We start from the raw sequence: 288,358 nt of genomic DNA, 5'->3' as shown, positions 1-288,358 counted from the left end.
TGAATTTCAAAACTGCTGAAGCTGGCTGTGGGTAGAAGGCGACACTGAACTTCATTTTTAAAGACAGTCACGAAACTGCCTCCCCTGCCAGTTGGCCGGGGAGTATTAAAAAAAATCATACTGAGGGGGAGTCCGTTCAGAAAGAGGACTCGGATCACCTGATTTTATCCAGGATTCAGTCACGCAGAAGTAGTCAAGATCATTTGAAGAGATGAGGTCGTTGCAGATGAAAGTTTTATTTGCCAGAGATCGCACATTGGCAAGCCCCATCCTAAGCTGCGGAAGATCCCGTTGAGCATCAGATGCTTTATGTAGAGCGCGCAGGTTGCAGTGATTTACTTTCCTTCATCGGATCCGTAGCGGGATGCGTCGGGTAGTCGTGGGAGGTGAATGCGGGACAATCGAGCGAATCCACGTACAGCCACGCTCCGCCATGCCGCGAAAATCCCAGGAGCAGCAAACCAAGTTCGACGGCGCTGAGGCCTGCAGCAAGGCAGGAGTAGAGCCAGACGCCCAAGCCAACTTCAAACGGACAGCTGCACCACCCCGTTTTCCACGTTTGCTCCGGCGTCTCTTGCATGGAACCCCGAAAGTGCACCAGCGTAGGTAGTAGAGGGAGCTGGGTTTTGTGGGTGATGAGTAAGACTCATAGCTGTTTAAAGCGGTGTGGAACCCAAAAGGCTTTGGCACAGAATGATAGATATCGATCAGTTGTTGGCGATCATAAACGATTAGTGAATGACCGTATAAGAACAGCAGAGTCAGTAAAAACATAAATAGTACAAAGAGTGGACGGCAAGCCACAGACATCGGCGCCATCTTAGTTAGAGCATAGGTGTTCAGATGAATTATGTACTCTAATAGCACTAGGCAGGAACGATTTCCTATAATGTTCCTTCAAGCAACAAGGCCGAATAAGCCTGTTGCTAAAGCTACTCTTGAGTTTATCCAGAGTTTTATGGAGGGGATGAACATCCCTGTCCATAATCAGCAGCAACTTTGCCAGCATTCTGTCCCTAACCACATGCTCCAAAGTACCAAGTTCAGAGCCGATGACAGAATCAGCCTTTTTAATGAGTTTGTGTAGTCTTTTGACATCCTTTGCTTTGATTCCATTGCCCCAACACACCACAGCGTAGAAGATAGTACTCGCAACAACAGCAAAATATGCGGGAAAATAAACCACTTTGCAAATGTCTGCCACTCCAGCTGTGAGAAAACTGTCCACACAATGAGTAATGACAATACAGACCAGATTGAAGAGTGTGGTGAGCTGTTTATTGAATCACTGACACAGGGCAAACAGGGCTCAGTCACAGAACAAGTTTTTGTGAACATTTAAATTAGTCCAAATCAAGAAAATTAAATTAAGTTCAAGCTGGACACTGGATCCTCAGCGAATGTTATTCCTCTGTATGAGTACACCAAACCGAACACCAAATGCACTCTGCAGCCAACATCTCACCCCCTGTGTGGCTTGGTGAATGCCTGGTGCCTAAAAGGCAAATGCGACCTTAAATGCAAGCATAAAGACATTGAGATGGTCATGACATTTTGTGTGGTTGACACAAGTGCACCCCCTGCCATAGGTCTAAAAGGATGCATTGACTTTGTCTCTGTAACTGACAGTACAAGCGTACAAGAGGCCACAAACGAAAGCACCAGTCTTGGAGGAGTTTGCAGATGTTTTCAAGGGGATCAGACTGTTTCCTGGCGAGTGTACCATACACCTGGACCTGCACGCAACACCAGTAGTCCATTCACCCAGACGCATTCCTCTCACATTACGCAGTCATCTTAAAGAGGAGCTTGAGAGCATGAAAGAAGGATGTCATCATTAAAGTCACAGAGCCAACTGAACGGGTTAATTCAATGGTTGTGGCCGAAAAACCACATACCGGTCAGCTAAGGGTCTGTCTAGACCCGAGGGGCCTTACCAAGGCCATCAAGCGGCCACATTACCCTCTACCCACTCTTGAAAATATTGGGCTATTATTGGGCTATTGCCTTCCATTCGAACTGATTTCAGCCCAAGATGAGTTCCAACGAAAAATTGATGAAACATATGAAGGCCTAAATGGAGTCATGGCTATAGTCGATGACATTCTTGTTTACGGGAAGACTAAAGCCGAGCATGATGAACACCTCCATGCTATACTACAGCGTTCAGGAGAGAGAAGTCAAGCTCAATCCAGAAAAGAGCGTCATCTGCACTACAGAGGTAAGCTATTTTGGACATCTCACTGCTGAGGGAGTAAAACCTGACGCCGCCAAAGTTGCTGCTGTGAGAGACATGGAGCCACCTAAAGACAAAGGAGAACTTGAGACACTGCTAGGTATGATTAATTACCTCTCCAAATTGGCACCTGGCCTCTCTGATGTCAACGCACTGTTGCACCAGCTCTTAAAGGAGTCAAGTGAGTTTGTCTGGGATGTCCAGACTGACAAAGCTTTCAAGAGAATAAAAGAGCTGCTCACATGTGAACCAGGACCAGTCTTAGCCTATTTTGATACTCTCAAGTAGTTAAGGTTGCAAGGTGATGCCTCCAAGTACGGGCTCAGGGCAGTGTAAGAATTGAAAATATCCAAAGATATTTTAAAATGAACAAAGACATTTGCTTTACTGTTTCACACCCCTCTCTCTTGCCACGGGCCATTTGGGAGGCACAAAGGTGATAGTGATCAAGGTCTGTAGGCCAAGATGTTTGTACATCGGGGGTCTACAAATGGTCACACCTTTAGTACAGTGGGGGAAAGTTTTAATCTTCTCATTGGTCAGTTTGAATGTCTCACATTTGAGTTTCAGTCACATGGTCAAGGAAGGGATAAAAGAGGATTTTAACTGTTGCTCTGGGCTCTTTTTCTATGCTCTTCTTCCTTGGATCTCGGGCACTCCCTTGCCCTCTCTCTCTCTCTCTCTCTCTCTCTTTATTTCTCTTTCTCTCTCTCAGGTAACTTTTTACATACATGCTGTGTACAATTAATGGTATATGATTTTATCATCTCATACATCTATTTTGTAATTATTTTAAGTGTAACCATCATCAGATATTGTCATTAAACCCTTTCAATTACAATTGATGTGCTAACTAGTTTTGATTTAGTATTAACATTAGTGTGCTCCCTATTGCAATACAATATTGTCACACTATAGCAACGCTCTCCCACATATTTTGCTATTATAACTGCGCTTATTTCCGTCGTTGGTATAAGTTGCAGTGGGTGGTAATAGACAAGAAATGTACAGTTTTCTAACATCTTACTGATCAAGTTTCTTTAGTCGCTCGGCAAACCTTACAGTCTGAACCGCTGTAGGAGTTCCACCCTTACAGCAGTACTACTTCAGGATGGAAGACCCATCGCATACGCGTCAAAGTCTCTCTCTGAAAGCGAAATCAATTGAGAAAGAACTCTTTGCCATATTGTCTGGCTGTAAGCGTTTCCATCAATACATCTACGGCCGCCAGGTTGTTGTTGAGAGTGACCACAAGCCCCTCGAGTCTATAATGCGAAAACCCTTGGCATTGGTTCCCCCAAGGCTACAAAAGGATGATCCTTCAGCTCCAGAACTACATCATCATTGTACATTGACCTGGCAACGACATCCCTGTCGCAGACACGTTGTCCAGAAAGTCACTTTCTGACCAGGATATGAGGGAATGTTAAAACATATGCTGACAGGCAGGTAGGGCATCATATTATTTAATTCAGACTGAATATAATGATTGGATGAACATTTTATGTTCCTACACCTTCCGCAGAAAAAATATATTTATAAAAATACATTTAGACTGTTTAACATTGCCGTCCAACAGATGGAGCCCAAGGACTGTCACCACATAGGAAACAGTCTTCAAGAATATCCCCAAAACTTCACAGATGAATTTTAGTTCATTGGTATTTTTAAAGATATTTACATTCATAAGTTTTCAGCTTAACACTGACTTTAATTTTAGTTAATTTGACTTTAACTGTCAGTTATGAATATTGCAGCAGAGGGTTCAGTTGCATTTATGTTGCATTTTTTTTTTTTTTTTTTTTTTCATTTTAGTATTAGCCACAGAACTCAAGTATAATCCAGGGATCTGTACATCTGCAATATAGTGATATACAGATAAATGTTGATCAGACAAACCAAAGCAATAAAACTCCTATTTATCTACAGTTCTATTTCTCTTCATTACTATACTTCACCACAGCTATATTGCTATTATAGCTTGTTTACTAGTCTAGTTTTTATTAAACCTATGAATATTGCTTGTGATCCTCATTTGTAAGTCGCTTTAAATAAATGCACATGCTAAATAAATGTGTGTACATGTAAATCAGCTAAAAATGTGTAAATATGTGTTGACTTCTATATAAGCTACTATTATACTATGCTATAAGCTACTATTATTTCACAGCAGAGGATTAATAAAGTTGTATTGTATTACTGAACAGCCAGTTAAGTTTTATTTCTTCACTTTAAAAAGCTAGTGTGTTCAGTGACATTAATTATCTGGTCCTTTTTGGAAGACATTCCCATCGGATTGGATTCTATATGTCAGTTTAACATCTTCAGTCCTTTCGCCATCAGCATCTGCTCAATCTTAAGAACAGAAACAGCATTTTAGTATTTCACTCCTAAAATCTTTTCACAAAAAAAAAAAAAAAAACTTCTAACTGTAGTTCACAAATATCATGCAAACTACCTTAATATGCACAACTGATGATGAAATGTTAATTTTAGGTGAATTAAAACTCCAGCTGATTAAAAACACAATATGCAAATGAAAAGTGAATAGCAAAGAGAAAAGAGGCAGATATTGCTTTGATATTTTGTTCTCTAATGCAACTACATTTAAAAATTTGGTGTCCAGACTTTATATATATATATATATATATATATATATATATATATATATATATATATATATATATATATATATATATTAAAACACACTGCATTTCTACTCACCTTTGCTAAAATGTTTTTCTTCACTCCAGGATCGTTGACATTTTGACTTGATTTGACCATCAGTCTGACCGTCTGTCTCCTCCTCTCTGTGATACATACATAAAACTCATTAAAGCTTAGTGGTAAAAAGTGAGGAAGCAAAATGGCTTCTCTATGGCATCACTGTGAAAACCCCCTTAGAACATTTTTTTTAGAATGCACCAATTTTTTTTTTAATGTAAAGTTCATGGCAACCAAGCTGCTGGGTTTTATTGTAAATTTCACAGATTCTCAATGTCTGGTATGTTTAATCTGTTTTGCTTGCATTTTGAAGTGAAGTGGTCAAATGTGTTACTATAAATACTCACTATTGTAGCAGACAGCAGCATAATTAAGGTGACAGTCCGCATCATTAAACGTTCCAGTAAGAGACCATCCCGTGCAAAATTGACTGCCACCGTTATTGTTCGGCTGTCCAAACACCCATGATCTGAACGTGGATTTGCTCTGATCGGACCAGGTCCAGGGAGCAGCGGCATCCGTCCGATAGAGTCCAGTCCAGATCCATTTTCCTCCAAAACCAGCAGGCACAGTGTTCAGCAGCTCTTCATAATCAGTCTGATCATCAATGGTGGCTGTCACGGCTACACAACCTGCACCTTCAGACACGGACACTTACGCCACGCCCACTCGTTCACAATCACCGGAATACTGAACACCTGTGCATCATCACCAGAGCCACATATAAGCACACCAGTCCCGTTCACTCATTGTCTGGTCTTGCACCGATCCCTACACGTCTCTCAACCTCGTCTTTCCTGAACTGTGCACTTACCTGTTGTCTTCATCTCCAGTCCTTTGTTCCCCATCATCATCATCATCTGTGTCTTTGTCGTCATCTGCCAAGGAAAGTTATCATTGTCATACCTATTGTCTGTTCTACGTGTCAAGATTCTCTACCTGTGTTATCACCTGTGTCTGAAACCTGTTAATAAACACTGTTGCACTTACCTCATCTGTGTCCTCGTCTGTGTCTGACAGTGGCGAAGTCAGTGTAATGCTGTCTGCAGTATGTCTGAGCCTTGGACCAGTTCATGTTCTCATGAACAAAGTAAAACATATGAGTCTGTGAGAGTGACACATGCATCAAAGCTGAAGGAGGAAGATACAAAGACTTTAACATCTTATTTTGTTGAGATTTGTCATTTTTGTGCATGAAATAGGCTACAGCTATTTTTTTTTTTTTTTTTGGATGACTGATTGACAGAGACTGTTACATAATTTATGGAAGCTTGTTTCATCCACGGAATAAAAAGTAAAAAAAAAAAAAAAAAAAAAAAGGTTTATATCTCACAATTCAGAGAAAATAAAATCAGAATTGCAAGTAATAAATATGAGGAATTATGAGAATTTAAAGTTGTGAGATATAAACTCAGTCTGCGTTTACACTTGGCATTAACATGCAACCTGTATCTGGATGTCGTCCACATACGCATTGAAAAGACAAAGTGTAAACGAGTTTGTGATCAGAATGTTATCCGATCAAAGTGTCCTGGTTCGGAGGTAGTCGAGGACGCATTGTGATTGGATCTCAGTGTAATGTAAACGTGATCCAGCCATCATATCAACATTCAGAGGGCGATGTCAGATGCAGTTTTGACAAGAAATTAAACTTCTTTGAACTTTACAATAAACGTCAATCTTTATAATTTTATGTAGACTTATATGATGCATTGTGGGTCATTTTTCATTTTAACTGTGCAACTTTTCTAAACAAGGCTTATGTTTTTATTGTTTCAGTTTATTCATCTCCCATTACTGTCAATAAAGTCATTGTACACTATAATCTTAAACCCGGATGATGTGACTTGTTTAACATGATCAACCCAGTTATTTTTGTATGATCAATTCTGGAAGTATTCCTTCATTTAAAAAGCTTAATTTGATCTAAGACTGGAGATTGCATCGGAAAGTAGAGCAAGTCAGTGAAAGCAATGGGACATTGTTTAATTGGGACGGTCTTTACTCTTATCAGGTGTTATAGCCTACCCTTGTTTAGTTCTAATTAATGCTCTTCAATGTGATGTGTGTTCTTTTATTTCTTTAATACAAAGATGTTCAGATTCTACCATATGAAGCCATTTGAAGCTTCTGCCTTTCGAACGTACCTAATTTAAATATCGTGCGGGAAACAGAAATCCGAACGGTTATCCAGATACTTCATGTGAACAAATGTAAACGCACAATGTCCTGATTGTCAAATGATCCGATCTGCTTGATTTGATCACGGTGACTAATGTAAACGCAGCTTCAGTGTCAGGATCACCAATCACCATGTCTGTCACCTCTGAGCACTACATCTCCCACAATCCTGCCTGGTTATAACCTGCACTCACTTCACAATTACATGTCTGCCATCACCCTCATCTACATCAGCCAGAACCACACACACAGAGACTGTCTGGTCTTGTCTCAATCTAGAACTGCTATATCGTTTATGACTTCAACTAGGACTGCTATACTTACTTACCTGAGTCTACTCACCTGTGTGTTCTCCCCGTGCTCCGTGCGTCAGTGTTCCCGCCTTCCTGGATCCTTATTTTCTCCAGATTGTCTGGTTACTACCTGTAAAGATAAGAGACACTGGTAATATCCAGTGCATCAGTGATTTAATGGTGTGTGGTGCTATTTAACTCTTTGGACAGTCTTTGTCACTCTTCATCTGATTTTGTTATTGTTGTATATAATCCTCAATCACTATATTTCACCTGCTTGTTAATAAACTGAGTCAATAACTTTTACTCACCTGTGCCATTGAGTCTGTGTTCCCTGACAGAAGACCAGGCCTACAACAAACACAACCACCAAGATGGCTGCCCCATTGAGGAATACGCTGGGGAATTCCTGGTATACTCAGTGGATGCTGTGGTGAGATTTCTGTGGTGATTTGTACTCTAATGTGCCATGAGGTGTGAATAGGTGCACTTTAGAGCAATATATTCTCAATGCCCTTATACTCAGCCAAGCTAGTCCCGAAAAGACCACTCTTTCTTCCTGTGAATTCCAAGTCTGTCCCAGTGAAGCCTTCTCTGGAGTCTGCTCCAGCCCCAGAGTCCAGTCCTTTGACTGCTCCAGCCCCTCAACACAGCCCAGTGTTGGCTGAAACCTGACCTTAGTATAGTGATGGCTCCAGCCCCTGAGCACAGTACAGAGAAGGCTCCAATCCCTGACTTCAGTCCCATCCCAGAGTACAGTCACAAGTCTACTCCAGCCCCAGAATTCAGTCCGTTACAGTCTCAGAGTTCTGTATCGAGCCCGTTCCAGCCCCAGAGTCTGCATCGGAGCCAACTTGTACCTATGAGTTATCTCTAAATTTACTTCCAGTCCTTGAGTCAGTGCAAGAATTCCCCTCAGACCAAGAGTCAGCAAAGCTCAGCAAAGTACATGAAAAAAGTCTGAATTGCAAGCTATAAACTCACAACTCTGAGGAACAAAAAAAGTCAGAACTGTGAGATATAAACTTGGAATTATGAGAAAAAGTCTGAATTGCAATATATTAATCATACAAGATTAATGTTGGGAAACCTAAATTAGTAGATTAAGTACTTTAAAGTACATGCTCTACTGCCAGAATCCTCAGAAAACATGGCCATCATCTCAGAACCCAGCCAGATACTTCCAAGTCCAGAGGATTCGGAGACCTCTCTACCAATGATTGTTCTCCCTGTTACAGCAGTGGCCATAATGTGTGTTTGGGCCGCACACTGCTCTCCTACTTGTATAGAAGAGGAGGTATTTGTTCCCGAATTTCCGGTGACCAGATGCGACTAAAAAGGTCGTTCCCACGTTTCCTGTCTGTCCAGATGCGACCATGGAGGTAATTTCCAAGTCTTCTTTCTGTCCAGATGTGACCACTGATGTTGTTCCTGATTTTCTTGTCTGTTCAGATGCAACCATGGAGGTTGTTTTCAAGTCTTCTGTCTGTCTATATGCAACCACGAAGGTCATTCCAGAATTTGTCAATATGTTATTAAAGACATCATCACCAAGTTTTGTGTTTGCCCTGATGTAGCCAGAGGCCAATCTATATTCCCTTTTCATGGCCACAGAAACTGATCCCATCATCACGGACGCACAGGTCGATCAAAGTCCCATCATCACGGATGCAGAGATCATTCAAAGTCCCTTCATCACGATCACAGAGGTCAATTTGATCCACTGTGCTTTAAGTTCCTTTGTGACCGATCTGATCCCGTGTCCTAAGTTCCCTCAACGCAGTCATGGAGGCTGCCTTGTTCTCCTGCTCTCCATGCTCCTATTTTGCAATCATGGTGACCATTACTAGCATCCTCATCACGGCTACAGAATCCGGCATGACTTTCTGTTCTCCAAGTTCCTTCAATGTGGTCAAGCAGTGACCTACCTGCACCACTGTGCCCCCCCGACCTACCTGCACCACTATGGCTCGCTGAATTACCTACACTGCCATGGCTTCCTGGAGGTTCCCTGACCTGCCCATATATCCCTATTCAAACTCCTTGTCACCCGACAAAGCTCCAGGACAACCACCCTCCCACCTTGGTTGGATTGTTTTGTGCGAGGTTGCACCTTCAGGAAGGGGGGAGGTACTGTCAGGATCACAAGTTAGTATGCCTGTCACCTCTGCGCACTACATCTCCCACAATCCTGCCTGGTTATCACCTGCACTCACTTCACAATCACCCTCATCTACATAAGCCAGAACCACACACACAGAGACTGTCTGGTCTGGTCTCCATCTCGAACTGCTATATTGTCTATGACTTCAACTAGGACTGCATGGACTGCTATACTTACTTACCTGAGTCTACACACTTGTGTGTGTCATTTCTAGTGCAAAAATTCTTTAAAAGGTGCGTGGTGCTACTTACCTCTTTGGACGGTCTTTGTCACTCTTCATCTTCTCTGGTTGTCATATAAAACCCTTAATCACTATATTTCACCTGCTTGTTAATAAAATTAGTCAATAACTTTTACTCACCTGTGCCATTGAGTCTGTGTTCCCTGATACTCAGAAATGTGAGAAATAAAGTCAGAATTGCAAGAAATAGTCAATTGCCAAACAAACTCTGTGGAAAAAAAGTCAGAATTATTAGATAGTCAGAAACGTGAGATATAAACTCAAAATTGCTAAATATAAACTTGCAGATGCAAGAAAAAAAAAGTCTAAATTGTGATATATAAACTTGCAACTGAGGAAAATAAAGTCAATTGTGAGATATAAACTTGGAATTGTGAGGAAAAGATATAAAGTCGCAAACGCTGAAAAAAAGACTAAATTGCGAGTCAAGTGTGATAAACTCACAATTGCGAGTTATAAAGTCAGAATTGTGAGATATAAACTCACAAATATAAGAAAAAAGTAAGAAAACAAGAAAAAAAAGTCAGAATTGAGAGATATAAACTTAAAATTACTAGCAAGAAAAAAGTCTGAATTGCAAGCTATAAACTCACAACTCTGAGGAACAAAAAAGTCAGAACTGAGATATAAACTTGGAATTATGGGAAAAAAGCCAGAATTGCAAGATGCAAACTTGATGAAAGATGTAAACCAGAATGGCAAGTTTAGCAATCTCTCACAATTATGAATTTTTTCTCCAAATTGTGAAACTTGCAATTGTGAGTTATAAAGTCTGAATTGCAAGATGTAAACTCACAACTGTAAGAAAAAGTCAGAAATGTGAGATATAAACTTGAAGTTGCTAGAAAAAAAGTCTGAATTGAGAGTTTAGCTATATCTCACAATTGACTTTTTTCTACAAATTGTGATAAAATCATAGTTAAATTAATAGTTAATTAAAGTCTGAATTGAGAAAAACTTAAATTAGGAGAAAAAGTATGAATTGCAAGATATAAATTCAAAACTGTAAGTAAAAAAAAAAAAAAAAAGTTAAAAATGTGATAAATTTGCAATCTGAAAAAGTCTGAATTGCAAGTTTAGCTATATCTCACAACTGACGTTTTTCTGCAAATTTTGATAAAATCGCAGTTGAGTTATAAAGTCCGAATCGTGAGGAAAAAGTCTGAAATGCAAGAAATACAATTGCAATTACTTTTTTAAATTATGTGGAGCAAACAAGCTTCCATACTTAATCCCTGATTAAAAGATTATACAATTTTGCAAAAAACAAAACTAACCTAGCAAAAGAACCAAAAGCAAAACAATCTCCATCATGAAGCACCTGTTGGATGAGAAAACAACCAAACTTCTCTCATATACTTAAAACTGCTGCTCTCTTTAACCAAACACACAAAAGATCAATAAATGTTAGTTGTTCTGTCTCTAACAGTCTGTGTAATGAGTTTTCTTTTCCTCTCGTGTGTATCTGAATGACATTAACATGACCTGCTTTATCATTTTACATGCTTTGCAAACGATATTGAAATTCATTGAGTGACAGAGATTTGCATGTCAGCAGCATTTATATAGTTAATTTACAAACAGTTGAAGCATGAGTAATATGTTGAATAATTACAATTTAAAGTCAAAGCACACCAAAAACGTAGTGGAGTAATAAAAAATAAAAATACAAGCAGCCTAAACAAAACTCAAACCAGCATCCTGATAACCCGAAATTATTTTACCTGAGATTGCACAACTAAAAACAGCAGCCAGATTTAAAGTGGTCTGATATTAGCATGCAGTTGTTCATATACTGCATGTCACCCACATTTGTAGTCAAGTCATTTTCAGTGACATTAATGAAGCAAAATGCAAATTCAGTGTCACTGGCTGTTTGTATGGCTGTTACCTCCGTAAAATCGACATAACATTTGAACATTTGATAAGAGATCTACACAAAGTTTTTAGGTTAAACGCAGTACAATTTATATAAATAAATAAAATATCAATAAATAAATCTCAAACTATACATATATCCCACAAATAAATGGTAAATTTTCCAATTATTATCCCATAGAAATGAACGAGTAATTTAAAGTACGCAAGATTTGTTTCACCGACACTGAAATCATCACTTATGAATCCTACAGAAGCACTTCCCAGCATTTCAACAGGAGAATTTTAAACTTAAGAGGTCTGTACAACATCATATTATAGTGGAAGCTTGTAAACAAAACCCCTTCTCACATGAATGATTTTACATTTCAGTTGCACTTGTAAATAGATAACTGAATCACTTATGTTTATGGTTGGTATTGATTGGAGAAAGAAAAAAAAAAAAGAAAAAAAAAATGTAATTTGTAATTTCTCTAATTTCACCAAAATTTAAAACAATTTCTGCAGAATTACATTCACATAATCAGCTATAATGGTTAATTGTCAAATCACAGATTCAGTTCTTACTACACTAAAAATTCACCACAGCACATCAATAAAAGTGTTTACTGCTTTTCCATTTTTCAAATGCAAGGCTATTGAGTGACGTCACACTTCCAGTTCTTTTGGAAGACATTTCCATCTGACTGGATTTTCCACTACAGTTTTGCATCTTCAGTGAGTGCCTTTTTCTTCAGTATCTGCTCTATCTGAAGAACACAAACACACTTTTATTACTCGATACTCTTGGTAAGTTCCTCCATTATCAATATACATTCAACAAACTGTACATTATTAACTTGCCTTCAGCAGAATCTCTGCCTTTACTGAAGGATCATTAACATTTTGACTTGATTTAACCGTCAGTCTTACAGTCCGTTTCCTCTTCTCTGTGGGACAGAAATACACAGTGATCAAAATAATAAAGAGTAACATCAAAACAATCTAGTGAAATAACTGTCAGTCATGCTATTTACTACTTATTTTTACAATTTTTGCAATAAAACACAATTAAAATGAAAATTTGTAAAAGTAAATACAACAAACGAAGAAAAACTATTCAATAAAAATACAATAAATAAATGTAATTGCAAATACAATTATTATTATTTTTTTCTAAACATGTAAACTTTTGCACCAGAAGACTGTACAGTATTTTACTGCAAATGAGAGACAAAATCAAGTTTAATATGTCATGATATACATGATGAATCTCAGATAGTCAGCTTCGAACACACAAATCCAGATCGGATGTTTAGGACCATAATCTGGCGTCCAAATTCCTTTTCTATTCCAGAATAACCGCAGTTTAATATAAGTTTTGCACTTTTAAAATCAATAAAGCAGTGAGGTGTGTGTGCAAATACTCACCAGTGTAGCAGACAGAAGGCAATTTATTTTGACAGTCTACATCATTAAGAGCACCATCAGCCACTACAACACAATACTGGTTGCTCCCATAATTGTTCGGCTGCCCTGGAACCCATGGCATGAATGTGGATTTGCTTTGATCTGACCAGATCCAGGGAGCTTTTGCATCCTTCCGATGAAGTCTGATCCACACACGCCCTTCATAATCCTGGTGTACAGATCGCAACAACTCAGAGAGATCAATGTGGTCATCAATGGTGGCGAGATCAGTGAAATGCTGTCTGCAGTACTTCTGTGCATCGGACCAGATCATACTCTCAAGAACAAAGTAAAACATGCGAGACTGTGAAAACGCCACATACAGTGCTGAAGAGGGAAGATACAAAAATGTATTTAAATGGCAGTTTTGTGCTTAAAATACAACTATTTATTGTCATAGTTTCAAACTGGGTTAAAGTTAACTGAAACTTGTCAATGATTGACAGGTGCCTCTATTATGTCATCCCTGATTAAAAGTATCATAATTGAAAAATTAACTAACCCGCCAGGTTCGCAAAGAGCAAAACATTCTTCATCATGAACAACCTATAAGAGAACAAAACTAAACATTTTAAAAAGAAATCAAATTACTGCTTAAAACACCTGTGCTTTACAGAGTGATCAAGGTTTCTTTATGTTAAATATTTCTATTAAGCAATAAAAAAAATTACCTTTTTCCACAAAGTATTGAGTAGGTGAATGGCATTATCCAGACTCTTGTCATTTTATGTACTTTTCAAAAGATATTAAAATTCATATTATACACCACATCAATCACTGCCAACTCAACCCCGTCTGAGTCTTCAAGTTAGATTGATTATAGGTCAATGCACATTACTTATCAGAATATATATAAAACAGTTATATATATATACATATATATATATATATATATATATATATATATATATATATATATATATATATATAAGTACATTCTTCATATTTGTGTTTTTCCTGATTTGTAAGTTGCTTTGGCTAAACCCTCTGCTAAAATGAATAAATGTGGTGAAGCCAGAGCCGGTCAGCGTCTGCAGGTCCCCTTGCTTCAGGCCTTCACATCTGGCTCATGCAGCCTTTTCCCAATGAAATCTTGCTGGGGTCGACACTTGGATTTATGGACACACTTAAGTCAAGTCAAGTCAAATTTATTTATATAGCGCTTTTTACAATTGGTAATTGCTTCAAAGCAGCTTTACAGATTACAAGCACAGAAAAAAAAGAGAAGTGGTTAAAAATAAGCTGTACAAGCAAGCGTGGTAATGTACATATACAAGATGGTGCTACATTAAGCCAATGTCGGCTGACTCCCAGGGGTGGAAAAAAACCCCTAGGAGAAAAACCCAGCGTGCTAACACTGGGAAAAAAGTCATAGGAGGGAAAAAACCCCTTGGAAGATATATATAATATATGTAAATGGATATGGAGATCAAAATCTGAATTATACATTTTTATTATCGAGATTAAAAATAGAATATATATAAATATATGTAAGCGGATACGGGGATTAAAAATCTGAATTAAAGATGCAGCCAGAATTGGATCTTTAGGCCCATTGTCTCCTGGGCTACGTTGTAGTCAGGTCCAGACGCAGGTTCTCCATCTGATCTGGATACGGCCTGGATCCAACACCCGGCAAACCTCAGGATAAACTTAATGTGTACAATATTCAGTTTATAAAAGAACCTTGGGGATGAACTACAGATGTTTAGTACACAAGGAGGCCTTGCTAAAATAATGGAAACTGGGACAAAAGTAGTTCATAAAAGCACAAAAACATTCAGTCTGTCTTCAATAAATTATGGAAGAAAAAATAATTACAAAGCATAACAAACCATGGGCGTGTTTAAATGTACAAAACACATGATGAACAAATCTATTATAAAGGGCCCATTATATGTTCAGACTGTGTCTAAAGAACTAGTCTGACCAAATCATCATCATAATTGATGAATGTGATCAATCTCGATTTATTGTATTTTTTGTAAAGGTCCATTGCTGTGGCAATACTGTACCAGAGTCATGCAAACCAAGCTTGTTTGAATTTGGATTTGACTGTTGAGAGAGCGTGTAATGACCATCGTATGCTCTGTGACATATGCATCAGTACAGATGTGTAGGAAATCACGTTCAATTTATACAGTTGATGCCATTATACCACTATATACACCCACAGAATTATGCCACTGGCCAACAGACGCTCTAGAAGAGAAGTTTCCATGTGAAAGCCTGTTTAAGGATTCAAACAAAAGCAGCGTATCATTTGCAGCTGCTGCACCGATGACCTGGTTGAACGGGTCAAACTAATGGAACACAGAGAACAATTCCAACTCGCCTAGCCAATAAACTGCCATCTATTGACTGACAATCTGAAAAGTAGATTATATTGTAGTGCCATTGCAAATCCTTATGTTCAGGGGGCTAGAGAGTTCAGAGTTGGAAGTGAGAGGTCAGTGAGTTTGAAAGCGATATTAAAGGACTATAGAAAGAGAAATAAAGTCTCAGAACGAGAAAGAACCCACCTGGTTGCTACTAGTAGCGAAACACTACATTTGGCTTCAGAGAGACAGACTTCAACAAGATTTGAGCATTTGCCGCTGAGATGGACAACAGTGTGTGGGCGAAAGGGAAAAGCGATGCGGGAAGAGTTCGCAGGCCAACCCTGGCTAAGGATAAGGGGCAATGAGTCTAGGAAGGGGTTATACAACACCCTACAGAGTAGTGGGTTGGTCTTATGTTGGAAATTTCTGCCACATACCCAATATAGTGGCAGGAGTTGCTTGCACAGCCCTTGTTGACACCGGATTAAATGCAACCCTAGTTTGGCCTGATCTTGTTTCAGTGGGGAGGACTGTTTCAGGACTGTTTTGTTTGACAAAGGGTCTGTCCATGTCGTTCCATACATCATTGGCTGACGTGCAGGACCCCAGCATTCAGCTTCAAGCCCGACCCCAGTGCCCCTATCTGTACATCTGTCTATATGGCTTAAGGGAGTAACAAAAGGTGTGCTTGTGGTGAGTCAAAGAGGACTTCAAGGACATTTTTGCCCTCTGTGAAAATGAGGTGGGACTAACCCACTTAGTTCAGCAAGTTATTCACACAGGAGATACCGGACCAATAAAGAGTGAGTCTGTGCCGTCTTCCCCCTGGCCTGACAGGAAGCTGCGGATAAGGAGTTGGAGGAAATGCCATAGGTGGGTTCACCTGAACATTGAGAGAGCCTGTGGGCTTCAGCAGTCATCTTGATGCCATGGAAAAATAGCTTCAAATGGAGGTTCTTCAAAGACTATAGACACCTCAGCAAAGTTACAGAAAAGGAATTGTACCCCCTGCCTAGAGTTGTCAAGTCTCTTGAATTGGTGGCTGGTTCTTCCTGGTTCTCAACTCTTTACTTGTGAAGCAGCCACTGGCAAGTGCCACTGTCTCCTCCCAAAACCGCATTCTGCAGAAACAACCTCTGGCATTTTAAAGTACTTCCATTTGGGTTTTACAATGCTCCCGCCACATTTGAACAGCTCATGGACAGTGCTGGAAGGAATCCCTTGCCGTGAATGTCTAGTATATTTGGATGACCTGTTAGTCCATGATGGGTCATTCGATGAAGCACTCAAATTCCTTAATCAAGTGTTGGGAAGAGTAGTGGCGCCAGGTTTGAAACTGCATCTAGATGTGCCACTTTGAGGCAAGAGTTTGAATTCCTTGGTCACAAATTGAGGAGGGAGAGCATAGGCACCCTGGAAGATAAAATTAGTACCATCAAATACTGATCGACCCCTACAGACCTGAGACAAGTGAAAAGTTTTCTGGGACTAGCCTCTTACAATAGGAGAGTTGTAAAGGGTTTGTTGTGCATGGCGGCAGCACTCTTCCACCTCCAACAGTAAGACCACGCCTTTCTCTGAATGCATTTATTGAGGTTCTTGTTCGACCTGACACTGCACTGCCTTTTGTTTTAGACGTGGATACAAGCAACGTTAGAGTGGGGGCGGTGTTATCGCAGGACGGGCCAGATGGAGAGAAGAAAGTAGCATACTTTAGCAGGGTCTTTAACAAGTCTGAGAGGTGCTACTGTGTCACCTGATGTGAGCTCCTTGTGGTAGTTATGGCAGTGAGGCACTTTAAATATTACCTGTGTGCCACACAATTCAATAAGGTGCCACACAATTCAATAACCAAGCTGCACTCCAATGGTTGATGTCCTTGAGCTTCAGGCTCCTTGAAGTGGCCCAATGGCTGTAAGAACTCCAGTCATACAAATTTACAGTAGTTCATAGACCCAGGTCTAGCCACACCAATAGACCTTTTTCACAAGAAAATCGGAAATCACGTGATGACGGGTAAAGTTAGTTCCGCTGTGCGTCTACGGCTATTAGATTGATATGCTTTTTCTCAAATATCGCTTCTTACCTTTTCTGTTTTCCAACCTGCTGTTGTATAATCTACAAATAAATTATTTTCTACTGGTTTGTAGCTTATACGGCCACTCAGACCGTTGCTCGTATTTACTGGCAGGTGGATTTATATCACCAGCTGTCATACAGTAAAGGCTACACAGCTACTCATTCAGCAATTTCCCCGATCGTATCACTTACGACGAACATTATTTATATAATTAATTAATAATAATAATAATAAAAAAATAAATAAATAAATAAATAAATCACAATAGGCTAGGGGATATAAAGTAGAGATGCATAATATTGTCGTTTAATATGTTTTAAAAATGTATAGCATGTAATCTCATATGGCATCACTTCCCACATTCAAGCATTATGTTATAATTAATCCTGATCGATTAAAATGATTAAACTAAGACATAATTAATTTCCAACACCACACTTTACAACTATCAGTCTTTGCATTAATGTTGCAACAGCACAACACTGTGCATAATACACTTTATGATGATGACGACAGGAAAATACGAGTGAGAGACCGAAGTGTTTATATCCAGAAATATCAGGGTGCGAGCGGTCCTGTTTCATGAATCAGAGGATCAGGCTTGTGTGATAAGGGAGCTGCCAGCTGATCATTTCCCCAGCACGTCACTAAAAACAATCTATATAGCGCACATCCCAATGTGCATATCCAACCTAAACTGTACTGAATATTACTAATGTCACATAGACTACTATTTAGGATGTATAGTATGCACGTTGAGAAGCAGGCACTGTCTTTACAGCACATGGAGCGCGATAATGCACAGCCGCGCCAAACAGACACGAATAATTTAACCAGTTTAACCGCCATCACTTTGAATTATTTATTAAATGTAGATCTTAATGAGAGCTCTGTAGTCTCACCAATAATTCACCAAGAACGTTCAAACATTTTCATGGCATTTAATTCGTAAAACGACTTTGATTCCCGAGCTGGTTCTGAACAAGGCTATCTATCACTGCAACCGGAAAAACCTTTGCACGGCGAGGGCCATTCCGGAAGTGTGAAAAAGGTCTATGGTGATGCTTTGTCACATCGCCCCTGTGCTGCTGAGGGCTGTAGTCACTGTGAAAAGAGACGCAGGAGAGGGAACTGTATCAGTAGAACGAGACAGCACAGACTTCATGTGGGAAACTGAGGGTGGTTAATGCACCAGAGTGGAAGTTGCAGCAGGAGCAGGATGAAGATCTGAGGCCTGTGCTACATTGGCTGGAGGCACAGTGTAGACCCGATTGGTGTGACATTGCAGGGAGCTTGTTGGTCACAAAAGGGACTGTGGTACAAATTCAACACAGCAGCTGAGTGCAGTGCTCCAGTGGGCATAGAAGGAGCCCATCACCTGGGATGACAGACAGCAAGTGGTAATTGTGTTGACAGCTTGTCATGGGAGTACAAGGGTCTGGCCATTTCGGGGTGTCCAAAACACTCTACCTCCTTTGCCAGGGGTTCTACTGGGAAAAGTACAGAAGATATGGGGAGGATTTATGCAGCAGATGTGATGCCTGTGCAGCCTATAAGGGCTCTTTTGATCAGTCCCATGCTAAACATCAACAGCAGGCTGTAAGAGCACCAATGAAAAGAGTAGCTGTGGACATCATGGGACACTTCCCAATCACTTAGATGTTACTAGTTTGTTCTCAGTGCTATGGACTATCTTACAAAGTGGCCTGAAACATACATGACACCGAACCAGGAAGCAGAGATGTTATCTGATGCACTGGTGGAGGGGATGTTTAACAGGTTTGGTATTGTAGAGGTCCAAACTGTTTGTTGCCCTATGTGAATTGCTTGGCATGGAGAAAACATGCACAACACCCCTGAACCCCTAAAGCCATGGCCTTGTTGAAAGATTGAATAGGACCTTGGTCAAGCAGCTAGCCATCTTTACAGCTGACCATCAGCGAGATTGAAAGGGAGGTGAGTGTCCCATTCTCATGGGCCACAGATCTGCGGTACAGGACTTCACACTGTGCACCCCTGCTTTGCATATGATGAGCATCGGACCCCCCCCCCAGAATTGATGTTTGGGAAGCCCCCAGACACACCAGCTGTACCAGCATACAGTGTACTAGTTCAGCGGTATCAGGGGGTAGAGTTTATAGGGAATTTGGGAGCAAGAGCATCGAGCTACATCTTTTATGTACGGCGTGGGTTGCAGCCAAAACAGTAACCCTGCAGTTTTTTAATAAAGTCTCAGAACGATAAAAAAAATATATTAGCCTGACATCTCATGTGGTCAGATGAGATGTCAGGCTAATATGTCAGTGCCATTATTCTAACATTATTTCGTAACAAGTTATATAATAAAAATAAAGTCGCTTACAGGAAAAACAAACATTGTCATACAGTAAAGGCTACACAGCTACTCATTCAGCAATTTCCCCGATCGTATCACTTACGACGAACATTATTTATATAATTAATTAATAATAATAATAATAATAAAAAAAATAAATAAATAAATAAATCACAATAGGCTAGGGGATATAAAGTCGAGATACATAATATTGTCGTTTAATATGTTTTAAAAATGTATAGCATGTAATCTCATATGGCATCACTTCCCACATTCAAGCATTATGTTATAATTAATCCTGATCGATTAAAATGATTAAACTAAGACATAATTAATTTCCAACACCACACTTTACAACTATCAGTCTTTGCATTAATGTTGCAACAGCACAACACTGTGCATAATACACACTTTATGATGATGAAAGTGGCCTGAAACATACATGACACCGAACCAGGAAGCAGAGATGTTATCTGATGCACTGGTGGAGGGGATGTTTAACAGGTTTGGTATTGTAGAGGTCCAAACTGTTTGTTGCCCTATGTGAATTGCTTGGCATGGAGAAAACATGCACAACACCCCTGCACCCCTAAAGCCATGGCCTTGTTGAAAGATTGAATAGGACCTTGGCCAAGCAGCTAGCCATCTTTACAGCTGACCATCAGCGAGATTGAAAGGGAGGTGAGTGTCCCATTCTCATGGGCCACAGATCTGCGGTACAGGACTCCACACTGTGCACCCCTGCTTTGCATATGATGAGCATCGGACCCCCCCCAGAATTGATGTTTGGGAAGCCCCCAGACACACCAGCTGTACCAGCATACAGTGTACTAGTTCAGCGGTATCAGGGGGTAGAGTTTATAGGGAATTTGGGAGCAAGAGCATCGAGCTACATCTTTTATGTACGGCGTGGGTTGCAGCCAAAACAGTAACCCTGCAGTTTTTTAATAAAGTCTCAGAACGATAAAAAATATATATTAGCCTGACATCTCATGTGGTCAGATGAGATGTCAGGCTAATATGTCAGTGCCATTATTCTAACATTATTTCGTAACAAGTTATATAATAAAAATAAAGTTGCTTACAGGAAAAACAAACATTACTGTCTGATTTTATACTGTGCTCACGGCACACAACTTCTCTCACCAAAGACAATATTTCACCAAGACCTTGCGGTAGAGAAACAAGTGCACAGCCATATTTAAAATTTTGTGTGTGAACTTGTTTTTGCGGTGGCTCCGTATATCTCTATGGCATCACTGTCTAAGAGTAATGAGCTGGTGAAGTGGATTTACTTTTGGTGGAGTTGACTACAGTTATTATGAGCACTGTAATGTTTGAAGCCGATGTCATAAATGTCAGGAGACAGGGAAGATTTTAAAGTGAGCGTTTCATTTTTAAATCTGTAAGAAATTACCTTCATGCTGTGGAAATATACACCAGAAGAGAGAACAGTGAGCGGAGCGCTAAAAAGACCTGGGGCTACATAAAGTCTCTAAAAAGTGCAAATGAAATTACGGGCATGTGATGTTGCAGTTATGTTGTTGTTTAGCAAGTCATAAAATTACAAATAAACTACCTAACTGTTATGTTGTGTTTTAGCTGGGAAGAATTTGTATGCATTTTTGGTGTTAATTCTATTCTCATATATTTATGTTTATGCTAGTATTATTGTGTATTTTCCAGTGTAAGTAGATTCTAACCTTAGCCCAAAATACCAGTTTGTGTTGTGTTTTTTTTTTATGAGTGTGACGGCTCATACTAACTTTGTTTTAACAAAAACTAGTTTTGGACTGCTATTTAATAGCCTTACCTTGTTTATTCATCAGTGTTGGTGAAAATTCTTACAATTTGTGCGCATGTTAAGTAAAGTAGGACGGTACTTGTGGCACGTCCTGATATTGCGGAGTTAGATGCGTTCCTGGGTCAACATATTTTGTTGATCCTGGAACAACATTCTAGTCTGAAAATTTAGTCTTAACCCTATTCCTACCCCTAAACCTAACCCTAGCCATAAGTTATCCCAAAAATCAGAGGGAAATGATTGATTAATAACACTGATGTAGAAGCACCAATTCATGATTTTAAGCCTAAACCTGACATAATCTGTACACTTGTCCCTCAAATCTGATTGGTTGATTTGAATGTTGTTCCAGGATCAACAAAAATACCAGGTTATGCGTACTTGTGTGTGTCAACCTTTTTTGAGAAATAAATTTGCTTTGTACCCTAGCGAGCTCTTAATGCATTATAATCCTTCACGTTTATTGCGATCTCAGAATTCAGACCAGCTGATAATACCTAGAATATCAAAATCAACTGCAGGTGGTAGATCCTTCTCCTATTTGGCACCCAAACTCTGGAACAATCTTCCTAGCATTGTTCGGGATGCAGACACACACTGTCAGTTTAAATCTAGACTAAAAACACATCTCTTTAACCTGGCATACACATAACACACTATCAATTTAGATTTTCAAACCCGTTAAAGAATTACAAGGCTGCATAAATTAGGTCAGCCGGAACCGCGAACACTTCCTATAACACCAGATGTACTCGTTACATCAGAAGAAGAATGGCATCTACGCTAATGTTAGTCTATCTGTTTATCCCGAGGTTTACCGTAGTCAACCGGATCTGGGCCGTATCCAGCTGAGACCAAGGACCTGCGCCTTGACACGACCACAACGCAGCCCTGAAGTATCAGCAGAGATCGAGTCAACTAGATCATCCATTGTGAAGGCCTCATCGACACGACAACCAGTAGCACAGTTCCTCAACAAACCGCCCCCCGACTAAGCCTGGTTTCTCCCAAGGTTTTTTTATCCATTTTAACACCCATTTGCCACTTGTTTGCCACCTGATGTAACCTGTTGGAGTTTGGGTTCCTTGCTGCTGTTGCCTTTGGCTTGCTTAGTTGGGGACACTTGACATTTAACTTGACATATGATATTCAACAGTGCTTTGATCTGCCTGCATTGACACTATTCTTTAAGAGCTGCTGTGAAGCAAAAATAATGTACCAGTTATGAATGTGAAGCTGCTTTGTCAATCTGCATTGTAAAAAGCGCTATATAAATAAAGGTGACTTGACTTGACTTGACTTGTTCAAATTCCTAAAAATGTGGGTCACGGCTTATTGACCATGACCAAGCCAGCTGAGAACCGCTGCAATAAACCACTTGACATGAAAAGAAAACCTTTGGTCCAAAAATAAGCTTTAAAATGAGAAAACAAACAAAGTTTTTTTTTTTTTTTTAAATTTCACTTAACTTTTATTTAAAAAAGAAAGAAAAAAAAAAAAAACAATATTTGATTTAACAATACAAGGCTACCAATCCAGAATGAGCAAAGAGTATTAAAGGGAAAAAAAGAAAATAAGTGTATGTTTACAATGTGTGTTTGTGTCCCCTCGTATTAGAAAAAAAAACAAAACAGAAAAAGCACAAATTGAATCATTTTGTACTAACGTAAAAGCCATGAATGCCACGTGTCTGTTCAGAAACAAACAGGACTGGCGGGAGAACGAGAGATGAGCCGTAAGAATGAGTGTTACGTAATGCTCGTAAAACACCAACACTACGTCACATCTACTGCTTCAGAAAAGCGCTCACGCACACACACACACACCAGAGGGATGCCAACGCAGGAAAACCCAGAGGGAACGAGGGGTCCGTCCATCAGCTGATATGAAAACCACTATCCTACAGCACACATCAGCGCTGGCCAACGCTATTTACATCAAACAGTGTGTGTATGTGTGGAGGGGGCAGTAAAAGGACTGTGGGAAACTTGTTTGGCAGTGGGTGTGTGTGGGTGTGTGTGTTTGTGTGTGGGTGGGTGTGTGTGTGTCTATCTAATGTCGCCTCTTCTTCTTGCTGCTGGGTGGCGGAGCTGACGAACGGCCTTTCCTCTTCCTGTTTGTAGTCTCCTCTGCATCCTCATAGTGACTCTCTCGATCAGCTGATGGACAGAATCACAAGACTGTCAAGAGTCTGTACATTTCAGTTAAAACATACATACATACCTTTAAAAGCTTAAAATGAGTTTTCCAAACTCCTCTGGAATAGGGAAATACTATTATAATAATCTTAAAATTAAATAAATACTTAATACATTAGTCTTTACTTAAAATAAGCTAAAATGGACAATATATTTATCTAAAAATTAAATCTTCAAATAAGCCATCATACATTTTATTTTTAAATTTAACAAATTATTTACTTAAAATAAGCTAAAAATAGATTCATCTAAATTATAAATATATTAAAATAAAGCAATATATATATATATATATATATATATATATATATATATATATATATATATATAAAATATATATAATATATTTTATTATATTATATTATATTATATTATATTATATTATATTATATTATATATATATATATATATATATTTTTTTTTTTTTTCACCTGTGCCGTCTTTCGATAACATACTAATATCTAACAAATCCTCCAGGAAGTGACATCATTCTGGAGGGGAAACAGCAGTTTGTGAATGTGGACTGTACTCACCTTTCCTGGCTTCCTCCTCCAGTTCGTCCCAGTCTTTTCCGCTCTCCTCCTCGCTGCCTAGAGACGCGCTGTAATCTGAGATCAACAATCACACGTTAGACGCACAATCACTCAGACAACCAATCAGGACTGTGATCACGGCCTCTGCGACGAACTAATCAATCAGCGTTTCCCATATCAAACAGTGTAAAAATCATTTAAATGAGTAACGACAATCAGTCCTCATGATGCACAGGTAAGCGTTTCAATCGTTCAAGGTAAAGAAGCTTCAGTACCAAAGACAAATTCATTGAATCACTCACTCACTCCATTTAAAAAAAAAAATAGCCTTATATTCTGTTTCTTTCCATTAAAAAACAAATACATATTTCCATGAATACATTTCAATTCTTCTCTAGAGAAGTATGTCATTTTTCTCAATCAAAAAGAACTATTTAGCAAAACAAAACAGTACTCTCTTACTCACAACAACTTCATATTTCCAAGCCTGAGAAAAATTACAGTTTTAACGGGTTTTCCACTATGTTTGGTGCCTCCAACATGAGGTGATGTGACAAAAGCTGCGTTCACACTACCACTGACTTTATTCGCTCCTGAAAGTGGCTCTTCACTTGCATGAAGCTAAACATCTCAACTTTATCGCACTGCTGGACATGCCTGCATCACTGTTGCTGGAAATCACCAGCTCAATACTGAAATGAATAGGATTGTGATGCTGTCGCTGCGTGTCGCTGGTAGTGTGAATGCAAAACTGAACTGAGCCTTACCGTTACCCGAGTCCTCCGTCTCTGACGAGTAATCTTCATCACTGTCCTCCTCTTCCTCCTCTTCCTCATCAGCCGAGGGATTAAAGGTCTCGTCCTCCATCTCAGACTCGGAGTCCTCCTCTGCTCCGCTTCCCTGAGACACACGGACAGAAACACCACCACCGTTAATAACCGGGTGAATATTTAAAAAAAAAGGGCATATTCTGCTTTTTTTCCCCATGTTCATCTTTCTTGAAAAAGACCCTCCAGCGGGAGTTATTCTCTTTATCAGTGTCACTGTTCCTGAACTCCCTGAAACGCCTCCATTGTAGTCTTGAGTTTTCTTACAGGAATGTCACAATATTGCTTATTTAAATAATTCATATGCAGAATAAAGGGGTCGGGGCCTGTTTGAGTTAGTAGCGTGTGGAAACTGGCGGTTATATTAAAAGTGTCTTGATACTAAAGCACTAAAATAAGACGCCCAGGTCAAGTTGCTCATAGCAAGATGTCTCACCTCACTCTCTGGATCGAGGAAGGACCAGCCGCCCTGTTCGAAGAAGCCCTCAGGGTCATCCACTATAGTCTTCATGATCTTAGTCCAGTTCAGAGACTGGACACCCTCAGTGTACTTGATATCACACGAGCTGCACACAGACACATTCACTAATCACGTTAACAATAGCCAGCGACCGTTTTTTTTCGAAGATATATTGGCCAATATATTTAATGATGATTGTAATTCATTTTACATACAGCCTTGGCGATATATCAGTCGATTACTAGCAGAAATATCAGTAGGAGCTTACTTGAGCCACTCTTTGATTGGATCCAGAGAGTTGACGGGCACGGCGTTGATCATGGTGACTTTCTTGTTGTAGTCTTTATAAACGATGACCACGTCGAAGTTCTTCAGGTGGAACTGGACTCGCTCGAAATGAACCAACTCAACTTCGTCGAGCGTCACCACGAACGGAGGCTGTGAGAGAGAGTCGACTCGTAAGAACGGGTGTTTGTGACTCTGTATCAGTTGTGTGGAGAGACACTCACCCACTCTGTGACGTTGCAGAGGGAGCTAGACGTGGGCTGCAACAAGCAGGTGCTCCTGTAGGGGGCGCCCTGGAACCTGAAACAATCACATGAATGATGTCACATGATACTGCTTAGAAATTTGGGACAAAGCCACTGGGTTTCACTCACTAATAATTATAGATCAGTTGTATTTACATGCACAGGAGAACATCTCTTTATACCTACTTCATGTGTATGCACATGAATTTGTTCTTAACCTTGATACAATATTAGAACCAAACCATTGCCATAGAAGGGCTTTTTGCACAAACCTCACTTTGTAGACTTTCGACACTTACCGATAAACACTGCTTTCATTTGCTAACTCTTTGCAAGTTGTGCGTTTCCGTGACAAACTTACCACTTGTTTGCAAAACTCATTTTACCCAAAAATTGGTTAATTTTTTTTTCAAAATTTGGTTAGTTTGCAGAAACTTCTGCAACTTTTGCATTACCCTGATAAACTGTGCACGGTTTTCAAAAATTTTCAAAAGAAAATTTGAGTTTGCGTTAATCCCCCAAAAACACTTTTGTTAACCCCCCAAAGAAACACTTTTGTTAACCCCCCAAAAAACACTTTTGCATTAACCCAAAAAAGCTTGTGCGTTAACCCCCAAAAAAACACTTTTGCGTTAACCCCCCCAAAGAAACACTTTTACGTTAACCTAAAAAACCCACTTTTCTGTAAACTCCCACAAGAAACACTTTTACGTTAACCCAAAAAAAAAAAAAAAAACCTGCCTGTGTTAACCCCCCCAAAGAAACACTTCTGTGTTAACCCCCCAAAAATGCTTTTGTGTTAACCCCCCAAAGAAACACTTCTGCATTAACCCCTTTTAAGGAACACTTGTGTTAACCCCCAAAAAACCCTGCTTATGTGTTAACCCCCCAAAGAAACACTTCTGCATTAACCCCTTAAAGAAACACTTTTGCGTTAAACGAAAAAACCCACTTTTCTGTAAACCCCCACAAGAAACACTTTTGCGTTAACCCCCCAAAAAAACCTGCTTATGTGTTAACCCCCCAAAAAACTGATTTTGCTTTAACCCCTTAAAGAAAAACTTTTGCGTTAACCCAAAAAAACCCTAATTTTCTGTTAACCCCCCCAAAGAAACACTTCTGCATTAACCTCTTCAAGGAACACTTTTGTGTTAACCCCCCACAGAAACACTTCTGCATCAACCCCTTAAAGAAACACTTTTTCATTAACCCAAAAAACCTGCTTATGTGTTAACCCCCCCAAAAAACCTGCTTCTGCGTTAACCCCCCCAAAAAACCTGCTTATGTGTTAACCCCCCCAAAAAACCTGCTTATGTGTTAACCCCCCCAAAAAACCTGCTTATTCGTTAACCCCTTAAAAGGAACACTTTTGCGTTAACCCAAAAAAACCTGCTTATGTGTTAACCCCCCAAAGAAACACTTTTCAGTCTGCACGTACCTTATTTAAATTTTTCCCACTTACCCGAGATCTCTGAAAGGAACCTCAAACTCCAGCTCTTCCTTGGTGAGGGACTCGACCTTCTCGATGAAGTTCTTGAAGGCGGATTTAAGTTTGTGTCGCATTTCTCGTTCCATCTGTTCGGCGTAGAGGTCGTCGCGATCGTGCATGTGCTGGTGTTTGCCCAAATCTGTTGTGATCTCGCCCACCTCCGTGTAGAACTGCACATCTGTGTGGCGCTTCTTACCGAACATGATGGCGTTCTACGACAGTCAGAAAACTTCGTTAAATTCAGTCAATGTACTGAGAGAAACAGAAGGAATGTGTTCAGAATGGAGCCCGTCGCACAAGGGTTATCGCCAATTAAAAATTAAACTAAAGAGATAAACAGTTTGTTACATGAAAAATAAAAACCATTTGAAATAAAAGAAATACCTAGCTTAACTTTTCATAGTTGCTAGTTGTCAACGCATCATTTCTGACTTTAGTTTAACTTGCAAGTTTTTTTTCTTTATCCACCCCAAAACACTTTTGCATTAACAAAAAAACAAAAAACACTACCAAAACAAAAGTTAAATACATACACAACTAATAGCTGATAAAAGAAAAATGATACTACTATAACTTTAAAATGAAAAATACAGAAAATATAAAAATGAAAACCAATTAAAAATATTAATAAACTATAATAGTAAACAAATTATACTAAAATGACACTGCGTCACACACCTTCAGATGGAAATGCAGCACAATGATCATTTCCCCGTCGCAGGGCTGGAATATGGCGTGTTTGATGTTATTGTACAGGATGTCAACTTTATCTCCGCGTACTGACGTGAAACGGAAACCTGGAGATGTGAAGACAGTCAGTCGTTTGTGATTAATAAGTTTTATTTGATAAAGATTGAGTAGCTGGTTAGGAAACAATTATTGCAATTGATTGATTACATTTTAATACTTCCTGATCAAGTATACAATCTAGGGCTGCACAATATTTTTTTTCTGTAATATACTGCGATATGGAGAAAAAGGAATGTTCATCAAAATTACTTGAATAGCTGTATTTGGAAATAATTAATCATTCTAGAATGAATGGGGAGATTTTTTTGGGAAGTGCAAAATAATTTATGCTGGATTTTTTTTTAACCCCTAAAGAGTGTGAACCATCTTTTTAAGGCTGAATGCTAATCCTCGCTCACCGTTGGTGTGTGCCTCCAACGAGCCCTGCATCCTCTTCTGAGCGATGTTGGGCCGAATGTAAAGGTCTTTGAGTTTGGGGTTGCTGCGGTTGAGGTTGATGACAAGCGAGTCCTGTTTAACGATCCCCTCCTTCTCCTTCTCCTCTGCCTCACGGGTCTTGTAGCGCTTCTGCACCTCCTTGATGATGCGGAAGGCGTTCTGCAGGTTGGTGGAGGGAACGGAGTGATCGCCGGGGGATTTGAGGTTAGACGCGCGGTATGTACTGAGAGAAAAAGGACCGTGTTAGAGTGCAACTTGAATGTTGGTCGTAAAATCATGCTTAACCTTGTGATGTGCTGAAAATTCTTTACCTAATTTGGTGTTCCAGGTCAAAAAAAAAAAAAATTATATATATAATTTTTTTTTTTTTGACCTGGAACTAAATTAAATTTCAAAGTCAAATTCACATACTTCAAGTACTTTGTACGAACCATGCATAAAACTATGACTTGGTGGCACTCAAACAGACTAATTATTTATGCAAAAGTGAAATGCAGAAGAATAAAAGAATCCTTTCTTCTTGCTTTTGGTGTTTATTAGGGGTGTGACGAGATCTCGTGTCATGAGATCTCGCGAGACTAATATTTGACGAGATTTCTCGTCGAGGCGAAAAGTAGTCTTCCTGTGGTCTTATTTGCACTTTGAATAATGAGAGTGTGATTATGGTTGCACTTAATGTAAAGTGTTATCATAAAAATGAATAACAGTATTCTCTCAATCTTATTAAGCACAAACAGTAAGGTTTCATTTGTTAACATTAGTTAATGCACTGTGAACTATCAAGAACTAACAATGAATGACTATTTTTATTAACTAACATAAAGATTAATAAGAATATATTGCTCATTGTTAGTTGATGTTGGTTAATACATTAATGTTAATAAATGAGACCTTATTGTAAAGTGTTACCATTTTTATTCATACTGTTTATTTCTATGATTAGTTTGTGGAAAGGAGTTCAGTTAGGAGGTCAAAGGTTGTAGAAGCTCATAAATCATGTACAGTAAGGTCTGAAGAGACTGAAATCATACAGAAGAGAAGTCAGTCAGTTGAGTGTATGGCAAAACCTTTTACAGTACTTGAGTGTTGTTGTCTTTTACTGCATATGATAATTCATACTCGTCTCACGTCTCGTGAACTCAATCTCAAGTCTCGTCTCCCCTAGTGTTTATTAACACGTGTAACAAGTGAATACAAAAGTTTGGATAGGATAAAATGAAACTGTTGTTCGAATAGGATTGGTTAAATGGGCTGAACGGCTGTTTAGAAACACTGTTTGGCATTTTCTTTCCTGCATTGATCTGAACAGGCAAACAGCATTTGGAAATCATGCGTGATGAACATTCGTAAAGGGGTCTTTACGGAGATTACAAAGCTTTTTTGGCATTTTTTTTGTTCTGTTCTGGGCCACATTCAAGAAACGCATATTTTTTGCATGAGGCAAATCATTGAAAACAATTACAAGCAATTTATACACGTTTGTTCGGCTTGTGTTTCATGAATCAGGCCCAACAATGGATTTCAACATTATGAAGTCTCTTACATCTCTTTGACAAACGTGGCCTCTGGGTTTGGGAAGATGTTGCCCTCGTGACGCCCCAGTGAGCTGCCCGGCACGAAGAAGTTTATCCTCAAATAGGTGTAGTCTCCTTCCACAGACATACTGATGTTCTGCACACACACGAGAAACTTAGATGAGGCCAAAACACGGGCCAGAACCAGAACAATCTTCTTCGTAACAATGCAATATTTCTTTAATATTGTTATTTAATACATCAAAACATTTTATTCTTGAGAATGTTTGAATCTGGCTCCAGATTACCTTGATGGTGGCGATGTGAAAAGGTGTAGCGATGCCAAACACCGGCATGATGACCGTCTCGTACTTCTTATCGATAAAGATCTTCATATCTCTGATATCCTTCTCCCGGGGCATCTGGGATACATTCTTATACGACACATTTGACTTTCTGGCTCTGAAGGGGGAACATTACGAGAGAAGAGTGTTTACATCAATGCTGGTTGCACTGACAAAGATTCAACATAATAAAGTTTTTCTGGTTCCATCTCACAAAATAAGTCCTTCAAAGTTTGTCAAGATAAAAAAAAAAGTCTCGCGAAAGACCAAAAACAGGCAAGTTAGTGCGACAATACTGACATTTCGGTGCTTTTTCACCTTTCAATAAATGACCACGAGTCAATCTAGTATTGACCAATCTAGTATTATTATGTCCCCTTACTTCTGGATCTGCTGTCCTCCTTTCTGCTCCGTCAGACGACGCTTGGCCTCCTCGTTCACCTGATTGGCCAGTTCTTTCTGGTGGGCCCGCCTCTTCTCCTCAGCCGTCATCTCATTCTGACCAATCAGATGACAGCGAATGTGAGCGCACGTACAAACCAGATGATTATATGATGATTAACAAATAAAGGCAGTAAATACCCTGGTTCTGTCTGCCAGCAGGGCGGCGCCACGAGCTCCTTTCCCCAGCAGATCATCTGCATTATTGTCCTCTTCCTCCTCGTCATCTTCATCATCATTCTAGAAACGAACACAGAAAACTGTTTAGCAGGCACAAACCGACAAGTTCCTTCCAATTTTTTCCGACCACTTTGAATATGGCATAAAACATTTGCGATTAAAGCACCGCGGTCAAGAAAGTTTTGGATCAGTGAGTTCTCAAACTGAAACAAACACAGAAGGACGACTGACGTTACCTTGAGGAAAATGCCGACGTTTTTTATCTTCTTTTTCACAGGGGTGAGGATGGTGGCTTGATCCTCCTGTGGACGGACACATGAAGATGGATCATTGAAAAGCATTTAATATACATTCACTCACAACAGGCACTTTCAGCCCATGAAATATTAAGAAGGTAAAGAGCATAACCCACCTCATTGATCTGTATGGTGTCTCCGACGAAGAGGGCGTATTTTTTCTGCTCGTCTTTCTTTCCCTCTTTGTTGATCAAATCAGCAAGTCCCAGACTTATACTGAAAACCATCCCTTCACAAACACACAAGCATCAGAAACCACATGATTAACTCAAATAAAGCTGGAATCATGATACAGCTCAGACTGATTATCAGCATAAACAAACATGAGTGTTTCAGAGTAAAACGCAGCACTGTGTCCTTCTACACCCGTGCAGCTCACGATTGTGGCTTTTCACACTTGAAATAGTTAACCCTGGGTCATTCTAAAACACTGCTCATAATTTACCCGGGTTTAACACTTAATCCTGAGTATTCATAAACTGATGTTTCACATTGTACATTCCTAAACCCTGGGTTAACGTTCTTATTTGCCTATATTCGGTGTCAGCAGCGCATTTCCATTACAGATTTACGCAAAACTTTTGCGATATTTTCTGCGTTTCCATTAACTGACGTTATGCGACAAACTCTCGTGATGAGTCTTTTTACAAAAGATACTTCTTTCTGGGATTCTTCCATCCTCGTTTTCTTTTCTTGCATCCTCCTATTGCGTCTATGGGGTGAAGCTGAAGCACGAGGACATAAAAAAGTAGCAAATGCATAGCCTAAATAAACGAAAAGCATCCTTTGCCTCATCTTCTGTACAAACATATTGCGCTCTTTAAAGAATGATGATGTGACTGTACGTCAGGTGACCTGTAAATGCAAAATATTCCTTTTTCAAATTGCCCGAGAAACCACATCATGCGAGCATAATAACTTTATTGCAATATTTGGGAGTTTTTGCGAAATTCACCCGTTTCCATTGAGCGTAATTTGAAGGGTAATGGAAACGCAGCTATTGATTGGATAAACGCAGCGCATAACCGGTTTACACAGGCTAGCTCTAGCATTGAGCATCCTTGTATTGCTAACTGTACTATCAAGTTTACTGAATTGAACTATAAAAAGGCAAGAATAAAACTCTTCTTCACTCAAATTGTTGCGTTTTGTGTCAGCATTTGACATTTTTCCTCTCAAACACTGAATTTACCGTTTATATACAATACACAGCGTTTCCGTGACGGAAATAAGAGTATGTGATTGGTTGTCTGTAGCCAAGTGTCTAGCTGTAACATTCTAACACCGCATCATTTCACACTGTAGAAGTTTGGCAAAGCAAAGCAGGGTTTCATAACCCCAGCTAAAAAAGCAATGCTAACCCCACTTCTAAATTACAAGTGTGAAACGTTCCTGTACCCGGGGTTAAAAGTGGTGTTTAGAATGACGATAACCTTGCTTGTTTATAGGGCTGCACAATCAATCAATCAAAAATGTGTTATATAAGAGTTTGGTTCCAAAACACGATAAACGCCATTACGGAGTTGTCAAAATCAGTATTGTATCTGGTCGGTTTTGAAAAGTCACTTATTAATTTTGCGCAAAATGCGTTATCCGCTGTGTTGTGGGGTCATGTTTTCTCCAAAACGCGACAAACGCCAGCCTCCTTTCTCTGCAGAACCCGATATATGTGCTCGACCAATCACAGCGCACCATTCCACGCACTGTAAGCAGTAATGGTGGCGCTCTGAATACACCCGGCATCCTAGTTTTCCTTATCTGCTTTGCACTTTATGATCAACAAAAACAAATGAATAATTTTGACGGCATTGATGAACCTGTGGTGGTTTCTGCGGTGGGGAAGAAACAAGTCATGGAAACGTAATCATTTACGTGAGGAGATTAAGAGGATCAAGCTGTTGCTTGTTCCACAACAGCATCAAACTTCTGTCACGCTCCCCAAAACTGAATCATGAACAGTTTTTAAGCCATTTTTAATACCAATGTACTCAGCAAATGTGTTTATTTTAACCGTGCGGTGGCGCCAGATACTCTTTAATTGGTAATGACAAACGGAGACATAATTTAATTAATTAACAAGATGACTCTGAATTCATTTTAGGAGCGACGACTGAATGTATTTTTAATAAAATGCCTGTATATAAGATTAGTATACAAAGTTCACAGGCTGTCATATATGTGAATCAACTTTTATTCAAAAAGCAATTAATCCATCACTATAAAACAAACAAATAAACAAAAACACGCGTCATGGATTTATTGCATTTTGAGAAAAAAAAAATGCTTTTATAATAAACCTATGAAAAATCTAAATCTTGTGAATTTTTGAACGTTTTTATAACAAAAAAATGCTATGTGAAAGTTTGAAACAGAAAATAGCGGTTTTCATCTGGCTGCTTTCTTGGTAAAGAAAACATCTTTTTACTCAAATTAATCAAAATGGATTTATAGCATTTTGGAACCAAACTCTTAATTTCATTTAATGTTATTATAAGGTCATATTGAGTGGGAAATATATTATATGACCATTATTTTTACATCATTAATGATGAAATGTGTGATGAGTATATGAACAGGCAGTTTATGTTATACACCCAAGCTAATATGTTGAGATTTTGTAAGTCAAGAGTAAAATCTTTTATGGTTTATTGAGAAATTTGATGTGTAAATGTATTTGTCGGCTGGATTATTCACAGAATGCTATTTTGATAATGTTGTGTACTACCAGTCACCTATGAGAAAATATTGGTATAACTGTCTAAGTGGTTATTGTATTTTGTATTATTTGTTATTGCTTATTTTCTAATAGACCTTGAGTCTGGAAAAAAGTTGAAAGAATGTAGATAAAATAAATAAAACAAGCAGAATTTTTATCAGAAGCTATTAGATTTTTTTGATACACAAACAAAAACATTGAACTTTACACACAATACACTTGTCAAACAGCATCATAAATCTTTTAAAAATGCTAAATGAATAAAATTTAATTACAGGAACAAAATACTTCTGTTAATGTTTTAATGACAATACAAAATACTGTACAATACAGATCGTTTCAGACTCCCAATGATCAAGTATTTTCACACACACTCACCTCTCTTTAGTTTGAACTGATTTTTTGCGTTCAGCACGAGCGATCCTTCTCTGAACTCAATCCCCATGGCGAACCTGCAGCACACACACACGTCACACACCTGTGATCGCGGCTCATTTCACACGCTTTCGTATTGATCATTTACAGTGCCAACAAACAGAAAACACATCCCGAGGGTTTCAGACACAAACCCGAGGTTTTTCGTGAGCTTGCTGACCAGGTCTGGTTTCTCTTTCTTGACGAACTCCAGGACGGTGTTGTAGGCGTCACAGAGCTTCACACCTGATGGACAGAAACAGATTATCACACTGTTCCTCAACACACACACACACCTGAAGACAGAAGAATATATAATGGTATTTTCTGGAAAATAAACAAAAGATTCAGAAAAATTACAAACACTATAAACAGGCATTTTAGTTTAAACAGAAAGCCTAAAATGTATTTAAGGGCCGCCAACCGATTAAGTTTTAATCCGATTATTTTTTTTATCCAATTACATGATGAGCTGTTTAACTAAACGAATTAATCATTAATTAATTGCTCAAATTCAGCTGAGAAATTTCCCCCAAAATATTTAAAGTCATTGTGTTAAATGAGAAAAGCATTAAATAGACTTTCGAAGGAAATAAATATTTTATTTGATTCAACACAGAATTTATTACAAACTTCTAGGCTTAAACGGCCAAGATTTTTTTTAGACTGAATCTGAATTGACATTTAAATATATTTACAGACCAAAACAGTTTGGTTACAAACACTCTTCAAAATATCTTTTTAGTGCTGCCAAAATCAACATGTTATTTATTTCAGTTTAACACGTTACAATTAACACAGCATCTATTTTTTTCCTGCCATCCTTTGGTTAGCATTACATATGATCACGCTATCATTCATTCAAGTGGTTTTAAACCATTCAAGCATGATAAGACATACAAAAAAAATAACTCAAATCAGCACTGGCGAACGCCGCTTTCAGACAGCAGTGCCGCATTGACATCTTTCACGCTTGAACGGACAAAAACACAGAAAAGTATGTCAAAATGCCCGTTATCCTCGAAAGCAATCTTACATGAGTCAAGAAGTGTTAAATGAACAAAGAATTAAGAAAATAGGATGTGCGTCAGGTCTTAAAGTGACAGCAGCCTAATATACCTGTTGTGGTCTGTGTCATTAATGTTAATCAAAGAACGAAAGACAAAAATTCCATAATATAATTATATAATATAATATAAAATAATATAATATATACATACAATAAAATAATATATACATACATACACACACACATAGTAACACTTTAGTTTAAGGTCCAATTCTCACTATTAACTACTAGTATTAGCTACTTATTAGCAAGCATATTACTAGAAAATTGGCTGTTTATTAGTACTTATAAAGCAGATATTAATGTCTTATTCTGCATGACCTTATTCTACATTCTTAATCCTACCCAATACCTAAAAATTAACCTTACTAACTATTAATAAACAGTAATTAGCAGTTTGAGGAAGAAGTTGTAGTTGGCGAGAATTGGACTAATCTAAAGTGTGACCAAAAACATGAACTTTTCTCTGGCTCAGAGAAACACTCACCATGCTTCAGCTCTTTGAGAAGCTCCTCCTCCACCTGCAACAGGAAGTTGTAATTGTCCTGCATTTCCTGCGGCGGATCGACCATGAGCGTGCGCACCAGGTTCGAGCAGTAGGACTTGTACCGGATCCCCATGGCGCATGTTATCGCTCCGAAGTGCATGTGGTTCTTATCGCTGAGAGAGACAGTCACAGACATTAGCATCTAAGCAAGTGTCGTTTCAGAGGAACGAGCTCCGGCGGATTTCACCATCTCACCTGACGACGCTGAATTTGAGGCTGTAGTTGCCGCCGCTCTGGATGATGGGTGGGTAGCACATCTCCACGGTGGAGGGGTCGACGCCGCCCAGATACTTCCTCTCCTCTATGGCCTTCTCGACCGACTCGGCCAAACGACTGTGCTTCACTTTCTGATGCAAACAGAGTTAACAAAATTGTAGCTTTTTGACAGATGAAAAGTTTCCCATCTTCTGCATTATACGCAGGATAAACTGTGTTGTGTGCGAACAAACCTCGTCTGCGTCTACGATCTCCATCACTCTCTCCTTGAAGAACTTGGTGAAGACGTCGCTGGTGATGGCGGCTGCCTTCTTCATGAGCGCCAGCTCTCCGTCCTCCTTCACGGCCATCGTATACGCCACCACTGTGCTGATGTCCACCTGAAACGCCAGCGGAAGAGCATTTGTGCGTTTATTTCATAGAAATCACGATGGCATGATGATGACCACAAAGGTTTATAGGTCATGTAACGGTAAAAAAAACAACAAAAAAAAATTTTTTATTTGTGATTTTAAAAAGAAAAAGCTGGAGGCGTATCCGGATCTGACCTTCTCCAAGCCCTCGGCCGTGATCATGTCGCTCCAGTTCTTCATGTATTCTCCGGGGAATTTGTCCTTGATGAACACACCGACCGTCTTGCCGTCTTTACTTCCACGAATGGCTTCAATCATCTTCTCAAAGTTCACCTTGTTGCTCTCGCTCTGTCACACAAGCAGGTTTTAAAAGACGTTAGTGTTTTAAAGCATTTCAGATCGATGGTTTGTGTCCATCAAGATGAAAACAGTCGACTGAAACATATGATGTGTTCAAATTGGGCTGCATGAAATGTTGAAATAATACTGATATCATTATTATGGCTTATGTGCAGACTGTGATTTAACTGATTCGACAGAATACAATTCTTATGTTTTTATTTTATTTTATTTGATATTATTTTGGATCAGTATATGCCACATTTTCTAGATGAAAAAAAACTACACATGGGAGTCAGTTGGTACTACTATAATAATATTGAAGGTTAAATAAACTTATTTATATACAAACACAAATTACACTCAATAATTTTTTAATGATAAATAAATTTTAGAATTACATAATCATATTTTTACTCCAATTCGCCTTTTTGAAATAAATCGCGGCTGTCATGACTGATTTATTCAAACATGCATTAATATTGAAGAATATTATAATGAACATGTAACGGTGCATAGCTATATTTATCAGAATGTTGCTTTCTAGAGCACTTTTCTAGCTGACTAATGAGTTTATGGTCACTGAATATGTTTTTCTGAGGTAAATGTGACGTCACGTGACATTGTATAAAATAATATTTTATTCTGATTACATAGTCTTATATAGTCTCACTGATTTGTTCAAAACAAGTGGAAATGTGGCCAATGAAGAAAAAAAAAGCAGGTTTTTTTTTTTTTTTTATTACAGTGCTTCCCACACATAGACTTTACTTAGGCGTGCCGCCCAGGTATATTAACGGCCGCCCAAGTATATTTGGAGACACATTTTTGCTTTTATTATTTTTATCCTCTTATACTTTTATATCCGTCCAAGATAATGAAACCATCCGTGATCGATTAACTAGTCATTTCGTACCTGCTCATTACGTGTGCGTCAGAACTGTTTACTCCCGCTAACATTCCCAAATGGTTACACAATAAATTGTATATTAATTCACAATAATCAATAATCCCTATTTGGTTACACAATAAATTGTATTTAATTTGATTTCCATTTAATTCATAGTAAATTATTGTAGTCTCACCCACAGGAAGAAAAGACTAAGAACATGATTTGACACATTATTCATTTTATAAATTTTACTAGAAATGGAGAACCATTTAAATGCTGTAATTTTGCATAATTTATAATGCATAATATTAGTATGTAATTAAATGTAATATGCTATGTAATTCAAATTAATTTCAATAAATAAAAATACTGTTAAAAATCACATTATTTGTTTGTCACATGTAGTAGACCATTTTTGTGCCGTGGGTAATAGGAGGATTTTTCACCCGGATACCACCACAAGTACATTTCAAACCTGTGGGAAGCACTGTATTATTATTATTATTATTTTTTTATTACACTTACATTCTATATTATTATTATTATTATTATTATTTATAGTAAAACACATAACTCTAGAATGATTAATTCTTTCCAAATACACTCATTCACATCATCTGGTGGAAACCCCTGTATTTTTATATTGTGATGTCAGTTTTGTCCAATAACCAGTGTTGCCAAATCTGCGGTATTGGGCTACGTTAACACTGTCGCTGCAGGTTGTTTATCATGTCTGCAGGTTGAAGCGACCCCAAATAACATGATATTTAGCCCCTGGTTTGCAAATTTTACCAAGGGAACGCCACCAAAAATGTGTACTTCACCTCTCAGAGCGAGAAACCCCCCATGGCATGTGATTGGTCTTGTTTTGACTAACAATTGGGCGAGTTTTGTTGTGAAAACAGCCAATATGGTGCGTTACCTTTTCCCGGACGAGCAGCGTGATCGGAGGAATCCCGTTTGCGTTCTCGTTTCCTTTAGTTACAGCCACCTGCTTCAGGAACTCCACTTTCTTCTTACTGGCCAGAAATATGATCTTAGTCTCACAAAACACCATTATAGTGTCAGTGAGCTCGTAACCAAACAGCCACGTCTGCCGGAGAGAAAACAGGAACATTATTACCGCGCTGTGAGGGTGTAACGACGGTATAAATACGGTGTTTCATCACACCTGGAGGGCTGTAGATTTGGCGTAGACGATCTCCTCGTCGACTCCGACAGACACCACGATGGCGTCCACCTTCCCGAACTCATCTTCACCTTTCTGTGATGGAGAAATACATCATAAAGAGTTATGAGAAGCCACTTATACAGTTAGAATTTTCTACACAATAAAAAGTAAATAGTATACATTACAAAATAACTAACTGCAAAATTTCCATATCCAAATATATTAGTGCTGATGGAAAAGAATGTGCTCTTCTGACATGATTTAGTCTTTTATTGATCGTTGTAAACAAAAAAAAAAACTAATATTCCCACCTGCAGCATGAGCTAGCTCACAGCTACATGCTACATCAGACAAAAGTTTTGAATCCACATAAAACTTTTATGTTATAAACATATACTAAAACACAAAAGCTAGTTTATGTTATATCTACATCATAAACGTGAATAAAAGCCGAGCGGAAATGGCGTGAAAACATTGTATGCTAACAAGCTAACACATTAGCCGCTATGCTAATCAAAAATAAACGGTTGGAAATAACCGCGAACTCCAGCGTTCCGTCACGAAAAATAATCAAATAAAGCACAATACAGACTGTCAGACACAAATGGAGTCGATCGAGTGTGTTTATATAACAGTTATATGGAAATGAGGCCTGAGAACGTGTGTGTAAGTGTGTGTGAGAGGATTTTCAGCATCACACACGCTATTAAACACATCATACATGAATAATTATGAGTGAATATGATCGATAAGATGGGTTAGAGATGTTTATGATAGACGTTGAGCTCTCTGTACCTTCCAGTTGCCGTAGAGTCGCTTGATGCGGCGGTAAAACGCGTCTTTATCCAGATTCACCGCCATAATATCACATCAACACACACACAAACACTGAGGAGAGGAGAACACACACACACTCACTTATGCACACTCTCACACACGCTCTCTCGTGTGATTTACACTATTTCTGCTCTCAACTCGACGACAGGACAACAACAAACGAAAATATGAAAAATAGTCGCTCAATAAATTCAAAGGTGTATTAAAAAGAAGACTCTTCCTCTTTAAAATGGATTAATTTTAAGTGTGGATGCAGTGATGATGTGAATATATCGTGTTAAAACACGCATGTGTGTCTGATCTTTAGCTCCGCCCCTTCTGCATCTATTTAATATTTATATATATATATATTTAGAAATCAAACCTGTTTTTATTCATTTGAATTTCATTTAGTCATTTAGTCACATGTATTAATTTCTTTGTCGTATATTTATTTATTTATTTAGGCTGCCATTTTGCGTCTATTTATATGTTTATGATTATTAGTATTATTAGTCTTATTTTGAACTAAAATGCGCGAATGTTTAAAATTATGTGTTAAAAACGGAATGTGCGCATTTATTAACTATATATTAAATATTAAACACATTAGTGGTGTTTATTATGGCTTTTGTTTTCCTGCGTTTCCCTCCCTCACAGAAACTCCCGCCCTGACGCTCACGTCATCGGGTTAGCGGCAAATGAAATCCCGCCGTTGCGGTCACATGCTCTCACTCAAGCTCCACCTTGGCCCTCACGTCACCGCGTTCTAGCCGTCCGCGCGCACGGCTTTTTCCCGCCATCTAGTGTCATTCGAAAGAGCGCGAATTCCATCAGAGCACGTGGGATTGCCTCGCTCGCTCAGACCAAACGAGCCGTTACGTTGAATGCGTCGCATTTTGAGATTCACGAGAATCATTTTATTTATTTATTTTATAGAAAGGGATTTTATATGCAATTTTCAGAATATATATATAAATCACTACAGAAACTGCGAGTGTCAGTATATGTAAATTAATTAATTCTCTTCACAACTTCAGTTTTAAATTCACAAAAAAAAAAAACAAAAAAAAAATCTAGTTTAACCATTTAAATTAATACCGAAGCAATTCAATAATTAATAAATGATTAGTAACATAATAATAATGAAGTAATTTAATAATTAATGTTGAAAAATGTATTTATATTTTCTGTTCAACTACTACTTCCATGACTTTTTTATGCATATTTGTTAGAAAGTTTTGAAGTTTTGTTTGCATTTTTTTAAAAAGTGTAATTACAATTGACTTGCTGCTAACATTCCTAATAAAAATATTTAAACAATTTTAAACCAGAAAAAAAAACACTATTTGTGACCTCAAACCTTAAAGTTTCTGATTTAATTATTTAATTATTAACTAATAGTGTCAATATATGTAAATTAACCACAATTCTCTTCACAATTTCAGTTTAAAATACAGAATTCGCTAAAAAAAATCTAGTTTAACAATTTAAATTAATACTGGAGTAATTTAATAATAAATAGTTAGTAATATTATAATAATAATGAAGTAATTTAATAATTAAATAAAAAAAATATTTATATTTTCTGTTCAACTACTACTTCAATGGCTTTTTTATGCATATTTGTTAGAATTTAAGTTTTGTTTGCATTTTTTAAAAAGTGTAATTACTAAAATTCCTAATAAAAATATTTAAACAATTTTAAACCAATGCTGGAGAAAACTATTTATGACCTCAAACCTTAAAGTTTCTGATTTAATTATTGCGACAACTTCCCCTTTAACTATTATAATCTGTCATTTAAAACATTTTTTAAAAAGCTTTTTTCTTTTTTTAGTTTTTAAGGACAGAATTCGCTAAAAATCTAGTTTAACAATTTAAATTAATACTGAATTAATTTAATAATAAATAATTAGTAGGCTAATATAATAATAATGAAATAATGTAATTAATTAATCATTTAAAAAAATATATATTTATATTTTCTGTCCAACTACTACTTCCATGACTTTTTTATGCATATTTGTTAGAATGTAAGTTTTGTTTGTATTTTTTAAAAAGTGTAATTACAATTGACTTGCTGCTAAAATTCCTAATAAAAATATTTAAACAGATAAAGCCACTATTTATGACCTCAAACCTTAAAGTTGCCGATTTATTTATGACAACTTCCTCTTTAACTAATATAATTTGTCATTTAAAACATTTTTTTAATTGAAGAATCACCACAATTATAATTAGAAAAGCATATGTAATGAGCAAACAAACACATGATTGTTTTGTTTGATTTCTTTGATTTTATTCCATTTGATTGTTCAACTCTCAAACTCCTCAACAGAACTGAGATGATAAAACAGTCCAAAAGGTAAAAGAAATGAAGAAAAAAAAAACAAAACAAAGAAAAATCATATTTTCATGAGCAGTTCAAAGTATAATATATTTTTCTGTACATTTCCCCAATATAAAATCCATTAGTTTTTGTCCCACAGTGTCACAGTGAGATTTAAAAAGTTTTACTCCTGATGTGAAAGATAATAAAACACTCATTTGCAAAAAATGTACTATAGTAAACCATCAATTCCCTTTTTTTTTTTCCCCCATTCCTAACGTCGCGGGATCGATTCCCAGGGAATGCATGAACTAATAAAACATACAGCTTGAACGCACTGGATAAAAGCGTTTGCCGAATGCATCAATGTAAAAGTTTCTACAATAATTACTATAACAAAAAAATCACAATAAATTAGAGCTTCCACAACCGATTTCAGAACGTTTGTCATCTTTTGATGATGTAATGCTCAAGTTACCAGAGTTCTACTGTAACAGTAACCACAGCAACCATGGAACTCCAGTAACCACAGCAACCATGGAATTCCAGTAACCATAGCAACCATGGAATTCCAGTAACCATAGCAACCATGGAATTCCAGTAACCATAGCAACCATGGAACTCCAGTAACCATAGCAACCATGGCATTCTGGGCATAAACCGTGGCTACTGTGGTCAATGTTTGTAAGAGCCTCATTTGACGTCATGGTTTTAAAACAGTCTGTTCATTATTAGCTTAAGAATCGTGTGCAGAAACATCCTCTACGCAAACACAAATTGAAACGTGTCATAATAACCACGTACATGTTTGCGTAAACCGTTTCTGGCCCACACACACACACTCACACACACACACTCACGTGTAAAATCTGCCTCCATCCTCCACTTTGACACCAAACTCCACAGTCGCACCTTCAGATACACAATTACCTTATTTAAATCATTTTGAATATTCATATTTTCATTCCTAAACTACTTTTTCCAATAAATCCCAAGATTGTGTGTGTCAGTCTGTGGATCTGCACTGATCTGATGACGTCTGATACGCTCACGAACGTCCGTCCGTCTATGTGACAGTGGTGGAGTTGTGTCCTCTGATCGCACACCAGGCCATGAACACGTCCCTGCAGGACACACACGTCACACGCTTAATGGACAGTCAACACGCAGACACACTGCGTCACTTCAATAATGTCATTAATCACAATGGAAGTGTATGCAACAAACATATGTGTGTGTGTGTGTGTGTACCTGCAGTGTGTAGCCACACACTCATTGCTGCAGTACTCTCGGTCCCAGTCTTTGCTCTCTATAGGCGGGTTGTTGCAGCCGGCGCGGACACACACACTGGGAGCGCCTGCAGGAGTCGCGGCTGGAGCCGGAGAAACGTTCAGCTCCACCTCCATCTGAACAAGAGAAGAAGAGAAAGACTGGAAACCAACGACAATTGTCTGTTAACGCAGGGATACCCTTAGATCTAAAATATATAAAGTACCAGATATTTTAAATTAATATTTCAATAATTTAACAACACACTTATGTTCACAGTTCTCTGAAGTCAGTTAATGGTCACATGACAAAATAATTATTTTTTTTTTTTAAATGTAACATTTTCATGATTTAATTTATTTATAGTGTTTTATTTGTCATTTTATTTATTATTATTATACATATTTATGGTTTAATTAAAGTGTTTTATTTTTTATTTAACATTAAAATAATCAAAATTAAAAAAAAATTTCTAAAAAATAAAATAAATTGTAAAATAAAAAATAAATCAGAAATGTAAAATTAAAAAAAAAAAAAACTTTCAAAATGTCAAACCATAAAAATGTAAAATTAAAATATAATTTTAAAATAAAAATGATCAAAATACAACAATTACTATTTTTATTTTCAATTTCAAATTTATGATTTCATCGTTTTTATTTTTAAATGATTTAATCACTAGTTTGCGTCGACTCACAAACCTCCTGCAGTTCATTCACCAACAAAACAACAGAAAGACAATAAATATAATTTCCATTAAGAATCAAATGTTCGACTCACCCCTTCTTCAGCCGCGTCCTCCGTTGCCGACGGCGACAGGGTCGTGACGATGGCCGCGGGCTGCGCCACCTCCACCGCAGAGGCGGCCGATGATGCGAGCGGCGCCCCAGCCGTCGTCACGATTATGGGAGCACTGGCATCAGACTGCGCGGGGGCGGGGACGATCTTGATCTGCAGAGGCGGCGGCGGCGCCGTGGCGACCACCTGTCCTGCGGCGGCGGCTCCGCGCGGTTTGGCCTGCAGAGGGGGCGGAGCCGGGGAATGTACCATCTGCTGCAGCCGCGGCGGTGGAGGCGTGTTCTGCATCTGCTGGAGGGGCGGAGGCTGCCGAGGCGACTGCAGCTGCTGCTTGGATATCACGATCTTGCTGACGGTGGGCGGGGCCGGAGGCGGGGCCGGGGGTTTGTGCGCGCCTGTGCGCGAGCGCGTCGTCACCTGCGGCAGGTCTAAGATGATGTTGGACGTGCAGATGTTGGTGATGGTGTTGTTGTCGGGCGCGTGTACGGGGATGCGGGACGAGCGCGTCGGGGCGGCGACTGGCGTGGGTTCGGGAGGCGGGGCGACGGCGGCTGGAGGAGGAGGAGACGGCGGGGCATCTAACACTTCAATAGTCGGCTGCTGTGGAAAATCAAAACATTTAACAACTAGAAGTCACATTTGTTTTAGAAAAGTATCATTTGAAATCCCACACAATCAAGCAATATTCCTGAATGTTCCTGTCTGTCTGTACTTCACCTGCGACAGCTGATTGGCTTTATAAGCGGCCAGCGCCTTCAGATACTCCTTCCTGGCTGCTTCTGTCTTCCTCTTGTACACCTGAGAAGGTGAAACATGAAGATTTTGAGCTCATTAGTCCATCTTGTTCAGGTATTGATGTAAAAAGAAAGAACATCTAATAACATCTATTAATCTTCTGAACATCTAGTTTGCACCTGTTTCTGCTCCTCTCCCAAACTATCCCACATGGAGGCGACGATCTTGGAAACCTCTCCGAAGGTGGCGTTGGGATTCTGACCCTTGATGGCGGCCTGTGTGTCCCTGAAGAACAGCGCGTACGCCGACACGGGCTTCTGCGGCTCGTTCGGGTCCTTCTTCTTCTTGCCCTTTTTCCCACCGACTCCTTTCCGTACGGGAGTAGAGGACGCTGGGATGGCGGGCTGGTCCGACAGAGATGGCGAGAGAGCGATGACACCGGGAGACACGGACAGAGACACTGGAGAATCCACCAGCACGCTCTTCTGAGCCGGAGAGAGACGACACATGGGGAGAGAAGAACAGGAACAGGAACAGAGATCAGTTCTGAGCGATTCACCAAACATTCTGAAGAATAACAGCCTTTGTAACGTAAGAATATTCATTTCTTAAGAATGTTTGTTGTTCTAAATAGTGGTTGACCGATATTGATTGTTTAATGGCAGATGTCGATATCTTATAGAGCTGGTGGCTGATATAAAGCCAATATATATGACATCACACTATAAACGTATGCATAACTGCTGGCATTTATATTTTGCATGTTTACTAATTAGAGATAAATAATTTGAAAATGAATATGGAAAATTTTAACTTGATAAAATAATATGCAAAATAAACAGATTTGAATTTTAAATGTCAAAATAAAAGTCCCATCTCCAACACAAATAGAAAAACTACCAACACCGATAATTAAAGGGATAGTTCACTCAAAAACCTGTAATCATTTACTCACCCTCAAGTTCTAAACATGTATTCCATTTTTGAGTGAACTATCCCTTTAAAAATGCCAAATATCAGCCGATATATCGGTCAACCACTAATTCTAAAGAAAATCGTACAGGTTTAGAATAACTTAAGGTTGAGTAAATGTCAGAATTTACATTTTTCGGTGAACTATCCCTTTAAAAATGCCAAATATTGGCATATATATCGGTCAACCACTAATTCTAAAGAAACACGTACACGTTTAGAATAACTTACAAGTGAGTAAATGTCAGAATTTACATTTTTGGGTGAACTATCCCTTTAAAAATGCCAAATATCAGCCGATATATCGGTCAACCACTAATTCTAAAGAAACACGTACACGTTTAGAATAACTTACAAGTGAGTAAATGTCAGAATTTACATTTTTGGGTGAACTATCCCTTTAAAAATGCCAAATATTGGCATATATATCTGTCAACCACTAATTCTATAGAAAATCGTACAGGTTTAGAATAACTTAAGGTTGAGTAAATGTCAGAATTTACATTTTTGGGTGAACTATCCCTTTAAAAATGCCAAATATCAGCCGATATATCGGTCAACCACTAATTCTATAGAAAATCGTACAGGTTTAGAATAACTTAAGGTTGAGTAAATGTCAGAATTTACATTTTTCGGTGAACTATCCCTTTAAAAATGCCAAATATTGGCATATATATCTGTCAACCACTAATTCTATAGAAAATCGTACAGGTTTAGAATAACTTAAGGTTGAGTAAATGTCAGAATTTACATTTTTGGGTGAACTATCCCTTTAAAAATGCCAAATATCAGCCGATATATCGGTCAACCACTAATTCTATAGAAAATCGTACAGGTTTAGAATAACTTAAGGTTGAGTAAATGTCAGAATTTACATTTTTCGGTGAACTATCCCTTTAAAAATGCCAAATATTGGCATATATATCGGTCAACCACTAATTCTAAAGAAACACGTACACGTTTAGAATAACTTACAAGTGAGTAAATGTCAGAATTTACATTTTTGGGTGAACTATCCCTTTAAAAATGCCAAATATTGGCATATATATCTGTCAACCACTAATTCTATAGAAAATTGTACAGGTTTAGAATAACTTAAAGGTGAGTAAATGTCAGAATTTACATTTTTGGGTGAACTATCCCTTTAAAAATGCCAAATATTGGCATATATATCTGTCAACCACTAATTCTATAGAAAATTGTACAGGTTTAGAATAACGTAAAGGTGAGTAAATTTCAGAATTTACATTTTTGGGTGAACTATCCCTTTAAAAATGCCAAATATTGGCATATATATCTGTCAACCACTAATTCTATAGAAAATTGTACAGGTTTAGAATAACTTAAGGTTGAGTAAATGTCAGAATTTACATTTTTGGGTGAACTATCCCTTTAAAAATGCCAAATATTGGCATATATATCGGTCAACCACTAATTCTATAGAAAATTGTACAGGTTTAGAATAACTTAAAGGTGAGTAAATGTCAGAATTTACATTTTTGGGTGAACTATCCCTTTAAAAATGCCAAATATCAGCCGATATATCGGTCAACCACTAATTCTAAAGAAACACGTACACGTTTAGAATAACTTACAAGTGAGTAAATGTCAGAATTTACATTTTTGGGTGAACTATCCCTTTAAAAATGCCAAATATTGGCATATATATCTGTCAACCACTAATTCTATAGAAAATTGTACAGGTTTAGAATAACTTAAAGGTGAGTAAATGTCAGAATTTACATTTTTGGGTGAACTATCCCTTTAAAAATGCCAAATATTGGCATATATATCTGTCAACCACTAATTCTATAGAAAATTGTACAGGTTTAGAATAACTTAAAGGTGAGTAAATGTCAGAATTTACATTTTTGGGTGAACTATCCCTTTAAAAATGCCAAATATTGGCATATATATCTGTCAACCACTAATTCTATAGAAAATTGTACAGGTTTAGAATAACTTAAAGGTGAGTAAATGTCAGAATTTACATTTTTGGGTGAACTATCCCTTTAAAAATGCCAAATATTGGCATATATATCTGTCAACCACTAATTCTATAGAAAATTGTACAGGTTTAGAATAACTTAAAGGTGAGTAAATGTCAGAATTTACATTTTTGGGTGAACTATCCCTTTAAAAATGCCAAATATCAGCCGATATATCGGTCAACCACTAATTCTAAAGAAACACGTACACGTTTAGAATAACTTAAAGGTGAGTAAATGTCAGAATTTACATTTTTGGGTGAACTATCCCTTTAAAAATGCCAAATATTGGCATATATATCGGTCAACCACTAATTCTATAGAAAATCATACAGGTTTAGAATAACTTAAGGTTGAGTAAATGTCAGAATTTACATTTTTGGGTGAACTATCCCTTTAAAAATGCCAAATATCAGCCGATATATCGGTCAACCACTAATTCTAAAGAAACACGTACACGTTTAGAATAACTTAAAGGTGAGTAAATGTCAGAATTTACATTTTTGGGTGAACTATCCCTTTAAAAATGCCAAATATCAGCCGATATATCGGTCAACCACTAATTCTATAGAAAATCGTACAGGTTTAGAATAACTTAAGGTTGAGTAAATGTCAGAATTTACATTTTTCGGTGAACTATCCCTTTAAAAATGCCAAATATTGGCATATATATCGGTCAACCACTAATTCTAAAGAAACACGTACACGTTTAGAATAACTTACAAGTGAGTAAATGTCAGAATTTACATTTTTGGGTGAACTATCCCTTTAAAAATGCCAAATATTGGCATATATATCTGTCAACCACTAATTCTATAGAAAATTGTACAGGTTTAGAATAACTTAAAGGTGAGTAAATGTCAGAATTTACATTTTTGGGTGAACTATCCCTTTAAAAATGCCAAATATTGGCATATATATCTGTCAACCACTAATTCTATAGAAAATTGTACAGGTTTAGAATAACTTAAAGGTGAGTAAATGTCAGAATTTACATTTTTGGGTGAACTATCCCTTTAAAAATGCCAAATATTGGCATATATATCGGTCAACCACTAATTCTATAGAAAATTGTACAGGTTTAGAATAACTTAAAGGTGAGTAAATGTCAGAATTTACATTTTTGGGTGAACTATCCCTTTAAAAATGCCAAATATCAGCCGATATATCGGTCAACCACTAATTCTAAAGAAACACGTACACGTTTAGAATAACTTACAAGTGAGTAAATGTCAGAATTTACATTTTTGGGTGAACTATCCCTTTAAAAATGCCAAATATTGGCATATATATCTGTCAACCACTAATTCTATAGAAAATTGTACAGGTTTAGAATAACTTAAAGGTGAGTAAATGTCAGAATTTACATTTTTGGGTGAACTATCCCTTTAAAAATGCCAAATATTGGCATATATATCTGTCAACCACTAATTCTATAGAAAATTGTACAGGTTTAGAATAACTTAAAGGTGAGTAAATGTCAGAATTTACATTTTTGGGTGAACTATCCCTTTAAAAATGCCAAATATTGGCATATATATCGGTCAACCACTAATTCTATAGAAAATTGTACAGGTTTAGAATAACTTAAAGGTGAGTAAATGTCAGAATTTACATTTTTGGGTGAACTATCCCTTTAAAAATGCCAAATATCAGCCGATATATCGGTCAACCACTAATTCTATAGAAAATCATACAGGTTTAGAATAACTTAAGGTTGAGTAAATGTCAGAATTTATATTTTTTGGGTGAACTATCCCTTTAAAAATCAAGCTAGAATAATCTCTGACTTGTCTTAAATCCATAAAGGTAAGATGTTTACTGAGTTTATTGGGTTGTTTAAATTATTAAGCATTACAAAATAACACATGATATATATTTCTACTACTAAGGATAACTAAAAACTATATTTTTAATAGCACTTAACTGTATTTAGACAAATATGTCAAATCATCTGAGAAAATATTTTTTTTTGTTTTTGAATAAATTAGCTACATTTCTTTTTCCTTTCACAAATTTCTGAATCTCGACAAAGATGTGTCAAAATGGACCGAAACCAAATGAATAAACAATAAAAGATTTTGGCAAAACCCACCCGTCTGAAATCGTCCATGTCGTCGTCATGCAGCGAGTCGGACGGCGAGTCGGTGGCGGACAGCGGCTGGTCAGGTGACTGCGAGCGGGGCAGGATGGTGCCGCCACCTAGACTCAGGCCGAGCTGCGCGCTGAGCTCTGATTGGTCAATAGTGGTCAGCTGGTTGTGCCCCAACAGACCGTGGTTCATGTCACTCAGAGGGACGTCAATGGTCATCGGAGAAGAGCTACTGAACTGTGAACCGATGGGATGGCCGAGATCCTGCAACGAAAAAAAAAAAACACCTTAATTTCAACCGGAAAATATTAATGAATGCTTTAATTAAGCATAATGTATTCAGCAGATACTATTTAAGTGCAGATTTCTTATACTTCGGTATAAGAATTAGTTTTATACATTCAGACTCAGTTCAGCATTTCAGAAGATCACTGAATTGTGGGTAAATGCGCACCATTCCCAGCGTGGAGCCCAGCATCGGCCCGCCGCCCTGCTGGCTCATCAGGCTCAGGTGCTCCAGGCCCTGCGAGGGCGTGTTCACAAAGGTCGAGGCGAACGAGGGGTCGTTCCCTCCAACCACGGCGTTCCCAGGAACACCGGAGGACGGCCCGCCATCGCCCAGCTCTCCGAAGTGAGAGACGACATCAGAGACGCCGAGCGCGGAGTCCGGGTCTAGGGAGATCGGAGGGATCTCGAACTCCTCGTCGCCCAAACTGGGTGTGTGAAACGTCTGGAGGGACAGATGAATTCAACTCTAACTAGTTATTTAGTTTGACAAGTGTGAAACATTTCAACAAACCAAAGGCTGAAATCCCGACATGATTATGATGATGAGTGTGTGTGTGTGTGAAGCACCTCTGCATGATGGATTTGAGCGGGGAACGTGGAGGAGAGCTGTACCTCTGAGGAGGACAGGAAGTGATGCCCCTCGCCGCTGATAGCCAGGTAGTTGTCATTGCCTCCTGGGAACTGTTTAAGATGCAAACACACAACATGAATCACTTCTCTAATATCAATTAAATTACTTTCAAACTTTAATAATGTGCATATTGGTGCAAATTAATTAAAACATAATGATGTTTTAATACAGAACCAGGTGATTTTACTTATAAAAAAATAATAATAACATGGAAGTTTTTGTAAGTACCTTGTAAATACTATACAAGTAGAATTTTGTTATTATAAATTTACTGTAATCACTACAAATCTACAGAAACTCCACTCATGAAGAGACATTTTAATTATAAATAACTTTAAAATATAAAAGGGCTGCATGAATTTTCATAAAAATAATCAGTTTCACGGAAATAATAATTTACAGAAAATGTATAAAAATTGCACTTAGGAGCCATTTAATATTAAAAAACAAAACAAAACTTTACAATATAAAATTGATGCATAAATGTTCTTGAACAAAAACTGTTTCCCAGAAATAATTAACAGAAAATAAAAAAAATAAATAATGAAAAGCAATTTAATATAAAAAATAATATACAAATATACAAAAATTTACAACATAAAATTGCTGTGAATGTTCTTCAAAAAAAAAAAAAAAACTCATAAAAAGCAATTATATTAAAAATAATATACAAAAGTAAAGAACTTTAAAATATAAATGAGCTGCGTGAATATTCTTCATGGACATAATAATTTACGGACAATTTAAAGAAACTGCACTCAAAATAACCAAATAAATATTAAAATTAATATACAAAAATATATAACTTTAAAATCTCTTTGTGTTTCACAGAAATAATAACACAATACAAAAAATATAGAACTTTAAAACATAAATGACTTTTCCCAGAAAAAATCAGACTTAAAATTCTCTGTCATTTCCCGGTTTTCCACAAGCGTGATATATTTTTCACCTTCTGAACGGTATCAAATCCGTTAAACGCCTGGGGGTCCAAGAATTCCGGGTCACCGGGCTGCCCGGTTCCGTCCGACAGATCAGAGTAGAAATTCAGGTCCATACCGCGTCTCAAAGAAACAAAATCAGAGACACCGAAACCCACGAAAACCGAGTAACGTAAAAGTAACGCGTGTAATAATGTTACAAACGCGCAGAAGGATCTGCGTGACGTCACGAGGACCGAATCGGGCACACGCGCTCGATCATTTCGTCCGATTTCAGGCCTGCAGTCGCGCACTGCGGTACCGATCACATATAAACACGACTCTTGAACTCATATCGCACGAGAAAAGGGAAAAACGAATCGATCGCGTCGGATAATTCCGACTGAAGTCCGCACTGACGTGAATGACAGCAGCACAAGACTAATACCGTCCGTCACACATTAACACACACAACAACACTGCTCGCGAATGTACAGAATTGGTTGTTGTTATGAAGACGAACGCGTTTGAAAAACGTCAATAAATATATGCGTTAAAAAAAAAAGATCCGATGCGCTCGCGATTTTCCAGCTGATCTCAGCGCTGCGCGAGGGTCCGCAGGAATAACGCATCTGAGATTCAGGGAAACACTTTCGACGAGGGGGGTTTGCGTCTGATCGAGAACATTATTGAAAGACACTTTTATAGATATATCAAGATAAAATATTGTAAACATACACAACTAAAGTGAGCAGACAGAAAACACCATTATTAGTTATTAAATGCGTTTAATAAACAATAAAAACCCTCTGGCGCGCGGTAATGGTATGTCCTACGGCCTATTAAAGAGTAAACATATAACTAATACTTCAAAAGTTTATTTTTAGAATACATTAGATTATTTCACTAATTTAAATACTATACATTTAATATTAAATCACCAAACACACCCGTGTATGTCAGTTGTTTACCTTTAAACCCAAGTTATGCATATGATAATAAGAAGATGTCACGTGTTGAGGTGTATATATATATATATATATATATATATATATATATATATATATATATATATATATATATATTTAAAGCAGAATAATTGTGGACACTGAAGAAGAGAAGGACAGAAGAGGAGTGTGCTGAGGGACTGAATGTGTCTCGGGCGAGTTTCGGGTTGAGTTCGGGTGTCTGTTTGGATGCTTCTACACACATTCAGCACTTCTACTGTCTTCTTACCTCCATACTCGCCCTGAAATCGACACGCTTTTCTCTCTGTATGTGTGTGTGTGTCCGATCAAAGCGATTCTCGCGGAAAAAACACAAACAAATCGCGGATCATGGCACCCGATTTTCCGGGTTGGAGATGAGCGGATGTGACGCAGCGGCGCGCGCCGCCCATGACAGATTTTTTTTTTTTTTTCGTAAAAAAAAATAAATAAATCAATGAAATAGGATGTTTTCGAAGCTTTTTATTGGAGATTTTTGAAGCGATGGCAATAATAAACGTAGATTAGAAGTACAGGTAGGTTTAAATGTAAGGTATCGTGATTTGTGAATATTTAACCGTCATTCAAAGTCCTGTCAGAAACATCCGAGTGAAAAAAATAAGAAATATAACACAGCTGGTGAAACACTAGAATGATATTTAAGATGAAACTATAAAACTAGAGGTGTTTAGTGTAAGAACAGAACTAATAAGCGTGAGGGAGATTGGCAAAAAGAGCGGGGGAAAATATTTTCCTAAAATACTTACTGCTAGACTAATAATTTCATTATTATAAACAACAACAACAAAAAAAAAAAATGGTTTGGCACGGTCCATGACTTCCGAATATTACCATTTTCCATTAGCTTTTATAATTAAATTGTTGCTAGCCATGAAAAAAAAATCTCAAACGTAACTTGTACATTTAGTATCCATAATACCCCTTGAATAAAAGATTTAAAAACTCAAATTACAATATATTTTGTAAAATTTAGCTAAAAAAAAAAAAAAAAGTTATAGGGGGTAGTATTTGTAAGATTAATAATCCTGTTTTGAAGCATTTATTCAACATTTATCAATAACATATAAGAATATAAATCCACAAATGAAAAAAAAATACTATAGTAATTTATAATTTATAGTAAATACTTAATGTTTTTGAACCATACTATAGTAAAATACTTTAATTAAAGTTTACTTTAAAATGAAAATTAGCCCAAACTTTACTCAAAACCAAGCCATTCTGGGTGTATATGACTTTATTCATTCTGATGAACACAATCAGAGTTCTATTAATAAATATTCTGACGCATCCGAGCTTTATACTGGCAGTGAGCCATACAAATATGGAGCTGAAGAAAGTGCATTCATCCATCATAAATATGTGCTCCACACGGCTCCGGGGGGATAATAAAGTCCTTCTGAGGCAAAGCGATGTTTGTTTGCGCAATGTGTTATGAAGTAAAATGGCTTCCGCCAGACTAACGTACAAAGAAAGTTTAAAGCTCTTGCAGTTCAAAACGCATACGCTACATCCTATGCCTTCCCTATTCAATTTACAGAAAAAGCTTAACTGACGCGGCACCGGTTTACACTTTCTTCGTAACTTGAATACGGAAGGCGGTCTGGCGAAAGCTAGATATTTTACTTCATAACTTGTTAAATATGGATATTTTTCTTACACAAACTAATCTACATTCAGTTTTACAGTAGTATTACTACAATATAACTGTAGGTAAACCATGGTTCACACGGTTACTACAGTTTTACTATAGTAAAATCATGGTTAATTTTCATAATATTTCCATATGAATAATAGAGTCCATAGATAAATAGCTAAACAATGCATGAAATTCCTCCAGTTTTGGAAATCTGTGTAAAATCTCTCTGTAACCATAAACTAAAGATTTTTTTTGTGTGAATTGTGCACAAATACGATCAGAAATGATTTTTGATTTTTAGCTGTTAAAAATATGATGCTATTTTGCTAATTTATTAATATAAAGTGAATTATTAGTGGAGCACTAAAGATGGATCTCCCTGAAAGGAAAAAGAAGAAAAACACAAAGTTTTCATTTTTAAAAGAGGATGTATTACTGTCATTTTATTACTGAACGTGATAGAAATAGCAGATAACACTTGAGATTGAAAAATGACAATCTGACAAAAACAAAATCACAATCCCTGCACATAAAGATATAAGCAACTGATGATAAAAATTCAACAAGAACAACAAAAAACAATGCATAAAACCCTCCACAAATAAAGCAGGACACAAAAACACAATAATTTCAGGGATTTAAAGCAGAGGCGACGCAGTTTCAAATGTGTATGAACATTTAAACATCCAAATCCACAGGAAACATGAACGCGCGTCATGAACGTATTGCTACGGTGATCTCTTGTTTGTACAACATTGATTCGCATTCAGGTTCTCCATGCAGAACAAATGTGAAATGAGCAGGATCACATAATAATCGGCAACCCCATTTAAAGTGTATTTCTCTCGCTCTTCTCGAAACCTTCAGTGCACACACACACACACACACACACACACACTAGGTCCAGTATCAAACGCTTTAGCCCTGAGTCAGTCTGACGAACACACGTGTGATGCATGTTCTCGCGCTCTCCACCGATTGGTCCATCACATGCATGTGAACGATGATGGTCCTGAAGGAGCTGTGGTTTAATGACATGATATGAGTGCACAGATACCGCCGCTGTGGGTTCTGCGCGCTGTCGAACGGTTGTGGCGGCGCAAACTAAAATCGAATTGTTACCGCGCAGGCGAGACGGCTGGCAGATTCTCGGAGACACAGTCAATGATAATCATAAAACACATGAGTTAGGCAAATGAAACATATTCAACTGGCCACGCTTCCCTTTTGAGTGCTCTCTCATGCCAGTAGATGGCGTATGACTGGCTATCAGGAGTAGATGGTGATGACCTCACTTCCTCCTCCCCTCACCAGCAGGACTCGCTCCAGGCCCTCTGTCAGCACCTCCAGAAACTCCATATCTGCGGGAACGAGAGTCAAGGAGCATCTGTGCTTCATTATAAATAGACGAACGGACGTAAACGAACGATTAAAATTATGGCGCCTTTGAAAAGCGCTAACAACAGGCTAAAACATGCTAAGAATGTTAATTCATGCTAACAACATTCTACAACATGTTAACGCATTAAATCAAGCTAACATGTTAAAAATGCCTGCAACGTTGAATTGTGTTAGCAAAATGCTAGCAACATGTTAAATAATGCTAACATGTTAGTTATAGTGACGAGCTAAAACATGCTATCAACATGCTAAATCATGCTAGTGACATGCTAAATCATGATAATAAAATAACGATTACAATTACAGCGCCTTTGAAAAACGCTAACAGGCTAAAGCCAAGAATATTAATTCATGCTAGCAAAATGCTACAACATGTTAACACATTAAATCATGCTAACATGTAAAAAAATGCCTGCAACGTTGAATTGTGTTAGCAAAATGCTAACAACATGTTAAATCATGCTAGCAACATGTTAACAACATGTTAATTATAGTGACAAGCTAAATAATAAATGAACGGTTACAATTACAGAACCTTAGAAAAGCGTTAACAACAGGCTAAAAAATGCTTAGAATGTTAATTTAGGCTAGCAACATGCTAACAGCGTGTTATAACATGATAACAGCAAAATGATAAATCATGCTAGCAACATGCTAAAACATGTTAATGTGTTAAATTATGCCAACATGTTAAAAAACGCCTGCAACGTTGAATTGTGTTAACAAAATGCTAGCAACATGTTAAATCATGCTAACAACATGTTAATTATAGTGACGAGCTAAAACATGCTCAACATGTTAAATCATGCTAGTAACGTGCTAAATCATGATAATAAAATAACGATTACAATTACAGAGCCTTTGAAAAACGCTAACAGGCTAAAGCCAAGAATGTTAATTCATGCTAGCAACATGTTAACAACTTATTATAACATAATATGTCAATCATGCTAGCAAAATGATAAATCATGCTAACAACGTTATAACATGTTAAACATGCTAGCAAAATGGTAAAACATGTTAACATGTTAAATCATACTAAAATGTAAAAAAAATGCTAACAACTTTAAATTGTGTTAACAAAATGCTAGCAACATGCTATCAACATGTTAATCAATGACAAGTTAAAACATGCTATCAATGTGTTAAAATATGCTATCAACATGCTAATCATGCTAGTAACATGCTTAATCATGATAATAAATAAACAATTACAATTACAGTATCTTTGAAAAAAACTAACGGGCTAAAACACGCCTAGAATGTTAATTCATGCCAGCAACATGTTAATCATGCTAACAACATATTATGATAACATGATGTTAAAAAAAAAGCTAACATACTAAATCATGTTAGCAAAATGCTAGCAACGTGTTAAAACATGCTAACAACATGTTAATCATGATAACAAGCTAAAACATGCTATCAATGTGTTAAAACATGTTTCATTTAAATGTGAACGTATTGTAAATATTTGAACACAAGGTGCTCAAAAGTGAAGGATACAGTTCTCGTCTCCTTCCGTGTTCCTGGGCGGCCCGGGCATGTTGAGCAGGACGAGCCGGGCATCATGGGATTTATTGACAATCACCTCGTTGAGTTTGACAGCGGTGTGCATCCGCCGCACATTGGACTGATCTCTGTGAGAGACACACGAGTGATCAACAAATACATCACATAATTACTTATATAACATGATATAATAAAACATAATATTATTTGTAATAATAATAATAATAAATATGCAAAAAACAATGCTAATTATGTTCTAAAACATGCTAGCAAAATGCTAAATCAAGCTAGTAATGAGCTAAGTCATGATAGCAATGTGCTAAATCACGCCAGCAACATGTTAATCATATGTTATCAACAATCTAGCACCATGTTAATTATGTTGAAACATTAAGAATGTGTTAATTCGTGCAAACATGTTAATCATGCTAACAATATGCTAACGTGTTATAACATAACAGTTGTGTCCGACGCACTATACACTATGTACTTATGCACAATGTACTCATCCATGTAGTGCGTGAATTGTATAAGGTTATTTTGTCATTTAACATCAGAGTCTGATACTGCCTCCACCTCCGCTATGTAATTAAAGCTAAGTCGAGTGCATGAAGTGTCCAACATTCCACACTTCGTTTTTTCCGTTAATTTAGTGCATCATCCGGGTATTTAAAGTGTACTTTTTCTTTTTGGAATTTTTGGAACGCACTACTCACTCTATGTGTACTTAAAAACATCATAGAATAGTGAATAAGTATGCAAATTGGGAGGCACCTCATGTTAATCATGCTAACAAAATGATAAATCATGCTAGCAACATGCTAATCACATTAACAACATGCTAAAACATGTCAACGTGTTAAATAATGCTGACGTTAAAAAAAAAGATAGCAACATGTTAAATTGTGTTAGCTAAATGTTCACATGCTAGCACCATTATAGCAATGTGTTAAAACATGCTAGCAACATGGTCATCATGGTCACAAGCTAAAACATGCTATCAAAGTGTTAAAACATGCTAACAACATGCAAAATCATGTTTGCAAAATGATAAATCATGCTACTGCTAACAAAACATGCTAATGATAAAACGTGTTAAATAATGCCAACATTTTAAAAAATGCTAGCAACCTGTTAAATCGTGTTAGCATCATGTTAATCATGCTCCAACAAGCTAAACATGTCAACAATGTGTTAAAACATGCTAACAAAATGCTAAATCATGTAAGCAAAATGTTAGCATGCTAATAACATACTAGCAATATGTTAAAACATGCTTGCAACATGTTAATTTGTGCTAACAACGTGTTAAAATACGTTATAGCAACATGATAAAGCATGCTAGTAACAGGACTTTCTCTGAGTAAAACCTTCAAGTGTTTCAAAGTTATTTTAAACTTTCAGACCTTCCTTTGTTAAACCAACATCAAAGTTCGTCATCAACTTCACTCATCTAGTTTGTAATTATACAGTGATGGGGAAGGTGATGATGTCATGAACTCACGGCCGGATGTTCAGCATGTCTCTGAAGCCCTCCGGCGTGCTGCAGCAGGAGGCCGTGTTGGTCTGCGTGTTGCTGAGGAGCTGCAGGGCTTTGTCTTTGGTCCAGGTCATGTGGACGCGCCGGTGATCCGCGCTCTTGTCCAGCCCGTCCGTCTCGTCGTCGTCGTCAGAGCCGATGCTGGTCAGACGCAGCATCGAGTTCCTGTCTTTGATCAGCTGCGCCTGCAGACGCCGCCATCACAAACACAAACACTGTGACATCATGTGATAATGAACGAACGATCTGAGAATGAAATCCGTCAGAATGCAAAAACCACAGCCAGTCAGAACACATACTCAGATTATGTCGGGTCGGATTCTAGACCAATGAGATTTCAATGAGGGCGGAGCTTAAGTATTATAATAGTAGCTGCAGCTGGTTAAAACAAGCCAGGATGTCTGTGACTACTACAGTCTTTCTAGGGTACGAGGGGCAGTAATGGTGCGTTCACACCAGACACAAATGAAGCATTTTTTTACCTTTATAAAAGGGCTTTTTCCCTTAATCTTATTAAATGCTTCATCTATCATTTTAAATTCTTAAATTTGATCAATAAATGATATAGGGCTGTTACCAGTCAAATTAAATAATATAAAATTACAACTGCATTAAATAATATTATGAGATTGTTTTAATTTTTTTTAATATACAAATAAGAAATGTTGGAAAAAATTATACTTTTAAAAATGAAACTAAACCACTAGTAGGTGGCGACAGGTGACCGTGTTAATAAGTGAGTAATTGAATCGTTCACTGAAATGATTCGTTCGAACGGATGACTCATTCCATAATGACGCAGTTGTTTATTTATTATTAGTTTGCAGTTGTTTAGTTGTTCATTGATTCTTTGACACAACCAATTCGTTCAAAATGCGGAATCATTCAGTGATGAAAGAAAACACGATTGTGTTGTCATGAAATGTGCGATGGTTCTGCTGTGATCTTTGTTTGGTACTATTGTTTCTGCTGAAACGAAACAAAAACAGTCACTATTGCATCTAAAATGTAAGTGATTTAATTTAACTACTTTTTACAGTTCATTGAACTGTTCTGTGAAATTAGTGTTACATTTTCAGTTGTGATGTTCAGGATATTCAGGAAAACTGTAGGCCTATTCTTGGTCGTGTAATGTTGCTTAACTGTATCATACGTTTTAAATAAAAATTTTCGCCAAAGTTCAGATTTTTCAACTTGCGTGATTTGCTAGAATTTGCGCCATGTTAACCAATCAGGAGCTTGCCCTAGAAGTGATGTGATTACGACGTAGCGGGCGGAAAATCCGAAACAAACAAATGGAGGACAAAATCATTGTTGCTGTTTGATACATCTTCATACTTTTATAGAAACAGGAATAAAAAGAGTCTTGCTTGGAAGAAAGTGAGTAAGGAGGTCGGACAATCTGGTAAGTTGCAAGTCGTAAGTTGGTATGTTGTCTTTACTCAATTTGAGCTGTATTGAGACTACAAGCTAGCTAAAAATTGAGCTTATTTGCCGTATTTTACAACTACTTTCCCGCTGACGAGTTGTGTTTATTATTAAGTGTGCAGAAAGAAGTGAAAGAGTCTGGGACACATATTTAAATTCATGACGCGAATTCGCGTCTGTTGTGAAGTGAATTTCACGCGTGAATGAAGTGAGTAAACTCAGAAAGTTTGAGCGTCCAACTATGATTTATTTGCGCATGTCGCGTCTGGTGTGAACGCCCCATAACGCCTACAAGCAGACAAAAACACTCACGAGACACGAACACAGACTCTCTAATAATCAGCCTACGTTTGAAGCTCACTAGACTTTAAGATAGCGCTGAATGAAAGCTTGAACTTACGTCATCGAAACTCCAGCGAACTCGCTTCAGATTGAGTCCAGATGAAATGACACATGAGCCGATGAAACGAGTATTTCTGTATCTTTCGCTTAAACACACCCTTTCTCTCTCTTCACTCACCTCTCTCTCCCGATCCGACTTGGACAGACGCATCTGCCGGAGCATCTGCGACCTCTGCTCCATCATCAGCGTCCTCTCGTACGTGTACGCGCTGATGTCGCTGTCGTGCTGAAAGATGCAGAACAACAATCTGATTCAGGAAAATCTGCACAAATAGAATTAGCTCCATATGTCCATACAGAACAAAACAGATTATAACAGGCCCAGACATAATCAACTGGAAAACTTTTTTTTTTATATTCAATATATACATGTTTTGCAATTGGTTTATGTACTAATTAGGGCTGTTAATTGATTAAAATGTTTAATCTAATGAATTAGTATTTTGATATAATTACAGATCAGAACAGTTTGGTTACTAACATTCTTCAAAATATCTTCTTTTATGTTCCACAAAAAACATAACTTTCATTTTTGGGCAAACTATCCACAAAATACGAAATTATTTTCTTTTAATGAAATGATACTCTACATAAGAAACCTGGGAGAAACCTGCCAGTAGGTGGCGTTAAATGTCTAAAAGAGTGAGTCATTGAGTCATTAATTCATTCAAAAGGCTGATTCATTCAGGAATGAAGTAAAAAAAATGTTTGAGATGCATCAGCGCTGTGATTGGCATATGACATCAAAGTACTGCAAGAGCGATTCAAAAGCGAATCATTTGCTCAAAAAGAGTTGTTTGCTCTCCAATCGCTCTCGCTGTCCTTTGATGTCATTGGGACAAACGATTATTCTGATAATCTATTAATCTACAGATTATTGGAACGATTAATCGACTAATCGTTGATTAATCGGTATGCTTTGTTTCATTATTCCACTTTAGCAATTAGTTAAAATATTGAGTTATACTTTAACTAATAAATAAAAATCACTTCAGCTTTTGAAAGTGTATTTTTAATAAATTTCGATCATCTACTTCAGGTTTTCTTTCCTTCTCATCAATAGTCCAACTGTTACAATGACCGGTACTGTGTTTTTATTTAGTCTGGGAATTGTAAAAATAACTTTTTAATAAGAGTAAAAATATGAATATGTAAAATTGTGCATATTTTTTGAAAAATACCCCACTCTAGATTTAATTTTTTCTTCTTTTTTACTAACTATCAAGTTTATAGTCGTTGAATGGCTTTCTTGAGGTCTGCAAGCTGTTTTACTGACGTCTTTCTGTGAATAAAACTCTGATTACGTGATTACATTAGAGATGGATTCATTTCAGTAAGTTGTACTGTATCTTTCAACATATTTTTTGATGTTCATTCATGTTTATTTCGTGCTGTAATAGCAGAAAAGAGGAAGAGATAATGGGTTCACGTGCCGCTTGACCTGAGGTGCTACAGTGATCTGTCACGCCACATTAAAGAGCATCAAAACCACTACAGCGCCCCACTGGTCAAACCATGTTATTGCAGGCCCTTCAAATAGATCATATGAGATCAAAAATCTATTCGACAACAAAAATATCTGTCGACAATTTTATATTGTTATAATGTCGACTAATCGTTGCAGCCCTAATTGGGAACACAATCATGTGAGATGCCTCTGGAGGGAATTAAACCAAATCATTCTGATCAAAGACTTTGACTCAGAACCACCAAACCAACATTTGAGATTCTGCGATGTGATTGGTCCGCTGGTTAGTCCAGTTATCCAATCACAGTTTATAGAGTACCTCAGGGATGACGTGTTTTTGTAGGCAAAACCCAGAAGCGAGTTTAGGACTTCCGCTTCCATCGCCGCAAAGGGTTTTTTGTATGGGTTTTTGCTAAATCGCCTGAAATAAGGTCTGTGGTTAACAAAGCTGCTAAATATTTTCACGTTTTGATCTATGACAGAAAACACACCAGTTATAACCCACTTGTGATTATTTAAACCTTTATTGTGTCTTAAAAATGGCAGTTGCTATCAAGTTGCTACATCCTTTGGCGGGACTTTAGACGTCATTATTAAAAACGGGACATTTGGACAGCATTTCTCATGAAAAAGTGGATAAGTATTCATACACAGCGCAAATCATAATCATGTCTTTAAATAAAGTTGTTTTCCAAATGAAGTTTGACTTTGACTTATTATGTGTGCATTATTAGGGATTAAATGTGTTTCCATCATAGTTTATGAGCATCTTCTTATCGGATTAAAAAAATGTATCCGCCTCAATTGAGCGCATCTTTAGAATTCATGCACATCCAGTGTTATTTAATGCGATATCCCGGATAGGTGGATGGAAAGAGTTTGGAAAGATGTAAGACCTTTTGAGAATCTACAAGGATCTGCAGGTATATATATATAGGTCCAGGACATGATGAACCTATGAGGAAGCTAATCAGAGTTTAGCAGGATGATATTAGCAGTCATATGGATCATCAGGATCAGATTATCAATCATAATCGGATTTGAGCGTTGCCATTTACATGAATTAAACTGGTGGTGAAACAGAGAGTCGTTTACCATCTCCACGACCTCCACGTGAGCATCGATCCGCAGGTGGTAGAGGAACGTGGCCAGGTCTTTCTTCATCTGGATGGAGTTGTCTTCCATCTGAGCCACGGTGAAGATGCGCATGGAGCACTTCCGCCACACCTGAGACAAACACACGGCGTTAAACGCGGCCGGCGTCACAGCGGCAGCACAGCGACAGCGGCGTCACACACCTTGTGCTGTTTGAGCAGGAAGGGCAGCAGCATCAGCATCCCGCCATCATGGACGATCCACCACACGTCGATGAAGCCCTCCGTACACGGCTCGCTGTTGCTTGGAAACAGAGAGATGTTTTTGGGCACCAGCAGAGCCAAATGAGCTGTTGTGGTGACGCGCACCGTGTCTAAATGAGAGAGAGAGACGAGAGGACTTCCTGTACAGTGCAAAACTTTCTGATGTCACACAAATGAAAATCCATCCAGGTACACGTCAATCTTAAAGTGCCCCTCTTATGCTGTTTTAGGTCAAAAACACTCTCATAATATCCACTGCAGCATCAGCTCTTTTCTCAGTGTCTGAAAGCGGTTCGATCAAGGATTCGGTCTCTAAACCCCGCCTTTCTGAGAGCCTGCTCTGCTCTGATTGGTCAGATGTCCCAGTTGAGGGCGGGGCAAAGAGATGCTGTTCAGCCAATGAAGACCAGAGGTTGGAATTATGCAAATTAGTTACAAACCTACGTAGGTTCAGAATAATTAATTAATAATAAATTAATGTCAGAGAAAGCATAATAGAGACACTTTAAAAGAATTGCTGTCCAATTTATGAATTTTGTGTCTGATTCGGTTCACAGAAATGGTGATCGGGGTTATTATTGTTAATTAAAATTAAAAACATTTCAAAGATATTTTTGGTACTTGAAATAACAAATAAAATATATAAAAAAAAACTACTTTAGTTTAAAAAGAACTACCAAAACATAAAAAATAATAATAATAATAATAAAAAATAAATAAACAACAAAATTACTAAAATGTAAAAATGGAACATAAAAATAAAAACAATTATTAATAAAAATTATAAAAGTATATTAATGATACTAAAATAATACTAAATAATAAATGATAGTAATGATAATAATAATGATACTCAACTAAAATAAAATGTGCATTATAAATATTTAAATAATCACATTTATGCATATCAATCGATTTAGCAATCATTCGTAGTAACATTATTGATTTAGCTGCACTGACACTATTGGATGAGAACAAAAATGAATGACTGTTATTGAACTGAATTGATCTGAATAAATGTAATTTTCATATTTGATGAATTTTGCAACTGTTATTTCACAGTTTATTATTATTATTATTATTATATCCATAAAATAAATGAGTCAAGCTTCTTATAGAATGTTTTAATGTTCATTTTGGAGTTTGCCGATATATAAATTACCACAGAGAGCAGAAGCTCGTTTGTGTGTTGATCGAAGACACTCACTGATGAAGGTTTTCCAGCTCTGCGGGTCTTCGCTCTGTCTCCAGGCGTGCGGCCAGCCCATGACCACAGTGTTGTGCCGCATGCCGCCCAACCCGCTGGACTGGATCATGTGACTGATGCCCTCGCGGGGCTTCTGGGCCACGATGCACTGGACGAAACCCTTGACGCGCTCCTTCTCCATCAGAAGCTTGAGAGTCTGAGAGGAACAGAGAGACGTTTGCTCACATTCTTGCAGGAAAAGAAGCCTATTTTATGACCATTACAGTGGGCCATTTTTTACAGTCTTGATGTTGTCATGCTTGAATGTTTATTATTTTCGCCATTGTTGCAGCTCCATTACACACACACAGCAACAGTACACACTAAAGACAGATGAACATGAGAAAAAACATCCTTTGAAAGATTCTTTCACGTTTTTAACGAACAACACAAACCTGCTCTGCAGCCAGAGCCTCGCCGTAGGTCTGCAGGAAGTTTCCCGGTATGACGGTTCCCACGATGGTCAAACCTTTCCCTGCTTTCAGCTGAGACGCAAACGTCAGCAGACGTGGAGATTTGACGTGAGCGTCTTCATCGAGCTTCAGCAACACCAGCAGCTGCGGCCTGAAACACAGACACGCATAAGCGTAAAGTATTATGGGTAAGTACTGTGTAAAAATGTTGATTTAATTCCAGGATGTCTCATTTCCCACCATTAAAGGGTTAGTTCACCCAAAAATGAAGTTTCTGTCATTAATTATTCACTCTCATGTCTTCCACACCCATAAGACCTTCGTTCATCTTCAGAACACAAATTAAGATATTTTTGATGAAATCTGAGAGGTGTATGACTCGGCCATAGACAGCAGTATAATCAACACTTTCAAGGTCCAGAAAGGAACTAAAGACATCGTTAAAACTGCATAATAATAAGTCGGCGTTCTGTCGATGAACCTGGAAGCGCTGGACGTAAACAACATATGAGAATGACACAGAAGAGAAGAGATTGTTGAATAAAGTCATTATTTTTGTACAGAAAGTATTCTCGTCTCTTCATAACATTAAGGTTGAACCACTGCAGTCACATGACTGTTTTAACGATGTCTTTAGTTCCTTTCTGGACCTTGAAAGTGTTGATTATATTGCGGTCTATTGACCGCTCAGATTTCATCAAAAATATCTTAATTTGTGTTCTGAAGATGAATGAAGGTCTTACAGGTGTGGAACGACAGGAGGGAGAGTAATTAATGACAAATTTCATTTTTGGGTGAACTAATTGTATTTATCATTGAATCATTAATTCAATAGATTCATTCAAAGTCTTTATGAGAGGGTCATTGAATCATTCACTCAAACTTTTTTTTTTTTTTTAATAATTCATTCAAATTAATTAAACATTTTAAATAAACAGCAGGTATTAATATTTTGTCAGAAGCTTTGTTAATATACGTGTTATTTTATTTAGCTTGTCTGTTCAGAATCTATTTGAAACAAACAAACAAACAAAAAATCTGGATTTTTAATTTATCCAGAATCGTGCAGCTCTACACACAAGTTCACACAATCTAAATATATCATGTTTCACAGACTACTTTAATCAATCATTAGTAAACAAGACTACATAATAGCGCTGTGACAATACATCGATTCTCGATTCCTGATTCGCCTATAATCATGATATACGTTTTATTCTTTCCCCTCAAATTATATTTTTTACCAAATTCTGTTTTCTGGATTCCATTTTAATGGTTTAATTAAATTTTAATAATAAAAAGCATGTCTAATTAATTGAATTCTTAAAGACAACAATATTTATTCATTAAAAAATATATTTTTATTACATTTTTTTTATTTTATTTAAAATTTTAATAAATTTTATTAAATTTTCTTAATTGTTTTTATTTTTATTTTTTTTCAGAAATTCTGTTGTGTGTTTTAATTTTCCGGCAATCAAATGAACGCATACCATTTAATTTATTTTTTAATCATTAAATTAAACTTTTTTGTGCTGCACAACAGAGCTTTACTGTTAAAATTAAAACACTGAAGAAAAACTGAGATTACTCCTTAAAAATATAGTTTTAATAATTTATTATTAAATTTACTTATCTAAATTCTACTGTAATTAGAATACTGTAATTCTACTGTTTCTGTCAAGTTAATTTGAACTTTTATTTTGAAGGGTTGCCTAGAGCTTTGAGTTTTATGGCGGTAGTTTTCTCAAATGAAGCGGTTTAATGCTGATGAAATGAATGTCAGAGATGAATTTCCTGATTCCGTCTGTCGCTGAAATCACAGGGCCCTGTTACTGCCCCACAGGAAGCCTGTTAATGGTGATTTCTGAATTGGATTGGAGTGTTTGTGTACTTCAGGCATGTGTGTGTGTGTGTACCTCCAGTTCTTGGTGTGCGGCGGTCCCTCCTCCAGCCGGAGCAGAGCGAAGCGGGCCGCACTGAGAGACAGACCTCTGATGCCGTCGCCCCACTCCTTCTCTGCTCTGAACACACACACACACACACACACACACACACATCAGTCATGAATCGAGATCTTTTCAGCACTGGATTGCGGTTCCCATGGCGACGTACCCGTGATACTCGATGTATTTGTAGATCATTCCGGCGATCACCATGGCGACGATAGCGTAGTACCATGACGATATGAACATGAGAGCCAGACAGATCGTCATGCCTAGAAACGACAATGTCCTGAGGGCGACAGGAAATGACATCAACAGACTGAAGCAGCGTCACGCCTGCGGAGTGTGTGTGTGATGAGCGTGTGTCGCACCAGTGGTAGTAGGAGAATCGAGGTCTCCAGTTGGGCGTCCTGAGCAGCGTCTGCAGAGCGCAGGCCAGATTCACGAACAGATAACACATCAGGAAGAACCTGCCGAGACACAGACATCATCACATGACACTCCTAATTTATTCCGAAAAAATAATTCCAGTATGTGTAATAGTGTATGAATGACCCTGAGTGAAGCTGCTGAACTCTTACATGGACAGTATGGGAGCGACGAGGTCCAGCGACGCGATCAGGATGCCCAGCTCAGCCAGAACCGCAGTGAGCAGAAGAGCCCATGTCGGCTCTCCGTTGGCTTTCCCGTGACCGAACACCTGCACAAACACACAAACACACTCACCGTCATCTGGGCATGAAGTACTTCGGGCTTCTTCCACATTTATCAACACTCTTGTTTAGCAGCAGGATTGAGTGTCAGACGGTCAGTGTTCACACTACTAATGTGCTTTAAATGATCTGACCTCAAAGCAGTTTGGATCCCGTTTACACATTAAAAAAAGGCTGCAGGGAAACACCAAAAATACAGAAAAAACATTTCACAAGAGAACATCAGAGGCCTGTTTGAGTTTCAGAGCCGGTTTAGAGGAGACAAACCCAAACCTGTTTAGATCGGGTTTAATATGAGTTTAGGATGAACTCTGTTCATTTTAATTAACAAAATGTATTCAAGTAAACATATAATTTATTAATCATATATTTAAATACAACTGAATATATAATATTCATATTAGAATTTAAATCATTTAAATAATTAAAATGATTTTAATATATATTATAGAAATAATTAAATACATGTTAATTTCAGAATTAAATACATTTTTATTTATAAATTAATATATTATAATCAATTAATTAAATGCATTATTTACAAAATGTAAATAGAAAAAAGCCAAATTAAAATGAATTTAATATATAACAATGTTTAATTAAACAATATTAATGTCAGAATTATTTTTTATAAAATAATAGAATGTTATTAATCAATATATAAATATATAATTTAAATATATGATATTAAATCTAGAATTAATTTTTTTTTTAAATTAAATATAATTAAATAGAAAAAAGCCAAATTAATTAAATAAATAAAATGAATTTATATATATATATATATATATATATATATATATATATATATATATATATATATATATATTTAATTAAACTTTATTAATGTCAGAATTTAATAAGATTTTTATAAATTAATATATTATTAATCAGTATAAAAATACATAAATTACATATATAAAATGTACTTAATATGTTGAATTAATTAAAAAGAATGTAATAAATTATATAATTAGTTATGTATGATTAAATAATTACATCTCAAATTAAGTATGTAATATTAATGTTATATTTTTTTCATTTAAATTAAACACTTGATGTAAATTGTTCTATCAATTAACATTAATTAAAGATTGAAATATAATTGCTCAAGTGTTTCAAGTGTAATGAGCATAATGTAATTTATATATAACTCCTATAAAATAATTAATTAACTGCAAAAGCCGGGCAATTTTTGTCTTTAATAAATTAAATAAGACACACAAATTATATATATATATATATATATATATATATATATATATATATATATATATATTAAAAATAAAAAAAGGTAAAATAATAGAAATTGCTATTTAATTATATAAATTAATTTAATATACAATACTGTAAGAATTAATTAAATGATTAAATGTATATCAATTGTAGAATTTAATAAATGAAAAAAAATTATTAAATATATAATCAAAAATGACATTAAGGTTATATTAATGTTAGAATTTAATAAATATGAATTCTAATATATATTAGAATATATTAGAATTCATATTTATATATATATTTATATATATATAAATATATATATATATATATATATATATATATATATATTTTTTTTTTTCTTTTTTTTTTTTTTTATTTCAAATGACACACGTAATGTTAATTGTTTCATGAATTAATATAATTGCTCAGGTATAATGAATTAAGGGTATAATCTACACTACACATAATTCACATATAATAAATAACGAACAGCAAGCGCTGGTGCTTGTGTCTCTTCCTGTCTCGGCTCTCTGGCGTCTGCAGTAAATATGTTCTGATCACATCTCACCCTCAGGAAAGGAATAATGTTGTCTTTAGCGATGGCCTGCAGCAGGCGAGGAGCTCCGGTCAGCGATTGGAGGCCGGCGCCACACGTGGAGAAAAACGAGCCAATCACAATCACCCACGGCGAGGGCCACGAGAGCGTCCCGACCACCAGGTTTCCTTTCACCGAGTCTCCAAACCTGAACAACGGCCAGAGGAGGAGAGCTTTAGAAACATGACTCGCACATCTGTGTTCATTATGCTTTTCCAAAGAGACGGAAGGAGAGACGCACTTGTCTCGAAGAACGACGCCCTCCACACAGGCTCCAAACAGCAGCACACAGCTCAGGTCTGAGCCTCACGTTCAGGAAACATCAGAAATATGAAACGCAGACTGATGAAAATGTGAGCGGATACACATGTGTGTGTGTGTGTGTGTTTGTAAGGATACAGACGAGGGAGGTGGTGAGGATGGCGAGGATCGTGCCGATGGGAATGGAGCGCTGCGCGTCCTTCAGATCTCCAGAGCGGTTCGATCCCGCCATGATTCCTGACACACAGAGGAAATGATGAGCATCAGTGTAGTCACATGACTAGAGGTCTGATTTGATGTCACATGACATCACGTGGCATCGTTTCAGAAACAAACACTCACGCCATTTCGCATGGGCGGAGATTGTAAAGTATTATAAAGTATAAAAGTGAATATATGGCATAAAGTTAAATATATATATTATCAATGTTAGAGTTAGTTAAACAGAATTTAATACATTATTAAATATTGTATTTAATATACAATTAAATATATAATTAATTGTATTTATATATAATTATAATGAAAAATAATGAAAAATATCAAAGCAATTAAATACATATTATTATTGTTAGACATGAATTTAATTAGAATTTATAAAATACATAATTTAATGAAATCTAATTAAATATATGAAAGAACATTAAATATATAATATTTAATAAAATATATAATAAACTTCTACAGCTTTGATTTATATGTATATATTTATTTAAATGAAAAGCTTAATATTAATTTAAAGATTAATACATTAATATTAAGAGTAATTAATAACTAATTATTATTAGTATTAATATGTAGTATTAGTAATATTATTATTACTAATTAATATGTAGAATTTATTTAATTAAACAATTTATAAAGTATATAAGTGAATATATAACAAAAATATAAAAAATGTTATCAAAATTAGAGCTAATTAAACAGAATTTAAACAATTATATATAAAATTAATAAAAAATATTATTCAAATAAATTAATGAAAAATATCAAATTAAATTAAATACATAATATAATGAATTACTTAAATTTAAACAGAATTTACAAAATACATAATTTAAATAACTAAATTATTCTAAAATAATTAATAAGAATTATTTTAATTTAATTTAATTTAAATATATAGAATAAAATTAAATAAATATATTGTATTAATTTTAGAATTAATTAAATATTATTTCTAACGCTTTGATTTATATGTATATATTTATAATTTAAATTAAAACTTTAATATTAATATAATGAATAAATCAATATTAAGAGTAATTAATTACTCATTATTACAATTAAAAGTTTAAAAGTGTAATGCATTAAATGTTTTTGATTAACTGTAAACTTTAATTAAACAGAATTTAATAATTAAATTAATTATAAGTAATAATATATAATGAAATATAAAATATAAATGTTAGAATTAGTAAATTGAATATATATAATATAAATAATTAAATATGAAATTAAATATATAAAGCAATTTTAATGAATATAAATTAATTAAATATATAATTTCTAAAAAATATAATTTAAATTAATTAATTATATTGAATAAACATGATCACAGTTCATTCTGGAAATACAGGGTCAAGTTGAGCGCATTGCATTGTGGGATCCAGTATGCTCTTCCTAGTATGATCCAGATTTAACAGCACATTTTGTATTTCTGTACAAATGCAGCGAGTCATCCAGGTTCTCTAAGCATGTAGGAAATTAGCAAACACTTTATGCGCACATTGATGGTGCGTTATTATAGACACAACCTTTGACTGACAGATAAAAGAAGAGAAAGGCAGGAATACCAGTCACAGACGGAAAGAAAATCCCAACCAACAGCGTGAAGGAGGTGGTGATGTCAGCAAACACATAAGGGTAATGATTGGACACGGCGGGCGTGTGGGCGGAGCGATGTGAGCCGCGCTCCAAAACGTCTCCTTTAGCAGAGTACGAGCTCCAGAGGTTCTCTAGACACACGACACACAGGTTATATCGCTAACTACAGCTGAAAACACACTAAACTTGAAATAAAATTATGACAGAAGCACAACAAAATGACTAAAATGTTAATTATAAAAACTTATTGAAGATAATAATAATAAAAACCAGCACTGGCGTGTTGTACCTGTGATCACGCCGCTAGCGAGACCCGGGATTCCCGGTATCTGCGTGACGTTGTTGTGGAGGAAGTAGTCGTCGCACACGGCGTTCAGCTCGGAGCTGTTGCAGAAGTACAGCCACAGTTTGGTGGTCTTCTCCAGCGCGGCCGCAGTGACGGGAGGAGCGTCTGTGCCGTTGAAGCTCTCGCTGACGTTAGCGGTTTCCTGCGGCAGCGGATCCGGCGGCATCATCACGGTCTTGGCGCACTGACCGTCCTTCAGCTCGTGCTGAGAGAGGCTTCTGTCTCCCAGCATGCACACACTACACCACATCACACACTGTCAATCACTGAGCACACCCAATAATAATCTAATACTAGCATTAAAAACCTCCATACTGATGTTCAAATATGAATAACATCACTGTTTTTATATAAATCATTACTATAGGTCATGTGTCTGTGGGTTTTACAAATACTTAACAGATGAAAAGTATCAAAAGGAACTTGTGACTGAACCTCGGAACTCGATTGGCTCCTTAAACTGTCAGTCAAACCTCATAACTCCTCCCACCTCTATCACAGTTTGGAACATCTTTGCTTGTTTGCAATGCAATGGTAAATAAATAAGTGTTTGTTTGAATAAGTACAGCGTTTTCTTCACTCTAGAAACACTATAGATGATGTTTGATGTATTTGAGGAGCGGAGAAGAGCGTCTTCGTCTAGGATTTGTCGTCGCGTCATAGTCAATACTTAAATCCCCTGACTGAAGCATTTTCGTCTTTAACAACATGAGATTTCGGTCAAATGACAGAAAAATCCGAGCACCCACATATAGCTACAGTAAACTTAATAACTTATAAGTTCATAAAAACGTAATGCGACGCACTGACTGCCGTTCTAATGTCCGACATTTGTTGGTCTAAAACCTCGTAACTCCATTTGAGCTTGATTTCAGTAAAATGTTAATAGTAATGACACATGACCGTATATAAAGCCACAATATCAACTTTGACAACACGGATTTTAAAAATGACAGTTTTTTTCATTTCCTGAAAAGTAGCGTTTTAGGAGATATACGGTTTTCGACAGTATTCAAGTGACATTATTCAAACTAATGCAAATGAGATGCATGTTAAAAAAATGGAGGTTTATTGATTGATTTCAGTTATTTTTAAACTAGGGATGGGCGTTTTTCCAAAATATTGTATTTGAATATTTGGGCTCGTAAAAAGCGAATATTTGAATATTTGTTTGTTTAAATGGACTTAAACAAGAAGGACTTTATTTTTTTTTTAATTCATCAAGAATTTGTAACCATTTCTGAACAAGCTTACGATTAAGCACACAACAAGCTTACGTTATATCTTAGGTTTTTTTTTAGTTTAAAGCATTAAACAATTTGTGCAAACAAAAAATATATATATAAAAGAACAAAAGCTCAAGCAGCACGAACTAGAAAAAAAGCTAATAAAGCAGAGAGGGCCAGTTATCGTACAAAACGTACATAATACACGCGAAACAGTAGCCTATATGGTTATCGTTTTCATATTGTTTCATATGTTCATGTTGAGAATATTGCATTTATTAGTTATAACTGCGAGTTTTAGTGCTTAGGATTTATCATGGATTCACTGCATTTACGGCCAGCAAAGCAACATAGTAAAATTAATAGTATTTTTATTTTTTGAATATTAATTACAGAACGAATATTTGACTATTTGTGCACACCCCTATTTTAAACAACAAATGTGACGTACAAATGTACTAAGTGACGCCATGTGCTTCCAGTGAAAAAGTAAAAAAAATAAAAAATAAAAATTATATATATATATATATATATATATATATATATATATATATATATATATATATATATATATATATATATGCATATGATACATTTATGCATATATGCATCTATATATATAAAATTTATATTAATTAAATTAGCTTAATTATATTCATAATTATCTTATACATTATTCTTATACAAATAGATGTAAGATTTTCTTATACAAAATCTTATGACAAACTGCTTGTGATGTTCTTATTTTGTAAGTCGCTTTGGATAAAAATGTCTGCTAGTGAAAATCTACTGACAATATTGCCAAATAATAATGAGATTTTTTTTTAGCAATAATTAGGCAAAAAAACTAATTTAAGTGCAATTTTGTGATATTAAAAACAAATTATGTACAAAAAAAGTAATTTTCTGTCATTACATTTTACTGCATGCATATAAATATGCAGTAATGCTCTTTATATTTCAGCCATCAATCATGATAATGTACAGTAGAAAAGATAACTGTTGTTTCTAGTTAGGACTGATAATTATATGACTGATATAAATTACTGATCAAAAATTTGGGGACATTTTTTGATCAGCCAATAGTTGAAAGAGTCTCTTCTGCTCACAAAAGCTGCGTTTATGTGATCAAAAATACAGTAAAAACAGTGAAATATTATTGTAATATAAATCAGCTGTTTTCTATGTGAATATATAGTAAAGTGTAATTTATTCCTGTGATCAAAGCTGAATTTTCAGCATCATTACTCCAGTCTTCAGTGTCACATGATCCTTCAGAACATTTCTGATTATTATCAGTGTTGAAATGTTCATATTTTTGTGGAAACTAATACATTTTATTTTTCAGGATTCTTTGATGAATAAAAAGTTCAAAAGAACAGCATTTATTTGAAACAAAATCATTATAAATGTCTTTACTGTCACGTTTGATCAATTTAATGCGTCCTTGATGAATAAAACCATTAATTTCTCTCAGAAATAGTATTTTTGAGCAGTTCAAGCTTTAACCGGTATTTAAATATAACTAATTAGCGGCTCCATCAGCCGAAGATGTTGGTGTTGTTATGAATCACTCGTGCAGATGTCCACAGATACTCACGGGAAGGCCGGTGGGCTGAAGGCGGACACCAGCGCTCCGGTGTAGATGGAGAGGATGGACACGATGACGCAGGCCAGAAACACCGACGCCAGCTTGTTGACGTACTTGACTCCCACGAACACCAGCAGCGACATCAGCAGTAAGAAGATGGAGCCGTACACGCGCATGTTATTCAACATGGCCGAGGCCTCGCCGTCAGGGGTGTCCGAGACGAAGATGGCGGCCCTGGGAGCGATATACATCTGCAAACGGCAAGAACCAATTCAACAAAATGATGTGACGTGACTTAACTGAGCATGGAGCGCTCAATGTGAAGATGATGAAGATGGGCGCACCAGCAGGATCTCGATGGCACCGAGGATGTACATGGACCCCGCGAAGGTCGTACCCAAATAGAAACAGGAGCCCACGGCCCCTCCGAACTCGGGCCCCAGCGAACGGGAGATCATAAAGTACGACCCCCCCGCTGGACGAGCAGAGAGAGGACAGGAAGACAGTGTGTGTTAGTCACTATGTTAACACTACGACAGCAGGAGAGAGACAGATTCAGCAAACTACAGCGGCACATGTTCAGATATAAGATTCATAGTAAGATATCAAATCATCATTATTATGCATGCAGATTTCATTATATCAAATCAACAGAAAAACAACATTGAAGTTTTACTATATATATATATCAGGGCTCAAGGCTAAGGATTTTTTGCCCCACCAAAATTTTCACTTGCCCCGCAACAAAAAAGAAAATGGGCCTATAAAATAAACCTAGTTATTGTTTTTGTTGCAGTTTTGTTTTGATACATGTAACCTTAATAAATAGGGTTATGGCACCAAAAGCTACTAGATTAACTCACTTAAATTTTATTGTTAGACAAGTAAAAGGAACAAATAATCAATAGCACAAATAAATACAACAGAAGAACAAATATATAAATGTAACAAACGGTGCTTTAGATTAAACTTTATTAAAGTTAATCAGTCGAGAGCAGTTACAGATGCATAAATTGTGTTTTGAAATGCTGAAAATATAAAACGTTAAATACTCTTATTTTAAATTATTTAAAAAATGAAAAGACACTTTAAATGTGAAATTTAACCACCAATAGGTGGCAGTAAATCACTATTAATGAGCGAGTCATTGATTTCAGCCGATTCATTCAAACGGCTGATTCATTCAGGAAGTGTTGCTCGGAGACACAAAACAATTCTGTATCAATATCAATTACGATATTGTCGAGCCCTGAATATATATATATATATAGTATTTAATAACAAATTACAAATAATTTTTTATAATATATTATAAATAACTTATATATATATATATATATATATATATATATATATATATATATATATATATATATATATATATATATATTACTCATTTATAAATATTTTTATAATAAATAATTTTATACATATATGTATTTAAATTATTTATTATAAAATATTACAATAAACATGTATTAAATAAAAAGTTAAATACATTTTATTTAATATCTGATATATATTATATATATATATATATATTTATTAAATAAATAATTTATATATTTAATTATTTATTTATAATTAATATATTATAGTAAATAAATATACATAAAAGATGAATTTACAAAGAGAGTTTAAAATAAATTATATGTTTATGATATATATTAGAATAAATCATTTATATGTATTTGTTTTAATACATTATAATGAATAAATAATTTATATATCTGAAATCACCATTATTTTTAGTAAAACAAACTCAAAGTGGTAAAAATTCAGGAGATATTATTCTTATATAGGCTGTAAAAAAGTTGCAAATTGTTTCGCATCTGCAGTTCTCTTGTAAACAATAGTTAATTTATGAAAATAACATGTCAAAAAATTATTTTTAAGGCGGAGTCTAGAGAAAGATCAGTTCATCTGTGGTGTCAAAAAGTCATTAAAACTAGAGATTAGCACCTAAAATTTTGATGTTGACCAAGAAATGATTCATATAATGGTTAATGTTCAATATTCAATAAAGAGAAAAGCTATTTTAATCAATATTTGCAGTATTGAATGATTCTGGATCAGAGTCGCTGCAGTTTTACAGGCTGTTTATCAAAGTTCAGTGCTGTAAACTGATGCTGCACTTTCTGATGTCATAAACGCTCTTTTCTCTTTGTCAAGAGGAGAAGGTTTACCTGGCACGACTCCATTGGTAGCGATAGCACTCATAGATATGGCCGTCAGCAGCGTCTGTCAGGAGAGAGACACGCCCGCCAACATCAGACATGCTAATGGTTATACCAGTGGCTGATGCGTCATCCAGATGTGTGTGTGTGTGTGTGTGTGTGTGTGTGTGAGACTCACGCAGCAGCAGCAGATGAAGATGATACACATCGCCTGAAGGACTCCGGCCGTCCCCACGACCCACGTCAGCCTGAGGAAGAGGATCACGCCGAAGATGTTCTGCAGGCACGGCAGGTACACGCCCATGAAGGTGCCCATCTGAGGAGACTGGCGGGGAATCATGGGAAGAGCTCTCAGTCACTCAGCACTGAGCCAGTGTGGATTTAGCTTGAGAGAGAGAGTTACCTTGCTGGGCTTGCGCTTCTCGCCGATGCTCTCGGCCTCCTCGTGCTCTTTGGCGCCCTGCGTGAGGTTTGTGTAGTTGGCCAGACGGTTGAGCAGAGACGACACCTTGGGGCGAGTGTCCATCTCCTCCTACAGAGAGAGAGAGATTTGGTTCATTAGTTAACATGAATTAATAATGAACTGCACTTATACAGCATTTATTACTCTTTGTTAATTTCAACATTTATTAAAACATCATTCAAATCTTGTTAACATTAGTTAATGCACTGTGAACTAACATGAACAACTGTATTTTAACTAACGTTAACGGAGATTAGTAAATACAGCAACAAATGTATTGCTCATGGTTAGTTCATGTTAGTTAATATACATTAATTAATGTTAACTAATGAACCTTATTGTAAATTGTTACCCCGAACATTTATTATCAGGGACAAAAATAGGTGAAATATAAATATATAAAGAAATAGAAAATAATATAGTGAATCTCTCAAGAAATGTTCAGATCATATTTCACTCCAAAATCAATTTAAAAAAATGTTTTGCATAAATAAGACAAAGGAATTGTTTTTGCATTGTGATATTATCTTCATAATAATTAGGATTTGCTCCCAAATAATTTAAATAAAAATATGTATTACTTAAATTGTGTACATTTATTAACCCAAAACTGTAAATATACATCGTGGTTGTTCTTGTTTTGCAATTAATTTAATTTATGTGTTTTTATTCAAATTAAAATAAATAAAAAAATCATTCTAATTATTTTCATGACATGATTAATTTCCATGAAAATAATATTAATGCAAATTGGATTTATTTTCCTTATGTAAAAAGTGATTATAAAAGAAAGATGATCTTTTTTAACTGTAAAGTACATTCATTTTATTTTTAAACAATTAAAAAAAAATAACATTTTTTAATTACTTTTTTTTAATGTGCTCAATTTTCATGAAAATGTCATAATGCAAAAAAAAACCTTTTTCTCAACTGTCCTTGTGTAAAATGCAATTATAGTAACTTAGTAAAAGAAATATATATTTATATATTTTTTAAATTGTGAAATACATTCATTAAGCAAAAAAAAAAAAAACTGTAAATATATATCTTGATTGTTTTTGTTGTAATAACTGGAATTTATTTTTTTAACTTAAAAAAAATCACTGTAAAATTATTTTTAATAATGTCACAATGCAAAAAAAACTTAATGGTCCTACAAATCAGCTTCTTTTTCTTTGTGTAAAATGTAATTATAGTAATTTAAAAGAAAGAATGTGCTTAAAACCGGGTATTTTCTCTCGTTATATATAAAAAAAGGAGTAATTTTATTGTTTATTTTGACACATCTTGGATGAGAGAAGACAAATAATATTCAAACCTCAAACAGAGCCAGATTCCTGTCGTAGAAATCATCATCATCGATGGCATGAGAGTTATTGATGTAGACGTTGGACAGCTTCACACCGTCACCTGACACACACAGTCATCAGTTTAAGGGTTAATATGAGTGCTTGGGAAACCGTCCATTGTACAGTTTACAGCTCATTTAGTGCCGCTGGAGACACGGGAATCAGAGACAAAAGTCCACGAAACTGGAAGTATTTTCTTGTTATAATCAGTGTAGGATCACATGACATTGTGTCTCCATCAGCACACACACACTTTCACTTCCCCCAACACACACGCACACACACACCTGCCGTTGTCTTACTGCATTCTTCACTGAGGTGTGTGTGTGTGTGTGTGTGTGTGTGTGTGTTGTCCACATGTGAGGCTTTTAAAGCAGCATGATGACTAACCATGTGTGTTTGAGCGTGCCACATGTTCACGACAACACCTGCACATCTATCATCTGTGCAACAGGGAGTGTAGCAGAAAACATGTCATTTCCCTAAAAGGAACTTCCTGTTTCAGATGATGATGTCGCACATTGTGAGTCACACCCTCATTGCTCATCCAAAAAGATGAGGGAGAAAATATCGGCTTACAACAGCAGATCATACGAGATCGAGCGCTTGGCATGAGTGTATAATATTCAGTGATTGTGAAACAGCGAGTGTGTCGAACGCTGTTGAATATGAACGCTTAATTAAACCGATCCGAGCCGTTTGGAGTTTAACCCTCTGATGCGTGATGATCTCTACAGTAACGTGGTGTTATTAATCACATATGGAATCATTATGATCTTGTTTTGAAGTTGAGAAAAATCCAAAACACTCAGATCAGTGTTGTACATGTGAACTAAAACTGAAACATTCAAAAGAGCTGCTGGTAATTGAAACAGAGCTGAAATGAAATTGGCAACCGATTTAAATAAAATAAGCTGAATTTGAAGTACTAAAATTACTATAACTTAAATAAATTTAAACGAAATAGAATAATTAATATTAGAAGCTTAATTTAAAAGCTAATAAAAATTACAAAAAAATGAAAAATCACAACAAAATAAACTTGAATATAAAAAAATAATTGACTATTTTTTATACACACACACACACATATATATATATATATATACATATATATATATATATATATATATATATAAATAGTAAATAATACTAAAATATTCATGATTAAAATATTTTTTGTTCATTTGTGATATAACTTAAAATGTGCTTTAATAACCGCTATCTGCAGTGTTATTCTAGCTTTATTTTTGTTAACCAATTAATTTTAGATTAATTTTCAGTCATTTTGTCATGTGCTTTTGTCATTTTATTAGTTGTTTTTTTTTTTTTTTTTAAATAGTGTTATTCATGTTTAATTTATTTTTAGTGTTTCTCACGTGTCCGTCAATTTTTTTTCCAAGAAAATGAATGTAGTATACTTAGGTTTAATAATGTTTTTTTTTTTTTTTTTTAATTTAATATTTTTTATTTTTAGGGGATTTTATAGTACAAAATAAATATAATTATGAAATAGTTATCATTTACTTATTACTTGTTAATCACTTTTTGAACATAAACCTGAAAATGAAATTTCCAAAGTTAAAAGTTAAAAAAGTGAAACAAAAAAAGTCATAGAAGTATAAGTTTATTATTATACTATTATTATAATATTTTAAAATTTTATATGAAATATATATTTTCCAAAACGTGTTTTACTCTAAAACTTCATGAAAATCAAAGCTAAATCCAAACAAGTTGTGTTCCAAATTTGAGTTTTATATCTCAAAAAATGAGCTTTCAGAGTTTGTTTGGGTGCAGTACCAAACGCTTCCACTAGATGACACACAGCAAGTGCCAAAACGTTCACCAAGCTTCGTACCATTCCGATGAAGTAACAAAATCTAAAAATAACAAAACAATTTAAATTTTTCGGTTGAAAAGCACCAGAGGGTTAAACTTAATTCAGTTTATTGCGAAAGCTATATTTCTAATTTTAACTTAGTTTAAATTTTTCGTCTAATATTTATATTTTATTTCAATTGACAAATGTTTTTAACAGTTTTAGTTAACGATAATAACCCTGATGATGTGAACTCATGCGCTCCGTCTGAAATCAAACATTTCCCTACTAGATAGTATGCAAAAACAGTAGTATGTCCGAATTCATAGTATTAAAAAAAAGGGCGAGATTCTGAAGTGATTTCGGACACTGGTTTATCACATGACACACTCGCTGAAGCCGCTGCACAAACAGTCACTCACCGTGCTCGAGGTTACTGCGGTCCGGCGTGTCGCCCCCTGCAGAGGTCGTGAACCCTCCGGACGCCTCGCTGTATGGCTCGCTGCGGTTGACGCTCTCCCGGGAGCCGAAGCGGACCCTGGCGCTGGAGCGCGAGCTGACGTCCGGAGACGTGTCCGGCAGGTCCTCGGCTTTGATGGGCGTGACGGTGAAGCGCACGGACGAGGCCATGGCTTCCCGCGGCTGCTGGGGGTCCGACAGGGCGGCGGCTCCGGGGTCCTGCGGCGGCGGCCGCTCCACACTCAGCTCACGGCGCGCGGCGGGGGCGACACGGGCCCATGCATCGCCATGGAGACAGTGAGTGTGTGAATGACGCTTCTATTGATTATTTAGTCACTGGGTTTGATATTGCTTAATTTTAATAGCAGATTTATAGATTTGACAGTGTATGGAGGTAGATGTGCATTCAGTGCGGTGTGAGAAAAGAGAAAATATACCCCAAAAAGGGCTTATTTTTGCTCAAATCAGCTTTTGAATCTGGTTTCTGACTCGTCAGCAAAGACTTTGGAGGAACGATTTACACAGACGTAATGAAAACCGCTGTACTAAACCATCCGACAGCGTATGAAAAATGAACGTTCCTCTGCTGTAATCCAAAATAAATGAAGTTTGATTAATACAGAACAGTGTCATGACAAATATGGTGATCTGTGTGTGTGTGTGTGTGTGTGTGTGTGTGTGAGTGAGAGAGAGAGAGAGAGAGAGAGAGAGAGAGAGAGAGAAAGAGAGACAAACAGAACAAAACAAGTATTATATATGAAATATATAAAAATATATATAGTTAAACATACACAAACATTCATTACATACACATTATATATATGTATGTGTATGTATGTATATGCATATATATAAATGTATAAATATATATTTTATACATATATACATACACACATATAAATTATATATATATATATATATATATATATATATATATATATATATAAGTGTATACATATATATATATATATATATATATATATATATATATATATATATGTGTGTGTGTATATATGTGTATTTTTTATATATTTTATATAAATATATACATACATATACACACAAATATATATAAATATATGAATATGTATGTGTATGTATATGAATGTGTATATACACTAGATTAATTCACTAGATAATCTAGAATATAAAATAATTCAACATCCATTTTTAATTTAATATTAATTCTATATTAAATGTATTTATAAAAATCTACATTTATTCAAAATAGGCAAAACAAACAATGCAAAATATTAGATTTACTTGTTTATCTAAAATAGAAATTAGCACAAAATAAATAAATAATGTGAATATATAAATGTATTTCATTGACTGGATTATCCAAGATATGCATTACCATTGTACCATATATATATATATATATATATATATACGGACTAGCTAGATTGTAGTAGCATTAGTAGCAACTAGGCTCACAGTGACATAAATGTAGTGATCTGCCTTTTTAGACGGCATTTTGGAGCATCACGATCCTAAAATCTAGCGAGTCGTTAACCTAGACGGCATTTTAGGGCGTCACAGTACCATCACTAGTACGTTTATTAAAATATGACGCCCAAAAACACTGCTTGTCCAGCAGCTCACTGCTGTCCAGAGTGCCGTCTGTGTAGGGAGCGCGCGAGGCTTTGCGACACAAACTTGCCGTTACTGCCTGCGACAAACCTGCACCTGAGCGCCTCCATTAAGCCAATTATGATCAGATCACAGACACACACCTGACACCGGCTCGAATGGGCCAGATGCCCTGATATAGATCACTTTAAACTCTTTATATAACTAATAAAGACAGTCGCCTCAGCACACGCGCGCGCGAGACTCTTTCGTGATGTTTGAGCGCATAAACGCGAAGCCGCATTAACAGTCGCATTATCCACTTCTGATCAAAGCGATCGATTAATTTCACTTCATTACCTCCTGACTGCTGTCTCGGGCCCGCCGGAGACCGGCTTTCAGGTGCTCTGCTGGAATCCGGTCTGTTTATCGCTCCGGTTTCAGGATCATCAAATCAGCACGTTTGACTGACTACTGGCGTACTGCGCGCTCCCGATAGGACGGCGCTCTTGCGTCATGACGTAGGAGGCGATGTAGGGAAATGTAGTCCTCCAATTAAATACTTGTATTATAAGATTAGACGTTTTTTTTTATTTCAATATTAGCAATCGCTTACAAATAAATATGACCCACAAATATACAAGTCACGCATTTTATTCAATTTCACATGAACATTAATTTACATGCTGATCAACAAACAAAATGTCATACTTCTAGCAACCAGAAAATAAACATAACATTGTTCAATTAAAAAAAAAAAAAATGTATAGTTTAAAAGTTCGGTTCAGAGCACGGGTCGCGGTTGTTGTGTCAACAGAAGCCCGAAGCGTTTCTTGATGGTCACGCGGTGTCTGGAGAACTTGTCGTCCGGTGAGAAGCGGGCAGGGTGCGCCGAGCTGGTGGGCTGACCGGTCGGGTCCACTTTCTGCACAGAAAATAATATTAAAACAATTTATTCAAAACATGCCCCAAGACTACAGATCTTAATTTCATATATCTGATAGCATACAACAACAAATAGTACCGAAAGCACCACTGCATTGTTTTTTGTCGTTTTTAGGTACTTTTTTGTGGGGGTATTATGTTTTGGACACGCGTTGAAGTACAGTTATCATCTGAAGCCATTGTTTACATTATATATTAGCTTTATACATTAACAAAACGTAGCTAAAAGACATATAACACACTGTTTTTAACATAAGTTTATGCCTCCATAAAAGCCGTAGTATCTGGACTCACCTTCAGAGTATAAACCCTGTCGCCGTTCTCATTCAGATAAAACTGCAGGAACATGATGATAAACTCTCGACAACCACAGTCACGCACCAGATTACGGGTTATTTCGAAAATATCCGAACAAAAACCAGGTTTATAATCGGCAGAGCAGCGAGTGGCTCAAAACAACACGTGTGCGACTGATCCAGAACCGGATGTGCGGGTCGAGGCGCAAAGGAGGATGGGAAATTGAGTTTTTTTTTTTAAAGGTCACGTGTTTAAAGAAAGCTTCCTATCATAATAAATGTACATTAAAATATATTCTTTATAAATGTTAAATTGTATATTTATTTTATTTTTCATTCTTTTTTATGTTTAATATTATAATTCACACTTTTTTTTTATTCAATTAAAGGTTTGGTTCACCCAAAAATGAAAATAATGCCATTTATTACTCACCCTCATGCCGTTCCACACTCGTAAAACCTTCATTAATCTTCAGAACACAAATGAAGATATTTTTGATGAAATCCGATGGCTCAGTGAGGCCTGCATAACCAGCAATGACATTTCCTCTCTCAAGATCCATTAATGTGAGTACAGTGGTTCAATATTAATATTATAAAGCGACGAGAATATTTTTGGTGCGCCAAAAAAACAAAATAGCGACTTATTTAGTGATGGCCGATTTCAAAACACTGCTTCAGGAAGCTTCGGAGCGTTGTGAATTATCGTGTCGAATCTGCTGTTCAGAGTGCCAAAGTCACGTGATTTCAACAGTTTGGCGGTTTGACACGCATCCGAATCATGATTCGATACACTGATTCATAACGCTCTGAAGCTTCCTGAAGCAGTGTTTTGAAATCGTTCATCACTACATCATTATTTTGTTTTTTTGGTGCACCAAAAATATTCTCATGGCTTTATAATATTAATATTGAACCACTGTACTCAGATGAACTGATTTAAATATGTTTTTAGTACATTAATGGATTTTGAGAGAGGAAAAGGCATTGCTGGCTATGGAGGCCTCACGGAGCCATCGGATTTCAACCAAAATATCTTAATTTCTGTTCCGAAGATGAACTGAGGTCTTACAGGTGTGGAACGACATGAGGGTGAGTCATAAATTACAAAATTTTCATTTTTGGGTGAATTAACCCTTAAATTGAATATATAAATATTATGAAATATCAATGTTTATTATTTTTAATTTATCGTTGACATATTTGTTTATTTTACAATGTAACTTATTATACTTATTATTGTAATTTTACTAACGTATTTTCCCCCAATTACCTTTATTTCTTCATTGTTGTTTATTACTTCCTACTCATTTGATACGCAAAGGTAAATGTATGTATATAAATATTTTTTTATTCCATTGCATATTTCATTCTTTCGTTGTAAAAAAAAAACCTATTTGTTTACTATTCATTATCATTCGCCTCAGAAACGACGTTGAATCATTTTACAGACCGATTTATTTATTTTTTCAGCAGATGAACGATAAAAACACTGAAAGCCAATCAGAATCCTTCATACTTTAAATCGCGCGCGCTTTCTATAAATCGACCGTTGGTGTACGCGTCGCTAATATACTTAACTGTAGTTATCGTTATAATTATCGTTTCTGGTGTGAACGGGTCTTTAATGCTCGTTATTTTATAAAACATGTTTTGTTTATCTCTCTCTCTCAGGCGCGTGATTCGATCATTCACAGATGCCGTGAACGCGCCCGTTCAGGAAAATCACAACTGAACGCGAGCAATTACATCAATGCCAGGATGTATTAACATTATGATAATTAACATTTATAAAATTTATTTAATTATAGCTAGAGTAATTTTGTATTGATTTGATGCTGTTTGGAGCAGAACATTTTTGTGAAATTGAGGAATATAAAGGCACAGACATGATGATTTGTGTTTGTTTTTGAAAGTGTGCAGTTCAAATCTGCATTCTTCAGCAGTGATCAACTGTTTCAGGTAATCTGTTCACTTATTCACAGTCTTTTAATATTTAATCAGAGGCTACAACACTCTCATTTCAGCTTTTGAATGAAATAGAAGTACTTCAATGTCAGGTTTAGACTAATTCATGTTAAATCAACTGGAGAAAATACTTGATGTTCTTTATATATGCATTTTTTTGCAATTGTTTTGTTGTTGCTTTTATTGTTTTGGCTATATATTAATGGTTACTTGCAATATTGAAATAAAACTATTGTAATATTATACATTAACTGAGATAAAATGAGCTAAAATGCAGCTAAAATCTCATGTTTGTAGATGGAGAACAGCCCTTTTCACCTCTTCCACATCTAATGGAGCACTTACTGCCACTTCATGAGGATAACAAGGCGCGGTTTAATTACGAACAAACACACTCAGAAGAGAGGAGTGTAACCGACAGGACGGACGATTCACAATGTTTTGATGCTGGAGACGTGTTTCTTATGCCAGAAACACCTGCTGAATCCCAACTGAAGCTGATGCAACCTTCCCAAACATCTGTTCGTTCTCCTCAGTCGCTTCGTTCGCTTCAGTATGAAGAGCTTGAGGAAAGTCGTCAATGGTTTCGACCAGCATTTGACTCTGAAGATCCTGGAAGATCACGAAACCTTCATTTCCCAACATCAATCCATCAATCAGATCCTCAGGAGGAACTAAACCACATCCCACAAGGCCGCCAACCTCCATCTACTCCTATAAATATCAAACCAGTAAATGTTTTCACACATATTAACCCTTTCCACGCACCTCATCTTAACCCTTCATGGCCCGTTCTAGTACCTAATTTCAACCCTGTAGCTTCAGCGCCTCATCAGAATCCATTCTGCCCCATTTACACGCCTCCACTACACTTTGACCCAAACCTCACCGCTCTAGTGGCTTGTGGGGATTCGACCGTCTCCTGTCTAGTTCTTCCACTGCACATGAACGTTTACCCGGTTTATCCCACACCATACCTGCCCTCAAACACACAGGCCTCGCTCTCCGGCGACTCCTCGGCTAGACGGTTTCCTGAAGATGTGTGCGACTCGTACGGACTGTGGCGGAGACTGCGTGAGACGGCGAGGGGCTTCAGCTCTGGCAGTCCAGACACTGAGGCTCTGGCGTGCTTCTTCATGTGAGAGAGAGCAAACACACACATTCACAATCAAATCGCACTGATATTGACATATTTATGGGTATTCTATAGTTTAGTTAAAGCAGAAGCATGTTATTGGGATAACCAGGAACTCATTATGAACAATAAAGGCCTGTTCACTCCAAGAATGATAACTATACCCATAAAGTTTTGAAAATCGCTAAAGACTGTATAAATGTTGGGTTAAATAAGGACAAACCCAGCGATTGGGTTAAATGTCTGCATAACCTGCTGGCAGTTTTATTTAACCCAACTATCATTTAAAAATTACTATATGTCTGGCTTAAAATGAACCCAAAATATGATGGAAATTAAAAATCAGACACATAAATACTAGAGGCAACAATATTAATCAAAAGGTGAACATTTATTAATAAGCAATTTAATAAATGTTCATTTCCAACCTATTTTAGGGCTAATTTTAGGTGAGCAATACAGTAATGTTTAAACAGTAGTTGAGTTAAATAAAACTACCCAGCATGTTGGTCAAACATTTAACCCAACCGCTGGGTTAAAACAACCCAATCACTGGATTTGTTCATTTTTAACCAAACATTTTGTTTTAAATTAATTGGTATTATTTCTTCATTGTTATGCATTAGTATTTTATTTATATTTATAGTAAATGTATGTATTTAAATATATTTATACACATCTTTACAAATGTTAAATTGTATATTTATTATTTTATTTTCATTTATTTATCATTATAATTCATACTTTTTCATTCTATTAATTGACTTATATATACAACCCGAATTCCAGAAATGTTGGGACGTTTTTTTTAAATTTAAATAAAATGAAAACTAAAAGACTTTCAAATCACATGAGCCAATATTTTATTCACAATAGTACATAGATAAGATAACAAATGTATAAATGGAAACATTTTACACTTTTATCCACTAAATGAGCTCATTTCAAATTTGATGCCTGCTACAGGTTTCAAAAAAGTTGGCCCAGGGGCAACAAATGTCTGAAAAAGCAAGACATTTTGAAAAGATTCAGCTGGGAGAACATCTAGCAACTAATTAAGATAATTGATATCAGGTCTGTAACATGATTAGCTATAAAAAGGGATGTATTAGAGAGGCAGAGTCACTCAGAAATAAAGATGGGCTGTGAAAGAGTGCGTAAAAAGATTGTGGGAATACTTTAAAAACAATGTTCCTCAACATAAAATCACAAAGGCTTTGCAAATCTCATCATCTACAGTGCATAACATCATCAAAAGATTCAGAGAAACTGGAGAAATCTCTGTGCGTAAGGGACAAGGCCGAAGACCTTTATTGGATGCCCGTGGTCTTCAGGCCCTCAGACGGCACTGATTGTATCAATGACATTACTAAATGGGCCCAGGAATACTTCCAGAAACCACTGTAGGTAAACACAATCCGCCTTGCCATCTGCAGATGCCAACTAATCCACTGTCGGTAAACACAATCCGCCGTGCCATCTGCAGATGCCAACTAAACCACTGTCGGTAAACACAATCCGCCGTGCCATCTGCAGATGCCAACTAAACCACTGTCGGTAAACACAATCCGTCGTGCCATCTGCAGATGCCAACCAAAGCTCTATCATGCAAAAAGGAAGCCATATGTGAACATGGTCCAGAAGCACCGTCGTGTCCTGTGGGCCAATTCTCATTTATAATGGACTGTTTCGAAGTGTTCTATGGTCAGACGAGTCCACATTTGACATTCTTGTAGGAAATCACGGATGCTGTGTCCTCCAGCGTGGTTTCAGCGTTCAGTTCAAAAGCCAGCATCTCTGACGGTATGGGGGTGCATAAGTGCATACAGTATGGGCAGCTTGCATGTTTTGGAAGGCACTATGAATGCTGAAAGGTAAATAAAGGTTTTAGAGCAACATATGCACACCTCCAGATGATTTCAGGGAAGGCCTGAGCAGGACAATGCAAAACCACATACTGCAGCTATTACAACAGTATGGCTTCATCATAGAAGAGTCCAGGTGATGAATTGGCCTGACTGCAGTCCAGATCTTTCACCTATAGAGAAAAATACGTTGATGACCACAAACTCTTCAGCAGCTGGAAACCTATATCAGGCAAGAATGGGACCAAATTCCAACACCAAAACTCCAGAAACTCATTACCTCGATGCCCAGACGTCTTCACACTGTTTTGAAAAGAAGAGGAGATGCTACACCATGCTAAACATGCCCCCATTACAACTATTTTGAGACCTATAGCAGGCATCAAATTTGAAATGAGCTCATTTAGTGGATAAAAGTGTAAAATTTCCCAGTTTAAACATTTGTTATGTAATCTACTGTATGTTCTATTGTGAATAAAATATTGGCTTATGTGATTTGATAGTCTTTTAGTTTTCATTTTATTCAAATTTTTTTTTAAAAAGTCCCAACATTTCCGGAATTCGGGTTGTATTTCATATTGCATATTTCATTCTTTTGTTGTTTGTTTTGGATTTTTTTTTAAATATTTGTTTACTACTCATTTATTATTTTTCATTATCATTCGCCACAGAAACGGCATCGAATCATTTTCAGAATCCTTCATACTTTAAATCACATGCGCTTACAATAAATCATGTCGAACCGTCGCTAATATACGTAGTTATCATTATAGTTATCATTCTTGGTGTGAACGGGTCTTTAATGCTCATTATTTGATAAAACATGTTTTGTTTATCTCTGTCTTAGGCATGTGATTCGCTCATTCGCTGTTCACAGTCCGGATCTCCCATTCACAGATGCCGTGAACGCGGCCGTTCAGGAGTGGAGGAAAATCTCAAACTTTGAACGAGAGCAATATTACATCAGTGCCAGGATGTGAGCTCAAAAATTCCTGAAACTAACATGATTTAGGAGTGTTAAAGAATTAATAATTAACATTTATAAAATGTTTTTAATTATACAATAATTGTGTATTGATTTGATGCTGTTTGGAGCAGAACTTTCGTAATTTTTAACCCCTTAGTTGCAGAAATGGTGGATTAGATCATGAACTACACATAATTATGTCTTTAAGAGGTTTTGTTTTATTTTGTTTAAATATTCCTCTAGGTTCATTGAGTTGGAAAATCAGGTCAAGAGCGTCAATAGAGCAGATGAAGATCAAACGATTCCTGCTCAGACAAGTCAGGATTTATTTTAGTGGCTCACATTTAATGTTTTATTTACTTGTTTGATTTTACATTCTAACCTAAACTGAAATAAACCATAAACGATGAACCCAGAGTTCTATCTGTCGCTCAGGTAATGTGAAGAAAACAAGAAAACGTTCTAACAAGGTCGCCCAAGAGCGGCCGGTTCAAGATCTCGCCGAGAGCGCGCTGACAGAATACTCACAGGTCATGGACGCTCTAGAGTCAAGGGTCAGCGGTGGGTCAGAGGTCACCGCAGCTGAAGAGGAGGATGTGTGTGCGCTGTACCTCAACGAGCTCTTCAACCACAGCAAATTTACTACTGAGGTCAATTAAAATACAAAAGCTTTAAAGGGTTAAAGAGCGAATCAGAACACCGTTGTCATTTTTAAGTGTGTTTTTCTCTCTTTCAGGCAGCTGTCGACGTGGACTACATCAGCTCTCTTCTCTCCGCAGATCACAACCTCACAGACGACCTTAAGGAAAATTCCCAGGATATGTTCTCCGGTATTATTCCGGAGCCAGTCGCCGGCTGCTCCGATTGGATTGACAATACGGTTTCTGAAGCACAGGTTCTGCCGTCATCCACCCCACAATGTGATTTCAGCACAAATCTTCAAGATCACATGATGCAGAACGTATTTCGGATGTCCACGCCACCAGAATTAGTGTGGTTACAGGATAACATCATGGAAAATGACGGCCAGAATGCATTTCATACATTAACCGAGGCCCAAAGTTCAGATCAAAGCATTTCCGTTCAAGAAACGATTCATTCTGCTCTCCAAGACTTCAGTCCAGAAGCTGATGGAAACTCTTCAGGACAAAAAGACGAGACTTCGTACAATGTTGAACTTGATTCCACCATCCAATCCAACAGTCTTCAAAACTACAAATCCCATCATGCAACATTTACTCATTCCATAAAACATCCCAAAACCCCTATGGATGGTGGAATGGAGCATAATGGAGAGAAAAACATGGTAGTCGGACAAAAAACAGTAAAAAGTACAAAAAAGAAGGGTAACATACATTCGGACATTCCCAACAATTCTCAGAGAGTGAGAAATAATGCAACAGAAACACAGACAAACATAAAGGAGACACCCGAGGAAAAGAACATAAACAGAAACAAAAAACAGAAAAGACAACGTAGAAGATGGAAACGGCGAAAGATCACGACACTCGATGAGAGAACAACCTCGAAACCAGGCAATAAAGATGGAAGGAGGTCGAAAACAGACCAAAGGCACAGAAAGACTCAAGACGGTCAACAAAGATCAGGAACCTCAACGAAACACGAAATAATGGTAGAAAGAGAGCAGCGTACGGATGTGACTGAGACGAGATCCTCCATGACGGACGGAAGGAGAGGGAATCTACGCCAACATGATGGACAGAAGACAGGAGAAAATTCACACAATGAGTTAAAGAGACGTCAAAGGCCGATAAAAACTGGCAGATCTGATGAAGCGAACAAAGAGAGAAAACGAATGACGGAAGCAGGAAGAAACAATGGAAAAACATATAGACGGGCAGAGAGCGGATGGCTAAAAAAGCAGCAAAAATTGGCCATTGTAGGGAATGGTCTCGTACATGAGACGCAGCCAAAACCCGTACAAACGACAAACGAAGACGGTTGAGAAGGTTCAAAAACAAAACAAGCTGGACGCACATAACCAAAAACCCACTTGAGACATAATAAAGCATATTAATGAAACATCGCGTCGTTATTTAACCCTCTGGTACACGGACAAAAATGAGCGATTCGTTTTTATTTCGATGTAATGAATGTGCTATAATATTTAATATTTTGTATTTTTAGGGGATTTTTTGGTACTAAATTATATTTATGGAATAGTTATGATCCATTTATTACATGTTAACCACATTTTGAACATAGATCTAAAAAATGAAATTTCCGACTTAAACTGTGGTAAATGTTAATATTATTTAATTTAATATTATGAAAAATGCACAAAAATACTATTTTCAAATTTGATATGAAATATATATTTTCCAAAACATGTTTTACTCTAAAATGGTGAGAAAAATCAAAGCCAGTCAAATTTGAGGTTGATATCTCAAAAAATGAGCTTTCAGTAAGAGTTTGTTTGGGTGCAGTACCAAATGATTCCACTAGAGTTAGTTTCCCATTTATTTCCATTGCGCTTATTTGTGTTTCAGGACCATTTAACCTTTTTGAATCATGTCAATGATTTTTTTGTGTTCGCATAGCAAATGCCAAAGCCTTTACCAAATTTCGTTCCATTCAGATTAAGTAAAAAATTCTAAAGAAAAAAACAAAACCTACAATTTTTCAGTCAAAAATGACCAAAAAGCACCAGAGGGTTAAGAATCGTAATATATTAAAGTATAAAATAATATGACACAATCTTTAGCAATAGAAATGTGTTTTTTCCATTATACAAAACTTAAAAAGACAAACATATGCACTTAAAGACGCAGTTTGTTTATATTCTGTATGTTCTTTGAGGTAGAAAAACAGAAAAAGAGCGATCCAACGACGAAAACGCATTCAAACCACAAACACATTTAAGGAAGGGAGACAGGAAAAGTCACGTTTTTAAGAATTTTAATATATTAAAGTATAAAATAATATGACACATCAGCTGAAGTCTTTGACAGTACAAATGTCTTTGGGTTTTCCAATATATAAAACTTAAAATGACAAAAATATACACTTTTAAATACAGATACAGATCCTGATCATTATAAAATATAAAGATATTTGTTTCAAGGCACATTCATTTAGTGGTATATTCTCACAGCATCATTCCCAGCACCAAGATTCACTTGAGAACAGGACAAAGACATCGTCACGGAAACGCTACCCTTTCACACAGCTTCACATCTCACACAGTCCACGTTCGTTATTGCACATATTCGTTATTCGACGCTCCTTAATCCGACTTCCTACCGGTCGCTCCGTAGCCGTTATAAATCCCATTGTTGTTGCCGTTGGCCTTCCCATTGGGAATTCCATTGTGATTTCCGTCAGCGAGCCCACTGGAGTGGAGATACTCCGTGAGGACTTTCTGATAAACTGGATGCGTCCTCAATAAGTCTTGCAGAGAAGCTTTAGGAGATGAACACAAACAATTAGCATTAGATACTAAAATGTAAACAATATCATCTCAGCTGAGTAAACATTAGGCTGCATTCAAAGGCCGAAAATGCCGGATTACACTCGCTTACTCGAATATCCAACAGTATAAAAAAATCTTTAATAAAGTGGTTCAAATGTTGACATATATCTTAAGAAGTGATTTAATTTGCCAACGCTAGCTCCGACCTTCTCGTCCTTCGAAGGATGCAGCCTCTGAATTGGGACACAGCTGGTGTTTTTACCTTCAGTAGGTCGCCCTCTGCTGGTCAGCGCCGAGTACATCTCTTCAATAGCATACTGCGGGATTCCCACCAGCGCCCCCATCAGGCCGGACAGATCATCTGCGTTCAGCAGCCCATCCTGGTCAGTGTCGTACCACTGCGAACAGACGAATATGATTCTAAAACTTTATATTTTTCACATGATTTAATTGAAAACAGGCATAATAAATTGTGGAAAACAAATCTAATTGTGATTTTTCTCATAAGAATTGCGAGTGCAAATATAAAAACTCGAGTGAAATGCATGATTTAGGTCAAAAATCATATTGCGATTATTTTATCATATACAGTACAGTCCAAAAGTTTGGAACCACTAAGATTTTTAATGTTTTTAAAAGAAGTTTCGTCTGCTCACCAAGGCTACATTTATTTAATTAAAAATACAGTAAAAACAGTAATATTGCGAAATATTATTACAATTTAAAATAACTGTGTACTATTTGAATATATTTGACAAAGTAATTTATTCCTGTGATCAAAGCTGAATTTTCAGCATCGTTACTCCAGTCTTCAGTGTCACATGATCCTTCAGAAATCATTCTAATATGCTGATCTGCTGCTCAAGAAACATTTATGATTATTTTCAATGTTGAAAACAGTTGTGTACTTTTTTTTTCAGGATTCCTTGATGAATAGAAAGTTCAAAAGAACAGCATTTATCTGAAATACAAAGCTTCTGTAGCATTATACACTACCGTTCAAAAGTTTGAGGTCAGTAAGAATTTTTATTTTTTTTTTTTTGAAAAGAAATTAAAGAAATGAATACTTTTATTTAGCAAGGATGCATTAAATCAATCAAAAGTGGCAGTAAAGACATTTATAATGTTACAAAAGATTAGATTTCAGATAAACACTGTTCTTTTGAACTTTCTATTCATCAAATAATCCTGAAAAAAAAATATTGTACACAAATATTTTGTACAATTGTACACATTAAATGTTTCTTGAGCAGCAGATCATCATATTAGAATGATTTCTGAAGGATCATGTGACACTGAAGACTGGAGTAATGATGCTGAAAATTCAGCTTTGCATCACAGGAATAAATTACTTTGTCAAATATATTCAAATAGAAATCAGTTATTTTAAATTGTACTGTTTTTACTGTATTTTTAATTAAATAAATGTAGCCTTGGTGAGCAGACGAAACTTCTTTTAAAAACATTAAAAATCTTAGTGGTTCCAAACTTTTGGACTGTACTGATATATAAAAAATATAAATATACATGTAAATATTTCTTAAATAAATACATGTTTGTGTGTATTTATATACTTTTATTTTGGATGCGATTAATCGTTTGACAACACTAAATAATAATAATAATAATAATTTATTGTTACAGAACAACAGTAAAATTGCAAAGATTTCATTTCTTTGCTTTCAAACATTAAACCACAAAGCTTTTATTTTGGTGGAAAACTGCAGCGAGAGCTTCTCGTTTGTTGACAACAGATTTATAAATGATTCTAATTACATATTTGCAGCGCATCTGACGACATAATCACATCGCACCCATTGTGATTGATAACTGCAGTCAGCCATTTGACGCTCACACACCTGCGCATTGTTAGAATTCTTCAAAAACACTGGAGCGTAACAGTGTGCACACGGCGAGTGCTAATTTTAGGCCCTGTCTATCAATACTTCCCAGCACTCTTATATAACGCACTGTAAAAACAGCCGACACCTCACAGTCAGAACAAACAGCTTGCATAATGAGTTAATGACGCGACACACCCGTGACACACACTCACCGTGAACGCCGTGTGTATGAGAGACTCCAGACTCCTGAAGCCAGACACGGCTGACACGCTCAGACAGACCTGCCTCATGTCCACCGTATCGTCCTGCAGACACAAACTAATGCGGTCAAACGCACAAATAACCGCTTTGGATGAAAGCGAATCTCACACACACACTACCTTTGAGTAGAACGAGCAGATCTTCACTGCCGTCGTTCTGTCCGTGAGCCCCAACAGAGAGGTCAGGTGATCGGCTGTTACCGTGGTGCTCTGGCCTGAGTGACAGCTGTCAATCATGTCATTCATCACGGTCTCCACTCGAGCATTCGTAAAACTGCGGATGAAAGAGTGTGAGACAAACGAGTGGAGAGATACTGAACACACACACACACACACACACACACACACACACCCGTGTTTGTGGAGCAGTTTGAGGGTTTCCTGAGCCGGAGGTTCCAGTGGAAGCGAGAGGTTTCCAAGCTTTTTAACAGGAAAACGTCCCTCCATCACATAATCAGTGGCAGGAACGCCGAGCGCTCTAGGAGAGAATATGAGGTCAGTCAAATAGAAATATTCCAGGTTAAATTCAATTTAGTATAATTATATAGTATAAATGTGTGTTATTTCAGCTGTAAATCATCCTGAACTTCTGTTTTAACAGGTCCTAAAACCGTCCATCTAAACTACGCAATTAGCTGAAATAACATAAAATATAAATATTAGATGAAAAACTTAAAAAGCTGAAGTTCTACAATTACTGAAGTGAAATAAAAATATATTTAATAAATAAAGCTAAAGTGAAAAATATTAAAAGAAAAATGGTAAAAGTGCATAAAATTATTACATTTTTACACTAAGATTAAACTGAAAATATAAAAATAAAATAATGCAAAATATTAATAAATACTATAATCGTAGTTTTTATAATTTTAATATAATTGAGATACTACTATAGTTTCATTTTAATACTTTATTTTTTTCAATTATAGTTATTCAAAGTTAGAATTTTTTTGTCATTTTTATTGTTGTTTTTTTTTTTTTTTAAATCTATATAATATTTATTTTTTATTTTAATACAAAGTTAAACTAAATGAAAATGAGAAATGTTCCCTTGCCAAATAGTTTAAATAAAATAAATTGCCATTTTTATTTTGTTTCAGTTAATGTTTACATCATTTCAAGAGACAAAAATGCTTTAATGGTTTATTTTTAGTTTATAATACTTTTGCACAAATAGTGAAATTTTGATTATACACAGAATATAATTTAAATCATAAACGCAGTATGTCATCTTCAGTGTGTGCAGCTCATGTTAATGTTTAATGGAGTACGGTACGTGATAATGTGAAACTCCACTGAAATCAGCGATCTATGTAAAGCGGTTCAAACCGCCACTCGTATCGTTCACTTCAGTTCTGACACCGAGCGTGTGTCTCGTGACTCACTTGGCCATGAGTTTCTGTAAATTCTCAGCATATAAGTCCGGGTTTTCCTTCTCCTGCTGTGACGGCGTGTAGACGGGCAGGAACTAGAACCAATCAGAGCAGAGAAGGATTACTGAGTGAGATTCTATTGGTCGCACTTGTAACGTCATGTCATTCAGATGAAGTCCGCCCACCTCCACAGTAACGCTGGTGTAGATCTGAGAGGTGGTGTGCCAGAGAGCGCCGAGCCTGAGGACGAAACCAGACCGTCAGAACAGCACGACCCGAAGACACGTCAGGATTAACCAGACGGATCAGACGCAAAGATTTTTATCAATTTATTCATAAATAATAAATAAAAATGTGATGTATAAAATAAAAATATATAATAAATAAAAATAATCTCTTCTTACCACGACAATCCTTTCCAAGTCCACCGAACTGTGTCCTGCAAAGATGTTGACGGCATGTTTTATATATCTGAAGTTCTTACATATGAGGATTTCAGTTTCAGTGAAGATTTAATGGTTAATTTGTGACTTGTGCTCTTTTATCCAATGAACCAGCTCTTCTCATCTATTTCAGCTCTCTGTGGTGCTCATATATAGTCATCGAGGGGTTTTCTGTTGCATAAACAAAGCTAATTTTAGCCTCAAGCGCCACTGAAGGCATTTGCTGCTCCAGACTCACCGGATCACTGGGATAGTGAAGCAAGACGGGCTGAACAGGAACTCCAGCCAGAAACGCACCTGTTGAGAGAGAAAGAGTCTGATGAAAACATGATATTCAATCAATGATCAATGATTCAATAATTAGAAAACAATTCTAATTCAAGTTGTCAAAGACATTCACTATAGATCAAAAAGTTGGTAAGATCTGTGTTTATTTTGATCAAAAATGCAGTAAAAACAGTGAAATATTATTCCAGTGTAAATCAGCTGTTTTCTATGTGAATATATAGTAAAGTGTAATCTATTCCTGTGATTTTCAGCATCATTACTCCAGTCTTCAGTGTCACATGATCCTTCAGAAATCATTCTGATATGATGATTTGATGCTCAAGAAATATTTATGATTAATTGTTGTCAATGTTGAAAACATTTTTTAGCATTCTTTAATGAATAGAAAGTTCAAAAGAACAGCATTTATTTGAAATAGAATCTTTTTTAACATTATAAATGTCTTTACTGTCACTTTTGATCAATATAATGCATCCTTGATGAATAAAGAAATAAAAACATATCTTACTGACCACAGCTGTGATGTCTAAACAGTGTGTGTGTGTGTGTGTGTGTGTGTGTGTGTGTGTGTGTGTGTGTGTGTGTGTGTGTGTGTGTGTGTGTGTGTGTGTGTGTGTGAGAGTGTTCGTACCTGGTTTGAATTTGATGAGAGCTCGGCCATTAGTTGTTGTTCCTTCTGGAAACATAAGCATCTGCCAAGAGAAATGGAGCACAAAATGAGATCAAACAGAACAGGACAGGTTACACAAGAGTCTCGGAGTGTGTGTGTGTGTGTGTGTGTGTGTGAGTAAGGCCCTATTTCTACCTGGTATTAAGATGCATTTTGGTCGACTCTAAATACAGGTGTAAACAAGGTGTAAATCCTTTTGAGTTTGTCCACTTTCAACCACTTCCAGAGGTAGTAGAAAACACATTCAAACAGCCGTTAAAGACGCCTGCTCTCCTCTTCCTGACCTAACGCATGACTTTATGGGAAGCGCTCTAGGCATCCCATATATTTACCCACCCATAGACCCTCCCCTCGAAGAAATCAGGACAGAAGTGGTTGAAAGTGGACAAAAGAGACGGATTAAAACACCAGGTGTAAAAGGGAATGTGTCTCCCTCGTCTACTTGTGATCCGACCGACCAAAACACATCTTAATGCCAGGTGGAAACAGGGCCCGAGTGTGTGTGTGTGTGTGTGTGTGTGTGTGTGTGTGTGTGTGTGTGTGTGTGTGTACCTGAGGCCAGCGGCCGTCAGACGTGACTCTCTCACAGATCTGAGACACACATTTCTTCCTGGATTCAGGGTCTTTCCGACTCACCAACACTGACTGATTAAACTCCAACAGCGCTGGACGGACACACAGATTATCGTAGATTTCAATAAAATGACCGTACTGTAGCTTGTTTATAGCCTACGTTTAGCTTCTGCTGACTTCTGAGTTGTGTTCATTTGTGAAAATTATCACAATGAGCAAAACATGTAAGAATCATAAACTTTTGAGCTTATTTTCTGCAGTGATCCAAAACCCAGAGGAAAGTTTTTTGTTGAGGGACAATATATGGTCGGCTTACAAAAATACGTCACCACTGCCTCACTTGACCTCACCTCCTATAACAGGTAGTTTGGAGTTCTCCGATCGCGACACAACGCTTGGCAGGCCCGTCGCACACAGCACTAGCATGTCCAAGAACCCGCTGTGAGGCGCCACCGCCAGGACTGGAGCTTCCTTCAGGCCCGCCTGACGCCCTTTGACTTTAATCCACAGGAAGCCCACGGTGAAGAAGACGGCCCGGCTGAGGAAGAGAATGATGTGATGGAAGAGCCAACGACGCCAACCCTGCACAGGCTCCGCCCGCTCCGCCTCCGACAGACCGGCCAATCGCAGGCGAGCGATGGGCCACATGAGCAGGAAGAAGAGGGTGGCGAGGGTGATGCGGATGGGAAACAGAACGACGCCCAGAATGGTTCCCTGAGAGAGACATCAGAAGCGTTTCATTGGTCATATAACAGTGATGATCAGTGTTGGGGGTAACGCATTACAAGCAACTTGATTTACGCAATCAGATTACTTTTTCAAGTAACTATTACAGTAACACATTACAAGTAACTCGAATTACGTGATCAGATTCCTTTTGAGTAACTAGTAAAGTAATGGATTACAAGTAACTCGAATTACGTGATCAGATTCCTTTTTCAAGTAACTAGTAAAGTAACGGATTACAAGTAACTCAAATTACGTGATCAGATTCCTTTTTCAAGTAACTAGTAAAGTAACAGATTACAAGTAACTCGAGTTACATGATCAGATTCCTTTTGAGTAACTAGTAACGGATTACAAGTAACTCGAATTACGTGATCAGATTCCTTTTTCGAGTAACTAGTAAAGTAACAGATTACAAGTAACTCGAGTTACATGATCAGATTCCTTTTGAGTAACTAGTAACGGATTACAAGTAACTCGAATTACGTGATCAGATTCCTTTTTCGAGTAACTAGTAAAGTAACGGATTACAAGTAACTCGAGTTACGTGATCAGATTCCTTTTGAGTAACTAGTAACGGATTACAAGTAACTCGAATTACGTGATCAGATTCCTTTTTCGAGTAACTAGTAAAGTAACAGATTACAAGTAACTCGAGTTACATGATCAGATTCCTTTTGAGTAACTAGTAACGGATTACAAGTAACTCGAATTACGTGATCAGATTCCTTTTTCGAGTAACTAGTAAAGTAACGGATTACAAGTAACTCGAGTTACGTGATCAGATTCCTTTTGAGTAACTAGTAACGGATTACAAGTAACTTGAGTTAAGTGATCAGATTCCTTTTGAGTAACTAGTAACGGATTACAAGTAACTCGAATTACGTGATCAGATTCCTTTTTCGAGTAACTAGTAAAGTAATGGATTACAAGTAACTCGAATTACGTGATCAGATTCCTTTTGAGTAACTAGTAAAGTAATGGATTACAAGTAACTCGAATTACGTGATCAGATTCCTTTTTCAAGTAACTAGTAAAGTAACAGATTACAAGTAACTCGAGTTACGTGATCAGATTCCTTTTAAGTAACTAGTAACGGATTACAAGTAACTCGAGTTACGTAATCAGATTCCTTTTGAGTAACTAGTAAAGTAATGGATTACAAGTAACTCGAATTACGTGATCAGATTCCTTTTTCAAGTAACTAGTAAAGTAACAGATTACAAGTAACTCGAGTTACGTGATCAGATTCCTTTTAAGTAACTAGTAACGGATTACAAGTAACTCGAATTACGTGATCAGATTCCTTTTTCGAGTAACTAGTAAAGAAACGGATTACAAGTAACTCGTGTTACGTGATCAGATTCCTTTTCGAGTAACTAGTAAAGTAACAGATTACAAGTAACTCGAGTTACGTGATGGGATTGCTTTTCAGTAACTAGTAAAGTAACGGATTACAAGTAACTCGAATTACGTGATCAGATTCCTTTTTCGAGTAACTAGTAAAGTAACGGATTACAAGTAACTCGAGTTACGTGATCAGATTGCTTTTCAGTAACTAGTAAAGTAACGGATTACAAGTAACTCGGATTACAAGTAACTCGAGTTACTTGTAATCCGTTACTTTACTTTGGATAAAAGCGTCTGCCAAATGCTTAAATGTGAGTTACGTGATCGGATTGCTTTTCAGTAACTAGTAAAGTAACGGATTACAAGTAACTCGAATTACGTGATCAGATTCCTTTTTCGAGTAACTAGTAAAGTAACAGATTACAAGAAACTCGAATTAGTAACTAGTAAAGTAATGGATTACAAGTAACTTGAGTTACGTGATCAGATTACATTCGAGTAACTAGTAAAGTAACAGATTACTTTTCATTTACAACAAAATATTTTAGATACTTTTCCAAATAAGTAAAGCAAGTTACTTTGTTTTCCCGTCTATTGACTGGCAGCTCTCCTGTTCCCATGTTAAGTGAAATCGTGAGTAAGTGCAGAGGTGTTGTGTGTGAACATGACAGATATTGTAGTTCTAGACTAAATGTGAGCATGCATTTACTCATCTCACTTGCACAAAAAAGATTCAGCATTCCTCAAAATGAATAACATCAGTGAAATGCAAAATCAGAATACTACGCAAACCTCCAATAACTAAATACGTTAAATAAAACAAATATTTTTAAGCATTTAATCTCACTTTATGTACTTGCTGCTACTGACCTTTGATGATTCAGTTAATACATTTACAAATACATTTGCACAAAAAAAGAACTTAAGTAATTACTAAGTAATGCAATTAATCATTTATTAATCATTACGCAATATTGTAATGCATTACTTTTCAAAGTAACGTTCCCCAACACTGGTGATGATGGAAACGTTCCCACAACTTCCACTAAGGTTTTGTAATGTTAAGATAAAATGTTCTTTAAATAACATTTATAGATCATTCTTTTAACATTATAAATATGATATCCGTTCTCATGGTGTTGAGACAAAACATTCTTAGAATGTCTTAATGATGTTTTTACTTGAAAGTTCTCAACGCTGAAAGAAAACATTCTAAGAACATCATTTTCAAACATCCTCATGATGTTATTTGTACTTGATAAGCAGTCAATGTTGGCAGAAAATGTTCTTAGAACAACATTTTCAGAACATCCTGAAGTTATTGATATATGCTGAAAGTATTTTTGGATTATTACAAATAAACGTTCAAAGAATGTTATACAGAGAGTAAAAATAAGGTTAGGATAATATTGTATCAACGTTATCGTAACCTATTCTAATCACAACAAGAAAACTGGACATTTGAGCAACATTTATATCTGGAGCTGGTAGATTACAACACATTCAAAGCAGTTTGGACCAGCAACAAACAAGTTTCCAAACATTTGCAGTTTTCTTTGAAAGTATAAAGTCATAATTAGAAAGGAAATACTGAAGCGTGTTCAGCACATAAAATTCACCAAGGTAACATAGTTTCTGCCAAAATACCATAGTTACTACAGGCCATATTAAATAAACACGGGACTTTCAAATGGTGTAAGATCAAAACAAACACAAAATGCTGCAGTTTGGTTGCTGCTAGGTTACATCACAACACCAAACCAAACGAGATATGATTCACATTTATTTGTATAGCGCTTTTCACGATACATATCATTTCAAAGCAGCTTTACAGAGAATGTCAACATTATAATTTAGAGAATGCATTAAGCTAATGATGTAATAATTTAGGCAATTAATTTACAATCATTGTTAGCAATTTAATTGAAGGTAGAAGCAATGAGCTCCTGGAAAAATGAATTGCATATTAACAATAATTAGGATATATAGAATGCAGTTGACATATTTTGATTTTGCAAAATATTTAAAGCACAAACATCTCTTCCTTTAATCAAAATAAACAGATAGTAAATAGTAGTTTTGACAACAATCTGAAAATCTGCATTTACACATGATTACATTATTATTTTATTCTATTGACAGACATAATTTTTACAATATGAAATAATAACAAATCTGCAAATAATTGTGATGGACAAAAAAAAAAAAAAATAGTGTGTTTATATTTCCAATGTACTGTGTTTAATATAGAATATTTTAGCACAGATTTGCCCTTCCAAGGATCATATTTAGGGATCTTTGGCACCAAAAAGTTTGGAAAGCCCCGTTTAAAAATGACACCAAACCTTTAACAGCGACAGTATCAAACTAACAGTTTTATTGTAGCAACAATCACTGCAGAAACATTAGGCAGTATTGGTCAGAAACTTCGGTTACCATGGTGATTTTCGCGATACAAATGTAACTTTCGCACACACGTCAGTGCGCGTTCGATCGAACACATGGCGCTGATGATCTCACCTGAACCCGCTGAGCAGCTGTTAGAGTCACTTCATGAACGAACGGATGAGGAGTCTGTCCTTTACCCTTCAACATCCTCGCGAACACACACTGATTCTGAAATACTCGCTGCGTTCTCGGAGAACGGCTAAGAATAGCGTGCACAAGTAAAGGAGTGAATAAAAAGTTTAGATGGCGGTGACACTAAAACAAACTTCCAAGGGTATTTGTGAGAAACAAACTCACTCCCATCTAAAAAAAAAAAACAAAACAAAAAAAAAACAGTAAAACTAGGACCTGATCGACCTCCGAGTACACACAGACCTAACTAAAGTAACTGAAACTGGAGATTTACACGCTTAAACCACCCCGCCCCCTAAACACACACCACATTTGACCCCGCCCATTAAACGCATAGCATTCCTTTAGCCCCGCCCAACAAAAGAAACACTCATCACACTCCCACAACACAACAGGTTTCTCTGAAGAAAGAGAAATTAACTTACTTGTTCCTATTTTTAAAGGATAATCAAGAAGGTTATAAGAAGCTTACAGGTTCTTATATAGAACTTTTAGGGGTTCTGTTATGGAATCATTTTATGAATTTGGCTTTAATTAAGTTGGCCTGAAAAAGCCAACTTACTGTTATGCTATTTTCTTCTGAGACTAAAATTTCCAACTCTAACTGCTAGAGCTTTAACTCTACATACTCCAAACTCGGGTCAGATCTTCAGACTGTTCTGACTTAGTGTGCTATATCTTTTCTAACTGATCGGACTTACGGTTTTCCTAAAAAAGACTGTTAAAGCTCGGAAAAATCCCATTGACTTTCATTGACGGAATGTTCAAATGAGCCAAGAATGAGCCAAACTCCAACTCAAAATTCAAATTTAAACTACGGAAGCCCATTAGACTCAAAAACTCAATTAGACTCAAGTGCCATGTACTATTTCTAATCCATTGAAACTCATCTAATCTATCTATCTATCTATCTATCTATATCAAACTAAATCTAGCAACACCCTATCAACCACCCCAAGTACCCTAGCAACCGCATAGCAACACCATAGCGACCACACAGAGCACCCTAGTACTCTATCAAAAACTGAAAACTTTTAAAACTGCTTCAAACTTTCTGGACCGGCTTTTTCAAGCCAACTTAAAGTTTGTCTCGATAAACTTTTTTTTATCTAGTTTATTTTGTCATTTTTATTTTATTAACAGCTTGTATATGGGCCATTCTTGGTGCAAATGCTCCAACAACCAAAAACATATTTCAAAAGCATTTAAGTATTCAAATGTTAGATGTTTACTAAGATCCTTCTATTATCTATTATATATATATATATATATAAATCAACACACATAAAATAAACACAATTTTAGTACAGTTATGCAAATCATTAGCGTTTTAATATGTTTTAGTATGTGAGTTAAATCCGGTCATGTGATGTGGTCACTACCAGCACATTACTGTCACTACCGAAACATGGATGTTTTGTCAGAAATAAAGTATATTGAATGATCAGCTAAGATGTTATTATAGTGTTTGGTTCAAACTAATGAATCCTTCACTTTGAAATCAGTTTGATAAACTTTTACAAAAGAAAGATTGGATTCAAAATACAACAAATATCATAAATTACACTTGAAATATTGATAAAATTGTTACAATTACCCGTGCAAACTTTTTAATAAAATAGCAAAAAATATATTTAAAAGGTAGATGTAAACCAATTCTCAACAGGTCAATGTAACTCTTCTTATTAACTTATTTATTATTGTTTTTCAGTTGTGACAAATTTAGGAAGAGGAAAATATTCCAAAACTTTCTGAAAACACAATGAGAATTAACTGCACAATTACTAGAAATGTGAATCTTGAAAATTGAAAATGTGTGGAAAAACTGTTTCCAACTCTGACTTTGAACCAATTCTGTAGAAAAACTCATATAGAACCTTTTTTGCATAAAGAGTTCTTTAAAACTGATTCAAGAACCCTAAAAAACCCTCTGAACCTTTTCTGAAGTGAAACATGATGTTTTAGCAGCACATTTTCACATGAAGAATTTTGTTTGCCTTTCACAAGAAAAATCAGTGAATTTGTTTAAGGAAATGTCATTAAAGCCACTTCAGAATGATGTAAATATGATCTCGACACTCAACTATGTTTATCTTAAAGTTCATTGACTCCAGAAAAAAATGTTTGTGGGCTGAGAGAGAACTAGTTTCCATTCTTACACAAGATTCATTTCTGGGCTTTCAAAAGAAAAAGTGAACACAGCATTAGCAGAGAGAGAAACCCGTCGGTCAGGATGAGTCTTCATTGTTCTGTGGGTGGAGACCCTCGTTTACAACACTGTGACAGAAACTCCAGCGTTTATAAATGATGAGAGATCTGCTCCACAGACGTCAGATACTCATCAATAAATCATCTGAATAATCTCTTGTTTTAAATATACATCTGTCAGACAGTGTGAGAGCCGTCAAACAACAGAGGAACGTCAGAGACGCTGCTGAACCAGCAAATCAAGTTCAGCTCTCAGTCACCGCGTGAAACGAGTTCATGTAACGCTTCGCCACTCTGAAACTCCATTAGTAAATCATTCACAAATAATGAAGCCTTCTCTGACAGCATCCAGAGAAACTTACTGAAACGCTGACTTATTTCAGCAGATAAAATGAGCATGACTTTTAAACTCTGACTTTCATAATGGTATTTTTTAAGCTGATTTTGATACGACAAAAATCGAATTCTTATTGTTTTTCCATTTGAATTTGGGGTCAAAGATCAGCGCTCTCCCCTAAAAGTGATCGTTCAGACCAAACCGTAAGTCAGAGACTTAAAACATTGAGGGATGATAGTTCCCCCCGTCTACAATGCCACTGAGGCTCGTCCCAATCGGCCTGAGGGGGGCGCTGCAGTGGCGAAAAGTTTACAAACGAGTCCTAGGTTTATCGCCAGATCAAAACCAAACAAGTGCGGAAAGATTCTCGAGTCTGACTGTCAATAGTTATTGGAAAAAAGTTGAAATTTCAATTTACGTCTGCAACGGGACGCCGAAACGTTTGGAGTGGGCGTGGCCACTTTTACTAAAATGGCTGTCGCTCTTGAACAGAATGAGATAATTTCACCAAACTCGTCTTTAGTTGTGTGAAAAAAATGTGGAGAATCGGCCACATGGTGGTGCTATAACATGGAAAAAACATAAAAATGGCTATAACTACTCAACCCTAAGTCCGATTGACTTGGCATGCAGTGTCTTTGTCCAAGCTTCCGCGATCATCTACGAGGATATTCACGTATCCCGAAAAACATGGCAGCGTCGGCCAATGAGGTTCGAGCTGCTGTCAGATAAAGTTAATGGAGGCCGATCGGAACGAAACTCGCTGGGACGTTCAAAAAAAGAAACACAGGCCACCAGGGGGCACCGTTGCATTTTTCAGGCATGTAAATGTTTGCATAGAACACAATTTTTTCACACATGCAAGATGGATCCCCTCATTCTGAACAACTTTCGCTTCTAGGACCGCCGCTGTCAATCAAATCAATCGGTAAACATTGTCGATTATTTAACTACGTTTGTGAACTAGTCTTAGGTTTGGTTCCGATTCCGACAGTGCAAAAAAAAAATTTCTCTGGAGTCTGATTATCAATAATTATCAAAAATAAAGTCGAAATGTTCAAAGAGGGCGTGGCTACTTTTACTAAGGCGGCTATAACTTGTGAACAGAATGAGATAATTTCACCAAACTCAGCACACCTGTACGGGCTCGGCCTGTGGACATGGCGACTGGCCACTTGGTGGCGCTATAAAATAAAAAGAACAGAAAAACGGCTATAACTACGCAACAGTCTGTCCGATTGACTTGAAAACTGGCATGCAGCGTCTTTGTCCAAAGTGGCGCGATTGTCTTCAAGGACATTTGCGCATCTTGGAAAAACACGTCAGCCAATGAGTTACAAGCAGCTGTCAGATAAGGTTAATAGAGGTTGATCGGACTGAAACTCACTGGGCCTGTTTTACTTGCAACCCTAGAGGCCTGTGAGAAATTCAATAGAAATCAACCTCTAGGGGTTGACTTTGTGTTTTTCACATGCGTAAAGGATTGTGTATCACTCAATTTTTCGCACACGCCCACATTCTGAGCAACTTTGCCTCTAGGACCGCCACTGTCCATCGAATCAATCATTAGATATTGGAGATTATTTCAAAAACTAACTTTCACAAACTAGTCCTAGGTTTTTCGATAAAACTAAATAAAACCACAACAGTAAAATTCTCTGGTCAATAATTATCAAAATATATTAAACTAATATAAAATATTACCAAAATCAGGGTCATTTAGAAAATGGGTGTGACAAAATGTACTCAAAAGCCAATAAATCCAAAACAAAAACTCACAAAATTAGGTGAACATATGATTACCTAATGAAATATAATACCTTCTTACATGCTTAAAGGCCTTAAAGCGCTTGAACCCCGATAAATACTGCTCGCAGCTACATTTACATATCCTTTTAAGCTACACTTTTATATTACATTTTAATATGCAAAAAAGTTCTTATTGTTTTCTCATTTGCATTTGGGGTGGAATATGACTATTTATTAATAAAACTGAATTAAATTATGAATAATTCACTATTAATGTAGATATATATTTATTTTAAGCTAAAATTTTATATTAAAATACTTTTTAATATCATTCTTATGGTTTCCTCATTTGCATTCAGGGTGAAATATGATGCGTTTTTTGTTTTATAATAACCTAAACATCAATGACAAATAATTCACTTAAAGGATTAGTTCACTTTTAAATAAACTTTTCCTGATAATTTACTCACCCCCATGTCATCCAAGATGTTCATGTCTTTCTTTCTTCAGTCGAAAAGAAATTAAAGTTTTTGATGAAAACATTTCAGGATTTTTCTCCATATAGTGGACTTCAATGGACCCCAGACGGTTGAAGGTCAAAACGAGGCTTTAAACGATACCAGACGAGGAATAAGAGTCTTATCTAGAGAAACCATCGCTCATTTTCTAAACAAATACAACTGTATATGCTTTATAAACACACGTTTCTCTAGATAAGACTCTTATTCCTCGTCTGGTATCGTTTTAAGCTCCTTGAAGCTGCACTGAAACTGTAATTTTGACCTTCAACCGTTTGGGCTCCAGTGAAGTCCACTATATGGAGAATAATCCTGGAATGTTTTCATCAAAAACCTTCATTTCTTTTCGACTGAAGAAAGAAAGACATCAACATCTTGGATGACATGGGGGTGAGTCAATTATCAGGAAAATTTATTTGAAAGTGAACTAAACCTTTAAATCAAAATTCAACAGTCAAAAGTGAAGTAAAAAGTCCATATTTCCACATCCAAGCAGCAAAACATTAAACAAACTTTATTAATTTGAAGCACTAAACAGAACAAAAAACATAAAAGATCTCCGTTAAACACAAATTACAAAGTATAACTTAATTATCAGTGTGTGGGGTTAAAAATGTTAATGTTACATATGCAGCGCGTGTGTGTGTGTGAGTGAGTGAGTGTGTCACATGACCATTCCTCCGCCCATGATCTCCAATCTCTGTGGACAAAACAGACACAGGTCAGAAAGCACATGTATGTGAATATGAACACAGCCTCATGTATTATTCACGTACCTGAGGCGGCTCTATGAACGCCAGCCAATCAGAGGAGTGTGTTGGGAGGAGCCCCATTGATTGACACTTATAGATGGCGAGGGCGGAGCCGAGCAGGTTTCCGATGAGATACACCAAACCCTGCAGCCACTGCTGACTCGAGCTCTCCAGCAGCTTGAACGCTTCAGACAAACACGATGAATGAGCGTGAGAGGATATGAACTACGACAGGAAGACTGCAGAGAGGCGGATACTCACTGGCTGACATGGACATGAGCGCCTGGATGGGTCTCCACGCCATCATACACACCATCATGATGGGGAATATGGAGATGGTGTTTCCAGACATGTACATGATGAAGAGGTTCATGGGAATCTGCTTCAGCGGTCCCAGAGCCACGTCCCAGCATCTCTACACACACACACACACACACACACACACACACACACACACACACACACACACACACACACACACACACGCAGTGCTGCAGCTGTTTACAATGAAATTAATGTACTAGATTGTGTTTCCATATTTATTCTATAACATTTTGTAGTTTGACAACATTTACCTCTTAATTATCCATCATTTATTTATATATAAAATTATAGAAATGTGTGGAAAGTTTGAAAAGTTTTGAAGGGTTTACTCAGTCAATAAAATGTTAACGTTCTAACGCACTGCTAACATGATTTAGCATGTTTAACATGTTGCAAGCATGTTTCTAAAATGAATAAGTAAATTGCTAGCATGATTATCATGTTTTCTAACATGAATTAACACATTGCTGGCATATTTTATCATTGTTAGCATTATGTAACAGATTGCTAACATGCTACTAACATGATTAAGCATGTTTAACATGTTGCTAACATTATTTATCGTACAAACATGTTTTTAAAATGAATTAATAAATTGCTAGCATGATGTAACACATTGATAACATGATTTGACATGCTGCTAGCATGATTATCATGTTTCTAGCATGAATTAACACACCATTACCATGTTTTTGCATATTTCTAACATGAATTAACACGCTGCTGACATGATTTAATGTTTAACATGTTGCTAGCATAATTTAACATCCTGCAAGCATGTTTCTAAAATGAATTAGTAATTTGCTAGCATGATTTAGCACATTGTTGGCATTATTTATCGTTGCTAGCATGATGTAACACATTGCTAACACGATTTAGCTCGCTGATAATATGATTTGATATGTTTCTAGCAAGAATTAACACACCATTATCCTGTTTTCGCATGTTTCTAGCATGATTTAACACATTGATAACATGTTTTAACATGCTGATAGCACTTTGCACTTTGTTAACATGTTTCTAACACGAATTAACGCATTGCTAGCAGGATTTAGCTTACATGTTTTAAAGTTGCTAGCATGATGTAACAGATTGCTAACATGCTACTAACATGATTAAGCATGTTTAACATGTTGCTAACATTATTTATCATACAAACATGTTTTTAAAATGAATTAGTAAATTGCTAGCATGATGTAACACATTGATAACATGATTTGACACGCTGCTAGCATGATTATCATGTTTCTAGCATGAATTAACACACCATTACCATGTTTTTGCATATTTCTAACATGAATTAACACATTGTTAACATGTTTTAACACGCTGCTGACATGATTTAATGTTTAACATGTTGCTAGCATAATTTAACATGCTGCAAGCATGTTTCTAAAATGAATTAGTAATTTGCTAGCATGATTTAGCACATTGCTGGCATTATTTATCGTTTGCTAGCATGATGTAACACATTGCTAACACGATTTAACACGCTGCTAGCATGATGTAACATGTTTCTAGCATTAATTAACACATTGTTAACACAATTTAGCAAGCTGCTAATATGATTTGATATGTTTCTAGCAAGAATTAGCACACCATTATCCTGTTTTCGCATGATTCTAGCATGATTTAACACATTGATAACATGTTTTAACATGCTGATAGCACTTTGCACTTTGTTAACATGTCTCTAACATGAATTAACGCATTGCTAGCATGATTTATCTTACATGTTTTAACGTTGCTAGCATGATGTAACATTGCTAACATGATTTAACATCCTGCTGACATGATCATCTCGTTTCTAACATATATTAACACATTGTTAGCAGGTTTTCACGTTTCTAACATGAATTAACGCATTGCTAGCATGACTTAGTATGTTTCTAGCATGAATTAACATATTCCTAACATGTTCCTAGCATGATTTAGCACTCTGTTAGCATGACAGACAGATAGAGTATAGGACACACTCACCTTCTCCACCAGATTGCGGTCGGCTTCCTGTACGCTGGTGTCCGGGACGGGTTTATCGGAGTATCCCACTGGATACATGACATCTCCGTCTTTACTCTGCCTGTCACTGCGACTCCTGCAGACACAAAGAGTTTCCTGAAATCTGTTTGCGCGTGTTAAACTCAGCACGGTTGCCAGGGCGTTGCTATGCGGTTGCCCTGGCGTTACCGTGGTGTAGCGTGTTGAAGCACCTGCTGTTGCCCAGACTCAGCTCTATGGCCCACTTCATCCTCTTGGTCGCGGCTCCGCCCCTCGTCGACAGAGCTCCGCCCCCCTGACCGCCTGGTGACGTCATCCTGAGAGCAGCAACAGACACCCAATTATGAAACTTAATATATATATTTTTTAATTTCAATAATTTCTAAGACTTTAAACTGCAAAATCAAATATATTTTAGATTTATTTAGATATTATTTAAATATTTACTTTGTATTATATTACTAAACCAATAATATTACATGTTATTAATAAATAATCAAATAAGAAGCAGTATTTTTGATGATTTGTGAGTGACACCATGTTTGTTTCGTTATAATGTTCATAAATAAGGGCCAGAATACAAATATTCTCGATCCAAACAGTATTAAGTTAATTAACGCAAAATTTGGATAAAAATAAATATGCAGGAACATAGCCAATATATTGACGTTTGGTCTTAGAATAATATATTTATATATAGTATGTTTTATATAGTGTTTTAATTAACAATGAGAGCGCTGTATTGTCGAAATAATGCTGATGTCGATGATCGTCAGACTCTCACCTTCAGAAGCTCGTCGAGAATAACTGGATGTTGATCTAGAGCAGTCAAAGATCAGACTGATTCAGATATGATGAAGAAAAATGAAATAATTCACTATCAGAAGCGCTGCTGCTCTGCACAGGAACCTGCAGATGACGTCATGCGGACAGCAGCACTTCCGTCCCCGCCGAGATGACGCTCCAGCCGGAACGAACGTCACTGATCGATATTCTCAATAACTGGATACAAAGAGAGATATCTCAATTTTTGGAAGAGTTTTATTGACTAAACTTACTAAAAGAATGTAATACTGCATTATTTAACTTTATTTTGAAAAATAAGCATCACTATATTCACAAAAATTATTTAGTTATTAAATATTATTGACTTGGAAATAATGAATAGTGTTTTAAAAACTAAACTGCTTATGGTTTACTGTCTCTTCTTCAGTATTTGGGAAAGTAGGTGGCTTGTAATTTTTAATTAGTTGTGACTTTGATTTGTCCAAATTACCTCTTAAATTGTCTGCTTTCCATCAAAAAGATCTCCTGTGTTTGGAAATGAGCATTTTCTCACAACTTTAGTCCACACAAAACTTGTATTTGGAACAATAGTTTTATTTTGCACCATAACAAATCTTTATTTTATGAAAACTGGTTTCAATATAACATTTCTTCCATATTGCACATGATGGACTGTGGTAATGTTCTCAGTTACAGTGATTTTTGTTTAAATCATGGGTTTGTCTGTCATCCTAAAGAGTTGTAAATGCCAGACCAAAAACATGCTATTATTAGTAAAAGGGATTCTTTCACATTACTCTCTCCCAACTCCTTGTCTTTATTAGGGATCATAAATGCAACAACAAACATATAAGAAGTGTTTTCATTGATAAACTTCATCCAAATCGAATTAAACGATATTATGTTTTCAAAGATTTTAACCCTAAAGAGGTGAAGGAAATGAGACTGAATTATCTTACCTTTCCAAGTCTCCCTAAAATGAAAGAACTTCATTTTAAAATAATAAATGACATATATCCATCTAAATTCCTCAAATCAAAATCTGATAGTGGAGAAAACTCTCCTCAGTTCTGTGAAATTGATATTGAAACCACTGAACATATTTATATTTTTTATTGTAATTATTCAGAGTTGTTTTGGTCTCAGTTGTGCAGTGAAATGTCATGTGTAATGTGTAAAAATTCAGTTTGGTGTGCTTAATAAAGATTGTTCACAACATTACTTGAGTAACAACCTTTTTGAAGTTGCTAAATATTTCATTCATAAGTGTAGACTTCTGAAAACCTTTCCTCACTTTTATAACGAACTTAAAATTGTTAATTCTCGGCTTCTCTTGATGCCCTTTCAAAAGAAAAGGCTACTAGAGCTAAGTGCCCTATAACTCATTGCTACCTATTGTAAAAACTTTTCTATAAATGCTTTTTATTATTATTATTATTATTAATTTTACTGTATTTTTTTATTTTTTGTTCTTCATTGCCCTTTACGACTGTAAATTTTATGTAAAACTTCATTGTTACATATTGTAATTGCAACTGCCTGCCTTTGAGAATTGTTAATATTGTTTGTTCAATGCCTATTTTGTTTATATGCTATTAATAAAAAAGAATGCCGACTATTATATACAGACAAATAATGTTTGTCTTTATTTTTTTTAATAAATATTAAGATATTTAGATATTATTTAAATATTTTACTATTTTGTATTGTAGTATTGATGCCCATCATCTATAGTCAATATATTATATACACATTTCACTGATGGACGCCCAATAAATATGCAAATTAATAATTTTTAACATTTCTCTCCAAGACTAAATTTGTATTTTTAAATGCTAAAACTGGACATTTAGATTTTTTTTAAACGTTTATTTGTATTATTTATGTATTTATGATTTTAATAAATAAAAACATTACTTTTTAATGTTTTATTAAAAACCTTTTATTAATCTAATATTTTTTCTCTAAAACTAAATATTTATTTTTTAAATGCCAAAACTGAATATATTGATATTTAGATATTATTTTTTACTTTTATTTGTATTTTACTAAACAAAAACTTTACTTTATAAAACAGTATGTTATTAATAAAATAATCAAATAAGAAAAATAATTACATAAAATAATCATTTAAAATAATAATTTTGATTATTTGTAAGTTGTTTTGATAATAATATCCTTAAAGTAAAAGGGTTTTTTTTCCATCAGAGAAGATAAAACGACAAAAGACGGGATACACTTCATGATTAGTTTTATAAAAGTAAACATTTACATTTGTAATCATACATATACTGTGTTAAAACTAAGACATCTTTTCAAATATAACTATTTACAGTTTCATGCTTTCCTCTTGTGAAACACACACACACACACACACTCTCTCACACACACACACACACACACACACACACACACACACACACACACACACACACACACACACACACACACACACACACACACACACACACACACACACACACACACACACACACACACACACACACACACACACACACACTCTCTCACACACACACACACACACACACACACTCTCTCACACACACACACACACACACACACACACACACACACACTCTCTCACACACACACACTCACACACACACACTCTCACACACACACACACCTACACACACACACACACACACTCTCACACACACACACTCTCACACACACACACACACACTCTCTCACACACACACACACACACACACACACTCTCACACACACACACACACACTCTCATTTGTAGAGGCTGAGCTCAGGACAGTGGTACAGACACATGTACGCGTCACACAGTAAGCGGCGGACGGGATCTCGGAGCGAGGCGGCGTCGAGTCGAGCGAACTCGTCCGCGGACAGACTCAGGTAACGGCCCACCTCGGGACACGCTCGCACCTGCGGCACATTGAAGCCGTTCTCTCCTCCTGCACACACACACACACACACACACACACATGAAGGAAACAGAAAGAACGTGAACATCACCGAACTCAAGCGAAGCGTTACCCTCTCTGTCGGCCATGCTGTCGAAGAAGAGCCAGTCCGTGGGTTCGGGGCCGTGTCTGACGAAGCTCACGTAGTGGCTGGTCTCGATGCAGGTGACGGCGAACAGATCCATGCGCTGCCGGGCCCCGTGAACCGGCCCTTCCCACGAGCCCCGCGGCACTCTGATCTGCGTCGGCTTGTGCGTCTGCCGCTTCTTGTGTGTGTGAACCTGTTGGAGACACGCGTCACGTGAGCGGTGTGTGTGTAGCTGTCACATCGCGTGTGTGTGTGTGTGTTTACCTGTGTGTTACAGGTGCTGCAGTACTGCTTTAACTGGCCGGGTGTGATGTCAACATCCTCGTAACACTGAAGACACTCCCACTGCGCCACCGACTGACAGATACTGCACTGACGCAGAGCTACACACAAAGCAATTAACAGTGATGAAAAATAATACATTAATATATTTTAAAACAAATTCTTAAAACAATAAAAAAAAAATGAAATAAAATATTTCTAAATAAACATTTATACCTTTATTTATCCAATTTATATGCATTTATTATATAATAAATACATAATAAACAACAATCAAGAAATAAAGGTAATTGAAATAAAAATATTAAATAAATATTAAATAAAAATGTCAATAAAATGATAAAATAAATAAAATAATAAATAAATATTAAATAAAAATACGACAATAAAATACTAAATAAATATCGAATAAAACATGAAAAACTATAAAATAAATATTAAATAAAAATATATAAAATGGTGAAAAAATAATGGGGGAAAAAATCAATGAATGAAAATGAATATTTAGATTTATAAAAAATATTTAAAAACTAACAAAAATATTGTATTTTTATATGAGTCAATGAATAGAATAATCAAAATGTATGAATGATTATGAATAAATAATAACTAAAATATTTTAAATAAATAATAACAAAAATAAAATATATGGAATAAAAGAAAAATGGTTTCATTATATAAATTTACTATAAAATAAATGCATAATATACTAAAGAATAACAATAAAAAATAAAGGTAATTGAAATTAAAAAAATAAAACCATGACAACCAAATGATAAAAATAAATATAATAAATATAATGAATAAATAACAAACAAATAAAAACTAACAAAAAATATTTTATTCTTATACGAGTCAATGAATAGAACAATTAACTAACTAATTAACTGACTAAATAATAAACAAATATTTTTTTTAAATAAATAAAAATCAAAATGTTTTTATTATATACATTTACTATTAAATAAATGCATAATATACTAAAGAATAACAATGAAGAAATAAAAATATTAAATAAAAAACATGATAATAAAATTATAAAGTAAATAAATAATTATTTATTTTATATAAAAATTAATTATTGAAATGGGGAAAAAATAATGGGGGAAAATAATCAATGAGTGAAAATGAACAGTAAAAAACAAAAATATTTCATAACACATTATATATATGTGAACATGGAGAAATGATTATGAATAAATAATAAACAAATTAAAAAAATAAATTATATAAAATGTATGAATGTACAAATATATACTAAAGAATATGAATGAAGAAATACAAATATTGATTAATTTTAAAAATATATATAATCATAAATAATGATGATGATTGATCACTTTATAAAGATAAATAAAGTGGCGCTCACCCTCATCCAGCAGGTCAGTGACGTCGAGGGTCAGCGAGGGCAGAATGGCGTCAAACATCTTGAACTCTTTGCCGAATCTGGGCATGAGGAGCGGCAGACAGGACGGAGCCTGAGGAAACAGAGACGCTCCAGAGATTCGCTCTCGACAGAGACAATAACACGTGTGAGGATGTGAACCTGTGCGTCACCTCTGTGAGCTTCAGGCCCGAGTGCATGAAGGACGACTCCAGCAGCGCCTGAACGCTCGCCACGCGCTGCAGCGCCGCGGCCGGAGACGAGAGCGGGATCGGGGAGAGGGGCGGAGACGCGCACACGGACACCGGAGAGACGAGAGGAGACGCCGGAGACGCCGAGACAGACGGAGGGAAGAGCTGATAGATGAAACACTCCTGCGGCTTCTGACTCACAGACCTGCACACACACACACACACACACACACATCCACCATCATGATTGGTGTTTGGGAAATGCCCCGCCCCTTACCATAACCGCCAGTTCACCAACTCAACCAGGCCCCGCCCCTTTATTTTGGGCAGGAATTAATTAAATAGAGACACAGACAGACGGATGGATGGATGGTCACCTGATCTTCAGAAGTGGTTCAACCCGGAGAAGCAGGAAAAGCTGGTTGAGGAATTCCTCCGGATCTGAACACACACACACACACACACACACACACACACACACACACACACACACACACACGCACACACACACACACACACACACACACCAGCTGTTAAATGAGTGAAGCTCACAGATGCTTGAGAACTGGAAAAGTAAGATAATTTCTCAGTATTATGTACAACAGAGCATCATTATTAATCTGTTCACTTCAATAAATTAACAAATTAAGATTACAGGACGATTTCAGACTGATTTAAGGTCAAATAATTATACTGTCAACACGTGTCACATGTATTAAATAAAGAAGCCACTAACAGTATATAGTGAATCTTTAAAACTATATGAAAATGCCAATGTCTATATGTGTGTGTGACAGAATATACAAGCATAATTACTTAATTATATATTAAAAAAATGATAAAACATTAATGAAATCATAAGCAGGTGAAATATGGAAAGAACTTCAGGATGAAATTACCAGATTTTTTTATAAATGTTTTCATAAATATCAGCACTGAATCCATAAATATATAGTCTTTTTCCACAAATTTTGTATGTATGAAAATTGTATAATATCCAAGCTACACATTTATAGTAATTGAGCAGTTAATTCTCATATTGTATTTTTAGAAAGTTTTGGAGTATTTTTTATCTTCCTAAATTTGTCACCACCGAAACACAATAATAAATAATTTAATAAGAAGAGTTACATTGACCTGTTGGGATTTTGTTTACATCTACATTGGAAATATATTTTTTGCTATTTTATTAAAAAGTTTTCACAGGTAAATCAATAACAATTACAATTTTATCAATATTTCAAGTGTAATTTATGAGATTTGTTGTATTTTGAATCCAATCTTTCTTTGTAAAAGTTGTGAAGGATTCATTAGTTTGAACCAAACACTATAATAACATCTGAGTTGATCATTCAATATACTTTATTTCTGACAAAACATCCATGTTTCAGTAGTGACAGTAATGTTCTGGTAGTGACCACATCACATGACCGGATTTAATTCACATACTAAAACATATTAAAACACTAATGATCTGCGTAACTGTACTAAAACTGTGTTTATTTGCCCAAATAAATGATTTTATGTTCCTTTGTCACTACCAAAACAATCATGTCACTACCGGCACATGTGGTGAAGTTTCGGTAGAGACAATTTTAGACATTTTTGAGCCGCTCAAAGATGATGATCAGCACATGGTTATTTAACACAGCTCTGAACAGTTGAAAAAACTACATTTTATAGAATAAACACCCAAAAAAGTTTGCTTAATTTCAGAAAAAGGTGTTTGTTAGTGACGTTCCTTAAAGCTCCTTCTGAACACATTTAACTCAGAAAGATGAAATGATGAGGAACACAGGAATATCTCCTGAAGTGTGTTAAAATCAGTCTCAGACTCTGTTTCGGTCGTGACATGAACATGAGGGACACATTTTTTACATAGTTTCATGATTTAAAAATATATATATTTTTTTAAACTTCAATAAAAAAAAATAAAAAAAATGAAATATATATTTTTTTAAAAACAACAATGAATCGAATTACAAAAATTATTTTTAATATCATTTTCAAAAGTTGAAATTTAGCGGTCAGGGTTCGGGACAGACTCCTCCCAATTGAAAGTACCCAATAAATGATGATTTTATATATATTAATCTTACTGATGTTTGAAATATGATTGTGGGATTCAATAGATAATAGACGGATCTTAGTAAACATCTAACATTTGAATACTTAAATGCTTTTTAAATGTGTTTTTGGTTGTGGAAGCAGTTTGCACCAATGGCCCACATACATTTTTTATTCGTATATCAATGTTTTTCTCTCGGTCTATATGAAGCTCATTGAATCATTCTCCTGTTATGACTGTAAAGCTGCTTTGACACAGTCTGTTTTGTATAAAGCACTGTATAAATAAAGGCGACTTGAACAGCAGGTTTACAGGAGACTGATAATGATCAGATCAAACGGCTCATTTACGATCAGCTCTGATGCATTTCAAAGTTAAAAGACTTGCTCTTTTCCTCATGCTCTCTATCACACACACCTTTCTCCTCGTTGGTAAATCCAGAATCTGCCGTCTCTGCTTTCAGAAGTTTGCGTAAAGCCATGGTTTTACTGGCGCACACGTAGCCGTACCTGCAGAAAACACACATTCACAGCATCCCGTGATGGCGTTTTCATCCGTCTGATTTATTTTAAATTCAAATATACAGGTTTACACGTGTGCGGTATGACTCTCACCTGCGTAGAGGATTGACGATCTCACAGCGCAGCAGATCCTGAGCGCTTTTACTGTTGGCGGGTCCCGTGGGCCAGAACAAGAGCCAATCAAACGAGCTGCAGCACGAGAACATGCTGAGAACACACCAGAGCATTAGACACACAACCTGAAACTAGCTGCTATTTTACATTATTGTGCATTTTCTGATGACCTTTGGTGCCAAATTCACTCCGTCAAGCTGTTACATGTTTTAGCCAGTGGAGGTGTGTGTACCTGAAGAGAGACGCGTCCAGGTAGCAGGAGTTCAGGTGACCCTGAATGCCCTTCTTGAAGCCTTCGTAGGTCAGCCGGGCGTCCAGACCCGACACAGGAGGAGTGTTCTCCTCCACACGCTCACTGCTCCAGTTCGCAAACGCTGAGACACACACTCACTGTTAGATCTTCTGATCACGCTCACACACACACACACACATACATGATATCAATGTGCAATACATATATATTAAAAAATAATCTTCTTTTGAATAAATTGCTGAATTAAGACCTTACATGTATTTTGCTGCAATATTTTTGTAAGTCGCTTTGGATAAAAGAATCTGCTAAATGAATAAATGTAAATTTAATAATGTGCATTATTATATATTTTGCCATTTTATGTATTATTATGCATTATTTATAAATATAATAAGGCATATTTACCTTAAATTGCTAAATATGGACATCATTACAGAATTTAAGACATTACTGATGTAATATTTTTGCTGTAATAATGTGCATTAATGCATGCATTATCATGGATTATGCAAAAAAATTAAAGCATATTTTTTAATTAAACTGCTAACTGAGGACCTTAAAAATGTAAGCCATCATTGCTGTAATATTTTTGCAGTAATAGTATGCATTGTTATTATATATTTTGCCATTTTATGTATTATTATGCATTATGTATTATAAATATATTAAGGCATACTTTTCTTTTAATTAAATAACTAAATGAGGACATTAAAGAATTTAAGACATTGCTGCAATATTTTTTTGCAGTAATAATATGCAATATTATATATTTTAGAAAATTTTAAGCATTATTATGGATTATGCATAAATATTAAGGCATTTTAAATTAAATTTCTTAATGAGGACCTTAATGAATTATTGCTGCACAATTCGGATTGAAACATCTGTTAAATTAATGCAATAATATTCATTATTATATGTTTTGCAATTATATGCATTATTATTATAGGTTATGCATAAATATTATCACTTTATTAAATGTAATTGCTAAATGAAGACCTTATCGAATTTAAGACATTATTGCTGTAATATTTTTTGTAAGTTGTTTTGAATAAAAGAGTCTGCTAAATGAATAAATGTAGTTATGTGCATTATTATAAATTTTGTAATTTTATGTATTATTATACATTATGGCCAAATATATAAAGGCATAATTTTCTTTTAATTAAATTGTTAAATAAGGACATCATTACAGAATTTAAGACATTGTTGCAGTTTATAATTTGGTATTTTCATGTATTATTATGAATTTTTCATAAATATTAAAGCATTTTAAAAATTAAACTGCTTACTTAAAGAATTATTGCTGCAATATTTTTTTTTTTTAAAGAATTTAAGACATTATTCCTGCATTATGTTTTTTAGCAACTATTATATATTTATCAATTTTATGCATTCTTATGCTTTATAGTATATATAACATATTGTGCATTTCTATATTACTGCATTACAATAATAAATAATTAATATATGTAATAATCAATATTTTAAAGCGGTTTTGAAACAGTGTCCATCGTGTTGAGCGCCACATAAATCAGATCAGCTCCACGAACATGAACGCACCTATAGAGTTGCAGCGATCGACCTGATTAATGGGCAGTTCAGGCTCGGGAAACCTGGAGTCGCGTCTGCAGTTCCTCAGTTTGACGAACAGCCCTTTGTTGGCAGGACAGCGGAAGTGACGCTCACCGAGGTAACTGCCATCCGTGGCGGCGGACAACTCCTGATCCTGTTTTCAACATAAAACACGTTAAATATATTTATTAATAACAATAATTCTTATTTATATTGCAAACTATTAAATTATTATTATAGATATATTTCTTTTTTGTTAAATTAAATTAGTTGTTTGTGTACCAGCTCAATTCCAGCGACCGGCTCCGAGACGCCGCCGATCTGTCCAATCCAGCGAATCACTCCGAAAAGGGGCGGGTCATTGACTTCCACCATGGACCCCACCTCTAACCACCTGCCAAACTCCGCCTTCTGCTCTGCGATTGGTGGAGAGGGGAGGTTGTGGAATCCGTTTGAAGAGCGCGAGTGGTCAGTGAGTGGGGATGTGGGCGGGGCCTGGGGTTTGGTGGGCGGGACGGCGGGAGGTTGCAGAGCAGGTTTGGGCGTAGTGAGCGGAGGAGGTTTCAGAGCGGCTTTAGGGACGGTGGAGGACGGAGGCTGGAGGGCTTTTTTCGCCGTCACCAGCATGGCCGCTTGGATGAGGGGTCGGTCTGAGGGCGTCTGCGCCGGCTCTCTGCTGTGGGTGGGCGACGGAGGCTGAAGGGCGGTTTTATTGGGCAACACCTGCAGTTTAGGAAGCAGTTTGGGATTGGTTACTGCCAGAGGAGACCGTTCAGATCTACTTTCTGTGAAACAAAAAACATAAAAAAATATATATAGATTATGTAAGATATTCTAGCCTTTGGTTTTAACAGGAATAATGTGTCCAAACTGAAACTCATTTACTTCTGCTCACCAAGACTTGTTTATTTGATCAAAAATACAGTAAAAGTGAGATATTTTTATAATGCTGTTTTCTATGTGGATATACAGTGAAATGTGTGATGTTACCTGGGGTTACTTTGGAAAGAGGAAGTAAAGCCCCATACTCAGGCGATGGGATGGAGCACAGTTTGGTGCCTTTATAACTTCCATCCCATGTCCCCACTGCTTGATCCTAAACACACAAACCACACACATGACACAGTAAGAAACACGGACACCTTTCTAACAATGAACTTTACATTTAACTTGACGAACGCTCACCAGTAAAACTCCCACACAAACTGCGGAGCCGCCCCGATTGGGCAAGGGCCCGCAGAACTGCACGGTTCCCCGATGGATGGACTCGTCCAGTGTGAAACAGACTCTCTGTCCGACAGCGAGCGGCGGCGGAGAGCAGAGGACCGCGGACTCTGCCGCGCGGGACAGGATGTTCACCGGACTGACGCCGTTGTTTGGTGTCTGGTTGGACTGGTGCGGATGGCGATCGTGGTCGCCGGAACTGCCGCCTCGTGACGATCGAGGGAGCGAGAGCTCACTGACCGGGAGGAAGAGGCCGCAAGCTTCTGGACACGTGAACAACTGATGCCCTTTGTAGTTGCCATTAGATTTGCCGCGGCCTGCTGCCCATCCCTGAGAGAAACCACAGAACACAACCATCAGACAGAGAGAAACTGAAAAATGTATTTAATACGAATAATATAAAGCATATTTCATACATATATATACACACAGTCAAACCAAAATTTATTCAGACAACATTTCAATCATTAATATAGTTTATTCACTATAGTTTTAAAAAAATGGTAATAATATATGACAAGATATAAGATATAATTCCGGGGTAACCGCTGCATTTCTGCTGTTCCATCAGCGCCCTCTGCTGTCAGAGAGTGAACGTGCACTTTCATTCAGTCTCCTTTGCTCGTTCAGCCATGTGCTTCTCATTGTGCTTGTTTACATCTGAGCGTGTGTCCCTTTGACAAAGATTACAGCCGTGTTGTGCATTTTATACGGTTGATGGGGAAAGTATTCTTAAATGCATTATAAAAATTGTAATAATTGGTAATAAATTATTATTTACGGTATTTTGAAGTGCCCACGATAACAATATCGTGCATATTCATTATCATGATTATCGTACTACCAAATATCGGCATATATATAAACATTTTGGGTTATAAAAATATAAATATGTCATTATACTGATTTTTATAAATAAAAATTATTTAGAGGAAGCGATATGTAAAATTTTCATATATTTTAGTAAATATCTGTATAATTCATTATATATATATATATATACACACACACACACACACACACACACACAATTGTTTATATATAATTACATTTAATTTTAAAAATGTAATTGTTATGAACAATACAAATTTATGAATCATTATACATATTTAATTGATTTATTATATTATATTTAATAAAAAATATAAATTAACATTTTATTATAATTCATTATTTCCTTTGCTTATTTTTTTTGCTTATTGCTTATTTATTATTATTAACAATAAGCATCATTATAAATATTATAACTTTAATAATTATTATACATTATTATTTGACTTTTTATAAAGCATTATAAATATAAATACTGAGTTTAATACTCATATAATAAAACTAAATATTTCATTACAGATTTTTAAAAATAAAATTATTTTATTAGAGGAAGAGATATGTCAAATACATTTAACATTTTTAGTACACATCTATATAATTCATCATAAGCAAACAATTATTTATGTATAATTAAATTTAAAATGAACGATACAAATTTTAATATATATTAGGGCTGTCAAACGATTAATCGCGATTAATCGCATACAAAATAAAAGTTTGAGTTTGCCTAATATTTGTGGGTGTACTGTGTGTAATTATTATGTATATATAAATAAAAACACGTTCAAGTATTTGAGAAATATTTATTTATTTATATTTTTATGTAATTTATATTATATATAAATAAAAATATTTTGTACATAAATAACATATTTCTCTTAAATGTATAGATTAATTTGTGTGTATTTGTATATACATATTACACACAGTACACCCACATATATTAGGCAAACTCAAACTTTTATTTTGTATGCGATTAATCGCGATTAATCATTTGACAGCCTTAATATAAATATATATATATACACACATACACACACATTTAATTTATATATTATATTATATATTTTATAAAAGATTATCACTGTATTATAATTTTAACTATTATTATTATGCATTATTATTAATTAATTTTTCCATTACATTAATTTATTTATAAATTGAACTTTACTTTACTTTACACTTGCTTAAACAAGGAAGAAAAAAAATCAAAAATTGCCAATGGGGTGAGATAAATAAACTATAAAATAAAATAATAAAATATTCTTTTTATATTCTCTAACATACTTATATATTCTAATCTTAATACCTCAGAATTTTTCTCAAGTAAATGTATCCTGTTTTTATAGTTTTATATATATTATTTTATGCAGTGTACTGTTCACTTGTGACACTCAGACTTGCCTTCAGCTGAACCCCGAAATAAACAGCAGAGCTTCCTCTGGTCAAGGGGCCACGGAAACGAAGCTCCGCCTCAGCGAGCTCTGATTGGCTGCGGTTCCAGAAGACCCGCACCTCTGAGCCCAGCGCCAGAGCAGCAAACCTCTGCAGGATCTGCGGCCGGGACAGCAGCTTCACACGGACGTCCAGGTCAGGGACGGGCTCCAGCAGACCAGCCAGATCCGAGGGGACTTCACTGAGCACCTGCCGGTCCACCTTCACCACGGATCCATTATCAATCACCTGTACAAACGTCATGTCACTTTAAAGGTGCCTCGTGGGCAGGGAGCGCGAGCATTTAATGGGGAAGCGCGCTGAATCGGCACATTTATAATGATGCCCCAAAATAGGCAGTTAAAAAACTGAATAATAAAAAATCTATGGGGTATTTTGAGCTGAAACTTTACAGACACATTCAGGAGACACCTTAGACTTATATTAACGTTACACCTTGTGAAAAAGGGCTCTAGGGCACCTTTAAGAACTTCCTCCACAGGAAAAAAACACATTCTGAGGTCTGTGCTGATCCACGACAACAAAAACACGTGACCGTGACACAAAAGAACACCACAGAATGATGTTCAGGCGATAATGGCAGATAAACAGTGTGTTTGTGGTCACTTCTCTACGGAAGCTCATTTCTGCCATGGAAAAAAAAACTTCTCACATTTCTGACTTTTTTCTTGTAACTCTTAATTTTAATATTGTTTTTTAATATATAAATAAGTAATTGCTACTTTTTCTCACAATTTCGAGTTAACCGTTAATTCAGACTTTTGTCCTCAGAATAGTGAGATATAAAGTGTAAACAGTTATCTCACCTTCACCCACAGGTAGTCTCCTCTCCCAGCTCGGTGTCCTCCTCCCTCCTGCTCCACACAGAGCTGCCCCCGCTGCAGCCGAATGGTTCCTTCCAGGTGGTCCTGCACCTTATAGTCGGACGCGAACATGTACATTTTGGGGTGTCGTCGCCTCCTACCGTGATGCGCGTCGCCGGACATGGTGATATGAACACCTCAGGACCTGCGCGTGCACGAAACACGAACAGCGAGTAATAAATAACATTTAAATCAATTCCATTAAAGAACACGATCGAGGAGAGAAAACATATTTCATTTGACAAACTTAATCAAATAGTAGCAGTCGACCATAAAAACAAAGTTTGAGTCGAATCGCTTTTATTTTGTACTGAAAAACTACGTGGAAAGTGAACCGAAAACATTTCCTCCTGTTTGATTTGTTGATTTGTTCAGTTAAAATATCGTTTTAATTTTATACATGTTAAAATGGACAATAAACGCTAACTTACCGACAAAGTCATCACCTCGATTTAAAGTGCGACACTTTATCGCTCCGAAAACACAATAATGCCTCACTTTCACCAAAGCAGGAAGCGAGATGACGGACGGCTGAGTGGACCAATCAGATTGAAGAAACGTTTGGCCGGCCAGCGAACGCTGTTAACGGCGGGTGGGCGGGGCTTCGGTTCTGAGGGAAATTCCACTGTTGCGGTTCGTGTTTTGGTTAAGAAATTACTTTTTTCTTTTGACGGATATTTTCTTCATCTTCCGAGAATTCAACTGAGTACACTGATCTCAAACCATGCCGCTGTTCTTTCAAGATAGAAGTATGTGAGAATATATTTTAAACAAAATTAAGCTAAATTGTGCATATTTAATGGGAAAAGATGAGGTAAGAGGAAAAATTTTATTTCATGAAGGTTTTTGCGTTCTCTTAGAAGTTTTACGAGTGCTAAAAATTTTCTCAGGCAACGCAAATGTTGTGGAAGAGAAAGCAGAAACATTGAAAAACAATTGTAAATTCCATGGAAACCCATTCCCGCCATTTGGGAAAAAAAAAAAAAAAAACATGCTTTTGTATCATAATGACATACAAAGTCAGAATTATGACATAAGTCATATTTATGAGATCGTACTTTTCATTATGATGACATAATTACAACTAAGTATGTCATCATTTTGACTTTTGATATAATAAAGATTTACTAAAGCATTTTCCCTTATGTGGCTGAAATGGGCTTCCATAAAATGACCCCTTATTAAATAGAAATTTAAAAATTAATTATTTTTTTGTTTAAGTGTCACATTTTAAGACCATGTTCTACTCAATCACATGGATGGTTAAAATTTAAAAACAACAAACAGCATTTTTTTTTATAAAACATTTTATATACAGTTTTCACATTAATTAAACATACAAAAGTTCAAATACATAATAACAAATATTAATAAATAAGTGCATAAGTGAAAGAAAATACATGTATTCAATATAAAACTAAACTCAAAACCTTGGAAATTTATAGAATTTACAATTTACACTATTAAAAAAAAATAACCATTATGGTAAGCTTCAAAAAGAAAAAGAAAAACTTGAAAAAGAACAATAAAATGGTTAACTTTACTATTCCTTCATATTTAAAAGTACTTGAGTTAAATCTAAGTTGCTAATAAGTTCATGTAGGGCCACCACTAACATTCACAGTATTGTAACTCAATCTCACAGCGCTTTGTTGACGCAAATTCACGTTTCAAGCGTTCGGTTGCAGTGGTCAGTGTTATCAGGACTTCAGCATTTGCTCTGTGTTGATGAAGAACGTGGTAAGTTGACCTTTGCCCTTAACGTTGACCACTCCTCTCTGAGTGACACTATAGCCCAGCATTTGAGCCACCTGTGCCGTTTCCTCCGTCACCTGAGAAGACAACAAACATGATTCTGGGAAGTCGTGTTTATGACGTCAGGTATGTTCAAGTATTACAATGCTATCATATTTTGTATTTTAATTTTATTGTAAATAAAAAGTAAGAAAAGTATAAAAGAATGGCTGTTTTCTAATATTTTTCTTAGTAAAAACTGTATAGGATCACTAGTGACCCAGGGAATGTAATAGTGTAAGTAGGCTAACATTTTATCTGCACAACAATAATTGAATCGCTAATGACTCAATTAACATTTATTCCTCTAGGTGGCAGTGTCTGATACACAATGATGATGTGATTGCTCAGCGATTTACTGCAGAGCAACTATCTTATAGCAGTCATTAGTGTTATGGTGGATCTGGTGAAGAAGCTGTCAGCGATTTTGAAGATGTTGAAAATAATAGTTTTGAGAATATGGTTGAGCTCACAAATATAAGCCAGATACTGAATATACTGGGAAATGAGCACTAACGAGGACAGTGATGATGGAAGAAAAGCATCTGCTCAAATTGAGCCCTTTGAGTTCTAAAAGGTAACGAAATATGCTTTATTTTATTTATTTACTTTATAGAGATCCATTCGTATTGGGTCGCTAAAGGCTCGAATATGTAATAAGGATTGGCATTCAAGGGTTAAATTACAACAAGACAGATTTATATGTTGATATTCTGAAACCTGTATTTTGTCCAGGACTCCAGTGCTGTCCATCCTGCTGGCCACATTAACCGTGTTTCCCCAGATGTCATACTGCGGTTTGTGAGCGCCGATGACGCCTGCGATCACGGGGCCGTGGTTTATCCCTGAACAAAACACAACGCCAATCTGTGACTCACATTGAGAACAATCAACCATTTCACCAGTCAAAAGTTTGTAATAATTAGGATTTTAGCAGCAAATCAGCATATTAGAATGATTTCTGAAGGATCATGTGACATTGTTACCGATCCTCAGTTTGAAGCTGTTGAATGAGTGCATGTTGATGTTTTCCAGCCTGGCCATCAGAGCTATGGCGAAGTCCAGCATGCAGCGGATGTGACTGTATGACTTGTCACAGGCCTATAGATGGACAAACTGATGAAAACTCGCATCTGGCCACATATTTACATATTCAAAACATGCCCTTTGCAACACATGCATGCACGTATATGCTCGCAGCTTACTAGTTGTTCCTCTGTTTTTGCAGGATTGGTCAGTCCGGCAGCCGCCATGTAGGTGCTGCCGATGGTCTTGATCTTCTCAACCGCACTGAATTTTGGCTTGTTAAGGAGCTGTGAGAGAAGAACAGATTATGAGACAGGTGGGTTGAAGAGATAAACAGATAAACAGGCATCAGATGGACATCCACCTCGTCAAAGTCTGAAATGATCTCGTTCAGGAAGCGAAGACACTCCAGTCCGTTGTTGTTGACGCTGCTCTCGTTGTAAAACTCTTTGTAGAACTGCGGCACGGATGCAAATATGACGCACACACACTCACACGACTTACTGTACAAGTCCTGAAACACACACACACAACCACAAACAGTTACATCATAGATTTTTATTTTTAAATGAAAGCATTTATTGAACATTTAGACAAAATATGAAAGAAAAAAGTTTGCATATGTGTGTTTTTTGTTGAGTATCATATTTCATACATCAGGCTTTTATGGCTCATATAGTCTGATAAAGTGAAAATATGGAGGAAAAATACAGCTCAATTTTATTCAGAGGCAAAAATATACAATTTGGTACAGATGCTGATATTTATATGGACAGAAAGTGATGAAATTCTGATGCTTGTAATGTAAATCAATGAAGTCTCTGCAGATATTGATATAAAATGCATATAAATATCAATATCTGACAATAATATGTCTTAGTAGGATAATATTTAAATGCTTTATGATCAAAGCTCTGTAACTCTGTTTCAAAACAGAATGCAAATGCAATACAATGATAATTGAGAGATGAACAAATAAACCTTCCTCAAAAGCCTGATGATCTTATTTGGTACTCGTGATTTTTCTCATAAATGATGTCTGGATAATCAGGTAAATCTGCTTTAGTCCAGTCAAAATATTACTAACAATATCAAAGTTATTCTTACGTTTACTTTAAAATCAGTGCAGATTTCACAGAAGAAAGTAGGATGTTTGTACAATTATACCAAAAGACTTTTACTTGATAAAAAAGCCTAAACTATCAATCTGATGACTGAGGGACTATAGTAGATTGTGTGCGACGGCAAGGATTTGATTAGACATTCATGTATTAAATATGATATAGTATTTTTTATGGGGTTAACATCCGTCCACTCAGGGGTTAATATCAGGTGTAAATGGGCTGTGTTGCCTCTAGTGGGCAGCAGTGGAGCACAATGACTTCAACTGTGAGTGTGTTACCTGGTTTGGGACGTCCTTGCCGATGAAGAAGTCTGTGACGTGTCCGGGCAGCAGATTCTGCAGGAGGAGTCTGTTGACATTCTTGGTCGTCTCCATTTCCTCCGTCTCTTTTTTGAAACATTTCTCTAGCAGGAACTCTGTCCGAGAGCCCAACTCATCCTGAATCACATTCAATTATACATACTCATTTATACATACATGAGCAGGGGTATTATAGTCAACTGAAGCTGATATCATAAAAACTTTAGATAAAATAAACTAACTGAAATAGGTAAAAAATTAAGTTTGTTTTCATTTAGATAAATTTACATAAATTTAGTTTAAACTCATATACTAAAATAACTATTATTTCTATAATAATATGACAAAAACTACTCAGTTTAGAGAAGCAGATAGCCATTTGTAGTGGATTACTTTTATAAAACGTATAACCAAATACGTGCACACACACGTACACACACTCTCTTACCTGTCGCACAAGAATAAGGGAAGTCAAGTAGAAAATGACCAGCCAAATGCCGGACATGATCTTGGGCTCCTTAAGAACACCCGGTCTAAAACATACACAAATATCACAATAAATAATAATTCTACCCAATTTATTAAAATTGTGCAACAATCACAGTTTAGAGTTATAATGCAAAATAACTATACAAACAGTATCTGAACCTGGACTGTAAAACACACTCAATATTGACTCCGTTTTCCTTCTTATTTCATGTTCCTTCTCGTATTATGAATGATTCATCAGTGACATTATAATAAAGAAAATATGTTTGTCTTCATAATCTTTATTAATATCCTGACATCACTAATACTTCATATTTTTCAACCGCCTGTAATAAAGAGAGACTTTACACCTCATGAATAAATTAAGTCGCACCTAAATATTTCTCATTGAGTATTCGATTTCACTCTGAAATGCGTCACGTTCCATTTCTTGATGACTATACAACTGAATGTAACACGAAATTAATACATAATCAGCGGCCAATTTCAAAACATTGTAAACTACTGTAAGTTCATGATTAAATGCATTTATTCTAACTATACATGTCACTATTTGTCATTAGTACAGTTGGTATTATTACAATAGTACTATTTCTGTCTTAATTATAATTAATCAAAAATAATAATTATTGTAGTTTATATCATTATTAAAATTATACAGCATAATAATAATTATAATATAAAATTTTGTAATATTTAATAATGTATTAAAACAACAACAGCACAATTAAACTAAAATTGAAATCATTGTAAATTGTTATAATTTTTTTTTTTAATTCACATTAATTTTTTTTTTATTTTACAATACAGTACAGTGTGTTTGTCTCTTACGTGCTGTTGGTGCTGTAGAGCTGTTTGACGTAGCAGTCGGATCGTGGCGCATATACGTGCAGGAAGAGCGCCAGATAAACCACCACCGCCAGCGTCAGGAGGAAGACTTTAACAGACACGCACACGCGCACGAACACAATCACGCCCAGCATCGCCAACAGACAGCAATACAGATAGTACTGCAAAGACAAGAGAGAGTTAGAATATTCCTACACACATTAACATATCATCAATATAACATCAACACTCATGTACATTATTATATCTATTGATCATTTATAATAGTAAAGCTTACCGGGACAGTGTAGAGATTGAGATTGTTCAATTCGGTTACATTGTGGGAAACATTTAAGCAGTTATCGCCTGGTATAAAAACCTACGAAACAAACAAACAAGCTAAAGAGGCTGTACAGACAGACATAAAAAGGCAGTAGATAATTTGTGTGTGCATGTGCTGACGTTTATTTTCTTTTAATAAGCAATAAATATGTGTTGTTAAGTCTGATTGTCACACCAAGTTGAACAACAAGAAATTAAGCTGTAATTCTTTAGTGAAGTTCAAAACAAATGAGGTATATTTTGATAAACTAATTGATAAAAAATATTTAACTAATACATATCACTATACTTCCTCATTTGATTGATTACATTAAGAATTGCAAACGATTTTTGTTTTCTTAAATTGTATGTTTATAAATGCAATGAGGCATTATCTAATTAAATATGCACTAATTTGCAATCATTTCCAGAACATAAATCTGAACATTGGATAAAGCCAGATTCAAAATTCTTGTTTGATTTTATTGACACATTAGAGTTAAAGGTTTTTACTGAAGGGATTTCGGATTTCTCTTTTTATCACTCCATAAATCAGAAAATACTGTCAACAGACCAAAAAAAAAAAAACATTCTCACCATGTTTTTAGGAATAAAATGTTCTATAAATCAGGTTGAACGGTATATGAACAAACCCCACAGTAAAAACCTTCAGAATATAGATATGAATAAAACTCTAAATTTTGGTGTATGTAAGTTTTACTGAAGTCTAGAAAAAATGAATTTAAAGATATGTACGGTAACTGAAATCTAGAGACGCAAATAGATAAAATGCAATAAAATAAACACTAAAATGTGTATTTTGGAGGTTTATCCTTCCACTAGTCTAAAATGAAACACATAGAAGCAAAATAGACCAAAACTGGCCAGTGCATGAAAAAACAATGGTTTTGCCTGTAGTGTTAAATTATTAAGTTTTCACACATGTGATTCTATTGTAAATAAATTCATTACAAACATCATTATTGCAGTGTAAAGATGGTTGCTTTGACTCTTTTGTCTTGTGTCTTGTGCAGGTATTTCTCACTTTGTTGACTCACTATGTTCAGCACTGCCATGAGCAGCGTGATGAGCAGACACAGAATCACCAGCAGCAGCCGCAGCGCCGCCCTGGTGGCCACACTTTCAAACAGCGACGGCACCCAACGGATGCTGGGGGGAAACTTAGAGCTCCAGCGCTGACACACACACACACACATTGAAATTTTAAAAAAGCCCAAAAGTTTACATACTTAATTAACAATAAATGTTTCATAAAAAGCCACATTGGTCAACCTCTAATCTGAATTTTCTCAAAATACACACATATATAAGACATTTAGTCATACCTTCAGGAATCTAGTGAAGACCACCAGCACAATCAGTATTTGCACAGGGAAAGTGGCACCATACGACACCGCAAGCGCAAAGTTTCTGTACATACACAAAGAGAACAAGAGATTCCTGTTGTGTGTTCATGCAAGAAAACTTTTCTTGACTTGAGGAAATAAATTACAGGCTTCTGCAATCTGACCCTCGCCAAAAATAAGTGATCAGAAATCTGCCATTCTGGATCAAGACAGGTCCCAAATTATGTTATTTTTTGGAATATATTTAACAAGAAGAAATGTAATGAATGGCGAATTGATTGCAAGGTGAAAAGTGTACCTTGTCAGCTGAACACCTAGAGCTAAAATATTATCTTGTCTTCCGAGATTTAAAGTTTAATCATTTAAAATTATAATAATTCATTCATTCATTCATTCATTCATTCACATTTCAATAATCTAACAACACATTCACATGTACACGGTTCTCTTTATTTAAATTTTACATTTTAGTTTGATTTAAAATGTAACATTTTTAATATTTAATTTAACATAATTTTATTTTATTTTATTTTATGTACTATTAGCTTTTTATTAACTCCCAAACCCGAGTTTGGGAAACCCTGCTGTAGAATAACATAAACTGGTAAATCGTTCACAATAAGGAACATGTGTTAAAGTAAACAGAATGATAATAATTTACTGGAAAATAAATTTCACTATGTACGACACTCACTTTTGCGAGGTCAACATCTGAACCACAAACACAGAGATGAAGATGAAGGCCAAACATCCGACAGAGTGATGAAGGCCCTGGACTTCACTCAACGAATACTGACACACAAACACAGACGGTTAGAAAATAAGAGTGCATGGAAAAACGACAACATGCTTTTAAATATAAAAAAATATTCACACCTCTTTCTCCAGCTGAATATTATTAAAGAATAACGTCACCCAGTTCAGCTTCGCTCTTCTCCTGAACAATGAAAAGAATTGTTTATGATTGATTCCCTGTAAAGATCAAATATAAGTGAATCCTTCGCTTACCTTTCGTTTTCCAGAGGGTCTAACGAGTCTGTCAGTCCATTTTCCAGAACTTGTGATGATCTGAGAACACAAACAAAAATTAAGCATTCTCAAAATTGAGTATTAAAAAGAGTCAAATTTATGTAGTTCATTATGTTAAGTGAAACCATTAATGTGAACTCTGATCTCCTATTTGAGCTCTAATTTAGCTGAACGTTGGTACCTGGTCCAAACCTATTAATTATGTTAACCAGTCGCAAACTACTTTCATATCCCTGAAACAAATGAATAAACCTTTTATTTTCACCTGTGAGTGTTCACCTCCGAGAGATCCTGTTGATGAGAAAGTAAACGGATGTCCAGAATTAATATGTGCCGTTGAACTTATACAAAGTGACTGAGTGTAAATGGACAATGATAATGATTGACACTGACTCTAGCTGGCTGTGGTTGGTTGATGCCGCTTTCAGCAGTGGGCGGAGCTGCGAGCGAAGCCTCTGGTTGGTTGAGTCCATAAAAGGGTTTGACAGTTTTCCAGGACTGCAGGTACTGCGACATCCGCACCGACGCCCGGAGCTTGTGCCGGTCTGTGAGTCTGTTGTTCACCTTCAGCTCATTAGTCTGAGAGACACACGCAGAACAAAAACAATCACGCTCTTTTCTTTTATGTTGAAAGAAATATAGTTTTACTTATCAAAGATGTGTTAAATTAAACACAAGTGACAGTAAAGACATTTATAATGTCTATTTCTATTTCAAATAAATGCTGTTCTTTTGAACTTTCTATTCATCAAAGAATCATGAAAAATAAAATGTACTCTAAAATGATGAATTAATGAGAACCTTCCAGAATCTTTTATTTTAAATTATTTATTTATTAATGGAAGTAATCATTAATGTCAACATACAAGAGATTTATTTTAATTGTAGTATACTTGGAAAGTCAAAAATACTGCTACTTCAGTAGTAAGTCACTACTATTGTTTGTAAACCATTAGTTAGTAGTCATTCAGTCATTTTTTAAACTCTAGTAACTAGGGATGTAAAAAAAAAAAAAATTTCACAATAAATTTCCCAGTGTTAAATTAACACAGTGTTCATATGAGAACCACCAGCAGGGTGTTAAAGTAACACTGAAGCAGTGTTAGAGTTAATTAGATACTTAAGTGATTAATTTTGTGATGATTGTTTAATTATTGAAGACACCTGATGATAATGAGCAGAATGACTGGAGGAAAGAGAAACACAAGAACTAAAACTGACTATTGTGACATTCTTCACTCCCAAATGCATCCTGGGAGCCACGATAGTATAAAACTCATGACTCCCAGCATGAAGTTTGTCACCATTGTTGAGATTCATATACTTATTCTATCTGTCTGTGTGTATCTAAAAAAAATCCCAAAATGTATTTTAAAATCAAAATTCAGAATGTCAGATCTGTACCAAGAAAAAATTTGGTTGGTGAAAATATATCAATTAGGGCTGTCAAAATAACATGTTAATTTCGATTAATTAATCTGAGAAAAAATAGCGCGTTAAAAAAAATTCAGCAGATTAATCCATTCAACCTGGAGCCGTTCTAGCCACCATTCGACTGTAAAATGAAGGAGGGAGATGACTGCTGTGCTGATGGACAGAACGAGCAGAGCTCCTCCCTCATGCGCGCGAGAAAGTAAGCACCGTCTTTGCACTCTCTCTACCTCACACATAATAATCTTAATCAACTGACACGATGCTAAAAGTTTGTAAGACCGAATCCATGTTTCACGAGGCGCATTCAGAGAATGTTTTTCCTGAATAACCGCTGGGTGTGAATAGTGCTCAAAAGAACGTCACCTCATCTTCTCTGACAGGCGCTCTGCACGTGCAGCTGACATAAACCACACCTTCAGTAAACAAATAGAAAATCCTATCCAGTGGTGAAGTGTCTTCTGTGTTGAGAAATCTTTTGCGATATCCTAATAACAGTCGCAATTCGCACGCAACGCGTCAACATCCGCTAATATCCAATTCGCGACCTAATGACTCATTTGAACAGATTCATTTTAATGAATCATGACAACAACTGATCTGTCCACATGGTCTATAATGAATCATTTACTTGAACAACTCTGAAATGAGAACATAAGTGTGCTTACCCCATTTAGCAAGAGTGATTAGTAAAATTAGCCTTAATAATCCACAATATTTTCAGGTTATTTAAATGACAATGTGTAGTAAATTAGGCCAACCTATAAAATCAGTTAGTTTAGACTGGAGTGAGGTGAAACCAGAACAAAGCAAGCTGTCGTTAGCTGGTGCATTCAATTGGATATGGTGGAACATTATATTATTAGTTAATATAACTTCTAAATGCTACTTTTTAATACCTTTCAGGTTTAGCAAAAAAAACATCTTCTCTTATAAAGCTATAAAATCACTTTTTTTTTGCAAAGAGGGCAAGAAAGAATTACAGTGAGAATGACGGGTACTTTATTGTCAGTATCGGGCAGATCACGTGGGTAGGGCACTTTACTGTTTGTGTGGATGACCATGTCTGTCACCACCGAAGACCATTTTTGACCCAGGAAAAACCCTGCATTGATTAATCTGAATTGAAATATTTAATACTTTCACAGCAAAAAATATGTATGTAATTAATCTAGATAAATTAATCACAGAGTATGTAATTAATTAGATTAAATTTTTTAATCGATTGACAGCCCTAATATCAATATCAAATAACTACTTTTGATCAGTTATGAGATCAATCAATCACTTTTCTTTACAATTATTGAAATTTTATGATCTGATCATATTTGTTTCTAGCTTCCATTGCAACAAATTATGTGTTTTAGCAAAAACTGTTACAAAAACCACAGACATAAAAAGTTAAGTCCCCAATAAAGGAAACACCGATCACCATAATGCCGACGACATGTTAAATAAACATCAACATCTAAACATCTGTCAATTATTAAAAGGAACTGTAGCCAAATGGCAGAAATAAAGCCAGTTTGGTTTGTAATAAGAGAGATTTGATATAGTACTTTAGTACTAACTCAATACTAAAGCTAGCAGACCATTGGTTAATAGTCATTCGGTTAGTAAGCAAACAATCCATCAAGTAACCAACAGATAATTTATCCATAGAGTCAAAAATCATTATTGATAATCACCTCTGATGTTGTACTCCACTGTTCTGTATTAGGATCAATGACCAGGAATGTTCTCCTTCCCTTCAAACTGGAATTCCGACTTCCGCCGTCTCCATCCTCTACCTGGTATTTCCCACCCAGATGACCCAGCGTCTCCTCAGTGATGTGGACTCTCCTGTGAGGGACGATTGCGCACCATAATCATCACTGATATTACTAGGACAATCAGGAGTGAGAGGAAAAGGGTAAATGTGTGATAGATACCCAGGCACTCCTCCAGACTCCATCTGATTGGCTAGAGTCACGTCATCTGACCAGACGTCATACTGCCACTTCTGAAGGCCGATCACGCCGCACAGGACGTTACCCGTGTGCACGCCGACACGCATGTTGATGTTCACGTCCGTCGCCTCCCTCAGCTTACTGCAAGGGTCAAAGGTCAAATAATCTCACTTTTCACAAATAACTCAAATAAAATAAAAAAATCTTATTTTATGTCAGGTAGTTGCTTGGGCAAACACTGGTTTTTGGACCATACTGCGTTCGGGACTCACTTTATGGCGGTGCACATGTCCAGGCCCATCTGAACGCAGTTGCGCGCGTGATGAGGGATCGCGTCAGGAAGACCCGACACACAGTAATAACAGTCGCCCAGGATTTTTATACGCAAACAGTCATTCTTCTGCAGAGAACGAGAGGGAAATCAGAGAAGAGTCAAACACAAGAGAAAATCCAGTGACGGAGATCTCCTCACCTTGGCGATGTCGTCGAACCTGCCGAAGAGTTTATTGAGAACGGCGACGAGCTCCTCAGGTGTGCAGGTGCTGGACAGGTGCGTGAAGCCCACGATGTCGGCATACAGGATACTGCAGAATTATATCCGTGTGTGTTCGATTAAAGCTTTTTTATTCACAGGAATTATTTTTATTCACATATGGTTTTGATCACTTACTGTAGTTGATTATAAAATTAATAACAACATAAATTAAAAAAATCAAATAAATAAAAACGTTAATAAAAACAAACAATTTGATAATAATAGTAAAACTAAAAGTAACACTTTATAATAACACACACTAAGAAGCATTAATAAATACTTAATTACTTATAAAGCATTAATAGATATTAGTAAGCAGTTTATACAGCTATAAATGGTTTATTCTTGATTTATAAGCATGTCTATAATGTGTTTAATAATTGTATTTTTCTTTTTATGCCTCGTAAAGCTTTAATAAATGAGATTTAAAGGTTCAGTGATCTTCTGCACTGCTGTTCTCTAATGTTTTAAAGTTAGTACTGATGTAGTTTTGACACTAGGAATATGTTAATAAAGCATTTATTAACACACTAATTAACTAATTCTATATGTCTAAATAATAAGATGCATAAATGTATTTGCATTTAAATTTTTTATTAATCATTTACTTACAATTCCTAAATGATCTTATGAACCGCTGACAACTCCTAAATTACTGATTTGTGAATAATGTAATACATAATTTAGAAATGATAAATTTATCATTAATAAAGTATGAAATTACAATTATTAAACTTATTATAGATATGCTTATAAATCAAGAACAAAGCATTTATAGATGTATTTATAAACGCTTACTAATATCTATTAATGCTTTATAAATGATGAATTGACTATTTATAATATAATATTTTATATTTTATTTGGTAATACTTATAATTTTATTTAGTAACACTTTATAATAACTCAGCTTAACTAATGCTTCCTAGCGTGAGTTATTATAAAGTGTTACCAAATAAAATATTATTATTATCAGTAATAAAAAAGTAATGAAAATACAAACACAACAAGATTATTGAAATTTTAACTAAAGTTAAAATAAAAATAATACAATATAAAAATAAAGTAATTAAAAATTTAAAAAAATTAAAATATTAAATAAAAACTATAATAGTATCTCAGTTACAAAATAACAGTGAAACATGTGATTTTTGGATTGTACTGCATACTCATTAAAAGCATTAATTATTCCAGTCTTTTGATTTGTAGTGTGTGTGTGTGTGTGTGTGTGTGTGTGTGTGTCTAGAAATGAGCCAAAAATTAGACACAACTTCCCTTCCCAGTCATCCTCAAAGACACAAATGATTCCCAAACTGAGTTAATAAAGTTTGTCTTTCATTGAGGAATTGAGTTTTGTGAACTCAAAATGTTTAGCTTCATATAAACACAACAGAAGTCTATGATACGTCCTCATTTACATAAAGTATTGTGTGATTGTGTGTCGTCCCACCTGACGTCTTTGTGCTGTCGGATGTAAAGACTGTGGAAATTGGGTCGATTCTCCTCGGCGGAACATTTAGCAGACAGACGCTTGACGATTTCGGTCTTCAGCTCCATGGCGATGTATCGAGGCAGGACGGACAGCAGGAGATGCTCCTGAACACACGGGTGAACCGTAAAACTGCTTAAAGACTTTCTTATCAAGAAAGCAAACATGTCACAAGAGACTATTAAGTTTAATTTAATTAAACTGCCATGTGATATAATTCATTAGTCTAAACATAGGCTTTTTACTATGGAAACTTGTTTCCACCATGGAATAAAAAATAAAAATTACTTTTTTTATTAAAATTGTGAGATATAAACTCACAATTGCAAAAAAAAAAAATTACAAAAAAATTGCACTTTACTTACTTTAGTGCCCGCTCAGTTTTTCAGCTGCATTGTTTCCAGAAATGTTTTTTCCATTCATTTCTCCCATAGGGATTTCAAAAAAGTCTTTGTGATAAGAAAAGAACTAAACCAATCAACTACATGGAAAATAATAACACTGCAAACTTTGATTTGAAGCAAAAAAGTATGTGAAAAAATCGAACAAAGTTACAAGACCATGAACTACCATCCCATGAAGCACTGTGAATGACTTAATCGAATTTATTGCAAAATATGCATATATATATATATATAATATATACAAATATTTAAGTATTTTGAGAGTGTAGGGAGATCGACTTGATTGCATCATTCGCAATGTTTCTTGGGAGTGGGTGGGGCTAACAAAATTTTTGCTTTGTTTAACTTGTTTCGACTCTCTGATTGGTCGGATTATCTGCACAGCATCATGGGTAATGTAGTTTTTCACCACAAACTCCACTGTTAAACATGATTATTTATAAAAAAAAAAAAATAAAAAAAAAGGTGAAATAACACAGAATGATGTCTTTATACGTCATCGTTAAAAATCAATTTCCCGATGGAGAAAATTAATGGAGTTTTTACTTCCGGAATGGACTGTTGCGCTCTATTACCTTTTTTATTTTTTATTCCGTGGCAGAAACAAGCTTCCATAGTTTACATAGTTTAAAAATGGTTTATGATAAAAATAATAACAAAATTAATTTAAAATGTCAAAAATAAAATCAAATACAAAACTTAATAAAAACTAAATAAAAAAATGGACAATAATAAAAACGATTATTAAGTGTTATTATTATTATTACGTGTGTTAACTTAGCAACATGCTCTCTGTGAACTCAAAGTTACTTGAACGTTTCAAATCACACATATGTGACTCTGTACCTGATCGCGTTTCTGTTTGGCCTGGGTGGAGCGGTTTTTGCTGAAATCTTCTCGTTTCCTGCTGGACTTTCTGTGAGCGTGCTCAGTGTGCCACAGGTGAAACACGCCCACACAGTTGACACACATGAACAGCACTGCATTCGCCACCAACTGAGACACACAGAAGGAGGTTTTGAATACGTGTGGTGACAGCAAAATCAGCCGGTGGCCTCCGCTGCACAGGTTTTGCATATAACATTTCCTCTGACCGCCATGAAGCGTTCAGGTGAGTGTGTGAGTGTTACCTGCACAGCGAGATCATGTGTCTCTGGGCTGGTGACGGACACATATGCACTGATGACGACGATGTGACAAACACTCGCTCCGATGCCAAGGCTCAGAGCCCATGAGAGCCGGAGAGGAAGAACCGTATAAACGGACAATGACAGTAAGAGGAAGAACGCGACCTAAAGAAGAAAAACAGGCCAAAATCTGTATTTTTCAGATATACAGAGGGGTTATTGTTATTAACTAACTATTAAAACTAAAACCACAAAAAGGTATTTTTGTTACTTGAAATATATTAAAAAAATGAAATAAAAATGAATAAAACTACATAGACATAGACAATATAAAAAGACAACAAAATTACTAAAACTTTAAAATTAATATTTAAAAATGTATTTAAAATATTAATAACAACAGATATTAATAAACTACTAAAAATGGCAAAACACAACAAAATACTACAGTTTTAACTCAAATTATAATATAAATAGAATATATATAAATAAAAACGAATTAAGATATTAATGAAAACTACTGTATATAAATATTAAAACACAAAAACTAATAAAAATGACAAAAAACTAAAGATTTTAACTGAATCAGAAAATATAGCAGAAAATATCTAAATAAAACTAATTTAGGATATTAATAAAAACTATAAAGACATTAAAAAAATTAAAACTAATATTAAATTACAAAAGAGCTACAATTTTAACTAAAATTGAAATAAAAACAAAATCAAAAAACTAATTTAAAATATTAATAAAAACCATGTAAACAAAACAAAAACTAATAATAATTACAAAACGCACAACAAATTGACGACAATTTTAACAAATTAAAATGGAAAATATATAAATAAAAACGAATTAAAAACTATATAGACATTGAAAAGCTAAAAAGAAAAAAATGACAAATATATATATATATATATATATATATTTATATATATATATATATATATATATATAGACTAAAAAAACTAATAAAAATTACAAAAAGCACACAACAAAATTACTAAAACTTTAATTAAAGTTAAAATGATTTACATAAAGCATGTATAGTGTGCAAGTCATATGAACAACTTCTGGTCCTTTTGCTTGACTGTCCTGTTACTATTTTGTAACCTAAAATAAATAATAAGTGTACATCTTCTGATGTATTAAACATTATCAGTGTCACAGACAGAAAGCACTGACCTGCTCCCAGGCGGTGACGACGCCTCCGGTGAAGATGAACACGAAGGCCACGATGAAGAGCAGAGACCAGATGAAGAGCGCGAGTGGCGTTTCTCCCCGCCGAACCACCGGCAAACACGGCAGACACACCAGCAGAGACACGCAGACACATACCACCACACACACCACTGCGAACGCCGCCACATGAGCGCTGAGGCTCTGAACGAGTGAGAGAAACACACATTTGACAAAAACACACACCTGCTGGAAATACTTCTGTTAAAGGGTTAGTTCCCCCCAAAATTTAAATTATCCCATGATTTACTCACCCTCAAGCCATCCTAGGCGTATATGACTTTCATCTTTCAGCCGAACACAGTCAGAGATATCTTTATTCAAATAATATCGTGGCTCTTCCAAGCTTTATAATGGGAGTGAATGGGGGTTGAGATTTTGAAGCCCAAAAAAGTGCATCCATCCATCATAAAAATAATCCACACGGCTCCAGGGGGTTAATAAAGGCCTTCTGAAGCAAAGTGATGGGTTTTTATAAGAAAAACATCCATTTTTATAACTTTATAAACTAGAATCACTGGTTTCCGTCAATATCCGTCCGTGACTCGAGTTCCAGCAGAAGAGTGACCTGTTACCCGCCAATATAAACTCGCAATTGAGTTATAAAGTCAGAATTGTGGGATATAAAATCGCAACTGCAAGGAAAAAGTTTAGATCCCGCAATTCTTTATAACTTTATAACTCAAAATTTCAAGTTTTTAGAACTCGACTTGCGGACGAAAGCCAGTGATTCTAGTTCATAAAGTTAGAAATATGGATATTTAGACAAATATGGATATTTAGACAAATATCCAGTTAGAAATATGGATATTTGTCTTACAAAAACCCATCGCTTCTCTTCATAAGGCCTTTATTAACCCTCTGGAGATTTTGAAGGCCAAAAAAGTGCATCCATCCATCATAAAAATAATCCACACGGCTCCAAAGGCCTTCTGAAGCGAAGCGATGTGTTTTTGTACGACAAATATCCATATTTCTAACTGGATATTTGTCTAAATATCCATATTTGTCTAAATATCCATATTTCTTACTTTATAAACTAGATTCACTGGCTTTCAAGTCGCGTTCCAGTGGAAGAGTGACCTCTGACCCGACAATATAAACTCGCAATTTTGAGTTATAAAGTGTGAATTGCGGGATCTAAAGTCACAATTGCAAGAAAAAAGTTTAGATCCCGCAATTCACACTTTATAACTCAAAATTGCGAGTTTATATTGTCGGGTCAGAGGTCACTCTTCCACTGGAACGCGACTTGAAAGCCAGTGAATCTAGTTTATAAAGTTAGAAATATGGATATTTAGACAAATATGGATATTTAGACAAATATCCAGTTAGAAATATGGATATTTGTCTTACAAAAACACATTGCTTCGCTTCAGAAGGCCTTTATTAACCCTCTGGAGCTGTGTGGATTATTTTTATGATGAATGGATGCACTTTTTTGGGCTTCAAAATCTCGCCTCCCATTCACTAACATTATAAAGCTTGGAAGAGCCAGAATATTTTAAATATAACTCCGATTGTGTTCGGTTGAAAGATGAAAGTTATATTCACTTAGTATGGCTTGTGTATAAGTAAATTATGGGGTAATTTTCATTTTAACACTTTAATCAATCGGCCGGCTCTTACCCTGCCGGTGGAGGGGATGATGATGATGATGGTCACGCAGAAGAGAATAGCCAGCACTAGACCAGACACCATGAGCGGCGTCTCCTCCAGACAGCGCAGAAACACCATCCGCACCACGTGGAAACAGCAGCACGCGTCTCCGCAGCACTTCCGACGGGATCTGTGGGGTTCATCGTCTGGAGAAGCCACTAGGAACTGCTGAGAGCTATGAGAAAACTCTACAGTGGCATTGGAAGTCCTGGAGGTCTCGGATATGGTTGCCAAACTGACTCTCCTGTCAGCGACGTCAGGTTCGGTCCAGTCTGAGATGTTTTGAAAAGTGCTTTTGCTATGTGCGTTTGTGGGGATTTCCTCATTCGGATTGTGAGCGTTGGGAGAGTTGCTGAGACGGTTCTCATCCCTGCACGACGTGCGAGGTTTCAGGGGTTCGGGGACGTTCTCGAGCTTGGCCACACCCACTTCGATGTAAGTCTTCGCGTTGTCCAGCATTACAGTTGATGCTTTTATTTGTGCTTCTATTAACGCAGCAAGACACCAAGTGCCTGATTATTTCTTCATTGCGCACACTCAATACATAGAAATAAATAATGTCTGCATCTGCTAACAAACAAGGGGGTAAAACTTACATCGTCCAAATCAAATCAGGGTTTGAGAGCAGATGGCAGTTGTTTCCCAGATTAATGTTTTCAGAGGTTTTCAAAAGGTACTTGTAGGTCTCTTGAAGTGAATCCATGTAGGGAAGCTCCGATCATCTGTGTGAAGAGTTGCAGATTTGTTAGCCATTAGATCTGCGCTTGAAGAACACAATGATAAAGAAGATCATTAGGTCAAACCGCTGACACTTCAAATCAATAAACAGAGTAATGGGATTCAACAGTCTAATTGAGATCTAAAAAAAAACTATTTGTTAGTCTTCAATTTTCACTAAACGTTTTATCTTAAAATATTTTAGTGTTTGACAAGCTACAGTAAATGTTTTCTTTCTTTTTTACCCGACTCTTTGCTGTTGTCAAAAGTGGAAATCAGTGGGGGTCACAAAAGTTAAAAAATGTGTACAGCCTTTCCAAAACACATCAGTGATTTAAAATTTTGCATGCATATTGATGAGTCTTAATAAAATATATCCACCAAATTTCAAGAAGAAATAAATAATTTAACTAGAGTTTCAGGCAGTTAAAAATCGAGCTGTGGTCAGATTGACCTAAATATTTTTATGTTCAAAATTAGCTGCACAGACACAAAACTACTACTTGTAGTGAGGTGCAAATAATAAGTATAAATAGAATCCATCATTATTTGTACTTGTGTAAGTACTCTGTATTGCTATGTGTACCTTTTTGTTATGTCTGGTTCTCAAACCCATGTGAGGTTAAAATGGGTTTCTTACACTTTTTTCAGTGCTGCAACAGTCTAGTAATTGAAATCCAAAAACAAAACAAAACAAATACTAAACATCTTTTGACAATTTTTGTTTGATGGTAAAAAACTCAAATAGATGAAGAAACGGTGAACTTTCTTTGGGTGATTCAGAAGACCAGTCTTTGGTTTTGAGTAAACTTTGAGTATTATTATTATTATTATTTTTTTATCTTCAAATATTTTAGGTTTTCTTTTTTCCAAGTGTTAATTTTTGTCAAATTGCATGAAAACCAATGGAGAAAACACAATTTTTTTGCTGCATCAGAGATTTGTAGAAGTAAAGAAAATGTACAGCCTTTCCAAAACACATCAGTAATTCAAAATTTCTCATGCACATTCATGAGCCTAAATCAGATACACCAATCAGGCATAACATTATGAGCACCTTCCTTTTTCAAGAAGAGTATCTCAGGCAGTAGAAACTTCAAATAGAGGTCAAATTGAACCCAACACAACAGGAGGCTTTAAAAGAACCATTTTTCTTATTCTGAAGAATATTTTAGTAATCTGAAGAGCCTTTTGTGCAGTTTCTCTCTCTCTCTCTCTTACACACACACCCTCATCAACAACACTAAAGAACCTTTATTTATAAGAGTGTGATAGAAATGTCTTTGTGCTCGTTTTACGTCACTAAAAAAACAGCTGTATGTGACGACAGGCTGTGGAGAGGACAGGTTTACAGTGAAATACAATGAGAAACATGCCCTTTCACAGCCAAATCAGATCAGGACAAGAGTCTCAGATAAACTTCAACACCTTTGTATTTCTTAATGTTTATACCTTGAACGCACTGTATGTTATTTAAAGTGTCAGATGACATGAACTGCAAACGGTCAAACACACAAAACACATGCAAATACACTCATTTCCCTAAAGTACTGAGAGCCAGAGGAGTATTTATAGTGTGTACCTTGAACACAACAAGCAAACCCAAAACTACATATGTCACATTCAAAGTGAATTTAAGTGAACAGGATTAACTGGATACAGCGAATATTTGTTGCACACACACCTGTTTAACCAAATGTCTGTTGCATAAAGCAGAAACACCAGATCACACACACACACACACACACACACACACACACTGCATTGATTCTCTTCCATTATAAACAGTTCACGGTTTCCACAAAAATATGACTGTTTTCAACATTGATAATAATCATAAATGTTTCAAATCATAATATCAGAATGATTTCTGAAGGATCACGTGACACTGAAGACTGGAGTAATGATGCTGAAAATCACAGGAATAAATTACACTTTACTATATATTCACATAGAAAACAGCTGATTTACATTATAAAAATATTTCAAATTTTTTCTGTATTTTTGATCAAAATAATGCAGCCTTGGTGAGCAGAAGAGACTCTTTCAAATACATTTATCTGAAAAACAAATCTTACTTTATCCTGTAATTTTCCTTCTCAACTAAATTGATCATGTTTAAGGATTTATTTTATTTTATTTTATTAAATGCTGATTAAGAAAATTATGTTTTTACACAAAATCCCTCTGACCCTCAGTGAGAGCTACAAACAGTGAGTGTGTCTCTCTCTGATCTGGGATCAGATGACTTCTCTTTTGAAACAGTGAGTCACAAAAAGTCACAAAGCCTCTCACAAAACTGTATGAGTCAATGATTAACAAAGGGCTGCATTTACCATTATTATTATCACTGAATCAATTCTTACCTACACACATCGCATTAAAAGAAAGCTCCGGCCGGGGCTTGTCCAGACCTCCCTAGAAACGGTAAATTGTAGGTAGGTTTCGTCCTGGTGTGTATTCACTGCACTTCTACAACTCTCTGATGCAGCCAAAGAATGAGGTGAAATAAAACCCTGAACCGAAATGATCACAAGACCGACACAAACACGATTCAAGTAGGAATAAGAGTGAGAAAAGAGGAAATAACGTATTACCTATGAAAGTTTCTTTGTGACAAACGTTGTTGTCTCTGTTTCGCTCTGGATCTGTCTTTGACTGCATTCATTTGCATATCTGGCATTTTCATATGACACTGTTTTCCATAAACTCGTCCCTTATTTTCCCAGAAACTCGCAGTGAAGGGCATTATGGCTGTTGCTTTATCCCACTGTTTTATTTCTGCCTGGTGCATTGTTTTTACATTTGCATGTATTTATTTGGCAAAAACAACTTTTAGTGCATCAAAAAATAAAAAAAAAACCTAATACATAAACGCCCGCAGAGAGTAGTTACATTAGTGTTAAATTTTGGGCCTTTGCAGCTGCTTTTAACCATGAAATTTGTTGGTCAAATGAACTAGCTAACTACAATCGTTATGTTCTTGGTATAATTGGATTCAATACAATTAACCAAAAATTACACTATGAAAAACAAACAAACAAACAAATAAAAAAAATGGACTAAACCTTTAACATTAATACCTCTCAAACATTACCAAAAAATTGCTTTTTTCATACAACATTTTTTTTTTAACATTTGTTTTTTTGAAAACTTAAATATTATAAAAGTATTTTTAAAAAAAATTAAATTTTTTTTATTTACTTTTTGTGTGTGTGTGTGCGCTTTTCTATAGCTCAAACAGTGAAGCGTGATGCTAGCAACGGCAAGATCATGGGTTCGATTCCCAGTAAAATTCGAACTGATAAAAAATTAATCCTTCAACACCGCGTATATTTCTTCAAATCAAAGCCTCTGCCAAAGGCATGAATCATTTACGATAAATGTAAATACATACAAAGTAAAAAATTATCGTGATTTTAACAGTAAAAGACTGTAAAAATGCTATGGTGAAGAACTGTTAAAGGTGAGTTATGTATCTTTTCAAAAACGCTGTTGGACATTGTTGATATTTGAAATCAACCCAAAAAAACACACCCCTCTCTTCTTTACTCCGCCTCCAAAACTCACACTCCAATCCTAACCACCCTGAGTCGGTCTCGATCCCCGGCCCGATCGCTGCTGGCACATGAGGCGAATGCACTAACAATAACGCTAAACACCTCATTCTGTCAGTGCGCAGTGGTGCAAAACTCTCACTGTCTGGCCTCTGTTACTCACGCAATGCGAGTGGATGTCTGTTTATCACAGCTGATGCGCAACAGAATGCTTCACGAATAATAAAGCGCAGTTGATAAACGAACAACAAGGAAGCACAACGTACAGTACACAAGAGGAAATACAAACAAGAGTTTCTTGTTAATCACAAACAGCACAGCAGCTCCAGACACTCAAACCCAGTGTTACTCACATGTGAAGCGGGATCAAAGCAGCCTCCACATCTGTTTTCAGGCCTTCCCGCTTAGCTCTCTCTCCAATCCTGGAAAGCTTTTCTAATATTAATGCGGGTCCTAAAGCGCTTGCCCAGTCATAAACCTTCATTCCAGTGATGTTCTTTTGAGCGGTTTTGTGTTGTGTCTCTTTCTGCAGTTTTTCTCAAATCTCCCCCCTAATGCTGATTGGTTACACGTTTGTTGTTGGTGTCAACTAACGTCCAAACAGTGTTTTTTAAAAACTACTTACCCCACCTTTAATTGGTTTACAGAAAGTTTCCGTTCTATATACCGTGAATGACTGTAATAGATCTAACGGTACATTTAATATAATTTTACGGTAAAATACCATTAAATTTACAGTTTTTGGAAGGGAAAAGTTCTTGTATAATTTACAGTAAAAAAAAAAAAAAAAAAAAAACGGTTTCTCTAATTGGTTATGTAAAATGAGGTTTTATGTTACATCTAATTTTGTTACATTATAAAACTTAAAAAAAAACTTAAAAACATTGTTACTGTATTTTTACAGTAATTTTTTTTTTTTTTTTTTTTTTTTTACCATAAATTTAACAGATTTATTTGTAACAGTGTATAAATGTATTATTGTGGATCTTTGTATTGCCTTTAACCACAAAACTTGTCGGTTGAATTGACCAGCTAACATCACAATCATAACAGGAATGTCGCACACACACCCCACAACACCTCAGAAACTCTTCAGGCAAGTTCATGACCTCAAACGAGAAAAACATTCTAGCATTTTCAACAACTCAAAAATGTGTTTGCTGTTCAAACTGAAATAATAAACACCCCTATTGTCCTGGTCTGTTTATGTTGTGTCTGGATGTTACATCCCTGAGAATCAAACCCATGACCTTGGCATTGTTTTTACTCGCAGTTAATCTGACTGAAATTTGACCAGTCTGGTTTCTGTGAAGACAGATAAAGCACCTGGAGCTCGATTCTGTCCAGCTTTAATAAGCTTATTTGGACTGCAGCTGGCTTCGGTGTGGTGCACTTGCTCAGAAAGACTAACAAAGGACGTTCTATCACATGATTTATGAACAAAATTCTTCAGTAACGTAAATAGAATGTTCATTCAACGTTATCTGGTCTGCAATAATGTTCTATTTAGAACATACAAATGTAACATTCCCATAATGTTTGCAAAATGATACAACAGAATGGTTTTAAAACTGGGCATTTTGAAAGTTCAGAGAAGAATTAGAAATGACATTTCCTAACTTAATATGAACACTAGCGAAACATGTTTCTGTCAGCTGGGGGAGCTTGTGTTTAATCCTTCAAATATTTGAATCACATGTAAAAATATTTACATCTGGCAAACAAATCAGAAAGAAAAATCTCTATCTTAAACTCTAGTTTCATGTGTGGCTGCCTTCAGCTGGGGTGTAACAGAAGAACATGACTGAGCAAAACAAAGCATCCTTATCCGGCATGTTCTCATGTGACAGAATAGTTATTACTCAGTTTTTCTCATTGTAAAACGGTTACATCACAATTTCATCACAATTTTAATTAAAGATGTATATGAGAGGCTGTTCTGTTCTCAACACATCAAACAAAGCATTTAAACACATGTATAAAACACTCTTTTATGCCCATAAAAACAGACTAAAGTGAACGTACCTCCATTCTGTCAGCTTCCCTCCGATTTTTCCCTCCGTCACTCAACTTCTCGAAATAGTTTGCGGTTCCATTTTTTGTTCGCTTGAACTGGACAAACCGGTTCAGCAGCATGACTGACAGTACAGAGCCGAACCCAAAGGAACTCTGTCATATCTCATCATAACGTCCAGTCCTGCTGGCTTTATTTTTAAGCGTTATATTCATAATCTTTTATCAGTGATTATATAGGATGGTAAGACTGTGATAACAGTAATATGCACACCTAGTCAAAATGAAATGGACACTTTAGAAATATAGGTTTACATATGTGCACAAAATGGTAAAAATGCTTTTCCTTTTGATGTATATGAACATATTCACATTAACATTCTCACATCTTCCAAAACTTATGACTTTCTTTCTTCTGTGGAACATAAAAGAAGATATTTTGAAGAATGTCCATAAGTAAAGAGATTCCAATCCCACTTATTTTCATTGTATGGACACAGCAAATACAATGGTAGTTAATAAGAACCAAAAAAAAAAATGTTTGGTTACCAAGATTCTTCAAAATCTTGTTTGTTTGTTTGTTTGTTCTACAGAAGAAGAAAGTCATATAGGTATGACATTGGAATGACATTAGGGTGAGAAAATTATGACAAAATTTAATTTTTGTGTGAACCAGCTCTAATAAAGCTAGATGCACTAATGAAGTGTGTACCATTTTTTTGATTTTGCTTCAACCAAAAATTACTTCTGCATTTGATACTTCAACCTGTCCATCCTCGGCATGCTTTCTCTGTCCTGTTCTAGCGGTGCAATCTGAAAACTGATACGTCCTTTTCATCATGGTGGAGTCTGATCGGTGTCCAGATGAAGGACTGAAGGACAAAGGAGTGGAGAAACAAGACAGCATCAATCATTAATGTCTCGTCTAGCTGTTCACAGCCCTCAGTGACTTTATGTCAGAGGCATCACTCCCTCTAGTGTTTGAACTATGACATCGAAGTTTGGCTACATTTTAAAAAACATGTTTTTCTTATCCTAATCTAATAATCAAAAGAACCATATTCCACTATAAAGAACCTTTGAAAGATTCCATTGATGTAAAGATTCTAAATGGAACCATTTAAGTTAAAAAGTCTACAATTTAGTAAAAAAAAAAAAAATAAGTTTAAATTAAAATGTCTACAATAGAAATAATCAAATTCATAGCCAGTTTAAATTTAAATAAAATATCAAAATATGTCTCTTTGAGCTTAATTTCCTATAACCATTACAAGTTTAGCTTACTATGGTAAATGTAGGCGGGGTAGGCTTATAGTTACTCTGTTTATATGATAAATCAACTTCACCACACACAACACTGTGACTGTTTGTAAACAACTAAAATGTATTGTTTCACTTCACTTGTGACGTCCCTCAGCCTACGCCTAATGCTACTGGTGCAGAATGTGGGGGTTCCTGATTGGTTCCAACACATTAATTGACAATTATCAATAGAATATAAAAATGGTTGTGTATTATTGGAGGATAGACACTCTCTGGGGAACATTTATCGGGAGTGGCTCATTTTTGTGTTTGCCTTATACTTGTAGCTTCATTTCTTTGTTATCTTTTTTGTTTCTGCTATACCCCTAGATTTCTGTTCATTATTATTGGTTGCATAATTTGTTGAATTTAATAAATCTTTTCTCGAATTTGATGTTGTTGTCTAATCCCTCTTTTATGTTGCGGCTTGGAACGAGCGGGTCGTAACATCCTTCAGTTAACTATCGTTCTGATGTACATTTTATTTCAAAGGAGGATCCTGAGAGGATTCTCGCGTGGGTTTCTCTTGAGCTGTGTGAGATGTCGATTATATTTGTTACTCGTTGCTTTTTTCCCTTGTGTAAATTTTGTTGCGTAACTCGTTCTCTTAACAAGTTAAAGGGTTAGTTCACCCAAAAATGAAAATAATGTCATTTATTACTCTCCCTCATGCCGTTCCACACCCTAAAAACATATTTAAATCAGTTCATGTGAGTACAGTGGTTCAATATTAATATTATAAAGCCACGAGAATATTTTTGGTGCGCCAAAAAAACTAAATAACGACTTATATAGTGATGGCCGATTTCAAAACACTGCTTCAGGAAGCTTCGGAGCGTTATGAATCGGCGTGTCGAATCATGATTTGGAGCACCAAAGTCACCTGATTTCAGCAGTTTTGGCGCTCCGAATCATGATTCGACACAGTTTTGGCGCACCAAAAATATTCTCGTGGCTTTATAATATTAATATTGAACCACTGTACTCACATGAACTGATTTAAATATGTTTTTAGTACATTAATGGATCTTGAGAGAGGAAATGTCATTGCTGGCTATGCAGGCTTCACTGAGCCATCGGATTTCATCAAAAATATCTTAATTTGTGTTCCGAAGATTAACGAAGGTTTTACGGGTGTGGAACGACATGAGGGAGAGTAATAAATGATAAAATTTTCATTTTTGGGTGAACTAACCCTTTAACCTTGGTTAAATATTGAATGGGAATGGAAAGTTAAGTGAATTTGAATCACCGCTCATAACATTTACCTGAGGGGTGAAGATGTTCACAATGGTTTAAGTTGGTCACGTGGATTTTTGACCAACAGAAAGCTGCTTGAAAGTGAGCTGGCCTTCATAAATCGCTACACTACTGATGGTGTGTTCAAGTCCTCCTGGGAAGTTCGTAATTACGAGGTGGGAAGTCGTTTTTATGACGGCATGTGCGTTCAAATCACTTTCGTCTAAGTAAGATGGCGAAAGTTTCCTGTCCTTGAAAAGAGCAGTTTGAGTATTTGTGCATCTGTGTGATCATTTGTTGGCATGTCGTAATGAGGACTGATTTGATCATTGTGCTGTTTTCACAGGATTTCTAATGTATTCTTAATTCACAACTAAAATACCACACACACAAATCCATTCCTGTAACTTCAAACTTCACCACCAGAGGTCACTATATTATTGTGTTGTTATGAATCATTGTTCAATATTTACTCCAGTTGTTTCTTTCAGATATTCTTTTTTTTATTTACACATGCTTTCTTTTATCACAGTTTAATCAGTCCCTCCAGGATTGTAGATGAAAGTGCTTGCAAAGAAACACAAAATCAATTTTACTGACGCACAATAATCGATGAACTGTTGTTGCAGTGTTTCACTTTCATCTCTTTTCTACTCTGTCCGTCTCTGAACAATCATACACTTTTGTATAGTTCTGATTCAGCAGGCTGTTATTTTCTGTCACCTTTCAAAGCTCTTTTCACTCATTACGGATCATGTGTCATCTGCCCATTTTCCTAATTTTTTGATGTTTGCATAATGGTCTTTGAGGAGCGATCTGTGTTTCCATCTGTGACATGATCTGTGAGTGAAAACATCACGCGTCTGTGAGCAGAAGCTGAAGAAGTTCATCATTCTGCCAGTTTTCTCCATAATCAGTGTTTTAATCCGATAATATCAAAGATTAAAAACAAAAAACACTGCACTAAAAATGTAAGCTTCTTTGACATTAAGACAGACACAGACATCAAGAATCAGTGTATGAATCTCAATAACGCAATGCATTCTGGGTGCATCACACAAAACTCATCCATGGCACCCAGAATGCATTGCGGCATGAAGAATGTCATCATTGTTGACTCATAAACTGTTGATAAATTGATTCTTGAAGTATGTGTGAGTGTTATTGTAAAATGAGTTTAAATTTAATTGAATCTAATTGTGAATCACCTTGAATCGAATCGTTCTGAATTTGCAAAAATCACTCTTGAAAACCCATGAATCAAGAATCAAATCTTTCTACCCAAATATTCACACAACGAATTTATTCCAGGAAGCTGAAATTTGGATTTTTGTAAGTGACAACATATCCTAAATATCATCCAAACACATATAAATTTAACATATTTAATTGACAATTCATTGTGACATCACTTCAATTTTCCCTTTTTAATAAACAAGATTTCATTCTGCTGAGACACAAATAATATTATTCTTAAGATCTGCTGCTCACAATAACATTCAACCAGTTATTGCTATAGATAATATTAGTGAAAACATAAAAACACATAAACACAAGATATGCAAAGAGATCCTAAAAGACACATATTGTATTAGTATTTTAGACATCTAAAAAATATTAAACATTAATGTTAGAAAACTTTGATAAGATCACATTGTTATGATAATTAACATACAGAAATAAAACAAAAACTTTTAAAACACAATTAATAGATTCAGTCAGAAATTACTAAAAAACAAATCAAACAAGTAAATAAGAAAAATAATGAAGAATGAAAACAGTGAATGTAAGTAAACACACAAACGCGTGTCTTTTCACTCTTAATATCTGCTGCAGATGAAGTTGAGTCTGTCAGTCTCAGGACGGCTGATCCAGCGCTGATCTCCTCCAGACTGAACTGCTCCTTTTCTCTTCTCCAGGCGGCAGTCTTCCGGTTCTGTTCCGTTCCCTGGAGCCCAGTTCTGATAGCACACGATCTCTCCGCTCAACCAGAGCCACATGTTCATGCTGCAGTAGTTGTGTAAACCCAACCACACCTCCTCAGTAGACGCCTGTTTAACCACATTCATCACGTCACGCTGAATCTCTTCTGAATGAACCGAGACCAGATCCACATGATTCTGTCTGCAGTATCTCAGAGCTTCAGACCACGTCAGATTCTCTTTGATCAGAATCAGTTTTTCTGGACACAAAACAAACCACAAGCAGAAACTAGAGAGAGACTGATCAAAAACAACATGCAGAACAAACACTGTGGAGGAATTTGTCATGTCAGACATGTAGTGTGAACTTTAAGATATCTGGAGGTGATGGATGGATTGTGTGTGTTTGAGAGGATCTGCTCACCTTCATGACACACAAAAGGAAATTCTCTGTTGCAAGAGGCGTCTATCCATTGTCCCTGAGCATTCGGATCCATCACTGCACAGTTTTCAGTTCCTCCAGAATTATTAGGTTCACCAGACCTCCAGTATCTGAATGAGGAGTTACTCTGATCTGACCACTGCCATGAGTCTCTGAACAGACCGATCCAGACATTACCAGATATGTGATTATCATTGATGAACTTCTGAAGCTGTTGACTCTCATTCTGGTTCCTCACACTGACCAGATCAATGTGATTCTGTCTGCAGTAACTCTGAGCTTCTCTCCAATTCTTCATCTGATTGACAAAGACGAGTCCTGTGTTCACTTTAAGAAAAACAAATGGAAACAAATTCATGAATCAGTTTGTTCATTATTCTTATGCTGCTTTATGGTTTTGTTACGTTCCACGTGTGTTGTGTACACTTTTACACTCTTCTGTCCTCCTATTTCCTCTCTACCTGTAGGTCGGTGCTTGCTGCCAATCATCATTTCTGATGTCATGATGCCCTGCCCATCTGCTGATGTGCCAGCTGTATTTAAGGACTCGATTTGACCGTGTGTGGGGTGCGCCAGGCCAGCGTACCTCGTGCTCCAACGCGGTCAGTTGTTTCGGGCTATTGCCATTTGTTTCTCCGGTTAACTAGAGAACATAGCCATGAGCTCTCTGCTTGTGGTTTCGGTTAGGTTCATTTGTATTATGTTACCCTAGGTTTGTGAGTGTCGCACCACCCTTGTATTTTTGTTTGTAGATTATGATAGTTCAGTTCGGGCGTCGCATACACTGAAGATTTCGGTTTTATTTTCACATTTTCTTTTGTTAGTCAGTTTAGAGTTTAGCTGTAAGGATCTGTTTATTTTGTTTATTTCTTTTATTTGGGTGACACTCCTGTTTCCTTTGTTTAATGTTATATTTCCTTTTTCTCATCTTTCTAAATTACTTCTAAATAACTACTCTGTTTGGACCATCTTTGATCTGCACCACACCTGGTAACAGTTGTCTCACTTAAATGTTATGAGAACATCCCATTTTTATCATCAAACACTTAACAGTTTGGATGTGAATAAGAGCAGCAGTGGAAACATCAGAAACACGTGTCAACTGATATTGCTGATATAACATTAAGTAACATTTGTCATCATTTTATTGAAACTTTATATGTTTCCTTAAACATTTTAATACTCGATTCAGACACAAAGATCTGAGTGAGAGAAACATCAAACAGATGAAGATGTTTCACTGCAGCTGAATATATTTGTTATCTAGTCCTTAGAAATATGTCAGTAAAAAGTTCACTAGACTAATAATATATACAATTAAATATTGCTTCAATATCAATATTAATGTTAATGTTTGTCTTGTTTCTAGTCTGATTGTTTTTTATGTTGTAATGGAGAATGTGTCTATTTGAGTTCACTTAAAGTTCATCTAGTAAGAATAACATTTTTACAGGTTTGTGTTGAGATCCTGAAAGCTGTTGTGTAGAAAATATTGAGAAAAATTCACTAATAACAAAGAGAGACACATTTTCCTCTTGTTTAAGGAAACTTAAGCAGTTTTGATTAAGCTGATAAAATTGAGGAAAGAAGACTACCTATTTATTTTAAGATAATTAGTTCAATTATGTGGTTTTATTTAGAGACACCATTGATTGTTAGTTCCCAGCATGCTTAATTAGCTGCAATTAGTATCTATCTATCTCTATCTATCTATCATTAACACTGTACTGCATGGTAAAACCATAGCAACCACCCTGAGTACTCTACCAACAACCCTAGCAACTACCCAGAATATCCTTGAAACCACATTGACACCATAGCAACCACCCATAATTCCTTAGCAACCACATAGCAACACCTTAGCAACCACTCAGTGTACCTTAGCAACTGCATAGCAACAACATAGCAACACCTTAGCAACCACTTGGAGTGCCCTAGCAACCACAAGTGCCCCAGCAAGTGCAGAGCAACCACACCAAGTACCCTAGCAACCACATAGTAACACCTTAGCAACAACCCCAAGTACCTTAGCAACCGCATAGCAAAACCATAGCAACCACCCCAAGTACCCTAGCAACCACATAGTAACACCTTAGCAACAACACCAAGTACCTTAGCAACTGCATAGCAAAACCATAGCAACCACCGTAATTATCTTAGTAACCACATAGCAAAATCCTCACAACCACTCAGAGTACCCTAGCAACTACATAACAACACCCTAGCAAACACCCTGACGGATCCCGATGAGATCCGTCAGCTCCACTAATTTGGAGCGGTTAAGGCCCGGGTATTTCCCACGTTCCCCTCCGTCTCGTGTCAAGTTTTTCTAAGATACTCCTTCGCCCGTGAGCGCGGAAAGACGCGTTCAGCGCATGCACACACGCGCCTTCCATGGTCATAAAAATTCAACACGGTCTCACCCCTCATCGTCACATATCGACGTTTGGTCATTGCCCCCTAGCGTCGACATCCGAAGCAAAGGGTACCCCTTTTGCGTCGCTTTTCAACGTCGATGGCCGTCCTATACACTTCAATGTAAATCCCTTATCTTCGGATTCTGACGCCGGGGGGGGGGGGGTCAACCAACGAATTTCTCGCGTGTGTTGGAAATTTTCGGTTTTCGTGGTCATAATGACAAATAACTTGGCTAGATGTAGGCATTATCTTGCGATAAAAAATACAGCAGGTTTTAGGCTACAGAGGATAGACTTTTAACGGATCAGACCCTCAACGTCGGATTTTGACGCATGCAGGGGGTCAACATAGATTTGCGCTCTTTATAAAAAAAAAAAGCGATTTGCCCGGTATATTTGTTAATGTATATTTGTGTGTATAATTACTTCGACCGGACCTAACTGTTGTGTAAAATGATAATAATAATAATAATAATATTATTATTATTATTATTATTATTATTATTATTATTATTATTATTATTATTATTAATTGTTCTTGCATCTGTACCTTGCGTCACGTTGGCCAATCAACTACTTCAGCAGTAAAACATCATTGCATGCGACGATCCCTAGCACCATTGCGTTTTTCGATTTCCATACGTAAGTATTGCACTTAATATAGAATTAGACATATTAGATATTTGCATATCAGAAACAATCAGCTCATGCCATAAAGCTGTTGTGTTTGGTAATATTTTAGCGCATTGAGATGGTGTTTTCCATACATTAACTAGACTGGCGGCCCGCCACATTTTGTCCCGCCACAGTCTCAAAGTAGGCCTGTCGCGATATTCAAATAACCGATTGATAATTGCGCTCTTTTAAACGGCAAAAATGCACCAATTAAGTTTTCGTGTATTATATTCAAACTCATCGGAAGCCATTCCATAGCTTCTGAATTATATAGTCACCTAGATTATTTATTTATTTATTTATTTTTGGGTCAGCTTATGATTATATATTTTTTATTCATTTGCTATTTTTCTCTATAATGGAGAAGTGTGTTCAGTGCATTCTGGATTGTGTTTAATAAATCAAAGAGTGACGTTTAGTACCACAAATACAGATGTATAGATACAGGCCCCCACTAATTATTCTAGAAATAAATTAACCAATTTGACCACTTATGAACTATCATTTAGCCTACTATATGTTGTGTACATGACTAATGTGCCCTACCATCACGAATAAATAAATAAATTACTATTAGAGCACAAAATTGTTTACAAGAGAACAAATTTCTTCGTTGATGTAATCACTTACATTTTGCTCTCAGAATGCATCAGATTTATGCATTTAAATTTAAAATGTACAAAATTTTCCTACGGGGGGCATGCCCCCTGACCCCCCTAGAGGGACCGATGTCCACCCACCACAGTCTCACAAAATCCAGTTGGAAACACTCATGAAACACTGCACCAAATGAAATGTGCACGTGGTGCTACACATTGATAGATAAAAGTTAGCCACGGGTTAGGCACTATTGGTGACAAAATTAAAATAGTGTGATAGGCATGTCCGATTTTAAATATGATATTCTTTGTTGCAACTAAGTAGCCTAGTTGCTAATGAGTCGTGCCACAGTCTACTGCCATATTTATAATCATAATTTGGATAAAAGTGTCTGCATAGAACCTATAGACATAAACATGTAAACATATATAATCCATACTCTATCTTCAGATGTAATGAGTGTGTGTGTTAGTTAGTATATTGTAATGTGTAGTTTAGTTATCAATTCTATACTGATTTATTTTTCTCTTTATCAACAGGTTCTCAAATACAATTTATCAAATAATAATTAGCAGCTGACTACAAAAGGCACTTTTAAGAGCCACGTTTGTATTGTTATTCTCCATTCTCTTTTTTGTATTGTTCTCTCTCGCTTTCTCTCTCTCTCTCTCCATTCCTCTCTCTTCCCTTCCCTTCCCTCCTCTCCCCTTTTAGTGGTGTGTTTGTCCTTGTGCACTTTTGTTTGTTCTTGTGCACCATGTCAGATCCTAAGCTGAACCAGCTCTTGGAGGAGGTCAACAGTCTTGTCAACCAGGCAGAAGACATGGATGAACTCAAAAGGCTGCATGAGGTCATCAGCACTCAACAGGAGGCAGCTTCATCCATCCAGCGATCCACCAGCCAGCCATCTGTGAAGTGGATTAAGAGGGACAGCAGAGGAAACATTATTTATGGGAGGCCAAGATTCTCCAGAAAGCAAGCAGGTCAGACTTACTTTTCATTCATGTTAATTAAGATCTAGATTTTACCTCTAGATCTATTTTTACCTTTTGGAATGATATATAAACATTTCACAAGTCATGGGTCTGAATCAGAAAATATATGATTATTATTATTATATAACATACTTACTATACATACTATAAGGAAAATCAATGCTAAAACTTTGTGTCATTATGTTTAAAAGGCAGTCATGGTAATGTATTTGTTTCTAATTGTAAAAGATGTTTTTTGTTTTTTTTTACTACAGTAGGTCTTAGCCACAGACAAACCGGAAAGACTGGTGGTTCCCTTTTCAGGGCTCCAGAAACCAGTGTGGAAATGACCAATGACTTTTCTCACATAAACACTGGTATGTCCTATATTGTCCCTGCACTGTAAAACAGTATGTTCATTAATAATAGGAATGTAATACACATTCCATATTTTTGTGTTGGTATGATAGACAGCACAGTTATTACTGCTGTTATGACTGTTGTTCAGTGATATACTCTTTTGTTTAATAACCTGTTGTTTTTTAATACTGTCCATTGTTTTAACAGAGTCTTTCCTTCAAGAGCTAAAGCACTCACTGGGTGAAGATTTAGATGACAAAGAAACACCAGCACAAGCCTCCAGTGATTGGTCAGTGAGAAAAAGTCTTGTCTCAGGGTGGTGGGCGAAAGTGAGGCCCCGGTTGGTGGACAACATGGTGGCTAAGCAGCATGTGGCAAGTCCAGTCTGCCAGAAATGTTACTCCAGTCCAGCGATGATCCATTGTTGTGACTGTCGACCACAGCCCTTCCTCTGTGCCCATTGTGACATCAGCATCCACAAGGCTCAAGTCTTCCACAACAGGGACTCAATTAGAGAAGGCTTCTTTCAGCCATTGCCTCCGACATCCTGTTTTGTGGAGAATGTTCTTACCCAGTGTGGTAAGTTGTAGTTTTAATTTCAGTTATCACCTGGAAAACTAAATGCTAAAATCTAAATAATTTCTGATCAGTCAATGAAGCCATGAAGAATATCTGGTCTTAAAAGCTGACAGTAAATACGTATGTTAGTCTTCTATCCTCTAACTATTCTCATAAATGCTTCTTTTTTTTTCAAGTGCGTCTTGTACCCTTGGAGATGCCAGAGAGAATATGTAGCTGTCCTCAGAGATTAAGTGTCACCACTGGAAAACCCATTGCTCTGGTTACAATGAATGGTAAGGAGAACATTGGGGATGGATGTCACTTCTGCTCAAGTAACTGCCGAATTTCACCCTCAGATGAGGTGATCCCACCCCATATCTCTAACTTCTCACTTTCTGTCACTCTTCACTGTCCTATTTAAATGAAAAATGTAATAAGTTTTGAATTAAAAAGTAAAAGTATATTTACCTCCCAGCCAATTGTTTTTGGATGTATAGATAGGTAACCTGTGAAGATGGAAAGATAATATAGAGTTTGTCCATAAAAGAACAAAAGCACAAGATGTACTTCCTTTGCTTCCTTGGATTGAGCACACAAATTATTCAACTTTTCTTTGCCTCTGTCATAATGAGTGTCTTGCGATACTGCAACATTGTATCAAGACATCCTTAGGAGCCAAATTGTCACAGCAATTAAATATATGCTCAAATATTGTGGGCCATCCCCCAAGAAACTATAATAGATAAAGATAATATATGGATAAGATAATTAGTCTTTTTAGGATCATTCTTTGTAAATCCCTCCAGAAGTTTGCATTCTGCACTTGAACGGTGCCTTGTGGTGCCATCCCAAAGGGGCACAAAATCACTCTCACGGACCTTCTACTGGTCTGCTCCTGGCTGGTGGAATGACCTGCCATGCTCTATCCAGGCAGCTGAATCTTTAGCAACTTTCAAAAAACTGCTAAAGACATATCTATTTTGTCAACACTTGTCCCAGTAATATTAGCACTTACTTTTTATTTATATTTTATTTTTATTTTTTTACTTTTTATTTTTTCGATTTCTATTTTTTCTCCATCTATTTGTATTAAAAAAAACTGGCTACGAGCACTTTACTGATGAAACTAGTTTATTTTAATTTTTCAATTAAAGTGAATGGAAACAGTTTAATTAGAGTATATGCACATTTACAATGTTTCTATCCATAGATGTTGTCCTGGAGACATTTTGATCCCACAGATGGTCAGAACACGTCCGTTGATTTGTCTAATGTCCATTTTTAATTCACATTACACAGTTGATGGAATCAAACTAAGATGTGCATATTCTGAATTTTCATTAATGCGAATATCAAATGCAAATAAGATTAATGGAAACCTCGCTAGTGTCCTCCTGATAGTCAAATGTTCCCACTTCATTGTCAGAATTAAGTGTGCATATATATTTCTTTCCTTTTCCCAGGACGATATGATCTCAACTTGCCAGAGTTGAAATGTGAGGGATGTCAGGCCACATGGAGTACTGGAGTGGATGAGCTGGTCCATAATGACTACTGGCCTGCTACTTCTCAATTTTCAACAGTGTATGCTACAGACATCCTATTTTCCTTTGAGGAGTTGAAGATGGCAGCACCTGGGATGTCCAGCCAAGCATTTCTTAGAATGCTAGATCAACGAACTGTCCGCTTTGGCCGTGTAAGTATTTGTGGTGATAATCTCACAATTATAGTATGAGGTCAAGTACACATGAACATTTACACTGTTTAGGGAAAAGTTCATGTATTAAATTCAGACCCTTTGTCACAGATGTATAAACAGCTAGCAACTCATGCTGTCGTGTAGTTTGTAGTGTGAGTGTTTTATGAAAAAAGGGGTCCTTCTGAAGACCACAGCATTAACTCCATTCTTCTAAGATTTGGAATTTATCTGTTTTCCCCAATATCATTTGCTGATCACAGAAATGTTCATTTGGAAACTTTTCTTTGGCTAGAGATGTAGACTGTCAGGTTCTTCAATTTAGGTACTTTTCATAGTTTATTATCATAGGTCATGAAAGTAGTACACACATCCCAATGTTTATCCATTTTAGAGCATCTTATTTCAATGTAGAGTAGCCTTTAATTTTATCATCTGTTTTACTGTACTCTTTTACTGTACTCTTTTGAAACAGACTGGAAAGGTCATAGCAGACAGCTTCAGAAAAAGCTTTTTGGAGTGGGAGGCTGTCCGATTTGAAGTGGACAAAATCATCCGGGAAGACCACTTTAACTGCCCAGCATGCACCCCAAACATGCTTGCGGTCTCTGTTGATGGAAACCGTAAGCACTATAGATTCAAGAGTGCAGCAAGGTACTTAAAAAAAAAATACAGTGTTTAGATTGACAGTTCATCATTTTGAAAGTAACTTTGCTGAAAATCATAATGAAAATCATATGAATATTAAAAGGCAATATGTGTCTCGTTATCTAGATCAGAGGAACAAGCAATCTTTAATGGTGTCTTCATAGCTAAGGACGATGATGTAGCAAGATTTGTAGACTATGTCCATTCCTCGACCAGCCATGTAAACTTGCACAACATCACTATATTTACATGTAAAATACCATGTCCTACATAGGAGTTTGATTGGACTGTTAAACATCATCCATATTTTAGGTCTCTGGAAGAGGTGTCTGTGGGGGACAGTGGTCAGCAGCACGAGAAACGTCACAGAAGTCCTCCAGCAAAGTAGATGAGGAGGGCCTAGAACTTGCCGTTTGTCGGCATGGTGTTCTTCTTTGTGCCCTTAATATGTTCAGGGGGGAGGTTTTTGCTTACCCTTTGTACCTCCAAAAAAAAATGGCTTGTAAGCCGGTGAAATTCTTTGCTATGGATGTTGCATGCAAGTACTGGCCTTACCTCCAGAGGGTGAGTGAGAGATGCCCTGAGCTTCAGGATCTGCTCTCAATGAAACCATTTCTGTCAGTGTTCCATGCCAAAGCCCACGACTTCAAATGTGAGGTAAGAAAATGTGACTGTCCATGTGATTTTCTTTACCTAAACATAAGATTGTTGCCACTTAGATTTATTTATTTTATTTTTTATTTGAAGGTAAAATGGAGTGGGGCGTACCAGGAGGGGGCTGGTTTGACTCTCGGGGAGGAGGTGGAGCAATGCAACGCCTTCCTATCGAGAATTGCTGTTACCACAAAACACATGGCAAAAGCAGGTAAGGTAACCACACACTGCACTAGTTTGATAAAGTGATACAAGAAATATCTGCAAGGGACTGCAATTCTTCGCCTTTCTCACACTGCTATGAGAAGTGTTCAAACTACTGTACATTTTGATCCTGATGATGAGGTACATGCTGACTCTGAACATCTGAACAATCAAAGCAGATTTAGAATGTATAATCTTTAAGACAGATGGGTGGATCGATTACAATACCTTCATCGTATTTTTATTTGAAGTGAAAATCATAAGGAGAGTCAGTTGGAGCAAATACTGTGCTGTTGTTGGTTGTTACCATACTGTACCTACTGTCCTGCTACAGTGCTCTATGCCTTTTGCGTAATGTCCTGTGTCACTGTTCCATGCTACTTCCCCACTATCCTGTGCCACTACCCAACTAACCCTTTCCTTGGACAGCAATTAAATGGCACAAGACAGCAGGGTATTGTTTCTGAAAAGTATGTGGTACCCAAAAAGTGTGCACTGTTTTTCTCTTACCGCTACTGTGAAGAAGAGTGATAAAGTGTTTTGTTCTGTTTGCAGTACGCACAGACATGCTCACAGTCATGGCCATGCGCTGGAATCAGCAAAAGTTTAACAACTTGGCTTCCACACTTGCCCGCCGATATCAAAAGGTAAAATCACTTATGCAATATATAAAGCAACATGTGTTTTGTAAAATATAGTGGCATCACACTAAACTATATGTAGTGACTTTTTTTTAGCTGATATATTTTTCAGTATGTGTGTGTGTGTACATATATATATATTAGGGCTGGGTAAACTATTCTTTAATCCCAAGAATCGATTAGTCTAGTCTGTTTTCAGTTGATGGATGAGCAAAATATGTAGCTCCTCCCATCCAATAAATCGCAATAATCTGCGATATGAAGCACAGTCTCAGATTTCAAATGACGTCCATCTTATTATGAGATTCAAAAATAAATATCGTTTTGGCGCTGTTTAATGTGACGTGACGGATCGCTTTAGCACCTCGGTTAAAGAGAAGCATGTGATCTCCACTTTAATACCAGTTACAGTGAAATAAACATGAACATCTGAAGGTATGTTAAAATATACAGTACAACTTACTGAAATCCGTATCCGCGGAAAGACTTGTAATCAATGTAATGTAACGTCACATTTACCTCAGAAAAACTTGACCACAAACTCATTAGTCAGCTAGAAAAGTGTACTCTAGAAAGCAACATTCTGATAAATATAGCTATGCACCGTTACATATTCATTTTAATGTTCTTCAGTATTTAATGCATGTTTGAATAAATCGGATATGACAGCCGCGATTTAAATGTTTATATTTAAAAACTAAAAAATTAATTGAAGTAGAAATAAGATTATGTAATTCTTAACTTTATTTATTATTTAAAAAAAACAATTGAGTGTAATTTAAGTGTTTGTATATAAATAAGTTCATTTTAACCTTTAATACTATAGTATAGTAGTACCAACTGACTCTCATGTGTAGTTTACAGCATTAGTTGAGAGATTTTTTTCCTCTAGAAAATTTTCAATTTTCTGTAACTGAAATACTGCATCCAAAAATACACACACACACACACACACACACACACGCATGTTTGTTTTTGTGAATTGTGGGGACTTTCCATAGACTTCAATGCATTTTACACTGAACAAACTGTACATTCTATCCCCCTACCCTGCCCCTACCCCTAAACCTAACCCTCACAGGAAACTGTGCAAACTTTTACTTTTTCACAAAAACTCATTCTATATGATTTATAAACCCATTTACATTGTGGGGACCGCTGGCTGGTCCCCACGATGTAGGTGAACTCAGGTTTATATTACATCATGGGGACATTTGGTCCCCACAATGTAATATAAACAAAAGCACACACACACACACACACACACACACACACACACACACACACACACACACACACACACACACACACACACACACATCATTGCATACCATATAGGGACAATTACAGGTTATGGATGTGACTGAACATGAGCAAGCATAGTATTGTTAGAATATTTTTCACAAACCCTGGTATAGTCATTATCATACAGATACCATGGCATTTTATTGACATTGTGAATGTGACAAAAAGTCCACTTTCCATGAAATTGCCATATAATTATAGTCCCTGTATTTGTGAATATATGTACAGTATGTTAAATGAGTGCTGTATGTTGTTTTCTGATAGTGAAGATAACTTTAAATTCCTTATTAATACACAGCTCTAGGCATTACCCTTGTCTGTCTCTGCTTCATTGTCATTTGTTGTTTGTGTTTGAAGGCCACAATAGCCCTGCAAAGAGAGTTGCATAATATGGAGGCCATGAAAACTGAAATGGCAGTCACAGATGATCAACTGGAGGTCTGGATCACTGATGTCAATGAGTGGGCAGAAGGTATAATATGCATTTTGATGCTTAATGCATCATTTTTATGGTCGTTTAATTATAATTGACACACTAATGTACAAACTATGTGTCACCTGATGGGAAACAAAGATAAAGTTATTTCAGTCTAGTTTTGTGTTGTCATAGACGCAAGCTTATTTTAGCATCTTCAACCCTTTGAATTTCTCATCAAGCTTTTTTATTGTTTGTTGCAAATGCACATAGCCTTCAACCTGTAGGGTACAAAGCATTATCCAGTAGGGTAGCCACTCAGTTACAGAAAAGATTTTTAGGCTCACTGGCCCATATACCAGAAATTATACTGTATTAAGAAGCATATTTCCTACTTCTCTTCCCATCAGCAACAACATCCCCGAATGATGCTAATGTTGCTGCTGTGGCCAGACGAATTGAGGAGCTGGTGACCAGTATTAAAAGGAGGTCGCAACGTCTTTATAAAGACAATGATGGCTGCAAAGGTCGTGCCCGGATACGCAGAAAGATCAGAGAGGAAAAGAAACTTTTAAATTCTGTGGTGGATCAATATAACTCCATGGTACCTAATGCAGAAAACCTGGACTTGGACACTATTCTTTCAGATGACATCATTTGGCCATGGCAGCTTCCACACGGTGGTATGTACACAAGTCTATTGACGATGTGAAATAAGTCACATAGTAGCACAAAATCTTTTATTGATGTTTGCTCAGATAATCTAAGAACTTTTAAATACTAATTTTTAAATCAGCTGATTTATGTATTCCAGACTCTGTAGATCTAAGGACAAAAAGGAAGGCATTTGACATGGTGATGGCAGTAAGGAGAATTGAGGAGGAGAAGAGTATTCTCATTGCTGAGATGGAAAAACATTGGACAACTCTTTGCACCCGTGCAGACACCCTGAAGGAGATGTCATCCCAGCTTTGCAGTGGGACATCAAGTATGTATTTAAAGTTATACTTCACATGCATTATATTTACCATTATGTTTCTGAAAGTCTGCAATAATGTTGTTTCTTCCTGTATATAAGGTGAGATGTGGGGCCTGAGTACAGAGGGAATCCAAGGTCTACAGAGCTTAACCATGAAGAAAACACAAGCCATCAACAGAATACGAAAGCACGCAAAGAACTGTTATATACAAGTTCTGACTGGAACAGAAGTGAACTTTGAAAGTGATTCAGAGGAATACCATAGTGACTCTGAACTTTCAGAAGATTAAACAGAAGGTGTAAGATGACCAACTTTCAAGTGTCTTGTCATTTTCTCCAAGTCTTTGTTAAAGAAATTCATAGATTGGCAAGAAGGTCATTGTAGCACCTGAGCTCTTTATGTTGAAATTCACAATTCAGTTTGTCACATACAAAATCAGAGTACAACATGCTGTAAAATGCTTAGTGCAGTGCTACGTCATAAAATAAGATTGGGAATAAAGAAGAGTGCAACATCCAATGTGTTTAGATCATTGTTTAGATAACATTTTTGTTTTTAATAATTTTGCTGGTCTTTTCCAGTAATAATTAAGGCCTTCACTGAAATGAAGATTTCTGGATGGAATCCTTTCCAGATGTTCAAGCTGACAGTGTGTAATGCACATCCTTAAATGCAGTCTCTTTAAGTGAGCACTTAGAAGAAGTTGTATGGTCTGTCCTCTTTAGTCCAGTGTCCATGATTTCCAGAAAAAGACATTTTGACTTTTTTTTTTCTCCAAGGTTCAACTCACATGGCTTTTAGCACAGATAAGCCATCTCAGTCAAATTCTTTTAAGCCCAGTATACCTCTAACCCGCATCTGTGGTTGGTATGTCATGCTGTGTTGATAGATATTAGTTATTTGGTATCTTGTGCCAATGCAATGACAGTTGTGGGTTCAAATTTCGGCTGCCACTATTGTGCCCTTAAGCAAGGCACTAAACCTTAAGTTGCTTAAGGGGAGACTGGCCTTGAAGTAATTGATGAAGGTAAGTCCCTTTGGATAAAAGCATCAGCCAAATGCGTACATACAACATAAAGGGTACTTAATTCTACCACAGCTTTACTGCCAAGAGACTCAGTTTCTCTATGCTTGTCAATCTACTTAGGTTGGAAATATTCTCATCTAACCATGCCTTTTATTGTTGACATTAGCCACAAACAACGATCATAGTCTAATTCTCTCTCTGCTGTACAGCCTTTTTGAGACACCCTGGTAAACCATAGACTCTTGCTGTCTGTCAGACTACAATAGTAATGTTGTACCAGAGACATCAGTGTAAAACACTCACTTCCCTTTCAGTCATACCTACAGCTTGCTTGCTGTGTATATACTCAGTAATATCTGTCTTACCCCCTCCCCCCTTCTGTATCTCTCCCCCACTATCAGTGCCTCCTCCTCATACTTCTCTCCACAATGTCGACCTGATCGCTCCTGTATATGTGCAGGTCCACACATTCATTATGCAGTCCAGGCTCAATGCGCTCAACGTTTTTGACCAGATCTTCTTCATAGGTGTCCCTTTATACGTAATTTACACACCTGTCAGCCTATCAGAAAAAAATGGTATTTAATTTCTCTGGGTGATAAAGTAACATACCTAAGCATAACATAAGTAAGAACCATAGTAATGAGCTTCATTTGTCATTTAGCTTTCATTTGTAAACATGAAAAGCTTTGTTTAGAATTTGAAAAAAAATCCCATGGGGGTTTTAATTGAACTTCTTTTATAAACTTATTATTATGAATATCTGAAATGTAATGCCTTGTGTAGTGCTGCTCTGTATAGTTTCCTTTGTGTCTCATGTGTATTGGAGAACCTCCCAGTTAAAGCAGTCAAAGACTATGAAAATATCAATATTACAGTGGAGTTTATGTAAATGTGTATTAATAAATAATTCACAAATCATTAAAACACCCATATTTTGATTATCTTGATTGTTGTGTGCTGTGAATAAAACATTCATAACACCACTGACTCATCCACATTTTCAGGTGTCTTGATCCATTGATGTGTATTGTGCTAAAATAACTGCAATGTCACAAATGTTTCTAATAGTTCAATATTCCTTAAATAGTTTACTTGATACTTTGTGTGTTGTCCAGAAATATGTCCAGTTTAACACATTTGACCTTCTGTGGCAGCAGCAGAGATCCTTGGAAATGTACAATTTTGGTACTCAACGACTATGATTTTTGATAAACATAGTTCTATAATCACTCAAAACCCACTAAAATATCCATATTTTGAGTTATCCTAATAATCTGATGATTGTGATTGTGAAAAATGCCCAATCTCACTTATTTGATTTTCCATGCTAAGTGTGACATAACAGAAATCTTTGGACATATGCTGTTTGGACATTGTCATTTTATATTCTTACATACCTTAAATCATTCAAAACCCACTAAAACATCCATATTTTGGGTTGACTTCATATGTTGATGTGTATTGTGCTGAAATACATCCATTTTTACTTATTTCACTTGCTATGTCAAGTGTGAGGTCACAGAGATGCATGGAAATACATTGTTTTGGCGCCCAATAGCTGTGACTTTTGATGCTCAAATATAATTAAATCATTCAAGAAACTCTAAAACATTCCTGTTTTGAGTTGACTTGATGCATAAAGGTGTGATTTGCAAAATACAATTCACTTTCGCTGACTTCACTTGCTGTGTCAAGTCTGAGCCCAAAGACATCCTTGGAATGTAGCACTGAAGGAGGCAAATATGCCATAGAAGGCTCAGTAAGCATCATGCCAGATAATTGATGAAATGTCAGCATGTGGCACATATTTTGATACAGGGGATGTTAACAATCTTGTCTGTCAATTTTGAGACCTCTAGCTGCTTGTGTGTTGCTAGGAGGCGGAGCCAAAATGTAGAAAATTTGATTTTCTAGGGGCGCTACAGAGTCTGTGAATATGTAAGCTGTAATTTGACTTCACTTATTTAACTTGTGTGATACACAGATGTCACATGACAAATTTGAGACCTCTAGCTGCTTGTGTGTTGCCGGGAGGCGGAGCCAAATTCTAGGGAGCGCTACAGAGTCTGAGAATGTATAAGCTGTAATTTGACTTTGCTCCCATATTTTATGCCATACATAGATGTCACATGCCAAATCTGAGACCTTTACCTGCTTGTGTGATACAAAGAAGCAGAGCCAAAAATCAGAAAAAAATGATTTCTAGGGGGCGCTACAGAGTCTGTGAATGCGTCAGCTGTAATTTGTCTACACATATTTATTTTGGGTGATACATAGATGTCACATGCCAAAATGTACCTGCTTATGATGTATGCAAGTTAGAAATGTTAACCCTAGACCCCTAAATGTTCACAATTCCCATGTCAGAAAGGCATTGGTAGAATTACGCCACTTACTGTAACAAATATCAACATGTGACACATATATTGGTGTGTGGGGTAAAGCAAAGTGCTATGACAAATTTGAGGCCTCTTGGTGCTTCTGTGTTGCCAGGAGGCAGAGCCAAAAATCAGAAAAAAATTATTTCTAGGGGGCGCTAAAGAGTCTGTGAATGCGTCAGCTGTAATTTGTCTACACATATTTATTTTGGGTGATACATAGATGTCACATGCCAAAATGTACCTGCTTATGATGTATGCAAGTTAGAAATGTTAACCCTAGACCCCTAAATGTTCACAATTCCCATGTCAGAAAGGCATTGGTAGAATTACGCCACTTACTGTAACAAATATCAACATGTGACACATATATTGGTGTGTGGGGTAAAGCAAAGTGCTATGACAAATTTGAGGCCTCTTGGTGCTTCTGTGTTGCCAGGAGGCAGAGCCAAAAATCAGAAAAAAATTATTTCTAGGGGGCGCTAAAGAGTCTGTGAATGCGTCAGCTGTAATTTGTCTACACATATTTATTTTGGGTGATACATAGATGTCACATGCCAAAATGTACCTGCTTATGATGTATGCAAGTTAGAAATGTTAACCCTAGACCCCTAAATGTTCACAATTCCCATGTCAGAAAGGCCATGGTTGTCAGGGACACAGACGGAGGCAGGCAGGTAAGTGAAAAAAGGTGTTTATTTAGAACAGAGGCACGGACAATGGAAGCTGGAGAATGCAAGTGAGTGAATGAACAAGCACTTTGGAACAGTCACTTAGCTGGAGTGTAACAGATTATGTCTTTGTAGGTGAAGGATCCACAGGGAATGGAGAACAGATGATGGAAGACGAATGGGAGAGGATACAGGATTCTCAGGTGAGTAACAGGCAAGGAGTCCATGTACATGAGACAGTACTTTCCATTGACGAGATCAGACAATGTGGTGGAGTGAACATGGGGCTTATGTAGGGGTGTGCTGACGAGTGTTAACAATGGTGATGGCTTGCAGGCCCATGTGATTGGTGAGAGATCGGAGGTGAGGAACCAGAGGGATGCTGGGAAATGGAGTCCGGGGAAGGTGAGACAGACGGTGACTAACAATGGTAGAGTTACACTTATTATTGTAAATAAATATCAACATGTGACACATAAATTAACATGGGGATGAAAAAAATAGCTTTTTAAGACCTTTAAGATGGTAGTGTGTTACCAACACAGAAAGATCACTGAGGTTACTTTAGGTTCAAAGATGTTTTATTATCATTCCATAAAACGGTGAATAAAATTAATGTAGAAATTAGACAAAGTCAGAAAGAATGACCACATTAACATCATGAAATATTTAAACTTTATGAAAATAAAAAAGCTATCCAGTTAGTTTCCATGATTGTCATAAATAATGGTAATCAATCACTTAGTGGGGTTAAAGAGTATTCAGAGTGTCCCAGTTCATAAAAATAGAGACAAAAATAGAGATTAGAATTAACACAAATAAGGACCAGGTGAGATAGAAAATAAATAAATAAATAAATAAATAAATAAAAGTTAAGTATAAAAACTAAATTATTTTATCATTGAATCTGGTTACAATCTGGTTATAACAATAATGGTAAATGCTCAATGTAGCACAGCTTTCAGTCCAAGCTACAGCAGAATTGTCATTAGCTATTTCAGCGCAAAACACGTCCTCTCTAACTGCTGGGTTCCTGAGACCTCCAACTTCCATGATGTGGTTATACAGCTCCAGGACCAATGGGCCTCTGAGGGTGGTAGCCAGACCACTGTTTACTGGCAGACAGTTCTGGAGAATCTGGTTGGGTCTAGGCTTGGTACACTAGGCATTTGGACTGCTATGGCAAAGGTCTTCCTCTTCATTGTCTTGTTCCTCTGTTTGCAACTACAAATCAAAATAGATACAATTGCACATGAGCACACAAAAAACACATACATACACACACACACCATGACAGGCTGGGGTGCATTTCTCTCACCATTGCCAGTCTGGGGTGTGTCCCTCCTCACTGCACTGCCAAGCTGGGGTGCATTGCTTGCTGCCATGTGACAGACTGGGAAACATTGCTAAGGGCAGCAGTGTAGTCCTGCAGTTTCAGCTTGAAGATGGTGGAGAATTCATGCATGACCATCATCCCATAGGTGTTCAGGTTGGTCAAGGCTGTACAGCGACGAGAGAGAGAGAGAGAGAGAGAGAGAGAGAGAGAGAATGAAAGACAAAGAACAGTACAGTGCACAAAATGAAGAGATGCAGTACCTATTACACCAGGTGTTATACAAAAGACAGTCTCTGTGTGTGTGTTAAAGATAAAGTACCTTATACATCAATATCTTTTCTGAATTTAACTAAAAAAGATTTAACAGGATAGCAGCGATGGATAATTTTAAAAGAAACCTTTAACTTTGTTGACAAGCAGGAATTTACTGGGCAGAGTCCATGTCCTGGTCCAACAGATGTCTTGGGCATATTTGCTCCAAGCTGTAATTACGCATGGGGTCTCATCCAAGCTTCCATATTCCTTACCCTCTGACACCCATAGGAACACTATTTATTGATATGTGAACCTAATGTTGAGACATAGTTTGACAACAGAGAGAATAGACAATTTCTCAAGGAGTAATGAACAGTGTTTTATTAGAACCAAAATCAGAAATAGATTATCTTACTTTTCATTGCACAAGTCCAACAAATTGAGGTGGAGACATATTTAGTGCCATTTAAAAGACAGTAAAGACAAACAACAAATAGGAGCAAATATACAGCTATCAGACACAGTATAAGTTGAACACATACACACACTATAAAATCAACACATTGCATGTGTATACTGAATGTCCTAATTCGTGTGTCAAAGTTATCAGGTTTGTGGTTTATGGCGTGCTCAGTGCAATGACAGCTCAGAGGTAACAATTTGATAATAATCAATACATATCAATACATATAAACAATTAGAAATGGTATAGAACACTGAATATGAATTTAATATATAAAGAATATTATTAGTTCTCTCTACTATTTCAGGAAGAAGAACCTGTAAAAACCACAGGGAAATTTAACTGAAACATACCTTTAAGCATGTGTGTTTGTGTGTGTGTTTGTATAATTGTTTTAAAATATTCTTTTAAACTTCAGGTCACTGCTGTAAGAGTCCTGTGCTAAGCTCAGTAAGGGAACTGGCTGGCCGGCTCCCATGTGTCCTCCCAGGCTTTGCCACTGTAATTAAGTAAGGCAAATCAAACATTAGATCAGGAGAATAAGTCTATTTGTGTCTACAACATTCACAGCTTATACTGTACATTTTCATAAAATCTTTGTTTCTAATTTCTCTTTATTGGTAATTTCCTTTGCAATTTCTTTACATGGACTTCAAATATACAGTCAACATTAAGGGCCGATTTAAAGTCAAGCAAGTATGCTGTGGATGCAAGATCACGCATGCACTTTCAGTGCAGCCTGATCATGCATCGCTTGGTATGCTTTCATTGACTCCCATGTTATTACATGCATCGCGTCACATCACAATGGACAACGCACAGTGTTACCCAGGTCCACATCATGTTGTTTTTTACATTGTGTTACTGTTTAGGGGACAGGCTTTACAAAGTTAAAAGATTAGTTCACTTTCAAATTAAAATTTCCTGATAATTTACTCACCCCCATGTCATCCAAGATGTTGATGTCTTTCTTTCTTCAGTCGAAAAGAAATGAAGGTTTTTGATGAAAACATTCCAAGATTTTTCTCCTTATAGTGGACTTCAATGGCCTCCAAATGGTTGAAGGTCAAAATTACAGTTTCAGTGCAGCTTCAAAGCGTTCTACGTGATCCTGTTTTAACCATAAATGCTCATCTTGAACTAGCTCTCTTCTTCTTTTTTTGAATTTGAATTCCAGCATTGTAGACACTGCTAAGTGTATTTCTGCCCTCCACAGGTCAAAGTTTGAACTAAATTGTCATATTCAATATTCAGTGAAGTCCACTATAAAGAGAAAAATCCTGGAATATTTTCTTCAAAAACCTTAATTTCTCTTTGACCGAAGAAAGAAAGACATGAACATCTTGGATGACATGGGGGTGAGTAAATTATCAGAAAATTTTAATTTGAAAGTGAACTAAACCTTTAAGCTCTCATCTAAGGCTGCGTTAACACTTGGCATTAACATGCGACCTGTATCTGGATGTTGTCCACACACGCATTGAAAAGACACGTGTAAACACGTTTGTGATCGGAATGTTATCCGATCAATGTGTCCTGGTTCGGAGGTAGTCGAGGACACATTGGATCTCAGTGTAATGTAAACGCGATCCAGCCAACAAATCTACATTCAGAGGGCGACGTCATTTAAATCCCCGCCCAATCTCTCCGTGTGGCTGTCAGAAAATAATGGACAGACGCAGTTTTGACAAGAAATTAAACATCTTTGAACTTTACAATAAACATCTGACTTTAAAACAGTTCATTTAGACTTACATGATACCATTGGTGTCATTTTTCATTTTAATTGTGAAACATTATCTAAACGAGGTGATTGCGAGTGTTTTTATTGCTTTTAGTTTATTAATCTCCCAATATTGCACGCTATAACTTTAAATCTGGATAATGTGACTTGTTTAACATGATCAACCCTGTTATTTTTCATCTCTGGAAGTGTTTTTTCATTTAAAAAAAATTATTTAAATTTAGCCTATGTGAGTGAAAGCAATAGGACATTGTTTTATTTGTATCGTCTTTACTCTTAACTGGTGTCGTATAGCCTACCCTTGTTTAGTTCTAATTAATGCTCTTTAACGTGATGTGCTATTTATTTTAATACAAAGTGTTCGGATTCTGCGGTTACATATTACACAAACAATACAAATGCTTGCGTGCTGCAACCATGAAATATTATTTTTCATCAGACAAGATTAATGTAGACACTTAAATTTGTAGAAGTTCTCTATTTTGGATCGATTGTACTTTTGTGGAATAAATCACAAAAATTCGGTGCTGTGTGCACTGCATTGATAGATGCTAAGGTAAAATGTGTTTTACGCTATAAAGCAATTTGAAGCGTCTGCCTTTCAAATGCGCTTAATTTAAATATTGTGCGGTAAACAAAAATCTGATCAGTTATCCAGATACAAAGGCCACTTGATGTGAACAAATGTAAATGCGCCATGTTCTAATTGGCTAATGATCTGATTAAGACTGTCTGCAGCCAGTTTGCAGCCACTGTGTGTACATACTACTCTATCCTAAAACATCCATATACCAAAAAAACAAAAAAACAAAGGGCTGATAGGAAACATTATAGTCAAGTATGAATGGATATGTACTGTATGTCAGTACTTACCATTGGGAACAAGGCATCCAGCGCACCTTTACTTCAGCCTTATCCTACAGAAACACACACAAACACATTTAATTATATTTGTGTACTTACTGCTACCATTTCACAAAACCACTCAAACAGTAATGATGTTCACGCTTGGCTATATTCACTGGTTGGGTGACGTGGCTATAAAGTAATATTCTACAATGAGGAGGATATAAGAAACATTAATAATAATGATGGTTCTACATCTGACCTCTGTCATTCTTTTGTCAATTATTGAGTCCCACTGCCACACTTTTTGCCTGATGCATTTTCGGCACCCTGAAATGACAAAGGCAAAAAGGTTTTGTTGAAAAAACAAATGGTAATCAATAAATACAAGTATTGCATTTGATCTAAGGCCTTGTGCATTTATAGGAACCCATAACTTATATACTAGGCATGGTTTCACAGAATCTAGAATTAACATTAACTAGTGTATGTGTATCACACTGGCCATTGTAATATAGCACAAATAAGAGAGAGGTTGGTTGGATAACCACACAGCTGTGGTACTGCCATAGCCAAGAGGCTGAAGGTTGATAAAATTATCATCTTCAAACTGATGGAACATTGGTGTAGCTCAATTCAATGCAAAATGCAGAGTGATATATAACACCAGCGCAAACAGTCAGAGTGAGGAAATCTAGGAACATCTTTAGTCAAATAGCATCACTGACCATCTCTCGAACAATCAGAATATAATAGATAATTTGACTGGACCTGACTGTTGAATCAAAATTATATAAATCAAAGAGAACCAATTCATCTAAGGAAAAAAAGTATTTGCCTAATTACAAAAAAAAAAATTAAGAAAGTTCACTTTACCCTTTTTTTCTGGGTGAAGGGTATAAAACAGAAAATAAAATAAAAAAACTTTACAGCATGGCATTGCTGACTATAATGTCATCAAACACCAATTGGATTCATCTAGCAGTGCCAATAAGGCTCTGGGAAGTGTTTTTGTGTGCCTTTTAGGTAGCTAGTCCACTAGTTTTACATAAAAAACTACATAGTGTTTATTTAAACCATAATTAATTCTGCATAAGAAAGTTTACTTTACCCTTTTTTCTTTTGTTGGGGTTTGGTTTGGCAGTCTGTGGCTGACTTTGCTGGGGCTGTGGCTGGGTCGGGACCTGGAGCTGTATCTGCGGCTGATGGTGGACCGGAGACTCTGGGGGCTGGGGCTCTGTTGTGAAGGTCCCAAATTAACATCAACTTAAATAAACTTAACCGTAATTACTTCTGCATAAGAGATTGGGTGCAAGAAAGTTTACTTTACCCTTTTTTCTTTTGTTGGGGTTTGGTTTGGCAGTCTGTGGCTGAATTTGCTGGGGCTGGGGCTGGGGCTGTGGCTGGGTCGGGACCTGGAGCTGTATCTGCGGCTGATGGTGGACCAGAGACTCTGGGGGCTGGGGCTCTGTTGTGAAGGTCCCAAATTAACATCAACTTAAATAAACTTAACCGTAATTACTTCTGCATAAGAGATAGGGTGCAAGAAAGTTTACTTTACCCTTGTTTCTTTTGTTGGGGTTTGGTCTGGCAGTCCGTGGCTGACTTTGCTGGGGCTGGGGCTGGACCTGGAGCTGTATCTGCGGCTGATGGTGGACCGGAGACTCTGGGGGCTGGGGCTCTGTTGTGGAGATATGCGGTTGGATATGCTGGTCAGGTTGGGGCTGGGGCTGAGACATCTGGGGTCCTGTTAAGAAGGTAACAAGTTAACATGAATTTAATCTGTATACATTAAAGAAATATGTATTTTTTTTTAAATATAATTAAAAAAGTAATGAGTTCTGCATAACCCTAACCTTGCTTTTTAAGTAAATACTCATATGCCTTTTTCATGGCATCAACAAAAGGTCTTGTGTCCTCACTCAGTGCCATTCCAGCACTTATATCAGCAATCCATGAATTTTTTTTTTTTTCTGCCTATAAATAAAATGGGCATATAGCCCAAGGCAGCCAGTTTCTGCACCTGAAATGAACAAAAGTACTTAGAGAATTCACATTGCATTAATATCAAGGTTACACAATTCACATCAACATCACTTTTTGTCGAGGTGACATCACATTTGTATGAAATCAATATTCACATAGTGTCAGGCAATGACTGGTAACGCTTTACTGATCTGAGTTTCTAAACACTGAGAGGAGTGGTTCACAAGTGTTAATGTGATCTGATGACATTCATAAGCTGACCCACTTCTGTCATAGAACAAAATGTGTAGATTAAAGAGTGAAACAGACTGGTTGTAAGCTGATGAACCATCAACATGCTGGCAATGAGCTCTGACATGACGGTTAAAATGAAGGTTGCATTGAAAAATAAACAGATCTTATTTAGAACAAGATTTGGAGGTGGCCCTAATCAGAATTGACAGTCAGATTCCCTTGTTGTGCAAGGACCATAGTTGCTAAAGGGGATTCTCTCTATTGGTGCTGTTCGGCAACTGGAGGGTTGCAGGTTCGAGTATAGCTCTGCCTGCCTCCTTTGAAATGTCCTTGAGCAAGATACTGAACCCAAAACTGCTCCAAGTGTGCAGGTTGGCACCTTGCATGGCAGCCACTGGTGTATAAGTGTGTGGGTGAATATAAGGCATACATAAGTGTTTTAAGTGCTCAGAGGAGTGAAAAAACACTATATATATTATATATGCAGTCCATTTACAATTTTACCATATTGTGAGTGGGAATAGAAATTTAATTACAAACTGGATATTATTTTGTCAACACTGATGCCATTCTCTCTCTTTTCTTACGAATGCTGCTACAAGGAAACTTTGGGTCACCACTATTAGAAAGCTCATCAGTTTCATAGGATAGACTATGTTAAATGTATCTGTTATAAGCAAATTGAGAGAACATGAGTCATTTTGGACACAGTTCACATCCATCCAAATGTTGTCCTGTTTATGGTATGTGTGCCAGCTTTAGGATAAGCTAAGGTCTGTGGGATGCATGCATAACGTGTCATTGATTTTTTTTAAACTGTACATTCAGTCACAAGATGACATAATTTCCAGTGTCATTCAACCCATATTCCTGTTCCTCGAAATCAGTGAGTTTTGTCGTTAGGTGGAGAAACGAGAAAATTTGATTCAACAAGAACCAAATAGCAAAATGGCAGCTAACACTAAGTAATGAGGGCAAGGAAAGTTTCAGTTTTCTGTGGCACTTTCAGTTCTGGTCAGCTCCCACTTAGCAAATTTGGTCTATGTCGATGTTCTTTGTTCCTATTCCTACCAACAGCACTCTGTGAATCTCAAGCAACAGAAATATGGGTTGATTCACACCAGATTGTTCTACACAGTTAGAAATGATAATGTTGATAGTTTGATCATAGGATATTATTGATGTTAATGTAATGTGCTTTGAGCTTCATATTGACTACAATCCAATTCATGAAGCATGAGTATTTTTACTTACTGCAACTTGGGCAGAAGAAACCACTCTTGCTGCATTCCGATTTTTCCAGACCCCCTGACCCCACTCATTATCCAGGCGATCTTTGAGGGCCTCAATCTTTTTACTTTTGCTGAGGCTTGCATAGCAGGCGATGCAGAACTTCCTAATCGCCTGGTTCTCAACCTGGCAAGCAGGGCAACATCTGAATTTTGGCTTTGTCATTCTGAAATGTACAATACACACACACACACACACACACACAAGGATTATTACAATATTTTAATATGTTACGATATTTTAATTTAACACATTTTAAAGGCAAACAGGTTGTCATACAAATATAACCACAACAAATAGAAATAGCCTAAAGGCACATTCAAAATAAAATTCATTTAGACCAACCCAACTGTGAATGGACTCTCTGTTGCCCTACTATTAGGCTTGGACTAAGGTCTTTATTACTGTCAAAAATACACAGGTCTATGTCAATGGTTTCAGTCATTGCATATAACATTACATGTGGAAGCTCCTAAAGCTTTTTTCCCTAAGGAAGCCCCAAGGCTTTTGGGGCACTTTAGTCACGTACACAACATATAGTAGACTAAATGATCGTTCAGTGGTCAAACATGTAGAGTATACATTTCAACTATTAAAAATATGTAGCAAAAGGTTGCCTTTGTTAAATTTATTTATTTCTAGAATAATTAGTGGGGGCCTGTATCTATACATCTGTATTTGTGGTACTAAACGTCACTCTTTGATTTATTAAACACAATCCAGAATGCACTGAACACACTTCTCCATTATAGAGAAAAATAGCAAATGAATAAAAAATATATAATCATAAGCTGACCCAAAAATAAATAAATAAATAAATAATCTAGGTGACTATATAATTCAGAAGCTATGGAATGGCTTCCGATGAGTTTGAATATAATACACGAAAACTTAATTGGTGCATTTTTGCCGTTTAAAAGAGCGCAATTATCAATCGGTTATTTGAATATCGCGACAGGCCTACTTTGAGACTGTGGCGGGACAAAATGTGGCGGGCCGCCAGTCTAGTTAATGTATGGAAAACACCATCTCAATGCGCTAAAATATTACCAAACACAACAGCTTTATGGCATGAGCTGATTGTTTCTGATATGCAAATATCTAATATGTCTAATTCTATATTAAGTGCAATACTTACGTATGGAAATCGAAAAACGCAATGGTGCTAGGGATCGTCGCATGCAATGATGTTTTACTGCTGAAGTAGTTGATTGGCCAACGTGACGCAAGGTACAGATGCAAGAACAATTATTATTATTATTATTATTATTATTATTATTATTATTATCATTTTACACAACAGTTAGGTCCGGTCGAAGTAATTATACACACAAATATACATTAACAAATATACCGGGCAAATCGCTTTTTTTTTTTTATAAAGAGCGCAAATCTATGTTGACCCCCTGCATGCGTCAAAATCCGACGTTGAGGGTCTGATCCGTTAAAAGTCTATCCTCTGTAGCCTAAAACCTGCTGTATTTTCTATCGCAAGATAATGCCTACATCTAGCCAAGTTATTTGTCATTATGACCACGAAAACCGAAAATTTCCAACACACGCGAGAAATTCGTTGGTTGACCCCCCCCCCCAATCGTCAGAATCCGAAGATAAGGGATTTACATTGAAGTGTATAGGACGGCCATCGACGTTGAAAAGCGACGCAAAAGGGGTACCCTTTGCTTCGGATGTCGACGCTAGGGGGCAATGACCAAACGTCGATATGTGACGATGAGGGGTGAGACCGTGTTGAAAAATTCGGCTGTGGGGCCACTGTTCAGAGAGTCAAAGCTAGTCCACAGTCTTGTAAACGTTTCTTGCTTGCGCCGACTGAAAACATGACAAACATCACGAGACAGGAGAGATTCGGACATTGCAGTAGTGAACACTGAACGGTCCATGTGGATTTGGATAAAACACTTCATTGCTTTGATGCCATTCCCAAACGCCGTTTATCCCTTCACAGTGGCATATAGCGGATGGACATGCAGGGCTATTAAATTATTTTTCTTATTATCATGCTACTTTTATTGTTAAATTAATATTGCAATTCAATTGCCCCGTGATATCATAGCGCATCATCACATAGCCGATGCGCTGCGAGGACAATAAAATATTAGTTAGCATACTCCTCATTTAAAGAACAACTTGTTTAACATGAAATACTTCTCGAGTCACGAAAAATACAATTTTTTTCTTACTATGGGCCGCGAGAGAAATATTAAGAGAATATGCACTGTTAATGCAGTGACAGATGCCAAAAGCTCAGTCAGTTTTTACTTTCAGTTTCTGTAGTGAACAGACCTAACTGACTGGAATTTGAGACTTCTTCGGTCCGTATAACGCTTCACAATTCAGTTTTCAGACCATACAATGTAAATGCAAAAATGAAAAACTGAAACAAGACGTTCATTTTTCTTGTTTTTCGGTTACATCATCAATGGATATTTGCCATATTTCCCCCCTTTTCTCAATTTCACTTTTGCAAAATGATGACTTAAGAAACAATCATCTGAATAAATGAAACTAACCGATTTTCTATTTTTCCATTTTTTCAGTCAATTTGCGGCGTGGGCTGTACCATTAGCGCGGGGGTGTGGCCGCGGACTGCTGTCATCTCACTGATGTAACTGCTTTATTTACACTGCATGCATGTTGAGGAGAAGTTTAAAAGAATGCACATAAAGGATGATCTTTTCACTCTATAATTTTTTATTATTAATATAATAACTGTGCTAAATATAAGGCAGTCTCGGACTGGCCATCGCGAGCAGCTGGGAAAAGTGAAATCCCGGTGGCTTGGCTGATTTGACACAGCTTGTTTGTATTTATTTGTTCGTTATTACTTTATTTTATTAATATACATTATGGCCTTGGTCAGGGGGTGCATTTTACTTGGTAGACTACAGTAACCACGAGATCCCAGTTTATTTTCAGTGGGATAGGGCAGGCTTGCCAAGATCCTTCACGTCAATAGGCCTATATGAAAGATAAAAATACCAAGCGAAAATATCTAAAAAAAAAAAACTGAGCATCATTTAAAAAAAAAATGTTAGATTTTAGCTCTCGTTTTTAGCCTAGCCTAAAATATTTTATATAGGCTATAGCGCTGTCAAGATAGGCTTATACGATTTATTTCTGTTCATTATCGAATGTTGGATTCTCGCAGTAATCATTTGGGTACACCACAGGCAACAGATAATGCCGAATAGGTCAATAAATAACTACAAACAAGATGGGCAATGTGCCAAATCAAAGTATTTGTATTTATTTATTAAAATTACTAATTGAAAATAAATCATAGTGCTCTTGACTTGCGTCATATAGATCAGATTCGCCTCATCTTCGGTGAACCGCATCTAGCTAATAAACAGAGTTAATAACTGTGCTGGATTTAAGGTTATTTTAAGCGAACGAGAAGCTTGTTAAGCTCGGAAGCTCAAGCGGTTGCCGTGGTAACAAACGATGCCCGCTAAAGAAAACATCATTTTTACTGTACAAATATTGTATTACAAACAAGAGCTAAAAACTTAACAATGTTTTGTGTATTTTTTATAAATGTTTTGTATATTTTCGCTTGGTAGTCTTTGTATCTTTCATGCTATATTTACGTGAAGGATCTTGGCAAGCGCTGCTCGAGTTGCCCTCCGTCTGCTGTCTATCCCTCTGAAAATGAACTGGGATCTCTTGGTTGTACAAGTAAAATGCACCGCTGACCAAGGGTATTGTATATTAATAAAATAAAGTAATAACGAATAAGTAATTGTAAATACAAACAAGCTGGGCAACGTGCCAAATCAGCCAAGCCACCGGGATTTTACTTTTTCCAGCTGCTCGCGATGGCCAGTCCGGACTGTCTATATTAAGCACAGTTATTATATTAATAATTAAAACTGATAGCACTTTGGGTGAAAAAGGTCATCCTCCATTTTTTTAACTACTCCTCAACATGCATGCAGTGTAAATAAAACAGTTACATCAGTGAGATGACAGCAGTCCGCGGCCACACCCCCGCGCTAATGGTACAGTCCACGCCGCAAATTACAAAACAGAAAATGGAAAAATAGAAAATCGGTTAGTTTCATTTATTCAAAAAGTGAAACTGAAAAAAAGGGGGAAAAATGGCAAATATCCATTTATGATGTAACCGAAAAACAGCAAAAATGAACGTCTGGTTTCAATTTTTCATTTTTGCATTTGCATTGTATGGTCTGAAAACTGAATTGTGAAGCGTTACACGGACCCTTCTTCACCCGCATAACTCTCACGCGAAGTTTGCACATTGTTTGTGTGATATCAACTGGCTCGCCTTCATGGTTTAAAATGGAAATATTTTCATTTTCATTTTTCTTTATCACCAGTTGCTCGCAAAATGATGGACACTGATTCACATATCGTGCGCGTCATTTCCCGTGATAATAAAATTAAGTGAATTATTAAATGAGTAAATAAACAACAAGCAAACTTAAACTTGTTTGCTTAAAATTTCTGCAAATAATTTGATGCTAATTCAGGTACAAAAAAACGTTTTGTACCTCAAAAAAAAAAAAAAAAAAAAAAAACCCAAAAAATTATTTCAACTACGTAATTGGCATGATACATTTTAACTTGACAAATGAAATGTTATATTTGATTCACTCTGGATTCTTCTGAAATCATTATGACCGGTAGATCTGCGTCAGGATAGATTAAAACTAAAGGTTCAATGAAAGGAGCATGTTTATGGCAAGCCGTTTTGACTTTTATTCACATATCAGGATATGAATTCTTGATATCAACAATTCAGTTCTTGATATCAGGAATTACATTTCCACTAGTAACAATGTTACTTCTTGATATCAACAATTTAATTCTTGATATCAACAATTCAGTTGTTGATATCAGGAATTACATTTCTACTAGTAACAATATTCATTCTTGATATCAACTTTTGAATTTCCACTAGTAAAAACTAGAATTCTTGATATCTGTAATTGTATTTTCACTAGTGAAATGTCACCATAGGCTGCCATTCAAATTCAATTGTTGATATCAAAAATTGAGTTCTTACTAGTTGAAATTCCAATTTCACATATCAGAAATACAATTCTTACTAGTAAAAATAGTAATTTTTTATATCAATAATTACATACTAGTAAAATGCATATTTTTGATATCAAGAACTCAATTGTCACTAGTTGAAATGTCAGTTCTTGATATCAACAATTGAATTGCTACTAGTAAAAATTTTCATTTTTGATATCTGAAAATGTATTTCTGATATCAAAATAATTTCAGATATGTAAAATGGCTTTCTTACTAGTAACAATCACATTCATGATATCAGAAACTAACATTGTCACTAGTGACAATCAAATTATTGATATCAAAAATGAACATTGTTACTAGTAGCAATTCAATTGTTGATATCAAGAATAGATTTTGCACTAGTAACAAAGTAATTAATGATATCAAAAATTAGCATTTTTACTAGTAAGAATTTATTTCTGATATGTGAAATTGGAATTTCAACTAGTAAGAACTATGGCAAGCCGTTTTGACTTTTATTCATTCTCAGGATATGAATTCTTGATATCAACAATTCAGTTTTCACTAGTTAAAATGCTAATTCTTGATATCAGGAATTACATTTCCACTAGTAACAATGGCAATTTTTGATATCAAGAATTACATTTCCACTAGTAACAAGGTTAATTTTTGATATCAACAATTCAATTTTCACTAGTTAAAATGCTAATTTTTGATATCAAGAATTATTTTCCACTAGTAAAAACTAGAATTCTTGATATCAGCAATTTATATCCTGGGAAAGGCAATAGGCAAGCCGTTTTGACTTTTAATCATTCCCAGGATATGAAATTTTGATATCAACAATTCAGTTTTCACTAGTTAAAATGTTAATTCTTGATATCTGGAATTACATTTCTACTAGTAACAATGACAATTGTTGATATCAAGAATTAACATTTCCACTAGTAACAATGTTAATTCTTGATATCAACAATGATGTCATCACTCGCAGAAATATGTATTCTTGATATCAACATTTGAATTTCCACTAGTAAAAACTAGAATTCTTGATATCTGTAATTGTATTTTCACTAGTGAAATGTCACCATAGGCTGCCATTCAAATTCAATTGTTGATATCAAGAATTGAGTTCTTACTAGTTGAAATTTCAATTTCACATATCAGAAATACAATTCTTACTAGTAAAAATGCAAATTTTTAATATCAATAATTCAGTTGTCACTAGTTGAAATGTCAGTTCTTGATATCAACAATTGAATTGCTACTAGTAACAATGTTCATTTTTGATATCAATAATTTGATTGTCACTAGTGACAATGTTAGTTTCTGATATCATGAATGTGATTGTTACTAGTAAGAAAGCCATTTTACATATCTGAAATTATGTTGATATCAGGAATGCATTTTCAGATATCAAAAATGAACATTTTTACTAGTAGAAATTAAATTGTTGATATCAAGAACTGACATTTCAACTAGTGACAATTGAATTCTTGATATCAAAAATTTGCATTTTTACTAGTAACAATGTAATTATTGATATCAACAAAGAGAGTTGATATCTGAAATTGCTCTTGCAACTAGTGAAAATTCAATTACTGATATCTAGAAACGCAATTTTTACAGGTAAGAATAGCTAAGGTAATGAGCTAATGAATATTAATGAGATGTGGTTTTCGCATAATCCTCTGTAAGCCAAAGATAGAGGAAGAACATCCGTCCAGAGAAATGGCTCCTTTATTTTTTCGTTAAGTTAATAAAACATAAAAATTATATTATGGCTTGATTTTTTTTTTTTTTATTTATTTATTTATTTATTTTTTAAAAAGTAGTTTCATCCTGTTTGTTTTTATTGGCCACGGGGTCCTTCTGAGAATTAAGGGGAAAAAATGAACAAGGCATTCATGTATCATTTATTTTACCATTGACATGAACATAAGAAAAATAACCTCATGTCGTTTTTCATGTTTATTTTTGTTTTCATTACACTTTCTAATGCATCAATGGACTATTTTTTTATTGTTCCATCCCTGACATTTACATATGGCTCTAATACAGAATGTGTCGCCATCGTGCCCAAATTCGTGCCGGTGTTTCTCTTTGATTAAAGGCCTGTGCATTGTAAAACAGTGTAATGAAACGTTATTGGCTACTGAACATTTTTACTGTACATTTTGATGTATTATGTACACCGACACCTTCTCATATGGGATAGCCTAATAATGAGCCGAAATATTTGCACTCTCTGTCCAATGGATGCGTAAATATGGCATGATAGCTACACTGTAATGTGCTAATAACTTGTATTATTTTTATTTATAGTAATATGTTGTCCATTAACTTGAAGTATAGGGCCACATTGGACAAGATGAATGATAAAGTCTTTTTGAACCTCTTTCCTATTCCCGTCTTCCATTTTAATATCACATTAAATATGACACTGGATAACTCGTCTGATAGTCCAGTTGCATAATATATTTGAATGAAATATGCATCTGGAATGTCTCTCAATTGTAGTGGGTTCGGAGTGGAAGAGACAATGATTTAATAATAATGTAATCTTGCCCATCGGGTTGTCAGCCTGTTATTATTATTGTTGTTGTCGTTGTTATTGTCGTTTTACTTTATAAATATAATGTTTACTAAAAAACTAAAAACGGTAGTATCATAAAATAACTAATGAATGCTTTATTCGTAAACTTTTTTTTTCTGTTTTGGTAAAGTGCCTCTACTGTTCCATTACATTGTTATCATGAAGTGTTGTTTTGGTGATTGTAGTTTACAGAGCTTTTGCCTGCAAAACAATACGGAATAGAACGGAATTGTGTATGTTATGTTAAAAGAGACCAATAAAAAGGTCTCTTCATTTTAAATGTAGGCCTACAGCAATCATGTCTGGAAACTTGACAAATAATATTTTATTGGGGCATGTAAAAGGGAAAAAACAAAGAAAAAAATTATAGAGAAAAGTTTAAGGTTAAAAGATTCCTTATCGTATGGCCCCCTCTAGTGGCCAACATTAATATCACAGCCTTAATCTTCCAAGTGAAATGGCTGTTTTGAATTTGATTTTACACTCACCACCAGCATCATAAATTCATAAAACTCAGCATGTGTGGTCATTTATTGTTCTCCATGTTTACATAGTTTTTATAAGTTTGATATACATGTGTTGGTAATGGGCTGTTCGTGCTCATACAGTAATGAAATGACCAAATATTAATTTAGCACATTCCCAGTGTCCATAGCTGTATCCCTTCTTGACCTTACCCTAAAATCTGTGTCTTCTGAGTTAGAAAAAAAGTGCTTCAGAGAATTATTTTAAGCATGCAGTTAAGACAATTTGATGCATTCCACATAGGCCTACACAAAAAGTAATTGGCCTAAGATTCATTCTATTTGCCCTATATAAAAATATCATTATTTTATTAATATTTTAAGCCTGTTCTCTTCTTGGATGAGTACAGTTTAAGTACAGAATCCGTGGGAACAGACTGCGAAGCGTGGGCATGGTTTACAAATTTGTGGGTATAGGCGGATCGAAAAACCGATATGGTTTACAAATCTAAGCGCACAGATTGGATATTCCAAGGTACGTTTAATTTTGCACTAAGTGAAATAGCAATAGAATCTATTTGCACTAAGTGATAGAATATAATAGCAATAGAATTACACTAAGTGAAAACAGCACCATTTCTTATATGCTACTTACACTAAGTGAAAAAAGCTAAATATTCTATTTGCCCTATAAAAAAGTATTCTCTTTGCAATAAGTGCACATAGTAGTTAGATGCTACTTATAAATGGTGTCAGATAATATTTGTACATTAGTGTTGTTGTACATTAAACTATATGCAATAATAACAGACAGGGACATGCAGAGAGTTCCTCAGGGGCAGGGGCTCAGATGTAAAAAAGGGGCAATATATATATATATATATATATATATATATATATATATATATATATATATATATATATATATATAGGTTATAGCTATATAGGTTAGGCTGCATTTATTTGATCAAAAATACAGAAAAAACAGTAATATTGTGAAATATTTTTACTGTTAAAATAATGGTCTTCTGTTTTAATATACTTCAAAATATATTGATTTATGTGAAGCAAAACTGAATTTTTTAGCATCATTACTCCAGTCTTCAGTGTCACATGGTCCTTCAGAAATCATTCTAATATGATGATTTATTATCAATGTTAGAAATAGTTGTGCTGCTTAATATTTTTTATAACCTGTGATACTTTTTTTCCAAGATGCTTGATAGAAATGATAGAAAAGAACAGCATAAATTATAGGAATAAATTATATTTAAAAGTATATTAAAATAGAAAACCATCACTGTAAATTGTAATCATCTTTCACTATATTGCTGTTTTTGATCAAATAAATGCAGGAGGAGTTTATTAAGAGACTTTTTTCATAATGCTGCATAATTATCAAAAATGGTAACATAATAAAGTCTTTCTTTTCATGTCACCATTTCACCAGCCTACACTAATAGGCCTGTAGGTGGCACTTGGGCTTCATTAACTATGATAGTTTCATAAAAGAGTAAACGGTGTATCAATATACATAAATACACTAAATGAATTGAGCGGTATACTTCCATTATTGCGAATTTTGGTGCTGCATGGTGCAGTGCGTTGTAGTCAGTTTACATCCATTTTGTCAACGATACAGTTTGACTTATAAAATGCACAAACCGCAGAAATAGGAAGTCTTTTTAATTTCTTAAGTTCGTAAGTTCGACACTTTTCGAATATCTTTATTTTTACATCTTCATTTTTATTGAAGATAAATGCCTTTCCAATCTGATGGATGGGAGAAGGAAGTAGAGCGAGTTCGGCAAAAGGCGGATTCGAACCTCTGTCAGTTTGCGTCAAAACTATTTTTAACGCGCCTTACCTACACTTCGACAAGCCGTTTTGACTTTTATTCATTCCCAGGATATCAATTGTTGATATCAAGAACTTAATTGTTGATATCAGGAATTACATTTCCACTAGTAAAAACTTAATTCTTACTAGTAAGAATGAAGTTGTTACTAGTAAGAATGTAGTTTTTACTAGTAACAACTTCATTCTTACTAGTAAGAATGTAGTTTTTACTAGTAAGAATGAAGTTGTTACTAGTAAGAATGTAGTTTTTACTAGTAAGAATGAAGTTGTTACTAGTAAGAATGTAGTTTTTACTAGTAAGAATGAAGTTGTTACTAGTAAGAATGTAGTTTTTACTAGTAAGAATGAAGTTGTTACTAGTAAGAATGTAGTTTTTACTAGTAAGAATGAAGTTGTTACTAGTAAGAATGTAGTTTTTACTAGTAAGAATGAAGTTGTTACTAGTAAGAATGTAGTTTTTACTAGTAAGAATGAAGTTGTTACTAGTAAGAATGTAGTTTTTACTAGTAAGAATGAAGTTTTTACTAGTAAGAATTGTATTTCTGATATGTGAAATTGGAATTTCAACTAGTAAGAATTCAATTCTTGATATCAACAATTGAATTTGAATGGCAGCCTATGGTGACATTTCACTAGTGAAAATACAATTACAGATATCAAGAATTCTAGTTTTTACTAGTGGAAATTCAAATGTTGATATCAAGAATTAACATTGTTACTAGTGGAAATGTAATTCCTGATATCAACAACTGAATTGATGATATCAAGAATTACATTTCCACTAGTAAAAACTTCATTCTTACTAGTAACAACTTCATTCTTACTAGTAAAAACTTCATTCTTACTAGTAAGAATGAAGTTTTTACTAGTAAGAATTGTATTTCTGATATGTGAAATTGCAATCATGTCATGTTCACTGTGGTTTCACAAGGACATGAGACCTGCAGGTGACAGTTGATTGCCTTAAAACACATTGCAAACAAGTGAAATGTAAAATTTAATTAAGTAAAATGTAAATCTTAATTTTTACAATTCTTATGCACCCCATTAACTTATTACTATTTAGATTCATACACAATATATTCAATTCTAAAACAAAACATGCTCATACACACACATTGACTTTTGCACTGGTTTAATGCAATGGATTTATACATTTCTAATAAACTGCATGTCAAGCATTTCGTCTGTCCTTTCCTACATGTTCTTGTAGTCTCTGCTTTGGTTTGCAGTGCTGCACGAGGATGATCCAGTTGGTCAGAGAAAGGAGTATGAATGCATGGTTTCCCCACTTACACGGAAAAGAGGAAATATGTTCTAGTCAGCAGGAGCAATCTAAAGAACTAAAGATTGTGTGCCAAGTTGTGTGTTAATCATATACAGGTCTATCTGCCCTTTTTCACAAAAAACAACACTGGGAACTTTTATGTTTATTGAAGGTTTATTAAAAATAAATAGCAAGGAAAAGCTTGCAAAATCCAAGGAGCAGAGACTGGCGGTGAGGGTACAGTGAGATTGCATGGAGTCTTCAGGATCTGAATCCCCTTTGTGCTTGTATTGAAAGCAAGATAAAAGGAGACATAACAGGACAAATTAAATATAGTAGTAGTATATAATACAGTTTTGGTATTTAGTATGATTTCCCATTTAGCCTAGTGTAATATATATATATATAGTGCTGCTTTTAAGCATTGTTTTTTTTTTTTAATAAACTTCCCTCTCCCCATCAATCCAAAAATCAGCCGAGCTGACACATATAGACAGTAATACATTGTGATTCTGTTGACTGTCTATATGTGTCAGCTCGGCTGATTTTTGGATTGATGGGGAGAGGGAAGTTTATAAAAAAACAAAAGTATACTACAGTATTTATTACAGTATCAGTTCACTATACTGCAGTATGCTGTAGCATTCATTAACAAAGTGTTGTAAATACTATAGGCTAATATAGACAGTATTCTACAATTTACTATAGTATGGTTCAAAAACACAATAGACTACTATTTACTATAGTATTTTTTTTTTCACCTGGGTTGTACATTTAATAAGGAATTCTAATTTTACCACTTTCACCCACCACAAGCCCCAAAGTTATATAATCCCGTTGAGAAGACTTTTTCTCTAATTACACGACGACGAATAAAGCTGTTTTAATCTATTATCTACTATCATATAACTTCCCCTGAAACTATTTATTTAGTGAGCAATATCAGCTATCAGGCTTTAATACACAAGTTAATTTGATTCAGATGTACTGATGATATAAAATCTTATTTAAACGGCTTACCTTTTAAAAGTGCATCACAAACGGTCTGTTCTGCTGTAACTCTATGGCGCGGCTGCTACCGATGATGTAGGCCTAACCGTAAAACAAGGAAAATAAATGCCTGGTTTCAATTTTTTGGTTTTGCATTTGCATTGTATGGTCTGAAAACTGAATTGTGAAGCGTTTAATTTGCCTAAAAACCTCCTTTGCCATTGCCAGTTTGTCCACAGTTCACCACAGTTCTGAGCACATAAAAACATCACGCTCTTATTTGAATATTAACAAGCAGTCGTCATTACTATGCACATATCCGAAAAGGAATTCATTATTATGCACATATCCTAAACGGAATTCATGATATCTGCAATAAGAATTTTTACTAGTGAAAATTAAATTTTAACATGTAAGAATTAAGTTACAGATAACAAGAAGTATGTTTTTTACTAGTTGTGATTTCATTTTTGATATCATAAATGTATTTCTGCGAGTGATGACGTCATTGTTGATATCAAGAAGCGTAATTCCTGATATCAACAATCAGCATTTCCACTAGTGAAAATTGCATTTCTGATATCAAGAATTGAATTGTTGATATCAACAATTCATGTTTTTAAATGTTAAAAGGGCGACAAAACCATTACAGATATCAAGAATTGAGTTCTTACTAGTTGAAATTCCAATTTCACATATCAGAAATAAATTCTTACTAGTAAAAATGCTAATTTTTGATATCATTAATTACTTTGTTACTAGTGCAAAATCTATTATTGATATCAACAATTGAATTGCTACTAGTAACAATGTTCATTTTTGATATCAATAATTTGATTGTCACTAGTGACAATGTTAGTTTCTGATATCATGAATGTGATTGTTACTAGTAAGAAAGCCATTTTACATATCTGAAATTATGTTGATATCAGAAATACATTTTCAGATATCAAAAATGAACATTTTTACTAGTAGCAATTCAATTGTTGATATCAAGAACTGACATTTCAACTAGTGACAATTGAGTTCTTGATATCAACAATTTGCATTTTACTAGTAGCAATGTAATTATTGATATCAAAAATTACTATTTTTACTAGTAAGAACTGCATTTCTGATATGAGAAATTGGAATTTCAACTAGTAAGAACTCAATTTTTGATATCAACAATTGAATTTGAATGGCAGCCTATGGTGACATTTCACTAGTGAAAATACAATTACAGATATCAAGAATTCTAGTTTTTACTAGTGGAAATTCAAAAGTTGATATCAAGAATGAACATTGTTACTAGTGGAAATGTAATTCCTGATATCAACAACTGAATTGTTGATATCAAGAATTAAATTGTTGATATCAAGAAGTAACATTGCTACTAGTGGAAATGTAATTCCTGATATCAAGAACTGAATTGTTGATATCAAGAATTCATATCCTGAGATGTGAATAAAAGTCAAAACGGCTTGCCATAAAGAACTCAATTCTTGATATCTGTAATGGTTTAGTCGCCCTTTTAACATTTAAAAATATGAATTGTTGATATCAACAATTCAATTCTTGATATCAGAAATGCAATTTTCACTAGTGGAAATGCTGATTGTTGATATCAGGAATTACGCTTCTTGATATCAACAATGACGTCATCACTCGCAGAAATACATTTATGATATCAAAAATGAAATCACAACTAGTAAAAAACATACTTCTTGTTATCTGTAACTTAATTCTTACATGTTAAAATTTAATTTTCACTAGTAAAAATTCTTATTGCAGATATCATGAATTCCGTTTAGGATATGTGCATAATAATGAATTCCTCTTAGGATATGTGCATAGTAATGACGACTGCTTGTTAATATTCAAATAAGAGCGTGATGTTTTTACGTGCTCAGAACTGTGGTGAACTGTGGACAAACTGGCAATGGCAAAGGAGGTTTTTAGGCAATTTTAACGCTTCACAATTCAGTTTTCAGACCATACAATGCAAATGCAAAACCAAAAAATTGAAACCAGGCATTTATTTTCCTTGTTTTACGGTTAGGCCTACATCATCGGTAGCAGCCGCGCCATAGAGTTACAGCAGAACAGACCGTTTGTGATGCACTTTTAAAAGGTAAGCCGTTTAAATAAGATTTTATATCATCAGTACATCTGAATCAAATTAACTTGTGTATTAAAGCCTGATAGCTGATATTGCTCACTAAATAAATAGTTTCAGGGGAAGTTATATGATAGTAGATAATAGATTAAAACAGCTTTATTCGTCGTCGTGTAATTAGAGAAAAAGTCTTCTCAACGGGATTATATAACTTTGGGGCTTGTGGTGGGTGAAAGTGGTAAAATGAGAATATCCTTATTCCTTATTAAATGTACAACCCAGGTGAAAAAAAAAATACTATAGTAAATAGTAGCCTATTGTGTTTTTGAACCATACTATAGTAAATTGTAGACAACTGTCTGTATTAGCCTATAGTATTTACAACACTTTGTTAATGAATGCTACAGCATACTGCAGTATAGTGAACTGATACTGTAATAAATACTGTAGTATACTTTCGTTTTTTACTACATTGTGATTCTGTTGACTGTCTATATGTGTCAGCTCGGCTGATTTTTGGATTGATGGGGAGAGGGAAGTTTATAAAAAAAAACAATGCTTAAAAGCAGCACTATATATATATATATTACACTAGGCTAAATGGGAAATCATACTAAATACCAAAACTGTATTATATACTACTACTATATTTAATTTGTCCTGTTTTGTCTCCTTTTATCTTGCTTTCAATACAAGCACAAAGGGGATTCAGATCCTGAAGACTCCATGCAATCTCACTGTACCCTCACCGCCAGTCTCTGCTCCTTGGATTTTGCAAGCTTTTCCTTGCTCCTTATTTTTAATAAACCTTCAATAAACATAAAAGTTCCCAGTGTTGTTTTTTTGTGAAAAAGGGCAGATAGACCTGTATATGATTAACACACAACTTGGCACACAATCTTTAGTTCTTTAGATTGCTCCTGCTGACTAGAACATATTTCCTCTTTTCCGTGTAAGTGGGGAAACCATGCATTCATACTCCTTTCTCTGATCAACTGGATCATCCTCGTGCAGCACTGCAAACCATAGCGGAGACTACAAGAACATGTAGGAAAGGACAGACGAAATGCTTGACATGCAGTTTATTAGAAATGTATAAATCCATTGCATTAAACCAGTGCAAAAGTCAATGTGTGTGTATGAGCATGTTTTGTTTTAGAATTGAATATATTGTGTATGAATCTAAATAGTAATAAGTTAATGGGGTGCATAAGAATTGTAAAAATTAAGATTATTTAAATTTCACTTAATTAAATTTTACATTTCACTTGTTTGCAATGTTTTTTAAGGCAATCACCTGTCACCTGCAGGTCTCCTGTGAAACCACAGTGAACATGACATGATTGCAATTTCACATATCAGAAATACAATTCTTACTAGTAAAAACTTAATTCTTACTAGTACAAACTTCATTCTTACTAGTAAGAATGAAGTTTTTACTAGTAAGAATGAAGTTTTTACTAGTGGAAATGTAATTCCTGATATCAACAATTCAGTTGTTGATATCAGGAATTACATTTCCACTAGTAACAATGTTAATTCTTGATATCAACATTTGAATTTCCACTAGTAAAAACTAGAATTCTTGATATCTGTAATTGTATTTTCACTAGTGAAATGTCACCATAGGCTGCCATTCAAATTCAATTGTTGATATCAAGAATTGAGTTCTTACTAGTTGAAATTCCAATTTCACATATCAGAAATACAATTCTTACTAGTAAAAACTTCATTCTTACTAGTAACAACTTCATTCTTACTAGTAAGAATGAAGTTTTTACTAGTAAGAATGAAGTTTTTACTAGTGGAAATGTAATTCCTGATATCAACAATTCAGTTCTTGATATCAACAATTGATATCCTGGGAATGAATAAAAGTCAAAACGGCTTGTCGAAGTGTAGGTAAGGCGCGTTAAAAATAGTTTTGACGCAAACTGACAGAGGTTCGAATCCGCCTTTTGCCGAACTCGCTCTACTTCCTTCTCCCATCCATCAGATTGGAAAGGCATTTATCTTCAATAAAAATGAAGATGTAAAAATAAAGATATTCGAAAAGTGTCGAACTTACGAACTTAAGAAATTAAAAAGACTTCCTATTTCTGCGGTTTGTGCATTTTATAAGTCAAACTGTATCGTTGACAAAATGGATGTAAACTGACTACAACGCACTGCACCATGCAGCACCAAAATTCGCAATAATGGAAGTATACCGCTCAATTCATTTAGTGTATTTATGTATATTGATACACCGTTTACTCTTTTATGAAACTATCATAGTTAATGAAGCCCAAGTGCCACCTACAGGCCTATTAGTGTAGGCTGGTGAAATGGTGACATGAAAAGAAAGACTTTATTATGTTACCATTTTTGATAATTATGCAGCATTATGAAAAAAGTCTCTTAATAAACTCCTCCTGCATTTATTTGATCAAAAACAGCAATATAGTGAAAGATGATTACAATTTACAGTGATGGTTTTCTATTTTAATATACTTTTAAATATAATTTATTCCTATAATTTATGCTGTTCTTTTCTATCATTTCTATCAAGCATCTTGGAAAAAAAGTATCACAGGTTATAAAAAATATTAAGCAGCACAACTGTTTGTAACATTGATAATAAATCATCATATTAGAATGATTTCTGAAGGACCATGTGACACTGAAGACTGGAGTAATGATGCTAAAAAATTCAGTTTTGCTTCACATAAATCAATATATTTTGAAGTATATTAAAACACAAAACCATTATTTTAACTGTAAAAATATTTCACAATATTACTGTTTTTTCTGTATTTTTGATCAAATAAATACAGCCTTCTTGCAAAAACATAACCTATATAAATATATAAATATATATATATATATATATATATATATATATATATATATATATATATATATATATATATATATATATATATATATTTTACATTGCCCCTTTTTACATTTGAGCCCCTGCCCCTGAGGAACTCTCTGCATGTCCCTGTCTGTTATTATTGCACCGTTTAATGTACAACAACACTAATGTACAAATATTATCTGACACCATTTATAAGTAGCCTGTAAATATAGCATCTAACTACTATGTGCACTTATTGCAAAGAGAATACTTTTTTATAGGGCAAATAGAATATTTAGCTTTTTTCACTTAGTGTAAGTAGCATATAAGAAATGGTGCCATTTTCACTTAGTGTAAATAGATTCTGTTGCTATTTTCACTTAGAGCTATTTTCACATTTCGCAGTCTGTTCCCACGGATTTAAACTGTACTCGTCCAAGAAGAGAACAGGCTTCCGGGTTATCGCAAATAAAATAATGATATTTTTATATAGGGCAAATAGAATGAATCTTAGGCCAATTACTTTTTGTGTAGGCCTATGTGGAATGCATCAAATTGTCTTAACTGCATGCTTAAAATAATTCTCTGAAGCACTTTTTTTCTAACTCAGAAGACACAGATTTTAGGGTAAGGTCAAGAAGGGATACAGCTACGGACACTGGGAATGCGCTAAATTAATATTTGGTCATTTCATTACTGTATGAGCACGAACAGCCCATTACCAACACATGTATATCAAACTTATAAAAACTATGTAAACATGGAGAACAATAAATGACCACACATGCTGAGTTTTATGAATTTATGATGCTGGTGGTGAGTGTAAAATCAAATTCAAAACAGCCATTTCACCTGGAAGATTAAGGCTGTGATATTAATGTTGGCCACTAGAGGGGGCCATACGATAAGGAATCTTTTAACCTTAATCTTTTCTCTATCATTTTTTTCTTTGTTTTTTCACTTTTACATGCCCCAATAAAATATTATTTGTCAAGTTTCCAGACATGATTGCTGTAGGCCTACATTTAAAATGAAGAGACAATTTTATTCATCTCTTTTAACATAACATACACGATTCCGTTCTATTCCGTATTGTTTTGCAGGCAAAAGCTCTGTAAACTACAATCACCAAAACAACACTTCATGATAACGATGTAATGAAACGTCTCGGTTACATGTGTAACCCTCGTTCCCTGAAGGAGGGAACGGAGACGTACGTCAGTAGTGACCGACGAATTGGGATATCGCTAGAGAGCCCTATCAGCTTCGAGTGAACTAAAACAAGCCAATGGAATTGGCGTGCGATATTTGCATAATGCGCACCGCCTCCGACAGGTGTATATAAATAGGAAGCAGATGCAATCGCACTCTGTTTTTCGCTGAGGAGACAACTGGTGCCCGCACTACAGCAAGGGTACAGAAACTGTGGCGATGGGACGTACGTCTCCGTTCCCTCCTTCAGGGAACGAGGGTTACACATGTAACCGAGACGTTCCCTTTCAGTCGGTCACGTTCGACGTACGTCAGTAGTGACCGACGAATTGGGATCCCAACTAAAGCGCCACAGTTACGAAACCCCTTCCAGTGCCCAGCGCAAGCTCAGCCGCCCATAGCACCGGCTGGACGGTGAAGGGGGCGAGCTTACACCGAGAGAGTCTACTGCTGTTCCGACTTACCCACTAAGTAAACTAGACTACACTGGGGAAGCGAACCCGGAGGGGACGCTGCGGAGGCCACTACCTACCCAATGGGGGGAGGAGTTTACGTGGAGAATACGCATATGGACTGGCCCGAGGGGCAGTACGCATATGGAGTCCCTGGGATGGCTCCACCTGTGTAGGGGGAGACTCATCTGACAGGTGACAGCAGAGCTGGCTCTGCTAAGGGAAAGACACGGACTCAGCCCGTAGGGAGTTTTAAACCGTGGATAATTACACATATGGGACCGCTCACGTAGAGGGGTCACAACATATGGGCCCCAGCCAACAGACAGCGTCAGCGACGGATGTAGGCCTGGCATCAGACACTCCGCAATGTCCGAGCCGAAGGGGGAGGCGGAGGAACTCGACAGGGTTCGCCAAGCGGGGAACACGACTGGAGTGACAAGTATGCACGTATCCGGCCAGGGGGCGGGAATGGCATTGCAAGCCGACACTTAGAGCGGGTACAACACGTCTACCGACTAGTGGATGCGAGTACACGTGAAGATACTGGCTCTACACGTAGGCTATAAAACCTAGCGAACGTGTTAGGTGTCGCCCAGCCCGCAGCTCTACAGATATCTGTCAGCGAGGCGCCATGAGCCAGCGCCCAGGAGGAGGCCACCCCTCTGGTGGAGTGGGCTCTCAACCCGAGCGGGCAAGGCACGCCCTGGGATTCGTACGCCAAGGCGATGGCATCCACTATCCAGTGGGCCATCCTCTGCTTGGAGACAGCCTTTCCCTTCTGCTGGCCTCCGTAACAGACGAAGAGCTGGTCTGAGGTCCTGAAGCTTCGCGTTCTGTCGCGTTCTCTGGACGGGACAGAGCGAAGCTAGGGCTGGGTCTGCCTCCTCCGAGGGCAGCGCTTGCAGGTTCACTACCTGATCTCAGAAGGGAGTGGTAGGAACCTTGGGCACGTATCCAGGCCGGGGTCTCAGGATGACGTGAGAATCACCGGGCCCGAATTCTAGGCACACTTCGTCGACCGAAAATGCATGCAGATCCCCTACCCTCTTCAGGGAAGCCAATGCAACCAGAAGAACCGTCTTGAGAGACATTAGTTTCAGGTCGACTGATTGCAAAGGCTCAAAGGGATGACCCCGGAGAGCTGTGAGAACCAGGGTCAGATCCCAAGAGGGTACGGAGGAAGGGCGAGGAGGATTCAGTCTCCTGGCCCCCCTTAGGAACCTGACGATCAGATCGTGTTTCCCCAGGGACTTACCCTCAACTGCGTGGTGATGTGCGGCGATAGCGGCAACATACACCTTCAGGGTGGAGGGAGACAGCCTTCGCTCCAACCCTTCTTGCAGGAAGGAAAGCACGGATCCGACCGAACATAATCGGGGGTCCTCTCGGCGAGAGGCGCACCATTCGACGAACAGGTTACACTTCAACGCATAGAGACTCCTAGTGGAAGGAGCTCTAGCGGAAGTGCTGGTGTCTACGACCGCTTGCGGGAGATCACTCAGAACCTCCGCATCCCGTCCAGGGACCACACGTGGAGGTTCCACAGATCGGGACGCGGGTGCCACAGGGTGCCCCGTCTCTGAGTCAGGAGGTCCTTCCTCAGAGGAATCGGCCAGGGAGGGGCCGTCACGAGGAGGATGAGGTCCGAGAACCAGGTCCGAGTGGGCCAGTATGGAGCCACTAACAGAACCTGCTCCCCGTCCTCCCTGACCTTGCACAGGAGTTGTGCGAGAAGGCTCACTGGGGGAAACGCATATTTGCGCAGACCCGGGGGCCAGCTGTGTGCCAGGGCATCCGTGCCGAGCGTGCCGCCAGTCAGGGAATAAAACCACTGGCAGTGGGCAGTTTCTGGGGAGGCAAACAGGACTACCTGGGCCTCGCCGAAATGCTGCCAAATCAGCTGAACCGCCTGGGGGTGGAGCCGCCACTCGCCCGCAAGTGGAGGCTGCCATGACAGCTCGTCGGCTGCACAGTTGAGCACACCTGGGACATGAGTGGCTCGAAGGGACCTCAGATGCTTCTGACTCCACAACAAGAGATGGCGGGCGAGTTGCGACATGCGACAGGAGCGTAGACCACCTTGATGGTTGATGTACGCAACGGCCGCAATGCTGTCCGAGCGGACCAGTACGTGCTTGTCTGACAGCAGCTCCTTGAAGCGGCCCAGTGCAAGACGTACTGCGCAACTCCAGGCAATTGCCCATGCAGTTGAGGCCCCGTCCGTAGACCTGACGCTGCATGCCCGTTGTACGTGGCCCCCCATCCGGTGGCGGAGGCATCTGTGGAGACCACAGCGTGCCTGGACACCTGTTCCAGGGGCACTCCGGCCCGCAGGAACAAGGGGTCCGACCACCGGATGAGAGTGCGTTGGCAGCTCGGTGTCACAGGAACACGGAGCGTACCGCACTGCCACGCCCATCTCGGGACCCGGCCGTGAATCAGTGTTGAAGCGGTCGCATATGGAGCAATCCGAGCAGCGTTACCGCGGCTGCAGATGCCATATGCCCCAGGAGCCTCTGAAAGTTTCAGTGGAGCCGCTGTCCTGCGACTGAGCGTACTCAGGCAGGTCAACACCGATGGGCGACCGAGTCTAGCTCGAGACCGAGATAAAGAGATCCTCTGCCCAGGGGAGAGTTTGCTCTTGTCCCAGTTGACCCGAAGCCCCAACCGGCTGAGGTGAGCTAAAACCATATCCCTGTGTTCGCACAACTGCGCTCGCGAGCTGGCCAGGATCAACCAGTCGTCGAGGTAGCTGAGAATACGAACGCCTTGTTCCCTGAGGGGAACAATGGCCGCCTCCGCAATCTTCGTAAAGACGCGGGGTGACAGGGCCAGCCCGAAGGGTAGGACTTTGTACTGACATGCCCGACCCTCGAACGCAAACCGTAGGAAGGGTCTGTGGCGAGGCAGAATCGAGACATGAAATTACGCGTCCTTCAGGTCGATCGCTGCAAACCAATCCTGGGGACGGATGCATTCGAAAATGCGCTTCTGCGCATCTTGAACGGCAACTTGTGAAGGTACCGATTCAAGACGCACAGATCCAGGATTGGCCATAGCCCACCGCCCTTTTTGGTACAATGAAGTAGGGGGCTGTAAAACCCCAACTTCATATCGGCTGGAGGGACCGGCTCGATTGCATCCTTCGCCAGGAGGACAGCAATCTCCGCCCGGAGAACAGGTGCGTTGTCCAGTGACACCTGAGTGTAGTGGACACCCCTGAAAACCGGGGGACGCCGGGCGAACTGAATCGCATAGCCGAGTCTGATGGCACGAATGAGCCAGCTGGACAGGCTGGGGAGCGCTATCCACGCTTCCAGACACTGAGCCAGCGGGACCAAAGGCACCACAGACGCACCGGGGGTGGGGCAGCGAGGCAGAGTACGGGGATCCGAATCGGACGGCATGGGAGCGGCCCAGAGTGTGGTCAGACTCTGCGAGGCAGCAGTGCGTATGGGAGACAGCGCACGGGGCGCGGCCTGCACCATCACACTGCCACCTGCTGGCGATGTGAGGGGGGGCTGCGCGTGACAAGGCAGGGCCTCGCACGCTGACAGCCGCAAGCAGAGTAAGGGGACCCGACTCGGACGGCATGGGAGCGGCCCGGAGTGTGGTCAGACTCTGCGAGGTAGCAGTGTGAATGGGAGACGGCACATGGGGTGCGGCCTGAACCACCACACTGGAACCTGCTGGTGAAGTGAGAGAGGGCTGAGAGTGGCAAGGCGGGGCCTTGCTCACTACCAGCCACACCCTCTTGGGACCTGGAGGATCAGACAACAGTTCTATTCGTGGGTACCGCTGGACTCTGGAGAGCCAACGGCGGAACAGACTAGAATTCTGTTGTAGCAGTCGACATCTGATCCTCTGCTGGAGCTCCGACTAAGACGCTAGGTCCCACATGAGAAGGACCAGCAATCCAAGCAGAAGCTACCAGCCATGTTGGACAGTGAACGTGGCCGTCCAGCTGGACGACACACGGCGCACTGGGCGCCGACGTGGCCATGTTTTACTAAACATAGTCACAACATGTTTGCGATGCACTAGAGGAGTGGGGGGCCCACGGAGAATGGCTCGGCGGGTATAGCCCCACTGTGATCTTCTGGTCACCCAGGCTTATTAACCAAAGTAGTATTTTTCTTATTCAGAAAAATAAACTAGATCGGGGAATAAGTGAGGGGACTCCACCTCATTAAAGGCGCTCGAGTCTCGACCGTGCATCTAGAGCGCCAGACGACGCGCAGGGTTTCCATGGCAACGCGCGCTGTCAGCCGGCAGCTCGAAGGCACACAGCGCGCTGAACGCTCAAGCCCTTACGAGAAAGGCGAGACAAACAACGCGCCGACGTGGGCATATTCTCATAAGAGAATATGAACCACCCACAAACACAGTCTCAGCACGCTAAGCAGACATGAGAGAAAGTGATTGTGGCCGTCAGTGAGGATAGGAAACGACCGCCTCCAGAAACGCACAGACAGAATGACGTCTTGAAAAAGACGCAGTGTCTGTCTGTGAAGCTCTTTTAGAAGGGGAAGAGTCAGCTCTCTCGTGCTGAAGCACACAGGGAGTGACGCGATGTGTTCAGGTACACCACTCTCCGAACACACCGGGAGGAACCGGCCCAAATCGCAACAGACAACTGCGTTTTATATGGGAATTCAGTTGCTGTTAAAACAGCAGTTGAGAGCTTAAGCTCAGGCTCCCCGGGAAGCTTGCGACCTCGCTGTTGTGCCTTAACACCAACACAAACAGACGCTGAATCTTCAAGGCTGTTTAGTTTCACTCTTGTGAAGTCTGAAGCTGGACACCAACTGTTGGCTCCGAAGCGAAAGACAGAGTGCGATTGCATCTGCTTCCTATTTATATACACCTGTCGGAGGCGGTGCGCATTATGCAAATATCGCACGCCAATTCCATTGGCTTGTTTTAGTTCACTCGAAGCTGATAGGGCTCTCTAGCGATATCCCAATTCGTCGGTCACTACTGACGTACGTCGAACGTGACCGACTGAAAGGGAACAGTAGAGGCACTTTACCACAACAGAAAAAAAAGTTTACGAATAAAGCATTCATTAGTTATTTTATGATACTACCGTTGTTAGGTTTTTAGTAAACATTATAGTTATAAAGTAAAACGACAATAACAACGACAACAACAATAATAATAACAGGCTGACAACCCGATGGGCAAGATTACATTATTATTAAATCATTGTCTCTTCCACTCCGAACCCACTACAATTGAGAGACATTCCAGATGCATATTTCATTCAAATATATTATGCAACTGGACTATCAGACGAGTTATCCAGTGTCATATTTAATGTGATATTAAAATGGAAGACGGGAATAGGAAAGAGGTTCAAAAAGACTTTATCATTCATCTTGTCCAATGTGGCCCTATACTTCAAGTTAATGGACAACATATTACTATAAATAAAAATAATACAAGTTATTAGCACATTACAGTGTAGCTATCATGCCATATTTACGCATCCATTGGACAGAGAGTGCAAATATTTCGGCTCATTATTAGGCTATCCCATATGAGAAGGTGTCGGTGTACATAATACATCAAAATGTACAGTAAAAATGTTCAGTAGCCAATAACGTTTCATTACACTGTTTTACAATGCACAGGCCTTTAATCAAAGAGAAACACTGGCACGAATTTGGGCACAATGACGACACATTCTGTATTAGAGCCATATGTAAATGTCATGGATGGAACAATAAAAAAATAGTCCATTGATGCATTAGAAAGTGTAATGAAAACAAAAATAAACATGAAAAACGACATGAGGTTATTTTTCTTATGTTCATGTCAATGGTAAAATAAATGATACATGAATGCCTTGTTCATTTTTTCCCCTTAATTCTCAGAAGGACCCCGTGGCCAATAAAAACAAACAGGATGAAACTACTTTTTTTAACAATTAAAAAAAAAAAAATCAAGCCATAATATAATTTTTATGTTTTATTAACTTAACGAAAAAATAAAGGAGCCATTTCTCTGGACGGATGTTCTTCCTCTATCTTTGGCTTACAGAGGATTATGCGAAAACCACATCTCATTAATATTCATTAGCTCATTACCATAGCTATTTTTACCTGTAAAAATGGCGTTTCTAGATATCAGTAATTGAATTTTCACTAGTTGCAAGAGCAATTTCAGATATCAACTCTCTTTGTTGATATCAATAATTACATTGTTATTAGTAAAAATGCGAATTTTTGATATCAAGAATTCAGTTGTCACTAGTTAAAAATGTCAGTTCTTGATATCAACAATTGAATTGCTACTAGTAAAAATGTTCATATTTGATATCTGAAAATGCATTTCTGATATCAACATAATTTCAGATATGTAAAATGGCTTTCTTACTAGTAACAATCACATTCATGATATCAGAAACTAACATTGTCACTAGTGACAATCAAATTATTGATATCAAAAATGAACATTGTTACTAGTAGCAATTCAATTGTTGATATCAAAAACTGACATTTCAACTAGTGACAACTGAATTATTGATATCAAAAATTCGCATTTTTACTAGTAAGAATTGTATTTCTGATATGTGAAATTGGAATTTCAACTAGTAAGAACTCAATTCTTGATATCAACAATTGAATTTGAATGGCAGCCTATGGTGACATTTCACTAGTGAAAATACAATTACAGATATCAAGAATTCTAGTTTTTACTAGTGGAAATTCAAATGTTGATATCAAGAATACATATTTCTGCGAGTGATGACATCATTGTTGATATCAAGCATTAACATTGTTACTAGTGGAAATGTTAATTCTTGATATCAACAATTGTCATTGTTACTAGTAGAAATGTAATTCCAGATATCAAGAATTAACATTTTAACTAGTGAAAACTGAATTGTTGATATCAAAATTTCATATCCTGGGAATGATTAAAAGTCAAAACGGCTTGCCTATTGCCTTTCCCAGGATATAAATTGCTGATATCAAGAATTCTAGTTTTTACTAGTGGAAAATAATTCTTGATATCAAAAATTAGCCTTTTAACTAGTGAAAATTGAATTGTTGATATCAAAAATTGCCATTGTTACTAGTGGAAATGTAATTCCTGATATCAAGAATTAGCATTTTAACTAGTGAAAACTGAATTGTTGATATCAAGAATTCATATCCTGAGAATGAATAAAAGTCAAAACGGCTTGCCATACATGTTGGGACTTTTTGATTTTTTGATCTATCAACTGGCTTAGCAAGTTGCAGTATCGTGACTAAGAAAACTGTGTTTTTGTATGAACAAGCATGTGGCGGTTCGACTCAAATGCATTAGTAAACTCTGCACCCTCTGACTAAGATCAGAACTGGCGAGTTTGTGATCGTGAAAGGCACTCAACGGCCGAAGAGACTTTTCTAAGTGATATGGGTCCGTGATGAAAGAATAATTGAACATATGAAATACCCAGAATAGTCAAATATCTAAATTAATACATAACAAATGATTAATTTCTAAATGGAAACACAACCTAAGTGTAATAATCATTTGAAATTGGAGTCAGATTAAACGAGTGAAATTAAGTGAACTTCACAGAGGCGCTGAAAAGACATACACGCGTTAACCTTCGCCCGGGCCGTCAGATTCCGTTTTTGGGCCGATGGGGGGTTCCTTACACAATATACAGTGTATTTTTCTATAAATGAATGTTTTATCATTGTATGGAGCTGAACTCACCGTTGTTAGATGAACTGCAGATGAAAGTGAAGATGTGACCACATGACCAATCTCCCCATTGTCCACTCATAATCACAGCACACCTCTCTTCTCCGTTATTTGGTTGTGCAGGTCCCCAGTTCAGATAGAGCGCAGGATCACCTGAAGACCACTGCCATTTATCAACACTCGTCTTCTGCAGCCCAATCCAGACACGTCCATCATTCACAGTCTTCTTCAGCTCGTTCATGTCGTTCATGTTGTCAACGGTGGCCAGATCTGTGTAATTCTCTCTGCAGTATCTCTGAGCTTCAGTCCAGCTCTTCTTCACGTTTATAAAGTGATACTGACGCTGAACACATTCAGATACGGAGCAGAGAGCTGTGAAAGAGAGGGTTTGATTTAATGCTTTTCATAACAGAGTCAAACCTGATGAAACTATAAACCATCAATAAAACAACAAACACACTCACCAATGAGAAGAAGAATGAAATATAGAGTTTGCTCCATTTCTGAGGAAGAAACACATTGAAAAACTCAGATAATCCCATATTCATCTTGGAGTAAAACATGATTATGTCATTTAAAAAAACAGCAGAAAAACAAAATTCACAATCATTCAGACAATATTAACATCTCAAAGTCTAGTTGTGTTTGAAGAATGAACATGTGAGTTGTTCTTACTTTAGAGGTCGTGTGTTTCTGTCCTGAGTCTGATGTTTCTGTCTGCAGCTTTAAACAGTGTGATCATTATATCTGCTCTCATCCCTCATTCATCATCACATCATTTGTATTTCTCTGAATACCCCTATATTCACTTCCCCTATATTTGTGTATTTGTCCACCTCTTTTCCTTTATTTGCATCTTGACGTCAGTGTCAGTCAGTGTCAGTCTACATGAATATGGACCTTTATTAAAACATTTACATATTAACATTCATATTTATATTTTAACAACTAAACAGCTGTTTTAATGTTATTGCTGGACTGTATAACTCGTGTCACATCCCTGTTCAGTTTGACATATATGTTTACCTTTTTCCCCTTTTTTGCACATAGAAAGGGAGAAAAACTTTTTTTGCTCTTCTATTTCTTCTGAGCGCAGAGACCCCTAATGGTGGTGAGGAGACATTCACAACAGAGATGAGATCAAGACTCAGCCTGCATTAAAGGGATAGTTCACCCAAAAATGAAATTATTCTCATCAATTACTCACCCTCAAGTGTTTCCAAATCTGTTTATTATTTCTGTTGAACACAAAAGAAGATATTTTAAAGAATATGGGTATCTAGACAGTTGATGGAAGATTGTTGGACTCTCATTATCCCACTGAAATAATAACATCATCTTCTGCTGCTGCTGTTCCAGTCTTATTTCCTCTAAATACTTGATTGTGATTGGCTGGAATGCAGATATTAAAACATTGTTACATTTTTTAGAATTCATCTCTTTGTGAAAATTCTTATTTTGTTCCTGCTGTTTACTGTTTCTTTGAACACATTTGCATGTAATTCTCATCACTCATTTTCTTATGCCCACACCACATTTAAATATTCAGGATGGACAATATTTACATCTCTGACATGAAACAGAAGGAGAAACAGTGAGTGTTATTGTTCTAGTCATATTTAATCTATTTTTTTTATTTCAACAACAGGAAAGATACACTATAACTGTGTCTCAATTCAGAGCTGTGTCCTCAAAGTCCATGAAGGTCGAAGCGAGCATTGTTAAATGAAACGCTATAGCCTATGGATAATTTCCTGTTTACATCAACAGCTGTTCACGCCCACTGCTGCTGTCGCCTAGCAACTGTGACAGCTGCCATCAGGAAACAGTAGAGACGCTTCTGACAGATATTTAAATACAAAGATGGTGCCTGTGTTTTTATTTGTTTATTTGTTTGTTTGTTTGTTTGTTTGTTTGAAAAGGGCAGGTGATGTATCTCAAGCTGAAACCAGACCATAGCCAGGTAAAATAAGTCTGGTTAAAGCAGAATTGGAGGCAAAACAGGTTAGAGAGAAAATTAAAAAAGGAGAAATAAAAACAAAACAAAAGGAATGAAAGAAAAGTGCTGTTTGAGAACATTTTAGCAAAGTGGTTGGTATGTAATATGCAACAGCTGTGAAGCGCTGTATGTTCATGACAGATATACGCCCTTCAATGTTGTCTCTGGCAAAGGATTCCTCCAAGTGGCCCAAACACTAATAAACATCGGAGTCAAGTACGGTGCTGTTGATGCTGATGCTGTCATATCACATCGTCACATTCATTTACACGGTATACTGATACACTAGGAAGCTAGGGAGCTGTTTGAGACGCAGGGATAGTTTGTAGGGGTCTTCCTCGTCTACTTACTTCCTCTTCGTCGTCTTGGTATCAATGTGTGCTGTTTTGCACTTGAGCAGCACCAAGTCGTGTTTTACTGTAACTTCAGCAGCTCCAGGCACGTGAACAAAAGCGCCACTCTCATTGGTCTGCCAGTTTTTAACGTGGCGCGTCAAACCTGAAAAACGAACCCAAGGCGTTTTTTAAAAAATGGCGCTTTTACGCCTCGCATTTTTCACGTCGGTGTGCACACTCACATTGGCGCCCTTTGTTTAGTCACGACACGTTAAACGTCGGTGATAATCGCACGTGATATTCGTCCCGGTGTGTTCAAACAAACAAACTTTAACAGAACCTTTCAGCAGATTAGTTAATGGGCACACAACAGATGAAAAATTTGGACAAAAAGCCTGATAATACCCAGCCATACCCAGAAAGCACATTAATTCTTTTTTCATAGAAGAGTCATTCTACGAAACGGGTGACATTTCCACTTTGCATTTTTAAAAATTTTAATTATGAACAAACTTTTTTTTAAACAAACCTACAAATTGAAAGATATGTTAATCCTCCAAAAAACATATTTTCCCACCTCAGGCACAAAATCTTTATTAGTATTATCCTGTTTATTCAGGCAAGGAAGCCATTTTTGTACCACCCCGTCACGGACAATATGTATGCCACTGGAGTAGTAAAACAAGAAATAGATTTTTAAAATCTAATGTTTTCCTAACTGAAAAATGTCCCTTTTTTGGAAACCATCAATAGAAAGTCTGTAATTTAATATATAGTTTTTTTAATTTTTAGATTTTTAATCTTGAAACATGAATTTGACCTTTCAATGGCCTCATTGTTTCTACTGAAAAAATGAATTTACTTAAAAAATACAGATAAAGTTATATTTATCTGATCATGAAGAGTCATGAATTCAACATTAATTTATGTAATATTTCATTTTCTTTCCATAAACTTTTAACAAAATGACCCTGTGACGGGGTGGTAAATGTGACGGGGTGGTATGGACAAAGTGTTACTCTATATGATCTGCTGGTTTTAAACTTTAAAAACTGGGGGAGGGGAGACCTTCAAATTGAGTAAAAAGTGTGTGAGTGTGTGAATGAATGAATGAGTGAATTAATGAACCAAACAGTGTTGCCAAGTCTGAGTTTGAAATTGGGCTAGGCTACTTTTACACTGTTGCCGCGGGTTGTTTTTCATGTCCACGGGTTAAAGCGAGCTCAAATAACATGATATTTAGCCCTTGGAATGCACATTTTACCAAGGGAACCTTGCCAAAAAGAAAAAAAGTTTTACGCCCCAGAATGTGATTTTTATCAGGGGACATTTTGGAATGAAATTTACCACCCCGTCACATAAATTTGGGTAAATTTCATCCCAAAATGTCTGCAAATCTCCCATGTGGTCAAGTTTCTCAACTAGCATACATGCATTCAATCTGAAATATAATTATCTTTGTATTAATAATGTAAAAAAATGAATAAACAGTTTTCCCTATCTATTTTGCGTGACGGGGTGGTAAGTTTAAGCTTGACGGGCCCTGCCTAACATGAAAAAGCAACAAATAAACAATGTAAAAAAAAATGTACATAGGTGCCTGCTTTTGTTCTTGGTGGCTATAAGGCTCAAATAATGTTACTTAGGCTTTGTGATGTCATTTAAAGGAACAGTGCATTATTTATAGATAAAACAAGTTAGTGTGACGGGGTGGTAAATCAAACTGAGGGACGCGCACAAATCATAAAATATTTACAAACAAAATAAGGTTTATTGTGAATAAATATATTTTGTGTAAACAGGGACACACAAATAATCCTGAAAATAGTATATGTTTGAAAAAAATGTAGAACTTATTTGGTGATAATTTAGATGCAAATGTCATGTTGGTTAACACGGACATGTGAAATTGGCTATGTAATAATGAAAAATTATTAAAAATAGTATGCTAATCTTCAAAAAAAAAAAAAATGTGATCATATATCATGTTAAAAAGAACACTTGAATTAATAACTTTAAGCTTTGGAAACATTTTTTGTGCCTTATGCATCAAATGTTGCGGACCCAAATGGCACCCGTTTCGTAGAATGACTCAGAAGGAACAGGGAATTTTTCAATAACACACACTTTTTCTTGCAACGGGCAGACGCTACCTTGTCCCACCTCCCATCTCGGATAGACCACAGTTGCTTTCGCGAATTCACATTTGGCCAAATTGACTGTAAGATGAGCTTCAGCCAAATGGGAAAACAAAGCGTGAACTCGCTCCAGATGCTGTTCCAAGGTATCGCTATAAATAATTATATCATCTAAATGAACTGAGCAGCCCGCAAGTCCCCACACAACTTGGTTCATCAGTCTTTGAAATGTTGCCGGTGCGTTTCTTAATTCGAAATTTATAACGGAGCAGGAATATAATCCGGAAGATGTTATTGTTACGCCTGTCTGTTTCCCCCTGCTGGCTCTGCTGAACAGTGCAGACGTTAGTTGGGCAACAGGTGCATTACATTAGAATTTTTTTTTTTTTTTTTTTTTTTTAATACTTCTTTCCTTTATTGATTGTTTGTGTCAGAGTAAATGCATATTTAGTTACCACACACGCGTGTTTTTTTCCGCCTAGACGTTGGTTTTCCTTTAATTGTTGTTGTTTATAGTTGTTTTCTTATTCTGTAAATAAATTGGTTTATTTTTTGAACAATTTGTTGTCCTCTTTTATGTTACGGTACATGAGCCAGCCATAACAGCACCTGTTTATTTTTATTTTCTTTGTGGCTCAATTGAGTGAAGCGGCCATGTGTTTTTGGCCTCTACAGAAACTAAGGGTTATTTAAATTATTTGCCGGCTTAGGAATTTATTCTGTTGGATTGGAAACATTCTTTATTTTTCCCTTGATGTTAACTGCTTATTTTTCATGTAAATGTCATTTTGAAAAAGGGAATCATACACATGTGTTTTGACAGAAGCTTTATTGAAAAGAATACATCATATATATATATATATATATATATATATATATATATATATATATATATATATATATATATATATATATATATATATATATATATATATATATATATATATATACATATATAATTTCTTTTTCCTCATTGATAACATTCAAGTAAATTCAAGTCTGATTTATTTTTAATAAATCTTTATCTGGTTCGAATAACCAAGAAAAAAGGTTTTTAAAACATTTAATAACCTTGATGTTTTGGGCATTCTGAGAACATTCTGAAATAACGTTTTGGGAACGGCAGCAAAACAATCTTAGAACATATTTTTGTTGGAGTGTTCCTCATGGAAAGACTGGAAAGACAACCCTGCTCTTTCACAGGTGTGTGTGTGTGTCTCATCTTTATATTTAACTTTAAATATGAAGCTGATAAAGGTCATGCAAATAATGCGACTGTAGGCAATTTTGAAACCACTGCTAATATATAGTCTGGCTTTCCCAAATCTATATGCAATTTTGCAGCCTGGCCCCTAAAAATGAACTGACACAGGAGGATATTTATATGAAATAACTAAACGAACAAGCAACAGTCAGTATGTAACAATGAGACTTAACATATAAAAGAGTCTGGATCTATGCAATACGCTATTTACTTTTTATTTAGTGGTTCTGAGTCATTGTGTGAATCAAAACTTTTGGGGGAAAAAAAAAAACAACATAAATGCAAATATTGCATTTCTAAAAACTTGGTGATTGGGTTTTAAAGTAGATTAGATAGTAGGGTTTGAAAACCTTTTCAACCGCGAAAAACTCCACATCTAATGTATTAAAACACCTGAAATGGCAGCACAGCATGGTAAAACTTATCAAGAAAATACAGAGTGATGATGAGACCAATGCATCAACTTCTACTGTCGAGTCCAGTGCCAGTGGGCCTTCTCCAACTAAACAACAGAAGTTGGATTTCTCTCGTCCAACACCAACCGTAAGTGGAGAAGAACCTCGTCCACAAGGTGGAATTCCTTCATGAGGTTGTTTCCAGAATCACAGAAATTCCCATGAATGAGCTGAATAGCTTGTGCACCAAGCTGGGAGTCAAGTGCTTCAATGACAAGGAGTACCAGTTCTACCAGAAAGACTCGGGAAGCAAAGAAACATTTGAATACAATTTATTCAACAGTATGAATGTAAATATCAAAGAAATGATAATGTTCTTTGGCGTAGGCCCTGTCCATAGTACAATCTGGAGGGTAGCAGACGTTTGCAGATCCTGCCTGAAGATGAAGGCAGGGGCGGAGCCTACCCCCGATATATGGGCAGGGACCGACCTGGTGGTGGTGGGGAGGATGGGGGTGAATGCCGGCGATGGTATCTGCGAACACGATAGTGGGTGGGAACAGAACTTATATACTCAGGTGATGTGTAATGATTGGTTAGAAAATGAGCAATGACGTGCATTAGAGTCTTCTGGGTAGAACTTCCGCTAAACGCTCCCATTTCTACCAGAAAGACTTGGGAAGCAAAGAAACGTTTTCCAAACACATATAAATTTAACATATTTAATTGACAGTTCATTGTGACATCACTTCAATTTTCCCTTTCTAATAAATCAGATTTAATTCCGCTGAGACACAAATAATATTATTATTAAGATCTGCTGCTCACAGAATCACATTCAACCAGTTATTACTATAGATAATATTAGTGAAAACATAAAAACACATAAACACCAGATATGCAAAGAGATTCCTAAAAGACACATATATTGTATTAGTATTTTAGACATCTAAAAAATATTAAACATTAATGTTAGAAAACATTGATAAGATCACATTGTTATGATAATTAACATACAGAAATAAAACAAAAACTTTTAAAACACAATTAATAGATTCAGTCAGAAATTACTAAAGAACAAATCAAACAAGTAAATTTGAAAAGTAATGAAGAATGAAAACAGTGAATGTAAGTAAACACACAAACGCGTGTTTTTTCACTCTTAATTTCTGCTGCAGATGAAGTTGAGTCTGTCAGTCTCAGGAAGGCTGATCCAGCGCTGATCTCCTCCAGACTGAACTGCTCCTTTTCTCTTCTTGAGGTTGCAGTCTTCCGGTGTCGTTCCGTTCCCTGGAGCCCAGTTCTGATAGCACACGATCTCTCCGCTCAACCAGAGCCACATGTTCATAAGGCAGTAGTTGTGTAAACCCAACCACACCGCCCCAGTAGACGCCCATTTAACCACATTCATCACGTCACGCTGAATCTCTTCTGAATGAACCGAGACCAGATCCACATGATTCTGTCTGCAGTATCTCAGAGCTTCAGACCACGTCATCTTCTCTTTGATCAGAATCAGTTTTTCTGGACACAAAACAAACCACAAGCAGAAACTAGAGAGAGACTGATCAAAAACAACATGCAGAACAAACACTGTGGAGGAATTTGTCATGTCAGACATGTAGTGTGAACTTTAAGATATCTGGAGGTGATGGATGGATTGTGTGTGTTTGTGAGGATCTGCTCACCTTCATGACACACAAAAGGATATTTGTTGTTGCAAGAGATGTCACCCCATTGTCCCTGACCATTCGGATAAATCACTGCACAGTTTTCATTTCCTCCAACATTATCAGGTTCAACAGACCTCCAGTATCTGAATGAGGAGTTACTCTGATCTGACCACTGCCATGAGTCTCTGAACAGACCGATCCAGACATCACCAGATATGTGATTATCATTGATGATGTTCTGAACCTGTTGATTCTCATTCTGGTTCCTCACACTGACCAGATCAATGTGATTCCGTCTGCAGTAACTCTGAGCGCCTCTCCAGTTCTTCCCCTGATTGACAAAGACGAGTCCTGTGTTTGCTTTAAGAAAAACAAATGGAAACAGATTCATGAATCAGTTTGATCATTATTTTTATGCTGCTTTATGATTTTGTTGTAAACAGGAGCAGCAGTGGAAACATCAGAAACACGCGTTGTTTGATTTTGCTGATAAAACATTAAGTAATATTTGTGAATTTTCATGATAATTTTAATACATCTTTCTATTTCCCTATTAAGTTTCCTTTCACATTTCTCTTGAATACTGGATTCAGACACAAAGAGCTGGATGAGAGAAAGAAGATATTTTATTTGTTAACTAGTCCTTAGATAAATGTCAATAAAAAGTCATTTCAAAATGTTGGATTGTAGACTTGGATTGCAGAATACTGTTGCAATATTAACATTAATATTAGTGTTTGTCTTGTTTCTGGTCTGTTTTTACATTGTAATAGACAATTTGTGAGATGTGAGTTCACTTAAAGTTCATCTAATAAGAATGACATTTTTACAGGTTTGTGTTGAGATCTTGAAAGCTGTTGTATAGAAAATATTGAAAAAATCTGACTATCAAGTCAATTTTTTAAGGAAACTTAAGCAGTTTTGAGGCTTAAATTAAGGAACTGATTAAGCTGATGAATCAGAATCAGTACCTATTTATTTTAAAAGATTGATTATTATATTATTATTATTGTTATTATCATTATAAGATTGAAGAGCCTTCTGTCTAAACTGCCTAAACTCCAGCTGCCTTCTGGTTGAGTGAATGCTGCCGTGCCTGACTGCTGCTGTTCTCCAGTATACTCTCTGAGCTCTGGACTTTGATCTTTGAGTCTGTTTTTCTGAGTTTCTTTTTTTTTTTTTTTTTTTTGCAAAAACAATGACGATCTACAAACAGACTTGTATAATCCTTTTAGTCACGCTGGTGGAGGTGTCTGTGACACTTTTAATGGGTTTAGAAAAATATATAATAAAAACCTTAAGACAAATACTGGACTTAGATTAATATAAACTTAGAAAATTTTGAGCTTCAAAAGAAAACTTTGCACTCATTTCAAAGTGGTCTATGACATTCTATGACATGAAATTCATCTAATTTTAAATTATTTCATGGATGTGGCTGTTGTGGTTTGTGGTAATAGGAGCATCAGCTGCTGCAGTAAATGTGGTGTGAATTTGACATAGTCCTTTTATGTTTAACTGTTTTAAATGCCCATTGCCCGCTGTGCACAGTTGCCCTGAAGCCACTGGGGTGGCGGTGCCACCGGGCTTTGGCCCGTCATCGCTGCTTGCAGCTATATTCATTACTATTTTTCTTCTCCAAAATGGATTGCATTTTCGGGGGCCTGAACGTGCTCGAAAACTCAACAAAGTGCCCCTCGCGCTACGTTTCACGTACAAGTATGAAATTCGGTAGACACTTGTAACAGCCCAATACCTACAATAAAGTCTCTTAGAGCAAAATCTGAAACCGAACAGGAAGTCAGATATTTTTAATTTTCTTATCAAAATTGTGTCATTTCCACACGTTGTACTTTAACCAACTCCTCCCAGAGCTTTAATCAGATCAACGTCATATGTGGTCAGTCTAATCTAAAGGCCTTTGCGATGTTACATTGCAAATATCTTGACTCTTCACTGAAGGGCGTGTCCATGGCGGCCTGACTAACTTCGATGTTTCGCCATGAAACAGGAAGTTGTTGTAACTCTACCTGAGTACAATGTCCAATCTGCCCCAAACTTAACGTGTTTTATTAGAGTCCTGACCTGAAGACATCTACATGGCAATATTCAGTTACAGTCATAGCGCCACCTGTGGGCTACAGGAAATTACATGTTTCACACTGTGATTAACTCCTCATAACGATTTAACCAGATCAGTATTGTATGTTGTCAGTCTAATCTTAAGACCTTAGCGATGATAAATATCAAAGATCTTGAGCTTTCACAGAACGGTGTGTCCGTGGCGGCCTGACAAAGTCTCATGTTTTGTCATGAAAGAGGAAGCTGTTGTAACTGAGGCATACAATGTCCAATCTGTTCCAAACTTCACATGTGTGATAAGAGTCCTGGCTTAAAGACATCTACATGGCAATATTCAGTTACGGCCAAAGTGCCACCTGTTGGCAGCAGGAAGTCTGGCACTTCGAAATGACTTTGCCATAATTCTCCTGTATTTACTCGTTATGTGCATGTCGCCCACTGTTCACTGTTTTCCTAAGGCCAACGGGTGGCGGCGAGCCCAGCTGCGAGGGCCCTTTCATCGCTGCTTGTCTTATATTTGTTATTGGTGATGTTATTCAGGATAAATTTCATATTTAGAGAAATTATTTTCAGTACAGTTTAACATGCATCTGCTTTATTATTGTGTATAGTATATGCAGTTATCCCTTAAGTGAACTGTTAAATTTCTTTAACGCACATTTTTTAGAAACATATTTTTTAATTTTTTCTGTATTTAAATCCATGCTTTAATTCAACATCCCTGTGGAAGGAGTTATCTATCTGCCTAGTTAAGAAGGGGAACTCTTTTATGAAGACAGAATACTGCCTGCAGAGCATTGTGGTCTTTAACATACCTTTCAGCTCAGAAAGAACTGGTTAGTTTCATAAGATCAACAATACAACAAATCTGCATAAGTTTGTGTTTAACCTTGCATTTCCTTGCAATTTTATTAGCTCAACTACATACTCCACATAGAGAAGCCTGCAAAGGAGCTGATTATTCGAACAGCAAAGGCATGCCTGGTGTCATTGCATACATTTATTTGTTATTTCTTAGCACCATCTTGTGGCAGTTTGGTGTAACAACAAATAACATTGATGACTGTGAGCTGTTTTCTTAGTGGTTGGTTTAGGTCATGTGACTCTTGGGTTAGAGGTTAACCAGGAATTACCGCAGTGTGTTCCAGATTCTTTCCATGCGGTTGGCTCTCTGTTTCCTTTACGTTTTGTGCCTTGGAAAGGCTTTGCCTGTAAGTTGTTACCTTTCTTTTATTGTGTGTATATATTTGTCATTAATGAGTTTGAGATTAAATTGAACTATTCTCCAACGATGGTAATTCGTGAACAACAATAATACTAAGCAAAGTTGAATGCAGCCAGCAGATGTTTCACAGCTTCATTGTGAAAGAGGAAGATAGATACTTCCTTCGTTTTCTTTTGGTTCAAGGAAAATGACACCAGCAAAGAGATCATCGAATATCGAATGAGGGTGCACATGTTCGGAAATAGTCCATCTCCTGCTGTAGCCATTTATGGTCTTCGACGAGCAGCAACTTATGATGAGAAGGAGTATGGTTCAGACGTCAAACACTTTGTAGAGAGAGAATTCTATGTCGATGATGGACTTTTATCAACACCCACAGCTGCGGAAGCAATCGACTTGTTGGCAAGAACAAATGTTGGCCACTTCGAATTTAAGACTGCACAAGTTCGCTTCTAATAGCAAGGAAGTAATGGACGCATTCCTGATCGAAGATCATGCAAAGGGATTCAAGGATCTCAACTTGGAAGTCGACCCAACTCCTATCCAACGTAGTCTCGGACTTTGCTGGGATGTGAAGAGAGACATATTCACCTTTCATGTAACAGACATCAAGGAAGCCCTTTACTCGCAGAGGGATACTTGCTACTGTCAACAGTCTCTTCGACCCACTTGGGTTCGTTGCCCCTATCATCATTGAAGGGAAATTCCTATTAGGAGAACTCTCAGGTGAGGCTCTTGACTGGGACTCTCCTCTCCCTGAACATAAGGAAGAAGCATGGAATGCATGGAGGAAATCCCTACAAGATCTCAAACAGCTGGAGATTTCCAGACCGTATGTCCATACTACCCTCTCTACAGCTCTGAGAAAGGAACTTCATATTTTCTCAGATGCTTCTGTCAGAGCAATTGCAGCAGTGGTATATCTTCATGTAATTAATGAAGAAGGAGCATGTCACACTGGGTTCGTCCTAGGGAAGGCGAAGTTGGCTCATACAATTCCCAGACTGCAATTAGGAGCTGCGGTTCTAGCTGCAGAGTTAGCAGAGACAATCATAAATAAGCTGGACTTCTCTTTAGATGCTGTGGAGTTTTACATGGATAGCAGAGTTGTCCTGTGATACATATATAACCAGACAAGACGTATATATGACATATATGTAGCCAATTCGACCTCATCGTGCCAGAGTTGGATATAGAGGTTCATCCTCTTGTTACTACCCTATCTACTGATGATTCTCATCTCGAATGTCAACGATTCGAGAGATTCTCTTCTTGGAGGTCATTAGTCAGAGCCATAGCTTCTCTCATACATGTCGCCCAGACTTACAAGTCATCTGATGATACAGAAAGAACCTGCAGATCATGGCATTATTGTGCTAAGCCTCGTACAGTGAAGGAGTTGTTACAAGCAGAGGAAGTCGTAATCAAGAGCGTGCAGAGGAGAGCTTACCAAGAAGAGCTTACCCGCATTGCCAAAGGAAATGACATTCCCAGGTACAGTGCTCTGAGAAAACTGAACCCTTACATAGATAGTAGAGGCCTTCTCAGGATAGGAGGTCAGCTAAAGAATGCAACTCTGGATCTCAAAGAGAAGTTTCCTTTGATCATTCCAGGATGCAGTCATGCTGCAAAACTACTGGTGGAGCATTACCATTATCGAGTCAAGCATCATGGTCGTGTGTTCACTGAATCCGCTATCCGCAATGCAGGGTATTGGATTGTCGGTGTCAAGAAGCTTAACAGCATTCTATACAAGTGTGTCATGTGCAACAAGCTTCGTGGGAAGGTAACTGAGCAGAACTTCTGCTTAAGGCCTGACAACTCTACATATAAAGGGTGTCAAAACTCAGTTCCTGGAGGGCCACAGCCCTGCAGAGCTTAGTTCCAATTCTTCTCCAAAACCATGTAGTTTTCAAATAAGCCTGAAGGACGTGATTAACTGGATCAGGTGTGTTTAGGAACTGAGTTTGTCACCCTAGCTGTGGATGTTGGTTCTGCTGTTTAGAGCTGGTCTGTTCCTTTTGACTAGTCTCTCTTCTGCAAGTTAAATGAGAGTTCAGTTGTTTGCTTGAACTTTAAAGTTTGTTTCTTTTGTGGGCATTTCACAAGCAGGTTTCTCATACTGGGGTTCTCTATTTAATTCTGGCTTAATCTATTTTAATTTTGGCTTTATCACTGTATCGGTGCTGATTGCCAAGGCAGAAAAACAAACAAAAATTACACTGAGATTATGGATGTCCAGTGTATCCATAATGTGTGTGTGTGTGTGTGTGTGTGTCTGTGTGTCTGTGTGTCTGTCTGTCTGTGTGTGTGTCTGTGTGTGTGTGTGTGTGTGTGTCTGTCTGTGTGTGTGTGTGTGTGAGTGTGTCTGTGTGTGTGTGTGTGTGTGTGTGTGTCTGTGTGTGTGTGTGTGTGTGTTGGTGTGTGTCTGTGTGTCTGTCTGTCTGTGTGTCTGTCTATTCGTCTTTCTATCTATGAAATTGTGCTTATTCCCTCTTTTCATTATAGTTAAGGGTTTTCCAGGACAGCCATATGGAAATGACTGTGGCATATTCATGTTGATGGTAAGGTGTACAATATGTTGGTGGTTAATATCAAGATTAATGAATAAAAACAGCATAAAAATTAAGCGGTAAAAGAATTAAGTTGTTTCCAACATTGATGATTAATCAGCGTATTAGAATGATTTCTGACAGATCATGTGACACTGGAGTAATGGCTGATGAAAATTCAGCTTTGCATGACAAAAATAAATACATTTTAAAAATATATTTCAATACAAAACTTAATTTGAATTGCAATATTTCACAATACAATTTTTTTTTTTTTTTTGCATCTGTACTTTTCATCAAATAAATTGAAAATCAAATAAATGTAAATCTTACTGATCACAAACTTTTGAGCGGTAGCATATATATATATATATATATATATATATATATATAATATATATATATATTTATTTACCCGGCTGAGAGTGCATCTTGTCTGCAGCCAGACCCTATTGGGTTTGATCTGCCTTGTGTTTGTGTTTGTACCGCTGTTCGTCCGGAGGGCATGGCGGACTTGTTTTCCGCTCACACGCTTCGGCGTGTGGTGTTTGTGTTCGTTCGTCATCTGCTTCGGCACGTGTTGTTGTGTTATTTGTGCCATGCGTTCAACTGTCAACTGTTGCCCCGACCTCTTGTTACTCTGTTAGCTCATTATTAATCTCACATGTTACTCCTCATTAGCTTCCCTTTATATTCCCTTCATGTTTTTTGTTCCGTGCCAGATCGTGTTAATGTGTCTTGTTGTTTACGTCATGTTTTTTGTGTTGTTCCTAGTTTTCTAGTCAAGCCTTATTTTCTTCAGTTTGAGTTTTATGCTTAAGAGATCACAAAGGTGACATTTGTCATCATTCTGCTCACAGGCAAGGCTTGTGAATGGGGAACCACTGTGTGGGCAGCCAAGGCTCCATTCTGTGCCTCCTTCGAGCTTTTCGAGAAGATGTTGAAGGTATTCGATCGTTCTTTGGCTGGTAAAGAGGCCGCTAGCCAGCTCGCTAGGCTGAGACAAGGGGACCAGTCTGTGACTGATTACTCCATCCGTTTCTGCACTCTTGCTGCCTTAACTGGCTAGAATGAGGAGGCTTGTTGAGACCACTTCCAGGTCTTAACGATGACCTCCAGGATGAAATTGCCATTCATGATTTACCATCTTCATTCGACAGTCTAGTGGATTTAGCCCTCAGAGTGGAGACTCGTCTAGAGATGCATCATCAGAGACGCCCTGCCCATGTTCAGTTGAGAGGTAATTTGTCTGCTCTGGCCAGCCATGGTCCTGAGCCTCCCCAGAGCCAGAGCCCATGCAGGTGGGGCAGATGCATCTGGCAGCAGAGGAGAGACAACGCCGCATATCCCAGTGCAGCTCAGTGTCCGTTAAAAGCCAGGGCTCACCAGTAGTTGGGGAAGTACTGGTGAGTGTTACTCCATTGTTTTGTTCTCCCTGTTCGGATGCTGATCTGGTGGCTCGTTGGAGAATTCCTACCTCTCCTCTCCAGAAACCTATCACAGCGAGGGTACTTAACGGCTCCATCTTGGCCCAAATAATCCATGTTACTGCCCCTGTGAGCCTAGTCATCTCAGGCAATCATCATGAGGAAATTGTGATATACCTCCTTAAGTCTCCTAGCACCGCCATTGTAGTGGGGCATCCATGGCTGGTTAAGTACAATCCCCATGTGATTTGGTCAGAGAATTCTGTGTTAGCGTGGAACTCTTTTTGTCATAAGTTTTGTCTGGGTGCTGCTTCGTCTTCTGGCTCTGTTTTTTCTATGTTGCAGGAGGCTCTAACCAGTGTTCCTGTGGAGTAACTTGGTCTGTGACACGTGTTCAAGTCCCGGACGGCATCTCTTCCTCCACATTGGCCTTATGACTGTGCCACTGACCTCCTCTCAGGCTCTTCTCCGCCCAAAGGCCACCTATACTCTCTCTTGGGACCAGAGAGAGGGGCATTGGATAAGTATATCCATGAATCATTAGCAGTTGGCCTCATCCGACACATTATCGTGGGCTAAATGACATCACCATTAAGAATCGTTACCCTCTGCTATTGATGTCAACTGCTCATGAGCTGTTGCAGGGAGCTTGGGTCGTCACGAAGTTGGATCTCCGCAATGCCTACCACCTAGTTCAGATAAGGGAGGGTGATGAGTGGAAGACAGCATTCAACACCCCCACTGGGCACTTTGAATGTAGGGTCATGCCCTTTGGGCTTACTAATGCCCCAGCTGTCTTCCAGGCCCTGGTTAATGATGTGTTGAGAGACATGATCAATAGATTTGTCTTTGTGTACCTTGATGATATCCTAATTTTTTTTCCTTCATTACTGTTACATATTCTGTTCCGTTCCTGGGGCAAATAATCTTGGTGGAGAAGATTAAGGTAGATCCGGCTAAGGTAAGGGCTGTCTCTAAATGGCCAGTCCCTGACTCCCGCAAGGCATTGCAGCGGTTCCTGGGTTTTGCTAACTTCTTCAGGCAGTTCATCCACAACTTCAGTCGAACTGCTGCACCCTTGACAGCTCTAACCTCCTCTTGTGTACCTTACAAATGGTCGGACCAGGCTCAGGAAGCCTTCCAGAAACTTAAGAAATGTTTCACCTCTGCACTTGTCCTGTCAGTTCCAGACCCTGATCTGCAATTTATTGTGGAGGTGGATGCTTCTGAAGTTGGGGTAGGAGCAGTCCTCTCCCAGCGATCTCCTTGTGATGAAAAAGTACACCCCTGTAAAAAATTTTTTCCACCGCCTGAGCCCGGCTGAACGGAACTATGATGTCTGAAACCATGAGCTGCTTGTGGTAAGGCTAGCCCTGGGTGAGTGGCGCCACTGGCTGGAGGGCGTGATGGAGCCCTTCTTGGTCTGGACGGATCATAAAAACCTCAAATATATCTGTATGGCCAGGAGGTTGAACTCTCGGCAATGCCAGATGGGCACTTTTTCTTTGGGTCAAAGAACGTCAAGCTTGACGCCATGTCTCATCTCTTTGATTTCTCTAGGAGTAAGTCGCGGCCTGACACTATTGTGCCTAGGGACGTTGCGGTGGCTGCCGTGTCCAGGGGGGGTCGAGCGACAGGTCAGGGAGGCTCTGCGAGGGGTGGCGGTTCCTGTGCGGTGCCCTGATGATCTGTTGTTTGTTCCTGAGTCATTGCATGCAGCTGTGTTGAAGTGGAGTCACTCATCAAGGCTGGTCTGCCATCCAGGAGCGCGGAGAACATTGGTTTCTATCCGTCAACATTTTTTGGTGGCCCACCATGGACCAAGATGCCAGACAGTTCGTGGCGGCTTGCTTGATTTGCACCCAGAATAAGTCTTCTAACAAGCTACCAGCTGGTCTGCTGCAATCTTTGCCCGTTCCCTCCTGCCCCTGGTCTCACATTTCTCCTGATTTTGTTACTGGCCTCCCTCCCTCCAAAGGCAACACTGCTATATTGATGGTGGTTGACCATTTTTCCAAGGTGGTACACTTTTACACTTTAACAGTTTTTTCTGTTTACTTAATTTTTGTGTTATTTTATTTACCTCTTTTGGTTTTGCCTTCAGATCAGTTTAGTCTAGTTTTTCTTTTCCTTTTTATTTATTTTCTCTCCAGTCTCCCTGTTTCCCTGGCTGCTGGATTGTGCTTATCTTCCTGCTACCTTCTGCTTCCCCACTGCCATCTCCCTTCCTCTTCTCCCCACCTCACCTGCCATCACTGCCTGTTGCTCCCCCTGTCTTGTTCGCCATCACCCTTGACCTCCTGAGCTACAGACTGCTCTTGGCTTGGAATTACCATTCTTTGGACTTTGTCTTACTACTTGAGGTCATCATTGACTGTGGACATTATCCAGTCTAGCCCTTGCTGCTATTTTGTAACTCCTTGATCTCCTGTTTTACTAATAAACTGTGTATTACCCTGCAAATTGAATCCTCTTCTTTCTGAACCCTAACAGGTACTGTAATTTAACATATAATAGGCCTATACAAAATTTTCTTCACATGATGTGCAATAATACGTGCTTACGTGAGATCACAAAAATCATGTTTTCTGTTAAGATTAGACATTATATTAACGTTAATACAATAGCTGATTAGTCTAATACAATAGCCTACTTTGATAGTCTGTGCTGATCAGTTGTGTTCTGTTCTTCGTTCACTTTTTTCTTTGTCCTTGTCGTCATCAAAAATACCTGTAATGTGGAAGACTTTGTGTCTTGTTCCTATTCCAAAACATGGTAATGTGGGTCGTAGTGTAAATAATTTAACTCCCTGAGGTCTGAAAACGCGCCGGCGTTTTGCAGGATTTTTTTCACATTGCAGCAAAACAGACTTAAAATACTCCATCATTTCTTGTCATAGAGACATAAATAATATATCAATTGAAACTATAGAATGTCTTCTTTTATTTGTGTACACTCAGAGTAAAAACACAATGTTGTGCTTTTTGTAAAATAAAGAAAACTAACATCATGCGTGATCTCTCGTCTCCCTCTGAACGAACTCCAATCTGATAGTTCTCAGAAAATGAACTGTAACTTATGAATACTAATGACAAAAAAAAATGACACTTATGTCTAAAGAAACGTTGAAATGTCAGGTTTTAAATCGTGTAAGTCAAATCAAAAACAAACATTCTGTGTTTATGTAATCTGTATGAAAAGAGAGCCATGTCAGAAGTCTGTGATTCAGCTCATTACCCGCTAATGCAGCCACGCCCACGGAGTCAGCGCTATTCAGAGGCAAATTCAGAGGCAATACATGCATATATCGTCTCAATCGTGTATTTATTGTCTTCAAAAGTGTTTATTTGTTAGTTCCTAGTTCCTTTTCTTCTTTATATGAATTTGTGGCCTAAAGGTGTACAGAGAGCGCCCTCCGGCTGCAAGTATGACTTAAAAACACCATTCCTGAAATGTCCTCTTCTTCTTTAGAATAATTTGTGGACTAAATGTGCACAGAGAGCGCCCTCAGGCTGCAAGTATGAATTAAAAACACAGTATCCAGCACTCATAGTGATGACAATAAATATTACTTCTCAGTATAGAAAATTTACATAAATATATAAGAATCCATCAATATTTCTCCAAATGTGCATGCTTTTAAGCTAAAAGCCTATATGAAATGCCATAGATGTAACATAATTATTCAGACACTTTGCATCACAGAAATAAATTATATTTTAAAGAATATAATAGAATACAATTATTTTAAATTGTAATAATATTTCACAGTATTGCTGTTTATGATGAGCTGAGACATGATTACAGAGGGTTTTTTCACAGCCTACCTGACTGAAAGGCCTCATTAATATGCAAGTCATTTCAGGTCATTATTATGCAATTCTTTTGTCTTCTCAGGTGTAAATGGCCCATTATTCATGCAGATTCACGCCTCCACGCATACTGTGTTTCTTGACAAAATTTAAATTTTGTAAGTGTCTTACAAAATTTAAATCTCTCTATTGTTTTATATGAAAGAGTAGTCAGCATAATTTTTTACATAATTCTGATGCAAACACTCTAGTCTACAACCTCCAATAACCAGAAGTCTTGTGAACACAGATTTAATATACTTTTTTTGGCCTTATTTCAGTGACTTAAGTTTTTTGTTTTTTCAATAACCACGCATAAACATTATTCCTTCAAAAATACAAACATGTACATGTTTGAGAGGTAAATAATATGTTCCTCACATATTATTGTAGCCTAGTTTGTGCTGAATACAGTGTAGCCTAGTTTGTGCTGAATACAGTGTAATGACACTTTTGTCATTTATATGTTTATGAACAACTGAAAAAAGCACAAATGTCAGGGCATGTCAAAACTTCTCCAAGCCCCAAATCAGCCTCAGACTCCAGAGGATTAACAGCTAGGTTGTAGACTGTTTTAGACTCCCTGATGCTGTTTTTCTCAGGTGGCAGGCTCTTATCTTTGCATAGATAAGTTATGCAGGTGTATGTTAGGCCCTACTTTCTAGAACTTTTCATGCTATGGAAAATGTTTTTTCCTCTGAGCCACTTGATTTTCTTAATCAAGTTTGAGTTGACGGTGCTAGCTTTTAGCCTTCATCCTCTAGGGCTTAGTACAGATTTGAGAATCTGTGTGGAGATGTTTTTCCTCATTGGAAACAGCATGTATGTCAAAGCATTACATTTGTTTTGAGTTCTAGACATTTGTATGTGAGCTTACTTATGCTGCCACAGGTTAGCATTATTTGTTCTCATGATAGCAGGCTCTTTGATGTTGGCCTCTATTGGAGAGATTGGTGACTATTATATTCCCCAGTTGAGGTTTATTTGTGTCACTGAGTGTATCACCTGTTGGATTGCATACTCAGGGTAGTATAGAACGACTTTTTGAGAAAAGCTGGTTTCTATTAGCTCCCTTTTGTGATCTTGTTAACAGCTATATTGCATATAACTTTGATTGTAGGCTCTTATGGCTAATTAGCCTCCTTCTAGTTAGCAACTGTATTTTTAATAAGTGCTGTTAGTTGATCATAGTTTGCTTACATAGTTTACACTGCCACAGGCTTTTGCTACGTGTCCGTTTGAGGTAGTAGGCCATTTAGGCCTCCCTTAGACCATGTTGGCATTGTTTGGTTCCCTTTAGTCACATATGATTTAGGGTACATTGCCTGTTGGAATGTGTAGCCTAGCTCAGGTTGCAGTTAGCTTCCCACAGCTATTGTTGGGTCAGAGCTGGTCCCCTGTAGTTTGGTTCCCTTTATTTCACGGGCTGAAGCCACGGGCTGAACGCCACTTGTTGCTGAGATTGTAGGCCCCACAAGGCCTCCTTTTTAGCTGACTTGTTGGCAGGATGCCTGGGAATCCAAGAACCCATACCATCATCAGCCACGCCCCACCTCTGTTGAGTAGGCCTTAAGCAGGCCTCTCATGGAGTATGGTGGCGTAATATGCATTCCTTCTCTCAGTATTATGCGTGAAAGGTTTTCCACTGAATGCATGGCCTGTTGGTTGGTATGGTCTTGGACTGGTTGATGCCATGTGTTTACTAGGGTAGTCCCTAATTAGGCCTCCTTTTAGTTTACATGTTGGCACAGTTTGTGTTTATATGGACAAACAGGCTGAACGCCACTTGTTGCTGAACTTGGAGGCCCCATAAGGCCTCTGACATGCTGGCAGGATGCTTGTGAATCCAATACTACCATCGCCACACCCCAGCTCTGTCGAGTAGGCCTTAAGCAGGCCTCTCGTGGAGTATGTGGCGTAATATGCATTTCCTTTTAGAAACTAAATCTTTGAATGCATGGCCTGATGGTTGGTATGGTTATGGTTGCCACTTGCTGATGCCACGTGTTTACTAAGGTAGGCCCTATTGGCCTCCCATGTAGCATGTTGGAGTTCAGTTATGTGCTAATCTTGCTTTGAGAGTAAAAAGTGCCTTCCTTAGTGCGTGTTGGTGTAGGTTGTACTCCTCTTGCTTTAAAAAGTAAAAAGGTTCTTTTTCCGAGTACACTGCTCATTGGATTGTGTTAGGTAGATTGTCACATGGGCACTTTACAGTTTAACTACAGTTACTAAGTCATATGTCCTGCTCCCAGCAAGACAGGTGTTCAAGGTGGCCATCACAGTCCACCATTGAATGTCCTTCTAATATGGCGAAATGTTTTTCATATGTGAGTCATGCTCCATATAAAGCTATTATCATGATGTAGGCCCCTTTCTGGCCTCCATGATTATGTGCCCATAGTATGGTCTACCTGTTAGGATGAGCTTTGTACTTCCCTGCTAGGGTTGTCTGTGTAATAGTGCTTAACTCTCTAAGCTGATCATTGGTGTAGGCTTCCATGAGGCCTCCCATTGAGGATCAGCCCCAGGCTGGTTTGTGCTCCCCTGTATCAGGGTTCTCTAGCACACAGCCTCCTCAGTGCAAATAATCAAGCGCTGAGTAGATCCTAGGATGAGCGGATTATACTCCCCTCAATATGAGGTTTCATAGCACTCAGCTGAGTTCTGCTCTCCAGGATGCCCGTCTCTGCTCGTGGGTTTGAGTTGCTTACTGCCCTTCTTGCAGTCACTCTTACCTGCTTTCTTCTCTGAAGAATGTGTTATGGAGATTCTGTGTTCAGACAGGGTTGGCCAAGACTAAGTTTGTGCTACATCAGACCAGGTCGGCCTCCCTGGTGACATTGGGGGTGACTTCGCTCCCCTCTAGTGACTGGCTGGGGCTCCTTTCAGTTCCCTGGCCACATTCCCTTTAAGGGACCACTTTTCCTCTGAAAGGTTGGTCCCAGATGCCTTTAGCAGCCTTGGTAGGCTTTCTACGGAAGGCCTCTTTGAGGCTCAGCTTGGGCTGTTGGCCGTAGGGAATGCTGTCACTGACAGCCTTTGTGTGACCTGAGGGTGAGTTGCTATCTGGCGTTTCATTCGAAACTGCTTGATGTTTGTCTAGCCATCTTTTGGCATGCAGATAACCATAGTTCCCTGAGAGCAGGGAACGAGACTCTGAGTTGCCCTGCCATGCTTCGGGGCTGCCTGCTGAACAGTACCTCAAAACAAAAAGATACTGATTGTTTCTCCAGGCACTCCTTTTACACTTCCGGGCAGTTCCAGTGTTGTTGTTTTGTTTTTTGTTTTTTTCTTCAATGCAGAAACACCAAACACCAAATGCCAGGTATGTAATGTTCACATATATCTTTGAACAGGATTTATTTCCAGGTATAACTCTGTACTCAAAATGTGTCTTTGACTCTCATTTATATAGTTAACTATATTCTAAATAAACTACAATCAAAAAATCATGTATTTCTTTTGTCATTGCATTCTTTCTTGTTCACTCAGTCACATTCCTAACTGAATGGCTCATTATGCGGCTCATTAGGGGCAGGGTCTTAATCAGTGTTGGGCACGTTACTTTAAAAAAGTAATTAGTTATAGTTACTAGTTACTTCTCACAAATAGTAACGGAGTTAGTAACTGAGTTACATCATTAGAAAAGTAACTAATTACCAGGGAAAATAACTATTGCGTTACTTAATTTCTTTTTAAATATGTCAAATAACTTGAATGCCCCCAATATTAAATATAAGTCTAAGAATAAATTATTCTTGAACCGACTGGTGACTCATGATCCGCTCTTGCTTATGAAATTTCTCTGTAGCCTACTGTACAATAGGTGTTGGTAGCCATTAAAGAAAATGTAGTTTCATATTTATGTTTAAATAGTCCTATGTTATGTTTTAAATTAATTTACTTGATTATGAAAAGTGAACACCATGAGTAACAGCATCATAAGATGCGCAATATATCTGGAGTCATGGAGTGGGTCAGACACCTTCACTAAGTTCATTAAGTTATGTTTTGTAGAAAGCCTTTCTTTAAAGTGAATTTCGTTTTGTAAAAATTGTATCTTAATTTTAATCAATGTTTCATCAACCAATTGCCTGGATTTAATAAATAAGAAGCAAATATAGCAGACAATATAATCACGGCAGGCGCGGGCGCGATCACTGGCGCGTGAACTGGAACGCGACTTACAGGTTACAGAACCGAAACTCAGCGTATAGGCTGCTTGCCTCGCAGACATGAGAAATATATCTACAGAAAGCTTGAAATATCTAAAAACGAAAAGAAATAGGCTACTCTGATTATGTAATCCGAATGAAATGTACATTCTCTCTCTAGGCGCGTCCGTGAGGAGATGATGAGAGTCAGCAATGTCAACTTCATCTTAGCAGCCGACACTGATTCAGAAAACATTACTTTATTAATAAGCAATTAAAATGTCTCCTTGCTGTTTTGGTCACATTCATAATTATTACTTTTGCCAGTTCTTTATGGCAAGCTTTATGCATGCACTTGAGTGCCTTTATAGCCTATATTACATAAACGCTCATTATTATCCCTTGTGAAAAAGAAGTGCACTTAATTGTATTGAAAGTGTACTTTGTGTGTACTTAAAATCTTAAAGTATACTTTTTAAAAAGTGCACTTGCAGATAATATAATATAATTAAAATTAAAGGCCACTTAAGTGTATTTAAATAGAATATACTTTAATGACAATATTTATTAACAAGCTTAAGTGCAGTTTTTTTAAAAATGCACTGTAATAATGTCTAATTAAGTTCTACTTAAAGAAAGTACACTTAGATGACAATATTTATTAATACGCTTGAGTGCACTTTTTTAAAAATAATGTCTAATTAAGTTTTACTTAAAGAAAGTACACTTTAATGACAATATTTATTAATGCGCTTGAGTGTACTTTTTAAAAATGCACTTGGTAATAATGTCTAATTAATTTGTACTTAAAGAAATTACACTTTAATGACAATATTTATTAACATGCTTAAGTGCACTTTTTAAAAATGCACTTGGTAATAATGTCTAATTAAGTTTTACTTACAGAAAGTACACTTTAATGACAATATTTATTAATACGCTTGAGTGCACTTTTTAAAAATGCACTTGGTAATAATGTCTAATTAAGTTTTACTTACAGAAAGTACACTTTAATGACAATATTTATCAACAAGCTTAAGTGCACTTTTTAAAAAAAAATGTCTAATTAAGTTTTACAGAAAGTACACTTTAATGACAATATTTATTAACACTTTTTTTAAAAATGCACTTTGTAATGTCTAATTAACTTTACTTAAAGCACACTTTCATGACAATATTTCTAAACATGCTTAAGAGCACTTTTTAAAAATGCACTTAATATTTACTTAATTATGACTTTATAGTGTTTTAAATAAGTAAACTTATTCTGATGTATTGACGTATATACTAAAGCACATGAAAAATAATTTATTTTAATTTCAACTTAAGTGTGTTGTCTAAAATTACATTTGTTAATGTATTTTAAATGTGCTTAGTCTTTAATATATACTGTGTGCATTAATACACTTGAAATGTATTTTTCTTTTGAATTTCAATACACTTGCTTATACAGTATAATCAAGTACAACTTATTATTGAAATTTTTATCACCCGCTCCTGCTCTAAACTTGACTAGTGTCAGTTTTCTACATAATATTTGACATAAAATGTTTTTTTATTTTTTTTTATTATTTTTTTTTTTTTATGGACTGCTGTATTTGTGATACTTAATGCAATAGTGCTGTACTTGCAAAAGATTAACATAAAAATTTAATTAAAATACACTTAATTTTAATCAGACTAAACTATAAAATAATTGACTTTTAGTTAGGTGAATGAGTCAAGTTCTGTAAACTTACAGTCTAACTACAACAATGAATTAGAAAAACTTCAACTTGAACAGAAATTTAATCATGCACGTATTATAGCCTATAAACTTTTTGTTTAATGCGCATGCGCCAAAATACTACGTCATGACGGCGCACTACTTCACCAGAGTTTGAAAAATGCACTTTCAGCCATCTTTCTGTGATCGCGATGCGCGAGGCAACTTTGCTGATCAAAGAAGAAAACAAAGGAGCGCACGTTTGGATGGTCCGTGTACGTTTTGATAGTTTGTTTTCCAATTTGAAATGAAATATGCAGAAATGAGAAAACGTTTGTTAAAAAAAAACGGAAAAACGAGATTTTGACTCGATTTTCGTTTTTTCGGGTCACGGATAGACAATGGAAACACGACTTCAAAACTCGTTTTCCACATGTGGGCGGTCATTACACGCCCCTTTCAGCCGATTGGTCAATCAAATCTGAGCCAGTGACGTCATCTTCAGTTCGTTCAACAAAATAACAGTCCTCTGCTGCTATATCAGTAGAGGTCATAAATCGGCTTTCTTCTGTGCAACCTAACGCGTATTTCACAGAAATATTTATTTCAAAAATGTTAATCAGCACACAGACTGTTGTAATGCTGTTTGTAGTTTAATATGCATAGTGAAACTACCCACACAGAGGAGTGGATGAAAAGCACAGATTAAAAAAAAAAAAAAAAAAACTACAGTTTTTATTTTATTCTATTTTGAATAAATAGAATAAATCACAATAAATAAGTAGTGTAAGCAATTTTGAAAAACGAACAATAGCTCATCTCTCTTTATTTATTTATTTTATAGCCCAGGGGCGATTCTAGGGTCAGAGCTTTAGGGGTGCTGAGCACCCAATTAGCCCCACTGCCACCACCCACCCTCTTTTCACACAAAAACAAAAAATATGTTTATTGAAAAATAACTTTATCATTTTAACATTGATTCAACTAACTCCAAAATCCAGATTTTTTTTTCTTTTTTTGAGACCTTTTCAGAACACCAGCTTAATTGTGAGAGTTCACACAGACAGCCCCCTGTAACAAACACAAAACCTTCTTCACTCAGCTGGTTTTCCTGACCGTTGATTCCATGTGCCTCCTTTTGTATCAACAGTTATCAAATTGGTTAGATTAGATTAAACTTTTTTGTCATTAAACGAAGTAACTGCATGTGTCTTGCGGAAGAACATTGTAACCGGCGCTACTTCTCTCCGTTTATGACTATGGACGAGTCACCCAGATCCTGTGCTACTCCACAGCGGCGGCGACCCGCTGGACTAAAATAGTCCGAAAATAAACACTTATTATAGGCACGATGCGATTTGTGAAAAAAACAGAGGGGGCGATGCTTTGAAAAGTTTTTTTTTTATTATTATTTTTTTTTAATTTGTTAAAAACCACAGCGGAGCTATATACTATTTTTTATGGAAGCCCATTTCCGCCACTAAAAAAAAAAAAAAACTCCACTAAAAAAAAAAAAAAAAGCCACTGAAAAAAAAGGATGAATTGCGACTTTTTTTCTCAGAATTCTGACTTTTTAACTCGCAATTGCGAGTTTATATCTCACAATTGCGAGTTATAAAGTCAGAATTCTGAGATATAAAGTCGCAATTGCGAGTTATAAAGTCAGAATTCTGAGATATAAAGTCGCAATTACGAGTTATAAAGTCAGAATTCTGAGATATAAAGTCGCAACTGCGTGATATAAAGTCAGAATTCTGAGATATAAAGTCGCAATTGCGTGATATAAAGTCAGAATTGCGAGATATAAAGTCGCAATTGCGAGTTATAAAGTCAGAATTCTGAGATATAAAGTCGCAATTGCGTGATAAAAAGTCAGAATTCTGACTTTATTTCTCGCAATTGCGACTTTATATCTCAGAATTCTGACTTTTTCTCACTACTGTGAAACGTTATTTCTCACAGTTCTTACTTTGCTTGCGTTTCCTTTCATTGCGACTGACCATCAGGATTACTGCTTTGTTATTATTATACATTAAATAGACCATCAGGATTGCTGCTTTGTTATTATTATACATAAAATAGAGGACATCATAAAGGATTATTTTTAGCGCCGATTTACCAATAAAGAAATATTGATTTTACTGGAGGAGACACATAAAGATTAGTCTCCGGACATATGCATTATGCAGGAATATGCATATAGAATGTTTCCACGGTAACCTTGTACACAGCGTTTCGAGGAGAAAAAACAGCTTTTACTGCCATCTAGTGGGCTTAATACTAAAACAACCAATACCTATCATGTTTCATTAACTTTGCAACTCAAGGGTAGAATCATGCAATTCTGCAAATTACAGTCGAGGTATTTGGGCAATAAAAGTTGTTTTTAACAGAATGGATACACTAATGAATTTTACACAATAATAACAATATAATAATAATCATAAGAAGAAGAAGAATCAGCTGTGGCGGAGGCGCAATAAATCAGACAAAGCTGAAGTGGCACATTTTATACACCAACAGCTTCAGACTTCACGGCAGCACAGCTATCGTTGGATGCACTGTTACAGACAGAGATACTGACCATCAGTTAATTGCGAGAAAAAAAGTCAGAATTCTGACTTTTTATCACGCAATTGCGACTTTATATCTCAGAATTCTGACTTTTTTATCACGCAATTGCGACTTTATATCTCAGAATTCTGACTTTTTTATCACGCAATTGCGACTTTATATCTCAGAATTCTGACTTTATAACTCGCAATTGCGACTTTATATCTCAGAATTCTGACTTTTTATCACGCAATTGCGACTTTATATCTCAGAATTCTGACTTTATAACTCGCAATTGCGACTTTATATCTCAGAATTCTGACTTTATAACTCGCAATTGCGACTTTATATCTCAGAATTCTGACTTTATAACTCGCAATTGCGACTTTATATCTCAGAATTCTGACTTTATAACTCGCAATTGCGACTTTATATCTCAGAATTCTGACTTTATAACTCGCAATTGCGACTTTATATCTCAGAATTCTGACTTTATAACTCGCAATTGCGACTTTATATCTCAGAATTCTGACTTATCACGCAATTGCGACTTTATATCTCAGAATTCTGACTTTTTTATCACGCAATTGCGACTTTATATCTCAGAATTCTGACTTTATAACTCGCAATTGCGACTTTATATCTCAGAATTCTGACTTTTTATCACGCAATTGCGACTTTATATCTCAGAATTCTGACTTTATAACTCGCAATTGCGACTTTATATCTCAGAATTCTGACTTTATAACTCGCAATTGCGACTTTATATCTCAGAATTCTGACTTTATAACTCGCAATTGCAACTTTATATCTCGCAATTCTGACTTTATATCACGCAATTGCGACTTTATATCTCAGAATTCTGACTTTATAACTCGCAATTGCGACTTTATATCTCGCAATTCTGACTTTATATCACGCAATTGTGAGATATAAACTCGCAATTGCGAGTTAAAAAGTCAGAATTCTGAGATAAAAAGTCGCAATTCATCTTTTTTTTTTTTTTAGTGGCTTTTTTTTTTTTTTAAGTGTTGTTTTTTTTTTTTTTTTTTTTTTTTTTTTAGTGGCGGAAACGGGCTTCCATAATTTTTGGCAGCTGTTACATAAACATTTTTACAAAAAAATTCTGATTTAACTTTGAGATTTGAAGTATTAGATAGCTTAGATATTTGCACCACTACAATGACACTAATAATTCTTCATTTCTGATAGAATTGCGAAATCAATCGGTAGTTATTAATTGAATAACGAGACACAAATTCAATCGTGTTGGTCCCATTTATTTTTGATCACAGTGCATACACACAAACTTTTAGTCCAAAAGTGCGCACATTTGGAGAAATACCCGTTTACCTCAGATTTCATTAGATATAATACAAGCTGGGCCGTACGCCGGGTTTTAATTACCGAGGTCAGAAAGCGTAGTATGCTAGGGGGGTTCGGGGGCATGCTCCCCCGAGAAAATTTAGATTTCCCTGGTGTACATATGTGCATTTTAAGATGTTTTAAGGCAAACAAATTGGATAACAATAGCTTTAAAACCATGTCAACAAATACATGCATGCATGCACAGTTTTGAGGCAGCTTTAATCGCATGTTTGGTAATTTCATGACTTAACTTACAACAGAACAATGACGGTCATTGCTCGCAGTTTCTTTTGCGCTTTATTTAAGCTATAATAAAGTAATTATGCAGCACGCGCCGGTGCATTTGCGCATGCAATTCTTGAGTGCGCGCCACGAGCACAGTATAACAGCTGATTGGACAGTCATGTTAATTTTTCTGAGTTTTACCGACATTGCCTGACAACATCTCATCTGACTGCAGTTCACTGTTGTTCAACTGAAGCTCCCTCGTCGTCACCTGTAGCTTATCTTTTCCGTGCTCGTTTGACTTGCGCCTGGCGCTGAGGCGAGGTCGGAACGCGCGTCTGAAAAGTGTCCCGTTTGTTGTGGTCGTAAAGAGACAGTTCTATATAAACGCAGCGTTTTACTAGGCGATGTTTTAAAAAAAGATTTATATTTTTGGTATTTTATATGCTCTGTTGGTGGTTTGAGGAGTAGCATCACCCAGGGGGGATATTTTTTTTTATACTGACTCCAGTAGGCTACTCACCGATATGGTTTCGGAATCGGAACAACTCTAGGTAAAAGGAAAGAAGTGTGAGACCTTAGCTGTAGCAACTTAGTTGATTCACAACGGGTTCTCACTCTGCGTGTGTTTCGCGCTGGATGACGGTCGTGCTGAGCAGTGCAGGTACAGAGGAGAAGTAGAAGAAGAGAAGAGGATGACATTTGCTAAGGGGGATGTTTTCATTTTCATCCTTAACACATACATTTTAAATCACAAACTACGGAGTATGTTTTGGACATTATTTAACCTTGTAAAAGACGAACAAAAATTTTAGAATAACAACATTTCTTACTCCAAGTTTTAGGGGTGCTGAGCTCCTTTTTAGGGGTGCTGAAGCACCCCTAAAAAGGGGCTAGCCTCGCCCATGTTATAGCCTAACATTGCCTGCTGAATATAGGCTAATGTTAATAACCCTTTGGTTAAAAGATTGAGGGAATATGTAAAGATCAAACATTAAAGATCAAAATTACAGCTACATAGCTATTTTAGTTATGACAAAAATAATATATAAATGTTAAGCCAAAACGAATTAATTTAAAGCTGAACTGAAACAGAAACCGGCGTTATAACCTAGGCTACCTTTCTAATTTGACACAAATCCAAATGTTTCAATATTCACGATTTGGAGGCTAAACTATATTTATTATTTAAACCTTTTATTGTACACAAGACTACTTAAAATGTGCAGTATGACTTTTTATATATTTGGTTGAATGTATGTTATTTTGACAGTTTACAGGCTGTGATGTCAAGTTACTAAAACTGATGTGCGCGTGAGGCGCCGACGCGTTCACTTGAATTTTCTTATAAAAAAGCGGAAACAACTTAAAATACTCAGACATTTATGGTCAAATATATGTAACACCATTCGAATCTGTGAAGGGTTAAATAGGCCTATTATTTTTGTACACTCACAATAAAAACAAAACATTGCTCGTAAAATAAACAAAGAAATTTTCTGCCGTCTCGGTTTCCTTTCTGTGAACTTCTCAAAAATGAACCGACACTCATATTGTCGCATTTTTTCCCCTTTCATTTTGGTAATATGTTAATTATTTAAGTGAAATAAATTTCGCGCATAGACATAGCATAGGCCATTTATACCTTTTATATAATTTAATCCTTTTTTCTCTGCTCACAGAAGCGCGGCAGGTGCGTGATGATGATGAATCCTCATGTTCTGTTGTTTATTCTGATATTTGTTCATGTAGGCTAAAACTAACCATGGGATTTTTTAATGATTCACAGACATTTATCAATTCTAATTTCGTTTAATTTTAATTTAATATAATCTTGTCGGTTAATGAAACGATGATCGCGTCAGTTGAAGTCAGGGAGAAAAAACAGAAATTATATTGACAATTGTAATATATAATTTCTCATTTAGTTTAAGTTTTTCAAAATATCCACACAACTTCATTACAGTAAATTTTCCCGCTGTTTAAGCCACCAATATTTACAAAGATAATAAAAGATAATAAAATAATTACAAATATAATAAAAGTTCTATGTTTAATATACGAGAGTTTTTGTTTTGCTGTTGTCCAATGAAGCAACTGACGCGGAATCGCCAATTGCCGTTAAATCGAAATTGAAAGTAAAATGTTCAGGGCCATTTATGGCTAATTCATTCAAAAGCGAAGGAAAGACAGAAAAAGTGAGGATAGCAATTAAGTAAACTGTGACATATAATAATGTACATTGTGTTCATAAAAGTTTATAGGGCTATGTTTAATTTAAGAGATAAAATATGCATGGTCATGGTGATAGTTGTCCCTGTGCGCCACCTAGTGGATAGCCTATTTTCTAATATGACTGCATAGCCTACTGCAAGGAATGCGTCTGCTAAATGATTGAATTTAAATGTATAAAATGGAAACAAAACATTAAAATAAGGGGGGAAAAAATGAGTGCACACGTACATCTCGGAGACGTCTATTTGATGTGTGTGATTACGTCTGGAAGACGTATTATTTAGAGTGTTTGCTCATCTGGAATACGTCTATAGGACGTATCCTGTCAGATGTCAAATAGACGTTTAGAAGATGTCTTTAAGATGTTTATGATTTAGAATGTATGTAAAACTGACATCTTAAAAACGTCTATTAGATGTTTGTAAACAGCAGATGCTTTCCAGATGAAGTGATCTTTAACAGACGTCTTGCAGATGTACGTGTGCTATAATAGAGAATAATCTGTCTATCATTATAGCCTATTGATCGGTGGTAGTAGCCCAAAGGATGTCATGCGCTTGATAACAGATGTAGAGGCATTTACATTTTAAAAACACAATGACAGCTTAAAAACAGACTTAATTAAATTTACTGTAGGTTTTTTAAACATTTTTTTTTTTTTTTTTAATCTGTGCATACATATTTCTGTGAAATACGCGTTAGGTTGCACAGAAAGCCGATTTATGACATCTACTGATATAGCAGCAGAGGACTGTTATTTTGTTGAACGAACTGAAGATGACGTCACTGGCTCAGATTTGATAGACCAATCGGCTGAAATGGGCGTGTAATGACCGCCCACATGTGGAAAACGAGTTTTGAAGTCGTGTTTCCATTTTCTGTTTGTGACCCAAAAATCGAGTCAAAATCTAGTTTTTTCGTTTTTTTAACAAACGAAAAAACGGGAAACGACCGTTTTTTCGTTTCTGCGTATTTCATTTCAAATTGGAAAACAAACTATCGTTCGTTCATTTGTTTTTGGTTTCAAAACAACTCCTTTTTTCGTTTTTTTTAGAAAAACGAAAAAACGAAATTATGACTTGATTTTTGGTTTTCCCGTTCTTGCACGGAAATCAGAAAAAACACTTGATATTCCGATTTGGTCCTGTGGGTGGTGCTAAATCTGATTGGTCATTGTTTTTCAAAATAAGAGTTTTCCCAACACTGTATTTTTTAGCCTGTAAAATTAAGTCTATATGCATGCTATTTGTCAGCCAATTATTTGGCTTCACTGACTGAAAAAATCTATTGAAATAGCCTAAATGTAAACATGTTCACGCATTGACAGTTGTCATACAAATTTAAGTAATACATTTATTCTTTGTTTTAGATGTTTTTATTAACTTAAATTCTTATGAATAATATATTTGTTGTAATGTCTATTTGTTATTTATGGCCTGTATGCACATATCGGATTTAGGGGGCAGGACTTAGGGGGCTGGGGGCTTGAGTTTATGTTTGGGCCCTACTTATGCTAAAAACATCATAGATGTATGATGTATGGAGAAGCACAAATCACACAAAAATTTAAATATGCTTTGAGGTTCCTAGAACAAGTAATATGCAACATGCCTTTAGTCAAAGTATAGCGGTAGGCTATTAGGCCTATTACATCGTCATTATAATATAATGCAGGATGTGCTCACTCGGTTAAGAGAAGATCAAAACCAAGCGAAAGAGAAAACTGTATTTTTAAAATTCATTGTTATAGCTATCTGTCCTCTTATGTCAGATTCTTAAATTTAGTCAACAAATTCACGGTTGTTGTAGGCCTATTTTTAAAACGCAAAGTTGAACACCATTTTAAATTGAACTAGGCTACACCGAATGCTGCGCAAAAAAATAAATAGCCTGTCGACGATTTTTCAGATTTTTATGACTTTTTGCCTCTTTATTAAACATTTGAAATATTCACAAATTATTATGGAAAAAAATAAGATTTTACTGGTGTTCTAAGGCCAAATTATAACCTGGAAATGATATTTTTCCCGCAGTGCTGAATGAGAAGAGCCATAGGCTATATGTCTCTGGAACCACAGCCTACAGAAAGGGGATTTATAGTTATAGGCTAATGATAATAAATGTGTCTGAAAAAATAACGAGGCATTTTAATGTAATTGTTTATTAATAAACTATTGTTTTTTAAATCAGGGTCGGCTAAAAACATATCTCCATCTCCGCTGTTAAGCAGATGCGCTTTTAGAGAGAAATGCACCTTTCATACGGATTACATAATCAGAAGGTATTAGCTTTCGATTCGAATTTGTTCGTTTTAAAGTGGACATTTCAAGCTTTAGCCTACATAGGCTATATTTTGTTTCAGTTCTCACGCTCCAGTTTATGGAGATCATGAAAGTGCGTCTGATTGTTTTATTTTATTTTACAAAAGCACAACGTTTTCTTGTTATTGTGAGTTTACACAAATAAAAGTAGTTGAGAATAATGTATTATTATTTTCTGTATGACCAGAAATGATAGAGTATTTTAAGTTGTTTCCACTGTTGATAGGAAAATGCAAGTGTTCGCGTCCGCGCCTCCGTGCCATGCAGTGCGCACTCCACACTCCACAAGGGTTTCTTGGATATGCGTCAAAATCTTGTGTTTATTTATCTTAGCCCTGTATTATTAACCTTTATTATGAATGACATTTGACGAATTGCTTTCTTCCTTTTTTTGATAAAAGCGTCTTCTAATGTGTAGCCCAATAAATGTTGATGATGATAATTATTATTATTATTATAATGATGATGATAATTATTATTATTATATTCGTATACGGACCCCAAACACACCGCGTCTTCTAAGTCAGGTGACTGTAAATGCGAAAAAACTTTCCATTGCAGTTTTGCGAAATATTCCTTTTTCGAATTGCCTAAAAAACACCTAATGCGAAAACTTTTTTTGCGATAATGTTCAGAGAACATCAATTCACCGGGGCCTCCCCATTTGAATAAAAGACATGATATTAATATTATTAATAATTATAATAATAATAACAATAATAAGGAGAAGAAGAAAAACAATGACACTGTGTTAAAAATAAATAGTTGCAACCATAAAGGATTTGAAAAAGTTTATTTTGAAGTCTTAATACGATCTCTCTCATTTTAATAAAAATCAATAATATGGTTGATGGTTAATTTGTAGGCTACGTCACATTGCTTTACAGAGAATGATCATTTTCTATAAATTTGTTCACTAAATTATGTGCTCTCGAGAGTTTTCAGCGCTCTCTCCACTGCCATCACAATAGGAATAGGCATACACCAAAATGAAAACAACAACAACAACAACAACAACAAAACATTTAGGCCTAACGAGTTCTGTTTTATTTATTTAGCTATAACACGAGCCTATGATATGCGAGTTATCGCACCAGCAAGAGTGCTGTTTTTAGGAATATCTGCACAATCGCAAATATGACATTTATACAACAGTTCAATAAAGTTACTCAGTAACTTTTATAGATTCAAGTAGGCTACCCAGAGTCGTTTGCTATGAGTTAGGATTTTTGAACGACTAGTTTTAATAAAGGATTCAACTCTCTCATTAAGTTAGAGGCTTACCGCCACCTACTGGCGGTTTTAGTTTCATAGTTTAAAAAAAGTAGACGTTTCATTTTTTTTTCAATTATTTCATATTTCTACATTAAATTTTTAACATTAAAAACATTAATCTCTTAACATAATTTATGCAATTATAATTTGCTGTGTAAATCCACATGCCATGTCTAAACAGCCTGTGTCAATCCAAAAATGTATTTTATTGATACCGACTTCCTTTTATTTGGTCATAATAGCCATACACCGTGTCTTTGCATTCTGATTGAATTTGTTGACTAAATTTAAGAATCTGACATAAGAGGACAGATAGCTATAACAATGAATTTAAAAATACAGTTTTCTTTTTCTCTTGGTTTTGATCTTCTCTCAACCGAGTGAGCACATCCTGCATTATATTGTATTATAATGACGATGTAATAGGCCTATTAGCCTACCGCTATACTTTGACTAAAGGCATGTTGCATATTACTTGTTCTAGGAACCTCAAAGCATATTTAAATTTTTGTGTGATTTGTGCTACTCCATACATCATACATCTATGATGTTTGTAGCGTAAGTAGGCCTTAAATAACAAATAGACATTATAAAAATATATTATTCATAAGAATTTAATTTTATAAAAACATCTAAAACTAATTTTAATCTAAAATTAATTTTACAAGCTAAAAAAATCAGTGTTGGGAAAACTCTTATTTTGAAAAACAATGAACAATCAGATTTAGCACCACCCACAGGACCCAATCGGAATATCAAGTGGTTTTTCTGATTTCTGTGCAAGAACGGGAAAACCAAAAATCAAGTCATAATTTCGTTTTTTCGTTTTTCTAAAAAACGAAAAAACAAAAAAAGGAGTTGTTTTCTCGTTTTTTTCGTTTTCCTATGTGAAACCAAAAACAAATGAACGAACGATACCTGGACCAAATCTTGATATATGCTCTCTTTATTTTTATTTTTTCACCGGAACATAGCAGTTCTTATTGCCATTAAGAGTGTAACTTATTTAGTTTAATCGCAATATGGAGGTGAATTAATCATGTTTCCTGTAATTTATTTATGATTGCATTATAATAATTTCTTATATATGAATGTGATCGCGTGTGTGGGCGTGTTCAAAGAATTTGGCTGCTGAAAATATAATATTTTAATTGAACTCTGACTTTTTAAATAATTTTAAATGACTTTAAGTTAAATTTGCAGAACTAAATTCAAAGATCTGATCTTGTAACATTCAAAGACAATTATATACATTTAATCGCTATTATAACCACCAGTAATGTTCAATATATCACCCCCTCTAGAAATAATGCTTATAATCTATTTTTCTTTTTGCATTTGAAAAGTGAGTTGTTCAATTACTGTTTGTATTGTTGAGGTGATGTTCCAAGTTTTGCCATTAATTCAGCCACCCTGATCACACACTACAAGCTAAAACACTGCCAACAACTGTCCTTATAGCTTTTAAATGCTTTGAATCTTTTCTATTTGCAAGTAATAAATTCTCACCTGTACACTTACAAATCCCCATCTCATCATTATATATTTATATATAATGATATTATTATTTTCAAAGCAAAACCCCTCAATTTGCTTGGGTCTTGGGTTATTTATCTATATTTGTCTAATTGATAAAGTTATGTTTAATTCCTTGTAAAGTAGGAATAAAAATGTTTATAAAAAAGTTCTCTATTTTGAAAGGCCAGTGTCAGTGAAGATGGTGTGGTCACTGGAATCCTGGTGTTTGTGGGAAATGTGAAGGAGCTTCTCCCAGGATTCTACAACAATGTTGTCCTGATGACTGAGGTAATTCATCTTGGGTGATGCAGTTGCGGTCAAAAGTTTACTTACACCTTGCAGAATAAACTGCTTCATCAGGGAAGTACTCAATAAAAAAACAAATACAATGCTAATTTTTATGATCCCTCTTATTGTTAAAATTCTTAATATTTTGCAAATACTGCAAGGTGTTAGGGTGATTTGCCTGCAGTGGTTGAGGGTGCAGGATGGCTGAATGACTAAAGAAACGTTATCAGACAAGAAACTTATAGTCTTCTACCATTTTGCTATTACCACCCACTGCCACTTATACCAACAACGTAAATAAGTGCAGTTATAATAGAAAAATATGTGGGAGAGCATTACGATAGTGAAACAATATTATATTGCAATATATCGCACATCAAAGTTAATACCGAATCAAAACTAGTAACCACATCATTTATAATTTAAATAGTTTAATAATATTTGGTTTAGGGCTGCTTGATATTGGAAAAAAATGACATTGTGATTTGCAATATATATTGTGATATGAAAAAAAAAATGAAAAAAAAAAAAATCACCAGATGACTTAAATAGCTCTATTTGGAAAGAATTAATCATTCTAGGAGGATTGGGTCAATTAGGTGAGTGCATGCACACAGAAAATAATGAACAAATTATAAGCATATAGAACAAAGAAACAAATTAAATAAATAGTGCTTTATATTTTTCAGCTAAGTCTAACAGTATTCAGTAGGGCTGGGTTTTGACACAATTTTCACGATTCGATTTGATTTCTATTCACAAGCTTACTATTCGATTTCGATTCAATATCGATTATTTTGGATGTATATCAGATACAGTAAATGGCAAATTTTCTTGAGGAAAATAAATCTCTCAAATAATGCTGTAAACTATAAGAGGGAGTCACTTGTTACTATATTACTATAATATTGAAGGTTGAAATTAACTGATTTACATATCCAAAACTAAAATTACACTCAGTTATGTTTTTTTTATATAATAAAGTTATGATTATGTAAACTTTAGAATTACATAATCATATTTCTACTCTAATTTGTTTTTTGAAATATAAACATTTAAATTGTAGCCGTCATAAATGATTTATTCAAACATTAAATACATAAATTATAAAAAAAAATATATTTAAAATAAAATTATAATGAACGTAACGTGGTGCATATATTTAGCAGAATGCTCCTCTCTATAGCTGACTGAGTTTATGCTGAATATGATTTTTCTGAAGTAAATGTGACGTTACGTGACATTGTTTACAAGCTGTTTTATTGATGTCTTTCCGCGGTTGAAACACATGAGTGTGACATGTTATGGATCAGTTGTACTGTATCTTGTAACATACCTTCAGACGTTCATTCATATTTATTTCACACTGTAACTGGTATTAAAGTGGAGGAAATTATCAGTACACAGTAAACATTTTGGCCACAGGCTTCAATCACTATCAGTAACTCTTTGCCTTTAGGAATACCAAATGGGTCTATAAGGGTGGTGGAAAAGGACAGAAATGTCTTTGTTCATTTTTTATTATTTTCAAAACAACACCTACAAAGGTGTATATAAGTATACAAGTAGGTGTATATAAGTTTATATACACCTACAAAGGTGTATATAAACTTTGGAGTTCAAGTATATATCTATATCTATTGCTTTCATTCAATTGAGCCAATTATAATAATGGACTGACTCTGTTTACAAACAATTGTTTTACTTCTGTTTTTTTTTTTTTTTTTTCCTCCAGGTATTTATTTTTTTTACTTTCTTGCCTCTTTGGAACATGTCCATTTGTCAATTTATTGTTTATGTTAGTTTACAGTGCATTATCTATTAACATATGCAATTTTGATTTTAATAATGCAATAAGTAATATTAACTAGGATTTATAAATGATTAAAGTATTTTTCATTCATAGTTCATGTTAACTAAAGTAGTTAACTAATAGAAAATTATTGTACAGTGTTACCCAAAGTTTTGAATATTTTCTTTTCTTTACATTTTGTTTCTATTAATTCATGCGTGTTATCTTATTTATCATCTTATACATCATACAGAATGATTTTATCTGAAAATGTAAAAATGCAGAAAGTTTGTGATGGGTAGGTTTAGGTACCTTTGTATGTGATGGAGAAAATTATAGTGCATATAAGCCTCACTGTCCTCCAGACTCTTTCTAAATGAGAGTTAAAGTGTTGTAATTGTTTGTGTTTGTATAGTGTTTCTTGGGTTTTTCTTGTGCATCAACAAAAAGGTTTTTGTGTATTTGTTTTAGAGATTATTTTGTCAGTAAATGTAGAGGGTTTCAATTTGCATTTGTGTTGATTGTAATATTTTGAAATATACTAAATTGTAACTTCATTATTATATGTAATAACAAATAATGTAATTATAAATGTATTAAATTATATAATAGTGTACATGTAACATGTGTACATTAAAGTATATTTAGGTTCACATTAATTGCTTGTCAGTACATTCGGAAGTATACTTTTACCATATTTCAAAATACGTAAAAAAATGTATTAAGTCCTACTTAAGTGCTTTAAAAAAAATCACTCAGAAGTTCAACTTATTGCATTTAATATAAACTAAATCTGATATATATTAAAAATTAATCACAAATAGAATGCACTTAAGCGGCTGAAACATTACATTTAATTCACACTTAAGTGTATTAATAACTGATATTAAAATATATTTTAGTTCACATTAATTGCTTATTAGTAGATTGGGCAGTGCACTTCAACTATATTTTAAAGATACTAGAAGCAATTACAAAAGTTATCATAAAGTTGTATTAAAGTCCCACTTAAGTTGTTCAAAAAAATCACTCAAAAGTTCAACTTATTGCATTTAATATGAACTTAATCTGTGATATATTTGAAATTAATTACAAATACAATGCACTTAAGCGACTGAAACATTGCATTTAATTCACACTTAAGTGTGTTCTTTTAAAGTATATTATTTAATTATTTGCAATAAGTACACTTTATAAAAGTATACTAAAGTGCACTTTTTTTTCACAAGGGTATGGTTTATTCTCTCCAGTATTTAAGAATTTAACTTAATATAAATGTGATTAGTCAACTAATGGCTTAAATGAAGAACTACTAGTTGATTAGAAACAACTTATTTCCCATATTTTCGATCCAGCACGTCACAAAGGGTATTCTGGTTTGAGCTCGCGCTCAGCTCACTTGCTCACAGACACACACACACAGAGCATCGTTCATTATTATCAGTTTAAAATTATATTTGTGTATGACTAACCGCGGCACACACCAGAGAAAAAAAACTTTGCAGGTCCTATGGCTAAGAGAGAGTCTACTCAGATGAAAACCGCTTCAGTGAGCTCAATTATAGTAACGCGTTTTTTTTGCCAGTAACGGTAACGGCGTTGTAACGGGAGAAAAAGTAATTCGTTTGATTACTCGTTACTGAAAAAAGTAACGGCGTTAGTAACGCCGTTTATTTATAACGCTGTTATTCCCATCACTGGTCTTAATCTCCTCAGGTGTGAATCGCAGAATTATTCATTAAGTTTCACGCCTCTTCGCATATGGCCTTTCTAAACAAAAAGGGTCTTAGAAATTTAAAATCAATGCATTGTTTTATGTGTTCGAGTGGGCAGGATGATTTTTACATCATTTTGAAGCAAACACTCTAGACTAAAATACAAAGTTCCCAAAAATCTTGTGAAAAAAATGTTTAGTATGTGTTTTGAGTAACAATGCATATACGTAATTCTCTCAAAAATACAAACATGTACATACTTGCCTAGTTTGTGCTGAATACAGTGTAATGAGACTTTTGTCATTAATATGTATATAAACAACTGAAAAAAGCACAAATGTCAGGCCATGTCAAAACTTTCCCAGGACCCCAAATCAGCCTCAGGCCATGCATTTTAGTCTAGGACTAGCTTGAGCCTTGTCTGTGAAACTAGAGGCATATGTTGCATTTTATGCGTTCATTAGTTTATTATAATTTATGTTGGTGAAAACAATGGATTTATATTTTTGAATTTATCATTTACAGTATAAAGTTAACAGAAAAATATAGTTTTCTGTGCTCTCTAATGGCAGATTCCCACAGTTATCAACAACAAAAATAAATGTGTTCAATATCAGTTTATTTTCTATACAGAAGTTGAAAGTGGAAAAACGTCCACAGTCTCCCCATATTTATATTTATGATTACATTAAAAAGTAGCAGAATTTAGTATTGCATTAAAATTTTGTACAGTATACGGTATATCTTCTTATAAATGAATGTTTGTTGTCATTGTAGCGAGCTGCACTTACTGTTATTAGATGAATTGCAGATGAACGTCAGGCTGATACTACATAGCCAATCATTCCATTGTCCATTCAACATCACAGCACACCTCTCTTCTCCATTATTTGGTTGTCCAGATCTCCAGTTCAGATAGAGCACAGGTTCGCCTGAAGACCACTGCCATTTATCAACACTCGTCTTCTGCAGCCCAATCCAGACATATTGAACACCTTCATCATTCACACTCTTCTTCAGCTCGTTCATGTCGTTCATGTTGTCAACGGTGGCCAGATCTGTGTAATTCTCTCTGCAGTATCTCTGAGCTTCAGTCCAGTTCTTCGTCATGTTTATAAAGTGATACTGACGCTGAACACATTCAGATACGGAGCAGAGAGCTGTGAAAGAGAGGGTTTGATTTAATGCTTTTCATAACAGAGTCAAACCTGATGAAACTATAAACCATCAATAAAACAACAAACACACTCACCAATGAGAAGAAGAATGAAATATAGAGTTTGCTCCATTTCTGAGGAAGAAACACATTGAAAAACTCAGATATCAAACATTCACAGATTCTTTTTGGAGTAAAATATGACAGTTTCAGTCAGTATCTGAACAGCAGCATGAATTCACTGTACATAATCATTCAGACAATATTAACATCTCAAAGTCTAGTTGTGTTTGAAGAATGAACATGTGAGTTGTTCTTACTTTAGAGGTCGTGTGTTTCTGTCCTGAGTCTGATGTTTCTGTCTGCAGCTTTAAACAGTGTGATCATTATATCTGCTCTCATCCCTCTTTCATCATCACATCATTTGTGTATTTCTGTGAAAACCCCTATATCATATTCACTTCCTCTATATTTGTGTATTTGTCCAACTCTCTCCCTTTATTTGCATCTTGACGTCTGTGTCAGTCAGTGTCAGTCTACATGAATATGGACCTTAATTAAAACATTTATATATTAACCTTCACAATTTATATTTTAACATCTAAACAGCTGCTTTAATGTTATTGCTGGACTGTATAACTCGTGTCACATCCCTGTTCAGTTTGACATATATGTTTACCTTTTTCCCCTTATTTGCATATAGAAAGGGAGAAAAACTTTTTTTGCTCTTCTATTTCTTCTGAGCGCAGAGACCCCTAATGGTGGTGAGGAGACATTCACAACAGAGATGAGATCAAGACTCAGCCTGCATTAAAGGGATAGTTCACCCAAAAATGAAATTATTCTCATCAATTACTCGCCCTCTGAGTTTATTATTTCTGTTGAACACAAAAGAAGATATTTTAAAGAATATGGGTATCTAGACAGTTGATGGAAGATTGTTGGACTCTCATTATCCCACTGAAATAATAACATCATCTTCTGCTGCTGCTGATATTTCCTCTAAATGCTTGATTGTGATTGGCTGGAATGCAGACATTAAAACATTGTTACATTTCATCTCTTTGTAAATTTCTCATTTTATTTTGACTTTGTGTAAAAAATATGAACACATTTCCATGTAAACACATCCTCATCACTCATTTTCTTATGTCCACATTCAGACATTCAGTCTGTACAATATTTACATCTCTGATGTGAAACAGGATAAACAGTGAGAGTTATTGTCTAGTCATATTTCATATTTCATCCAGTCTTATTCATCTATTAGTTTTATTTCAACAAAAGGAAAGTTACACTATAACTGTGTCTCATTTCAGAGGCTGCGTCCTCAAAGTCCATGAAGGTCGAAGCGAGCATTGTTAAATGAAACGCTATAGCCTATGGATAATTTCCTGTTTACATCACCAGCTGTTCACGCCCACTGCTGCTGTCGCCTAGCAACTGTGACAGCTGCCATCAGGAAACAGTAGAGACGCTTCTGACAGACTTTCAAATTCAAAGATGGTGCCAGTGTTTTTATTTGTTTATTTGTTTATTTGTTTGAAAAGGGCAGGTGATGTATCTCAAGCTGAGACAAGACCATAGCCAAGTAAAATAAGTCTGGTTATACTGTGTAATCTAGTAAGTAACAATGAATTAACCTAGTTTATTTCTCATTATATTTAACTGTGACAATATTATAATAATTAAAATAAGCAGTGGTGGATTGTCTCTCTCCCAACATCTCATCCACGAAGACAAACCACAGTTGCAGCAGTGTGTTCCCATTAGTGATGCGCGGATCACGGTTATATCCGCAGGGGCTGCAGATAGTCTGCGGATCGGGCGGGTCAAGTAATAAAAAATAATGTTCTTATTATTTACGGGTGGGTCGCGGGTGGATATGATAAATCATTAATGATGTAAATATTAAGTACATTCTCTCAAATATGAGCATGTTTCCGCCAGGCAGACAGGCACTAATTTGGACTACAAATCAATTTGAGATACGCTAAGTGAGCTGCACAGGGTCCGTTTTTTAAGCAGAAAAGGAGGCAAAACAGGTTAGAGAGACAATTAAAAAAGGAGACTTAAAAAAAAAACAGAAGGAAGGAAAGAAAGCAAAATGGCAAAATTAGCAAAGTGGTTAACAAGGATGAATCAAGTGCTGGGTATGTAATGTGCAACGGCTGTGAAGAGCTGTATGTTCATGACATTCATTACAGTGGGATTGCTGTTACCACAGATATGAGGGCAGACAAATTTATCAAGAGGACATATACAGTCCTTGCATGTCACTACATCAACGAGAAGTGGAGTCTGGAGAGTCACATTCTGGCAACAGTGGAATCTGACAGTCATCTAAAAAAACTGCGAAAATATCCATGACCAAATAAGCAGTGTTGATTAGTTATGGAATATCAGCAGACAAAATAATTTTTGTCAGTCACTAAGGCCTAAACATAAAGGGTGCACTTCGGACCTACCACTGGGTCCCGTGCTCCGCACACATCCTGAACACGGTGTTGAGACACACGTTCAGTGAGAGGAATGCACCAGAAGGCATCAAAGAGGTGGTGGAAATGTTAGATAAGTGCAAAAGCCTGGTGACATTTCTGAAGAGAACAGGAGCTGTTGCAAGTTTAGCGCATGCTGTTATTCAAGAATGTGAGTTTCGATGGAAGAGTAAAGTAGACTTTATGTTGCTTCCCTCGAGCCAGGGTTGTAACAGTGCCATCATGATTTCTTCGCTTGCTTTCATCACTTTTGCTCTTATTCTCGTGCACTGACTCGTTCACTAAGCTGAACTACCAATCAGAGTTCTCTCTCTCACCAATGGCCGTATGAAAAAACGAAACAAAAAACTGACTCAAATCAATGATGTGGAACATACCGAAAAAACTAAGTCAGGCATCGCTCAAAAACATCCCGATGTTGCCCAACGGCCATCCGTCGGCTTGGTGTGTACCTGGCTTTAGACAGCAGGGCTATTTCTGGAAAACTAGAAAATAATCCTCTACCAGCAAGAATTCTTTTCCATGAAAATTAAACAGATCAGTACTCACTTTCTGCCAAGGTAAGTCTTTTGTGATCATAGGTTCTCTTGCTTGTTTTGATGTTTCAGACAAACTTCACAAGCACTGTGTAACAAATGAAGAAAAACAAGGTAGGTCTGGATGCAGCGCGGGGGTTTATGCATCAGAAAGACACTCAGATAAGACACATAAAGTACTTCATCATGGTAAACATGGTTCAAAAATATTCTCAGATTGCCAAGCCAGGCAAATATAGGTCTTGCACTGAGACCAGGGCTGGGTTTCCTGATAACGTTGTCTCTTAGCGCGCTACGAACACTCTAAAGACCTTAACTGAAGATATACCGTTTCTAGGCATGAACTATCCCTTAGGAGGTTGCTTAAGGTATATCTTCTTAAGTGCGACGTTACCAGGTGCTGTCCATGGCGGCGGTGCTGAATTGGTTGATATCGATGGCTCGAGAATCGATAATTCACTAATATAGATAAATACAGATAATTAACTGCATTATGTGAGAAATCAGTGTTCTTCATAAAAAGAAGCACTTCAGAAGTAGAAATTGCATTTATCAGGACTCATGGGATGTTATAAAAGTAATCCAAATTGCAAACTAAATCTATATTGTAATTTATCTATATTCTGGGGGCGCGGATCGAGCTCCCGTCAGCGTGAGTTTAAGGCGACCATTATGCATTTATATGTATATATTTTTTTTAAATATTCACAAACTTGTTAACTATATTATGAATTTTATGATATATTCCGATTGTAAAAAGTAATGTTTTGTCACGCGATGAGTTTGCACCGCAATTCGGATTTACGAAATCTTCCCGAAATACATAAAAGTATGTGGCGGTGAACTGGGAGAAGAATAGAGTAAAAGTAAACTTTATTGTTTCATAAACAATATGTATCTGATATGAATAAAACACTTCGTCAAATTATAATTGAAAGGGTTATTGTTGCAGCTTCCGTAGACATCAGTGTATGGAATAACAAACTATAAATGTCCTTTTTTATGCAGTAGCCTACATAATTCAAATGTGTATTTAAATGTCTGAAACCTAAAATAAAGCGCAATGAGGTTAAAAACAGCGAATAGTTGTGATAACGTTACATGACAAGCGCGGAGCGCGCGTCTGTCTCTGGATCAGCGCTAAAGCACATCTGAATTTAGTAGTGAATTTTTTGGATTTTATTCTTTGCCATAATCCTAATCGAACACTGGGTGTATTGCATCTTCAGAATTATATTCGTATTGACTGTCAACTGTGATAAGGTATAGCTAAGAGTGCTCCAGGCCAACCTTACGAAAGTATGACTTACAGAAGGTACACTTAACTAAGAACGTTTTGGGAAACACGTATTAGCGTTAAGGTACAGCTTAAGGTATAATTTAGAGTAGAGTTAAGAAGGTTTCGGGAAACCCAGCCCAGGACTTCAAATGAGTACAACAAGGAAGTATACCAGAGTATAAAAACATAAAAGTAGTATAAGTCTCTGTGGAGCGTGCTAAAACCAGAAGCAGAAACAAATACAGGTACTAGAATGTCCTTCAGAAACTGTTCAGCAATAACATCCAAAACTCAAACAGACAGCTCACCACACAGGCACGGAAGTATTTCATCAAAGACATGAAACGGGGAATTAACAGAGGAATCCACACAGAAGATAAGAATATCCATAGAACAGTCCAAAAGCTGAGTATATCCACAGTGAGAATGGTCAAGGTACCACATGTGAGACCAAGACTGGTGAGCAGGTCCTTATATTGCTTAAGCAGGATTCAGGTGAGTCCAATCAGCACTCCGGCGAGTGAGAGTAGGAGAATGAGTGCAGCGACGAGGGAGAAACCAGTGCAAAAACGGACAATTTTCTCAATGTCAGAGTTTGCTCCAGGCCAATAGACTGAATCCCTGGATCTCACTTCTCCATTTCAAGATGTTCTTCATGCATCTTTTCTTTCAGCACTTCTGTCTTGTCTGAGAAGAATACCATCTGCCACACTGAGCTCAGCTCGAACATTGTTGAATTGTCTGCAGGAACTATTGACCCAGGCATTGTTCAGATTTTCAGTTACAGCTTGGAGAACTGGATCTTTTGCTGTCTCCTCAGCTATTTGCTTGAGCTTCTGATCAGACACTAGAAGAGATTCAACAAGATTCACATGCATGTTCACATCATCTTCTGTATAACTCACATCTGAAGATGTGCATGTTAATGGTTCACCAGAATGTCCGACAGTTGCTATCGAAGTTTCAAGGATTCTGGTGGTTTAACATCACCCGTCTCTGTCTCCACTTTCATGGCAAGTTTGTGGCTGCCAAGTATCAGCTATAGAAGTCACAACATTCAGAAGCTTGCTCGCTCTCTTTGGCTATCGCGGGTATCACATCAGAGGCAGAAAGCCACATGTCAAGACTCGAGACTTACGATATGTGAACACAGCATAGGGCTTAAAAATGCCATAATTATGATATTTTAATGATTGAATGATATTCTAAGTCATAATATTAATTTCGTTAATGATATCTGTGATTAAAAATGTTCCTTGGTGACCTTTTTTTTTGTCCATGACTAAGATGACACCAACGTCATGAACCAATAGCTGTGAGTATATCAACATGCAGTATCATTATTTTTGTCTCTTTGTTTTTGTCGAAAAAAGTTGGAGACAAAATATTACCTGTTTTGAATAAGCCTCTATGAGAGTTCATGTTTGCATTTGCCAGATGTGAAAAGTTTAAATTCTCCAATGAGAGCTTTTCTCTCAAAGGATTCATTTTCTTCCTAGTGTTATACTTAGAGCCTAAACTTTGCAATCTCCTTTGAGATATTCTGCTCAAATAAAAGTGTAATAGAGCAGATTTAGTCTCAGCAAACAATGATCAAACATTCAGCGAAGAACTGTATAAATCCAAACAGAGATCTTTTGATTATATTGTTTGAGATTGAGATTGTGGAATAATTGCACTTACACAAGCTCTGTGTGACAATACAAAGTCTTTTTGCCTATAATAAAACAGGAAATGAGGTGAAGTAAAATAAACCATGTGTATGAGTTTGTGCTTATGAATAAAGTGCAATAATTCTGTTATATTTCTTAAATGACAATTGTGATTATAATTTTGAGCAAAATGATAGTTGTGAAAGATCCAAGTGCAGCTGTTTATTAAGGGTAGTACACAACTGTAATCAGGCAAAGAGCCAAAAACACATGGTAGACAAATAATCCAATCAACAGGCAGAGTCTAGGAAACAAGCAAACAAGGCAATACAAGAACAGAAAGGAGGTAAAAACCACAGGAAACCAAAATACAAATGCTCAGAAATGCCATGGATACACCAACAAGAACACACAGAGTTTATAGAGGAAACCCCAAATGAGCTAATGTCACACACGGGCAGTAATCAAACATAATGAGTCCATGCTATGGGTTATGGGAAATGTAGTTGATGATGAGATAACTCTTTTACCTGTATGTACAACATAATTACTATATATGTGTAACGGATTTTAAAAATATTATTGTTAAATTCAGCATAAATTGGGAAACTCTCCATTGGCTGTTGCGTCACTTGTGTTAGTGCACATGATATTGCGGGGCGGAGCTATATAATCAGAGTCTCATAGCTCCTCCTGCTGGTAAGTCGCATAAATGTTTGCTCAGTCTTAATAATTAAGTTTGGATTATTTTCAAGCCCAAGTTTGAACTATAAACCACACAAAAGGTTACTTATTTTGTCTTGTCAACTCCTAGTTTTGTTAATAGAGTCAAATATGTGTTATTTGTGACTATCCAAATGCTGTTTCCAGGTATGTGTTTTATGTGAGTTTTATCATGTTCTGTGTTAAAATATTAGCCCCAGCTGAACATTAGCTTTTAGCACATGTGTGCTCTAAGATCGCATGTGCTCTCCCGTGTAACTGCGCCATCTAAGGGCTGCGTTCTTCTCTCCTTATTTCATTTATACAAAATATGTACAATGACGGTTACTTGAGTTTATATTTTCTGTATGTGTTTTATATTTTATTTACATGGATGTATGCTTTGTTTAGAATTTCTTCCACTGTATGTACACGATCACTTTAAGAAAATGTGTAATAATCAGAGTCTCATAGCTCGTCCTGCTGACGTTAAATGCGACATCGATGTAGGGCTGGGGGATATATCGCATGTTATTGTCATGCGCATTTTGTCAGTAAAGCCGGTTCCCTGATGACCGCTAAATCGCCATCACCTGCTTTCAAATGGAGCAGCATTTAATAGACAGAGCCGTATATCACTGACAAGATGCGCAATATCACGTTCATATCGAAGGCGATTCATCTGCTAGTTTGCCACCTGATGTCACCATTGACATATGACTTGACATTTGATATTCAACAGTATTCTTCACATTTATTCAACAGTGCTTTGATCTGCCTGCATTGACACGATTCTTGAAGAGCTGCTGTGCAGCCAAATTATATACCAGTTATCACTGTAAAGCTGCTTTGACACAATCTGCATTGTAAAAAGCGCTATATAAATAAAGGTGACTGATTGACTTTCCTACACTATGAATGTAAATGTATTTTATTTTTACTTCCGAATGACAAGCCTGCAAAGAATCAGTGGTTAAAATTCAATTTTTAAACAATGCCACAGCAGTACAATCCCAATCTGTTGTTGTGTTCCCATCATTTTACTGATGACTGCTTCTCAAACCTTGGAGAGTTCAACACAGGATTCACAAAACGCTTGGTTTTAAAAGATGGATCAATGCCCAGTTTATTTTGACCAACTTGCTCCTCTGAATCTCAGCCTGTAAGTATGATTAATAATTGATGTTTATATTTTCTAGCAATCATTCAAAATACGTAGTTTTGTTATGTTGTGTACACCCTTGTCTGTATGTCTGCTATTCAGATGTGGGTCCAATTTGTCTAAAAATGTTTCAATTAAAGAGCGTGAAGGATTGTAGGGCGATAGAAGATTGGTTAAGTACACAGGAGCTAAACCATTTAGAGCCTTATAGGTCATTAGCAATACTTTATAATCGATACAGAACTTAATGGGTGTTAATTGGTGTTATATGATCATATTTTCTTAACCTGGTAAGAACTCTAGCAGCTGCATTTTGTACCAATTGTAGCTTATTTATTGAGGAAGCAGGACAACCAGCTAATAATGCATTACAGTAATCTAGTCGAGACGTCATGAAGGCATGAACTAACTTTTCTGCATCAGAAACAGATAACATATTCAGTATCTTAGCAATGTTTCTGAGGTGGAAGAAGGCTGTTTTTGTAATATATGAAATATGATTTTCAAAGGACAAGTTGCTGTCTAATATAACACCCAAGTCTTTAACTGTCGAGGATGGAGTAACAGCACATCCTTCTAAATGCAGATTGCAGTCTGAGAGATTCTGTGTACAGGTTTTTGGCCCAATAAGTAATACTTCAGTCTTATCTGAATTTAATAGAAGAAAATTACTAGTCATCCAATGTTTTACTTCTTTAACACACTCTGTCAGTTTGGATAATTTAGAGATTTCATCTGGTTGTGTTGAAATATATAACCGAGTATCATCGGCATAGCAGTGGAAACTAATCCCATGTTTTCTTATAATATTGCCGAGTGGCAGCATGTAGATTGAAAATAGCAGAGGTCCTAACACAGATCCTTGCGGCACTCCATAATTTACTATCGTCATCTTAGATTTTTCCCCGTTTAGATAGACAAAAATTGTGACTGTCTGATAGGTACGACCTAAACCACCGTAATGCCTGTCCCTGAATACCAGTGTAATTTTGTAGTCGATCTAGGAGTATTTTATGATCTATAGTGTCGAACGCAGCACTGAGATCAAGTAACACTATTGAGACACAGCCTTTATTAATCTAAATATTTATTCCATTTATGAAGAAAAGGCTCAGAATCTCTCTTGTTTTAGGATGATTCCTAAATCATTGCACAGTTTAACCAGACTTATTTTACCTGGTTATGGTCTTGTCTCAGCTTGAGATACATCACCTGCCCTTTTCAAACAAACAAATTATTAAATGAATACATTTCTGGCACCACCTTTGTATAAAGTCTGTCAGAAATATCTCTGCTATTTCCTGATGGCAGCTGTCACAGTTGCTAGGCGACAGCAGCAGTGGGCGTGAACAGCTGGTGATGCAAACAGGAAATCATCCATAGGCTATAACATTTAATTTAACAACACTCGTTTCGACCTTCATGGACTTTCAGGACGCAGCCTCTGAATTGAGACACAGTTATAGTGTAACTTTCCTATTGTTGAAATAAAACTAATAGATGAATAAAGCTGGTTGAAATAGGAAATATAACTAGAACAATAACACTCACTGTTTATTCTTCTGTTTCACGTCAGAGTTGTAAATATTCTCCAGACTGAATGTCTGAATGTGGACATAAGCAAATGAGTGATGAGGATGTGTTTACATGGAAATGTGTTCATATTTCATAAACAAAGAAACAGTAAACAGCATGATTCAGCTCTAGTGAAAAATAAATATACTTAATGATGGATGAAAATGAAATATATAGAATATAGGATTAAATATATACTCATCTTTAAGAGAGTACACTGGCTAGGTTCTTAATTCCATCTACAACATGTTTAAAACGTGTTTAAAGTGATTATCATAATGATGTTTTCTGAGCACAAAAAATACTTTAAATATGATACACACACACACACACACACATACACAAATATCTATTATATATACACACCCATTGAATATATAATATAAACTATCTGGATGAAATCTTTGAAAGAGGATGCCCACTTCACAGCCCCAAAGACATGTCCATGTTCACTCGGCCCAACAATTAGTCTCGATAAGGGATGAATGAGGAAACTCATCTTATGATCCTGTAGATGTTCGAAGGCCATATTAATGTTTGTCTGTGGGGATTGTTTTATGTTGTCATTACATTAAAGTAAACAAGGCCGCTGTATGAGTTCTTGCCTAAAATTATGGTACAAGAGACAACATCACATTCTGTGTATTGATATGTATTTGTTCCATCACCCCTTAAAAGTGTCTGAAGTATAGTAATAATATGATTTTAACATATAGACCTATATAGGCTGCAGTATGAGTGTATGAGTATCGGTGAAGGGGCAGTTTTTGTATATGCTTGATAAGTCAGCCTCTCCTCACCTTACTTTCACGGGCTGTGAAAAGAAATTCACCAGCAATCAGTTTTGCTGTACTTTTGCTAAATAACTGAGCTCTGCGCACTATTGGGAATCTGTATCGCAGATTTGCCACATTTCTCCGAAGGAAACATTTAGAGTCTTAGGGCCAGATTTACTAACAGCTTGCGCTAGCGCAAACCCTCTTATGCTGTTAAAAAACTACGGTCAGGATTTATTAAAGAATATCCTAGAAAATCAAAATCAACCGCAGGGGGTAGATCCTTTTGCTTTTTAGCACTTAAATCTTCCTATCATTGTTCGGGAAGCAGACACACTCTGTCAGTTTAAGTGTAGACTAGGATCACTTCCCATAACACCTGATGTGCTACATCATAAGAAGAATGGCGTTTACGCTAATATTAGTCTCTCTCTGTTTTTCCCAGGGTTTGCCGCAGCCTGCCGGATCCAGGCCGTATCCAGATGGGATGAAGGACCCCCTGTCACGGTTCGCAGATGCATTGTTTCCTTCTTGTCGCGTGCTCTGTGTTATGACCGCAGTGGGTGTGTTTGTGTTTGTGTGCGAGTGTGTTTGTGGGTGTGCCCAGGCCACGTGGGTGATCAGTGGACCCAGCTGCCACTCATCACTCTCCCCACCTGCTGCTCATCACCTCAGTCTTTTTATACTCACCTCGTTCATCTCTCCTTTGTCAGATCGTTGTTTGGTGTCCTGTTCGTGGTTGTCTTGTCTGTTCCTGACCGGAGTCCCAGTTGTTCGTCGTCATTCTGTGGATTACTGTCTTCGTGCCTTGTCTACTGTCTGGAACCTGGAATCATCTCACCGCCACTCTTCAGTCACCACGTCACGTCACCAGCCGACCATCTCAGTCCCTGCGCCACCTGAAGCATGCCCATTTTCATTGACTGTGTTTCTGTTACTGCTTGTTGTTGAATAAACGACGTCACTTGCATTTGCTTCCTGTAGTCAATCATGACAGAACGATCTGACCAAGGAGCGGAAGCAGCAAGCACTCAGCAGTCTTCACTGGAGGATTTCGTCAACAGCAGCATTCGTCGAATGGAGTCACAGGAGAGAAATCTCAACGAGACGGGAAGAGCCGTGCAGGCTCTCGTGGCGCAGGTATCCGAGCTCACCCAGCAAGTCCAGCTGCTTCGTGTTCCCGCTGCGCCGCCCACACCGGCCGTTTCCCCACCCACACCAGCGAGCGTCGCCGCTTCGGAGCCTCGTCTTCCAGTACCCAAAGCTTATTCAGGTGAACCAGGATTTTGTAGAGCTTTTCTGACACATTGTACCATGCACTTTGCTCTGCAGCCCCGCACTTTCAGCACTGAACTAAGCAGAGTGGCTTTCGTACTGACGCTTCTGACGGGGAAGGCGTCGCTCTGGGGAACGGCGGTGTGGGAGAACCAAGACCCCTGCTGTACCTCGTTCCAGTCACTCTCCGCAGAAATGAAGAGAGTGTTTGACCGATCAGTCGCGGGGAGAGAAGCCGCCAGACAGTTGGCGGAACTACGCCAAGGAGAGAAGTCGGTGTCTGATTATTCCATCGAATTTCGTACATTGGCGGCAGAGTGTCACTGGAACGAGGAGGCGCAGTGGGACATGTTCCTGCATGGGTTGGCTGACCGTGTTCAAAGGGAGATCTACGCGCTGGACCTTCCCACCACGTTTAATGGTCTCGTCGACCTGGCGCTCCGGGTGGATGCTCGGCTGACCAGGGCCGAGCGGAGAAGTCCAGTCCACAGGAGTGAGGAAATCCGGAGGTCCAGCGGCGGGGACACGGTCAGTCCTATTCAAGATCATGAGCCCATGCAGGTAGGTCGAGCTCGGCTTTCCCGGGAGGAGCGGGAGAGGCGGAGGTCCCAAGGACTTTGTTTATATTGTGGCAAGGCGGGACATTTCGCTTACAACTGCCCGTTAAAAGGGCAAGCCCGGCAGTAAGTTTGAGGCTACTGTCGGGTGGGATCTCCGCTGGAAAGTCCTCAACCACATCCACCCTCCTCCCGGTGAGATTGGGATGGTCACATCACCTTCACAACTGCAACGCACTTCTGGATTCCGGGGCAGAAGGTAACTTCATGGACCAATCTTTCGCCACCAAGTTCCACATTCCTTTCAGACCACTCACCGACAGAATCGCTGTTCACGCACTCAATGGACAGAGTCTTCCCACCATTTCTCACATCACTGAAGATATCACCCTGATCACCGCTGGCAACCATTCTGAACAGATTAAATTTTTTATTTTTGACTCCCCTCACACCCCCGTCGTCCTTGGTCATCCTTGGTTCACCAGACACAACCCCCGGGTAGACTGGGTCCAGAACTGCATTGTGGCCTGGAGTGAGGAGTGTCATAAGTCTTGTCTTGTCTCTGCTTGTTCGTCTGTTTCTGTTCTGCAGTGGATCTGTCTACCGTGCCCGTTGAGTACCAGGACCTGAAGGAGGTGTTCAGTAAGTCCAGGGCTGCTTCTCTTCCTCCGCATCATCCCTACGACTGTGCCATAGATCTAGTACCAGGGAAGTCTCCGCCTAAGGGCAAGTTATATTCACTTTCGGTTCCCGAAAGAGAGGCTATGGAGAAATATATTTCTGATTCACTAGCAGCCGGGTTCATTCGCCATTCCTCTTCTCCAGCGGGGGCGGGGTTCTTTTTTGTGGGGAAGAAGGATGGTTCCCTGCGACCTTGTATTGATTACCGGGGGTTGAACAACATTACGGTAAAGAATACCTATCCTTTGCCGTTAATGTCTTCAGCCTTCGAGAGGTTGCAGGGAGCATCCGTCTTCACGAAATTGGATTTAAGAAATGCTTATCATTTGGTCCGCATCAGGGAGGGTGATGAATGGAAGACCGCCTTTAACACCCCTAGGGGGCACTTTGAATATTTGGTCATGCCGTTCGGGCTTTCCAACTCCCCAGCGGTCTTCCAGGCACTCGTCAATGACGTGCTGAGAGATATGGTCGATCAGTTCTTATATGTCTACCTGGACGACATATTGATTTTTTCCTCATCTCTCCAGGAACACGTACAGCACGTTCGACGAGTGCTTCAGAGGTTGCTAGTGAATGGGCTTTTTGTCAAGGCGGAGAAATGCGTTTTTCATGCACAGTCTGTTCCTTTCCTAGGATACATCGTGTCGACTGAGGGAGTACGCATGGACCCTGAGAAGGTTAAGGCTGTGGTAGATTGGCCAAATCCAGATTCCCGTAAGGCCCTACAGAGGTTTCTGGGGTTCGCCAATTTTTACCGGCGTTTCATTCGCAACTTCAGCCAACTAGCCTCACCTCTGATCGCCTTGACCTCCCCCAAAACTACGTTCAGGTGGTCAGACGCAGCGGAAGCTGCGTTTGCCAAACTGAAGGCTCGCTTTGTTTCAGCCCCTATTCTCGTTGCCCCTGATCCATCACGGCAGTTTGTGGTGGAGGTCGACGCATCAGAGGTGGGGGTAGGTGCAGTGTTGTCCCAGCGTTCTTCCGCAGACGATAAGATGCATCCGTGCGCGTTTTTTTCACATCGCTTATCTCCCGCCGAAAGTAACTACGACATTGGTAATCGGGAGTTGCTGGCAGTCAAGTTAGCGTTGGAGGAATGGCGCCACTGGTTAGAGGGCTCTGGGGTACCCTTTATCGTCTGGACCGATCATAAGAACCTAGAATACATCAGAACTGCCAAAAGATTGAACTCCAGGCAGGCTCGGTGGGCACTTTTTTTCGGACGTTTTGATTTTACTCTCTCGTACCGCCCGGGTTCCAAAAACATCAAACCCGACTCTTTGTCTCGTATTTTTGACCGTTCCGAACGCCCGTCTACTCCCGAGTGCATTTTTCCCGAGAGATTAGTTATCTCCACACTCACATGGGAGGTCGAATCGAGAGTCAAGTCGGCTCTAGAAGGGGTAACGCCTCCGCCCGAGTGCCCACCAAACCGATTATTTGTGCCGGAGGGATTGCGGTCCATGGTCATTCAGTGGGGCCATTGTTCCAACGTGGCATGTCATCCAGGAGTCAGTCGAACTAAGTTTTTGGTTAAGCAACGATTCTGGTGGCCTCTCATGGCTCGTGACGTTCGCGATTTTGTCTTGGCTTGCTCAGTCTGCGCCGTTGGTAAGACTTCCAATCGTGCCCCAGAGGGGTTACTTCAACCGCTGTCAGTCCCTTCGAGACCCTGGTCCCATATCTCGCTAGATTTTGTGACCGCCCTCCCACCCTCCCAAGGGAACACGGTTGTTTTAACCGTAGTGGACCGGTTCTCGAAGGCGGCTCATTTTATTCCCTTGCCCAAATTACCCTCAGCCAAGGAGACAGCGGTTACGGTCATTGATCACGTCTTTCGGATTCATGGCCTCCTGGTAGACGTGGTCTCTGACAGGGGTCCCCAATTCGTTTCCAAATTTTGGCAGGAATTCTGTAGATTGCTGGGGGCGACTGTTAGTCTGTCATCTGGGTTTCACCCCCAGAGCAATGGTCAGACTGAGAGAGCCAATCAGGATTTGGAGCGAACGTTGCGATGTATGGTCTCCAAGAATCCTTCCTCTTGGAGTCAGCAACTCTCAATGGTGGAGTACGCACACAATACTTTACCAGTGTCGTCCACGGGCCTATCTCCGTTTGAATGCAGTGTAGGTTACCAGCCACCTATTTTTCCCAGTCTGGAATCCGAGGTCGCGGTCCCCTCTGCCCACGCCTTTGTCCAGAGGTGCCACCGAACTTGGACGAGAGCCCGAGAGACTCTCCTCCAAGTGAGGGAACGCACCAAGGCCAAGGCCGATCGCCACCGGTCAAGGCCTCCGGTTTACGTCGTCGGTCAAAAAGTGTGGCTTTCTACCAAGGACATTCCTCTCCGATCCGTTTCTAAGAAGCTTGCTCCTAAATTTATTGGCCCGTTCACTGTCACCAAGATCATTAGTCCGGTGGCAGTCCGCCTTAAACTTCCTCCAGTGTACAGGAGGATTCATTCCGTCTTCCATGTCTCCAAAATTAAACCTGTTTTTCATTCTGAGATTAACCCGCCAGCCCCGGTTCCCCCACCGCCGCGTCTCGTAGATGGGGAGCCAGCTTATTCGGTAACTCGTATTCTGGACTCTAGGCGGAGGGGACGCGGATTTCAGTACTTGGTGGACTGGGAAGGTTACGGTCCGAAGGAGAGGAGTTGGGTTCCTGCCAGGGACATTCTGGATCACACCCTTATCGAGGATTACAATCGACAGGTAAGGGAGTCGGGGAATGCCAGGAGGCATTCCTAGGAGGAGGGGTACTGTCACGGTTCGCAGATGCATTGTTTCCTTCTTGTCGCGTGCTCTGTGTTATGACCGCAGTGGGTGTGTTTGTGTTTGTGTGCGAGTGTGTTTGTGGGTGTGCCCAGGCCACGTGGGTGATCAGTGGACCCAGCTGCCACTCATCACTCTCCCCACCTGCTGCTCATCACCTCAGTCTTTTTATACTCACCTCGTTCATCTCTCCTTTGTCAGATCGTTGTTTGGTGTCCTGTTCGTGGTTGTCTTGTCTGTTCCTGACCGGAGTCCCAGTTGTTCGTCGTCATTCTGTGGATTACTGTCTTCGTGCCTTGTCTACTGTCTGGAACCTGGAATCATCTCACCGCCACTCTTCAGTCACCACGTCACGTCACCAGCCGACCATCTCAGTCCCTGCGCCACCTGAAGCATGCCCATTTTCATTGACTGTGTTTCTGTTACTGCTTGTAGTTGAATAAACGACGTTACTTGCATTTGCTTCCTGTAGTCAATCATGACACCCCCATTGGCCCAAATACGAAATCTGACGGCCAGGGCGAAGTTTTAATGCGTGTATGCCTTTTCAGCGCCCCTGTGAAGTTCACTTAATTTCTAGAATTTAATTTCAATTGTACTTTAGCTGCTAGTTTAATCTGACTCCAATTTCAAATGATTATTACTCTTAGGTTGTGTTTTCAATTAGAAATGAATCATTTCTTATGTATTATTTTAGATATTTGATGATTCTGGGTATCCCGTACTTCAATTATTCGTTCATCAGGGACCCAATGCCGCACAGAGATGCTCACCCTGGGTTTGCGGTAAACTCACGGACATAAACTCATCAGTCTGATCTTCGTCAGAGGGTGTAATAAGTTAGCCAATACCTTTAGTCGGTTGTCTGCTCACTCGAACAAAAGTGTATTTTAATTTAGCCACTTCCATACAACTTGCTAAATCAGCGGTAAACAGAAATCAAAAGGTCTTCAGATGAAGTGCTCCGCCTTCAGTTTGTTCTACCCTGGACACAGATTTACGGTAGCATTAGCCTCCCATAATTTACTGGTAATAATGATATCAGGAGAATCCAGAGTAAATCAAATATAACATTTTATTTGTCAGGTAAAAATGTATCATGCCAATTACCCAAATAACTAATTAGAAGCCATTTCAGAAATCATAAATACATAACATCAGTTGTTCAAAGATGAATCTAAGAGTAAGAATTGCATATAAACACAGTGGTGGATTAGTGTTTTTAAGACGCTTACCCATCTCTGCATGAGGGTTTCTGGCTACAGAAGATCCCACATGACTGCTTTGCAATTTACCTTATATACAGACCAGAACAAAAGGGTTATAAATATTTACTACACCAACACCTGTTTTAGGTGGAGGGGAGTGGGTTTTCAGATATCTTGAAGAGACACCACCCAAAAGGGGGACAGAATTCTCCCTAATTTTCAACATTCCTCATTCCTATGCCTTTTCTTTGAGATCCCGTCAAGTTGTTTAAAAAACAAACTTGACGGGAGAATGTGTCATGATTGATCACAGGAAGCAAATGCGAGTTAACAGGTTTATTTATAAAGATGACAGAATTGCACACAGTCACTGAACAGACGGGCCTCTGGTGACGCAGGGATTGAGATGGTCGGCTGGTGTGGCTGTGATGAGAAGTGCTGGTGTGAAGTAATCCAAGGTCCAGACATAAAACGAGCACACGAAGAACATCGAACTGGAACAGGTGAAGACACGACTAGAACTCCGGGCAGGAACAGGACGGAACAACAAGCACAGTACACCAAGCAACGATCTGACAGGGAAGAAGAGGATGAGGTGAGCTTATAAAGGGTGCGAGAATGAGCAGCAGCTGGTGAGGTGATGACTTGCAGCTGGTTCCACTGATGAGCCACGTGGCCTGGACACACACACACACACACACACATCCACATACACGCCCACTGCTGTCACAACACAGAACACGCGACAGGAAGGAAACAATGCATCTGCGAACCGTGACAGTACCCCTCCTCCTAGGAACGCCTCCTGGCGTTCCCCGACTCCCTTACCTGTCGATTGTAATCATCGATAAGGGTGTGATCCAGAATGTCTCTGGCAGGTACCCAACTCCTCTCCTCCGGACCGTAACCCTCCCAGTCCACCAAGTACTGAAATCCGCGTCCCCTCCGCCTAGAGTCCAGAATACGGTTGACCGAATAGGATGGTTCCCCGTCTACGAGTCGCGGCGGTGGGGGAACCGGGGCTGGCGGATTAATGTTGGAATGAAACACAGGCTTAATTTTAGAGACATGGAAGGCGGGATGAATCCTCCTGTACGCCGGAGGAAGTTTAAGGCGGACTGCCACCGGACTAATGATTTTGGTGACAGTAAATGGACCAATAAATTTGGGAGCAAGTTTGTTAGAGACGGATCGGAGAGGAATATTCTTGGTAGAAAGCCACACCTTTTTACCCACGACGTATACGGGAGGCTTTGACCGGTGGCGATCGGCCTTGGCCTTGGTGCACTCCCTCACCTGGAGAAGAGTCTCACGGGCTCTCGTCCAAGTGCGGTGACACCTCTGGATAAAGGCGTGGGCAGAGGGGACCGCGACCTCGGATTCCAGACTAGGAAAAATAGATGGCTGGTATCCTACACTACACTCAAACGGTGACAGGCCCGTGGACGATACTGGTAACGTATTGTGGGCGTACTCCACCATTGAAAGTTGCTGGCTCCAGGAGGAAGGATTCTTGGAGACTAAACATCGCAACGTTCGCTCCAAATCTTGATTGGCTCTCTCAGTTTGACCATTGCTCTGGGGATGAAACCCTGAGGATAAACTGACAGTCGCCCCCAGCAATCTACAAAACTCTTGCCAAAATTTTGACACAAATTGGGGACCCCTGTCGGAAACCACGTCCACCGGGAGGCCATGAAGCGAAAGACGTGGTCCACGACAATAACCGCTGTCTCCTTGGCTGAAGGTAATTTGGGCAAGGGGATAAAGTGAGCCGCCTTCGAGAACCGGTCCACTACGGTCAAAACAACCGTGTACCCCTGGGAGGGTGGGAGGGCGGTGATAAAATCTAGCGAGATGTGGGACCAGGGTCTCGAAGGGACTGGCAGCGGTTGGAGCAACCCATCCGGGGAACGATTGGAAGTCTTACCAACGGCACAAACTGAGCAAGCCAACACAAAATCGCGGACGTCCCGAGCCATACGAGGCCACCAGAATCGTTGCTGGACTAGAAATTTAGTGCGTTTAACCCCTGGATGACACGCTACATTGGAACAATGACCCCACTGGATGACCATGGACCGTAATCCCTCCGGCACAAACAAGCGGTTCGGTGGACACCCGGGCGGAGGCGTTACCCCTTCTAAGGCCGTCTTGACCCTCGATTCGACCTCCCATGTGAGTGTGGAGACCACTACTGTCTCCGGTAAAATGCACTCGGGAGTAGACGGGCGTTCGGAACGATCAAAAATGCGTGATAAAGAATCAGGTTTAATGTTTTTAGAACCCGGGCGATACGAGAGAGTAAAGTCAAAACGTCCGAAAAAAGTGCCCACCGAGCCTGCCTGGAGTTCAATCTTTTAGCAGTCCTAATATATTCCAAATTCTTATGATCGGTCCATACAATAAAAGGCACCCCTGAACCCTCTAACCAGTGGCGCCATTCTTCCAAAGCCAACTTGACTGCCAGCAACTCCCGGTTACCAATGTCGTAGTTACGTTCGGCAGGAGATAAACGATGGGAAAAAAACGCGCACGGGTGCATCTTATCGTCTGCGGGAGAACGCTGGGATAACACTGCACCTACCCCCACCTCCGACGCGTCGACCTCCACCACAAACTGCCGTGATGGATCAGGGGCAACGAGAATGGGGGCTGAAACGAAGCAACCCTTCAGTTTGGTAAACGCGGCCTCAGCCGCGTCTGACCACCTGAACGTAGTTCTGGGGGAGGTCAAGGCAATCAGAGGTGAGGCTAGTTGGCTGAAATTGCGAATAAAACGCCGGTAGAAATTGGCGAATCCCAGAAACCTCTGCAGGGCCTTACGGGAATCTGGACTTGGCCAATCCACCACAGCCTTAACCTTCTCAGGATCCATGCGCACTCCCTCAGTCGACACGATGTATCCTAGGAAAGGAACAGACTGTGCATGAAAAACGCATTTCTCCGCCTTGACAAAAAGCCCATTCACTAGCAACCTGTGAAGCACTCGTCGGACATGCTGCACGTGCTCCTGGAGAGATGAGGAAAAAATCAATATGTCGTCCAGGTAGACATATATGAATTGATCGACCATATCTCGCAGCACGTCATTAACGAGTGCCTGGAAGACCGCGGGGGAGTTGGAAAGCCCGAACGGCATAACCAAATATTCAAAGTGCCCCCTAGGGGTGTTAAAAGCGGTCTTCCATTCATCCCCCTCCCTGATGCGGACCAAATGATAAGCATTCCTTAAATCCAATTTTGTGAAAATAGATGCTCCCTGCAACCTCTCGAAGGCTGAAGACATTAACGGCAAAGGATAGGTATTCTTTACCGTTATGTTGTTCAGCCCCCGGTAATCAATACAAGGTCGCAGAGATCCATCCTTCTTTCCCACAAAAAAGAATCCCGCCCCCGCTGGAGAAGAGGAAGGGCGGATGAACCCCGTTGCCAGTGAATCAGAAATATACTTCTCCATAGCCTCCCTTTCTGGAACAGAAAGTGAATATAACTTGCCTTTAGGCGGAGATTTACCTGGCAATAAATCTATGGCACAGTCGTAGGGACGATGCGGAGGGAGAGAAGCAGCCCTAGACTTACTGAACACCTCCTTCAGGTCATGGTACTCAGCGGGCACGGTAGACAGATCCACTGCTTCCTCCTGCAAGACAGAACCAGAGACAGACGAACATGCAGAGACAAGACAAGACTCATGACACTCCTTGCTCCAGGCCACAATGGAATTCTGGGTCCAGTCTACTCGGGGGTTGTGTTTGGTGAGCCAGGGGTGACCTAGGACGATGGGTGTGAGGGGGGAATCAAAAATCAGGAAAGATGTGAGTTCGGTGTGGTTTCCGGAGGTGATGAGTGTGATGTTCTCGGTGCTGTATGAGATGGTGGGAAGACTCTGTCCGTTGAGGGCGTGCACCGCAATTCTGTTGGTAAGAGGGTTGAATGGAATATGGAGTTTAATGGCAAAAGATCTGTCCAGAAAGTTACCTTCGGCCCCGGAATCCAACAGTGCTTTGCAGTCGTGTGTGTGATTTGACCATCTCAATCTCACCGGGAGGAGCGTAGATGTAGATGAGGTCTTCTCGGCGGAGATCCCACCCGACAGTAGCCCCATATTTACTGTCGGGCTTGCCCTTTTAACGGGCAGTTGTACGCGAAATGGCCAGCTCCGCCACAATATAAACAAAGTCCCTGGGACCTCCGCCTCTCCCTCTCCTCCCGGGAAAGCCGAGCTCGACCCACCTGCATGGGCTCGTGATCTTGAATCGGGCTGACCGCGTCCCCGCCGCTGGATCGCGGACCTTCCATTCCGCCAAGCGATCTGTGGATCGGAATCCTCCGCTCGACCCTGGTCAGTCGAGCATCAACTCTTAGCGCTAGATCAATGAGTCCATTGAGTGTAGTCGGAAGATCTAGCGCGTAGATCTCCTTCTGGACACGGTCAGCCAGCCCATGCAGGAACATGTCCCACTGCGCCTCCTCGTTCCAGTGACACTCAGCCGCTAACGTGCGAAATTCGATGGAAAAATCAGACACCGACTTCTCTCCTTGACGTAGTTCCGCCAGTAACCTGGCGGCTTCTCTCCCAGCGACCGACCGGTCGAAAACACGCTTCATCTCTGCGGAGAGTGCCTGGAACGCAGGCGCAGCATGGATCTTGGTTCTCCCACACCGCCGTCCCCCAAAGAGAAGCCTTCCCGGTGAGTAGGGTGAGCACGAACGCCACCTTGCTTTGCTCCGAATTGAAAGTTCGAGGCTGTAATGCAAAATGCATAGCACATCGAGTTAGAAAAGCTCTGCAAAAGTTCGGTTCACCTGAGTAGGATTCTGGCACCGGAAGACGAGGTTCGGGACTGGCGGCGTTCTCAGATGTCGTGGGGAGGACGGCCGGTGTGGGCGGCGCAGCGGGACTCCGAAGAAGCTGGAACTGCTGGGTGAGCTCGGACACCTGCGTCACCAAAGCTTGAACCGCCCGCCCGGTCTCGTTCAAATTCTGCTCTTGGGAATCCATTCTGCGAATACTACGGTTGATAAACTCCTCCAACGCTGTCTGCGGGTTACTCGCTGCTTCCATCCCTTGGTCAGATCGTTCTGTCATGATTGATCACAGGAAGCAAATGCGAGTTAACAGGTTTATTTATAAAGATGACAGAATTGCACACAGTCACTGAACAGACGGGCCTCTGGTGACGCAGGGATTGAGATGGTCGGCTGGTGTGGCTGTGATGAGAAGTGCTGGTGTGAAGTAATCCAAGGTCCAGACATAAAACGAGCACACGAAGAACATCGAACTGGAACAGGTGAAGACACGACTAGAACTCCGGGCAGGAACAGGACGGAACAACAAGCACAGTACACCAAGCAACGATCTGACAGGGAAGAAGAGGATGAGGTGAGCTTATAAAGGGTGCGAGAATGAGCAGCAGCTGGTGAGGTGATGACTTGCAGCTGGTTCCACTGATGAGCCACGTGGCCTGGACACACACACACACACACACACATCCACATACACGCCCACTGCTGTCACAACACAGAACACGCGACAGGAAGGAAACAATGCATCTGCGAACCGTGACAGAATGTGCGCACCTTTAACTTTGAGCTGTGCGTACGAAAATTTTGAAGACAGCAGTTTGGCGACACCGATGGTGAGCTGAGGGACTGACGGCAGATGAAGGAAAACCACTTTAAATACTAATTATGAGTCATAATCATAATTACAGTGCATATTCACAATAACAGTTTAAATAAATAAAAGAATGATTTAAACTCGCATGGAAACTCACGTTTTCATTTTGATCAACACATTTACATTAATGATACACTTTCACTAATGGCGATAAGCACTGAAATTACATTATGCAGTAATTATGGAGAAGTTAGTCAAACGTGATATGTATTTACATAGTAGATGTGCTACTTTCTATCACTTTTCCTGTGACACGCTGCTTTAATCACAGTGAGGAGCGCTGGGAGCACAATAATTCCTCTTTAAACTACACTGCAGATGTTATACAAAATATTTTAGCGAGAACGACGATTGATGCACACTTAACTTCGATATTATGGAATACACTGCTGAATTCGGTGGTCGAGCGGTTCGTTGATTCCAATGATAATAGCTTACCAAACCGCAGCTGCACGGATGTGTTGATGTCGTGTGAAGGATCTCCAAACAATTCCACCAATCCAATCTTCAAACAACCACTGTATATGAAGGATATAATTTGAGGAAAACGGTAAGATTTGCACATTTCCTTTTTAAAATACTTCAGTGAAGCGCCGAGAAAGACAATTGTATTTACACTGCAATAAATAAGTAGGCCTATCCATTTCTACTAAAAAATATAGCCTATAAACTTCCTAAACGATATGTTCACCTTATCAGCAAAACTTTTTTAATTGTTTAAAACAATTAAAATACTATTTGGCCAGTGGAAATGAATGAATCAACTCTATTCTAAAACCTTTATCTTAAGTATTTACTACAATTTTGTTTTTATGCATATTCTGATATATTTATTCTAAAACAAGAATATTGGATGATATTTAGCAATGTAATGTGTATGGCACAAATGTTAACCATGGTATCACGTGGATGGGAATTTGCATGGAAATTATATGCAAGTGAGGTTATGTATAGTAAAACTAGGCGTCGTTAGCTCCATATATGGTGATTTCAGGGAGGAGACAGGGTGGAGATGCACGTATGCACAATCTTCCGCTGACTGGGAATTATAAAGGAATTTGTGTGCAGGATCTGGCGTACACATGGTTTTATAAATCTGATTTTTTTGTTGTGCGTACGCAGAATCTAGCTTTTGCGCGTACGTACACTTTTAGGATGAAATCTTAGCAAAGTTTTATAAATGAGACCCCTGATCTTTCCCTATGCAAAGAATGCTGGGAACTAGAAATCCACTGCCCAGTTTCAGTCAATGCAACAGAAATGATTCATGTATTCCCAACACAAATGGTTTAAGTTAACTTAACATTTTCCAAATTTAATTTCATTTAAACTAATTACATTGAGTGACAATTAAGTAAAAAAATAAAAATAATAAAAAAAAAATTTTTTTTTGTTGTTTCAACTTATTTTATTTAAATAAACTGAGCACACAGCTAGAATATTTTTTTGAGAATCACATTTTTATACCCACATATTCACACACCTAATTTATTCCAGGAAGCTGAAATTGGCAATTAAATATAAAATTTTACACATTTGTTACATTGACAGGTCATTGTGACATCACTTCAGTTCTTCCTTTCTAAGCATAAATCAGATGTCATTCTGCTGAAACACAAACAATATTATTCTTAAGATATGCTGCTCACAGAATCACATTCAACCAGTTATTGATATACATAAAATTAGTGAAAAACATAAAGACACATAAACACAAAAGAAATGCATAGATATTCTTAAGACAGACATATATTGTGTTAGTATTTTACGCATCTAAAGAATATTGAACATTAATGTTAGAAAACTTCGATAAGATCAGATCATGTCATGATGATTAACATACAGAAATAAAACAGAGACTTTTAAAACACAATTATTTGATTCACTAAAAAGAACAAATCAAACAAATGTAAATAAGAAAACTAATGAAGAATGGAAAGAGTAAATCTAAACACACAAACGCGTATCTTTTTACTCTTCATATCTGCTGCAGATGAAGTTGAGTCTGTCAGTCTCAGGACGGCTGATCCAGCGCTGTTCTCCTCCAGACTGAACTGCTCCTTTTCTCTTCTCGAGGCGGCAGTCTTCCGGTTCTGCTCCTTTCCCTGGAGCCCAGTTCTGATAGCACACGATCTCTCCGCTCACCCAGAGCCACATGTTCATAAGGCAGTAGTTGTGTAAACCCAACCACACCTCCTCAGTAGACGCCCATTTAACCACATTCATCACGTCACGCTGAATCTCTTCTGAATGAACCGAGACCAGATCCACATGATTCTGTCTGCAGTATCTCAGAGCTTCAGACCACGTCAGATTCTCTTTGATCAGAATCAGTTTTTCTGGACACAAAACAAACCACAAGCAGAAACTAGAGAGAGACTGATCAAAAACAACATGCAGAACAAACACTGTGGAGGAATTTGTCATGTCAGACATGTAGTGTGAACTTTAAGATATCTGGAGGTGATGGATGGATTGTGTGTGTTTGTGAGGATCTGCTCACCTTCATGACACACAAAAGGAAACTGGTAGTTGCAAGAGACGTCATTCCATTGTCCCTGAGCGTTCATGATCTCTGCACAGTTTTCATTTCCTACATTATTATCAGGTTGACCAGATTTCCAGTATCTGAATGAGGAGTTACTCTGATCTGACCACTGCCATGAGTCTCTGAACAGACCGATCCAGACATCATCAGATATGTGATTATCATTGATGAACTTCTGAAGCTGTTGACTCTCATTCTGGTTCCTCACACTGACCAGATCAATGTGATTCTGTCTGCAGTAACTCTGAGCGTCTCTCCAATTCTTCCCCTGATCAACAAAGACGAGTCCTGTGTTTGCTTTAAGAAAAACAATGGAAACAAATTCATGAATCAGTTTGTTCATTTTTCTTATGCTGCTGTATGGTTTGATGTGAATAAGAGAAACATCAGAAACACGTGTCAACTGATTTTGCTCATATAACATTAAGTAACATTCATGAATTTTCGTGATAATTTTAATACAACTTTCTATTTCTCTATTATGTTTCTTTATCATTTCTCCAGAATACTTGATTCAGACACAAAGATTTCGCTGCCTTTGTGGAGTGTGTGCTGGTGAGCTGTAACTTTCCATTCACAGTTTGCCTCGGAGAAGAGAAAGCCCCACTCCGGACGGGATCGCCACAGAGCCAGAACTTCATTATACGTCTGACCAGGTGTGTGAGCCAGCTACAGCAATTGTGATGGAGTTTACAGTAAAGAACAAAAACAACACTGCTGAGGGTGAGCAGTGGCTGTGCTCTGAAGAATTCGACTTAATGGATTTCTATTCTGAGATACCCTGTCTTCAATCATCATATGAATTATCTGTCTATCCTCAACTGTCTTTCTGTCCCATCATGACCACAGAGGTCGTTCCCCTGTCCGTGGCACTTCCGGTGCTGGGAGTTGCTATATTGTGTGTGTGGGCGGTGCACACAAGCCCCTAAACACCCACCCAGACTCCCTCTCCACATTCCTCCCGTCATCACCCACTCTTCATCCCCGTCTCCACTGCTTCCGCTGCTTTACAGTCAGGACACTTTCCAAAGGGGAAATTTGAACTGCGTTGCATAGATAAGATATCTCCGGAAGGGGGATTAGGGCTGTGTGGCGCAGTTTGAGGTATCTTGGCAAAAGGGGAGATTGAAACTTTGTGTATCAGTTTGAAGTGCCTTAACAGGTCCTGTCGTGTGAGGAAGATCCATTTAGATCTGCTCTGATGGATAGATCCATTTAGATCCACTCTAACGGACAACAACAACAACAACAAAAAATCCCTGAGACTTCCTAGCTCCTCCATCCAGATAGCAAAATTCTTTGTTTTTACTGTTACTTCTATTCCTTATGTTCTATTTTTATTATTCTTCTTTATGTAAAGCACTTTGAATTACCATTGTGTATGAAATGTGCTATACAAATAAAATTGCCTTGCCTTGCCTTCCTGTCAGCCCCTCAGCTCACCATTGGTGATGTGGGCTCGTCATGGGTCTGCCAATCTCCATCGTGATTAGTGGATCTCCGGTCTCCACCTCTAGCCTCTGTGACCAGGACTCCACCTTGGTCCATCGGTCCATTAGCTCCACCTCGGTTCCTACCTCCATCATCTCTACCTTGGCCCATCAGTCCACCAGCTCTTCAAGTCTCCGTTGTCCCTCCAGCTCTGCCTTGGTCGTTCATCGACCTACCCTCGCCTCAGGACTGCACTCCTCCGGCTTCATCATTCCTTCATCCCTCTGGCTCCAGTGGGCTCCTCACTCCCTCCAGCTCCACCTTGATCCTCTGTTGCTCCGGCTCCACCATGGCCTTCTGGATCCCCACCTGCACCTTGGTTGCCAGAGCCGTCAGCATCGAAATGCCTTCCGGGTCCTCAGGGTTGCCTTTGCTTGTCGGCTCTTCGGCTACACCCTGATCTCCTTTTCCACCTGCTCTGCCTCTGTCAGTCAGCCCCCTGGAGTCATCAGCTCTTCCACCACCATGGCTCCTCCATCCATCGGCTCCACAATGGGCTGCCTGCCTGGCTGCAGACTGGGTCCCACCTTGCTCCTCTTGCTTCAAGTCCCTTCTGTTTCCCTCCTGCCATTCACCACCATCTGCACCACCCCGGGCCACCTTTATTGGATCCGACAGTAATGTTGCACCACACAAGTTTGAGTAATGTTTTATTACATGGTCAATATTGCTTTGTCTGTTATAACAGATCGTTTGATAAGTACTGAATGTTTATGCATTTTTAAATTGTGATTAAATTATATACATAAGCGATCAAAGAACTTTATAATGGCTGAAGCTGTCGGACACACAGCATGAGTTTGTCTGGACACTTGCCAAAACTCCCGTTATAGTGACACTCTTATATAACATAATTAACCACTTGCTTTATATACCTTATGTGTGCATTGCTAGTTATGGTGTAACTATTTTTTTGTAACTATGTTGTAACAATTTGTGAGTGCAGAAATCATGTTACAATGATGGGATCACTGCATTCACATGGTCAACAGACTGTCTGTCATCTGCTACAATGCTCATCGATGCAACCTTTCACGTGATGGGAATAGATCTACATATAATGCAATAATCAACTCTCTTCATGATTCGTTAATCTTGATAGCTGTAATCATAAAAACATTTTAAAAGTATTTGAGAGGGTTCCACAGAGATGTCAAAGATGTCAGCTGACATTCACACTGAAGTCTCACAGCAGACACGCCCCTTCAAACAAAGCATTCAAATCAGAGGGCTAAAATCAGGGTAGAAAATGGCTTTTTTTAAAATGACAATCATTTGATGTAAAAATCATATTAACATTATAAGTGCACCCCATTACCCCTTTAAGAGAATTACTTCAATTATGCGGTTTTATTTAGAGACACCATTAGTAGTGATTGTTAGTTCCTAGCATGCTTTGCGTAGGGCTGGAAATGGAGAGTAAATATTGAAATCAAGTGTTATTTTATGTGTTTTTGAGTGAAGGGAAACATCTGTTACACCTCATGTTACAATTCCATACTCTAGCAGCATCAAGTGGCTTGAATGAAGCTGCCCTGCTTACTGCTTTTCGTTTAAATGCTGAAATTTGCCAACTCATGGTAATGAATGATGACATCTTTGATTTAGAGAATTTAATTCAAAAGACCATCCGAGTCTCACAGCACCTCTCAGCCTGCTCTCTTGATAAACCCGCTCTGCATCCTCCATCCACCTTACCATCTGTAGCACCTTCAGCACCTGAACCGATGCAAGTTGACTCTTACCACCTGACTCATGCGGAGCATCAAAGGAGGATATTGAATCAGTTATGCCTGTATTGTGGGGGAGAAGGTCATATCATCACCAACTGTCCCATCTGACCTCCACGCCCAGCGGTGAGTACCATTAAACTACCTCCTAAAATTTCTCCTCTTACCACAACAACCATGCATATTCTAATTCCACAAATCTCTGTTTCAGCCCTCATCGACTCCGGCTCAGCGGGTAACTTCATCTCTCACCATCTTCTCCAGAAACTCAATATCAAAAGGTATTGTTGTTCCCAAGATCGAGAAGTTCACAATCCGCGGAAAGCTGCTGACCATGGTCGCATCCACCACTTCTCCCCCACCGTGACGCTCCGCATCGGCTGCCTATACGGAACAGATCTCGTTCATGCTGCTAGATCAGGATCAACCCCTGACATCATCCTTGGGTGCTCATGGATGTTGCAACATGAACCAAGATAAACTGGAACTCTGGTGAGATAATACAATAGAGTGGGTCATGCTTCCACTACTCCCTGTCTCCGGTTATCAAGACCCCTATTTGTCGTCCCAAGTTCAGCTCTGTCAACTCTCCACCAGTGGTCACCCTGAAAGTCACCTTTGAAAGTCCTGAGACCGAGAGCAAGGTGGAAATTCCTCCAGATTACCGGGCGTTCCAGGATGTGTTCAGCAAGCGGTTGGCTACCCAGTTACCACCTCATCAGCCATGGGACTGTGCAATCGACCTGCTGCCTGCCTAAAGGTAGAGTTTACCCATTGTCCATCCCAGAGCAAAAGGCCATGTAGGAGTATATCCAGGAGGCATTACAACAGCAATCCATTCAACCTTCCACATCCCCTGGTGCTTCCAGCCTCTTGTCACCAAAAAGGACAGAGGCTTGTGCCCGTGTATAGATTTACACTCCCAGATGGTGAAGTACAGTTACCTTTTTCCTCTGGACCCTGCAGCATTAGAACAGCTGCGTGGGGTTTGCATCTTTTCCAAGCTGGACCTGCAGAACACATACAACCTCATTCACATTTGCAAGGGAGATGAATGGAAGACCGCCTTCGTGACACCATCAGGCCAATATGAATAAATTGGCCTGTCCAATTCACCCTTCATCTTCCAGGGCTATATGAATGAGGTATTCCGGGAGTTCCTCCAGCGTCTATATCGATGATATCCTAATTTTCTCCTGGAACCTGGCTGAACATCACCAACACGTGATGCAGGTCCTCAAGAAGCTGAGAGAACACCACCTATACCTGAAGTTGGAGAAGTGCAAGTGCCACACCACCTCCATTCATACATCATCATTACATCATCGACAAACGTGGCATCCAGATGGACCAAAAGACAGTGTAAACCATCCAGAACTGGCCCCAACCAGTTCATAAATATAGTAGGACAAGTTATTTTATGTCTGTTTTGTTAAAATGCCCGTGTTATGCATTTTTGAATATTACCTTTCATGCAGTGTCTAATGTAGCTGTCTGTGAATGTAAACGATCTGCAAAGTTGTGAAGCTGAAAGTGCACAATAAATAAAGTTATTGTCCCTCTCTCTCTCTCTCAAAAAAAAAAAAAACAATCGACTCTGAACAGCCTAAATGATTCGTCAGTAATTACAGTCTCACTTTTGTGATGGCCACACATACCTGGGTAATAATAATAATAATATATAATAATAATAATTTATTGTCATTGTAAGAATACAACGAGATTACATTAGAGCATTCAATTGATTTCATAAAGTGTAAAAGATATAAGAGTTTGCAGACTTTCTCTCAGACCTATTGGTCAACGTCGATAAAGCACTGATTGTTGGAGATTTTAACATTCATGTAGACAATACAAAAGATGCATTAGGGGCTGCGTTTACAGATTTACTAAACTCCTTTGGGGTCAAACAAAACGTCAGTGGACCCACTCACCGTTTTAATCATACACTAGATTTAATTATATCACATGGAATCAATCCAACCGAAATTCTACCGCAAAGTGATGACGTCTCTGATCACTACCTCGTAACCTGCGTACTGCATACTGATGATATTTGTCAAATTGCACCGCGATATCGCCTAGGCAGAACAATTCTCCCGACAACTATAGATAAATTCACAAATAACCTGCCTGATCTATCTCAGCTGCTCATCGTACCTAAACACACACATGATCTCGAGAAAATGACTAGCAGCATGTGCACCATTTTAACTAGTACATTAGATACTGTTGCACCGATGAGATTAAAAAAGGTTAGAGAGAAAAATACTGTACCATTGTACAACAGTACTACTCGCGCTATCAAAAAGGAAACTCGTAATCTAGAACGCAAATGGAGACAAACTCATTTAGAGGTCTTCAGAATCGCATGGAAAGACAGCTCATCCCATTATAGAAAGACTCTAAAAGCAGCCAGGGCCGAGCATCTCCGCAAACTTATAGAAAATAACCAAAACAATCCAAGGTTCTTATTTAGTACAGTAGCTAGATTAACAAATAAACAGACATCACCAGAACAAAACATTTCATTAAAGTTTAATAGTGATGACTTTATGAATTTCTTCACTGAGAAAATCAAAAGCATCAGAAATACAATTGTAAATGTACAACCTTTAACAGAGTTTTATGATTCAGCCTCAATTATCGCCCCTCGAGAACAGTTGCAGTGCTTTACAATAATAGGACAGGAAGAGCTAAATAAACTTATTACTGCGTCTAAACCAACAACATGTTTGTTAGATCCAATACCCACTAAACTACTGAAAGAACTGTTACCTGTAGCAGAAGAGCCTCTTCTCAATATTATCAACTCGTCTTTATCTCTAGGTCACGTCCCACGACTGTTCAAGCTAGCAGTTATTAAGCCTCTCATTAAGGCAAGGCAAGGCAATTTTATTTGTATAGCACATTTCATACACAATGGTAATTCAAAGTGCTTTACATAAAAAAGAATAGTAAAAATAGAATATAAGGAATAGAAATAACAGTAAAAACAGAGAATTTTGCTATCTGGATGGAAGAGCTAGGAAGTCTCAGGGAGTTTGTTGTTGTTGTTGTTGTTGTTGTCGTCCATCAGAGTTGGAACTAAACAGATCCATTCATCAGAGCAGTTCAAATTTCCCCTTTGGAAATTTCCCCCTTTGGAAAGTGTCCTGACTGTAATCCAGAGATATCTTAACCATGCACTACAGCTTAAATTTCCCCATGGTTTGTCAAATTTACCAAATTTTAACCTAATCAATTTCTTCCTAATTCTCCCAGCTCTTTCAACCAGACAGCAATAATGCATTAAAAGTCAGATTAACAAGATGATACATAAAAGATATAAAATACATTAAAAATTAAATAAAAACAGGAAAAGGAATTAAAAGAATAAAAAGATAATACGTATAAAATAAAGTGCAAACAGTTCGGACATAGCACAGTGCTCAATCAGCAAATGCATAGATGAAAAGATGTGTTTTGAGTCTGGATTTGAATGTGGCTACTGTTGGAGCACACCTGATCTCTTCTGGAAGCTGGTTCCAGCTGCGGCTGGCGTAACAGCTAAAAGCAGACTCTCCTTGCTTTGAGTGAACCCTGGGTATTTCTAAATGACTTGATCCTGATGATCTGAGTGATCTGTTAGGTTTATATTCTATGAGCATATCTGCAATGTATTGAGGTCCTAGACCATTGAGTGATTTATAAACAAGTAACAGTACTTTAAAATCAATTCTAAATGCAACTGGAAGCCAGTGCAAGGACCTGAGGACTGGTGTGATGTGTTCATGTTTTCTGGTTCTGCTCAGAATCCTGGGAGCAGCGTTCTGTACGAGCTGCAGCTGTCTTATGGTCTTTTTGGGAAGACCAGTGAGGAGCCCATTACAATAATCCACCCGGCTGGTAATGAAAGCATGAACAAGTTTCTCTAAGTCTTGACTGGAGACAAAGCATCTAATTCTTGCAATATTTTTGAGATGATAATGCGCTGATTTAGTTATTGTCTTTACATGGCTACTGAAACTCAGGTCTGACTCCAAAATCACACCAAGATTCCTGACTTGATTTTTAGTTGTTTGACCCCTAGAGTGAAGGTACATGTTCACTTTGAAAACTTCATCTTTGTTTCCAAACGCAATGACTTCAGTTTTGTCTTTGTTTAACTGAAGGAAGTTTAGACACATCCAATTTTTAATTTCATCAATGCACTGGCACAGGGAGTCAATGGGGCTGTAGTCGTTAGGTGATAGGGCTAGGTAAATCTGGGTGTCATCTGCATAGCTGTGATATGCAATTTGGTTCTTTCTCATTATTTGGCTCAGTGGCAGCATATATAGGTTGAACAGCATATATAGGTTAAGAAACCACAATTAGATCCAAACGTATTAGCAAATTACAGACCCATTTCAAATCTTCCATTTATGTCTAAAATACTATAAAAAGTGGTGTCGGCCCTATTGTGCTCATCCTTGCAAAAAAATGCTATCTATGAAAAATTTCAGTCCGGATTCAGATCTCATCATAGCACAGAAACTGCGCTCGTTAAAATTACAAACGACTTACTTCTAGCTTCTGACCAGGGCTGTGTCTCAATACTTGTGTTACTTGATCTCAGTGCTGCGTTCGACACTATAGATCATAAAATACTCCTAGATCGACTACAAAATTACACTGGTATTCAGGGACAGGCATTACGCTGGTTTAGGTCGTACCTATCAGACAGTCAAAATTTTTGTCTATCTAAACGGGGAAAAATCTAAGATGACGATAGTAAATTATGGAGTGCCACTATCGCTGTTAGGCCCTCTTTCAATCTACATGCTGCCACTCGGCAATATTATAAGAAAACATAGAATTAGTTTCCACTGCTATGCCGATGATACTCGGTTATATATTTCAACACAACCAGATGAAATCTCTAAATTATCCAATCTTAAAGAGTGCATTAAAGAAGTAAAACATTGGATGAATAGTAATTTTCTTCTATTAAATTCAGATAAGACTAAAGTATTACTTATTGGGCCAAAAACCTGTACACAGAATCTCTCAGACTACAATCTGCATTTAGAAGGATGTACTGTTACTCCATCCTCTACAGTAAAAGACCTGGGTGTTATACTCGATTGCAACCTGTCTTTTGAAAATCATATTTCATATGTTACAAAAACAGCCTTTTTCCACCTTAGAAACATTGCTAAGCTACGTAATATGCTATCAGTTTCTGATGCAGAAAAGTTAGTTCATGCATTCATGACGTCTCGACTAGATTAATGTAATGCATTACTAGCTGGTTGTCCTGCTTCCTCAAATAATCTACAATTAGTACAAAATGCAGCTGCTAGAGTTCTTACCAGGTTAAGAAAATATGATCATATAACACTATTTTTATCATCTCTACACTGGTTACCCATTAAGTTCCGTATCGATTATAAAGTATTGCTAATGACCTATAAGTCTCTAAATGGTTTAGCTCCTGTGTACTTCACCGATCTTCTATCGCCCTACAATCCTTCACGCTCCTTAAGATCACAAAACTCTGGACTTCTGGTTGTATCTAGGATATCTAAGTCCACTGAAGGAGGGAGAGCGTTTTCACATTTGGCTCCTAAACTCTGGAATAGCCTTCCTGATAATGTTCGGGGCTCAGACTCGCTCACCCAGTTTAAATCTAGATTAAAGACGCATCTCTTTAACCAAGCGTTCACATAATGCATTTCATGTCAGATCAATTGCACATATCTTTGCTTAATGTTATGAACAGCAGCTACGCTAATTATTCTCTATTTGCTTTTCTGTTTTACCTCGGGACACCCGTCCCGAGCTGACTAGAGAGGACATCAGCTTCAGTTTGGATCCAGCCTCTTAAGAAGACCTCTAGTCCTTGAGTCTAGTCCTCAAGGTTATGATTATCGACACAATCCTCGTCAGAAAGACAAAAGGGGAGGTGTTGCTGTAATTTATAGTAATATTTACAGTATCAGCCAGAAGTCTTTCAAATATAACTCCTTTGAAGTGATGGTGCTTTACGTAACATTATGTAAGTTGACATTTGTGCTAGCTACTGTATACAGGCCACCAAGACACCATACAGACTTTATCAAAGAATTCGCCGATTTTCTATCAGAATTAGTCCTTGTTGTTGGTTATTTTAATATCCATCTAGCTAATAAAAAAAGACTCATTGGGATTGGAATTTACAGATTACTCTAAACCAGGGGTCTCAAACTCAAATTGGCGGGGGGCCGTTTCTGTGATTGACACCTCATAGGAGGGCCATATTAACATTCAAGCGCAAGAAAGCGCAACATTTCAGAAAATTTACTTTCCTTTGCATTATTTCTCATTTACATCAATTTTGCCTACTAAAATATCTTTATACCTATACTATAAATATTTTATTTACCATACATGTAAACAGCAGTGTCTCTCTCATTGTTACACAGTTTAATATAATTATATAATACTATTACTAATATAATACTACTAATATACTATTAATTGCAATAGTCTGGTCTGGTCTGCAATAGTCTGCAACTTCTCACATCCAACAAGGTGCATGGAATAAAAAAAAAAAAAAAAAAAAAAGTAATTTAGGAACAAAACCATCAACACTTGTGGTGTGGAGGGGTCAGAAATAAACAAAAAACTGGAGCTATATATATATATATATATATATATATATATATATATATATATATATATATATCAACTTTATTTTGCCAAAAAATAAAAATCTCTCATTGTTACATACATTATTAGTTTTTAATATTTAGTGGAAGTATTTTCCCTTACTTTATTGTTAGCTTAAATAACATTAAAATTTTGCACTGACCAACAATGTAGGCTACTGAACAAATACAATCCCTGAATACATTTGTACACTCTTCTGTTTCTTGACAGAAGAGGCAGCGCATTTGTCCAAGATGCCGTTTGAGCATTGGTAACGTTTAATGGTTGCATCAGACGCGTTTCGGTGGTTTAAATCGACACTCGTGACTTAAAGTCGAGTGTAATTTAGGCAAGCGCGCTCATAATAGAAGCAACGCGGTTGAGAGCGCGGCTCATGGTTGCATAGCAACGACAGACGCCACCGGAGCGAAAGCGCATTGGAAAGGAGAATGTGATCACATCTTATGTGACGCGATAAGTGAATGCGACTTTCTAGAACGGCGACTTTGCATATCAGACAGGTAGCAACTCGAGAATAATAATAATTTAGCGGGCCGGATTATGTTTTATTTTTGAGATCAGTTGCGGGCCGGGTAGAGGGGGAGGGCGGGCCGTAAATGGCCCGCGGGCCGGCAGTTTGAGACCACTGTTCTAAACTCTATTGGTGTTAGACAACACGTGTCAGGACCCACTCATTGTCTTAATCATACTTTAAATTTAATATTGTCACATGGAAACGATATTGATGCCGTTGAAATTCTGCAGCAGAGTGACGACATCTCAGATCATTATCTAGTGTCATGTATACTACATTTAGTCAAAGAGGCTAAACTGCCTCCCTGCCATAAATATGGTAGAACCATCACTTCTACCACTAAAGATCGCTTTATAAATAATCTTCCTAATCAGTTTCATCGCCTTAGCATACCAGACAGCTTAGAAGACCTTGATGTTGCAACAGAAACTATTGCTTCTGTCTTTTCCAGCACATTAGACTCAGTTGCTCCTTTGCGTTTAAAAAAGATTAAGGAAATTAATCCAACGCCATGATACAATGAGCAGACTCGGGCCCTAAAAACTGCAGCCAGAAAAATGGAGCGCAGCTGGAAGAAAACAAAACTAGAAGTATTTCGCATTTCGTGGAGAGAGAGAATGATTGAGTACAGAAAGACCTTAAAAACTGCTAGATCTGCCTATTTTTCAAAACTCTTAGAAGAAAATAAACACAACCCTAGGAATTTATTTGATACAGTGGCTAAATTAACAAGAAATAAAGCTTCAACTTCTGATGTTTCCAAAGAGCATAGCAGTAATGACTTTATGAACTTCTTTACTTGCAAGATTGATAATATTAGAGAGAAAATTATAACCATGCAACCGTCTACTACAGTACCGTGTCAGACATTGCATAGTGTCCCTGAAGAAAAATTCAATTCATTTTCTGCTTTAGGAGAGGAAGAATTGTCTAAACTTGTTAAATCATCAAAATCATCCACATGTATGTTAGACCCTATACCGACTAAGCTATTGAAAGAGATGCTTCCAGAGGTCATAGATCCTCTTCTTAATATTGTTAATTCATCTTTATCACTAGGATACGTACCAAAAACTTTTAAGCTGGCTGTGTCACGATCATCGTCTGCTCCTGTCACTTCCCGGACTACATTCCCCATAATCCTCTCTGCCAACCACCTGCACTCACTCCACCAATCACTACACTAATCACCACATCCAGCTGCAACTCATTACCAGGACTATAAAGGACTGTCACACACACCACTTCACCGCAAAGTCTTGTTAACTATTGTTGCAATTCCAAGCGTTACCCTGTGTTTATCCTGTCTGTTCCTGTTCCTGCTTTTGACCCTCGCTTTGTTATCCTGTTCCCTGATTGATATCTGCCTGCCTCTGACCATTGCCTGAATTCTGACCATGATTCTGCCTGTTCCTTGTGATTCCTGTTTGCTCCTGTCTGACCCTGCCTGTACGACCACTCTAACTTCAATAAAGCTGCATACGGATCTTACCATGAGTCCAGAATCGTTACAGGCTGTTATTAAACCTCTTATTAAAAAAACACAACTTGATCCTAGAGAATTAGTCAATTACAGGCCAATTTCAAATCTCACTTTTCTATCAAAAATACTAGAAAAGGCAGTTTCATCACAACTATGTTCCTTTTTAAAAGAAATAGTATCTGTGAGGATTTCCAGTCAGGATTTAGATCGTACCATAATACTGAGACTGCTCTCATTAGAGTTACTAATGATTTACTCTTATCATCAGATTGTGGTTGTATCTCTCTATTAGTGTCACTGGATCTTAGTGCTGCATTTGACACTATTGATCACAATATTCTTCTAAATAGGCTCGAAAACTATGTTGGCATTAGTGGAATTGCATTGTCATGGTTCAAATCTTACTTATCTGACCGTTATCAGTTTGTAGTAGTAAACGATGAGATGTAATATCGATCACAAGTTAAATATGGAGTACCGCAAGGCGCAGTACTAGGACTGTTGCTTTTCACTCTGTACATGCTACCATTGGGAGATATCATTAGGAAGCATGGCGTTAGTTTTCACTGTTACGCTGATGATACTCAGCTCTATATTTCTTCACGCCCTGACGAAACTTACCAATTCGCTGAATTAACAGAATGTATAGCTGATATAAAAGACTGGATGACCAGTAATTTCCTACTACTAAATTCAGGAAAAACAGAGATTCTAATTTTTGGACCGAAAACTTCTTCATGTAATAACCTAGAATACTGTCTGAGACTTGATGGCTGCTCTGTTGAGTCTTCGTTGTCAGCTAGGAACCTGGGTGTGCTCTTTGATACCAATCTTTCATTTGAAGGCCATGTTACTAGCATCTGCAAAACACATTCTTCCATCTTAAAAATATATCTAAACTACGACATATGCTCTCAATGAAGAATGCAGAACAGTTAGTTCATGCGTTCATGACCTCAAGGCTAGATTACTGTAACGCTCTACTGGGTGGTTGTTCCTCCCGCTTGATAAATAAACTACAGCTCGTACAAAATGAAGCAGCTAGAGTTCTTACCAGAACAAGGAGTATGACCATATTAGCCCAGTTCTGTCATCACTGCATTGGCTTCCTGTTAAACATCGTATAGATTTTAAAATCTTGTTAATTACTTACAAAGCACTAAATGGTTTAGCTCCCCAGTACCTGTGTGAGCTCTTAATGCATTATAGTCCTTCACGTTTAGTCCGATCTCAGAATTCAGGCCAGCTGATAATAAATAGAATATCAAAATCAACTGCAGGCGGTAGATCCTTCTCCTATTTGGCACACAAACTCTGGAACAATCTTCCTAGCATTGTTCAGGATGCAGACACAGTCTGTCAGTTTAAATCTAGACTAAAAACGCATCTCTTTAACCTGGCATACACATAACACATTATATATTTATATTTTCAAATCCATTAAAGTATTATTAGGCTGCATAAATTAGGTCAGCCGGAACCGGGAACACTTCCTATAACACCAGATGTACTCGTTACATCAGAAAAAGAATGGCATCTAAGCTAATATTAGTCTTTCTGTTTATCCCGAGGTTTACCGTAGTCAACCGGATCCGGGCCTGAGACCTGAGACCGGACCTGCAGCTGAGGTGATGTTACTGCCCCAGGACAGATCCTCCGACAGAGTGAGACCCAGGAATTTAAAACTATGCACCCTCTCCACTACCTCTCCATTAATGTAGAGTGCCGCTGCCATTGTGGCCATGAATCTATAAGCATAATGCCTGCCTATGTTCTACGTTGTCCGCCGACGAACAACTTGACCCGTCCACAAACACTATAGCATTTCCGTGTGGTTAACATCATGTCAAGAAGACGCTGTGTCCTATTCTGTGAAAGTAAATGTATTTTATTTTCATTTCCGAGTAACAAGGCTGCAAAGAATCATAGAGAAACATCCTACTCTCCAGTCATAACTGCGAATCAGTTTCTGGTTGATCGACTACTTCAGACGTTGCAAAAGAGGACCTGGGTTTGAATTGATACAGTAAAATCGATGCCATCTTTTCTGTCCATACATTTCATACAATGTTTTGCGAATTGATAGCTGTTATTCAGTTTGGCAATGGGCGTCCGTGACTGTGATTATATATAGGCCTGAACTCATGCCGATTGGGTAGATGTTGATTACAGATTGTTGACAGCTGGTTGAGATGACGTAATGATTGTGTAGCTTATTTGACTTGTTCCTCCCGAACTACGTTAATAAAACATAATTATGAGAAAACTAAAGTGTTTTTTGACCTTGCATGCATGTAAACCTGTTGTAGGAGACTCAAACCATTGAGACAGAAACAATGGTTTGATATTTTTGAATTTATCATTTACAGTATAAAGCTAACAGAAAAATATAATTCTCTATGCTCTCTATTGGCAGATTCCCACAGTTATCAACAACAAAAGAACGTTCAATATCGGTTATTTTCTATACAGAAGTTGAAAGTGGACAAAAAGATCCACAGTCTCTCCTATATTTATGATCAGATTAAAAAGTAGCAGAATTTAGTATTGCATTCAAATTTTGTACAGTATATTGTGTATCTTTACAAATTAATGTTTTCTGTCATTGTATGGAGCTGCACTCACCATTGTTAGATGAATTGCAGATGAAAGTGAAGCTGATGCTACATGGAAAATCATGCCATTGTCCATCTTCCAGTAAAGCACACCTCTCATCTCCATTATCAGGTTGTCCAGTAGCCCAGTTCAGATAGAGCACAGGATCACCTGAAGACCACTGCCATTTATCAACACTCGTCTTCTCCAGCCCAATCCAGACACGTCCATTATTTACACTCTTGTTCAGCTTGTTCATGTCGTTCATGTTGTCAACGGTGGCCAGATCTGTGTAATTCTCTCTGCAGTATCTCTGAGCTTCAGTCCAGCTCTTCCTCACGTTTATAAAGTAATACTGACGCTGAACACATTCAGATACGGAGCAGAGAGCTGTGAAAGAGAGGGTTTGATTTAATGCTTTTCATAACAGAGTCAAACCTGATGAAACTATAAACCATCAATAAAACAACAAACACACTCACCAATGAGAAGAAGAATGAAATATAGAGTTTGCTCCATTTCTGAGGAAGAAACACATTGAAAAACTCAGATAATCCCATATTCATCTTGGAGTAAAACATGATCAGGTCATTTAAAAAAAACAGTAAATTCACAATCATTCAGACAATATTAACATCTCAAAGTCTAGTTGTGTTTGAAGAATGAACATGTGAGTTGTTCTTACTTTAGAGGTCGTGTGTTTCTGTCCTGAGTCTGATGTTTCTGTCTGCAGCTTCAAACAATGTGATCATTATATCTGCTCTTATCCCTCTTTCATCACATCATTTGTTTATTACTCAGAAAACCCCTATATCATATTCACTTCCTCTATATTTATTTATTTCTCCTAATTTGCAACTTTTTTGTTCTTATATTTCTTCTTTTTCCTCATTCATCATCACTCATTTTTTATGTCCACACCACATTTAAACATTCAGGATGGACAATATTTACATCTCTGACATGAAACAGAAGAATAATACAATGAGTGTTATTGTTCTAGTCATATTTCATATTTCATCCATTCTTATTCATTTATTAGTTTTATTTCAACAACAGGAAAGTTACACTATAACTGTCTCAATTTA

At 37.3% G+C, this 288,358-nt stretch overlaps 14 protein-coding genes across 30 annotated transcripts; 2 read left to right on the top strand and 12 right to left on the bottom strand.

The window, feature by feature from the left end:
- The first annotated feature begins 2,134 nt into the window (after positions 1 to 2,134).
- Positions 2,135 to 2,524, top strand: LOC137030186 (uncharacterized). Its single transcript, XM_067400370.1, has one exon. The coding sequence runs from the start codon at positions 2,135 to 2,137 to the stop codon at positions 2,522 to 2,524; it is 390 nt and encodes a 129-aa protein (XP_067256471.1).
- A 20,675-nt stretch (positions 2,525 to 23,199) lies between these two features.
- Positions 23,200 to 40,529, bottom strand: supt16h (SPT16 homolog, facilitates chromatin remodeling subunit). The gene is made up of 24 exons (XM_067400954.1): positions 40,219 to 40,529; positions 39,424 to 39,516; positions 39,175 to 39,345; positions 37,217 to 37,369; positions 36,902 to 37,048; positions 36,648 to 36,799; positions 36,393 to 36,565; positions 34,992 to 35,082; positions 34,801 to 34,874; positions 31,823 to 31,935; positions 31,647 to 31,712; positions 31,372 to 31,470; positions 31,172 to 31,287; positions 30,754 to 30,907; positions 30,475 to 30,602; positions 28,892 to 29,154; positions 28,422 to 28,540; positions 27,717 to 27,955; positions 26,234 to 26,309; positions 25,993 to 26,162; positions 25,701 to 25,830; positions 25,205 to 25,337; positions 24,438 to 24,512; positions 23,200 to 23,865 (listed from the first exon to the last, which is right to left on the bottom strand). The coding sequence occupies exons 1-24, from the start codon at positions 40,282 to 40,284 to the stop codon at positions 23,759 to 23,761; spliced, it is 3,108 nt and encodes a 1,035-aa protein (XP_067257055.1). The 5' UTR covers positions 40,285 to 40,529; the 3' UTR covers positions 23,200 to 23,758.
- Positions 40,530 to 42,569: 2,040 nt separating this feature from the next.
- tox4b (TOX high mobility group box family member 4 b) lies at positions 42,570 to 53,624 on the bottom strand. Of its 12 annotated transcripts, XR_010896426.1 has the most exons (10): positions 52,297 to 53,436; positions 51,281 to 51,394; positions 50,880 to 51,155; positions 50,429 to 50,689; positions 45,553 to 45,858; positions 45,356 to 45,436; positions 44,621 to 45,238; positions 43,823 to 44,001; positions 43,432 to 43,695; positions 42,570 to 42,582 (listed from the first exon to the last, which is right to left on the bottom strand). XR_010896426.1 is itself a non-coding variant. In XM_067400965.1 (9 exons), the coding sequence occupies exons 1-9, from the start codon at positions 53,504 to 53,506 to the stop codon at positions 43,638 to 43,640; spliced, it is 1,899 nt and encodes a 632-aa protein (XP_067257066.1). In that variant the 5' UTR covers positions 53,507 to 53,624; the 3' UTR covers positions 42,596 to 43,637. The 12 variants fall into 12 exon arrangements, 11 of the variants coding, with proteins under 11 accessions (XP_067257066.1, XP_067257067.1, XP_067257062.1 ...); XM_067400965.1 differs by lacking the exons at positions 42,570 to 42,582; positions 52,297 to 53,436 and adding an exon at positions 53,501 to 53,624 and having other exon boundaries at positions 42,596 to 43,695; XM_067400966.1 differs by lacking the exons at positions 42,570 to 42,582; positions 52,297 to 53,436 and adding an exon at positions 53,501 to 53,624 and having other exon boundaries at positions 42,596 to 43,695; positions 51,326 to 51,394.
- A 1,705-nt stretch (positions 53,625 to 55,329) lies between these two features.
- Positions 55,330 to 83,732, bottom strand: LOC137030559 (solute carrier family 12 member 6-like). 3 transcript variants are annotated; one of them, XM_067400948.1, is made up of 25 exons: positions 83,610 to 83,732; positions 81,641 to 82,325; positions 79,366 to 79,457; positions 77,988 to 78,116; positions 77,763 to 77,909; positions 77,594 to 77,648; positions 75,752 to 75,882; positions 75,417 to 75,658; positions 72,534 to 72,829; positions 72,214 to 72,375; positions 70,556 to 70,654; positions 70,398 to 70,455; positions 70,130 to 70,304; positions 68,206 to 68,324; positions 67,996 to 68,094; positions 67,794 to 67,913; positions 67,598 to 67,702; positions 65,661 to 65,829; positions 65,182 to 65,422; positions 63,960 to 64,129; positions 63,757 to 63,888; positions 61,312 to 61,419; positions 59,328 to 59,548; positions 57,818 to 57,951; positions 55,330 to 56,271 (listed from the first exon to the last, which is right to left on the bottom strand). In XM_067400948.1, the coding sequence occupies exons 2-25, from the start codon at positions 81,846 to 81,848 to the stop codon at positions 56,180 to 56,182; spliced, it is 3,504 nt and encodes a 1,167-aa protein (XP_067257049.1). In that variant the 5' UTR covers positions 81,849 to 82,325; positions 83,610 to 83,732; the 3' UTR covers positions 55,330 to 56,179. The 3 variants fall into 3 exon arrangements, with proteins under 3 accessions (XP_067257049.1, XP_067257051.1, XP_067257050.1); XM_067400949.1 differs by having other exon boundaries at positions 55,331 to 56,271; positions 65,227 to 65,422; XM_067400950.1 differs by lacking the exon at positions 67,598 to 67,702.
- Positions 83,733 to 83,887: 155 nt separating this feature from the next.
- On the bottom strand, positions 83,888 to 84,680 carry nop10 (NOP10 ribonucleoprotein homolog (yeast)). The gene is made up of 2 exons (XM_067401051.1): positions 84,489 to 84,680; positions 83,888 to 84,174 (listed from the first exon to the last, which is right to left on the bottom strand). The coding sequence occupies exons 1-2, from the start codon at positions 84,540 to 84,542 to the stop codon at positions 84,034 to 84,036; spliced, it is 195 nt and encodes a 64-aa protein (XP_067257152.1). The 5' UTR covers positions 84,543 to 84,680; the 3' UTR covers positions 83,888 to 84,033.
- Positions 84,681 to 93,334: 8,654 nt separating this feature from the next.
- On the bottom strand, positions 93,335 to 104,195 carry lpcat4 (lysophosphatidylcholine acyltransferase 4). Of its 2 annotated transcripts, XM_067400511.1 has the most exons (13): positions 103,906 to 104,195; positions 99,660 to 100,023; positions 99,289 to 99,401; positions 98,698 to 98,758; positions 98,017 to 98,075; positions 97,740 to 97,774; positions 97,521 to 97,575; positions 97,348 to 97,430; positions 96,315 to 96,440; positions 96,083 to 96,236; positions 95,915 to 96,007; positions 94,121 to 94,256; positions 93,335 to 93,848 (listed from the first exon to the last, which is right to left on the bottom strand). In XM_067400511.1, exons 1-13 carry the CDS (start codon positions 103,978 to 103,980, stop codon positions 93,673 to 93,675), a joined length of 1,530 nt encoding a protein of 509 aa, XP_067256612.1. In that variant the 5' UTR covers positions 103,981 to 104,195; the 3' UTR covers positions 93,335 to 93,672. The 2 variants fall into 2 exon arrangements, with proteins under 2 accessions (XP_067256612.1, XP_067256611.1); XM_067400510.1 differs by having other exon boundaries at positions 96,083 to 96,440.
- Positions 104,196 to 109,270: 5,075 nt separating this feature from the next.
- Positions 109,271 to 112,811, bottom strand: emc4 (ER membrane protein complex subunit 4). Its single transcript, XM_067400507.1, has 6 exons — positions 112,636 to 112,811; positions 112,064 to 112,168; positions 111,834 to 111,948; positions 109,791 to 109,944; positions 109,554 to 109,714; positions 109,271 to 109,477 (listed from the first exon to the last, which is right to left on the bottom strand). Exons 2-6 carry the CDS (start codon positions 112,165 to 112,167, stop codon positions 109,442 to 109,444), a joined length of 570 nt encoding a protein of 189 aa, XP_067256608.1. The 5' UTR covers position 112,168; positions 112,636 to 112,811; the 3' UTR covers positions 109,271 to 109,441.
- A 2,050-nt stretch (positions 112,812 to 114,861) lies between these two features.
- Positions 114,862 to 126,989, bottom strand: cyld3 (cylindromatosis (turban tumor syndrome) 3). The gene is made up of 16 exons (XM_067400941.1): positions 126,875 to 126,989; positions 126,387 to 126,588; positions 125,530 to 125,808; positions 123,256 to 123,624; positions 123,061 to 123,166; positions 122,353 to 122,855; positions 122,059 to 122,224; positions 120,475 to 120,616; positions 120,222 to 120,335; positions 120,025 to 120,116; positions 117,917 to 117,980; positions 117,522 to 117,744; positions 117,334 to 117,442; positions 115,947 to 116,065; positions 115,668 to 115,875; positions 114,862 to 115,585 (listed from the first exon to the last, which is right to left on the bottom strand). The coding sequence occupies exons 2-16, from the start codon at positions 126,564 to 126,566 to the stop codon at positions 115,401 to 115,403; spliced, it is 2,859 nt and encodes a 952-aa protein (XP_067257042.1). The 5' UTR covers positions 126,567 to 126,588; positions 126,875 to 126,989; the 3' UTR covers positions 114,862 to 115,400.
- An 18-nt stretch (positions 126,990 to 127,007) lies between these two features.
- Positions 127,008 to 147,923, bottom strand: LOC137030554 (adenylate cyclase type 4-like). Of its 2 annotated transcripts, XM_067400939.1 has the most exons (28): positions 147,868 to 147,923; positions 147,637 to 147,752; positions 145,150 to 145,275; positions 144,524 to 145,038; positions 142,841 to 143,038; positions 141,659 to 141,820; positions 141,375 to 141,524; positions 140,086 to 140,231; positions 138,573 to 138,684; positions 138,373 to 138,500; positions 138,083 to 138,241; positions 137,840 to 137,993; positions 135,114 to 135,299; positions 134,986 to 135,011; positions 134,700 to 134,759; positions 134,568 to 134,628; positions 134,386 to 134,483; positions 133,671 to 133,755; positions 133,383 to 133,520; positions 132,302 to 132,382; positions 132,007 to 132,185; positions 131,135 to 131,219; positions 130,666 to 130,824; positions 129,628 to 129,777; positions 129,443 to 129,550; positions 129,224 to 129,338; positions 128,958 to 129,082; positions 127,008 to 128,275 (listed from the first exon to the last, which is right to left on the bottom strand). In XM_067400939.1, exons 4-28 carry the CDS (start codon positions 145,010 to 145,012, stop codon positions 128,144 to 128,146), a joined length of 3,486 nt encoding a protein of 1,161 aa, XP_067257040.1. In that variant the 5' UTR covers positions 145,013 to 145,038; positions 145,150 to 145,275; positions 147,637 to 147,752; positions 147,868 to 147,923; the 3' UTR covers positions 127,008 to 128,143. The 2 variants fall into 2 exon arrangements, with proteins under 2 accessions (XP_067257040.1, XP_067257041.1); XM_067400940.1 differs by lacking the exon at positions 147,637 to 147,752 and having other exon boundaries at positions 147,868 to 147,917.
- A 7,278-nt stretch (positions 147,924 to 155,201) lies between these two features.
- Positions 155,202 to 207,128, bottom strand: LOC137030168 (C-type mannose receptor 2-like). Of its 2 annotated transcripts, XM_067400330.1 has the most exons (4): positions 207,092 to 207,128; positions 206,640 to 206,999; positions 155,728 to 156,063; positions 155,202 to 155,563 (listed from the first exon to the last, which is right to left on the bottom strand). In XM_067400330.1, exons 1-4 carry the CDS (start codon positions 207,126 to 207,128, stop codon positions 155,202 to 155,204), a joined length of 1,095 nt encoding a protein of 364 aa, XP_067256431.1. The 2 variants fall into 2 exon arrangements, with proteins under 2 accessions (XP_067256431.1, XP_067256432.1); XM_067400331.1 differs by lacking the exon at positions 155,728 to 156,063.
- On the top strand, positions 159,214 to 169,741 carry LOC137030166 (uncharacterized). The gene is made up of 14 exons (XM_067400327.1): positions 159,214 to 160,420; positions 160,687 to 160,788; positions 160,979 to 161,350; positions 161,527 to 161,625; positions 162,796 to 163,028; positions 163,504 to 163,682; positions 163,803 to 163,896; positions 163,989 to 164,333; positions 164,424 to 164,541; positions 165,090 to 165,181; positions 166,838 to 166,952; positions 167,306 to 167,578; positions 167,710 to 167,883; positions 167,974 to 169,741. Exons 1-14 carry the CDS (start codon positions 160,195 to 160,197, stop codon positions 168,162 to 168,164), a joined length of 2,613 nt encoding a protein of 870 aa, XP_067256428.1. The 5' UTR covers positions 159,214 to 160,194; the 3' UTR covers positions 168,165 to 169,741.
- LOC137031227 (uncharacterized) lies at positions 174,308 to 178,530 on the bottom strand. Its single transcript, XM_067402025.1, has 7 exons — positions 178,455 to 178,530; positions 178,160 to 178,345; positions 177,929 to 178,066; positions 177,710 to 177,835; positions 176,861 to 176,928; positions 176,626 to 176,669; positions 174,308 to 174,507 (listed from the first exon to the last, which is right to left on the bottom strand). Exons 1-7 carry the CDS (start codon positions 178,528 to 178,530, stop codon positions 174,456 to 174,458), a joined length of 690 nt encoding a protein of 229 aa, XP_067258126.1. The 3' UTR covers positions 174,308 to 174,455.
- A 6,792-nt stretch (positions 207,129 to 213,920) lies between the features above and the next one.
- Positions 213,921 to 248,006, bottom strand: LOC137030167 (C-type mannose receptor 2-like). Its single transcript, XM_067400328.1, has 4 exons — positions 247,970 to 248,006; positions 247,509 to 247,877; positions 214,447 to 214,791; positions 213,921 to 214,282 (listed from the first exon to the last, which is right to left on the bottom strand). The coding sequence occupies exons 1-4, from the start codon at positions 248,004 to 248,006 to the stop codon at positions 213,921 to 213,923; spliced, it is 1,113 nt and encodes a 370-aa protein (XP_067256429.1).
- Positions 248,007 to 272,205: 24,199 nt separating this feature from the next.
- LOC137030185 (C-type mannose receptor 2-like) lies at positions 272,206 to 287,789 on the bottom strand. Its single transcript, XM_067400369.1, has 4 exons — positions 287,753 to 287,789; positions 287,301 to 287,660; positions 272,738 to 273,070; positions 272,206 to 272,573 (listed from the first exon to the last, which is right to left on the bottom strand). The coding sequence occupies exons 1-4, from the start codon at positions 287,787 to 287,789 to the stop codon at positions 272,206 to 272,208; spliced, it is 1,098 nt and encodes a 365-aa protein (XP_067256470.1).
- Between the last annotated feature and the right edge of the window lie 569 nt (positions 287,790 to 288,358).

The sequence above is a fragment of the Chanodichthys erythropterus genome, chromosome 11 (assembly GCF_024489055.1).
Source record: "Chanodichthys erythropterus isolate Z2021 chromosome 11, ASM2448905v1, whole genome shotgun sequence".
Lineage (NCBI taxonomy): Eukaryota > Metazoa > Chordata > Actinopteri > Cypriniformes > Xenocyprididae > Chanodichthys > Chanodichthys erythropterus.
Note: the sequence above shows the minus strand (reverse complement) of the source record. Positions and strands in the feature narration are given on the sequence as shown.

Coding starts and splice junctions, on each gene's coding strand:
- LOC137030186 (XM_067400370.1), top strand. CDS start 2,135: ATGATGAACACCTCCATGCTATACTACAGCGTTCAGGAGAGAGAAGTC.
- supt16h (XM_067400954.1), bottom strand. CDS start 40,284: ATGGCGGTGAATCTGGATAAAGACGCGTTTTACCGCCGCATCAAGCGA. Junction 39,517..40,218: donor GACTCTACGGCAACTGGAAG/GTACAGAGAGCT, acceptor TCTCCATCACAG/AAAGGTGAAGATGAGTTCGG. Junction 25,338..25,700: donor TCCTCGATCCAGAGAGTGAG/GTGAGACATCTT, acceptor CGTGTGTCTCAG/GGAAGCGGAGCAGAGGAGGA.
- tox4b (XM_067400955.1), bottom strand. CDS start 52,401: ATGGACCTGAATTTCTACTCTGATCTGTCGGACGGAACCGGGCAGCCC. Junction 50,690..50,879: donor TGGGCTCCACGCTGGGAATG/GTGCGCATTTAC, acceptor TTTTCGTTGCAG/GATCTCGGCCATCCCATCGG. Junction 45,239..45,355: donor AAGCCAATCAGCTGTCGCAG/GTGAAGTACAGA, acceptor GATTTTCCACAG/CAGCCGACTATTGAAGTGTT.
- LOC137030559 (XM_067400948.1), bottom strand. CDS start 81,848: ATGGCCTCGTCCGTGCGCTTCACCGTCACGCCCATCAAAGCCGAGGAC. Junction 77,649..77,762: donor TCTTCATCTGCTGCTGCTGC/GTGAGTCTCACA, acceptor CTCTCCTGACAG/ACGCTGCTGACGGCCATATC. Junction 70,655..72,213: donor TTTCTTTCCGTCTGTGACTG/GTATTCCTGCCT, acceptor TCTGTGTGTCAG/GAATCATGGCGGGATCGAAC.
- nop10 (XM_067401051.1), bottom strand. CDS start 84,542: ATGTTCCTGCAGTTTTATCTGAATGAGAACGGCGACAGGGTTTATACT. Junction 84,175..84,488: donor ACAGGGTTTATACTCTGAAG/GTGAGTCCAGAT, acceptor TTTTCTGTGCAG/AAAGTGGACCCGACCGGTCA.
- lpcat4 (XM_067400510.1), bottom strand. CDS start 103,980: ATGTTGAAGGGTAAAGGACAGACTCCTCATCCGTTCGTTCATGAAGTG. Junction 97,431..97,520: donor ACACCAGCGTTACTGTGGAG/GTGGGCGGACTT, acceptor GATTGGTTCTAG/TTCCTGCCCGTCTACACGCC. Junction 96,008..96,082: donor TCTGCTCGTTCTACTCAAAG/GTAGTGTGTGTG, acceptor TTGTGTCTGCAG/GACGATACGGTGGACATGAG.
- emc4 (XM_067400507.1), bottom strand. CDS start 112,167: ATGACGTCACCAGGCGGTCAGGGGGGCGGAGCTCTGTCGACGAGGGGC. Junction 111,949..112,063: donor CTGAGTCTGGGCAACAGCAG/GTGCTTCAACAC, acceptor TTGTGTCTGCAG/GAGTCGCAGTGACAGGCAGA. Junction 109,945..111,833: donor ACCGCAATCTGGTGGAGAAG/GTGAGTGTGTCC, acceptor GTGTGTGTGTAG/AGATGCTGGGACGTGGCTCT.
- cyld3 (XM_067400941.1), bottom strand. CDS start 126,566: ATGTCCGGCGACGCGCATCACGGTAGGAGGCGACGACACCCCAAAATG. Junction 123,167..123,255: donor TTTGTGTGGGAGTTTTACTG/GTGAGCGTTCGT, acceptor TTGTGTGTTTAG/GATCAAGCAGTGGGGACATG. Junction 122,225..122,352: donor CGGTCGCTGGAATTGAGCTG/GTACACAAACAA, acceptor TGTTGAAAACAG/GATCAGGAGTTGTCCGCCGC.
- LOC137030554 (XM_067400939.1), bottom strand. CDS start 145,012: ATGCTGGACAACGCGAAGACTTACATCGAAGTGGGTGTGGCCAAGCTC. Junction 141,525..141,658: donor CACATGATCTCGCTGTGCAG/GTAACACTCACA, acceptor TGTGTGTCTCAG/TTGGTGGCGAATGCAGTGCT. Junction 138,501..138,572: donor GGTTCGACGACATCGCCAAG/GTGAGGAGATCT, acceptor CGTTCTCTGCAG/AAGAATGACTGTTTGCGTAT.
- LOC137030166 (XM_067400327.1), top strand. CDS start 160,195: ATGTCAGATCCTAAGCTGAACCAGCTCTTGGAGGAGGTCAACAGTCTT. Junction 164,334..164,423: donor CCCACGACTTCAAATGTGAG/GTAAGAAAATGT, acceptor TTTTATTTGAAG/GTAAAATGGAGTGGGGCGTA. Junction 167,884..167,973: donor GCTTTGCAGTGGGACATCAA/GTATGTATTTAA, acceptor CCTGTATATAAG/GTGAGATGTGGGGCCTGAGT.
- LOC137031227 (XM_067402025.1), bottom strand. CDS start 178,530: ATGGCACTGAGTGAGGACACAAGACCTTTTGTTGATGCCATGAAAAAG. Junction 178,067..178,159: donor CCCCAACAAAAGAAACAAGG/GTAAAGTAAACT, acceptor CCTTCACAACAG/AGCCCCAGCCCCCAGAGTCT. Junction 174,508..176,625: donor TGGATGCCTTGTTCCCAATG/GTAAGTACTGAC, acceptor ACTTAATTACAG/TGGCAAAGCCTGGGAGGACA.
- LOC137030168 (XM_067400330.1), bottom strand. CDS start 207,128: ATGGAGCAAACTCTATATTTCATTCTTCTTCTCATTG. Junction 207,000..207,091: donor TTTCATTCTTCTTCTCATTG/GTGAGTGTGTTT, acceptor TCTCTTTCACAG/CTCTCTGCTCCGTATCTGAA. Junction 156,064..206,639: donor CTGCAGTTCATCTAACAACG/GTGAGTTCAGCT, acceptor AAGTGAACACAG/GACTCGTCTTTGTCAATCAG.
- LOC137030167 (XM_067400328.1), bottom strand. CDS start 248,006: ATGGAGCAAACTCTATATTTCATTCTTCTTCTCATTG. Junction 214,792..247,508: donor CTGCAATTCATCTAATAACA/GTAAGTGCAGCT, acceptor TTTTTCTTAAAG/CAAACACAGGACTCGTCTTT. Junction 214,283..214,446: donor TCCTTTTGTGTGTCATGAAG/GTGAGCAGATCC, acceptor TTTTGTGTCCAG/AAAAACTGATTCTGATCAAA.
- LOC137030185 (XM_067400369.1), bottom strand. CDS start 287,789: ATGGAGCAAACTCTATATTTCATTCTTCTTCTCATTG. Junction 287,661..287,752: donor TTTCATTCTTCTTCTCATTG/GTGAGTGTGTTT, acceptor TCTCTTTCACAG/CTCTCTGCTCCGTATCTGAA. Junction 272,574..272,737: donor TCCTTTTGTGTGTCATGAAG/GTGAGCAGATCC, acceptor TTTTGTGTCCAG/AAAAACTGATTCTGATCAAA.